Below are 219,220 nucleotides of genomic sequence, written 5' to 3'. Positions count from 1 at the left end.
GATTCCCGGAGGTATACGTCAGCGAAGACCCGCGCCTTAGACCGCTCGGCTACGAACGTTCTTAAAATGGTGGAATGTATTAACAGTAATAAGCCACTAGCTCTTAGTCCAAAGGAGAGTTAATCACAAACATACAAGTGAAGCTAATAAAAGTGTGTTAAAAAGAAAAAATTAAAAGTTACATAACAGAGAACTTGTGACAAATTAACAGGTCGTCTGGAAAGTTTAAAAGTACTTTATCAAAACACTTTTTTTAAGATTTGAAAAATAAAAAAATCTGTTATCGATTTATTTACTTTTTGCAGTTGGAACTTGGTGGTAGCTAAAAATTTTTTATTAACAGATTGCCTGAACAGAAACACCACCAAATTCATCGTAAAAATAAAAAAAAAATCGATTTTTTACTTTCTTCTATATCTAATACATAGAAGAAAGTATTGGATTTTTGCAAATTTCGAATTTTGACTGATTCGAACGTTTTGAGCTGTGCTGAGTCCATTTCGACTATTTTTGGAAAATGTCTGTCTGTCTGTGTGTGTGTGTATCACGTCTGTGTGCGACCAGTTTTTTGTGGCCGCTCTACAGCAAAAAACTACCGCATGAAATTGAACGAAATTTTGGTACACATATGTGCCCCTTATGTGAACTTGTGCCCATTGGTTTTTAGCGCGAATTCCTCCAAGGGGGGTGGAGCAATGGGACGTTTTTTGAGTTACGCGTGCTTGCTATTCCTCAGGAAGTAACAGGCGGAATCAAACAAAATTTGGTCCACATGTTGCCCCTAACAGGAGCAGGTGCTGATTCAATTTTGGTGTCAATAGCTCAAACGGGGGGTTGAGTTATAGAACGTTTTTTGTCGTCATTTGTGACCGCTGTATCTCAAGAAATAACGAACGGAATCAAACAAAAATTTTTTGACAAGTAGCCCTTAGTGGGTATAAGAGCTGATTTTATTTTGGTGTCAACAGCTAAAAAGGGGGGTTAGCGCAATCGCCCATTCTTTTTTTCCATTGTGAGTGCCCTATCTCAAGAAGTAATGCTACGTTCTGGTTGAAATTTGGAATATATGTGAATCCATACGTAAACAGGCTTTGGTTCAATTTTGACGCCAATCGCTCTAAGAAGTGTTGATTTTTTTTTTTTGAATAAAAATAGCTTTATTAATGCAACAATAAGAAAGATAAAATCGTAATAGATTGTCTTCTGCGTATTTCTCGTGATTTTAATTGTATGGAAATGATCGGAAATATTATCTCAATGATTTAAAATTTTTAACTGTTGCCATCTTATGTTTGTTAATAAATAAAATATTTGTAATTGATTCAAGTAAGGCTTTTAAAGTAACTTTCAATTTTCGCTCTTTGCTTTGTTTTTACAATAATTCAGACATTGGGATGGTCGTCAAGTTTTTGCATGTGTAATTTTGTTTTTGTTAGGAATATTGCTTCCTCGTCAAGCATGGGGAGGGATCAGAAAAAGGAAAAATATAGAAGAAAGTTTCGTGATGCCACAACATGCTAGTTTTTTCTGTAGTTAGGACTTGATTGTAGTTAGTAACATTTTATTAACAGACACTCAGAAATCGTCTGAACAGAATCACCCCAGAATTCATCGTTCAAAAAAAAAAAAAAAAAAAAACAATGTACACCAACTTTTAATGCTCGCATATATTACCCATTTGCATTTTTTTGATCAAACTAATCATTCCGTTTCAGCTTATCTTTCTATGGAGCATGTCACTCGGCGAGGAGATACCCTTCAGCGTAGTTTTCACCGCAACAGAACAATCTCCGCAACGAAACGGTATATACGGGGTATTGGTTTCAAGGAAAACTGACTAAATCTAATAATGGCTGAAAATTTTCTGACAAATAATATTAATGACAAAGAAAATTAATGCGTATATATATTCTATTGCGGTCAGGTAAACGGTAGTATTTGACTTAAAACCGACCTTTCACGAAATTATTTGCGCATGTTAGTATTGGCAATTTCTTTTAAAGATTTAAAGGGAAGAAAGTGCTGTTCGTTGAAAAGGGAGACCGTTGATGGAATAACGTACATTTTACAAATCGCTTGAGCAAAAAAAAAAATGGGCTTTTTTTTTTTCAGCGGAAACCAAAGGAGCAAGCTTGTACAGTAAAGCTAACGTACAATAGATAACAATAATGAAAAAAAAAAAAAAAAAAGAAATAATTGCAGTTCTTTACCAACCCACGGAACCCCAGAAGCGAGCACGACTTCTTAATCGGAAAAAAAGAAACGTTCGCTGGCTAAATTTCTCTCAAACAGTTGGATTAAAATGATTTCCCACTAAAATTGTCTTAATCAATTTTTATTTTATAACGAACTTTTCAAGAATTTTTTCTTTTCTCAGGCAATTCAAGATTTTTTCAAATAATCAAGATAACTGATTGGTATCACTTTGCCGGAACCTTTTATACCTTTTGTGACTGGCAGATAGCAAGCCACATGAACCGTTGTCATGAAAAATTCTTCTCAAAAATCACGTCTCTCAAAAGAAAAGGAAATAATTTTATCTAATGTTTATCGTATGTGCAAAGCGTTTTTTTTCCCCTCTGGAGAGGATACTTTTGTATGTTTTATTTTATAACTGTATATTTTTGGCATATTATTGAACTTTCAATGCATAGACATGGTAGTATAAATGATTATTAGGGTGGGTCATCGTCTTATGGTGAAAAAAAAAGGTACTGATTTTTATCGGGCACAACATGAAAAATGTGCCAAATGATGCTCTAAGGTTAATTATAATTAAAAAAAAAATCAGATTGGGATATCATTTTCTGGATATGATGACACCGCCGGATTGAATTGGAAAAGCAGCTATTTATACAAATACAAATGTGACGACCAGCAACAGAAACTGAGCCCAGCTAGGCTGGTCCTAGTCAGTTTATTAGCCCCCGATGAAGATCAATGGCCCTCTTAAAGCTATCCAGCCTCTTGCTCATTACTGCCTCTTCCGGTAAGCTGTTCCAAGTTCCTACAACCCTACTAAAGTACTAGTAGTTTCTCCTTATTTTCATGTTAGCCTGCGATTTGAATAGCTTAAAACAATGACCTCTCGTCCTGCTTTCGGTGCAAAAATTTAATCCATTAACATCAATTCATTTTAATAAATTTAAACAACTGAACCATGTCCCCTCTGTCTGATCCTCCTTTGCTCCAGGCTACACATATTAAACCTATTTAATCTGGTATCATAATCTAAATCTGAAAGTCTCTTTACTAGTCTAGTATCCTTCTTTGAACCCTTTCCAATACACAAATATCTTTCCTCATATAAAGCGACCAAAACTGCACAGCATACTCCAAATAGGGTCTTACTAAACTCCTATATAAAGGTAGAAGAACCTGCTTAGATTTGTGTAAAATAGATCTATTGATAAACCCAAGCATTCTGTTGGTTTTGTTACTTGTAATGCTGCACTGTTGACTAAACTTGAAGTCCTGATTTATTAAGATACCCAGGTCAATAACATTTTCTGCTTGACTAATGATTGAGCCCTATAAACGAAGCAGCTATTTATACAATACAAATGTGACGACCAGCAACAGGCCCTGAGCCCAGCTAGGCTGGTCCTAGTCAGTTTATTAGCCCCCGATAAGATCAATGGCCCTCTTAAAGCTATCCAGCCTCTTGCTCATTACTGCCTCTTCCGGTAAGCTGTTCCAAGTGCCCACGACCCTACTAAAGTAGTAGTTTTTCATTTATTTCCAGGTTAGCCTGACACTTGAATAATTTAAAACAATGATCCCTTATTCTGCTTTCCGTGCAAAAATTTAACTCATTAACGTCTTTCATTTTGATAACTGGGTCATCCCATGTCAAGTGATCCAAAATTTGGGAAATTTTTTCCCTCACCCTATTGTATTTCTTTGAAATTTGGCTCATCGGTTGTACCCTTTGAGGTAATCAAAAGTCCAAATTTTTAGATTTTTATCTCTGTTATTTTTTTATTTATGACACTTTGATTTTTCGAAAAAACCCTCTTTTTTCATGGATGCTTGAACATAAAATGCACGATAACTCAGCACCAAATATAGATAGAAAGATTTGGTAAAAAGCCTTTTAAAGTACATTAGTTGCTGTTTAATAGGATATGCAACATGACTATTTTCAAAAAAAGTTTTAATTTTTAAAAAATAAAATTTAATTTTTAAATTTAAATTTCTCAGAAAAGGTATAATGAATTTTTTTTTTAAATTCTCAAAAATTTGTGTGTATTTTATCTTTATTTGTGCAAATTTTCAAGTTGGGATCTCAATGGGATCATATTTTTATGAATTTTTAAATAAAATTTGACTTATGAAATAATGACATTTTTCAGATTATAACTAGTTAAATATGGGGTTATCTTACTGGGGATGGTCTAGTAAGTAATAATTGATCATAACTATGCTTGAAATGAGCTGACATGAATTTGTAGATTAGTACCCCCCCCCCCTCCGCCACACAATCACTTTTTGCCTTTTTTTTTTTCAAAACTTTTCATAATGTAAAAAATAAATAAATAAATAAATAACCAAAATAAATAGTAAACTTATTAAAAATTGGTAAATGTTCTTCTTTAAAATAATAAAAGGCCCCCTCGCCCCCGACCACCACTTTTATTATTTTTTTTCAAAACTATTTTCAAAATGTAAAAAATAAATAAATGAATAAAATAAAACAAAATGAATAGAAAACATAATAAAAGCTAGTAAATGTTCTTTAAAGCAAGACGAAGTACATTACCCCCCCCCTCATCCACACATACGATTAACACTATCTATACAAGTATCACGCCTCACCTGATTTTTTTTTTTTTCAGACCAAGTGTTTTTTTCTTTCAATCCGAACTTCACAAAGTGTACTTGATTAATTCACTATCTGATAAGGAAAGTTATGATTCATTTCATCCCTTACCCCTGCACCAACTTTCAATATTGGAGGGAGGAAAGAAATAGTTTGCCACAAGATCATAGCAAAATAGGAGTGTTCCCCCGTGTTGTTTCATTCTTTTGACACTAAAACTAAAAATAAATCTAAGTATCAGAGCATATGTCTGAGTAAATGTCCTTTCTACAACATTTGGAGTGCAGCTGTTTTTTTCTTTTCTTTAATGCTAGCTTTCTTTTAATTTCAGTCATAAAAGGGAGCAATGCAGCGAGATCTATTTATACATAAATTAAAAGCAGTTATAGGTCAAACAAATTTTGCTAGTTTGAGCATAACCTTCCATGTTGTTAAGTTTCATTCCAGATTGCCTCCACCACCCCCCTACCGTGCCAGTTTCCGAAAGAAAAAAAGCTGTAAATGAGGGTTCTATTTGTCTGTTAAAGTTTTTATGACTTTTAGTTTTTATGACCCCCCCCCCCCATCTATAAGCTTTAGTCACTACTGATGTTTAGCAGCGTGCGTCCCAATTTATTATGGTTATAACTCTTACGTGCCAGCTTCTTTTTTTTTTTAATACTGTTTTGAAAAAAAAAATATAAAAAGTGGTTGCGTGGCGGGGGGGGGGGGGGGGGTACTAATCCACAAATTCATGTCAGCTCATTTCAAGCATAGTCATGATCAATTACTACTTACTAGACCATCCCCAGTAAGAGAACCCCATATTTAACTAGTTAGAACCTGAAAAATGTCATTATTTCATATGTCAAATTTTATTTAAAAATTCATAAAAACATGATCCCATTGAGATCCCAACTTGAAAATTTGCACAAATAAAGATAAAATACACACAAATTTTTGAGAATTTAAAAAAAAAAAATTCATTATACCTTTTCTGAGAAATTTAAATTTAAAATTTAAATTTCATTTTTTAAAAATTAAAATTTTTTTGAAATTAGTCATGTAGCATATCCTATTAAACAGCAACTAATGTACTTTAAAAGGCTTTTTACCAAATCTTTCTATCTATATTTGGTGCTGGGTTATCGTCCATTTTATGTTCAAGCATCCATGAAAAAAAGAGGGTTTTTCGAAAAATCAAAGTGTCATAAATAAAAAAATAATAGAGATAAAAATCTAAAAATTTGGAATTTTGATTACCACAAAGGGTACAACCGATGAGCCAAATTTCAAAGAAATACAAAAGGGTGAGGGAAAAAACTTTGGATCACTTGATATGGAATAACCCAACTTTAAATAACTGAATCACGTCCCCTCTAACTCTCCTTTGTTCTAAGCTATACATATTAAGTCTTAAAAGTCTGGTATCATAATTTAAATCTGAAAGTCACCTTACTAGTCTAGCAGCCCTTTTTTGAGATCTAATAGAAAAATATATTTTTGGAGATGTAAGAATCAAAACTGAAAACAGCATACTCCGAATAAATTTTTATTGTATAATTGAAAAATAAGTTTACAAACGTATATAAGTAATTGGAGTCGTAAAAGTCTCAAATACACTATGTGACCAAAAGTATTGGGACACTTTCAAAAATTCACATTTTTCTCGAGAAATAAAGGACCAATTGCTCTGTGAATTTTTTTGCATAAAAAGTATACAGTAGACCCTCATTTTACACGGTTTAAGATTTGACCCCTTTTTTTTTGAGCAATCACGACTGCTTATTGCTTTCATTTGAGTGTTTTTGGCGTGCTATCATTTTTCCCACCGGCGCGGCGTCACCCTCTGCCAGCACCACCCGTCGCGTCGGCCGGCCTCACAATGCTGCTCCTCCAGCGAAAACAGTCTCCAGGTTGCGTCCATATCCTACACACACACACGCATACACACACACACGCCTACACACACATATCCCTACACACAAACACATACACACACGCATGCAGACACCTACACATACACACAACTGCCCACACATTCATGCTTACACACACACATACCCCACCCCCACGCACACAAACACTCATACACACAACTACCCACACACTCATGACTGCACACAGACACAAACACACATGCCTACACACATACACATACCCCCCCCCCCACACACACACATACAAACACACACTCGTGATTGCGAAAAACATAATTTGAATTCAAGATGACAAAAATCAAATTTCTTTTTCTTTTTTTTATTATTATTTTACGCGGATGAGTTCGGTTTTACACGGATGCGGCAATACAAACAAATAAAATTTTCTCCTCCTTCAAAATCCAAACTCCTAAAGGTTGCAGATTACGCGTAATCAACTGCATTTTGGCGTGCTAATAATCGAGCTTAGGCCACTGGAGACATTTTATGCGATTGGTTCCAGAGTTTTTTCCAGAAGTAAAGTTGTTAAACTCTCACAGTTCAAGGAAGAAGAGCTTTTAAAATTGACAAAGGATAAAAAAAACCAACGCGGATACCGACGTCGATGAAGCACAACCAAAAACGTTCACATTGAAAAATTTCAACCATTCCTAGACAATAGAAATGATCTTTCTGATTTGTTAGTGAAGGAAGATTCTGTCATGGAAATGACGCAAGTGATCATGGATGCGTTAATGCTCTGAAAAGAACTACAGAGAAAAATTCTTAATGACTGCCAAAAGACAAGCTCCTTTTTATAAACAGAATACGAAGTTAACTTATGTTTTCTTTGTGCCTATGTTGTGCATAGAAATCGATATCAGTACACATTAAAACTTATTATACAATTAGTCATCACTAAATGAAGTATTTTTTTATATCTACGAAACCTAACCATTATTTTAACACTAATAGTCTCAGTTTAAGCAGTTTTGAAATATGCGGCATTTCCGTAGAAAGTAACCCCCGCGTAAAACGAAGGTCTACTATGTACTCTAGCTGTTATTTTCTGATAACAATTAAGTCTGCTATTCATTTAGGGGACCAGCAACAAATTGACGAAACAAAAAAAAAGTTTTCGATAATTTTTTTATTATAAACTAGTCGCCTGCGGCGACCAGCTGGTTCGCCTTTTTACGCCATTCGCCTTTTATGCAAGCAGCCACCTACGGCGGCTGTTTGGCTAACTTTACCTTTTTACTTAGCATTTGCCGCCTTCGGCGGCTGTTTTAATAAATTTGGCAGCAGTATTAATCAATCCATCTCTATCTTTTTTTGTGCCATTCACATTTTTATGCCAAGAATGCCGCCTTCGGCGGCTATCTACCTTTACGATCTACCACTATTTATTTTAACCTCCCCGCCCATTTCATAATAAAAACAAAGATCATTCAAAAAACCACTTTTTTTTTTTTAAATTTAAGTTGAGCAAAAAAAAGTTATCTCCAAAATTCCCCGTAGTGTGCAAAAAGTAGCGTTTGACAAAGAAAAGAAAATCTCGCTGTTTTTATTGAATTAAATGCGCACAACTATGAAATATTTCGTTTTATAGATACAGCAAAACGTCCAACTTGGAGGTGGGGGGGGGGGATGGAAAAAGAAATAAATGCAAGCCCTAAATAAAAACAAAAGGAAAGAAAAAAAGCAAGCGCTGCCGGAAAAACACGTGGTCATCACGTCATAAAATGTAGAAGCTATATAGTAAAAAAAAAAAGATTACCATTGTTTGCGATTAAGATTCCGTCGTAAATATCGAATCGAAATCCAAGTAGTGACGTCAGAGGCATAAAGGAATGAAGAACCTTTTTTCGACCGATGCGTGGAAAGACATGTGTTCAGCTTAAAAAAATTGTAAAAAAAAAAAAAAAAACTATTGCTTATTCTTAAGAACTTTTTTCTTCTGAAGAGGGCGAAATGCTTTTACTATAACCAACTTTAATTTTAGAAATGAGGCTTTGATACTTCTCGCAGGATGATATTAGAAAAAAAAAATAAAACCCCGGAAAAAACTGCAAATTAAAGGTTTTTTCGAAAATTCGTAAAAAATACAAAAATTGCTCTGTCTTCAAACTTTTTTCATTCATCACATTTAAAATTAAACTTCCTACACTACAGTACAAAATATATTTGTGTGGTGTGATTGGTTCGGGGTCTGTGAGGTAAAAAGTACTAAAAAGTGCAAAAAAACACATAAATTATTAAATAACTTTTTTCCTAATTAAAATATCAAAAATCGAAGCCCGAGGTGCACATCTTCGGCAAAAACAGCACCTGTATACCAAATTTCATTTTTCTAGGCCTTGCCGTTTTCCCGGGAAGCGCGCCACACACACACACACACACAAACATCTTATTTTATTATATGTATAGATAGCTGGGAATTAGCTATAAATTTCAGAAATAAGTTAAAAATCTTTCAAAAACTTATTTTTATATTTTCGTGAAAGTATCCCTTATACCCACGGAAAAGTAAGCATTTCTATCAAAAATGCATTTTTTTTTTTTTTGAAGGTTTTCGGCTTATATCCCGCAGAGTTTTTCGTCAAGCGAACTAGATCTAGAAATCCGTACAAATGTGAATTTTTGAAAGTGTCCCAATACTTTTGGTCATATAGTGTATCTCTATATATTAAAAAAAAGTAACGTCAAAGAAATTGAACGGAAATCTGTGGCGGACCTGCGTCCAGGAGACCCCAAAACACTTACAGCTTTGAAATTTGGTGCAAAATTACTTCGAGAGTCAAGTGTTTGCACTTTTTTTTTTTTTTTTTTAAAATTTCGAATTAGTTTTTTTATAATTAACTAGCTGCGTAGCCCGGCTTTGCACGGTTTACCTGGCAAGGTGCAAAACTGCTGTTTTGTAACGCACAGGAGCCCTTAGCACCTATAGCTCTGCAAGTTAGTACAAGCTAGTTTAAAATCCGTGAAGGGGCTGCTTATTGTTCCAAACGAACTCATAACGCGTGTTTAATCTGATTTTTTCTAGTTGAAGATTTAAACCTTTGCAAATTAAATAAGATTGCGAAGGTAGGTGGTTGGTGAGCAGGGGGTGGAGACCCTTAGTTTATTACAAAACTTATACAATTAATGATATTTACATTTATGAAAATAATCTTTAAGGGAGTCTGTACCTTGTATACGCATATCGTGTTAAATTGCTAAACTTTGTATAACCTTTTCTAAAAAGGTTTTAAACTAGAACTTTTGGTGCTTTCACAAGATATCGAAAAGTCTACGGAAATGAAGTTTTAAGGCAATTCTGTTTACTTCGTAATTTATTATATTTTAGCCAATAGTCAATTTTTAAATGAAATTTAAAAAAAAAAGATCGTTTTTGACCATAAAACCGGCTGTTTAGGAAGAAGTGTGAGTCCTAAAGCAAAAGTTTCATTTCAGCATAATTATGAACGTATGTCGGTAAAAATTTCAAAGTAATATGTGAAGTAGGTTTCACTAGAAAAAAAGAGCATGAGTTCTGCAAGTTGACGTTTCAAGAGAATCGCGTTTGAAAGTAAAATTGTTCGTACATTTTAATACATTCCTGCCCCATTAATATTTAAATCGAGTTACTTTTAAGTCACATAGAAACATGAATTTGGTCAGGCGGTCGGGCGATCGCCCGAAGGGCCGGTGGGTTGCGGGGCCGGTTGCGATTTGTGATTAAACTAATTTTTTTTTTACTCGCAACACTCTCTTAACAAATACAAGTTTGAAGGACCGTCAAATTCGGTGAAGCCTGTGCGAGGCCTATACTTAATACAGGCTTGGAAAGCAATCAGGCTCTGGATGTAGGTTTAATATCAGAAGGGAACCCACGAGGTTTTTTTTAGTGTAATCAGGGCCGCCGACAGCCTACGTGAGAGCCTGCTGTCTGTTGGTTTTCCGGCCCTTTATCCCCATTAAAACTTAGAAGGCTTATACAACTGCGATTCTGATGCAGGCCCCTAGTTTTCGACTAGGTTGACATGGCCTCTCGTCGGCCCTGAGTGTACTTCAGGGCCGTCTTCAAAGGTCTACGCCCCGCCCTTTTTCAGAACTCCACTCCAAATATATTTCAGTGATGTACAAGAAAAGAAGGAATTCACACTATTAAAAAATTTAAATAGTAATTATAAATGAACAAATTGAATAAAAGTGACAAAAAGTATTTATTCTGCAAAATTTTAAACTATAATGTAATATTAAAATAGAATCGTCCACAATTCTGTATTATTAAGATTATCTAATTGAAGGTCACCGAATGTACGTTTCAAACTTTTTCAACGAAAAAAATGTTAGTATATTAGTGTAAACTAAGTGGCAAGTTTCAGTTTAAGGGGGAAAAAAATAAAAGGAGTAGATAAATAAAATTGGTAGCTTCATAGAGGCCACCGACAGATTTATATTTTTAATTGCTTACCTAAAATATCATCACGAAATTCACAGCTAAATGGGAAAAAAGCACAGGAGCCACCGAAATATGTTTTGAATAGAAAAAAAAACCAAACATTAAAAATACAGTGGGAGAATTTTAAAATATTGAAATGAATATACGCATCAGTAAGTGTTTAAATGTGGAAAAAACATCTTAATCGGGAGATTCAAGATTTATAATATTTAGGATAAAAAAAAAGTGGAAAAAGATCTAAGGTATCACTGCAAAGTATGTCACATCAATCCAAAATGTTAAAAGTTCTTTTTATTGGGGCTGCAGGCGGCTTTGTATTCCAAATAGATTAAAATACTAGGCTGTACAAACCAGAGATGTGGAGTCGAAGTTGGACTTATTTTGGGGTAAAGGAGTCGGAGTATGAGTCATTGGAAAAAATGGCGACTGCAAAAAAATTTTTTTTCTCTAATTTTCACTGACTGTTCATATTTTTTTTTTCAATGACTACAATTGGTTCAATTAATGAATAAAGACCTATTAATAAGATAATAACTGCCATTTGGCAACTAACTGGCTTCTTTATTTACCGGACTTACACTTTCTGTAATAGCTACCTAAACCGACCCGCTAGTTTGCTTGTTTTTATAATTTTCTTTAACTACTAAAAGCAACTTAAAGTAAGAAAAACAACGTTAAAAAAAGCACAAATTTGCCAATTACAGCAGACACGTGTTTCGGCGTTACAGGGAACGCATTTTTCAATGCAAAAAGTAATGAGCTTATGGATGAAAAGACATCCGGTCTTTTCATCCGTAAGCTCATTACTTTTTGTTCCAAAACCCCACAATTGCAACCTACAATTGCATATTTAAGACTTCAATTTCGAAAAACACCCAGGAGAGCATACCCCCATAACCCATAGAAACGCCCCCATCCCGTCATTAAAGATCGTTTAAACTTTCGTCAACGGGCATTACTTCTAAACAATTTCTGGGGGAGATCCATTTAAACTCCTCTGCTCATAACACCAATTTGAGATCATCTACAACTGCGTTTCTGAAATTTCAGGTCAAAAAATTGTCAGGCCTCCAAACCTCTCCTCTCATGAACATAACCAAAGATAGTAACTGGCTTTTAAAAAACTACAATTTCGACAAATTTCCGGGAAGAGACTTTCTAAGGTAAACTCCACCATTCAATTTCGAGATCCTGTAAGAATTCAATTTCGAAACATTTTCGGAGGAGGGCCTCCAAATCTCGTTGGCCCCAACACCACAAAAGATTGCTTGAAACTGCGTTTTTAGACTACAATTTCGAAAATTTTCCAATTTAGGTATCCGACCCCCTCCCCCAATCATAATTGAAGGTAATCTGCACATGTGTTTAAGTTTCAGCTTCAAAAAATTACCGGGTGAGGTCCCTCGAAGTTCTCCCTCCTCCCCTTTACACTACCAAGATTGTCTGAAACGGCGTTATACAACTTCGAAAAATTTCTGGGGGCGAAAGTCCCCGAACTCCCTACGTCTGAGATAATATTACACTCACGATTAGATTCAAATTGCTAGCACTTCAATCTTGTAATGACACCATCCTAAAAATCAGAAGCTGAAATCTTTCTCACTCTCCTTCTCTGTTAAAATGCATTAAAAATTGAGGGACTATCAAAATCATAGACTCTCCAAGTTTTTGACCTTGCGACGGTCCTGCGTTCGTTTTACTGCCCTTTTATTCTTCCATTTTTAAACACCCTTAAAGTTGCAATATTGTGTACATTGGAGGGGAGGGGGGATTTACCACCGAGCTAAGGCCCGGTTTTGTGTAATCAACCGGGCAGTTTTAACGATGCAGTCCGGCCCTGCTTGAAAGCTCTTGATTTGAATACTTGAAATAGATAAAAACAGATTCAAAAAAAGAAAAAAAAAGGGGGGGTACCAACTCTCTTGAGTCTTCAACGAGGAATTCATGCCACAGCTGAAATCGCTATAAATCGAACAAGGGGGCTCCTTTTTTTTTTTTTTTTTTTTTTTTTTTACAATTGTGCAGACTGTTCCTGAAAATGTCTTGGGTCCCTTTGAGTTTTCTCTTTAATATGTAGAGACAAATGTCTAAATAGCAAATCTATATGCAGCATTGATGTTTATACACTACGATGATAGAAAAACAAACTACTACAAGGATCCCCATGAAAAAAAAAAAAAAAAAAAAAGAAGAAGAAGACGTACGTACAAAATAAAAGAAGTGCCATCCATCAATACACCAATTTGCAGAAAGCGCTTTCTGCTTCCACACTGCAGCAGTGGCGTAGCGAGGGGGCTCGGGGTTGGTGGTAAATCCCTCCCTCACAAGCGTTGGTTTCTACAGAAATACAAATTTTAATACAGAAGTTTATGCATATGAAAAGACAGTTTCCATCAAAAAAAAAAAAAAAACCCCCTTCGAAAGGTGTTTTTAATGAAAAAATCCGATCAGAAGGCATTTTTGTATTACCCCCCCCCCCAGTATGTATTTTTAACAAAAAAAAAAAAAAAACCGCTCTGCAGAAGGTATTTCTGATTAAAAAATAAAATAAAATAAAAATTAAAAAACCAGAAGGTATTCCTGGCTGCGCCAGTGCACTGCAGACACTGGATCGATTCTTGGGTTGGGCATGACCGACTTCCTTCGGTGGGCCGATAAAATGAGCACCAAGCATATAATTTAGAGTGTATGGCAGTAGGACAAGTGCATTTTTTACTCTTTTCATTCAGAGTAAAATCCCATTGTAAAATGATTTCCTGGATTAAGTTTTCATCCATATCTTTGTAACAAAACTTTATGCAGTTTTTGAACTTTTTCCTACAATTTATGGTTCTCTAAGAATTTTATATCTATGACTAATTAGAAATCAGAAATAGTATTTGCTCCACTTTTGAATCAATCTTCCATTTGCAGGTCCTGATTTCTACAATTTGGCCTCCTTAATCCTGTCATAAACGAGCTGATGTGTGCATCACATGACTTCCTTTTACTCCAATTGAATGTCATTTTCTCATTATTGGCAGTTTTAATGTGATTCAATTGTTTACTCTCTAAATATCACCAACAGTGGCTAAATTGAAACCAGATTAAAAAAAAAAAAAGTCTCAAAATTTGGCGCCAAGTTGGCGACAAAACTTGGCGACCAAAAGACTGGCGATATATTGCCAAGTGTCCGCCAAATTATAACACCACTTAAGTTTACGTCGAAATTAAAAATGATTTCCCCCCCAAAAGGGGCAAAAGACCCCCTTTGGAGCATACGAATGCAACCAAAAAAGGTGCACAACTAGACACCACTAGGAGTCTACGTACCAAATTTCTACTTTCTAGGACATTCTGTTCTTGAGTTATGCGACATACATACACACATACATACCTACATACAGACGTCACGAGAAAACTAGTTGTAATTAACTCGGGGGTCGTCAAAATGGATATTTTGGGTGTCTGTACATTCCTAGGCACATATCCATGTGTGGTCGGGTTGAAAAAAAACTCAACATTCATTTGGGGGTGAGCAAAATGGAAATTAAGGCCGATTTTTTGGTGAAAATTTTTTCGTGAATACAATACATACTTTTTTGTAAAAGGAAGTAAAAAGAGTTTCTTTGCTTCGTCTGTTTACTATTCTATAATTTAGTGTGAATTTTTTTCAATACATATCTGCTCATTTCATTTTGCTGAAGGTCAACATTTTTCTTTTTACTTACCTTAACACTTGTCATACTCTAAGTATTTCACTTCTGTATATTTCAGTAAATGCATTTGTGCATTTTACATCATTTCATTAAACTTTTCACAAAATACTAAGAAATAAATCCAGCCCACTCCCAAAATGGTGGAGCATATTAGTGCAAAACCAAAAATTTATGAATGCCAGACAAGATTTTTCATAAAATATGTTCAAAAAGGTGCTTAATCTCAAAAGGGACCAAGCTTGAAAGTTCCTCATGCACTTGGTTTCAATACAATGTAACCCATTTTTACTATAATGCGTGAAAATATACTTACTTTATTGTCATAGGCGGATTTAGGACTGAGTTCCTGGGGGGGGGGGCAGGATTTTTTTTTTTAGCAAAATTTTTATTGCCCCCCCACTCTCATGTTTTTGTCTGTTTCCTGTGATGCATAAGTCCATGCTTTACTTTTTTGTGTGTCATTTTTATTAATGTGTGTTTTCATGCTGTCTTTTTTGAATTGACCTAAAGAGAGGGAGCTGGTATCAAGAGAGTGACGCAGGGCTCCAATTTTAGGGGGCCAGGGGTTTCTCCCCCGGAGGAAATTTTTTTAAATGGATTCTGCATTTTGAAGCCTTATAAAGGTTAAGTGTATAGACATAGAAATTGATAACCAGATTATACAGTTTTGTTCAAATTTTGTGAGAAACAGCCATTTTAAGTTTGAAAGAAAAAATAAACTATAGATTTCTCATTACAGCAACTTTTTTTTAATTATAAGTAGTGCAGAAAACGAAAAGGAATAGAGGTAGTGTATATTTTTTTTCCTGGCTAAACAGATTAACAATATGTAGTAGAAGTAATTGGAGCCCACTTTGCTTAGGATTTTCAAAGACTTATCTAATTATTTTCAAGTACTCGAGAATAAATAAAATTATTTAACGCACTTCTTTTGTACTTTCCAGTCTCTGATATTTTAATACTTGAGTGTAAAGTTTTACAGTCCTGTTCTAACTTTGTGAGAAATAGCTATTTTAAATTTAAAAGAAAAAAAAATTATAGATTTCTCATTACAACAACTTCTATTCAGTTTCAAGTGGGACAGAAAACAAAGAGGAATAGAAGTAGAGTGTAATTTTATTTTTGGGCTAAACAGATTGACAATATGCAGAAGTAAGATAAAAGCAAGCAACACCAAAAGAATTTCCAAAATTTTGCATTTGGGATTGAATAAATAGCAAGATATGAAACATGTGTCACAAAAATTTATTTCAAATAATATGTTACAAACGTGAGAACCATGATTTTTACATTTTTGATACAGGATGTGGCAAGGAACTGAATTTGACATATTTTGCCATTCCTCCCCCTCTACCATTTGTTCGAAATTTTAAAATTTAAGGTTTGTAGTCACACTTTTCCAAATATTCAAGGTTTTCAAGCACCTAAAAATGAAATTAGTTTTTTCAAGCAATTTCCATTTTTTAAGGAACGAATCATGATTTTTTTTTTTTTTTGGCGAGTTAGGGACCCACTTCAAAGCAGGGGCCCTAAGCGATAGCTTGTTTATCTCATAGACAAATTCGACCCTGTTTGTAATTCACTCTTACCTTATAAATTTTTGCTTGATTTTTAGTAATTTTTACGAAAATTCGTCGGTTTTTACGGTTAAAGGAATTTTACGATTTTACCAATCTTTGTTAGGTTTTTATAGACTTTTATAAAATTTCAGTAAATTTTCCCAAAACTTTTGATGACTCAATTATTTAGATTTCAATAATGACATGGACTGACTCACTTAGACTTAGATGATTATGACTTACCTTACTTTTAAACAGTATTTATAAAGTATAAGTAAAATTGTACTCTCCCTCTAAGTAAAAAGATTCATTTAATCAGCATACTCAGATAACTGAAATTTATTCAGTTTGTGGTAGTATTTATTTTCTCTCTCTCTCTTAAAAAGAGAGACAGAGAAGGAAAAAAACTATGTTTTTTGTTTTTTAGAATTTCTCAAAAGGCCAATTAATCTACTAAGAACATAAATATTATGCATAAATATACTTGAAATGTAGACACAAATCATAACGAGTAGATCGTTCTGTTAGCGCTAATGGGGGGGGGGAGTTTTCCCCCCTTTGCTTTAGGTTCTAATTTGTTAAAATAATCGTCAATTATTATAAGTGTTGCAGCTTAATATATAGCTCATTTAGCCTATATTTTCATTCATATACTTGCCCAAAAGGTTTTTCAGTTCAAAATAGTGGATTTTGACACATTTTCAACATCCCAGTGACAGCTGTACTATTTTTATTTAATGTTCGTTCCCCCCCCCTTTTCTTTTTTCTCATCAGAAAAGGACATTTGCTTTTCTCTTCATTTTCATTGAACTATTCAAAAAAGAAAAAGCAATGATTTTTTTGTTTTAAGATTTTGGAAGATGTGTTGTTACTATATAAAGTCCTCCCAAAACTGGGGGGCATTGCCCCTATGCCCCCCTCTAAATCCACCCATGCCCTTCTAAATTATTCAAAAAAGAAAAAATAATAATATATTTTTTTAATATTTGGAAGATGTGTTGTTACTACATAAAGTCCTCCCAAAACTGGGGGGGCAATGGCCCCTCTGCCCCCCCCCGTAAATCCGCCTATGTTTATTGTCGAAATTGAGCTCTGTCTATTTGTACAACAATTGTTCTTTTTGGTGGCGGGAATTCTTTCAAGTTCCAGAATGAAAAATGAAAACTAAACACTGGCATCACTGAGAATGTTCGAAGCTTATCAAAACTTGAGCGATATACACTACAATACAACCTCATTTATCCAGACTAATTGGAACCAAAGCCAATCCGTGTAAATGAAAATCCGCATAATACGTGTAATGAGCAAAACACATTCTTAAATAAGAAATTACTAATTGGAGTGAGGTTTTAAGCAGGGTTCCTCAGTGTTAGGGCCTGTTTTGTTCATTGTTTTTATGAACGATATCCACAAAAATATTTCTGGGAACATGAATTGTTTTGCTGACGATGTCAAAGTTATGGGGATTGTAGAAAATGAAGAACAAGCAAAATAGCTGCAAGAGGATCTAGATCATATTACGGAGTGGGCTGATAAATGGGGTATGGCTGTTAATGTTGGGAAATGTCAAGTGCTACATTTAGGGCATGGAAATAAGTGTACAAGTTATTATTTGCAAGGTTCAGTCATTAGTCAGGCAGACAAAGTTACTGATCTGGGGGTCTTAATAAGTCAGGATTTAAAGTTTAGCCAACAGTGCAGCATTGCTAGCAACAAAGCCAATAAGATGCTTGGGTTTATCAATAGATCTATTTCAAGCAAATCCAAAGAAGTTCTTCTGCCCTTATATAGAAGTTTGGTAAGACCTCATTTGGAGTATGCTGTTCAGTTTTGGTCTCCTTATCTTAAGAAAGACATTAAAGTACTGGAAAGGGTTCAAAGGCGGGCTACAAGGCTAATAAATGGACTTTCCCACTTAGATTATGATTCCAGGCTTAGAAGGCTAAAAATGTACAGTCTTGAGCAAAGAAGAGACCGAGGGGACATGATTCAGCTGTTTAAATTTATTAAAACGAAAGATGTCACGGGGCTAAAGTTTAGCACTGAAAACAGGACAAGGGGTCATTGTTTTAAGCTATTTAAATCTCAGGCTAACATGGATATTAGGAAAAATTATTATTTTAGCAGGGTAGTGGAACCTTGGAACAGCTTACCGGAAGAGGTGGTAATGAGCAAAGGAGTAGACAGTTTTAAGAGGGCCATTGATCTTCACTGGGGATTGTAAATTGACTAGGACCAGTCTAGCTGGGCCCAGAGCCTGTTGCTGGTTGTCACTTTTGTATTTGTATTTGTAAAACTTATCTTTTATTATAGCAAAAAAAAACAATGCTTTGTAACAAAAATACACAGTACCGTTTCTCGCAAATATTTTATCATGTATAGTTCAGCTGCAGTGGTGCCGGACTGACGCCATATTGTTTGTTAGATGACTATAATTTATTTCATGACCTATGCAAATGCAGGAGTTGTAAATTTAATCAAAATAAAGAGCGAGTACATAGCATATTTATAGTTCTTGTCATCATAACTTAGAATTAGTATTTAAGTGAATATTATTTTTTGTTTAAACTCTAGAAGTTTTATGCAGATAAACGGGGGGGGGGCATATAAACGAAGTTCTACTGTATATGAAAAAATGATCATGAAAAAGTGAGTGCTTTTACAGTTGAACTTGCTTAAAACGAGCCCTGATTTAACGAAAACCCAGATTTAGCGATAAAGTCAGAAAGATATGGTTGGTAGTATGTTAAATCTATGGGAGTATAACTCCCTTTTAACGAAAGAAACCCCGCTTAAAGCAAGCAATATTTTTGAGATTCATAAAATTTTTATTGCCTTCCAGATGAGCAAGTACCTTGGAAAAATTCTTTCAATATTCTGAAGTCAACCAAAAGTTAGTGATGAGTCGCAAATTTAGATTACAAGTGATGACAGCCCCCCCCCCTTTTTTTAAATTTGGGGAAAGAGATGGTTTTGAAAATTATATATTTGATGAAACTAATGTTATTACTTCCGAGGATATTGAAGCTTAAATTCAAGCTAATCTAGCTGCAAAAAAAAAAAAAAAAAAAAATGAAAAGCGACAATGATGACAAATATGATGAATTGAAACTTAAAAACCCTCATCCCATTCACTGACTTTTGATGCTCTGAAGAACTTCAAACATTTTTCGAGGTCAGGGGTGGCTATGATGCTATGAGCAAATCAAACTCGATGCTAATCAAACACTATGAGCAAATGGTTATGACCCTCCAAATCAATAACAGAGGAAAGACACAGTAAAACAGTTAAACCAATTTCTTTAGTACTGAATAGAAATCTTTACTATTAATAAAGCTCAAAGTCTCTCTGTCTGGATGTCTGTAGGATGTTTGTGACGGGCATAGCGCCTAGGCCGTTTGGCCGATTTTCAGGAAATTTGGCACAAAGTTAGTTTGTAGCATAGGGGCGTGCACCTCGAAGCGATTTTTCGAAAATTTGATGTGGTTCATTTTCTATTCCAATTTTAAGAACATTCTACCGAGCAAATTATCACAGCGTGGAAGAGTAAATTACGAAATTATCATAACGTGGAATGGGAGAGTGAATGAACATAGCCAATTGGCGAAAAATTCGTCATCCATTATTTGTAAATATAAAGGCGAAACGAATGACCTTTTAATTTTCAACTACGGGCAAAGCCGTGCGGGTACCACTAGTATGAAATAAAACAAAGCAAATATGTATGAATTCTTATGATTTTTCACGAACGCGTTTTTTATGAGCATTCTGTTATAATGAGCAAATATTGCGTTCCCTTTAAGCTCGTTATAAGCGAGTACGACTGTACTGACAACAATAGGAAAGTTCGGTAAATTACCTCCCTTAAGCAACGGGTGAGGCATAGCTACATGGAATATACTGAAAGCCCGGTTATGACATCAAGACTGCAGTTTCATACTTGAGGGGGATGAAAATGAACTTACTGCTTATTACTTAAGCCTTTACCTTCTACTTACGAGTTGAACCACCCCCCATCGCTCGCGGACTCTCGATGGTGTGCTAAATTAATCCAAATCCGGACAGCAGAATGTCAAAAACTAGACTACCAAAAATGTATAATTATTTAAAACGTCTTAAATAATAATTGCTTGCTACGCTATTGTCAGGGGTGCCCACCAAGAAGGGGTCATTGTGCAGGCTGCGCCATTGAAATTTTTAGGGGGTTATTTCAAGGGGTATTTTTCTCCTTTTTTTTGGGGGGGGGAGAGTCTTTGCTATAGCAAGTTTCCCATAGTGCCTCTGTAGCAAGGGCGGATACAAGGGAGGGGCGATGTAGGCAATCGCCCCCTCCTTGAGCCAAGATGCAAGAACACTCTCCGCCAATATATTTTTGATACTGAAGTTCTAAAACCTTATTTTCAAACTATCTTAAATGATATTCGATGGGGCTCAGGGGCAGTCCCCTGTAAAGTTTTCAAACTAAAGTTAAAAATAAAACAATTACAGGACATCTTTGATGACGTTAAGGTAAGGAATGGGGTTCAGTACACTCCTCTAGATTTTTTTAGAAATGGAAATCCCCCCCCCAAAAAAAAAAATTAAATAAATAAATAAGTAAAATAAAAAACCTAATTTGTGCCGATCTTCCATGATGTTAGGGGGTGGGGGGGTTGGGACTTTATAAAAGTATCTGAAATCAATCGCCCCCTCCTTGAATATTTTCTGGATCCGCCCTTGCCCTGTAGGTGAAATATGACTCCCCGGGGAGGCACACATTTTGGGAGATATTGCCTGCCGAGTCAATAGATCAATTTTAAATCAATTTAATATTTGACAATATTAGTTGGATACAAAGGTCTAACTTCAAAATCCGGACCCAGCCTGTTCAGACGACAACTTGACCTCGTGTCCTAGCTGTACCAAATCGGGACCTTCTATCCATGGAACTTATGTACGCCGGACCATATATCCCTTCGGACATATGTGGATAATTATTGTAATATCATTCAACCTCATGAGTACCACACAAGAAAACAGAAACGAATAATTATTTTAAAATGTAAAACTTACTTCAGAAAGGTTCCTTTTCTGTGAAATATATATTTATATTATTTAAATTTTTTCTTTGTTTAATGGTGCAGCTGGCAACGATATTTGAGCTAAACTGCCCAATAGTTACAAATCATATTCAGTTCTTCGATTACAAAGATACAGAGCAGGCTTTCAGATATCACTTTATTTGTTGAAATCTTTCTGCTCGAACGTCTGGTTAATTTGTCGGGGAACACAATTAACTCAAAGAGAAAATATCATTTTATGGAAGGGATGGCGGTGACAGTGGCAGATGTTTCGTTTTCTTTTTTTACTACTGGTACAACATAGAAATACAACCTTTCCAAATCAATGTTTCCCTCCCCTTGTTTAATCATCAGTACCCAAAGATCCTGATCAGTAAATGAAACAATTGACAAGAAGAGAGCAGCTTGGACAATAGGGCTGTAAAGCACATGGCCTAGGGTCTAGAATCAGGCGAAGGATTCTGATGGGAATCAGACCCCACCTATTCGGTCTCTCTTTGCAACTAGACACATGACCATCTGACGTTGGTGACAACAATTACGGTACAATAAGACTAGGAGAACAAAAAGACCAACAACGTTCACATACTTTTCAGATTTCCAAAAGCTACAAAAAAGGAATTATGTTTGCAAAATACTTTTGTACAAGTTTCTCCCTAATGAGAAATGTGTTTTAGAGATTCAAACCAAAATGCCATCTCTAAAACTTGCCACCTGAGACAGGGGTCTGGTTTATCTGCCACTAGAGTCGCCCCTAATTATAACAATGTATGAGTTTTAACTTTATGTTGTTAATTTTCTATTAAGAAACAAAGTATTGAAACGAGGCGAAAGAGAGGAAAAGGTTAGAAAGTATAAAGGCACAATCAAAGTCAAAATAAAACAGGTTTGTAAATTTTTTATTCAAAATTTCATGAAATTACATTTTTAGTATAAAATTGAAAATTTGGGCTTATAAAGATTGAAGATTATTAATGAAATCAAGTATGTTAGCATATTCAACAATATTAAATTGGACTGAAAATCAATAGCATAAAAATCCTACGCCAAACACAAGGAAAACCTCTGCAATCATGAAGAGGAAAATTAGAAAAAGTTAAAACATGAATTAAATTAAACTAAAAAATTAACTGCTACCAATTTACTCAACTATAAAAAAATGACACTAGTATAAAATAGTAATAAAATAGCAAACACGCATTTTGGGCTTGAATTTCAAAACAAAATATGACTTAACAAAAAGAATTATGGATTAAAAACATCTGACACAAACTTAAATAGAAACTAAGTAAAAATAAGGAAACTGTTTTTCAGCAATTGGCAAATACTTGAATGCAATTAATCAATAGTCTGTACATAATTCTAAGTTTAAAAGAAAAAAGAAATTTAACGATACGATCATCATTCCTCTTTTTAATCAATTGCAAACTGTGTGATTTACAAATGAAGTATTTTTAACTGCCTTTGAGCAACTCGTCATATTTTCAGAATTAGTTTTTCTTTCCAGTTCAAATCTTGGCTTGTGCAGAATTTTTTTGTTTTGTATCAGAAATGATGCAAACACCATGTCAATACAGTTAGAATTTTCTCCTGGGGGGAGAGCAGATTGATACTGGGGAGGGGGATTAAAATCAAAATCCCACCTTTGTCTACAAAACCGCACCTTTCGAAGTGACTGTTTCCAGAAGGAGACAATCAGTTCGGAAAACATTTTAAATTTAATCTATCTATCTCTTGAATTTCAGAGGAAATACATGACAGCTTAAGAATTTCATGCATTAAAATGCCATAAATTTAGCAGTTAACAACAATTTTTTCAATAAATAAACAAACGCACATACATACTGACATCACAGCAAAACTTATAAAAATTCATTCAAGAGAGATTAAAAGTAAAATTTAGGTCAAAATTTGAACCAGAATGTTTTTGTAAATACAATCCTTCCTTTACTCCATACAAGGAAGTGGGAAAAAAAAAATCATTTTTTTTCTTTTTGATTTTGCTTCTCACATTCAATAAATATAGGTATATGTAAGTAAAGCAAGTGAATACACAAAATCTGAGGTCTAGTTACCCATGTATTTCCATACAATCAGCCTGAAAGCAGTGGTGGAAAAAACGAATGTCAAATAATGATGCACACAGAACACCTGACGACACGATTGCGACGAGCAGGATCCCATACGACCGGAGAAGTCGGATCTCTGGTGGAAGCGGATTCCGATAAGGTGTCTTCATCCGGAATTTCGGGATCGATTGAAATTTCCTAAAGAAAGAAAGAAATAAAAATGTAAGAAACTTCAATTATTGTTATTATTATTAGTTGCATATTAATCACATATCTTTCAAAAATATTATTATTATTAAATATTGTCAAAAATTATTACAATGAAACCCAGAGCCGGATTTGGAAGTGTCAATGAAGGAGTGGGGCAACGAAGGAGTGGAAGTCTCCAATCAGGGTTCGAAAAGATCATATTTTCGAAAATATCCGATACTTTGATATATATCCGAATATTTTGATATATATGTATATATCCGATATTTTCGACCCGTGAAAGTTAGGATGTTTTGTAAAAATTTTATTGCAGGAGCCCCTTTGTTGTGAAGGGCCTGGGGCAGTAGCCCTGCCTGCCCTCCCCTAAATCTAGCCCTGATGAAACCACTATCTTTATCAGTATAATTGTTTCAAATGAAATCAATGGATCAAGCCCTAATAAATATCCATTTTTTTTATGTTTAAAAGATCTTAGATTTATTACTTCATGGTACAGTAAACTCCTGATTGTCCGCGGAATAAGAAAGCACAGTTACCGCACATACGCAAAAACTGCAGATAATCCGACTAATATGTTAAAAACAATACTACTGTATACAATAGCTAAAAATATGAATAACACTTACACATACATTTAAATTATAGTTAAAAACATTGCTACATTTTATCTACTAACATTAAATGTAAAAAATGCACACATATAAAAGCAAATGATAACACAACCATAAGTTTAAGAAAACATTTAATGACCATTAAATAAATTTTTAAAACAAATGTGAAAAGACCTGCAGATAATAATCTGGAGTTAACTGTGTATGACAGAGGTCGGGAACCTGCTGCCTCCTTGAGCAATTTTTTATATATCCTTATGATAAGTTAGCTCCTGTATTCATTCTTATTTGACTCACTAGAATGTATTAGGCTCGGCAGAACATTTCTCGGACCTGATAAAAATGTTGAATGCTAAAAGCAGTGAATGGATCCATATATTCATCTACCCATTGGAATGTGGATGAAAAACTATTATATAAAAAAAATACATAAGAGTTTCGGATTTATTAACACAAGAATATACCAAAAGATTCTCAGACTTTGACGTACATACTCCTGCAATGAAACTGCTACAGTGAAACCTGTGTAAGTTGACCACTCGCGGTGCAGTACTTTGGCGGTCAACTTAGACAGGTGGTCAACTTATAAAGGTCGGTAATGTTTTTTTTTGTCATTTCTTGCACCATGTATTAATTTTTTTGAGGAATTCACCCTTACTCTTTCTGTTCAACTCCACTTTCATTGTTTAACATTATTGAAAGTGAAACAATAATTAAAAATACTATTCAAATACTTTTGTTATTTTCCCCTTGTTTTTAACTATATTAGATACTGTAGTTTTAGAAATTCCATATATGCCAGGTAATTTTCTCTGGATTTCTCCATTTTCAATTGCTTTTAATGTTTCATACTTTTTATTAATCTCAAGTTAAACTAACTTTCTTTTTGAAGCTTTTTTATGTAAAACTCAAAAAGCTATCCCAAATAGAACAACAAATGAAAAACAAGTTTGGAGAATAAAGAGCAGCTTAAGCTTTATGCTGCTGTTTAGTTAGTAAAATGCTAGTTTGTCATCAAAGCATTAAAAAACATTCTTTGAAAGCTATAAAAAAAAATATTATTATTATTATTATTTTGTAAATAAATAAATAATAAAATAAAATAATATGCTGAAGAAAGTTTAAAAAAATAAACCAAGTGATCAACTTACAAAGGGTTTTTTACAATACTCCAGACCAAATTTGGCGTACATTAGTGGTCAAGATAGAGAGGTGGTCAAGTTACAGAAGTTTTCCTTCATCATATGAGATAGGGCTAGTTCCGTTCCCGACAAAAGCGGTCAACATAGACAGGAGGTCAACTTATAAGGGTGGTCAACTTTACAGGTTTTACTGTATTTGCACCACATTTAGTAGATATATCCAAGACTCCCCTATGGATCTAAATAAATGGAGTTACTTGAATAAAGGGAAGATACCATTCTCAAATCCCTTTCTGTTACACAAAACAATTTAAGCTTGAAACAAAAGAAAATACCCCACTAAATTTTTCTTTGGATCTATAAATGCTTTTATGTGTGTATTATTGATAAATGGCAGATTTTCTCAATTTTAAAGTTTCTTAACAAATTTCTTTATTATATATAACCAGAAATAGTTTTAAAAAATATTCAAAAATATTTCTACTTCATTATTTTTATTTGAAGTGGCATTTAGCAACGTAGTTGTTTAGTAATGAAGTGTAAAAATTTACTGAAAATTGCTATTATAACAAGCTATTACTACCTTTGTATAAATATACAGTCGACGCTCATTGTAACGACTGCACATTATAAAGACCGTCCCATTATAACGACCAGTGGTACAAGTCCCAACTTTGTTCCTATAAACTGTATGTCAATTTGCTTTCGTTATAACGACCATTCTGTATCGTCTAATCCAATACAGCGACCGAATCAGCGGATGTTATTTCTTGTGTTCTTTCCAATAAAACAAATTTGTAGCTTAAAATGACCTTGATTATTGTTTACGGACATCTGCCTGAAGTTTTCAATGTCAAATCCAACTTTGAGAGGGGGGGGGGATTACCATTCACCACAGCAAGCACAGAAAAAATAATGGGAGGAAAAATCGAGAAATTTCCAGATTCCTAAGAAAAGGGAGTTGACAGATGTATTGGTAGTTTGGTGTTTGAATCTAGTGGTTTTAAAGATTTGATGTTCTCGAGGGACTTTTAAATGTTTCTTTGGAAAGCAAGAGAAACACAATTTATCACCTATATCTGAAACATAAAATAATGTTTTGCAAAAATTACGTCTGCTAAAAAGGCAGACGTCTGTTTCTGGTTTTATCTTCAGAAATTGTTGTGGTAGTAATAGTAGTAGCAGATTTGAAAGTGTGTAAAACTTTCCTCCCTATATTTTCTACTTTAAAACTTGTTTAATATTCTGTCATAATATTTTGCACACTACTTTTCTAAAAATTCCTATGATAAAAAAAAAGGGCATTTACTTGGGCATGCATGATGACGGTGTACATTTTAAAAATTTATACCTCTTATAACGACCACTCGTTATAAAGACCTTTTTCTCTGGGATGGAGATGGTCGTTATAATGAGCGTCGACTGTAATAATGAGTTTATTGCAATTTATTATGTTAAATAACAAATAAATGTCTTAAAAATCTCTTTTTTATTACTTATGCGTAATTCAAAATAAATGATAAAACAATCCAAAAACAATACATACGACGTTTGTCCGGAAAATACGTATAAATAAGTCGTGGTGACGTATCACTGCGTCTTGGAGTCACTGCTAGGTGGCGCTGCCGCTGTAGCCAATCCCCTCATTGCTCAGTTTGAGTCAGAGCGCTCTGCGTGTAAGTAGGGCCATTTCACCCTCACGAGCGGGACAAAAATACGCTTAAATTTCATTAACATTTCGTCATATCTCTGAATATTTAAATGAAACAGGGGCAAGCAATTTTTCTAATCTTTACATTGGATACAAAGATACTCCTGACACAGTTCTATTTTTATTAAACAACTAGCTGTACCCGACGCGCGTTGCTACGCCAACAAAAAAATACATCATTATACTGATTTTCATGACAATCGGTTGAACGGGGCAGACGTTGCTACTCTGCAGTGCCACTGGTGGCGAGTGGCTTCAATGAGCATATTATGCACCTTCTCCGTGGAAAAATACACATATATATATAGCAATTTTCATAATAATCGGTCCAGGTATCAAGTGAAGCCGTGACTATACTCAAATTTTGTACTCACGCAGTTTGCAAGATCAATCAATCGCTAAAAATATCAAATAGAAAAAGTTTTAAATCCCCCCGTGGCATGAAAAGACATAAAACAATAAAGAAAGAATTTATTTGTTCAAACTCAAGAAAAATGGCAACAGCTAACTTCTTATCAATGAGATCTTTCAAGCGAATTAATTTCGGCAGCCGATAATTTTATTCGTATTTATCCAATGGATTGTGACTTAAATTGGAATAAAAAAGGAACTATCGATCAGATTTTTTTTCGAACTGGTCTGAACATTCCCAGTACCAAAAATAACAAACGGTGAAAGTTTCAACCAAATCTGCCGGGTAGTTTTTGAGTTCATGGATGACATACAGACAAACATTCATTTTTATATATATAGATTTTGTTGTTTAAAATAAAATTTATTTTCATGCCTCACGTGCGGGACATCCAAAGTCAACCTCTGGTAACTTGCTTATGAATTAGCTAATATTTTTGCTCTATTAATACAGCAATAACGAAACAAATTGTAGATTTTGAAAGCTATGGTTCCAACGTAAAGGAAACATGTCTTGTTAGTTTAGATGTAATTATTCAAACCATTGAAAAAAATACATATATGCCCATTCCATTGAAAATGATCATTTTGTTCCGCACGTGACGGTTCCTATATTTCATAAAAAAGCAACAATTTTTGAAGAAAGTTTTTGCTTAAGAAGTCACAAATGGCTTTGTGATTTCTTAAGCAACAAAATTTTGTTCATCATCCTTTTAAATTATTATTTTATTATTATTTTATTATTACTAAATATATGAAACGTCACGTGTGGGACAAAATTACCATTTTCCGTGGAATGGCCCAGTAAGAGGTGCAGCTGCTTGTTGAAAGTTACCCTTTTTCACCTGCCGTCGGTATGGAGCTCCCTCTCATTGAGGAAAAGTGCACATTTCTTGCGAAACTAGTCAAGAATGGCCATGAGGTTTTTGAGTGTTTGAAACAAAAGTTTATGGAGACAATTCTTTGAAGGAACCAACCGTGAACAAGTGGTTAAAAAGATTCGGGGAAGGCCGAGAAGACGTGAAAGGAGACCCTCGTCCAGGACGCTCTTCAACATCGAGTTCTGATGAAAATGTTTAACGAATTCGGGCTTGAGTTTTTAAAGACCGTAGATTGACAGTCAGAATGATAGCTGACGAGCTGTCAATCCCCAAAACAATTCTTCACGAAATTCTGACACAAAAACTTGAAATGAAGAGCCCGCTCACACATCACTCGTTATGCGTGAGTTTTTGACCCGAAGCTCAATCACCGTGACAGACCACCCACCTTATTCACCCAATTTAACCCCTTGTGACTTCTTGTTCCTGAAAGGCAAAATGGTGCTTCGATAGGGGCACTTGGGAGATGTGGAAGCCATCAAGGCAGAAACAACACGGCAACTGAACAGCATCGCAACTGAAGACTTTCAGAACTGTTATCAACTGTGGAAACGGCGTTGGCAGAAGTGCATCTTGTCGCAGGTAGAGTACTTTGAAGGAAACCATATTGCAGTACCTGAATAAATGCAAAATAATGTTATTATTCAAATTTTATACGCATTTTCTGGACAAACCTCGTAAGTTGGATCCTTTATTACTGCCTCATTTTAATGAAGTCTCCAAAGATAAAAATGTTCCACATATCTGGTTTAAACATTTAAAAAAATAAGTGTACATATTCCAAACTGCATTGAATTATTTATTTATTATTATTATTTTCTTTTTTTTTTTTTCAAAAATTTGCAACTAGCATAAAAGTTAAGAAACACATTCACATAAAACTAAGACGCAGAAAGCGTAACCTCTTTAGAAATTCCCTACCCTATTATCAACGTTATTGGACAGATTATTAAAAATTAAGAAACACATTCACACAAAACTAAGACGCAGAAAGCGTAACCTCTTTAGAAATTCCCTACCCTATTATCAACGTTATTGGACAGATTATTAAAAATTAAGAAACACATTCACACAAAACTAAGACGCAGAAAGCGTAACCTCTTTAGAAATTCCCTACCCTATTATCAACGTTATTGGACAGATTATTAAAAATTAAGAAACACATTCACACAAAACTAAGACGCAGAAAGCGTAACCTCTTTAGAAATTCCCTACCCTATTATCAACGTCATTGGACAGATCCGCTTCTTCCTGGGCTTGGGCATCGGGTGCTGTGGGTGGGGGAATGAGCCTCTCACTGGAGATGGACGTCAGCTGGGGGGAAAAGGAAGGAGATATGAAATGTGACAATCTTTCCACGATGCTGCGAAACCTGCTTTCCCAGTCGGCTTGCCTTCCGCTTCCTCCGTGGCCTCCAATGCCTGGAAACAGAAAAGACATTTTCAATTTTTGAGGATAACTTTTAGCTTATTTTCAGAAAAAGCTATGTCTATAAAAGACGGCTGTAGGTTTGTGCTTGTTTGTTTCTTATACAAATCCACAGCTTATGTCGGATCTTTGCCAAATTTTGCACAGAAATCATTTGATGCTGGGGAATTCACTCGCATCGGGGATTTACTCCAGGAAATCCGTCAAACGGAATGTTTACATCTCATGATAACAATGACTGATCTGAAAATATCTAAAGAGGTCTCATTTAGAGTCATCAAATTGCTCTTTACTACAGGTTGATAGATCCTATTTCTCTTTCTTTTAGCTTGACTGTTGAACAGGCTTCCCTTGACACAACTTTTCTTTTCAAGGTACACCATGCAACAGCGGGCAACGCTACTATTTACGTCTAAACAGGTCAACTGAATAATTCAAACTGTCAGGAGTCAGGTTGTCATTTATTTTCAATCAGTTTTGGGGTTATCCACAAATGATGTCACGCTCCAAGGGGCACATTCATAAAATTGTGAATTCGAGACAAGGGAGCAACAGTTGGTGAGTTTGACGACCGAGATCAAATTTGTCAATTCTTCTAGCTATTCAGAGATACAATGCATTTTTCAAATTTCTAACACTACTAATATTTAAGTAATTTTTGTTTCTGAAGCAATAATTCACAAAAATATTTGGTTGAGATACTATTATACCTGGAGTAGTGCAGTCAGCACAAATGATTTGTAAGAAAAACAAACATTGAAAAAAAATTGCAAACTACAATATAACTTCCGTTTAACAAATTTCCTCAATTTAATGATAACTTTTTCCAGTCCCTTGGCAATCTTTAAACCGGGGTTAAACTGTATATTGAACTCACAATTTTTAAGGCCACAAGGAACCTGTTTTTAAGTGACAAAAAGTTTTTGAACTTCCGAACACCAGCAGTGGCCACTGACACTCTGTGGTTGTATTTCCTAGTAGCCCCAAAACATTTGTGCACAATACAGTCGATTCTTTCAAATCCATCAATCTGAAATCCTCAATTGGTCAAAATTCTTTAAAAATGTTAGCTGTAAACAATGAAATTTAAAGTTAAACGCTAAAGTCAGGGTTCATACTCTATTTGGATGAAAAATTTCCATGACTTTTTCAAGACTTTTCCATGACTTCAATGAAAATTTTTATGACCTAGTTACACGAAGAGAATAGCATTATTTAATCTCAAACTTGGTAATATTTCTAAATGAGCATTAGCAAAACGTCTATATGAATGCCACAACCTCACTAAAGCACTTACTCGTTGTGGAATTAGTGCACACTTAAAAAACTAAACTATTCTTATTTGTCTTTATCATATAAATTTAAGTAAAGTAAAAATGCAGTGAAGCAAATATGATGACGCTTAAATGTCTGATTTTTTTAAAAAAAACAGGCAGAATGATATTTGATGGGACAAAGGTTGAATGAGTCATCACTAAGTTTCAATAAATTTGCTTCAAAAGTTACCTTTTAGTGTCAACAGTGCCTTTAATCATCCACATAACTTGACAGTATTTTGGTTCTTTGAAGTAAGCCACATAGTTTAGTTCTTTATGTTTCCAAACCAGATCTTTTTTGAAAAAACCATTCAGTAATGAATCAATCTTCTGATTCAAAAGTATATTTGTTTTATTTACAAATTTGCATATTTTCAAATGCATATAAATTAATAGGTACAGAAATTGCAGAACACGTTTAATTCCCGACATTGAACGTAGCAGTGGGTCGCATGGATTAGTTTTGCGTGCCCTATGTTGAGCACTAGTTTTAGAGCATTAGAATCCTTTTTTTTCTGTATTCTGCCGCCTGACTTAAGATCTTTATTTTCTAAAACATTCAGCAAATTAAGATAAACTGAAAAATTTAATAACAAAGTTCTTCCAATCATGGAATCGAACTCGCATGCAACTGAATTGCTTTTTTTGAGTGGGCATGGCAAAACTAAGAACGTGAAATTTTTCGACTACAGAATATGAAACATAAGAAGTGTGGAAATAAACAGACAATTCAAAATAAGTGATGTCCAGGCAGTAAAAACACATCGCAAAAAATGGCTGCGACAGAAGTGGATGCAATGAGATTTCAAAATTCAGATTTGATTTTTGGATCGTTCAATTTTCCACTTTTAATAGCTTTTATGGGCTATACTGTTAAATCACTCAAGATTTCTAATGCTTCTTTAGTTACTGTTCCTTTCTCTTTGTCCAGGACATTTTCCATGACTTGAAATAAATTTCCATGACTTTCGATGAAAATTTCAATTTTCCATGACTTTTCCAGGTCTGAAATTCTGTTATTTTTTTTCCATGACTTTCCAGGATTTCCATGACCCGTACGAACCCTATAAAGTCGGAACTTAAATAAGCATGGTAAAATGTTAAATGATAAAAAACAAAACCATTCTTATTTTAGTCATTTTTAAGGATAAATTTGTATGAATAAAATTAGGATTAAAATACACCACAATTATTTTGTGCTATGCTTAGCTGTAACCATATGACAGGTATTGTTATGCTTATTTTGGGGTAAAGCTTCGAGTAATCCATTATTGTAATAACTCATTTCACCATACTGACTTTGTCTGATAGTAGTTATTTTACTTAGGACAATGACACTTAAAAAAGAAAAACATGAATAATTAGCAGAAAACGAAAAGCACACAATTTTATTTGAGGCATGTATTAAAATTTACAGAAAAATCTTGCTACTTAAGAAAACACTATGAGGGTTTCTCTTTCTCTTTCTAAGTAATGCTTCCTTTGCAAATAATGATGATAACTTTGCATTGTCACACTACTCAATGTGTGACCAAATCAGGGACATGCAATTCGTAAATCTGTAAATTGTTCGGTCCCACATCATGTGGATTTGAGAAGAGTGGACTGAACTTTGCAACTTTGCCGTTCAACAATGTTTTCCTCGAAAACTGTTTCCAAACAAAATGTGCACTCACCACAAAGGTCAATGTAGACTAGCGAGCTGAGTATGAGGGCGAGGGCTCCAGGGGGAGGCCAGGGGGTGGGCTCCAACATCACAGGCACAATTGGTTTGCGGAGGATGTCCGCTAAGCTCATTTCCCTGGTGCACAGGGGAGAAAGCACATAACGGGGAGTTAGGAAACACAACACCACCTGAAAAGGGGAAAAACATGTTCATACAGGTTATTGGTCAGTTGCAAAAACTCTTAGTTTCATTTCATTTTATTGAGAGAAAAGCAGATTGTATGCTCCCTCTGAAGCATCTGTCAATTAGCTCAACTTTTAAGAACACCAATATACAGGTTTAAGAGAATTAAATGTTTCATACAGTTTTAATTTTATTATTCTTTTTCAGGAAAAAGCTGCTCTAAAAGAATATCAGTTTTCATCATTGGCTTACTACTAAAGAACTGTTTCTTGTTTAATTTATTGCTGGTTGTTCAAATGGTTTAGAATATCTTTATAGGATACATAATGATGCACCAATATTTTCAAACTAAAAGTTTAAAGAACATAAAAAGCAATTTTATTTATTCTTTTGTAATGGAAGTTAATATCTGAAATGAAAGAATTTTCTCAGGATTAAAATAACCTATGCTTGAATGAAATTATGAATTGCTTGAGTTATTGTTCCAAGTTGTTCATATGTTATTGTTTGCCATTGAAAATAAAAATAAACAAAAAATTTGCTTGAATGTGGAAAAATTGTTACAGTAAAACCTGTAAAGTTGACCATCTCTGTAAGTTGACCACCTGTCTAAGTTGACCGCTTTTGTCAGGAACGGAATTAGTCCTATCTTATATAATGAAGGAAAACCTCTGTAACTTGACCACCTCTCTAACTTGACCACCTGTCTATCTTGACCACTAATATACACCTCTTTGGTTTGGAGTATTGTAAAAAACCCTTTGTAAGTTGACCACTTGGCAAAAGCATTAGATTGTACTAAAAGCTCCTTCAGTCATGCCTCAAATAAGTAACCAGGCATTTTAGAAAAACCTATAAATATTTGTTTCCATCGAAAAACATTGGGCTCATGTTAAGTCCCAGAAAAAGTGCCAAAATTCAATAAGGAGGTATTTTGTTGAAAAGTAGATTACCATGGTTAAAAATGTACAAGAAAAAAAAAACAAATGAAGAATTTGAGTCACTTTTGACTTGTTATGAATCTTTAGGAATTGTTAGTATCAAGTAAGTAGTTTTTCATAAGCAATGAGGCTTTTTTTTTTTTTGATCGATTCACAGAAATTTTAAATTTGTATGATACTTTACGCAACATTCTGGTAAATAATCTCTAAAAATATTTAAGCAACATTTTTTCTTATTGTTTTAAAGTAATGTTAAACAATGACAGTGAGTTTAAAGTATTCCAATTAGTTAAAAAATGAATGCATAGGACAAGAAACAACAAAAAATAAAAAAAAAAGAAGTTTTCATAACTACCCTCCATAAGTTGACCACCTGTCTAAGTTGACCACCAAAGTACTGCACAGCAAGTGGTCAACTTACACAGGTTTCACTGTACATTATTTCACAGCAATTCTGATATTGAACAACAATCTTCAAATACCTGGAATTGGTTTTCCATATCAAAAAGTAAGTTACTTTTTACAAGCATATAACTAGAAGGTTTTTTTGTTAAAATCCTTCCCTTAAATCCCTAAAACTTTAAGTACAAATAAAAATTCAGCAGTCATTAGATCATATGATAATTAAAACGCATAAAACCAAATTTGTGCGTGGGTTGAAAACAATGCTTCAATTTCCCAGTATTGTAGTTTGGAGCTTTATTTGGCGGAAGTTACAATTCCTCATTACATTCCGCCAGTTTTTAGAGACAGAGCACATTTTCAATTTGATTTACAGTGCTTCTGACAGGGTTGTCCTATTTTGTCCACCCCGGAAAAAACTGTCCCAAACAAAATGTCATTTTTGCTCATCTTGTCCATTTTTCTGTTAACTGAAAGTTTTTAGCTAAAATTTTGAAGTTTGAAAATAATAAATAATTATCTAGATTCTTCCTATTCAAGTAATATATTGATGTCAAAACAGCATACATAAATATGTATATAAACAATTAATTGTAAAATATTTTAAAGTGAAAATGAAAAAAAGTGAGATAAGTTGAAGTTTATGTTAGTGTGTATATGAATCAAATGAGCAGTAAAAAGTTATAATGCATGTAATAGCATTTATAAAAACAAACACATCAGCTGTAAATTTTAAGATGTTTATCTGTGATATGGAGGTTTATTGCTCATAATAAATGCATTTATAAAATTAAAAAGTAGAAATAAAATGTTTTCAAAGGTTGGAGTCTCAAAACATTAAAAATCATAAAAAAAAAAAAAAATAAATAAAATAAAATAACTACTTGATATTAATAGAAATGTTGACATGAAGTGAAATTGTTCTTGTTATACAACAGGCTCAAACACACGAAATGGTAAACACAGCTGGCTGTCCCTATTCAATTTATTAGTGCCCAATGAAGATTAATGGTCCTTTTAAAGCTATTTACCCCCTTGATCATTATAACCTCTTCTGGTACACTGTTCTAAGTACCCACAACCCTACAAAAGTAGTAATTTGTACGACATTAACCTATCCATAAAAACATGCAGAGTACATAAATATTTTGCTATGGGGTGACATCAATAAAAACTCGAAAAATTTTACAGTAAAATGTTTGTAATCTTTAAATCTTCGTTTTGTATGTATGTCTCCAAGGATTTCATTTGACTTTTCCATTGAGTTTAGTTTCTACTATTATAATTTATAATAGTGTATTCACGCCCAATAGCTTATTCACATAGTTAAATTTTGTTACTTTTTAGTAAATTTAGATCTAAAACTAGTTGAACCAATATGTAACTAAATATTTTTTGGGTGTATTGAATTCTAAAATTAACAATCATTCTATTTTAATTAAATGTTTAATTCATAATAGGTAATGTATTAGAATTATATACTAATTTTATTACACCCTAACAATAAATTTCTGTATAGATAATCAGTTGATTTTTCATTTCGTCCATTTCTTTCCATTTTGTCCATTTTGCCCAATTTCTTCCGGCGTCCCAGACTTTTTACAAAAAAGTGGACAAAATAGCAACCCTGGCTTCTGACCTATGAAACTAGAATTTAGAATATTTTATTGCCTGAAACTTAGTTCATGATTTGTTATTATTATTTCATAAAGCATTCTTTAAACACCTAAAATGTTTCGTTAGTTTTGGCCAACTGCAATCGTTACATAGAACAAAATGCTAAACCACTGTTGATGATCTTTAATGATTTAAATTTTGTAACTTTCATTGCATGAGTATGACTTCTCTATTCATTTCCGATTGTTTATTGATTAAGATAAACTAACTTGTGAATCGTTAGACCTCCTCATTGCCAGATATCCCACCATTGGGTCTAATAAGCCTGTCCTAGTGCTCAACAGTTTAGGGATTCTCCAAATTATAGACTAAGCAGAAAATTATAAAAAAATTAAGTTTTCATTTTTTTTATTACGTTAAAAACCAAGAGAAATATACTAGATACAAGCAATATGATCTTAAATATCAAAACAGCTATTTGCTGTAATCTCATATTTCAATTCAGTCAATAGACAATTACAGAAAAAAAGGTGTCAAGGTGCAACTCAACAGCACTTTCTTCAATCATACTATGCATTGAATCTGTACAGATGTGCCTGGCAATACTGTCCTAAAATTTGTACATAGGGCTTTGGTTCCTAGCAGTGCACTTTAGAATCTTCTATCTGACTTGCAATGCAGATCACTAAGCGGACATAAGTCTATTGCCGAAAAGTATAACTATCCAAATCAGAGAAGAAAAAAAATTTGTGCCCCATAAGTCAACACAAAAGGTGGGGGCCGGATTACCTTTGCTTTATTGATTCCTTCATAGATCTTCCCATACAAGGCATCCCCTCCCATTATGTGTCCCACGTCCATCCAGCAAGGATATCCGGCAAGCTCCAGGCGCCTCCTCAAGTCCAACACAGCAAGTTGGGATTCCCACTGATAACTTATGAACACTGGCGGAGAGGGCAGTTCTGGACCTGTAACAGTTTTTTTTTTCCACACATCATACAGTTTAGAAATTACAACGACACTCCTAATAAAATCAATCAAAAATAAAAGATGAACAGAAAACTCTAACCAAAATTCTGCATGACTTCATTGATTCTTTGACCAATTTTCCATTTTTTTTGAAAGTAAACGATTTTCCATGCTGGTTTACAAAATACTTTACTCCTCACCACGAAAAGTTGAGCTTTTGCTCTGCCCTGTTTCAGAACTGTCCGTTTTCATGAAGGGCCGATACGGAGAGAAAAGTTGAAACGGCATTTGCAGGTGCGTCATTGGTTCTATAGATTGAATACGTCACCTTGGAATTTAAGAAAATAGTCAAAGAGGTAAAACATTTGAATTTTGTGCAGTCAAGGCAGTTGTCTCATTGGACAGGTCACATCCTACGTTAGTGGTTGGGTCTTGGTTTTACTTCTTTCAGCAGACATTAGTCAGAAAAAACAACGCCCCCGATAATTTATTTCAATTGAAAATTGGCTCGAGTAAGGTTGCAATAAAGAATGCAAGGTTTGTCATTTTTACTCTTTTGCCAACTCAACAAAGTTATTGCCGCAACTTAAATCTCTGAGGTCTAAATAATCACATAAAATATATTAGAAATGAATTTTTTTCATATCGCCAAAATGTTGCTAAACCCAAAAATATGGCATGTCTCCTTTCTTCCTTGGCTACCTATTTTAAGGAATGGACCCCTTTTCTCAAATGATTGACAAGGGTCATTTGTTCGCAGTTGGACTATAATTGAAACGCGTAAATGAGTTTTACTAGCTTTTGTTTTTCTAGCAATAATCTTTAGGAATAATGAATTACGTGAAAACGCCTTCATCTTTTAACATACACACCTAGTTCTTTCAAAATCCAATCAGCGACATCTCTTCTATTCATTTGCTCCAGGCATGTGACCAGCAGGTCAATACAATATCTTGTTCTTCCGTTGCTGTTAATCCAGCTGTTCAGCAGAGTGACAGAAGGCACATTTTCATCTTCCATTCGTCGAATTTCTCTTTCGGAGTAACCTGGAGGGAAAACAGCACATTTTGTTTAGTAATGAATTATAGACAGAAAAATTAACTTTTCTGTGATAAAACTGTTTTGTTATTTTTAACTATTTGAAAATTTTCTAGGATCGTACACAAAACGTTGTTCACTCTTTTAATCACGGTAAAAAGAAAACGGAATCAGGATTTACATCTGAAAGATTCCAAGATTATGATGAAAGAATAAGAAAATGTTCTTACATCATAAGTTTTGCCATGAGAGATTTAAATTCAAAAATGAAGCAGAAAATATAATTCCATTAATACAAGATGCAACATGAGATGAAACAACATAAGGCAGAAAATTGAAAATGTATGCTTTGCAGTAACAAGGGAGCCTTTCAGTGCAGAGCAATAAAACACTTATTTTTTATTATTTATCACATAATATTTGAATGCATTTCCCCTTCAAAATGAAATATTGGTCGAGTTTGAGAAAGATGTTGATGTAAAATATGAAAGTATAAAATTTAAGAACACGACGATTTTTTCAAGCAGAATCTGCAAGATTCTGTGGAAAATATGCTTTGAGGCAGAACAAATCCAAAACTAATTTGAGTTTTTTACCAATGCCATATGAATACTTTCATTCAAGGAATGACCAAAAGTGTGACGAATTTCACTTGAAATCAAACTTTTAATCGATGCATGACAGTTATAAGTGGAATCTTGCTTGAAGTTGAGTACTAAAAGTACTTGTAGCTAAATAACTTTGGTAGAAACTGAAGGGATCAATGCTATATAATGCACTTAAGTCCCCTTTAAATGTTAGGAGGTGTTCCAAACAGTAGATCTTGAGTCCACGGGTAGTAGTAATGGTCAAGTACCACAGTCAAGTAAAATTTTCTGAAAACAGTAATTTTCGAAAACTATGAGGAAGCTCCCCTCCCCTCAATGTAAAAACTCTTCAAATATGTATACAAAATCATTGCAAAACACCATTACAAATTTAAAAAAAATATTTTTTTAGTTTTAGAGTGTGTTGTCAGCCCAAAGTTTTGGGAAACGGGAACCCAAAATTTTGGGATCAAAATACTCCTGCTTGAGTCCTAAACTGACTTCACTCAGTTCACTGGACTCACTTTGGTGGATGAGTCAGTGGCGTAGCTAGACCTGACTTTCGGGGGGGGGGGGGGGTTACTTCTTTTATATATATATATATATATATATATATATATATATATATAAATAATATATATAATATATATATTATATATATATATATATAAATATAAATATATATATTATATACATATATATATAAATATAAATATATATATTATATATATAAATAATATATATATATATATATATATATATATATATATATATATATATATATATATATATATATATATATATATATATATATATATATAAATAATATATATAATATATATATATATATATATATATATATATATATATATATATATATATATATATAATATATTATATAATCGCTTGGAATTTTTTCCTTTTCTTTTTTTTTTACTTTCTCTTCTCTCTTCTTTTTCTCTTTTTTTTTTTTGAGACTAACGTTTCGGGGGGGGGGGTTTGTCCCCCAAACCCCCCCCCTTAGCTACGCCCCTGGGATGAGTCAAGGCCTCCGTTTACTGTGTAGCAAAAATGTTAATCTCTATTGATTCTTAAGGTGAACATTCACCAAACAAGATCTCTCTTATAGACTTTCTGAACAAACAGAGATCACCTTTTTTTGGTTACACAGTGAACTAAGGCGCTAATTCAGTGGAGTGAATTGGATTGAGTGAAGCAAAATGAGGGCCTCTTGTTTGAGAAAGGATACTACAGCTTCACCCACATCATGTTTAAGCAATTTTTTTCATATTCTACACTTCTGATGAATTGAGCCACCTGTTTAGTCTCAAAATTTGACGCTAAAGGAACCATACATTTTTTTTTCTCGTTTCATCTGAAGACTCACAATTATAGAAAAATTTCAATCATAGATAATAAAACTTCAAATGCATTTGCACTTTTTTTCAACCTCATTTTTCGGTTTTATTATTTATTTATTTTGAACTGATATGTAGTATGCATTCATAGTACTGTAAAGTAATCCATCTCATTCATTTACCCCTAAGAAAGCATGATAATATTTTTTTTTTTTTTTTTTGCTTTTTTGCAATTTACTATTTGTATCATTTTATTAGAGTTTCAATAAAAAAAGAGGCAACAATATACACGATTAATGTTTCACTTTTACATTAACTTAGTAGGTCAACTAGTGGAGTACATTATTCATATAAAGACATTCAGACATAAATAAATTTTGGGGGTTATGTAGATTGTCAAGAGTGAAAATCATTACAATATTAAGTAACACAGTTATAAGGTCTGTTACTAAAAGAAGAAGAACAATTTGACAAAAACCAGACCTAATCTTTTTGCTAACGCAATCCAATCTTGTCCTGTGCTGACAGATGTAAGCATATTTCCTACGTGCTTCAACCAGGAAGGCTCTTCTCTCGAAATGTCATGTTCAGTCCAGAAGAAATTTCCCATCAACGAGGTGGAGATGTATTCCATAGACAGTCTCATGCTTTCTGAATACTGTGGAGACTCTACAAACGAATTAAGTTTCATGCAATAGATGTAAATATATGAGAACAAATATGATTCATTATAAGAAAGTACTTTTTACGTAATTAATGCTCAAGCTGTGCATCTTGCTGAGGGACTAGTTGTCTTCTCAGACTCTAAATCAGCACTAGAGGCCATCCAAAATGGAGAGACAAACATCACCTCCACCCAGGGGTGCCCATCCCCCCCCCCCCAAGCCCAATGGCGCAAATTACCCCCCAAAATTTTTCTCTCGAATCGGGTTAAACATAGCAGTTCTTAGAGTGTTGAATTTCCAGTCAAAATCTGGAGGGGGAGGGGGGGTCGCGCTAACAAATACCATTTGAACTGAAATATTGTTGGATTGTTGACCCGCCTCCCCTTCCCAAAATTTACAGCGTGGACCTTGAGTAAACAAGTTTTGGATTCATTGCACATTCATAGCATTGTTTAATGTACTTTTACTCAAATTAAAAGTTATTGCATATACAGAAAAACCGATTCTTAATTATTGTTGCAATTAAAACCCACAGCAGTACATAATAATATAATGCTTTTGAATAGTAGAAAAAAAGCATAAATAACTAATTATTGCTTACCTGCTACTGAGGAATTGAAGAATTTTTGAACAAAATCTGTTTTTACAGACCTATAGTCACATTCAAATACCTAGAAAAAAAGCATACCACTTCTATAGTAAAACAACTCAAATGATCTGCAGTCAAAATTTTGCCTAACAAAATACACCTTATCTAACATCATCCCATCAAATTATATATTATTTGAACTTATTTTATTCTTTAATTTTTTTCCAGATTTCTCATTTTGAATAGTCTTAAACAATGTGAGAAAAGGAAAAGTTTTTAAAAAGTAATATTTCAATCAGTATTAATAATCTTACTTCTCTCAAAAACAAGGCATTCCCTTAGTAATTCATAAATGAAAACATTTACTTGAGAATATTAGTTTTAATACATACAAAAGAATTTGTGAGAACTTGGGAAGTACATATTCATTTGAAAGCTATAAATGTTCTGAGAGAAGGGCCCTTTGTTAAAACTGCATTTCAAATGTGAGCTATTAGTATTGATTTATATGAGCAAGAACAATAAAATAAATAACGAAAGGGGAGCTTGTCCGTTTTGCTTTAATCAAGTGTAGAATTGTTTTGACTGAAGATTTCAAAAGAAACTTCAGTTGATTAGCTTTCTCTTCAAAGTACAGTAAATGCCCTCCTAACGGACACCCCTCTTATGCAGACAATTTTTAATTCCCTGATTCCAAGAAAAATAACATTACTAAAATCCTGTCATGCGGACACCCCCTATTGCAGACAAAAGTTTTGTCCCGTTAGTGTCCGCATTCGAGGGTTTTACTGTATATCCCTAGCTACCAGGGCCGATCCTAGGGTGTCGGCCGCCCGTGTGCAAAGACCTACTGTGCCGCCCTTCAAGAGTAATTTCCATATTTTGACTAATCTTTGACGCCCATATAAATATTTCTTCAAATTTCAAAATCAAGTTCTAATTAAAAAAAAAAAAAGAAAAATAAATAAAAAAAAACAGAAGGTTGAACTTATAAAAATGAAGAAAAATTTTCTAGTAAGAAACTTTTTAGGTACAATTTATATCTTTGAAGAAAATAACAGATGCCAAAATTTACTAGTCGTAAAAACGCATTTTATAGTCTTTCTTCGGTGACATCAGTGAAAGGATGGAGGAGGGAGATCAGGGGAGGGGGGATTGCTCCCAGAAAATTATTGAAATTGGCGTATGAAAAATAGTTTTAGTAATCTTTGGTTGTATTTGGTTGCAAGGAGAAAAGAGTCGGGTATATTCAAGGTGCATGGAGAAATTTTCGAAATTGACGTTAAATATCGCTATTTTAGGAACTTTTTCGAGACTTCAGGGGAAAAGTAATGTTGGAGTTCTCTCCTAAAATTGTTTCAAAATTGAAATCAATTCGAAGCTATTTTTTGTGACCGTAACTTAGGAAAAATCGCCGCTCTTCCTGAAAATTTTCCGAAACTGAAGCTTTAAATAAGCAGTTTTGGGTTATCTTTGTTGATGTTGCTAGAGGGAGGGAGATTCAATCATCTCCCATTGAAAGTTTTCGAAATTGAAGTTTAAAACGCAAATTTAGGCTATCTTTGGTGACGGTAAGGGATCTGGCGGCTTTTTTCTGGTAATTTCTTGGCACTATTGTTTCAAAAACCCATTTCTGGCTATATTTGAAAACAATAGGGAAAACGTGAAAAAATTCCGAACCGAAATATTTTTCGGAACTAAAATCCATTTTAGGCTACTTTTGGGAAGGAAGGGCTTTGGGGCTCCCGAGCGGATATTTCTAAAAGCGCAATTTTATGCTATCTTTGGTGACGTTTACAAAACTGGGAAGCTTCGGCGGATCTTTCGGATATTTTTCGATATTAATATCTAAAAAACACAACTATAGACTTTTGTCCACCTCACTTCGATGATAGATGGGTATATGCCCTAGTGCCGTAAAAAGTTACATAAGCCAGGCCTCTTCTAGAGTTTTTTAGGAATTGATTTTCCAAAATCGTATTTTAGGCATTGTTTGATTACGATTGGACAAAGAGCGGGCAGGGGTTCAGTGTATCCTCACGAACTGTTTTTTGAAACCGAAGTCAATTTCAAACTGAGGGGGTGGGATTAGGGGCCTCTCTAAAGACGCTAATTGAGACTATCTTTAATAGTAATGTTTGGGAATGGATTTCGGGGCCCTCCATCACAAAAATTTCGAAAAAGAAATAGGAAAAATGTCATTAAGCAATTTTTTGATGACATTAAGAAGGGCTGTCCTCTTAAAACACATTTTGGATTTTAAAGCCAGATTTTCAGGCTATGTTTGATCAAGTTAAGTTGGAAGGGGTGAATCAGAGATTTAATTGGGTCCTTAAGATCGGTGGTTCAATCAGCAAAATTTTCCGAAATTAAAGTCCTAAAAACGCCATTTTAAGTCTTCTTTAGTCTCGTCAAGAAGGTCATGGCATTCTTTTGGATCTTCGTTTTGAAGCCACGTTTAAATTTACTACCCGGGGCAAGAGCCCTGATCTGAAACCGGGCAGTTCATGAGTGATTTTAATTCGAAAAAAATGCTGTAAAGGGGAAAAAATACAAAATTTTAGTTCATTCATATATATTTGACTCTCAGGGGAATCGCAATTTTCCAGTCTCTCCACGCAGCCGCGATTGTTGAAAACAGAATTTGCTGTTTGAAATGCTTGTGATCAGTATAGCTTTTTTTAAATATAATGTATAAAATATGTCTTCATTGTTTAGGTCTATAAAAGCTTGGAGGGTAAACATTAGTGGCCCTGAGTGCTCCTTTTAGAAGGCACCCTTTCATGCTTCAGGAGGGGGCATTTCCCTCATCTCCCCTCCCCTGTATCCATGACTGATTACCGATTCTGTCATAAATTTTGCAACCAAATGAAGCAAGTGTGTAAAGAGTAGATATTTATGGACAATGAACCAGCACAATGTTCCCTAACAATCTATTTTTCTTAAACTATGCTATGCTGTTGGGAAATCGGCACTTACTTTGATAATTGAACATTTAAAATTTAGCACATTTATTTGACTTATTATAAGTTATCTTTTGAGAAATTCTTGAGGAATTTTGCTTGATTAAAATAACTTTTTGATGCGGCCTGCGGCCGCCCCTTGCTTTGGCCGCCCTTGTGCGGTGCACACTCTGCACACCTGCTAGGATCGGCCCTGCTAGCTACTAAATTATTTTAAGACTTAAAGTACGACAAATGACACCTAATTGACTGATGTGAGAAACTCAAAAGTGCACAATTTCCAAGCACTACTACAGAACAGTTTAAGTTTGAAAAAAATCCTTTCTACATTTTGTTGTTATAAAATTTACTATTTATCAATGGCTTTTACATCAAATAGAAATCAATAATGTATTGATATTGATTAAACAATTTCTACAAAAAAAAAAAGAAAAAGAAAGAAAGAAAAAGAAAAAAAAATCATTTATAAATGTAAAAAAGTTTATGGTTGCAATTTGAAAAAAATATATATACACAGATCTATTTTGATAAATCAGTGCTGGATTAAGAATTCATTTCAATAAATCTAATATATTTAAATTCTATGAAGGTTCTTGAAAAAGATTTTTTTCTTTTTCATAATTGTAGAAAGTTCAGGTTATGATACAGTACGCTTGGTTTGTATCTCTAATAAAGTCATCTTCTGAAATTGAAGTACAGGGTGTGGCAGGTATATGAGAACAAATTGATGTCTATAGAAAACAGGGAACAAATTGAGGTAAAAGAGCATTTATTACAAATTAAAAGTTTTGTTCAGGTGATCAGATTAATCAAGGATGACATCATTCAAAGAACCTACCATCAGCGGCTATGACAACTTCTATACGCTGTCCAAACCGACTGCAGGCATTAATGAGACAAGTCTTCGGAATTTTTGTCATTATTCCCAAATAACAGCTCTGAGAGCTGCAAAAGTGTTGTGAGAACGACTATTGGAGTCCCTCTCAACCACGCCCCACAAATTGTAGTCGATTGGAATGAGATGTGGGGAGCTGGAGGGTCAAATGATAGACCTGGGAAATTTGTGGACATTTTTGCATAATCAATCTTGAGTTGTTCTGGAGGTATGGAATTGTGCCATCTTGTTGAAAAATATATGGTCTCCCACGTGCAACAGTAGTGATCCAGGGCATGACAGCTCTGTCTAATACCTCTGTGTTAGCAACTGCATCAGCTCTGGCATCTTGACAAAAAAAAAAAAAAAAGAGGAGGCATCACATGTCTTTCACCACACCAAGAAGCATCCCTGATGCTGGAAATTAGGTATGCATAACCACTGGTACCTCATCAAGGCTTTTACACAGCCAATGACTTTTGCAGTTCACCTTTTGGTCCTGAACAAAGTTCTCATCCAAGAAAAACCAGAGCAGTCTTGGCTCCTCGGGATGTTTGAGATTGTTCCGAAGGCTCTTGGCTCTAGTCAAGCGGTTAACCTTGGTCCTGAGGACATGATTTGTCCTCTCCGCATCACGTATGATTGGAAACGGAGGTCCTCATGAACCACACGTCGGATAGTAGCCTCATCAACCTGCTGCTCATTAGCCAGTGCCCTCATTGATTTCCAAGGGTCCTCATCGATAGCATCTTGGACCGGCTGAAGAATTCTGGTGTCCTGACACTGTCAGAACTAGGGTTTCCAATCCCGAAATCCCGACTCCTGAATCACACGGGATCCTGCATAATATTTAGCGGGATAATTCTCGCAGGATTGAGAGCCAAATCCTGCAGTTTTTTTTTATGCGAGCGTTTTCTAACCTTCGCCGCTCAGAAAACTGTTGTTTTCACTAGCATCAACTGAAGTTTGAATTACCTTCTTCGTATATCTGCAAGAAGGGCAAGAAAAACTCTGTCTCATGTGATGAACTATGGTTTTACCATTTAAAAACACATAAAAAAAGAGTATATTTTTCTAAGAATGAATTGGTCTTCTCATTCGAGGCTTCAGTTTTCATACGTTCAGCAATCGACAAAATGTGTATGATTTAGAAACATTTTTGAAAACCATCACTAAAACTTAAAATCCAGAATTATGCTTTAGAAAAAAAAAAGTGTACTGATTGCAAGCAAAAGCCACTGGGGTAGCCTGAATGCAATGTTGGAGCATTTCTGTAAGCTTAAGGAATGCACTCAAAACTTTTAACTTACAGAAAATGCACAATATTTTTCTCCAAAGAAGACAGCAATGAAAAACCAGACATTATTTATATATTCGGCACGACTCTGAAAGATGCGACTAAAACTTGAATGAAACACAGGATGATTCGCATGACAGTGCATTCATCCTGTGTTTCATTTAAGCTGCTCACATTTTGGAATGTCTCTTTTAAGTGCGAGGTAAAATTAGCAAAGTTATCCAAAAACTTTTACTGAGACTTCGATTTGATGAAACCATGCAGCGCTCACCTCTTGCTGTAATGAATCAAATGAACTGATTGATAAAATGATCAACGTTAATGAAGCAACAACCGGCTCAATGTGAGTTAAATTGGATACAGCAAAATATATATCCAATAGAAATCGTTTTTGTCCGAAGTTTACAGTTCTTGAGCAAAAACCAAGCATAAGAAAAGAAAAATCTATTGCAGAAGGTGATGAAGTTAATGCAAATCTTTTGCTTAATGTCCACAGTTATTTAATCTCAGTAAAACCACCTGCACTGGACCCACAGCACATGTTTTCAACAAGAGCATTACTTTTTGAGCAAAAATCCTTTCTCATCCCATACGAGTGATGCTTTGTTAAGTCATGTTGGACTTTTTTAGGGCACTTTTGAGTACCAAATGATAAGTGCTGATTGAGATCTGATTTTGTTGCGCTCTGCAATTGGTGTACAGAATTCGAGAAAACTACTAATTCAAGAAACAAAAGCAGTCCTTCCTAAAAAGAACACCTTTTTCTGTTTGACATTAAAATTAATTTTTTAGAAGAATAAAGTCAATCCCGTGGAATCCTGGGATCTCGCGGGATTGATTCCTTACAATCCTGAAATTCCGCGGGACTGAATTCGGTTCGAGATTGGAAACCCTAGTTAGAACATAAACAATGTCGTTTCCTTTGCGAAACTGTTACCACATCCCCCTTTGCAGCTAACAATTTTCTACGAACTTCGTAAACAAATGATCGGGCGACATTCACGAACTCAGCAATTTCTGAATTGGTCTGCCCTGAAGCCGAGGAGACAATAAAGACAAAGGAGCATGCCTCTTCATTTCCGGAGTAAGAATAGGGTCTGCCATGTCTATCTGCAACGAAAAAAATCTATGTTTTTGTAAAACACAGAAAAATGTGGCTCCTATAATGTGTACAGTAGAAGACCGTTATAAAGCCGACCTATATAACGCAATTCTCTATAAACCGCACTACTTTTCAGAAGTAAACAATAGGTTTTGAAGTTAAAAAACTTCCTCTGTTTTGCCTTGAAAACGTAAAAATTGTTAGGCAAATTAAATTGTAAAACAGTTTTTCATCTTTCCATCTTAATTCAAGGTTTTAAAATGAAAATTAGTGCTCACAGTAAAAAGAAAATATCAGATGTCTCTTGAAAATGCAGCTGTTATGCAAACCATGAAACTAGCAGAAGTGCAGGATAATTCACTTTCTTATGATTGTGAAACATATTTACTTGTGAATGACAAATTGCAGACTTGCCAACCTAGACAAATGAAAAATCCTGCAATTTGCATGATAAAGCCTGCAATTTTATTTATCAACGTACCGACATATCAAAATCGCAATAATATCTTACTTTCAGAACAGAAAAGTTTTAATCATAATATGCTAAGATTAAAATGATGGCATTGTGTTATAAACGAATTTTTTTACACAGAAAATATGGATTTTATACACAGAAATAAAACAATTTGAAGTTTAATTATTCTTTTATTAATAGAACTAGTAATTAACTGTTGAGGTATAATAGCAAAATGAATACTATTAATCTAAAGCATTTCTAAACAATTAATAAGCATATACTTGTCAAGATATTACATTTGATAAGAAAATTTTGCTTTAAAAAAAATATTTTATGATTTTAAAGAATTAAAAGTGCAAGATTTTGCCTTTTTTAAAAATAAATCATCAAACTTTTTTTCGAAGCAAGGAGCTTTCATTTTGGACTTGACTGTCAGCAAGCTTTCTAAATTTTCATTTGATAACTGAGAACGAAACTGAGTGTGGGTTTTGGTTACCATGCTAAAAATTCTCTCGCATTCTGCATTACTGTGTGGTAAAGTAAGCAGAGAGAGCATAAATTTACATAGCAGATCATATTTTTTTTCAGTATAATTACTCAGTTTCGCCCACTTCACATCCATTCTTTTTTCAGTTACAATATCCTCAGGCAAAGCTTCTACTTGGAGAGAGCAAAACTGAACTTGCAGTTCATCTAGTAATGCATCAGAACTTTGATATTTTAGAAGCTTTGTCAACACTGGAAATTTTTGGCAGAAGAACTGTACACTAGAAAATGAAGATGTCTCTAACTTATTCAAGTTCAATACTTGAGCATTAATTAATACTTCATCATTAAATGGGAACTTACAATACATATAATCACAGACAGTAGTGAAATAAATCCTAACTGACTTAAAAAACTCTTTTTTTTTACTTGGTTTTAAGGATTCCACCACTTTTGAACATGTTTGTCCAATCACAAGATCTGAATCTAACCTCTGATTTTCCACACTATGATATTTTACATCTAACAATGAAGTACTGGTTTTAATTGCTGAAGGAACAATAAATCTGGATAAAACATTCCTAAAAGTTGTAATTAAAATTTCATGAAGAATATGTATTTGTGGAGATCCTGACTGCAACTTGACATTGGGTTCTTCAAAAAGTGGTATAGTATGAGTTAAAAATAAGCAATAGGCTTTACTTAAATCAGGAGTTAGAAACATAAAGATTCTTTCTTCTCTCGAAAGAATATTTTTGGACAGTTTATGATCACCAACATCAGGATCTAATTTCTGTCTTTTAACAGCGCTAGATTGAAAATTAGCTCTAGATGATGTTGACTCTACTACTTGCATGTTAAAACGGCTGCTTGTTTCAGAGGCCTTTACTTTTGGAATTTTGTAATCTTTTAAAGTATTATTTGAATTAGGCTTGCTTTTCAGTTCTTCTTTGAAAAAAGATACCAACGGATCCCACTGCTCCAACAGGCGTTTTAGAGAACGCCCTAATGAAAGCCATCTAGTTGATACATGTTTTATTATTTTTCTTGTCTCTGTATCATGCAATGCCTGAAATTGCTTTAATTTTTGTTTTCTTTTGGAACTTTTATCTAAATAGTAATATATGTCAATAACATATTCCTCGACATTTACAGGGAGCATAGCTGCACCTTTTTCAGCTGCGAGATTTAAAAGATGGCAAGGGCAGCCAATAACACATAAATTGGAAATGCTTTTACTCATAATGCCAGCAGCACCAATTTTTTTTCCTATCATCACAGGGGCATTATCAGCCCCGAAAGCTAGGCAATTGTCCAGATCAATTTGGTTTTCATTCAATGCGCTTAATAAAAGATGAGATATGTTTACCCCAGTTCCATCTGATTCTAAAACAGGTGAACACAGCAAAGAAGACTCAATTTGCAATGAAGATTCATTATAATATGTGACACAAATTGGATATAATTTACAATCAGTTTTGTTACTACCATCAGTAGCAATTGAAAAAGGACTTTTCTTCAGTATTTCCACAATACTTTCTTTTTCAAACTTTGCCATCTCTTTAATGACTGCAGTAGTTTTGGTCCTTGCGCACCCATATTTTTTTGCGATATCGCTATCGGGGAACATCTTTCGGAACAACGCTCCAACGTGATCACTAGCATGAATTGCGACATTATGCTCCACAATAAACGTAGTAAAAAGAGCTTCCGCACGGATAACATTCAAGTCTTGATTAGACTTAAGGGCATCAAGTTTTTTATTATTTTTTAAGCTAGCCGAGTTCCGTGTATGTTTCTCTGTGCTTATATGTTTTTCTATGTCAGCTTTACCTCGATGCAAAATGGAGAAGTCACAGGCACAGGTGGAGCAAAACGCAAAGTGTTCGCCTTTTCTTGACGATTTGATTGACGGAAATTGTTCAGTGTAGCTTTTGCTGAATGCCGTCCGATATTTTTTTGACATCGTTTCGCACTTTACAATTTATATTACTCAACACGCAACACAACATACATGTACATTTACAATTTACATTACACAATTCGCACTCGCACCGGCCGACACAAACAACAAACAAGTTCTGACCACGTGAGCTAGCAGGAAAACCGTCAAAGTTAAAGTTATTTTAGTTCACCTGTTTCTTCCAATGAGACACGCTACGTGATCAACGACGTACTCCGTAGAAACAAGCGAGTCCCATGTCGTAGCCTACGAAAATTCTGTCCGTTAACCTCTGTGCTGCATTGCATTTTCGTAGGCTACACCTGCGTTTCGGCAGTTTGGCAAAACGCCAAAAAACTGTTTGAGAGCTTTGCGGGCGGTTTTTTTTTTCTCTTTTCAATCAAAATGAATATTTTTTTGAAGAAATGTATTAATTTTTGGTGCTGTTAAGTTTTTGAACAAAAGTCCGGAGATATCAGCGCTAAATCCGGATGTGTCGAAAATAACGTAAAGTACGGAGACTCAGGCCTAAATCCGGAGGGTTGGCAAGTCTGAAATTGTAATATTGGTGCTTTAATACTCATTGCAGATAAAACTCATTCTGAAGTGCTAATATATATATATATTCTGAATATTAGTTTCAAAATTTGTGAAATGATCTATATAATGCAAAAACCTGTATAATGCAAAAGCTCTGGTCCCAAGGTGTGCGTTATAACGATCTTCTACTGTATTCTCAAATAGCTGCCGCACCCTGTATATACAGAACCAGATCACCTTTCAAAACTAAATTTGTGAACCATGAATGATGCAATTTTCGACAGGAATGTTTAAGATTTTTAATTGATGGTTTTTTGTATGACATCTTACTGAATTTGAACCAAAAGAACTTAACCCACTTTCTTAGTTAAACATTCATTTAGTGGCAAGAGATGGATGCACTGAAGATCTCCACACTTGGGTATTTCATGGAGCTTGCAAACTTTTTCACATGGGCAGAGGACATTAATGGAGTAAGATATCCTCTTGAACCAGACATCCCGCAAATGTTCCGTTTCTCGTTCCAGGAGATGCCTCACCTGAAACAATGACATTGGATTGAATCTAAAACTGGATAAGAGATTCCGAATAGGTTCTCATACAACTCAAGAAAGGGATGCAAACCTTTAAGCAGACATGAGGAGCAGGATAGCACATTTTTATTCCCTCGGCATCTTCAAAGTACTTATTTTGGACAACGACAACCTTCACGGGGAAAAGAATATTAAGAGAAAATCAAATGATATTAATTTAAAACAAAACATTGAAATTCATCATTTTTTACATTTCTTTGCATTTATTCATCAAAACAGATTTCAATTTAATACAGTAAACTCCAAATTATCCGCAGAATAGAGTGGCACAATAATCATGGATAAATAAATTCTGTGGTTAATCTGCAAAATAAGTTTAAAAAATTTTATTCAAGAGCATGCAAAAGCTTTAAAAAAGCCATATAATGTTTGGATAAATTTGAACTATCGTTAAAAGCGATATCAGTGAATGTAAAAAGCTAAAAAAGGATCGCTCATTATTGCAACATATGCAAATTGTGCAAAAAGATAAACAGACACAGATCAAGATATGTTACACCAAAAACGTACAGGGGAGAGGAATGTTTCTGAACATGATTGGTCAGGTCACTGGTTTATGCACTTAAATAGTGCGAATCCAAAGCAGTAAGTAGCATAGATCTAAATATCAGTTCCAACTAATAGTGCAGATCTAAAAATCAGTATGTAGTCTTAAAATAAGTTTTGCACTTGTTAAGCTAAAATGAGTGTATTAATCTACATCCAATTCATCACTGCCAATTTTTGAATCTTTTTTTTTTTTTTTGAAATTGCAAAAGAGCACAAATAATTCACATAATCGAGAGTTTACACATAATCACGAATAATCGAGAGTTTACTGTACAGTGTACAGGTTTACTTTTTCATGTCAAGTTTTGCATACACAGATTTAGAAGGAACCATGGTATCAAGATCTGTCATACTAATTTCAAATTGTATTCTTTCCTTTTATCTTTCTCTTCATAGAAATTATTGCAAACATACATTGCATTAAAATAAAGTTTATCTTAAAAAAGAAATAAGTCAATTCCAAAATAAATACTAACAACTTGAAGTAGGAATCACAAAAGGAAATTTTAACATGAAAATAAATTGAGGTGATTGGAACTAGCTGATATTGGTTGAAAATCAGAATAACAATATAAGTAGCTACTGCAAAAAAGCAGAGGCTGCTTTGCAATACAGTAGAAGACCGTTATAATGCACACCTTGGGACCAGAGCTTTTGCGTTATACAGGTTTTTGTGTTATACAGATCATTTCACAAATTTTGAAACTAATATTCAGAATATATATATATTAGCACTTCAGAATGTGTTTTATCTGCAATGAGTATTAAAGCACGAATATTACAATTTGTCATTCACAAGTAAATATGTTTCACAATCATAAGAAAGTGAATTATCCTGCACTTCTGCTAGCTTCATGGTTTGCATAACAGCTGCATTTTCAAGAACCATCTGGTATTTTTTTTTACTGTGAGCACTAATTTTCATTTTAAAACTTTGAATTAAGATGGAAAGATGAAAAACTGTTTTAAAATTTAATTTGACTAACAATTTTTACGTTTTCAAGACAAAACAGAGGAAGTTTTTTAACTTCAAAACCTATTGTTTACTTCTGAAAAGTAGTGCGGTTTATAGAGAATTGCATTATATAGGTCGGCGTTATAACGGTCTTCTACTGTAATTAGAAGTATAGTCTACTGCAATTAATAATTACTGGAATAAAACTTTACAACATAATCAGTCTGTCATTGATTTACGTTTAAGTGCGACATCTATGACAATTCATACGTATATCATCCACACAAAAACAGAGATTTAATGCTCTAAACATTAAACTGCTTTCAAGTGAAATTTTTGAAAACTTCGAACAGCTGAAATGTAAGCCATGCCATACCAATTGTAGTGTAATTTGAATATGTGTGTAAAAATAAGACAAATAAAAATAAGGTACTAAACAGCACGAAATATTATACATTTAACAATGTATCACTTACTACATTAAGTGTACACTGTACACACAAGTTTCATATTGCTCTGGGGTAGGAAGTAGTCGATTTTATAAAAAACATTGAATATTCGGTTCAAAGTATTGAGCATTGAAGCATGCAATCTTGTCCTCTACTCACCTCATTATAATAATGGAGATCCAGTGATAGAAGCTCTTTGTTATGAAGGATAAACGATAAATGTTTGTCATCCTAATTAAAAATAACTGCCCTCTACAGGGGCCGTTCTACGAAAACAAAAAGGAATAGTAATCTGATAACTACACAACGCTTTTCTCACAATTTATGTAGGATCAAATTCCCTCGCTTTTGAACATTAAAATGTTTGGTTGAAGCCATTTCATATTGGAAGGCAAAAGTTTGCCATATCATTATTTATTTCGATTATTTTTGTTGCATTACACTAGATGTTGGCATAGTTTGCAATTTTTGTGAACTAATTTACAAATTCACCTAAACATTTCATGAACAATAAAGGTCATTGAATGCAAAAACACCTGTCAGCCAAAATTCAACTTTGAACTCAGACACGGAATTATTTTTTATTGCAATGATTTAGTTTACTGAGCAGTACAGGGGTGAGTTAAAATTTACAGCACTTGAACAATGTTAAGTAACATGTCATAAAGTGTCCTTTCAGTAAAAAAGAAAAGGAAGTACAAAAGTATTGTTAAAGGTAGACAAATTTGAAACATGCATTTTTTAACCAATATTTGCATAAAATAAAAGTGTTAAAAACATAACTTTGGGATATTCAGTAAATTACCGCCCATTAGCCAGGGCTAAAGCACAAAGTTTGTTACATAGTTTGTTGTTTGAAATGCTTGCGTGAGAATCTAATCAGTATAGCTTTTTTTTTTAAATAAATAAAATATGTCTTCAATCATGAAATACACCGCCAGCTCAGTCATTTCCAGCCGAGGACTGCAGTTTCGTGCTTATTAGCACTCATCAGCCCGGCATAGGAAAGTGACTGAGCTGGAGATGGAAAACCTCTTAAGGAAGCCAAGAGTGCGAAACAAACTGGTAGCTAATACAGGATTAGCAGACCAGACGAGTGACCGAAGCAATGGTTCGGTTCAACTCAAAGATTGAACGGCGGTGTATTCCATGTATTTCTGCTTTAGTCCTGGCTAATGGCGGTAATTTACTGAATATACCATGCCTTGCCTTCAATCTTCGAGTTGAACCGAACCATTGCTTCGGTCACTCGTCTGGTCAGTGCTAATTCTGTATTAGCTACCAGTTTGTTTCGCACTCTTGGCTTCCTTAAGAGGTTTTCCATCTCCAGCTCAGTCACTTTCCTATGCTGGGCTGATAAGTGCAAATCAGCACGAAACTGCAGTCCTCGGCTGGAAATGACTGAGCTGGCGGTGTATTCCATGTATAAATTTGGGAGTTTGCCATTAAAAAAAAATATTATATTTTTAAAAAGTTTCATTTAGTTGTATGTAAAACATAAACATTCTTTCAAAAAAGCAATTGAGACACTTGCAAAAATGAGGTATAACCTGGATACGATGGTAACAGATTTTCCTCAGCTTCATGAAGTGATTGTAATCCACGGGTATTTCATCCGCACCACAGTTTTGGTTCAGATTTCTTTTCCAGTTGTGTTGCTTGGACCAACGGGATAATCGGACAGTTAATTTTGTGAAAAAGCCAACTGAAAGAAGATTTTTGTTATTTCCAGATTCCTTTTACATACATTTCAAAATTCACATTTTCATTTCAAAAACTTTTTCAATAGAACCCCAATTCTCTCTATTGGAATTTCACGGGTAAGTGACTGACATTTTAAAAGCAAAATATCATGTATTTTGTAATCTTTAACGGAAAATATAAAAATACCATTATTATTATAATCTAATAATAATGGTACAAAAGACTGTTTCTTTTGGATTATTGTATTTTTTAAGCTGAACTAAGTGATATACTGGAAGCCAGGTTTTACATTTTCTGTTGGTCCAGTGATAAAAAATGTTAAAAGCGGGAGAACATAAAACTGGGGTTGTGTTAAAAACCTAAGCATATTGTTTCAAAATCAACTGTTGTTCTATGAAGTAATGGAGAAAATGTGTAATCTTTACGAGGGAGGACCCAAAAATAACTGGATTTTTGTTCTAAAATATTTATATATACAGGGGTAGAAGTGATCGACTTGTCACATATAGGACATTTTCCACAAAAAATATAGGACAAATATAGGACACATTATATGAATAGTTTCGCTATGAAAAAAGAAATAATACATACATATTATTTATTTATTCTTATCAATGATTTTGTTTTAAAAAAAAACCTTCAAACAAAATTATAACTTACACCTGAAATGACTTTCCTGTAGTTGAAAGAATAATTTTTGAAAAAAGTGTACTTTGTCGACAAAAAAAAAAAAAAAAGAGAAATTTATTGATAATTAACACAGCAACTCACAATTTTTGCAGGGATAGAAGTGTCACAAACATAGCTTATACAAATAAATAAAAACCGTCTTTGCGTTGAGAACTAACAGGAAATAACCAATGCTTTGTAGCACAAACATACAGATATTTTGTTCTATAAAATTCCACAAAAAGAAAAGATTGCAAAAAGACTATTATAACATTCCGATCAGAAAATGCACTGAACACAAAAATATACCCGTGAAAACAAAAACCAAAAAAAACCACGAAAACAAAACCAAAAAAACCACGCTGGAAAACAAAACAAACTGCTGTTGCCAAACACAAAATTCTAAAACCAACTTCAGAATTCGTTCTCGAAACTCCACCCACTACAGTGATGTCATATTGCTGTGGCCAATGAGAGAAGATGCCTGTTGCAGGATTTAGTGAGTTGTGTTTTTTAATTTGAAATTCGTTTGCACACGTACTTTCGACGAAAAATTCGAAGTCGGATAGTTTGTTTACTGTTGTTTTAAAGAAATAAATTGGATAAAAAACAGGAATATAGGAAATATAGGACATTTTCCAAAAATATAGGAAATATAGGACGATTTTCATATATTTTTTGAAAATATAGGAAATATAGGATATATAGGACCACTTCGACCCCTGTATATAGTTTATTCACAAAATTTCTTTCGTCTCCTTCAAAGTGTTCACCCTTAGATGCAATACACTTGTTAATTCTTTTTTCCACTGTTACAAGCTACCCTGGAGTCTTTAACTTTCACCCTGCTCAGTGCTTGTTGCGAAGCAGTTTTTACAACCTCTACATCATCAAAACGCTTCACTTTCAGAATTTTTTTTTCATCCACGGGATCAGAAAAAGATCACAGGGGGCTAGGTCTGGCGAATACGGGGGTCCAGGAACAACTAGCCACCCCTGAGAGGCCAAGTAGCGGTTAATGGTGAAGGCTGTTTGTACGGAAGCGTTATCATGGTGAAGGAACCATTCTTCCAATCGCCCGTGCGAGCTCCAACTCACTCGTTTCTTCTTAAATTTTGTCAATCGTAAAACGACTCTCTTTGATTTTTTGGTGGATTTTTTCAACGTTTTCATCATTTCGAGACATTGAAGGACACTCAGAGCGAACATGATCTTCAACATTCACGCTACCACGTTTAAAGAGCCCAAACAACTCAAAAACTTGTGTACAGCTCATACAGTGGCATAGCCATGGGGGGGGGATAAGGGGGTTAGAACCCCCCCCCCCCATGAGCCAAAAAATAATTTTTCAGTCGAACCTGTTTTTATTTCTCTTTCTTTTTTTTTTAAATTCAATTCTCCCCTTGAGGTGAGCAGTAGCTGCAGATCTAACTTGGCCAGCATTATAGGATTTCCATTTTTTCATCATTTAAAAGAATGTAACTCCTTCCACGCTTGGAATCATAACATTAAGAAAAAAAGAGCAACTAAAGAATAGCACCGCATCAAACCAGGAAACAGAGCCAATAGGCTTGCTCCACATGTCAAATCTGTGAATTCCACCCTCCCACCTCACTGTCCGAGTCTCTGCACTCTGCTTTTCTTCCGAGAAAAAGTGTGCGAGGTGTGAACGACTGTCCTTTGCAACCTATTCCTGGAACGCATTTCTCCTTTCTTCCACTGCCCCCTCAGACTTGAGGACAATACTACTGTTTCGGAGCTTTTTTTTTTGTTGTTGTTTGCTTTCTGAATGAATGTATCACTCCGCGCAGCGCCGTTTGTTTCGACTGCAGAACTTGAGCACTTGACAACCCTAGTTCTATCCATTAGTGTAGCAAGACTGTAATTAGAGTTGTTTCTCTTTCGTAATAAATATAGTAATGAGCAGTAAAAAAAGACAAAAAACCTTTTCGTCATTATTTGCAACCCCTCCCCAGGAACGCAATGGAAGGAGCACTGAAAAAGACAAGAAATCATCCGTGAAAAAATCACTTCTTATCCGGAGAATGACATTGGTTCTTTCTTATGACGGCAGTATTGATAAAGGTGTTTTCAAAGAAGAAAATTCATTTATATAAGTGTCCTTTGTTTATATATATATAATATACATATGTGTGTAAACTCGAGGGCATAGCTTTACTTTAAACTTCAGGAAAAATTAAACCCTCCCCCCCCCCCCCCAAGGATTTTTTCTCGCTACGCCACTGGGCTCATATCATCGTTCTTGAAAGCGAGTTGAAGCATTTGGAAAGCTATTCTGTTGCCGACTTTTCAAGCAGGAAGCAAAATTACAAGCTTACAGTTTGTTCTTTTAAATCTGCCATAATGAGTTTGCAGGCGGAAAGCAACAACACCTGAGAAAACCAACACTACGATCAGACATTATCAACTAAACTGACGCCACTTGCACAGCTGATTTGTGAAGGTCTCTACTTGAGCCATCTAGCTACAGAACACTCTACTACATATAGGATTGGCATCACACCATTAGTCCAGTTTCTTTTGGGTCCCCAATCGTATTTGTTTTAGGATACAATTTCGTATATCACGATCTGTTCTATCAATTTAAAATAATATGTTTATAAAACTAGTACAAAAGTATATAAAAGCACAATTGAACAACAAACCTGGTAGCAAGTTTGAAAAATCCAAAACCAAGATTAAGTTCTCATTGGTAGGTTCTTCACATATGAAATCACTTGACTCATTTAGCCAGGGAACTGCATATTTTCTTGTGAGTGAAGCCTGATTATCTGTCTAAAGAAAGTATGACAGCCAAAGTCACTTTCGAAACAAAGTGATCATTGAAGATAAACATACAATACATTAATAAAAGAATTTGCAAATCAACTGCAATGTATCTTTTCTGAATCTTTTATGAGGCGCAAAAAACACAAAGAAAGCTAAATATTGAGCAGCAGGGACTGAAAGCATTTAACAACATTAAATAAAGAATTCTTTTTACTAATAATTAAGAAAACAAAATATTAAAATGCAAAGTTATGAAGCACGAAATTGCAAAACATGTTCCAAACATACCCATTTTATCTGGCTGCATGAAATAATTTTATAAAAGTAAAACTTTATAAGCTTTAGAAAAGAGCAAATAAAAAAATATGCATATATTTATGTCTCACAGCCTGCAATTTTATGCACTGAGAAGGGTTCCCTTTAACCCTGAAACAAGTGTATGAATTTGTTAGCAATTGTTGTAATGTGTTTTACCAATTTTGTACATGATAATGTAGTTCTTTGACCACTAATTTACACACTAAGGTAAATGTTTACTGCTCAGCAACAAATTTTAATAAACCACGCAAAGGTGAACGTTTACTGCTTAATAAAGGAGACGCTCAAACAAATGCAATAAAATCTTAATTATTAGACATCATGTGCAGGTACATCTTGTTCAACTAAAAGCAATTCTAGGCTATGTTTTTAACAAAATACAGTTTTATTTGCAAAACAAAGATTAAAACATTTTTGAAATACAAAATTCTTATGAAGCAAAAATACTTATTTAAGGATAAGTTTATTATTTTTCGTTATTCATTCAGTTTTACACACAGAGTGGTCTGAAAGTGGATGCACCCCATTGTATTTTCAACATTTTGTCAGTCATGGTTGAAAGTTTGCAGATCATAGTTACCTTGAAGTCTTTAAGAGTCCTAAATATTGGTAGAAGACAGTGGCGCAGTGAGGGGTGATTTTAGGGGTAAAAACACTTCCCTGAGGCCTTGGTTTTAAAATTATTGGTAATCCTAATACAGTATTATATACACACGTAAGGACTGTTTCTAGCACAAAACCCCTTCCAAAAGGTAACTCTGGCTTTGCTAGTGGTAAAACACCATCCATATCGTAACACAGGTGCAATCTGAGCCATGGTCTCGCTGACGGTTTGCTGAGTTTCACGGATTTGGAGAGTTTTTTTTTTTGCAAAACATCTACGAGAACATGGTGCAGAATTCACCTCGGTTATAAAATGGACGGCGTTCTTACGATGTTTAAGACTCTTAAGACTTCAAGGTAAATGTGTATAACAAACATTCAGCAATAGCTGACAAAACGTTAAAAATAAAAGGGGGTGTGTCCACTTTTGGACCATTCTCTAGTTGACATCTAAACAAAAGCATCAATACCTGGTCTGTTACAACTTCACAGAGCACATCAGTACTGTCCAAAATATGAAGTAAAATGGCTGTGTGATGCAATGCATTAGGCCACAATGCTTCAAAATGTTTCCAAGAGAACACATCGTCATTTTCTTCATTTTCAACGCATTTATTTTTCTGAAAAAACATAAGATTATTCTTTAGGAAAGATGTCAAACAAAAATTAGACAAATGGCAAAAAAGTTAAGAGAATAATGCTGCACTATTGATGCGTTGAATGTTTTTATATTTAATATCTTGGTTGAAATAAAAAACCACAAATATTTTTAATTAATGATAAAACTTGACATGATTCTTCCCATAGCTACATTACTACATGAAGCTCTTTTAAATGGTTTAGAAATCAGAAGTAAAATGTGTTCTTATTTGTTGCCTGATGAAAATTAAACAGATACAAGCCATTTTTAAGGATGGAAATTCAAAACTGAACCAGTTATGGGTTTAAAAGTAGTTTCAATAAATTAAGAAAAGACACTTTTAAATGATCAAATTTAACATCTTGGTTGAATAGCAAAGCCCCAAAAATTGTACTTAATGGCATTCTTACTATTTTTAAAGACAACACATGGAAACTAGTATGTTGTGGCCAGCACGAAACTTTCTTCTATATTTTTCTTTCTGATCCCTCCCCATGCTTGATGAGAAAGCAATATTCCCAATAAAAACAAAATTACAGATGCAAAAACTATTGCAAAAGCAAAGCAAAGAGTGAAAATTGAAAGTTATTTTAAAAGCCTTGCTTGAATTAATTACAAATATTTTATTTGTTAACAAACATAAGATGGCAACAGTTAAAAATTTTAAATCATTGAGATAATATTTCCGACCATTTCCATACAATTAAAATCACGAGAAATACGCAGACGACAATCTATTACGATTTATCTTTCTTATTGTTGCATTAATTAAGCTATTTTTATTCGCAAAAAAAAAAAATCAACACCTCTTGGAGCGATTGGCGTCAAAATTGAACCAAAGCCTCTTTACATATGGATTCACATATATTCCAAATTTCAACCAGAACGTAGCATTACTTCTTGAGATAGGGCACTCACAATGGAAAAAAAGAACGGGCGATTGCGCTTCCCCCTTTTTAGCTGTTGACACCAAAATAAAATCAGCTCTTATACCCACTGAGGGCTACTTGCCGATAAATTTTTCTTTCATTCCGTTCATTATTTCTTGAGATACAGCAGTCACAATTGACGACAAAAAACGTTCTATAGCTCAACCCCCATTTGAGTTATTGACACCAAAATTGAATCAGCACCTGTTCCTGTTAATGGCAACATATGGACCAAATTTTGTTTGATTCCGCCAGTTACTTCCTGATGAATAGCAAGCTCGCGTAACTCAAAAAACATCCCATTGCTCCACCCCCCTAGCAGGAATTCGCGCCAAAAACCAATAGGCACAAGTTCACATAGGGGCACATACGTGTACCAAATTTTGTTCAATTTCATGTGGTAGTTTTTGCTGTAGAGCGGCCACAAAAAACTGGTCACACACAGACGTGACACACACACATACATACACACACACATACATACACACACACATACATACACACACACATACATACACACACACATACACACACACAGACAGACAGACATTTTCCAAAAATAGTCGGAATGGACTCGGCACACCTCAAAACGAATCCGTCAAAATTCGAAATTCGAAAATTTGCACAAATCCAATACTTTCTTCTATATATTAGATATAGAAGAAAGTAAAAAGCATACAAACTGTACTTTTCAGAAGCTAATGTGTCACAAAAGGTTGATGATAATTACGCTGCATCAAAACAACAATTTATTTTAAAAGATATTCAGCATTTGTTGTTTTGTATAAATTATTAAGTACATTAAATTTTATTTTCTCAACTATTAATGCAATCTAAAATATTGAACCAAATTCGCAGATCAGCCTTGTATAGCCCGGGGCGGATATAGAAACAGTTCTTGGAGAGGGGCTAGTTTTGGGGGGGCACCAATAAAGTAGAGGCCCTAAGCAAAAGCTTTATAGGCCCTAAGCGTAACTTACTTCAAAATACCTTAGCTTTGCCATCCATCAATTATAGGTAAATCTGGCAATGTATATCATGACACTGGTATATATCCGGAAGTCTTGTTAGGTACATTGTAAAAACATTATTTATGATTCTTACAACATATCAAAAAAATCATATACATACAAGCAACATTTACAGAAAAAATAATAAAACAAAATTTTACCTTCAAAATTTGTAGAGTTTCAGAGCACATTATTTGGTATATGTAATTGATAAGCCATTGAGGTTTCAAAATAACAATGCCACAGTTTTCTTCGTTGTTTATTTGCAATCTGTCGCACCCCAAAAACCATATTTTACCTTGATGATGAAAAAAGTGGATCATAGAAAAGAATTCCTCATCAGATTCAATGTTTTCTAACCTAGCTACTTCAGCTAGCTATAATAAAATAAAAACTTCACAAGAATGAAAGATTCAGGTTAAACAAACAAAATCTGCAAATTACTAATTACATATTCTATACAGTGAAACCTGTCTATAAACCTTTCTACAACGATATTTTCCTAGGTCCCAGCAAAATGTCAGCATAAATAATCAAGCTGTCTATAATGATAACCTGTCAATAACAATATTTTTTTAGGTCCCAACAGTATCGTTGTAGACAGGTTTTACTGTATTACCGAATATTAAAGCTGGAGAGAACCCTGTGGGATGGAACGTCTGCATTTATAAGTCAAAATAAAATGGAAAATTATTTCTAGCTAGAGAATCAAATGTAGCATCAAAAATTAAAAGTTGTTACATCTACTAGACAGGCTAGACATATTTTTTTTTTTACATTTTATTTCGGCACATAATGAAACTCTCTCATTCTGCCCAGTTCTGTCCTGCTGATATTAACATAACAGAAATCTTACAAAATGGAACAATGTTTTAGCAGTATTTTAATTATAAGGCATGATGAAGAAGAAATAAAATATGCTTTATATATTACATAGCAGCATTTCATTTTATATTTTAAACATTTCAACATATAATAAAAAAAATAAGGAATCTACAATTATTTTACATGCAAATGAGAGCTCATGTCAGGATTTTTAGAAACATAAAAAAAATTCTTTCCTGCAATTAAAAATTTTTTTTTTCTAGTTACAGTAAAGGAATAATAAAGAAAGGAACCCTACCTTATTAATATTAGCAAAATAAACTTCTCTCTCAATAAGTCTATCCACCGCTTGACTAAACAACATCCATTTTAAAGGAATTTCTGCACCCACATGTGGCAACTGAAGGGCAAACTCTTGAATCTTCTTCCTGAGTTCCATAAGCATGCTGTCTACGGCAACGGTTTCGGGAGTGCCGACATAAAAGAAGGTAGAGTGAACCAAATGATAATACACTTTGTCTTGGATACTTTCCTTGATCTTGTTAAATTGATGCTCAACCTTCACAAAAGAAAAAAAAAATGATATGAAAGAAAGCACATCAACAAGACATGACATCATGAAACTGACATGCTTGCTTGCAACTATATGCGACTGCAAGCTTACTTGACAACGGAGAAATAAGCCGAGATCAGGCGAAGGAAATACAGTGAAACCTCCCTTAACGGACACTCCCGAATAACGGACACCTCTAATTAATGGACATTTTTGCAAGTCCCAGTCCCTCAATATAGGCCATTCCATGTAATTCACTCTGAATAACGGACAGTTATTTCGCAAAAAATTTCCCTTGCGATCCTAGCACTTCCGGTTTTTTTTCTTTTCACAGAACATCTTAGTAACTGCTTGCCTAAAAAGCTTTTCATCCTCCACAACTGATATTCAACCCCCCCCCTCCCCCGTCATTTCCTTATCACTGTTTCTTGGAATTAAAAGGGTGGTAATGGTCAGAGGCAGCGATTGGGGCTTCAAAGTTGGGGGCAGAAAAAAAAAAGAACTAAAAGACACGGTACTTTTTGCGGGCAGCAAAAAATGAAAAAGAAAAAAAAAGTCATAATTTTGTTATGGCAAGTTTTGAGAGTATTAAAGCAGATAAGTGAAAAGTGATGTCAGTCTAACAATTAACGTACATTTTTCTTAAGATTTTAATGAATTTTGTACACAATAACTATTCAAAAGTTAAGATTAAAAAAAAAGGAAACTGGGCGTTTTTTCTAACTGGGGCTCTCGGGAGATGCAATTGAGCACACCGGCACCGGTAGTAGTCGGCTTTATGGCACCGTGGTTTCGTTGGGTTGTTTAATTTTTAGACATGAAAAAGATTTGTCCATATTCAAGGTCATATTGCCAATTGTCAATCATGCAATAGTAATACTCGAGATAAAATAAATAAATTAACCATAAAAAGTGTGTGTGGTGGGGGGTTGTTCCGCCGAATCGCCGCCGTTGGTAATGGGATATTCATACCCCGAGATGAATTGAGAGGCAAGCGAACTTGCTTTTCATGCAGCAATTGTAGCTTTGCAGTTGCAAACTTTCCTAAAGGCGTGTTGATTTCGTTGATTTTTTTTTTTGTGTGTGACAATATTATTTGAGTTTTAAAACGGCAACTAAAAGAAAGAGACTGACATTGAATGAAAAAATTAAAGTAATAAGTGTGTGCTGTCAGTATACCTTTATTAAGAAAAAACAGATTAATTACACTTGATGTAAAATGTAGTAAACTTTTCGCAATTATTTTGTTTGTGTTCTACAAAGGGAACAACAGTCCATTTTGAAAAAGGTAAATTAAGTAGTTCCTCCTAATAGCGGACACCTCCCAATAACGGACAAAACTTCTGGTCCCTTGACTGTCCGCTATTCGGAGGTTTCACTGTAGTTCCTAGCGCGTTGTTCGATATTCGGGTGAAATTGCTCTTCATTTTAGAAATCGGATTAGTTAGTTAAACCCACACATATGTAACCTTTTTTTTTTGTCATAATTTCTGTCAATCATTAAATATGTTCAATTTTACCAACAAATCAGCGTGGAACATTACACCCATTTGAATCAAATGCGCCAGCCAATAGCAACTCATAGACAGGTGGGGATCTACTTTTATTTGCAAAGCAGGTAGGGTAGGTAGATAGTAAGTGTGATGTTTTATCTTTAAACTTAGTTTTTCTTCCACGCCTCGTGACATCACTGTCAACTTAAGTTGCAAGCAGTGGCGGTGATTCAAGGGGGGCAACCCCCCCCCACTTTTAGGTTTATTTATTTATTTATTTTTTCCCAATTTAGGAACAAAAATTAGAAATTCTAAAAAAAGCAGAAATGTCAAAATTTTCAGAACATAATTACTTGTTTTACTTTGAATATATTGTAACGGATCTGGTGCGGCTTCCAACTTTCTTGAAAGGACGACACAGTTCTTGATTAAAAACACAAGAAATTTATTTACACAATGTACAGGGAAGATCGTCAACAACTGCTAAATTAATCATCAGCAATTAAGCAAATATCACACAACACCGTAAACTCAACGGTTACACACGCATTTACTTCCAAATACGAAAACAACACAGCGAAATGCCTCGCAATAAACAGAGCTAATACACTCTCAGTACAAATTCTCAAGCGAAACTAAACTTTTTATCATGCGTAATGGCTTTTTATAACATCGAAAAGTTTTCTCTCAACTATTCCAGAAAATGCTACACCGTTCTACACTTTCTTATTTCATTCACAAATTTTATCAATGAAAAAAAAAAAAGAATAGGGGGATCGTATACTTCAGCCGAATGTATAGGGGCTGTATATTCATTACGGGAAACTATTTACAGGTTACGTTACTACAATAATTACTATTTACAGAATTTGTAACAATATGTTGACAAAACATTATTCAGCACAAGCAGTATAACTTTTAGTTTATGTATGTATTCATCGTTTAAATATTAGTAAATCAATGGTTTTACTCAAAAACAAGCCATACTTGTTCAATGAAATTATGACCAAGTGTTTGGGACATCTCAAAAAATTTTGGGGTAAATAATGTAAGTCTGGAAAGTTATTGTGTACAAATTTCATCAAAATCTTAATAAACACATGAGTTAAGTTACTAGATTTACATCAATTACCACTCATATGCTCTCAAAACCAGCCCTAGCAAAATTTTGTACTTTTCTCTCTGTCTCTCTCTTTTTTCATTCTTTTGCTGCCGCTAAAAATCCTATAACTTTTAGTTGTCGATTTTTTAATTTTAATTTTTTTCAAATTTTTTTGATTTATTTTTCTTTTTGCCCTCCCCCCTCCTCCCCCACTTTTCAGTCCCAATCGCCGCCTCTGGTTACAAGCAAGTACTATAGTGATGCAACATTGATGACAGAACAACAATGTTCAACATTAAAACAAAGATAGTATTGATATCGATACATTGGGTCCAAAACATTGATGATATGTAATATCAAACTTTTTATACAAATGGCATTTTTGTGAACTCTTTCAGATGAATTTGCAGGAGAAGTGATTTCACAGCCTATATTTATTAGTTTATAGCTAAGGTTTTTGAGCAATCTAACCAGTTAATAACAATGGAAATATAAGTGAATCATTAAAATATTATCTTATTTTCAACTCAACTAATATAAAAAAATAATTCATGCAAAAATGAGCTATTCAAAGATTGATGTGAGCTGCTTGGAGAAATAATATTTCTCAAATTAGATAATTTGAAAAATAGAAGAAAAGAGGAATCATAAAAAAAAAAATTCTCGTACGGAAGTTGGGGCAAACCTAATTTGTCAGCATTGTGAAGGCTAAATAGATCCTAATCACAGTATTACAACGCACCAGGTTGCATTTGCCGTGCCTCCAGATAATTTGATTTATGTGTAGGGAAACCTTTAGTCACACTAAACATTTAGCGCACTTTTGGTTCAATTACAAAACATCAACATTGAAAAATCAGAGCGCAAAACATTGATAGAAAAAACATGGATGGTAAAAACATAAGATGCTTTGAAAATAACGACATCAATGTTGCATCCCTACTTGCAACAAATGCAATGTAGCAAGGCTGAGGATTTGATAAATTCTTAGATGATTAAAAAAAAAAAAAAAAAAAAAAAAACTTCTTTTAGTGCTCACAAAAAAGAAATGTAACTAAAATGAAATGCATTTTGCCTCATACTTCAGGTTCAGTGTGAAGTGTTTACTAACAAAAATATACATTACATTACATACATTATGAAAACTTTTAAATATTTTCCAAACATTCCAAAGCAAAATTAAGGAATGAATCAAACATTCATTTTAATAATCATTTCTTATTATTATTAGGACGCAGCAGGACCACATAGGCACAGTTGCTAACAAAACATTCACCAGTGACACAAACTTGATACAGGTAGGCAACAAATTTGTTGCCTAGTTACAGGGTTCACACTTATGGATTATCAAAACACTCATTCAAATAGCTTTCATTCAATGCCTGACAAAGTTTCAAAATAACATGTCAGATATCTTCTTAAAAATGATAAATAAAAAGTTCACTTACCAAGCTATCAAAAGTAGTTGAATCTTCTTGCACACCAACAATCAATACAGGTGGGAACAATGTGCAAATGATGTCATTTATTACATTTTCTTCGGCTTGGTTTTTGGTTTCATTTTTAGGGTGAGCAACAGAAACATATATCATTTCCAACCATGTATGAAGAAGAGACAAATATGACAGCTTGCTTTGTCCAGGAAACTCAAGCTAGAAATAATATCCTTTATTATTATTATTATTATTATTATTGTTATTATTATTTTTTGCAAAGAACAAATTTATTTCTAAAACATTTAAAACAGCACTTATATTCTTTTGAAAAACAGTATTTCAGAAAATATAACAGATCCAAGGGCAAAGAAATTTTATTGCATTTTAAATTAAGCATAATATATAACACATTATGAGGTATATGACACGATGAACCTGTGCTGTCAAAAAACTTGCTAAGGAAAGGAATTACACCATTAAAATTTGTTGATGGTATTAGCAACTGATTAACATAAGTATGAATAAGCAGTATAAAATCACTGTGAAAGCACATGCAGCTACTGCAACATTTAGAGATGGGTCTAAAAGTGTCCCACCATTGGAAAGGTAGGACATTTTTAATCCCCCCCCCCCATGCACCAAAGAGTTAAAAGAATTCATACACGTTTTGTTAAAATTATAGATTAGGAATTCTGAATAGTAGCCACTTTCTACTAGAGTTAAAAGACACGGTAGCCACTTTTGACTTTTGGTAGTCATTTTTAAAAATATATATATTCAGCGCAAAAAAAAAAGGGCTGGGGAGTTTGCTCCGATTTACGTTGCCAAGGTGGAGTTGAAACAATATGCTGAATGTCTCAGAATTGGAAGTGTGTTGTTGTAGCACTATGTATGATATGATTTTAACGAATAAAGACACAGATGATCACCACCTTTGCCGACTAAGACTTATTTTTGGCAGCCATCTTAAAGAAACTGGTTGCTCATTGGCGATTGTTAATCTAGAGCTTTACTTTTTGTCTTTTAAATGTTACACTAATATTGTTGATAACAGACAACTATAAGATATAAAGCATATTACCTCGAAGTCTTCAGAGTTTTCAATTGGAGCATCTAAATCTTGGGACAGGTCAAAAACAAAAAGGTAGATAGTTTGAGGTGACAGGAACAACTGAATATAAAAATATAAAGAAAATTTTTATTTTATTAAATATACCTTTAAAATAGTAAATTTGGATACAACATGCTCAGGAGAAAAAGTTTCAAATACTAAATGGTTAAGCGAACGAATAAACAAACTTCTCATTAAAGTGCAATAAATTTCATGACCAATTAAGTAAATTGAACTACAAGTCTGAAATCTGCAAAAATTTACTCAAAACAAATGTTAATTTTGAAATGAATCAATAGCTTGTTCTGTCAAGGATTTGGCAGTATAGATCCTCATTACAAAATAGTAATAAAAAAAAAAAAGTTTGTACTTAATGTACCCATAAAAAGCTTTTGCTTTCCTCTTACAGTAAAACAGTTGATTATAAAAATCAGTTGACATTTAATGATATAGTGATTCTCAACAAAATATTATTTAATTTTATAAATTTCTTACCTTTAACATAAAACAAATACTACTTAAAACAAATAATTTTCCCCCTCAAACGAACAAAATCTGCTTGCTTTCTACAGTTGCTGTCAAATTTTTTTTCCAAGCTTTTTTTTTTTATTTTGAATTAGAACAAAAGAAATAGTATTTGCTACTATTGCAAGGATTCTTTGTCATCTAATGAGTTGAGAAACTGCCAGCGTGTGTACGGCAAAACATTTCAATCTACTGGTCAGATTGGCAATGAGTGCACTAAACTGGCTAAAATTCAGCCTCTCAAAATGAGTGAAGCTTGTGATTTCAATTAATTTTGTTGACAGCAACTGAAGAAAGCAAGCAAATTATGTAAAAAAAAAAAAGCAAAACATTTTTGACACATATATACACAGTGACACTGCTTCTACGCATCCAAATATAAGCAGTAATCTAGCAAATGTGGCACTTATCTTTTATTCCGTACTGTCGAATGAGCGACTTTGTGCTAGCATGGGGTGACATTGGGCCACATCATATGTGACAATATCAATACAAAGAGATTAAATTAAGTTACACAAAAAATAAAGCATAGCTCAGCACATTTAAACCCTCCATCGGTTATAAAAATAACATCCAACCTCTTATAATTATTTAGCACTAAGTTACTGCCCATAAGCCAGGGCTACGGCAGAAATACATGCAATATACTAGACAGCCCGGTTATCACATCCAGAGACTGCAGTCACAATCTATGCAGCACAACTTCAAGCCTGCTGTCATAAAGTTACCTCATTTGACGGCATTTGTCAAATTTTAGCAGGAAATCAAGTTAAGGTCATTTGACAACACTGAAAATATTCATAAGCTTTTATTCAATGCAAAAATTTTGCATGAAAAAATATTTTTATCTTTTAAGCTCTGTGCTAAACATCTTTTACTGAACTAGGAGAGTTTCAAAATTTTCATGATTTTTGGGCTATAAGAAGTTGCGTCCATCATAGGATGCAGAACACTATTAGGCCATTCGATGTGACAGAAGGGGACATTTAGGATAGTTTTGTAAGTACGAGGGGGGACTCAAAAGAAACCGGACTAATGGTGCGATGCCAATCCTAGATGTAGTAGAGTGTTCTCCAGCTAGATGGCTCAAGTAGAGACCTTCACAAACCAACTGTGCAAGTGGCGTCAGTTTAGTTGATAACGTCTGATCGTAGTGTTGGTTTTCTCGGGTGTTGTTGCTTTCCGCCTGCGAACTCATTATGGCAGATTTAAAAGAACAAACTGTAAGCTTGAAATTTTGCTTCGTGCTTGAAAAGTCGGCAGCGGAATAGCTTACCAAATGCTTCAACAAGCTTTCAAGAATGATGCTATGAGCCGTACACAAGTTTTCGAGTGGTTTGGGCGCTTCAAATGTTGTAGCATGAATGTTGAAGATCATGCTCGTTCCGAGGGCCTTTCAACGTCTTGAAATGATGAAAGCCTTGAAAATATCCGCCAGCAAATCAACGAAAATCGTCGTTTTACGATTGACTAATCTTTAGAAGAAACAAGAGTGAGTTGGAGCTCGCACAGGCGATCGGAAGAATGGTTCCTTCACCATGATAACGCTTCTGTACACACAGCCTTCACTATTAACCTCTTATTGGCCTTTGAGGGGTGGCCAGTCATTCCTCGACCCCCATATTTGCCAGACCTAGCCCCTTGTGATCATTTTCTGTTCCCGAGGATGAAAAAAATTCTGAAAGAAGCGTTTTGATGATGTAGAGGCTGTAAAAACCGCTTTGCAACGGGCACTGAACATGGTCAAAGCTAAAGAGTTGCAGACGAGCTTCTAACAGTGGAAAAAAAAAATATAACAAGTGTATTGCATATAAAGGTGATCACTTTGAAGGAGACAAAAGAAATTTTGTGAATAAATTAATATATAAATATTTTAGAACAAAAATCCGGTTATTTTTGGGTCCCCCCCCTCGTATATTTTGCTTTATAAATATAAATAAAACAAGTTTGAAATTTTATTTTTGATTGCAACAGTAAAGATTTGTCAAAAGAATCAGGTAGAACATTAAAAGTTATGTGACCCATTCCCACAGGCATGTTATTACATGTCATTGGATTATTTTCTTCAAACTGACTAACTTTTGATTTTCTACATAATTCTTATCACAAAACTTTGCTGTTACTATCAAAAATGAAATTTCTGGCTTGTATTATTTATATATTATTTATATTTATGAAACAAAATATACTGGCAAAACTACTCCAAATGTCCCATTCTGTCACATATAATGGCTCTATTATTATTTAAAAATAATTTTATTTCTTAAATAATAAAAGTAATTAATAAAAATTAATTAAATAAAACAAATATTAAATATTAGTAAACTTTCTGAAAGCATTTAATTCCAGAAACGAATTAATACAAATCGTACAACATATTCAACTGCAATTGCTTCCTGTGATTAGAGCGAAGTATAGAAAAAGCACATCAATGACACACATAACTAATTTACATATACAGCTAATGAAATGCTTACCTGATGTAACATTAAATATTTTGAATGGCCACTATAATTCCAGATACTAAAAGTGATGGGCGCACCTTCAACATCATGCTTCTCATTTTCCTTTTTCTCCCAAAACGATTTATTTTCAGATTCCTTCAGCATGGATTCCACTAAATCAACAACTCGTTTAGGCAGATCACTAAGCATTTCTCCATTTGAAGAAAGAAAATTGACACTATCTTTGGAAATCTAAAAATAATAAAATTACAGTTTGACAACTAAATAAACACGTTCTTGTAGCCAAATGAACTAAAAAGTAAAAAATAATCTTTGAATGTAAAAGTATGTTCAGCAGTGAGAGGATGTCTCACAGCCTTTTTTTTTCTTCTTAATTAGCGAAAAGTAATTGGAACACCATAACTTCTCATTGAGCAATTAACTTCAATGTAAAAAAAAGTCATGGCAAGGTTGCCATTTCATTTTTGCACAGATCCTGCATCATTGCAAAACTCTAATGTCTAGGTTAGCAATGAGAAATTTATGATGCCTGATATCAAGCCAGCCCCCCCCCCCCCCATGTTTTTTTTACATTAAAATTATTTCAGTATCAATGTGCAGTCAGGGTTGCCACTCAATTTTGGTAAAAATATTCCTCTATGAAATTTTACCTCTATGAAAATAAAACATTAAAAATAAGCAAATACTGATGTTTGAAAAAGAACATTAATATCTTGATAATTTCACCACAGGGAATAAAATCGAAACAAAAAATAAATAAATAAATAAGGGGAAATAAATAAGAATTCATAATAACTGAAATAATAGCATGGTGATTGAATACATTTAACTTTTTATGCAAGTTAATAAAAAAAAAAGGCTTTTCTTAACCATTCATTATTTGGATCTAAAAATGTAAAAGTTAAGCAGAAGAATGAATATTGAGGACCAATTTCATACACTTTGAATTAAATTAAATTATCATGAAACTCAAGATACATGTTAAATAAAACAATAAAAAGATTGATTTGTGATCAACATTTTAATATTCACAAAAAACTATTTATTTTACTTTATTTTTGAACTTCATTAATATTATCATTACTATTTATTTATTTATTTATTTGGTAGTTTACATATTTGGGCATTGATTTTTGCAACTTCAATTCATATATATATATATATTAGGGTGCATCATTTGCCCAACTAGTCTAAAATTGTTTTGTCCCTAATTTAAAAATGTTCTCGTACCACTAGATAGTATTAATGTGAATTTTTATGAAAATCAAAATTGATTTAGGTATCCCACCTCAAGCAAGAAGTTTCTTTTTTAAGGTAAATGAACAATTATAACATCAAAAGTGACTCAAAGTGTAATAATGGGAAATCATTTTTAAATTACTTAATTTATATTGTACTTGTGTTAACTTCTCAACTGTTACCATTTTTTCAGTAACTTTCTATAACATCTTTTGTAACTGTAAGTTTAGGTTCACTATTTGTTTTTAACTTTCTACCATTTTCTTCCATCATACAACTGCTAATGCTAGTTCATTACGTTTTCTTCTTGTTATTCTATGCATATGTGTTGTAAACCACTTAAATAAGTTGATCTATTCTGTTTTAGTTCATAAGATCCATGAATTTTTGAAAGTAACATATTTTGAAATCTTTCAATAAACATGAGTAAATCAGCTGTTGTTGAATCAGTGACATTTTCTCCCCAAACAAAGCTTTGTTCATCTGTACAAAAGTTAAAAGTCAAAACCAGACAATCTTCAATGGTATTTGGACTTGGAACAACTAAAGAGGACTCGGAATTTAGGGCTCACGTAGCTTGCAAGTGCTTCGCTGCTTGATGTATCTGAGAAAGGTGCCGATCAGAATCTTACCAAATGGGAGTCTTCAAAACTTGTCTTGTCAAAAATATCTGATTTCTATGCAAAAGCAAACATTCCAATGACTACTAAACGTAAGTCCTGTGAGAAAATACTAAAACTTCATGAAAACAACACAAAATTAAAAGCAATTCCTCTTCAAGGAAGAAATACAGCAAATTCTATTAATAAAGTAAAGAAAATGGAAGAAGAATTAGCTAAAACATTTTCATTATGGCCTAAAAATGTAGAATACCTTATAAAAAATCCAGAAGATTTAACTTTTCTTCAATCTATGAAAAGGGATCATCTAACAACCTTTGGCTCACTCGATAAAATATTACAGCAAAACCTTAAGTGTCAGGAAATGCGTGAAATATCAAAAGCAGCATTTTGTGAAAAAATAGCCAAGGAAACAAGGAACTTCAATACAAGTTTTAATTCAGCTATTATTGATGAAATTGAAAGAGATGAAAATAGTGATACAAGTGATGAGACAGATTTATAATGCTCATAATACCAGAAATCATCATTGTACAACACGAACTGGTTCATATGCTTTTATTCCGCATGATACTATAAAACGACCTGATGTTGTATCATTAGCAACACGTTTAAAAATGACACTAGCACAGCAAGCTTCATACACTAAAGTTTTAATAGCAGAAGCTGATGGTGATTCATCCAAAATTTCAGCATCATATGCAACAACAGATAGAGCAAGACGATCAAGTGTCAGAGACATTGCCAAAGCTTGTAAGGAGCAATGGAATGGTTTTGATTTTGCAACTTTGCACTGGGATTCTTAACTCTTACCAACTTTAACAAATCAAAATATTGCAGAAGAAAGGCTTGCAGTTATAGTGGGTAATTCATATGAAGTTAATCTTCTTGGTGTACCAGTATATCCAATAGGAACAGACAAAAAAAAAACGGAGTTTTCATAGCTAAGTTAACAACTAATTTGCTAAATTCATGGAACTGTTCTGACTCAATAGTTAATATGTCGTTTGTCACAACTGCTTCTAATACAGGACATATAATTGCAGCATGTATAGCTATTCAACAGCGTTTGGGTAAAGCTCTCCTGTGGTCAGCTAGCCGTCACCACATTGGAGAAATTATATTGTCACATGTGTTTGACGATTTAAAAATTGAAGCATCGAAGTCACCAGACATATTTGTTTAAAAGATTTCGCAAACATTATACATTACTGCAGTTTGTGGAAGAGAGTGACGCTGCTATACCTATAAATTTATCCAAATTTGATGACAGTTCATTCAGTGAGTCCGCAAGAATTGACGAGTGCAAAAACAATGTTATCAAATTAGCTAAATCAAATGTTGTGTTTTGCAGAGGTGACTACTTAGAATTTGTTCAACTTTGTTTTTTATTCTCAGTAAACGATCCAAATGAGATAACTGCAGCAGACTTTAAATGTCCAGCAGCTTTATATAACGCAGATGGCAAAATTAATTTATTCAATCAAAATTTGCTTATTTCAACACCAAATCCAAGAACTACCAACTGGAACAATAGCTACGCATCAACAAGTTTTAAAATTTAGAAATTTTGTTAATTTTGTCACTTTGGTATATAGTTCATGGTGGATGATGTGCACTTCTGTCTTCGATGCACCGTGGAATGACTCGCAATTCTTTCATTTACTTATAAAATATAGTATTATTAATTCAGAAATTTCTGAAAGTGCAATTAATGCTTTTAAAAATCACCTTTAGTATCTGACAGAAGAAATTGTACCTCTAGCACTATGGAATGATAAAGTGCCTGAAGCAGACCGACGTCCTCTTGCTGAAAGTATATTAGCCATTAGATCAGCTAATCTTTCTAATACAAAACACAGATTTGGTATGGGATTTGGAAAACCAGTTTCCAACAGAAATTCATTTTTCACCAACACTGTCTGATTTTGTTGGCATTGATTCCTGGTTTTTATTTTTAATTTTGAAGTTAGATTCAGAATTCAATGTAATATTATGAAATATACAATAAATTGGCTTCAATAAATCAAATAATATTTATCAACAATTAAATAAATGCAAAAAATTGCTTAATGTGTTATTTTTCTGAGTTTTCATAACTTTCAATTGTCAGGTGGCACACATAGATATTGTTCAAAGTGGGAAAAATTTCACACAAATTATTAATTTTGTATGTAGAACAAAAGTAGCTTAGGGACAAAGCATTTGTAAACGAAAAAAAAATTGATGGGGCGAATGATGCACCCTAATATATATATATATATATATATATATATATATATATATATATATATATATATATATATTCCCTGCATATTCCAGATTTTGGAGCAAAATTTTAAAATTCCCTGGATTCCCCCCCCCCTTTTTTTGTTGATTTTTAAACTCCCTGTGTTTTTCCTGTTTCTTCAGGATTCCCTGTGGCGTGGCAACCCTGACAGTTCAACATAAAAATATTGTAAAGTAGGACATATTGACAAATAAAATTTAATGAATATCTGCAGAAACTCAAGCTATATGATGAAGTTTAATGCTCATACCCACCTCTTCTTTGGCAACTTTAGAAGATCCTCCTTTGGCGATGCTTGACTGCAACCTAAATGCACTTTTAGAACCCTTTTTCTGATCTTCTTTAGTTTTTTTCTTTTGCAGTATCATTTCTTTAACAACATTACAGGCAATGGCTTTAAAGAACTCATCATCCGCAGAAATCACAACTAAAATATTGACAAAATAGGTAAAATTAGCAAAATCCATAAGCTTTAAAAAAGGCATCTTCATGCAGATTAATTTATATGAAAGCAAAAATTAAAACTTGACTTGGACTAAAATCTTGGACAAAATTCAAAATTTTTCCTCAAACAACGCTTGAAAATCTTAACATATTCCCATTCTGATTCAATTCGTTTAACAAAACAAAAAAGAAATAAATACCGACATAGTCTGACAAAATTTTTCATTAACTGCCAGTTAACTAAAGAATTTAATTAAGTGCAACTTGGTGAGAAATGCAGAAAGCACCAAATTCTGGATTTGTTAGATTTTAGCAAAATTGATTGCTTGGAAAAGAATTCATCAAAAAACTGCACACGAAATACTGCTACAAGGAAATTAAATAGGAAACTTTTAATGATATTAATTCAGATTAAATGCAACATTTAACACAAAATATGACTTGGGACAACTAATTCATTTCAAAACTCAAGATTATAAAAATAAAACCTTTTCATACACAAAACTAAGAATTGGACACATCATACGTTCATTATATTTTACTTTTCTTTTTTCAAAAACAGTTTATTTTATCTAAAATGCGGCAAAATGTTAAAGAAAAATATCACTGTATGCGGGGCGCTAACCCATTGCATCTGCTTCATCAGCAATTTTTAAACTTCTTTTCTCATAAGCCCCGCAGCACTTGCGCTCGAAAATATAGTAATCCTTTTTCGTAAGTCCATCAGTACTTTAGCATTTACTTCCTCAAATGCTAAAATGACATTCTAATGCTGTCTGGTAGATAAAGACTACATTTTCCTAACAAGTTTTAAAGAGCAATAACAAGAGTACAAGAAAACTTTACATTTTCTCTTAAAAGTACAGACGTGTAAAAAAAAAACATTTTGATCTTCACCATTTCCAACTTCAAAAATTAAAAAAAATTTTAATCTATACCTTTCATGCAAAAAATAAAGTACATTTTAATCAAAATAAAACAACATTTTTGTGAAAAGTTATACCCTTGAAGAATTGCATAAATTTTGAGAATGAAAAGCAGTATAAAAAGAAGAATGATGAATGCAATACAATATGAACAAACATTTAAAAATCCTAAGGCTTCTTTCACGTGATGCAATTTAGTTGAATTAACTTTGGAACAGACAGTTATCAGGATGTGTAACCAGATAGAAAATCGAATCACTTGGCACCTTTCACGGAACAGTCAACTCATCAGGCCCACCGAGCACATGTGTCGTGATCTTTCTCATTCTGATGAGTTGAATCAACTCTTTAGTTGATTCAACTTATCAGGACATTGCCAAGGATTCACTCTACCCAGGAGTGAATTTGTTGAGTCAACTCGGTTCAGTTTCAACAGTATTGTGGAGCAGCTGCTAGGATTAATTCGGCTTATTTGAAGAAAAGGGATTCAACGAAGTTGCCTCTTACGAACACCAGGACCCGATTTAGAAATTTTGTGACTGTAAGCACAACATACCTGTGGGTTCCCCTTGACTTGCTTAACCAAAGAAGGTGCTCAATCGCACATCGTTTTGTCATTGCAGAGGTTCCCATCCCACAAGAAATATGGGGTACCTTTTGCACCTTTTTTTTTTTTAATTTTTAGGTTGACCCCATTGACATTTGCGTGGCTATAGGCTGCAGTAAACCGAGGGTGTAAATGTATATGCATACATTGATAATGTCACTGTAATGTATTTGTAATTTAAAACTTACATAAATAAACAATTATAAAAAATTCAAACGTCTTGAAATATTTTAAATCAACAGAAACAAATTAAATGCCTTATTTAATCCATTCCATGACTAGCCCGAAAACCCTTAACGCGCATGCCGCAGATAACGAACGGAGTTGCTTTTTGCTACGTTGTAATAGCACTTTTCTCCCCATTTTGCTATCGGGATTTTAATGTTGTTTTTGCTATTCAGTTTGCATTCGAAAATCGCTTCGCTTTATTAGTTTTAAGGCACTGAATCAAATAGCGCAATAAAATACAAGGTTGCTAATATGTGCTGAAATATTCATACATTTACACAGTACATAACAGGAAAATAAGAAACTATAGAGGATAGGACGAAAAGCAATTATTTTCATAACACTAATTATTTTATTGATTTATTTTCCTTTTTGCTTTTACCTTAGTATATCATTTTTTTTACTATTAAATGTAAGATGATCTATCTTTCAAAAGGCCTCAACAAAACATTCTTTAAACAATTGACTGATCGATCCAACCTGTGAGCAATGGAATTGAATGGACAAAAATGCTTTAACTGTGGGAATGATTTTCTAAGAGGATAAAAAGTATTCTTCGGTGCCTTTTGATATATTGTGACACTTCAAAACGACCAATAAACACAGAGACATCCCTTTGCTGGTCGGTTCTTTTATCGTAACGCCGATGACTTTTAAATCCCTTCTGAGTGCCCAGATATCAGTTGCTCAAGCGTGGGAAGTATTTTAAAGATAAATGATTACAAAAGATCAAAATTTGCGGCTAATCCCCTATTTCCCTAAAGGATACTTTAGTACATGTAACTAAAAGCCCCCAGCTGAGAGAGTAATAACTAGACCGACTGGGATGTCTATATTCCCTAAGGAGCTCTTCGCAAACATCCGAGCAAGTTAGTTTCATTCAAAGAATGCTCAGAAGGTTTTAGTGTTTTGTGGTCAACCCTTCCACATTATTTTCTTACAACAAAATAGTTTAGATCAGAAAGGAATTTTAAAGCAAGCTTTTATGCTTATATGACGGAACATGTCTTCAGAAGAAAAGAAAAAAGAAATCTTGCTTGAAATCGAGTCGGATTTTTTAAATCTTTTTTTTAAACATACTTTGATAAATTTTAGTTAGTTTCATAGGATTATTTACTAATTATGGCAATTTGATTATTGAAATGAAAACAAATATTTAATTTCTATTTTTAAAATCTCATAAAAGAAGGCGCAATTAAAATATTGGAATTATTTTAAGACAATAAATAAAATCTGAAAAAGAACGGGAGAAAAGGAATGTTTCGTTTCGTATGAGTAAAACGTACAACAAAAGAACTCAAGATATTATCATTTCATTTGTACTGCCGTATCTATTTTATGTTTTGTATGGTCAACTTTTAGGTATAGTCAATGCGGTCGTCATAATTATTGTTTGTGAAATTAAAAATACTGAAAACCGCATCACTAAAAATCCATCAAAGGGTGCGGCTAATATAAAAAGTTATAATTTACGTTTGAAAATATCATGATCTAAAAATAAATAAATAATAAACAATAATAATAGTATACAAATAAATAAAAAGCGTAGTAAACACATTATAATTTAAAAAAAAACATACTCGAACAAAATTAAGATATGTAAAATAATTTTTAAAAAATATTGTGTGAAATAAATAATAAAATTTGAGGATTATGAACAATTTAGTGACGGATGCTTGCATAAGAAGGTGGATTTTTGATAACAAGAAAAAAATATTTCTGTTTATTTGCTTTATTCAGGCATAGAAATATTGATAAATGTGTAAGGAAATATTTTCACAATTGTTCATCAGGAGTTCAAATGCCAGAATGCTAAGAAACAAAACTTCCACGAAAAGATAAAAAAATATAATGCCTGATTATTTGAAGCATTATACGTGTCTCATCCAAGAGTACTTGAAAGGTTAATATCTTAGTAAAATAAAATAAATTACAACAAGTTTCGTGAACACATAAGTTACATCCCTTTTGTCTAAGGAAAAGAGCTTGATTACCGCTCCCCTAAAAGCACCAGAACCCAACAGAGAAGCGCAATAACAGGGTTCTGCTCCTGGAAGGATCGCCGACACATATTCGGCCGAGGCAAAAACTGCTAAAAATGCCGTGACGACACAGGTTCGTCGAAGGCAGTTAGGAACCATTTTCTTGCGACGAGCCTGAATCGGCCGGGGCAAGGAATGGGTTAAGCAGTAATAATGAGCTCCCTACTAACATGGAGTGACATCTGAGTGTCCTCATCCTACGCTAGATGTCACTCCAGATAGTTTTCTCACACCATGGGAGAGAGTTTTCCACTGGCCCCAAAGCCCGTGCTTCTTGGGCTGATACTTAAATCAGGCCCTGATGAACACTAGAGACGTACCGAGTACTCGGTAACTACTCGGTACTCGGCCTACTCGGCCAATTTGCCGAGTACTCGGTACTCGGCCAAATTCTGATCAGATACTTGGCCAATACCGAGTAGTTGCAAAAAATTGAATATTGTCCAAGACAGATACTAAAATTTATAAAAAAGAGCAAGCATTATATTCTGCAATCATTTACAATTAAAATTTATAAGTCAAATTTAAATTTTGAGAATAATGAAGTTTGTAATGCTTCAATGGAATAAATCTTTCTTTTAATGTCCCCAAAGTTTATTAAACTTATTTATTAAAAATTATGCAAAAAAAGTTAAGCATAGGTAAGGTCCTGCACATTTGTTTTATCTGCTTTTAAAAATTAGTTATGTTTGGCGGACTAGAACTATAATTGATTGGTATACAGTGAAACCCCTCCTAACGGACACCCCTCTTATGCGGACAATTTTTAATTCCCCAGTTCCAATGCAAATAACATTGTTAAACCCCTGTCCTGCGGACAACTCTCTATTGCAGAAAAAAAATTTGTCCTGTTAGTGTCTGCATTAGAGGGATTTTACTGTAATTTGTTTTAATTCCAACTTGATTAATCATACCTTTTATTTATTTATTTTTAATTTAAAAAATAATTTTTTTGTAAAATTTTTGACACAAACAAAATTGTATATATATAATGCGTAATTAAATTTCAGCAGGAATTTAGTTTTAAAAACTATTATATGGACAAGGAGGTCTATACTACTATTCCAATAAGTTCAAAATTCATCACATGTGTGTCGGTGGTTCTTCTTAAAACATAATTGGTACTTGGAACTCGGCCGAGTAGTGAAAGGCCGAGTACTCGGTAACTCGGTACTCGGCCAAAGTGCTACTCGGTACGTCTCTAATGAACACAATAAAAAACGTCAGTCAAATAGTTGACAAGCAGCTTTTTTTTTTAAATTGATTCCACCTAACTATCTAGTGTGTAGGAGAGGCTTCATTCTTTTAGTTTAAAAACTAAACTCACCCATGGGTGGATCATCCTTCTTTTCCTCCTTCTCAGAGTCATCCACATTTTGCTCCTCCGAATTGTTATTCATTTCATCACCACATGAATTCTTCAATCGTACCAGGGTCCACGCTTCTCCGGAGGAGCTGTCCTCGGTGGTTTGACACATGCACGTTGTATCAATGCCATCGCATTCTGCATCTAAATCATCACTGAAAGAGTGAGCAATTCATTAAAACTAAATTCATAAAACTAAAAAAGTAACAACAAAATTATACAAATACAAATACAAAACAACGACCAGCAACAGGCTCTGGGCCCAGCTAGACTGGTCCTAGTCAATTTACAATCCCCAGTGAAGATCAATGGCCCTCTTAAAACTATCTACTACTCCCTTGCTCATTACCACCTCTTCTGGTAAACTGTTCCAAGGTTCCACTACCCTGCTAAAATAATAATTTTTCCTAATATCCATGTTAGCCTGAGATTTAAATAGCTTAAAACAATGACCCCTTTTCCTGTTTTCAGTGCTAAACTTCAGCCCCGTAACATCTTTCGTTTTAATAAATTTAAACAGCAGAATCATGTCCCCTCGGTTTCTTCTTTGCTCAAGACTGTACATTTTTAACCTTCTAAGCCTGGAATCATAGTCTAAGTGAGAAAGTCCATTTATTATCCTTGTAGCCCGCCTTTGAACCCTTTCCAATATGTTAATGTCTTTCTTAAGATAAGGAGACCAAAACTGAACAGCATACTCCAAATGAGGTCTTACAAAACTTCTATATAAGGGCAGAAGAACTTCTTTAGATTTGTTTGAAATAGATCTATTGATAAACCCAAGCATCTTATTGGCCTTGTTACTAGCAATGCTGCACTGTTGGCTAAACTTTAAATCCTGACTTATTAAGACCCCCAGATCAGTAACTTTGTCTGCCTGACTAATGACTGAACCTTGCAAATAATAACTTGTACACTTATTTCCATGCAAAATTGATAATTTTTGAAGGAGTTCAGTTGAAAGTTAAATTTCAAAGGAAAAATTTGTATGCAAATATGAATTTAAAAAAAAATTGCATAAAAATATAGGTTAGTACTTATTATCTATCTAGGGGAAAACATTAAAGTACAAGAATGATTTACAAAATGTATCAATTTATGAAAGGATTTTTTTTTTTATTTGATGCTTAGAGTTAAAAACACACAAACACATTTTGACAACAACTTATTTTTTCAGATGAGGATAGATGATGATAAATTTCATAATACATTAGCAAAATCTTTTGATAAATTCTGTTTTGAACTTCTTTATATTGTAATCTATTAGCTTCTTAATATTGGCCATGCAATATTTTACAGTAAACTTTTATCATATATGTCTAAAAATAACTTCTACTTGGAATACTTTTTAAGAAATCTAAAAAAAAAAACCTTTTCTATTTCCTACACTAATGCCTATCTATTGCAGTCATATTCCTGGTGTTAAAACAGTAGCGTAACTTCAAATTTTGGGCCTGCCTGCGAAATCTGAGTTTGGGCTCCCAACACAAAATTGTATTAATGTATATTTGTAGTACAATTTTTCGATTTTGTCGACCCCACAAATTTTTTTTTCAAACACACACACACACACACACAAAATACATAGAGAAAAGGGGGGGGGGGGGTGAGCTTTTAGTTAAGAAAGGGATCATAAGCTACAGAAATAAGGAGAATTTGTCACAATGAGAAAAAGAATTAGCAATAGGAATTTAATTGTAAAGATAATATTTGTGCAAAAATAGGGGTTCAGGGTGAGTTTCTAAAATTCTTCTGAAATTCTAGTTTGAAAACTGACTTTGAGGCTATAGTTGAAAGAAAAAAATGTTCAATTTGTCCCAAATTTTTCGGAATTGAAATTTTAAAAACATGATTGCAAGGCATCTTTTGTAAGGTAAGGGGTCAGTGACTCTCTTCCACAAATGTTTTGTCATTGGAAGTTCGAAAAACACACTTTTAGAAGACCTTCGATGATGTTAAAACAACAGAGTTCAGTTTCGGGGGTTATCCTAGGGAATTTTTTGAAATTGAACATCTAAAAATGCAATAGGCCACCTTTGATGACGTTAGGTGAAAGGATCAGGTTCAGAACTCTCCACCGGAGATTTCCGAATTTCCAAAACAGTGATTTTAAACGTTCGTCAGTGATGTTAGAAGGATGGAAGGTTTGAGGGCCTTAACCGTAAATTTTTCAAAAGTTTTTACACACGTGATTGTGAGTCTCCTTTCGGAGAAGGAGCCAGGGACTCTTCGGAAAATCTCTCGATACTAAAGTTTCAAAAACGTAATTTTAGACAATCTCGTTACGTTAATAAAAAAGAGGGGGGGGGCGGATTGGGGGCTCTCCCCTGGAAATTTTTTTAAATGGAACTCTTAGAAACGCAATTGTATGCCCCCTTTGATGATGCTACAAAATGAGGGATTGACTTAGGGACTATGCCCCAGAATTTTCGAAATTGAAATTCCAAAATCACATTTTAAGGCGAATTTAGGTGATATTAAGAAGAAGGCAAGTTTTGGGGATCTTCTTTGTAAGTTTTTCAAAATTGAATTTCCTTTTTGGCACTTCGATTTTGAAAAATTAAGGTGCAAAAGTTTCAAACCTCTCATCCCTTTCCCTAACTTCACCAAAAGTGGACCACAAATGCATTTTTAGGATGTTATGTAAGCGGAAGCTGTTCAAAGATGAGACTTCCAGAAAAAAAAAATCATATTGAAGTTCCCAAAATGCAATTTTAGATAATCTTAGATAATTTTAAAAGAAACGAGGGTTTGGAGGAGAAGGGATGGGGTTCCCGGCTTTTTTTCAAAATCAAAGTTTTAATATCACAAATTTAAGAAAAGATGAGGTTTGGAACTTTTTGCCGAGGAATTTTTCCAAATTGAAGTTTCAAAAAAGCAATTTTAAGCGATTTTTGGGCATATTAGGGAGAAGAAGGTTTTTTCAAACTACCTCCCAGAATGTTTCCGAAATTGAGGTTTAAAAACACAATAGGCTGTCTTTGGTGAAGTAATAGGAAATTATTTAGTTTTAGAGCCCTTTCTTTCGCACCTTCTTGGCAAGTCCCTATCTTTTATTTATTTTGAAAAAAAAAATGTAAGAAAACTTAAAAAATAGCTATTGCCTCTCAAAAAATGTTTAAAGTATGTATTGTATTTCTTTTCTTTGAATTGGGAGGTCTGGAGTTGGGGTCTATTCCCCCCCCCCCCCCATGTTAGGGCCTGTTTACTGAATAGGCCATGACCTAGAGATCCTGCTATTTGGGGGACCCCAAATGGCAAAAACTGTTTTAGCAAATGGCAAAAATTGTAATTTTTGGTTATAAGAGGGCCCCAAAAAAAGTGTTTGGCCTACGCCTCTGAAATCTTAACCACGGGACCTAGGCCAATAGGTTCTGTGAGCATTAAATAAATTTTAGCATTATGGAAAAATTTAATAAAATTGAATGAAAACAAAGCTGAAAAAAATTTCGGGGTCCTTCCGATCCCCCCCCCCCTCCTTTCTCCCCAATACAGATCCTACCCAAAAACTTCTCTTGGCTGTCTTTTTCCATGCTCCGGTAAGAGATCGGGTCTTTTTCCTTCTATTCCTTTTCTTTCAGGAATTTTTCCTTCTTTCCGTGGCAGGTGGCCTAGGGAGGGCAATATATACCTTTTGCACCGAGCCAAGGTTTGATTTTTGGGTAGGAAAGTTGGGCCATAGGCCCCCTTCTCTCTACTCAGGATCTGATTACTGAATAGGTCAACTAGGTCTCAACCTAGAACCCCTGCTATTTGGCGGTCCCAAATGGCTAAAACTGTTTTAGAAAATAGCAAAAATTGTAATGTTTGACTACATGAGGGCCCCAAAAAAGTGCTTGGCCTAGGGCCTCCGATTACTTAATCGAGGGCCCTAGGCCGAGGGCCCTCGATTACTTAATCGAGGGCCCTAGGTCAATAGGCTCTGGAGGATCCCAGAACCAATATATTAGCTTTTAAAACTAAATTTGCTTTACAGAGAAATTTAATCAAATTGAATGAAAATAAAGTTCAAAAATTTTTGGCCCCCTACCTACTTTGCTCCCCCCCCCCCCCATCATTGCAGGGTCTTGCGGTATGTAGTTACGCCACTGTGTTAAAAGGACTTTTTGCAAGTAACTGAAGCTAGTTTTGAACTTACCAAGTCTTCACCAAAAGCTTCTTCAAGAGAGTCTTTTTGCCATCTGGGGGTCCAATCAAAGCGATACGAGTATGGTAATATGAAGTACTGCCACTGCTTAAAGCACTTTGATATGCCTGGACAGCTTCTGGTCCTCGAGCCACTACTTCTGAAGGAGCACTGCCAGCTAAAGCAAAAATTTAAAAATGAAACATAAGAAACTATAGATCAAAAGTATGCTTTCAACTAAAAAAAGAACAATTATTTGTGTCATCATTGTATAAAACAATTAGATCTATATATTATACCTAAACAGTGTGCTTCAAAATAAATAAAACACAAGTGTACAGATGGAATTTGCAGAATTGTGTTTTATTATTTTGGAGAATACAAACAAGGCTTCCCCACAAGACCTTAGTTGCATTTATTTTAAGCAAGACAACAAATAATACCAAATTAAAATTTTATCAAAGCATATTTAATGTTTTTGATCAACTTGCTGAGATAAAAAGTTATAAAAAACCGACTCTGTAAACTGTCAGCACAAAACCTATTTTTTATTCTTTGACTGAAAATAATTTTTTCTGAAAAAATTACCAATCCTGTGTTCTAGAGCTTAAAATCACGACCGATTGTCAGTTTTCACGATTTTTGATGATAGTATTGACATGAGCATAGCATATCATAACATTATTTTCGAAAAAATCATCCATGACCAGACCGAATTCGGTCGTGGTCAAAATTCACGACCTTCCTGGTATATGGGTACCCTGACTCAACTATCATAGTCACAATTTTTTATATTGCAATGATGCCATGAAGCTCGAAAAATTTGTGCTTTGAAACGTTATTTCTCGAACAATCATGAATTCTAGGTTGAATAAGAAATATTTCTGATTAAAACAATATGATCCTGGTTTATTTTAGAATCAGTGTAAGAAGAGGTGGGGCACGTTGGTCCGCTTATTTACATATCATTTTTTATCTCGTCAAAAAATTTAATGATCAGTTCGATTTTCTACAATAAGTTTCGCTAAACACTTCTCAACACCACAGATTTTTTTTGGAAGTGTTGAATTGATAAAAAATTTTTTAATTAATTTTTTAATGGAACCTCGTAAAGTGGACCAATGGGTGGGGCACGTTGGACCGCATAACTCAAACAACATTTGCTATCATTTTAGTGATAAATACTATTAAACTTTGTAACTATCTTATTCTCTGTTGTGTGTAGGGTGGAAAACATTAAGTTTAAATTCAATATAACATATTAAATTGATTTTTTGATAAATCATCCTTATTTAAAAACAGCAATAAGCATTCACCATTAGTACACAATTATTTTTAAAAAATCAAAAGAAAAATCATAGAATATTGTTATAATTATTGAGATTTAAGAGGAATAAAAAGTTTTTAAATTATGTGGGGTAGGTTGGTCCGGTTCAACGTGCCCCACAAAGAGTGGACCAACCTACTCCACCTTCTTGGTCTGAAAAAGTGATGTCATAATTTTTTTCTTTTTGACAGAAAACGAAAAAAATTGCCAATTATATTGAACTAAAGAAACTTACTTTAAGAAAGGAGTTCAATTCCCCCCCCCCTCCTGCAATCTTGATGAAAACCATTAAAAAAAAAATAAAGTTACAGTTTCCTGAAAATTACTCAGAACTACTGAAGAACTGAAGTAACACTTTCTGGAATAAAAATTGTTCAATATAACTGTACTATTTGATTTCATCATAGGATTTGTAGGACCATAGGTGCTATTTGTTGGTCATAAAATAAAAAATATTAATAGTATTAAAATAATCGAGACCGGTCCAACATGCCCCGCGGTCCAGAGTACCCCACCTCCCCCTTCAAGCTACAAGTTTACTTAAATGATTAAAATATCTTTTAATTTCAAAAACAAAGTTCAACTAAAACAAAAATAATTTAATACCTGGATAAAAAATCAGTGTTACTTACAATTTGAAACAAACTTCACAGAAACAGTTATTCCGTATAAATCTACTAGCACCCATAGCTGTTCTTTTATTGGAAGCCCCACTAAAATGGCTCCTTTATGTTCACTATTTACAAAGAAGTGGAACTGGCCTTTGGAGTTGACATAAAACGTTAACCTGAAACATATTTAGCACATTAGTCTGATTCTGACAGCATAAAAAACAGGTATGAGAGTCTGAAAACTCCAATTTTTCAAAAGCAATAGGAAATAGTACAGAATTACTTTTTTTATGCACCATAGTCCTGGCTTTGGAGCAGTAACTAACTTACTGCTAAATATATCATAAGTTAGATTGATATTTAATATCATTTTCTTCAAAATCTTTTAGTGTGGTACTCAAAAACTTGAAAGGATTACTTAAACCTAAACCATTCCATCTCTTTAGATCTTCTAAGCACTTTTTTAACTCCCTGATTTTAAACTTCATTGCACATGTCAAAGTACTAATCATATTGGTATATTTGCTCCAACTATAAGCCAAGTCTTCACTAGAGAGTAAAACTTTGATTTGCTGATAGCACAGAAAAGAATTTTCAGATAGACAACCTCTTGGGCAATCTAACCATAAATTTATAAAAGCATCAATTAATCTATCACTGCATAGATCCGGAGAAAATGTCAACAAACCAAAAAACACATCTAACGTTATTAAAATGAGCAACTTTTTAAAAGACACTAAAATATTATTGTGCTTCACCAAACAACTAGCAATAGAAAACATTGGAAATATTTCTTCAGGCAAAGAGTTAATCGATTTCGAATGTATATTTACGGCCAACCTCCTGAAAAAATTAATTATCTTGCTTACACTAAAATTTATTGCTCCAACATTTTCTACAATCTTCACAAATGGTTTCGAACTTGAATTGAGATCACACTTGATGTCATCTGTGCTTAAATTTTTATCACACCAATCTACAATTTCATTAGATATCAATTGCAATGATAATTTTGAGCATGCTTCTAAAAGTCCATCGCCTGAGCATTTTGTGTCTTCTGCTAATAAAAGTGACATAAGAATTTTTATTTTTGCATAGCACGCATTAGAAATAAAGTCACAAGACTTCAAGGTTATTAATAATTGACTGTAAACTGTAATAAATTCTGTACTTAGTTGAATTTGATCAAATAGATTGGTTTCGGCAACTTTTACAACTTCTTGTCTACATTTGCTAATATTTTCTGTATATTTAAGTTTCATATTTTTTAATTCTGTGTTTATTTTTCTTATCACTTCAGATGCCATGCATTTGGAAATTAACTTGATTGTTTTCACAACTTTCCGCACAGATGACGCTGGTAAAGTTGAAAATGCCTCCACCAACTTGCTTTCCATTTCTTGTGTGTCAATTAAGGAATATTAAGATTTAGTTATCGTTATAGGAGTAAATTTTCTAACTTTTTGATCTTCGCTTTTATCTCATGAACAAAATTCCTATTCCTATGAAGTATTTCTTTCTTTCTTTCACACACACAGATTGAGGTTTGATGAAGTATGATCTTATGAACAAAATTATATAAACAACTTTGAACTAGCGCGACATTTAAAAGTCGGTACGGTCGCGGACACCACAATCGCAGCCGAAACGCAACTACTGTGCTGTGTGTATGTTCGTTTAGAGCAACCGGTTAAAAGTCGGGTAATTTTGTGCAGGTAGGGACTCTAGATAAGACTAGAATGCAGTGATGAAACGAAATGACTTGAAAAGAAATGTCTTTTGATTCCGGAATGCCTTTCCGATACCTTTCACAAAAAATCGCTTGTTCTCTAACCAAAGCACAACTCATTTAAAATTTTGCATTGCTTTTCATTCTTGTACTAAGCATTCTCCCTCTCCTCCCCTCTTTTCATCCATCACTCACGCAATCGTTTTTCACGGCATTTTCTTTTATAAAAGACGAAGACTAAAATAATTCTTATAGAACTCAAATACTCAGGTTTTAACTTCTATGACCGCCTGCCTGCCACAAAGCATGTTCTATGAACCTAATCTTTGCTGCGGACCTACTGCAACTGAAGTAGTTACATGTATATCATCTTGAGTTATTGAATCTAAACCATTGTCATTCGTTATCAACTGTGACCACAGGTGGTGTCAACTACCCAGGGGTGCATATATGGAATCCGTACTCGCTAGACCCCATGCTGCGAGCAAGTGGGAGGAGTTAACATTTTCGCGCGCTCTCACGTCAACGTTTTCCCGCGTCAAACCGCGAAGTACCTACGCTGCAGGGGCGGCATTTCAACATTTCATTTGGGGGGTCGAGTTTTTTAAACATGAATTTTCTCAATATGGAATAAAATACCAGTACATTTTTTAAAGTAAGGTCATTAAAGAAATTCAAATTATAATTTCCACGCTTTTAATTTATTTTATAGCAAACTGTAACGGAAAAGATCTTGATACTGCCGTTTCTAAAGTAAATTTTTAATGTTCGATTTTTGGAATCCAGAAAAAAAAAGGAAATCTTGGTACTATATTCCGTCAATGTCCAGTGGCATGCTCTTGGCAGTATAGCTGAAGATGAAAGTCTTGCTTGTCCCATCATGCACCAAAAAAAAAAAAAAAAAAAAAAAAATCTCTAACCTTCTGAGACACGAAAATGATCTTTCACAGTTAGCTGAGTTGATTGGAATTGGTGAAAAATAATTGAAGCTACAAAGTTATGTTAGAAAATGCATCTTTAAAAATTTTCTCATAAAAAAAACCACGCAAGTTTAAAATTTGTGCTCTAGTCTTCATTTTTCATCATTGAAGTACACTGGCTCTTCACAAAACAATTCTTTTTGCTTCGTTCAACAACTTTTACATGTAACTGAAATGTTTTATTTATCTTGTTCAATAACCTGCACATATAATATTGAACTTAGATTTATCACTAAATCTTGTGTTAATTTCATTAGAAACTGAATGAATCTATTATTTGATACAAAATATTGAGCCAAACATAGGACTTTGCATCATCATGTGAATTTTTGTCACTTTTTAAAATATTTTTTTTAATGGGTCTAATAATTCTAAATTAACAAGAAACTCTTAATAGGAGCTCAATCAAGAGTTCTAGCTTTAACTTTTGAATACCATTTTGTACCTCTCAGTTAAAGAAATACAAAAGTAAACCCAACAAAAGTACTTGTTGATGCACGAATTTTTTTCAAAAATAGCGTGTCTTTTGTAAGAAGTTTCCATGAAAGTATACAATGTATTGAATTGCTCAAATATGCCTCTTAACAGAAGGAATCAATGTTCACTCACTAACTGAACGTACATTTTAAATATAATCGCAACAATGAACTCAAAATACCAAGGAACTTCTCGTAAAAATCGGGCCGTTACACCTGTGCACTGCCCTTTCACATTAGAAGCAGAAACATCATCTTAACTCTGAACTTAAAAGTATGAGGCATTTAACACATATGAGGAAATTTCTTCTTCAGTTGAAACAAACTTATTTTCCATCTGTTTTTTATTCTGGAAGTTCTGAAAATGATTCATGAATTTCTAAGTTATTACCCTAAATAGCGAAAAACAGTTGCTCGTGTCTGGACGCGAAATTTTATATCGGAGGCTGATTTTAGTCTAGCATGAAAGTAGCACCATCTGATTGGTCTTCGCAGACACGTGACGCATCTGATGGTTGCTTTCGATAGAAATGCATTTCGCATTCCTGTTTTGGCAGTTGGAAAAGAAAACAATTTTAGTGAATTCTTCGTTTAAAACTCAAAATTTAGCCGCCGTACTAACACTCTGATTTATCGAATGCGTTGGATTTTAAGGTGTAAAATTTCATGTCTGAAACACTCTTAAATGCAATTTTTGTATGTCATAATCAAACAATCGTTTTTGCAAAAAAAGTAACTTATTTTCTTGACATTATGTTAAGTCCTGCTTTTCTTTCATCTTGTAATTATTTTTTTTTGATTTAATTTAAAAATACTGAATCGTTTTCCACCAATGGATTTCACAAATGTTTAAGTCTTGCCCTGGTTATTAAAATTCATTAAGAAATAACCATTTGACACAATAATGTAAGTTTGTTATTGTTATGTATCTTTGTTTTAGAAGTTTTTTTTTTTAGACTACTTGCATCAGTAAAGTTCACTGTGTGCCCTCTTGGTTGCTCGGAGAGAATATCAAAGTGGTACTCCAATTTGCGCCGAGGTTGGACAGGTTTTTTAACAGATACCATAGATAATAATTTTAAAAAGATAATAATTTTAAAACTTATTTATTGATATAAATGCAACTTTTCTTATATTAACATTAAAAATTGTTCAAAGCGAAGACAAGAGACACTCATTTATTTATGAAACAGCCTGCAATATAAGCTAAAGAAAGTAAGTAATATACTTTGATTTAATTTAAAATTTATTTTGTGCCCATAAAACTGTAAAAACAATTATATATTATGCTATTTACACTGTCAGGGTTCGTACTCAATTTCAGAAATAAAATGAAGGTGTTTTGAAGGAAATGAGATTTTGAAGGAGTACTAATGGGAGTCATTAAATGATGTCGCCCTTTTTTTTATTTAACCCCCTTCCTGTTTATCTCAAAATGTCACACTTCATGTAACTCCTCCTCTTGCCACATGTCATATTTTTTATAAACATATTGTTACAATAACTGTGTGATGTCACTTTTTGTCACCCTCTCTCTTCCCCTTGTCACAATTTCATGAACCTGTCTCTCCCTCAAGGCATGGCATCACTAGTGGATGACCATTTTTACAATATCATAAGTGCAACCTACAAAACAACTGTTTTTTAACATAATTACTTACTATAGTATATCTACTTATGTATTTTTGAATATTTAAAAAAATTATTAGACAAAATGACTTGCTGTTGAGAGTGTGGTGGAGGGAAAAGCAATAACAATAAAACTTGAAAAAACAGCCAAGCACCATTTAAGCATGTTTTACTTCATTTATATCTTAGTCATCTAATAATGTTTTCACCTTCAACTTTTACGACTTCTATGCTCAATTTGTAAATCACACCCTTATGAAAAAATTAAATATATGAAATAACTACATCAAAATCATCTTCGTGATAAAGTTGTTGACCGAAATATTTTAAGTTACTGCCATAGAGGAAGATTACATAGTGTTGAAATAAAAAAGAAGCAGGGTTGGGTTCTAGACAGTTTAAAACTGGTTTAGGACAGGACAGGTGGTTTTTACCGTCCAAAACTGTCTAAAAGTGTCCGAAGCTGTATTAAACTGTCCAAAACTATGCTAAAACTAAAGGGGTGTAATCTAATCAATTTGTATTTACTGCAATATTCGTAATGCATAAATAAAGATATTAATGTAAGGTTTAATTAATGAGTTTTTAATATAGTTTTCACTTAATTCTTTTTTAAAAAAAATATTTTAGTTATAATGTTGCCAATAACTATTACACAAAAACTTCCTTATGTAACAGTTGGTAGAGTTATGAAAGGAAATTCACAACACTACCAAGACAACTAATTTCAGTTCCGTTTGTAACTCAAAGGAATGTTATTAAATGTGCAATATTTAGGTGCAAAAAAAAAAGCTTAATTTTTTAAATGGTTTTTGCAAATAAGTTTCACATGATGTTTTAACAAAAATTATTTTTTAAATCATAGATTAAAGGAACAAGAAACTCAAAAATTTGGTTTATGAAGAAAAAAAAAACTCTTGCATACAAATTGAAATTTTTAATGCAGCATTTAATTCCTATGTAACTCAGCTGCATAAATTAATTACATATATGTTCATACTTGAATGTTCACGCTGATTAAATAAATAGTCAAAAAAATTTTTTTATTTTTTTTGACTTTTTTTTTTTTGTTTGATATTTTCTCACAATCTCTCTGTCATTTCAAGAATTCAACTTTTGTGCAACTAGATTAAAATCAGCTGCGTAAATAAGCTGATTGTTCTCATTGAATAAATGTTCAATATGAAACATTACTTTGATACATTTTATTCTGTTTTTGATGTTTTCTCAAAGAATACAATTTTTCTAAAAATATAGTTTTGGACAGGACGGTAAAAACCAGGGTTTTACCGTCCCTGGTAAAAACCAGGGTTTTTACCGGGTTTTTACCATAGTGTCCAAAACTTGCCAACCCTGAAAAGAAGGCGTTAAAACCAAAATGAAGGAGTTTGAAAGGCCCTTCAAAAAAATTTCCTAAATGAAGGAATTTTGAAGGAGTATACAAACCCTGACTGTTCAAAACATTTTAAAAGAATTATGAGTTTTCTCCTATGATGTAAATGACTAACCTTCTTAAACACTTGCCTGGGGTGTAAAATAAACTGTTTACTTAAATAATAAATAGTCACTGATTATAGGATACATGTTTCACAGTGTCTTTCGATTATGTACTCATTAATTTTGATTTAAAATTTTATTTCCTGTATCCAGTTCTTATGGACAAAACTGATTTTATCCAAGCCGGTTTTAACCACGGTTAAAACCACCACTGGCCGAAACTCTTACAACTCTGGTCACAGTACACATAGCGGCGTGTATCCTACGCTTCAATTCTTCGACATCAGTAACTGGTGTGGCGAAGACTCTGCTTGATATAGCCCTGTGAGCTGCTATGTGTACTGGGATAGAAAAAATGTTAGAAAACACGCCAGTCCTTGGTGGGAACTAGAGTACACCGCTTACAGATTCTTCGAGCTCTAAGGGGCACAGGTTGGAATTCCTTGATGCAAGAGGTCTTTTAAAAAAACTTTTCTAATTAATGTGTATAACATTACCTAAAATACATAATTATGTTGAACAGATTTATGTTTTTTTATAACAAGCGCAAGACTTTCTGTTCACTCTGTCAGGGCCGGATTTGGAAGTGTGGAGGCCCCGGGGCAACGAAGGAGTGGAGGCCCCTAATCAGGGTTTGAAAAAATCATCATATTTTCGAAAATAACCGATACTTTGATATATATCCGAATATTTTGATATATATGTATACATCCGATATTTTCGACCCGTGAAAGTTAGGATATTTTGTAAAATTGTATTGTGGGGGCCCCTTTGTTGTGGAGGCCCCGGGGCAGTTGCCCCGCCTGCCGTCCTCTAAATCCGGCCCTGCACTCTGTATATCATTAAAAAATGTAAAATCTAATGCAAAGTAACCAGCAAAGATTTAGAGAAAAATTACATTATTAAATTTGAAAAATAGCTTTTTACAATGTAAGTTTGCTAAATATCTTTTTCTCTTCTTTATTATTTTTATTTTTAAATCAATACAAACTTTCCTATTAGGTTCTTATTATATAAGGCAGAATAACCAAACTTTTCTAAGTGAATGGAGAAAAAGTCCAAGTGGTTTGTTGTCTCTATTAACTTACAGTAGAACTGTGATTTTATATTTTCTGTTGGACTAACGATAAACAGCATACTAAGCAGGAAAACCTGAAATTGTGGGAGAGGTTGAAAATCTAAGCATATTGTTTAAAAATTGACACTTATTCAATGAATTTGTGTAAAATGTAATCTTTATCTGTTCTTTGTTTTTGGATATTCATTTAAGGCACGTTTATGTTAACGATTTTTGCTAATTTTCTTCTTGATTCGTATTTGCAGAAAAACTGTTTTTGTGTTTTGAATCACTTGATCAATTGTGGGGACAGCTGCCATTATTTCTTCTTAGTCTTCATAATTTCATCACAATCATCGGAAGGGGGTATTAAATCTGATATGGAAAGTAGAGCCGAATTTAGCTCCATGCAGCCCCTAGGTATATTTGTATTCCGCCTCCCCATTCTCTTAAAAAATGAAGAAGTAAAATTTCCTTGGCTCTTAAAACGCAACTAAAGCTTCTAAAATTATGCTCCCAAGATTATGAAGAAAAGATGGTGTGTTATATTTTGTTTTGTACATTTTTTATGATGCTCTCAGGCTCAACCCTTATATTAAATAGGTTATTAAATGATTCACATAAGTCGAATTTTTATAATATACAGTAAAACCCCTCTAATGCGAACATTAAAGGGACCATTTTTTTTGTCCATAATAGAGAGGGTGTCCGCAGAACGGGGTTAATAAGGTTATTTGCCTTGGAATCTGGGAATTAAAAATTGTCCGAATAAGAGGAGTGTCCGTTAGGAGGGGTTTTACTGTAGTTAAAATGTGTGTATTTATTTACGATTCCAATTGGTAGATTATGATTATTATTTTTTAATAGTTCTACAGCTTTTATTCATCAAGTCTTAAAGGTTTTCTCATAATGACAAAACAGATAAATTATTGTTAAATGATGTAAACTTGAGTTAGATCCATAAAAGAAAATGTGATATAAAATGGAGAAATTAACTGTAACAGAGTTTTATTTTGAATGTTAAGCACGGTTCACTTAGCATATTTCTTTACTTTCAGAATAAATTAACTAACTTCTTACAGTTTCATTATTTGTCATCTTTTGCTCAAAAATACATTTTGGTATAAAAGATAACATTCCGAATTGATTCTCTCTTACTCTCTTCTAATATTTTTACTGTTATTTTGATCAAAATCATGTAAAAAAGTGAAATTCATAAGTAGTTTTAATTTTGATTACTTATAAAATTGTCTATGAAGGAAGATGGCAATTTCTGGACCAGGTATTGACCAAAATTAAATGTTATAACAAACTAAATATCGTCATTAAATTGATCAATACCAATTTTTAGACTTGGTATTGTTTAAAATAGTACTAATTTAGTTTGTTTCTAAAATAAATGTTTTTAAAATGCAGTAAATTTTGAAAAAACCACTGTACCGACATAGTGGCTTTTTACGAGTGTGCCCACCCGAACAAACCCAGGTGAGCTTTTTTGGGCTGGGTCTGCTTTGGCGAACCGTCTAAAATACATAATCCAAAACTCCTTTTTCGTTTGAATTTTCATGAACAAGCAGTTGAAGAAATAGGAAACATCGCATAATTATGCTCACGTTGTTACTGTCTGAAACTAATAAGTTAGCCTAAATTATTGTCTGTAATATATAAATAATGCACACAAGTAAATAATATGCAAATGTGTTGATCTTATTTTTTATGTAGGATAACATGAAATAGTCAATCACATGGAAAACTTCTTAAAAATCATAAGAGATACATTGCACAAACACTTCATTTATCTGAAGGTGTAAAATAAGGTACGGTTGAATCTTGATATCTCGAAAGTAGAATTTCCCCTGCCTTTTGCATAAAATTCTCAAGCTTTTTCCATATTTATCTCGAAATTTATTTTTCGGAACCCCTGCTATGTCGAAATTTTTGCCACAGAAGCAAGGTTTAATTGGTGCTTTTCCATTGGAAAATTTTATAGCAGAACTAGTTATGGAGACATCTGCATGTAGCCCTTCATCCTTTTTTCCTCGAAAGTATGAGAATAGGGAAGCTTTGGGGGTATGAAGGGGATGCTGACGTCCTTTGTCTGTTTTATCTAAAGGTTAGATTCTTTCTCTTTTCTTCTGGTTTGGAACACATGATCACTTTGAGAACTAGGGTGAAGTTATTGTAGTTAACCAGTTTTCAGCGAAAACGGGTTATTCTTCATTTTGATTTTTAACTCCTGCGAAATGGCTGGTGAAAAGTGTGTGTTATCAATTGAGGATAAAATTAAAATGTTGATGTTTATGGCTGAAAACATGCTGATGAAGAAAAATGTAATTGCTGTTAATTTTAAAATCCCTACCAGTACACTTTCAACAATAATAAAAACTGTCAAGCTATCGAGAAAAAACTATGATCAAGGAAATTGTAAAAAAATGAAAATTCGAAAATCTGCTTATCCTGAAGTAGAGGAATGTGTGCATTTAAAACTTGGTAAATTGCTAAAAGGACTTATTAGTTTTATCGTTTCTGCAGTGACATTTCTATACATGTCATTGTGAGAGTTACAATGCTTTTTTTTTCTTCTTATTTATCTTCTTTTTCTTATTTTTTACTTTTTTTTTCAAAACCTTAATAACGCGAAACCTCTATGTCTTGATTTTTTTTCCTTCCTGAGAGATTCCAGATATCAAGGTTGTACTGTATAGCAATCTGTAGCACTTCTTATGCTTAAGCATATATAGGCATGCCGTAATAGCATGTCTGCCCAAACACGTGGAAAAAAATTCTTATTCATGCATTATCATCATTTGTTTGCAGTGGTAAAGATTGTTTTTGAATAGCATGTTTAGATGCAACACGACAAAAATTTTTCCTTTTCAGATATGTAATGAGAGGGATTGCTATTTAAAGAACAGTAAAATTTTACAACCACCATTAGATATAATGAAAAGATAACTTCTCTTTCTTTTTTTCGGTTGAATTTTTAAAATTTCGGTATTTTGTAATCGGCAGAGCTTGCTGCCTTTTTAACTCTTGCGCCACTGTGCTCTGCACGACTTTGCACATATTCTCGCCACAGAGCAACAGTAAGATATCTTAGTGTTATTTCTGGAATTGGATATTTTACTGCTGTTCTCTGAGGCAACGATATGGATGGCGTGGCCCTGAACTTAACCCTAGAAATCTTCAATTTTTTTCAAAATCAGTTCTGATTTTATCCCAAGGGTTTCTTTCACTTCACCATTTTTTTTCTATTCATGTTCTCTCTCCCTTTACACAGTCTAAAAATTCATATTTTTAGTCTGTAGATACTTTTAAGAGGACTCATCAGACAGAAAATTTCTAGCTTTCGGAAGAGAGAGAGAGAAAGCTGTAGCGTTTTCCTTCCCCTCTACGTGGAGCGGCTGACAGGTTTTGGGGGACGTCTTCCCCTCTATGCTGTCACCGCTCAAAATTTATTGGCAGGGGAAGAAGGTCCGTGTATAGTATTGGATGACCACATACAATTTTTGCGTTGACTCTTTTAGCGCATTTTAGTTTCGACCGAAATCTTCTACACAATCGGTGTTTTGTGCCTAAATTTCCTTTCCTTATGCACTGAAACTCGAAATTTTGTTAATTTTATATTCGTTATTTGTTTTCTAAATTTGATTTATTAAAATGCTTCCACATGCTACTTTTTATGCACAAGAAGGATATGCAGTAGGATCATTAACATTTCGTTTTCCTTCGAAACGCAGCATTATCAATCTGCAAATCAAAAGCATTTGCAGGATTGATAAAACAAATTATGGATCACGTTGCAATTCGAATTTGGCGCTCTTGTTCATCAAATATTACCGCATCATTACCGCCAGCACCAGGCAAATGGGCGCGAAATTCCTGCAGTCTGGCTGAACTCACCAAAATGAAACAATTATTCAAAATTTGAGGAATGTGCCAAAACAAGGCCCCCACCCCCCTCCCAATTTTAAAGAAACGACTTAGACTTGAAATGATATTTTCGAATAAAAGCAAAACTGTTACTTTTGAAAACAGTTATATTCCAGTACTAGCTCTTACCCGCGGCTTCGCTCACATTGATGTAGTTTTTTTCAATTGATTTAAGTTAATGGTCATTACAGGCAGAGGTCAAATAGTTACCAAAAAATTGTTTGTCTCTAGTTTCGTCGACATTTCAAATTGTCTGTCCCCTTAAATGTATCAAAAGGTATGATTAAAACTGAAAATTAGGGGGAAGGGGAGTAAATGAAATGTCGGCAAAACTGAGAAGACACCCAAAAATCACAAAAAACAAATCACGAAAACGTTCAGGAGTTGCAAAGAAGTCATGGGTAATTCCCAAAACAAAACCTATTCGAGTGAGGTCAACTATTCTTAAATAAAGTGAAACAGTTCCCTTATAATCCCGATCTCCATCAAATGCATAATATCCAGCGCTACACCGGCAATCTAAATTATTGTATAATGTATAACTTCTTACCGTAGAAATCGTCCCAAAATGGGATCAACAATGATGCTACCCGAAATGTTTCCAATAAACAGTAAAAATTTGGCAATTGTATGAAATTGTGTGCAAGACAAAGTAATGGAAGTTTTTGCGCTGTTTATGAATTTGCGAATTAGTTGGCGAATTATTTTACGTGTTAACAAATTTAAAGAAACATTAAAGAAATGGCGATATTCGGTTACATGGTGAAAACCGAGAAACACAGTACTACGTAGTCTTTAGCTTCAAAAACAGCGACAGTTGAAAAAAATGCCAAATGCCTTAGCTATTGAAATGATTCCACAAAAAAAGTTTGGCTAGATTCCAGCTGATCGATTAAATATACCCAGTCAATACAAATAAATAAAAAAAAAACCATTAATTGCCTCAAAGTTGCATTAAAATGGGAAAAAAAATCAGCCAAATCCATGTATTATTTGCCAATCTTGTGCAAAAATCTTACTTCAAGATTTGACTTGAGAAAAGCCTTGAACAGTCACGAAAAGCAAAGATAGTCAACAATACAATAGTCGCTATCGACAGGGAGTTGAGATGATACACTAAATATTGTATTGAGTTAAGGAAAGCCTTCGAACATGGAACTAAAAAGCTCATAACTCGTTTTTTATTCTACTTAGAAATTTCGAAAAGGTGCCATCTTCAGCAGAAAAATCAGAGCTTTCGATGCACATATAATGTTAATATGTGCAAGTATTTTTTCATCCCCATATTAGAGAATTTATACTAAAATTGTGTTTTATTGCCTCCCAAAGGGGGTTTTGCCCCCCATAATGGGACGAAAACTATCCTATGTGTTATTCTGATGCATAAGCTATATTATTGTGAAGTTTCATCAAAATCCATTTAGTAGTTTTTGCGTGAAAGAGTAACCAACATCCTTACAGACAAACTTTCGCATATATAATAGTAGTAAGATTATTTTAATCTTTTGCAATCTATATTCTGTAGCATTTGATCTATTTCAGCCTCTGCTTCACATTTTAAAAGTCGATTATGAAAATTACGTTTAAGAACTTCAATGGCCGCTGGGACACCATCGTTAACTTTCTAACCAGAAGTCAGTAAATTTAATAATCAATTAAATTTATCCTAATTTAATTAAACACACTGGTATGATAAATTATAAATTCATTTGTAGAAACGTGAATCGAAATAAAAGTAACGGAAAAAGAATGATTATGAAAATTTTTCCCGCATTAATTTCCATATTTGTCAAGCTGTATGGGAATGACAGAATCCTTACCCCCCCCCCCCCCACACGCCACTTATCGAATTATCAGGGAACGTATTTTTCAGACTTGAAACATACTGTTTTAATTCATAGGGTAAATTTTAGAATTAGTAAAGCGTTCGAAAAGAAAATCAAATTTGTTTCTGAAGTTTTTTAATCAAAGATTGCAATCTTGAATCATTACTTACCTTTTTTTTTTTTCAATGTCCTTTTTTTCTCTTTTCGAATTTGTGCGTAGTCGTTGATTTATGTATGTTTTTAAAAGCAAGAGTTTTGAATAAATTTCAGGTTTTCTTTTCAGATTTTTTGTTTACGCTAAATGTTTCACGAAAAGAATACTAATGAATCGAAACAGTGTAAAAGTTATACCATAAGAACAGTGGCACCCAACCTGCGGCTCGAGGGACACGTACCAGGCCCGTGTCCAGGATCTCATAAAGGGAGGGGTTTTGGGTTCAATGTTTAATAATTCCTATCTGCATTGTCAGGAAAACACAACAAATACCTATAACTCATTGTCAAGTGTGTCAAATATTTCATTTCTGTTAAATGGTCACATTTATGGGCCTAGTGGGGAGGAGGGGGGGGGGGGGCTAATACGAAAAATTCAATTATTGCATTTTATATGCAGTAGAACCTTGTTTATCCGGATCTCTGGTTTATTCAAATCAAATTTGTCAAGTTAAACAAAAACATATTTACTTTAACAATTATTTTAAACTATGATTGCAAGAACGAAACTACATATAAATACGTCAAATATTCCGGTTTTGTCTCGATTAAATGTAGAACTCTTGCATACAACATACAATAAAGTATAGTACTCATTTAACAAACAATATGGCGTACTTGAAGCGTCAGTCCGAAGCCACCGCAGCTGAACCATGAATGATGAAGTATTTGTGAGAAATGTTACAATAAAGGTTTTTGGTAGAAAACATTGTTTTTTTTTTTTTTGCTGTAGTAAAAGATAAGTCTGCTTATTTGAGAATGTTTTTTGCTTATTACTCGAACTATGCAGATTTTCGTTTATTCGGATTGCTTTTGGGCCCAGTTAGTCTGGATAAACGAGGCTGTACTGTACATGTAAGGACAGTTATGAAACCCACCTTCCAGAAGGCAAATTCTGGCTGTGCTAGTAATTTCAGTATTTATTCATTTTATTTCTTGTTTAGATTCAAACTTTATTATCTGTTTACTGCGCGGTACATTGCAACAAGTACTATAAACAAATTCACAATTTCTTTTGTAACATACTATGCATTCAGGATTTATATTCTAAGACAAGCAGACTAAATAAGAAAGGGTTCATTGCATATGCAAATTACATTACCAAAACGAGATTACAATGCATCTTCATAGCGGCAAAATTCATCTCTTTTTGTGAAACGATCAAGTCATCATAACCTTCTTATGAAAAGCAGTATTAAACACAGTGAATGCTTTGTTTGACAGCCCATTTAACGGTTCCTCCACCAGATTTTCAAAATATGATTTAAAAAATGCTGTACACAAAATTTAACATTAAAGTTAGTTTTAAGCCAACTGTGCACTTTTCTTCACTTGGGTTTTTTATTATTTTTTCCCCAATGGGAGGGGTTTAACCCCTAAAACCCTCCCCTTGGACACGGCTCTGACACGTACGATCTGTGAAGTTGATACGTGTGGCCCGTGGTCTTCTTTAAACTCAACAAATCGAAAAGCACGTTTAATGAGAACGTCAAAAATTGAGCTAAATATTCAGAATTGGTTTCTGATAAACTGATGCAATTAAAAAAAAGATGCATCAAGTAATGATTACATCAATCATTGGTTTTTAATTTTCATTCCTTTTTTCTCGTTTTCACATGTAATTAAAAAAAATGTTGAACATTTTCAAATTTTAGTTATTTTCTGAACCGCTAGAATCATTTTAATGTGAGGTGTGGTCTCAAGTAGAAAAATGTTTGGCACCACTGCCATTAGAGATCAAAAAATCATCAAAAATATTTTTTATTTCAGTATGAAGTATGAGTTTAATAACTTTATTTCTGGAAACACTTCTGAAAACAATTGCAAAAAAATGTCCCCTGTGGCCCAAGCTCGCTTATTATAACTCCAGTTTATTACGTTTTATCTGAAGTTTGGATTTTTAAAGATTGGAAAGTTTTGTGTATTTGCATGAAATGAAATTACATACCTTTCCTAGCATCCGTTTTATTTCTACCTACATTCGTAGCATAAGATGGGAAAACGCAGAACTTCGAGGCTGTTAAGAAACCTCTCTCTAAATGTTAAAATTATGTGCTCAAACTTCACAATCATTATTTTTTACATAGGTGAAACCAAATGGGAGAGTAAAACCAATAAAATAAAAAATAATAAAAAGGCTTATTTTGGACCACTCTAATTTACCATGCTGTTTCGTATAAGCTGAAAAAGATGCCATCATAAACAGGGGCGGATACAGAAAAATCTTTTGGAGGAGACCCGAAAATTGAATCCCCTCCCCCCGCCTTTTCGATGTTTAACAACAGAGTTTTGATGACTTTATTTTTAATGGTTTTGCGGTCAATGAATCTACTTCTAAATATAGGAATATTATGCACTAATATATTTTGAATGTGGACGGAAAACATCTTCAACATTTCAAGCCAATTAAATACTAAACCCAATTTAATATCACCGAGATGCTATACAATGAGCGGTTTTAATTAGGAACATTGAGGGAAATGTTATTAAATAAACCCATCTCTCATTTGAGTTTTATAAATTAATTTATATTTTAACTACAAAATATTATTTTAGTAAGAAAATCATAACTTCATAAAACATAAGTTTTATTGAAGAATTCAGAAACTATTTCTGTGTGAATTTCAAAGCAGTTACTGATTGTTTTTAAAGTCATGACACAGTTGAGATAACATATTGTATTCTACATGCCGTTTCCATTAATAATCATGATTTTTCCAAGAAACTACCATCATGTGATTTCTATCATTTTGCATTTTTTATGAGCTGAAAATGAAATCTATTATTTGGCAAATAACTGCCTGGATCAAAATGACTTTTTTAGGCGAAACTGCACATTTTTTTTTTAATGTTAATTATTGATTCCATAAAAGAAGAATTAGTAGATGAATGGTGATAAACATTCCCTAGAATTCGAAACCAGTGAGTTAAATGTATTCTGCCACTCTGGACCTCTGACTCTAGTATTACTTCTTTAGCAAACAAGAATGCTTTTATTCGAAATATGCTGTGTGTGTTTTGTGCCAATAACCTATATAAAAAATGCAAAAAAGAATTCAATTAAAAATTAATAAAATAGTTAAATTAATTCATCCCTTTGGGGGGGGGGGCACCCCTAAAATCCGCTACTGATCATAAACTTATGATTTGCTTTCTGACCCGCCATAACTCTTCTAGGTAAGCATATACATATGTATTTTTTTTAATGTTAATTACTAATTCAATGAAAAAAGAAGTAATAGACAAATCGCGATAATATATAACCCTTGGGTTTAAAACCATTGAGTTACATATCTTTTTTCTTACTATCCTTAAATTCCAATAATACTCGAAAAGCAAACAAAAGTGATAAGGGTAAGTTCAAATTTTCTTCTAGGTATATTCAAATATTCTTTCCTTTTTATATAATGTAATAATTTAAAAAAATATATAGTTACATTGTGACAAAATTAATCAAAAATTATTTAATGGGTGAGTTCAATTAATTTTATCCCTTCGAGAGAAGCACGTAAATTCTCAATCTCCTCCCCCCCCCCGAAGATTTGCAACTGCATTTAAATCGTGATGTAAATACTTTTAAAGCTTAAATTTTGTGTTTATATACATAATTTTACAAAAAAAACCCCGCAATTATTTATTAAAAAATAAGCAAAATCAAATTTATGTAAGAGCGTCATTTTTGCCAGGATCCAGGGCTTTACTCTTTAGGACAGTCGATCTGTGGAGAAGCAGGTGGAGAAGAAACACGCCCACAAGTGGGGTGCTGACCGTTTCCCCGAAAAGGCCATAAATCACTTGCGTAGAGGCGAATCTCGTACCTTCGTAAAGGGGGATGGAAATTTTTAGTTTGTGAATTGGAATAGGCTCACCATTTATTTGATTACTGTTGTTCTATTAAAGCTATCGAAAATATTTTAACATCTTTAGAAAGCTGAGATTATACGCTATGCTTCTATTTTTTTAAAAATCCGAATACTCCTCCTGGTTCGTCAAAAATTCACCTTTTCTCAAAGTTCAACTTCAAGTTTGTATAAAAAAATTTTGAATTATTTTAATGAAAAACCGCAAAAATAGAAGCACTCTATAGTCGTCACAGATTAAGTCAAAAAAAGAAAAGTTTGAAAAGCTCAATTTCCCGATGAGCTATCGCAAGAATGAGAAGACATTCTGCCCCGTAGGTTAACATAGGGATTCGAAAACCGGAAATCTGTCTGATGCGGCCTCTTAAGTTAGTCACTTAAAAAAAAAAAAAGCAACCATTTTATACAGAACTTTTTCCTATATATAGTTATAATAGGGGCATTATTTGTACAAATTGAAAAAAGGAAACTTTAAATCATGTTCATTTAAATCCTAAAATCCATAAGGATATTTATGAAAAAAACCATCAAATGAAAAGTTGAAGTTTAATTTTTTTTCTCTTTACTATAAATTTAATTAAAAATGATAGGGATGTTGCTGAGTGTTTTTATCGCAACGTTTTACTTCATTTCAAAAAATTAAAGCAACTAAAGCTCGGGGACCAGATAATATTTGTGCAAAAATTGTAGCTGAATGTGCAGAGGAATTAGTGGATGTTATTATAAATATTTTCAGTGATTCATATAACTCAGGGACAGTGCCAGAGGACTGGAAAATGGCAAACATTGTACCGCTCTTCCAAAAAGTCTAATCATGTGTGATAAATTTGTTACACTTCTATGGCAAAGGTTACCATGACTTGAGATAACAAGATGTGTGTAGATGTTGTTTACATTGATTTTCAAAAAGCTTTCGATAAGGTACTGCATGTTGCCCTACTTAGCAAATTAGCTAATATAGCAATAGGACAGAAATTTTAGTTTAACTTTTCATTGTTTTTTTTGTCACAGTATCTGTGTGTGCACATGTTTTTGCTTGTTTTCTAATAACGTTTATATATGATCTTTTTTTTAAGTAAATGCACATTTTTTCCATACAACCAATAATTATATTTTCCTTTTTCCTTATGTTACAGAATCATGCCTTAACAAAACGAACAATTACTATCCATGATTTGAAGCAGTTGCTGAAAAGAAAGAATTACTGTTTCTCCTGCAACTGCATGTATTAATATTGAATGGTTATTAAACAGAGAGACTTGGTGTGTTTTATTCCATCAATTCCTCTGTTCTAACTTTTCGGTGCAGTTAATACTTTGTTGTTTGCGGAGATGTATTCTGACGGAAGATAGCTGTGTCCATCTGAAAACAATTTTCTTACTTTACAAATTTTGACCAAGGATTCGGAATATTTGGAGACAGTGTGGTAAAATTGCAAATATTTTACCTCCTTTTTTAAATGATGCCTCATTAGATTCAGGTATGTATGCATGCATATTTTATTTCATTTTTATTACAATTTTTCATCATTTGGTAAAATTTGAACTTTCTTTCAGTAAATTGAGAATTTTTACCCTTTAAAAAATTTTGTTTCAAGACCACACTGATTAGTTCCATTTTTCTGTTCAATGTTTTCAACCTTCCCTTACAACCCAGATCAAGTAGATAAACAAGATTAGTTTCCCAATGTGTGGTCCTTAGAACTCTGGGGGTTGGCAAGGAGCCGTGATGCTATCCTGCTAAAACATAAAAAGTGATTGAAATTGAAGGAAGAATAACAATATTTTTATTCAAAACAAGAGTACATTCATAGGAATAATAAAGTTCTTGTTTACATACATACTTGCAGGGTGCCCCCCCCCCCCCAGATTTTAACATATATTTCTCGTCCTAAAATATTTTGTATGGTATATTATTAGCTTTATAATGATATAAAAAACGTGTTACATTCTCTTATATTTTAAAAGTCAATGTAGGAAATAGAGATAAGTAAACACACTACACATTTACTAATAGTGTGTGCATGATGAAATTACATATAATGTAACAAACATTTTCATTCTTAATTGAGCTTCGAATAGACTTTTTACTTTCATAGCTGAAAATAACACAGTTAAGTAATTAAAACTAGACAAGAGTTCTAAACAATATACAGAACAACTATTAAATAAATTTAAAGTAAAAAAAGGCAAAAAGATATCAGAAAAAAGAAACCCATCAATCATTTTTTTTTTGCTAGGGAGAGGGAGTTGAAATTTATTGATAGTTGGAGTTAAGACATCTGGACACATTAAACCACTCAATGTTCCTTGCAAGACAATTACTCCATCTCTGAACCTCATGGTTCAAAAGTATTGGTAATATTTTTGAAAATAATGTATAGTTTGGTATAGATCCGGCATTTTGTTATACATCTGATATTTTCAATCAGCACAAGCTAACATCTTTAAATAGCATACCTGCCAACTTCGGAGGAAAAAATCCGGAAGATTTTTTAATATTTTTATCCACAAGATTTTAACACAAAATAAAATCAAACAGAACACCTACCCTCTTTACATTTAACAATATGATATTAGTTAGGAATTTTATATCTATTGAACTTACTTTCGTTTAGTAACTATTACTTGTATTGCTTTCTTTAAAAGTTTGGAAATAACATTTACTCGTACTCATCTTAAAAAAAGAACAAAGCAAAAACAGCTTGAACTGAGAGAACGAGAAGATAATCGGCTCCAAAATTGTGCCCCTAGTTGCCCGCCGCGATGCTTGCTTCGATTGGATTCCGATGAAGTCATGCGCTGTATCACTCAGTGACGTCATAATCTTCCCTCATGTCTTCTCGTGCAATTCTCCTACTGCAACCTTTCTTGGCTACTTGGCCTAAAACGCGGTGCCGCGTTCCACAAAAGTATCGTTAGCGCCAAAATTGGTGAAATACAATTTTTTTCTACAAAACGTGAAAATACGGAAGATTTTGCTCATAACCGGAAAAACAGAAAAGGACATGAAAATCCGTAAAACTTCCGGGAAATGCGGACGGGTTGGCAGGTATGAAATTGTAAATATCAGTGGCGTACATAGCACTCCGCGACGAGGGGCGCACAATTGAGAAAAAAAGCACCAAGATGATGATTTTATATGAGTGAATTTTATAATCATTTCTGAAATGTGATGATCAATGTTATAAAATAAAATATAGCACAACTTAATAGTGATATTGGCTATTACATTGTATGTGCACAATCACATTCACATGTTCTGTAAAACTGATTATATATGAGGCAGTGAGAAGCAAAGGGATGTAAGTGGACATTTTCAAGTTTTGAATAAAACGCGTTTAAAGATAACATCCAAGTTGAGAAGTGCTTTGCCATGAAAAGAGCCAAAGGCTGAACTGGATCAAGTAACCTAATTGTTTTACTGGTACTGCTATCTACTGAATACTTAATACACAACTCCAATAAACTAGGGGGGGCTTCATCCACTGTCTAATTAATTGTTGATGCAAAAAGTAAAACAAACATATGCCGTAAAGTATAAATTGCTTTTAAGCTAAGCAAAGGACAATAAATTTTGTTTGTTTTCAACTTGCTTATTTGCCAGAACAAAACATACTGTCTAAAATTTTGCAACCCATAAATTATTAAGACACCCAGACAAGCATTTGCTTCCCTCAAGTCTGAAGTGAAGCACTTTTCACCCATCATGCCTTGATGGGTTATTTGCTAGTGATGACAATATGCAAATGAAATAAAACAAAAAAAGGTTATTTTAAGGACAAAAATAAACTGCAATTAAAATTTTCAAAGATATTCCACCACAAATTAATTTAAACATTCTTAATCTTCTTCTTTTTATTATTATTTCTTGAGGTATATGCTTCACTCTACCAAAGTGGCTTCACCTCTATTACTCCAAAATCTGTCCCGTTTCCACTAGAAACACAAAAGGAAGGACAGGGCTCAGCAAATAAACAAGACGACAAACACTAATAACATAAGGCCGAAAGCCGAGGACGAAGAAACAAACAAAAATAAAACCCAACCCCAACCAGGGGAAAGCCAAAAGCAGAAGAATAACAAAAGGAAATGAAATTGAAAATGAAATTAAGAGTTATCCTTAAGCAGGACCATGAGAAAGGACATCAAACGTTGCAAAACCTGAGCAGCCGAGAAAACAAGAGAAAAGGACAAGAGGACACAGCCCATGTAGGCTCGGATACTGTCTCTCTCCTTATTAAAAACTTATTGCAGACAAGGATAGCATGATCCAGTGTCAGGAACTTTGCAAGTTGAACACAGAGGGGAGTTACTACGTTTTATACGGTGAAGGTTGAACTGCATGAGTGGAGTACAAGTCCGTTCTGTTGATAGCAGGACATCTTTATATCTATTTTTTGTCAAATTTTTTTTTTTTGCTGTTACTAGGACCGTTTATGTGGCTGTACCCAAAAGAGTATTTAAAGCAGTTCCAGGAGACTGTAGCTTTATCTCTGTACTTTTGTTTCAGATTTTGGATAATATCCTCGGAAGCGATCTAATGAAGTATCATATTTTCCCTGTATCCCATACTGGCCAAACTGTTTGCAGTTTCATTGACTTTGATACCCACGTGAGCAGGGATTCACGCAAATTCGAATACATGACCTTTAGAAGTGTGTTTTGCAATATTTTGAGTAATCATCGTAATGATTTGGGGGATTTATTGTTAGCTCCTTTGAGTGCAGTGATGACCGACAAACTATCGGAAAAGAAAACCATGTTTGATCCCGTGTTCCCGAATCGACTAATGGTGAGCCCTTCGGCAGAGAAGTTGGAGTTCATATTTGATATTTTTCCATTTATATTTTCGTTTGATCTCGAATTGTGGATACATATTGCTGTAGAATACTGAGTTTTGGAAGCATCGTTTGCAATAATATGACAGTCTTCCCAGTGGGTAGCACTGTAGTCATCGAAAGCTTTGCTAATTAGTTGCCTTTGAATATCATCTTTTTGGAAGGGAAGAGACTTGAGGGAAATTTTAGTCCTGTTTGGATTAATTATTGAGGGTACTCATAGAGGGATGCATTGGCTGGTGTAAGTTGTTAGGTCAGTCAATAAATTCTTGTTCCGGATGCCTAATGGAGTTTTTTCTAAGATGTCGGGGATTTTTTCTATCTCATAAGAGAGAAGTATTTTCCTGATAGGCGAAAACTTGCTCAAGGCGACTTGTCTGATAAAAAAGATCTCAGCATTAAGATCATGTGCTAGGTTGCTGGAAGCTTCTTTTGCTTCTCTGAGCAAGATAGGGATGGAGTGAAATTTGGAAGACCAGTAGCCATAGGCGGATTTACGGGGGTGCGCCGCACCCCCAAAATTTTTGGTTGAGCTTTGAAAAAAATTAGTTTAGTATATTTTACTCAGAAACGCAGTTGGGGGAAAAAAATTCATAGCTGCTACACTAGTAAATTTACTTGAATCCAGTGTATCACCAAACGTCGTTAGTGCAAGAAAAACATAACTGTGCTCATATTAAGAATGCTGAGTAGATGTTTTTAAAAAAATACTCTTTATTATTGAAGATAAGAAAAGATCTCATTTTGGGAAAATGCAGTTATTTTACGAAAAAAAAGAATGTTGAGAAAAAATCTTAATTTCTTTCAAAAAGAAATATTGACATTTCAATTTTTGGACAGCTTCAGATAATCGGCGACGAATTGTGTGCCTCCTCCCTCCTCCTCGCACAAGCCTTTTCCTTTCATATCTCCCTCCTCCCTTTTTTTTTTTCATTTTTTCTATTTTGTTTTCATTTTTTCTATTAGCCCTCAAAATTTTTCTTCTCCAAAGCCCTTTCTCCAGCCGAAGTTATTACAGAGTACCTCAAATTTCGTTTCTTGGGCTTCACTTTCGCAAAATTTATAAGGAAGATCTTCTAACCACCTAAATACATCAAAAATCGTTTAAAATTGTGTTTTTGGAGCTTCAGTTTTGAAAAACTGCAGTTTCCCTAACATTGCCAAATATGGTCTTACACTCATGTGTTAGACTCTAATTTTGGAAAATATTCGAACAAGGGCCTCCGACCCCCTTTCTCTAATATCATCAAGAGTGTTAATATTTTGGTTTTGAAAACTACTGTTTCGAGATATTTAATTGGGAGAATCTTTTTTTTTTTTTTTTTTAATACCATGGAGTATTGCAGAAGAACTTCTTTTTTAGGACTTCAATTTCGAAAATTTTCCAGGGGAGAGCTCCAGAACACCTCAACCGGTAACAGCATCAAAAAATGTCCTCCGTAGTGTTTTTAGAACTTCAATTATGAAAAGTCAAAGAGGTAGCGTGGGGGAGGGGAGGGGATACATATTTCTATCTGCTTTTCAAAAAATAGATTAGAGACAGTCTATGAGTCTCACTCCTAACCGAAACTATAAATATGGATTATAATCACATTTATAAGACTAAAATTTCTAAAAATAGACTTCGAGCCACACGTACCTTTCTTGCCCCTAAAATATCGCCAATAACTGTAAAATAGCGTTTTCAAAACTACTATTTCAAAATTTTTTCTGGGGCGTGAATCCCATTCCAAACCAGTACCTGGATTCACCCATTGCTTCTAATATCAACTTTCGTTTAAGACTTTTTCTGCAGTTTGAAATGTTAAGAATTGCCCATCCTCTAATCTTACTAAATATGGTTTACATCACGTTTTTTAGACTTAACCCTTCAAGCGGCCGTGACGTAAAATTCCTTCACCCAGCAATGTATCGAAGAGCGGCCGTGTCGAAAAATTTCGCCATGAATATTCTTCCATAGAATTTTACGCCGCAGCCGTTCTCGAAGCAGAATATTCAAGGCCAAATTTTTCGACACGGCCGCTCTTCAATACATCGCTGGGTGAAGGAATTTTATGTCACGGCCGCTTGAAGGGTTAAAAGTGTGTTCCGCCCTAAAATTATTTTCTGATTTCGCCACTGCCTTGTTATTCCGGGAATACCCCTCCCCAGATCCCTGTTATTTTTGCACCCGAAATATTTCGGCCTAAATCCGCATATGCCAGTAGCTACTGGTAGAGCAGCATGGTACATTGTTTTAATTTTTTTTCTTATTTGATTGGGCAGTAGATGAGTAGATATGACTACCGAAATTAATCTTACTCTCAGAGTTCAATGTCGAAAAATTTCCAGGGGACAATTAATAATCTCCCTGCTGTCTGAAAGCATCGAAGATTGTTTGAGATTGCTTTTATGGAGCTTAAATTTTGAAAAATGGCCGAAGCCCCAACGTTACCAAATACAGTCCACAGTCATGGTTTTAAGACTTCAATTTCGAAAAAATTTCGGGTTCGACTGCTCCCGTACTAAATCTAAAAATGAAAAAACTACAATTTCAAAAAATTTAATGTGGAGAGCGTTTCAATTTATCACGGAATGTCTCTTTAAACTTCCTTTTTTTTGACTTTAATTTCAAAATAATTTTGGGGGAGAGCTCGAGAACCGCACTTCGCATAACATCATGGAAGTTAGTCTGAAACTGCATTTTTAGAACTTCAATTTCGAAAAATTGGGCAGAGAGAGGAGGGATTTTACTCTATTTTTTAGAAAATCAATTGGAGACAACTTCAAAAAGTCCCACTCCTGTCATTACACTAATGTCGACAAATATAGCTTATAATGGTGTTTTTAAGATTTAAATTTCTAACAATTTCCGCAGAAGGCTCCCCGAAATTTTCTCCCCGCAGCATCAACAGAGACCGCCTGAAACTTCATTCTTAGTCCAAAATAATTCCAAGGGAGAACCCCCGCCCCCCTCCTCACTCCCTCATTAGAAACGAGAATTTTTTAAGAGTGCCAACCTAAAACAAATTTTTGGTTGCGCCACTGGGTGACAGTATGCAGTTCTTGACCCACCTTGAAAAAAATGAGAAGATCAGGGCAATGTTGCTAAACCCCCACTTTCCAAGAAAAGAAAATGAAATTACAAAAAAAAAAAGTGGGATGAGGGGGGGGGGGAGTAAACTTGGTTGTATGGGCTAGCTCCAAAATAAAAACGTATGTAGGCCACTGCAATATTTCTTTTTCATTGCATGAAAAAATCCTGTAGCAATGCCTTTTTTCATAGATGTACAGTACATATGCGAGAATAACCGTTAAAATTTGGAGTTCCAATCTATAGATTTCTCCTTATAAAAATGGCCCTTAGCATTTCTGGTTACATGGCAAATAGCTCATTCTAAGCTTAACTTTTTAACTTGGCATCGTTACATTTTTTGGTTAATTTTTAGTGGAACAAAATATACTCACAATGAGCTGCTTATTAAGTTTTGGAAAACAAGATTATATTTTTAATCTTAATACAGTCAAAACTTGTTTATTCAAACACTCTGAAAACGAATTCTTTCTTTGACCAATTACATTCTCCATTCCCATTTTAAGGTTTGTTGTTAATTTTTTGTTGGATAAGATGAACTGTGGTTAAGACTAATTGATTTTAAAAGTCTTAAATCTAAATGGTAGGTGAAAATTTCACTTTTTATTGACCGGTACATTGAGCAGCAAATAAATTTTAAATCATGGTAACCTTATACCAAAAAACCAAAATGGTACTATTAGTACTTATTTCAGAAATGGACTTTCCAGAAATGGGATTAGTAAAGGGAAAGGGAAAAAAAATCAGCATTTTTATATAAAGGTTGATTTCCTGCAAACATATAAATCAATAAATAAACAACCCATATGTACATTAATGTTGCTATGCTTCAACTCCACAGTGTATCATGATTTTTCACTATGGTGAATTAATTAAAAGTACACACCTACAATATGCAATCGTTACTAAGTAGAGATGAACACTGGCAGTGAGAACGAAAAACCAAAGCAATAGTTCAATGTCAAGATTGAACGAGGTAAAAGATACAAAATGTTTGTAAACAATAAAAGAGCAAAAGAACGAACGTATACAGGATCATTCTAATATACAAGAAATCAAAATACGGGAAAAAATAACGCTATATCTTCAATTTAGAAATAATTAATGCAGTTTAAATAAGCAAATTCTGTGCAACAAACATAAAATATGTAAAAGAATACCAGTAAAAGCCATTTAGCAAAGTAATGATTCATAGCAGTAGCAGACATTCCTACTTTTTGGTTAAAAACAGGGTTAATTTAGTAAGTAATATTTTTTAAAAAATGATTGGATTGAAATTGAAATAACAGTAATAAATACAAACAAAACTGTGAGCTGCAAAAGAACGTGCGAAAGTCACATTAAAATCTAAAAGAATCAAGATCAGCCGATCAGCAGTAAGCGTTGTCTTTTGTTTATATTATTTGTAATCTCCATTGAAAGTTTCTTAGGGAAAGCAAATCATTAATGGCTCACGTGCTTGCGAGCACCAATCAGATTGCGCTGTCGTCGTTTAAATGAATATGGCGCAACCTGATTAGTTCTTCCTGTCACGTGACGTATTGATGATTTGCTCTCGTTAGCTCTCTGTTTTAAATAACGGTTAAAATGATCATTACAAAGGATTTGTGCATTTAAATTTGTTTTACAAATTGTAGTGTTTAAAATGTCTTTCGTACGAACTCACGGCTCAACACTGATTGATCAAATGCTCTGGATTTAAAGGTAAATTATCTGAGATTAGGCATATTTACTGGCTGTTTTTGAATGTTATGTGATTAATGCCCGAAGTCTCGACAGATACTTCACATACAGGACCTTTCCATTAGGGATATATATATATATATATATGAAATAGAAATTTTATCAAAACTGTGAAATTGAAAATGCTGAAGTTCTTTGTCTTCTTTGTTTTTGAACGAAAGTATATCATATCTGTGATTGTTGATACGAATATTTAGAGAATTCCTAGTTTGTCCAATATAACATAGATTTCAGGAAAGACATTTAATAAGATAAACAAAATGATGTTGCTTTCAAAAGTTACCCTCAAAATGAACACTAGCTTCAGTGTCAGCCAAAGATCAAATTTTACAACGATTATTTGTACATAAGCCCATAATAAAGAAAGAAGGTGCGGTAAGACAATTTATAGCAACAAGACAAGTACATCGTGGAATGGACGAAACCCGAAAATTAAAAGAACAGCATAGAAACAAAGCAAACACGTAGTATGCAAATTAGATTATTTCACTCTTATTATATATATATATATCAGGCTTGGAGTAATCGCCGATTACGTAATCGTAATCTGTCGATGGGATACTCCCGTAATCGAAATCATAATCAGGATTTTCATGCCTAATTGTAATCTAAGTAAAATAACCCATAATTTCCCCTTGTAATCGTGTAATCTTGACTTTCTAAAAGTGAAAAAAATTAAGCCGCCCTTTTACTAATGTATCGAAAGATAAAATAGTTCAATATGAACATAGAAAACAACTTCTTTCTTCAAACAACTATTCAGTGCTCGTTTCCACTCGTCCCTGTTTGCAAACGAGAGTCATAAATCGAGCCCTATCTTAAGTGTTTAGTACAATTAGTACCCTGTGGGTGTCTTTGACAGGAACGGAGGAACGTTTCAAGGCTTCTTGGAAATGTCTTCTCAAATCCTTACAATTGGTTATTCATCAGTTTCCCATTCATCTGTCGATGTTAGGCAATCAAGCGAAGTACATTGCCTCCTCAAAATCATATTTAGCAGAAAAAGTACAATGATATCAAAAGTACAACTAAGTTTCGCGCTACAAAAACTTTCGGTTCTTTTAATACTTTCATGAGAAAGTAGTGAATGACTGAAAAAAGATTTTGTCAAAAGAAAACTGAATTCGCATTTGTGTTTCAGTGATTCTTTAAACACTCTTACCGTAACACGGCATGCTCCGAATATTCGATTGGCACTTAGTGTACAAACATTGCAATTACATTGTTTGAAATCCATTACAAAAAAAAAAAAAAAATTGCGACCCCTGGAAGTTCACTGCAACAAGATTTAACTATATATTTTTTAAATAACTAAGAAAACATTTTGTATTCAATGTTTATTATAAATGTTGTTTTATTTTGTACAGCTTCCCAAAGGACGAAACCCGCAAAAATTTATGGGTGAAAGCAGTTTGTCGTGAAAACTGGAAGCCTTCAGAATTCAGCAAACTGTGCTCAAAGCATTTTCCCGAAGATATGATTGATCGAACTTCTCTTTCGTGTGTGAGGTTACGAGAAAATGCTGTGCCATCGATCTTTGCTTTTCCATCTCATCTTCAAAAGGTATTAAAATTTTGTTGTGTGAAATGCAGGATTCGTACACGTCCTTATTTGTACCTAACAAGTCCTTGTTTTAATGCACCATTACAAGAAAGTCCTTATTTTTATGCTCTTATTATTTAAAAAAAATCAAACTTGTTTTTCTAATAGAATTGCCGCAAAAGCCATCACACTATTGAGGAGCAAGCTGTGGTACTTAATTTTGAAACCAGAAAATGAAGGAAATGAAGACACTTGAAACTTAAAACAAATTTAACCTAAGACATTTGTCTCTTGGCTCTACATTTGTCACAAAATATTGACAAATGTAGAGCTGCACCGAATCTTGAATATTCAGTTAAAACTTTCCTGTTCATTCTTGAAAAATTTCAATAATATTCTGAACTCAACTGAAATTTCACGATGAGTCATAAATCTTGAAAACCAGTGATGGCAGCCCTATTTTTAATTTCTGATTTATAGAAGTAATTGAAAAGTATATATTTGTTGGCGCCAATGTATCACTTCTAACTAGAGATGTACCAAGTACATGGTAACTACGATGTACTCTGCCAAATTTTGATCAGGTACTGAGCCAATGTCGAGTAGTTGTAAAAAATTGAATATGCAGATTTTGCAATTAATAAAAAAGTGCAAGCATAGAATATACTGCAATCATTTACAATTCAAATTTAAATTTTGAGAACGATGAAGTTTATTATGCTTCAATGGAGTAAATCTTATATTTTAATGCCCCAGAGTTGACAAAACTTATTTGTTATTAAAAATGGGGCAAAAAGGGTATGTACAGAAAATATGAAATTTTTATATTATTAAATGGATTTTTGCCACTAACAAAATTATTTTTCAGAAGCATAAAAATACCTATTCTTAAAATCTAAAACAACGCTAAAAGCACAAATGTATAGGAACCCTGCAGACACGTGTTTTGGCATTACAAGGAATACTTTTTTCAATGCACAAAATGTGAGCTTATGGATTTAAAGACATCCGACAAAAGTCAGGTTTTTCTACTTTCATTAGCTCATTTTATGCACTAAAAAAGGTGTTTCTTGTAATATAGAAACACCTGTCTGCAGTGCTCCTGCACATTTGTGCTTTTGACATTGTTTCATTTGCTTTTAAAAATTATTTACGTTTGGTGGACTAAAAGTATAGATTGATATAATTTGTTTTAATTCTTTTGATTAATCCTACCTTTTATGTATTTGTTTATTTTTAATTAAAAAAATAACTTATTTGTAGGATTAATGACACAAATAAAATATTTTAAACAATGCATAATTAAATTTCAGTTTTAATTTTGATTTAAAAACTTGGACATGAAGGTCTATACTACTGTTCCAATGAGTTCAAAATTTGTCACGTGTGTCGGTGGTTCTTCTTAAAACATAATTGGAACTCGGTACACTCCGCCGAGTAGTGAAAGGCCGAGTACTCGGTACTTGGTCAAAGTGCTCCTCGGTACGTCTCTATTTCCAAATGATACCAGGGGTCTGTCCAGGATTTTTCACAGGGTCCGTTTTTTGTGAAAAATCGAATAATTTTGTGAAAAATGAATTAATTTTGTGAAAAATCAAATAATTTCGTGAAAAATCAAATAATTTCGCAAAAAAAAAATTTTTTTTTTGTTAAAACAAAATTTTAGAATTTAGAGATGGCACAAACTGCATCAATTAAACTTAAAGTTGAGTGTTTTACTCTTCTATGTCGAAAAAAATCATTCTGGAGTGTTTATCTGATATTTGCCGGGGGGGGGGGGGGGGGCATCGCTCTCTCAAGTATCAATATTTATCTACCATTCTACATTATGTTAAATTATACTAGAAATATTTCTGTACAGTATTTAAAATAACTAACAAAAAACTAAATAAAATAAAATAAAATTCAGAATAGGGTTCAGTATTTAACTTTTTGACCCAAGACCAGTGGCGCCGACTCCATGGGGCCTGAGGGGGCCCGAGCCCCCTCAAAAATATTTTTGAGGGGGCAGAGCCCCCCCAATAAATCAAGAAAATTATTAGTCATTTTATGCATTCTAAACTCATAAATTTATCTTTTATTTTCCTTGTTTGAACATAGTTTACCTTGTAAAATACATTCAGTAATGAGTTAAAACAAATAATTATTATGGTAGTAAGCAGGTTAACTGAAAACGAGTGGTGTGAATAATGATGGTGTTACGATGTAATGATGGTTCTGCAAGCACACTAAGAATTTGTCCCAGTGCGCTAACTTACGGGTCAAGTCTGTTGCTAGTGGGCAGCGCTGCGGCGCGCTCATCTATGCTGATCTGGAAAAAATATATGAGACTTTGATTTTGTATATTAAATAGGAGGCGTGATAGTTTTGAATGCTTTTGGGAATTGTGTTTAAAAGGAAAACCTTCACAAAATGATGATCCTTTCGCTCCTTCGGAATCGACGTATACCAAAGAAGTATGAAAAGTAACAAAGCCAGCTCACTGCACACTTTCAAAATCCCGAAGTACTACAAGGCAATACATTGAGGTTTGTGAAATGTTGTCTGAAATGTACAATCTTGCATTATTGGGCGGTTGACATCAACTGGACTCACATAGGTCATTGCAGTTGAACAAGAGTGCTTGCTTTTATTAAACAAAAGTGAAACAAATTTTGAAAAATCAAATGAGTTTTTCAAAAATGACCTAGACATTGAGAAACTGCGTTTACACTTGAATATGTCAGCCCATACCATTTATGAAAAAACAACTGGTCTTAAAAAACATGCGTTAATTAACTTACCTTTTTACAAAAATACTGTGCGTGTTTGTATTTATTGTTTCCTTTTTCAAAGCCAAAATATATATGTCAGGCTTGTCGAATTTTCGGGGTTCTAATGTTGATTAAATGACTTTAAAATGCTTTTAAAAAAACTTTGAAGCTCACTATATTTGATCTCAAATTTAGAAAATTTCCCGAGGCAAGACCCCCTCCCCCCCGCCCTTCACAATATTTTTTTTTTTTTTTTTTTTAAGTCGACATCTCTAGGAGTACCCTTCCATGCAAGTCAAGGGCCCTACCTTTTTCAATGCCTCGCTACGGCACTGCACGGCTCCCCGTAGAAAAGAACAAAAAACTGTCTCTTTCTAAGACAAGTGACATGATCTAGTTGAACTAGAAAATTTGTATACCATTTTTTAGATTGTTTTACGGTAAAAACCCCATGTCACATTTGTCTGTTTAAATTAAACACCAGAAAATATGTAAATTGGCATTTTCAAGGTACAAAAATCTGACCTTTATTTGGGGGGGGGGGAACCTCCGTGGGATTGCATAACCACCTAAACCCCCAGTGATGTCTAGCCCCCTCAATAATTTTTGCAAGTCGGCGCCTCTGCCCAAGACACTCTTAAAAAACACAGAATTTCGTTTAAAACTTATAAATTTCGTGATTTTAACAAAAATAAAAAGATATTTTAATTGTTTACCTCTTAACAAAGCATAATAAACATTAAAAATGCGAAAAATCGGATTCCCATAGTGGATGCAAAGAGATCGCAATTCTCAAAGTGAAGGCATCAAAAGTATAAAAACGGCTTGTAAAAGAAATATTTTTGATAAAATTATTTTAAAATTGCATTTTAGGTTCCTATGATAAACATTTCATTAATATCTGTGGACACAGTTGACGCAAAAAAAAAAAAAAAAAAAATCTATTCAGCATTTTAATTTTTGACTCATAACAGAAAATGGAATTTTGCTTTAAAAACTTGAAATGAGAGTTCCAACAGAAATAAAGAGACTTTTCATTTATTTGCATCCTAATAAAGCGAAGTTAGCTTGAAAAAACAACAAAATATGATTCTCATATCGGATATTAAAAGATTGCATTTTTCAAAATGTAGACATCTAAAGAAAAAAAAAACGGTAATTAAAAGAGTTTATTTAAAGTTAATCATCCTTATTAGCATCGAAAAATCAAAACCCATATAATTTTCTCCCAAAATAACAATTAAACATCGCACTGCACCGCAAATATTGACAAGCTGGTAAAATGATAAGAATATTTTCTAATCAAGTCATTATAAAGGTTCAATGCCAGACACTAAGTGGTGATAATTTTGAAGTTGGTAACCCTATCTGAAGAGATCATATTTTTTCCCCACCCTTACTATCTATCCCTTTGCAGTTCTAAGTTCATTTCGCAGACATATATTATTATTGTTTATTAAATCATGAGCGGGGAGAAAAGTGCTTACCAATGCCTTTTCAGAAAAGTTTACAACACCACCGCTGCTATTTAGCTGTGATAAAACAAACAACCATTATATTTATTTGGCAGTAGCAATTACTTATCACTTGCAGGAGCATAGCATCGCAAAAGTGCCGATTTCTTTTTTTTTTTTCAAAATTAGCCGATTTAGTATAAGCTGATCCCTCTAATTTGACTTCAAAAAAGGCTCCAAAAATTATCGGTTTATACACAGAAATATGGTTTATACACAGAAATATGCATTATTTTGCTTTTGCTCTTTCAATAAACAATTTGTGAAAGATCCGATCTTGTTTATCAGAATTTTGTGAAGGGTCCGTTTTGTTTGATCGACATTTTGTGAAAGGTCCGTTTTGTTTGATCGGAATTTTGTGAAAGGTCCGTTTTGGTTGATCGGATTTTTTGTGAAGGGTCTGTTAACGAACCCAAATATCCTCTGGCCAGACCCCTGGATACTGTTGGCATTTTTCAAGACCCTGGATTTTGATTTAAGGAATTGTGTACGAATCCTGGAATTGTTATTTTATTAACCTAGTTTTAGTTGTTTGTCAGTTACGGAGCTATCATTATGGGTGCACATTATATAATCAGAACATTTTGTAAGATTGAAATTTCCAATGTTCATGTTTCAGTATAGGTGAGGAACATTTTATATTTTACCAATGGTACGTGCATCGCGTTGCCTGTAGTAGAAAATTAAAAGTTCATTTTGTTAGCCTGTATATTTAGAAATAATGATAGTAAATTTCTCGCCAATTTGCTTGCCCATGTTACGGTTTCACGTTATGATAATTTGGTAATTTACTCGTCCCTGATATGATAATTTGCTCGTTAATATGTTCTTAAAATTGGAACAGAACAAAATCGAATTTAAAAAAAAAATCGCTTTGTGGTGCACACCCCCTTGCTACAAACTAATTTTTTGTCAAATTTTATGAAAATCAGCCGAACGGTCTAGGTGCTATGCACGTCACAGAGATCCGGACATTCAGATATCCAGATAGAGGAACTTTCAGCTTTATTATTAGTAGGTAAAGAATAGTTGGATGTAGTCTTTCCTCCAGATAGAAAAAGATGCAGGGTGCTTAATTAGATCTTTAATTAGATTTGAAAATCTCACATTTACTTACACACTCTTTCATGCACATTTGTGGAAACAGCATCTGTGGAGTAATTATATGAAAAATTATTATATGAAAAGTTTTGTTTAAATTTAAATTTTGTATTTCATCATTTCTGTGAGTTATTGGGTTAATTACTTGATATAATTTATTTTACACTGAAATCAAATTGATTGGGATTTTGAGCACATACAATCCCTACCCTGCGACAAAGGTGTCCTGTTTGATGCTTGCTTAATTGAGAAGCCAATTTTTCATGAAAAATGACACCAGTATGTAGAATATTCCATTATCTGGGAACGTGATGTCTAAAACAATGTGTGATAAATATCTTTAACCTAAATGGTTTGAAGCTAGCTCGGAGGAGCTTTAATGTTATTTTTCTCAAATAAATTATTTTCCTTTTTATATTTTTAGGTGACAAAAACTCGGAAGCCACCGATGCAAAGGGCCTTTGCTCCTCCCAACTCTGAGGCTGAAGTACAGTCAGCTACTCCTGAATTAGGGGTAGCCAACAGTTCTGAGGCCTACTACTGAATTAGAGTTAACCTTCAGTTCATCACAATCCCCTACCAAAGCAACATACAAGCGTAAAGTAGTGGAACTTAGTGAAATTATTGGAAAAAAAAGATAAAAAGCTTCAAGTTTTGCAATAAAAAGTCTGTCGCTTTGAGAAAAAAATAGATAGTTTGTCAGAGTTGCTTGCTGATCTTAAAGAGAGAAAGTTTTTAGATCATGATGCTTTCGACATATAGTCAACAGTTTCTGCTATTAATAAAGAATTTATAAACCGCCAGCTGTCGACTGTAACCGAATGTCCTTTGCCTCAAAAGTACTCAGAGAAATTGAGATCATTCGCATTGACCCTAAGCTTTTACTCACCAAGGGCATACGAGTATGTGCGCTCTACATTTGGATTAGCTCTTCAACAGCAGAAAACTTTAAGTCGCTGGTACCAACACATCGACGCTGCAGCAGGTTTCACAAAAGAAGCAATTGATGCTTTATCATTGAAGATTATAAATTCGCCTAATCCCTTGGTTTTTTCTCTAATAATGGATGAAATGTCTATCCGCCAGCAAGCAGAATTTGATGGTAAACAAGTTCATGGCCTAATAAACTTAGGATTTGATGATAATGCTGATGATGGTCTGCCACTGGCTAAGGAAGCATTCGTTTTGCTCTTGGTATGCGTCAATAGTCATTTTAAGTTACCAATTGATTATTTTTTGACAGACGGATTGAGCTCCACCCAAAAACACATGCTCGTTAAACACTGCTTATCTCTTTTGCATGAAAATAGTCAATGTAGCGTCATTAACTTTTGATGGCCTCTCAACTAATTTCTCAATGGCAAAGCAACTGGGATGCAATTTTGATGATGTCAATTCATTGAAAACTTGTTTCCCTCATCCTAGTGACTCAGATAAACAAATAGCAGTTTTCCCAGATCAACCACATATGTTGAAGCTTGTGAGAAACACATTTGGGGAGAAAAAGAGTCTTCTCTACAGAGATTATTGACTGGAAATATGTGGAGGCACTCAACGATTTACAGGAAATTGAAGATCTCCACTTAGGAAATAAGTTGAGAGGAGGGCATATAGACTTTTCGAAACAGAAAATGAAAGTGAAGTTGGCGGCGCAGCTGTTTACTTCAAGCGTAGCTGATTCCATTGACTTTTGTAACAAGAAACTTAAATTACAAGATTTTCAGGAGAGTGAAGCTACAACTGAATTTTTAAGAATAATTAATACTCTCTTTGACATTTTGAATCCTAGGTCAATACATCAGCAAGGCTATAAGAAGGCTGTTTCCAAAGAAAATTTAAATGAATACTTAAACTTCATGCAAAAAGCAAAATCATACATTCTTTCCCTGAAAGAAAGCCGTGCTGGTATCCCAATTTTGGAATCCAGAAGGAAAACTGGTTTCCTTGGTTTTCTAATATGTATTAACAGTTTTGAAGCTATTGTCAGAACATGGATTTCTACCGAGTGCCCCAGTCTCTCGTACATTCCTATGTATAAGTTGAGTCAAGATCATGTGGAGCTGCTGTTTTCTGCTGTTAGGTTCCAGGGAGGCAGCAATGACAATCCGACTGCACGTCAGTTTCGTTCTGCCTACTGGAAGTTACTTGTGAACACAGAAATAAAGTGTTCTGCAAATATTTCCGGGAACTGTGTTCCGCTTACAGACATAAAAATTTTAGCTGTGTCCAGTTTCAAGAAAGTGATTAACATTACTACCCCACAAACATCAATGGTGGAAGTTGATGAATCAGTTGATGAGCCAGATCTTCCATGTGTGTATTTAACAAAATACACCAATGATGTAATTCATTACATTGCTGGTTTTGTTGCAAAAAAATTAAGCAGCTCATTGAAATGCTCAGTATGCATAACTGCACTGTTTGCTAATGTCATTCCAAAATCGATATCACTAAACTCATATAAATCTAAGGGGAAGCTTATCTATCCATCGAATGATGTTTTCAGTATTTGCAAAGAGTGTGAGATTGTGTTTCGTCAGCACATTGTGCAAAATAAATTGAAAAGTCCAAAATTAATTATAATTCAAAAAGCACCTGAAGTTTTCAGAAGAATTCAATCCCGCCAATATTTTTCAGCTCTAAACCAACATCAGTTTGACACTCAGCCAATGGAGAACTATCTTATTCATCATATTTAAATATTTTAAAGTCTGCATATCTCATTACTGTAAAAATCTCACATTCAAAAAGCAATCTATTCCTCAGTTTTATAAACATATTATAAATTTTTAAGGTCATTAATATTTTTTTTAAATTAAATAAAATTCAAAATAAACAATAAAATCAATCAGTTTAAAATTAGTTTTATAATGTGCTGATGAAATGCAATCTGACATTCTGCACAAATATTAAATCTTTTGGAAGTATAAAAAAATAAATAAATAATGGTTATTAGAGATGCACCAAATACCGTATTTTACAGATTTGTTTAAGATAAGAAATATGTGGTTAAAAATTTTCAACTAATATTTGAATTTCATACTAATTTAAAATGGGAAATGCTTGTCTAATTTAGGATGCTTTTATGCATTTTCATTTACATCTTTAAATTATCCATATTAAATTTATATTATTTTAACTCTTTAAGACCGGGAAGGGGGGAATTTTTTACTACAGTTAAGTCCTGACTTTTTCGACCAAGCTATTTTGGCAATGGAATCGTCCACTCTGAGACCCCCATTGGCAGCATCTTGGTTCTTGTGTGCACTAATTGCAGGAGGCGTGGTAAGCTGTCACCTTAATCGCTGTCTCACTTCAGGCGAGCGGCCTTTTTCGCTATTTCCCTTGTCTAGTGTTTATCGCGTATCTTTCTTGTTGGTTCAGCTGTCTGCAATCTATAGACACATGGCATGTTTTAAAATTATGAATAAAACATCTGAACCAGAAAAAAAATATTCAAAAATCAAAAGCAATGAAGAATTTCAAAAGGAAAAAAAAAAGAACAAGTTGCGTAAAAAGTTAGAACGAATATCAAAGTTTCTTCATTTCCCCTTCCTCCCGAAAAGCGGGCATCTTCACAAGTTATTAGCTATCAATCCTTGTAGTTGTATTGCCATTGGGAATTGTACATCACTGTCACTTGTTCCATCAGTTGAAAATACTTCGGTCGGAAGAAAGGATCTTTGAGGTGGTCTCACAGCGTGACCTTCCATCAGTACCTGCCCATATTGCTAATTAGTTCGTTTTTTTGTTTTAGATATCATATTCAGCCAACAGCGCAAAATGCCTAAGCTTTAGTTTTTGGAAACATTTCCCCCCGATTTCGATTAAAAAAAGTTTGAGCATAGCCAATAACTTTTATTCTACTGCAGAATAAATAAATTACAAAACATATGGTTATTTTTAATAGGTGTTTTCCTTTTTTATAAAGTTATTGAAAAAGGCTACAATAAAATTATATAACATTCTTTTTTTAGATTTTTAAGAGACATATTTAAGAATTACAGAAAATCAGAAAATATATCTCTGTACATGTGTTTAAATCTACCTATGTCTGAATATATCTATCTATCTATATCTCTATATTTTTCTAATTTCTTTAAGAAAAGGTAAACATTGCCAACGTCATAGCTCAACTTATTACAACCCCACTATACATAGCACAACACACAACTTTTTTTTTAGTTAAACCTCATCTTTAACTGAACTCTTCCTGAAATTTTCATTGTTAGAGATTTGTAACGATTGTCGCGAGACAGACAAACACAGAACTTCTTATTTCATTATTTTAATGTATATAAAGATAGATATGTATGCATAAAAATATTGCTTTGAGCGTGAGTGACCTGTTGTTCAGAAGAAAATTTTGTGCTTGCATTTTTAGAAGTGCAAATTTTTAATGTATAACTTTAATCAGAATTTTGAGCTCGAAAGGAAAAGTAATCCTTCGCTACATTAAATATTTTATAAGATGATAACACAATTCTTTTTTTCTCCCATTCTGGGAGAATAGTTGCCAAGGCATTTTCTTTAGTCACCACAGCGACCTGAAATTTGGAGTTGGTCGGACCATGCTTAAATAATATACATATTATGTGTGCCTATATGTAGTTATTATCTCTTGATGTAATTATGACCTCTTATCTCATTTTTTGTTGCGCTACTGTTTGAGTAACAGTTGTGTGTGGGGAGTGGGGGAGGGAAGGCAGTTTATTTTCAAGCACCCATTCAAGCTCTTAACAGATCTGTTTAGACGCCTTTTTAGTTTGATTTGCTAAGCGTTGCTTTTGAGATTCTAAAACTGGAAAGAAATAAGATTTGAGGCTGAAAATAAAAATAATGAAAAAAAAGTTAACAGATGGCAAAATTTTACAAATAGTAGTTGCATACACGTGTTTCGAAGTTCCTTGTAACCCCGAAGCATGTATATGCAATTATTTGTAAATTGTGTGCTTTATCAACATAGTTTTGTATTATTTTTACCAATAATAATAATTCGTACATAAATTTATAAAACCCAAAATACCATTTGTTTCTAAAAACTGGTATAAAATGGTGAGAATTAAAAGTGGAGGAAAATAAAATGCAATTGTACAGCGAATTCGTCTTTTCTCATTTTTTGAGGATACCATGTGACCACAAGTCATTAGCAGCTCTCCATTCATGCAATCGTCACTGCCACTTGCTAAATGACTACCGGCAAGAAGAAAGGAACTTCCTTGGGGTGGTCTCCCAGTAGGTGTCCCTTTCTGCCCACTACCCCCGTGTTCGTTTAAGTGAGCCGTATTCGGGCGGTCTCGGATCTAAGCTACAAAGCCGTTTTTGGGCGGACTCGGTCTTGAGGAGTTCAAGCAGGGTTTGTGATTTTTTTTAAAATTATTTTGAAATTTTTTTATTTAAATCATTTTTTAATTTATGTTCAAAAATTTGCAGATATTACTTACTTTACATCTATAAACATAGTATATTTTGTACAATAGATGAATCCACTCAGCTTACTTTTAAAATTAAGATAAGTTCAGTAAATTTTTAAGATTTATAAATGCTTGAATAAGATATGATTTTTTTTTTTTTAATGCTTTGCTTAAAGATAAAGTTGCCATCATTGTGTAACCAAACCAAAAATTCAGTTTGTCTGCCAATATGCATTATACTGAATACCAACCAAATATTCTGTGCATCTCTGATAATAATAAAGAAAGAATCTATCATCAAAATTCAAAGAACTGGATCGATAGGATTTTAAGTTGTTTTTAATTTCATGCAATTTAACATTTGTTTGCGTGGAATTCCCTTTAAAAAAAATTCTATAGATTGTTATTTTTTTAAATTCCTATTCTAGTAATTTTATCAAAATTAGTTTTTTCATTCATGTTAATTCCTTTAATTATCTGTTTTGAATTCAAGCTGCTATTTTTCAGTGTGGTGTATTCTAATTTTGTAATCTGGAAATGGGCTTCAAAGTTTCATTTTTTTAAAGAGTTTTTTTTTTTTTTTTTTTAAATCCTTATTCTGGCAATTTTATCAAAATTGGTTTTTTATTTATTTTGTTCCTTTATTTATCGTTGTTGAATTCCAGCTGCTATTTTTCATTGTGCTGCATTCTAATTTTATAATATGGACATGGCTGCAAAGTTTCAATAATTTTGTAATCTTATGTATGAGAAAATCATAGTTTTATTAATAAAATTATGTTAAAATCAGTTGATCATTTATTTGTCTCTCTTTATTTTAGTGAAGTTTTAAAACTTCAAAATGAAAACCTTAAAACGAAACCATATTATTACTTATAGCTGAAATTTGGAATTTTAGGTCAGGGTACTTCGTAAGAAAAATTTTTTTATTCAAATATACATTGAAAATTTTCAAAAATATTATGTTTTTTTTTTCTTTCTGCAGATGAAGATACTATAATATCAAAGTAGGCTTGCATATGAAATCTTTAAAAAAAAATTTTCTTAAAACTTTCTTCTTGGTAACTTTTATGTTTCTAAAAAATTGACTTGTTTTAGGGCCTAGTTTCATAATTTCTTTTAAAATGTACCTGATATTCAATTTAATTCAGGAGGTTTAAAAAAGTTTTCTAGTAAGTTACCTATTACCTTTGATTTTACATCTAACAAAATGTCTTTTAAAGACTTTCACTGGTAATTTTGTATTACACTAACAGAACTGTTAATGTGTTAGGATATACTCCTATACCTTTAAACAAAAGCATTTCTGTTAATTCTTTGGAAATTTAAAGCTTAAAATATAAGTGTGTTGGGCATTATCTTTTAATTTCCTAGGTAGGCTATAAATACTTAATCAATTAAAGTGAGAAAAGTAAAACGCGCGAAATTTTCCGCCCGCATGATGACAGAGTTTTTCTCTCCTCTCTCACCAACCAATGTGGCCACCTCTGTCATACAGTTACTTCAAACGCGACAATGGGAGTAGATGCGGTATGTTCCCTCCTGTATTCCTACTTCCATGGAGTGACACAGTTTTGGTTTATTGACAACATACATTTCAAGTTCGTGTACTCGGTCAGACGAGACCCGTTTATGATCTCACATCCAATATGACAAATAGCACAATAAAGGGACATAGTGTAGGACAGAATAAACAGCACAGAAAAGGAAGTTACAACCAGGGCAATGGGCGGGAATCGAACCCACCACCTCGGGATTACAACAATGACACGCCAACCAACTGCGCTACCGAGGCCCTCAAGAGAACTATTTCGAGACAATTATCAAGGAAGTTGTCAAACATCAATTGCTCAGTAGTTTGAAATTTTAAATTAACTTGTGTGTAATAAGTTGGGAGATGCTGAATGAAAATTGTACACTTTATAACTGGATATTTTTGCACAGTTGCTTATTAGGGGATTGAGATAAAGTAAGTGCAGTTTTTTAAATAATTTTTTCACACCCCCATTTTATGAATAACCACGATTTAACACATAAAAAATTTGGTCCCAATGAATTCGTTAAATTGGAGTTCAATTGTAGTAAATGCATCTTCAAATCACTTTTTTTTTCTTTTGTCATTATACAAGGTTGAGTCAAAAGTTTTTTTTTGTATTTTCACATACGAAAGAAATGTTAAAATTTATTGAGTACTTAATTCATAACAGACAATGCATTTAAATAAAATCATTACATGCAGTAAACTATACCACACACATCAAATTTTTTATAGGATTCATGGCTACCAACTACAATCTTAAAGCATTACCACATCAAGAATATAAAAATGCTTTTTTTTTCCACTAATTTTGCCAAGTACAAACAACCACCATTTAGTCGAAACTTAAATGCAATTGCAGCAGATTAAAACAATTTCCAACAAAAATCAAGTTTTGGAGTGCACTTTGCTTCACCAGTTGCACCTTTTTCAGCACTACGCATCATAGAAATTCTAAAAAAGTTTTTTTTCAGCCACCCTAATGTATGTTCATAACATTTTTTCATTAAAAGATTTATGATTTTGAAAAAAATTGCAATTCAAGTAATAATGTGGCAAAATAAAAAGCGCTGCTTTTGCATTGATTTCATAAACCATGTTTGGTAACTCAATAGAAAAACAAAAATTTTACACGAACATAACAGAAATCAAATGTCTGCACAATAAATTTTAACAAGTGCTTTTGCCAGCTAAACTACAATAGAGGACAAAATTGCCTAAAAATGGAAAATTTGGATATACTGCCTTTTTCCCTCCCACAGAACATTTTATGATTCTAAAGGCGAGAGCAGTGATTAATAAAAGCTAATCCATAGAAATAAATCTAAACTTGCATACATTATCCACGTACTAATCTGCACATGACACTAACATTTCATGATTCTTAAGGCGAGAACAGTGATAAGTAAAAACTAATCCTCAGTAAAAAATCTAAACTTGCATAAATTATTCACGTCACTAATCTGCACATGACACTTGCCCCATTCGATAGTCATTCTTGTGTTGATTAAAAAAAAAATTAAGTTTTCTGAACGTTCCGTTCATAGTCGCTGCGGAAAGTTGCTTAGGGAGAGCAAACCATCAGATGCGTCATGTGTCTGCGAAGACCAATCAGATGGCGCTACTTTCATGCTAGACTAAAATCAGCCTCCGATATAAAATTTCGCTGTCTGGACAGGTCTCGAATTTCATCAACTTTTACTAAAGATCGTCTGCAGATTTTTTTTTTTTTTTTTTTTAATTATTGCATATGATCACTGATTCGCGCGTTATGTGAATTGAATTTCCCGATTTCTTAATATTTTGCGCAAAATATTTGGGGGTGCAACCGCCCCCTCTTGCTCCCCCTATTTGTCGCCCCTGCTACGCTGTCATTCTCCTGATCTGCCTGTGTTTACTTGCGTTTTCTCTTGGTTATATAATTTTATTTTCTTATATTTTTGAAAAGCATGTCTGGTAATTTACCTACGGGATATAGGGTCTGGTGGGGGAAAGTGGTCAATGGGGTAAAGTGGTCATAATTCAAATAAATGCCTATAGCTTCGAAATTAATGTTCGAATGAATGTGAAAATTTTATTTTAGGGTAGTGCATTTAGAAACTACATTTTGAATACAGAATTTTATAACTGGCAAAATTTTATATAGATAAGAAGCAAGAATCATAAGAAACATATGGAATCAAACTCAAGGCTGATGCGCTTCATGCACATAAAACCAGAAACTGATGGATGCAAAACAGGTCACAAATTTATTACACAAAGACAATTTTACACAGTATTTTAGGTTTTGAGAAAGTTTTCAAGTTATTGATGAAATTTGCGGCCGGCAGCTATAATACATGCATCGCAATCACTCTGTTGCAATTAGAAATGAAGGCTACTGGCCTGTTCAGCTATATTTTATGTCAGTGGAAAAAGAAATGAATGATTGTTTACTAAAATATTTTCATTGTTAATTTTGAGTAAAATTTGGGGAGGTTTGGATACTATACAGTTGAATCCGCTTATAACGAGGGTGATGGGACCTTGATATTTGCTTGTTATACCCAGGTGCTTGTAAAAACTCCAGTTAGTGTAAAAAATCAAAAATATCCATTCATACATGCTATTGTTTTCTGTACAGTACCAAACAAGTTTGTGAATTTTCTTCGAACTGCCTTATTGTCTCTTATGTTATTGTTTTCAACGCATACTCATGACCCAAAAAACAGTCATTTGCACCTCTGGTTTTGAAAAAAGCTTTTCTGCACATCAAAAGTCATGGAGCATGTTATTGCGGGGTTGTTCTGCTTCATATTTTTCACATTTGTCAGTTTCTTTACTTTTTCATCTGCACTTAGCTTGAATTATAGCCACTGAGTGATAAAATTGACGTTAACAAATACTTTATAATTTTCAAATGCTTCTTTACACCACCAAGTTAAAAAAGGGGGGGGGGGAGCCTCTCTGAGTTTGACTCATCTCATCAGTCATCACTAACTTACGACTGACTTCAGAATTTTTCCAAAAAAGAATAAATTGAGCTGAAAGTCAATAGCAATTTTAGGTGCTAATATGCTATTCTAGCAATGCAATATTTTTGCAAATTTCTCTTTATTAATTTGTATTTGTAGGTTTAAATTTACAAGAATCGAAGCTGTTCATTGGAAAATATTTTTCATTGAATTTTACCTTGAAAGAATTATAAACTGCTTTGCTGCACTGCTTTAAGAATGTGGGTGGCTATGTGTAAATTTGATAGTCTTCCCTTGTAGCAACTAAATGATTTTAAAGGGAAGTTTGTTCCTGTCACTTTGACTTTTTCGGGGGGAAGGGAGAGGGGCAATGGGTGTGTACTCAATGCAAATTTAATCGGAAAGCATAAAAAAAAAACACTCCCATAGCAAAAACGTTACTTTCTCAAAGTGGGGAGCACTTACCCCCCCCCCCCCCCATCTTTCACTAAAATTTTTGACAGAATTTTTTTTTATACTAAGTATGAAAAGAGATGTTGACTTTGTTGAAAATAACTACATAATACCATTAATAATTTCCATTAACTACCAATTTTATTTTCACCCCCCCCCAACATTATGATATACCGCAAAATACGAAATACCATATTCATTTGTAGCAGTAGACAGTTCATCTTTTCTTTTGCATTTTGTCTTTAAATAAACGGAAAAGTAATTTAAGTAACAATTAAATTATTCCGATTTTAGTTGTGTTTCATAGATGGCGCCACTAGTTTTTCAATAAAAAAAATAGAAGTAAATGACCAATTAATAAAAGGATTTTAGAATAAAAACTGAAATCCATTTGAATGTTCACTTTGCCAAACTATTAAAATAGTGATGAAAAGTAAAATTATTTCTGCTAAAGAAATGCTGCTTATCATATGGCAGAGTTATGCGCGAAATGAGACCGACCGAATGGTAGCAAAGCTGCATTCTTAGCTCCGCCTACTCGTTCGCAGCGGGGGGTCTAGCGAGTACGAATTCCATATATGCGTCATGGGGTTCCATTCAAGCTTTATGAGGTGTCTTATTCCTGGTTGATTTGGTGCTTTTTATTGACACCCAAGCAGTTTCAGAATTTTTTCGTACCCAAAACCGTAAGTTCGTTTATAGAGGAGTAAGGGTACAATCTTCAGCATGACCCAAAAATGGTAGTCTGTATCCGCTCCCTGGAACCACCTTCATTTAAGATTAAGGTGGTAAAGAGATTCATTTTAGCTTTTTTTAAACCAACATAATTTGGAGTGGCCCTACAGGAGAGATCCAGGGTTCTGCCTACCACAGAAGTTACACACCGGTTGGGGTGGTACCTGAATACTAATACCGCTAAGCTTTTTAGATCTGGGCACGGAGTCAATAAGGCCTGATCCAGCTTACACAGGGTCTCAGAGGTATTTACTTGCAATTGGAACTTGTAAACTTCATGACTACATCAGATTTAACGTGCACCAGTCTCCACTAGCATCACAGAGAGTTTTACCGACCGGTACCGAATACGCGAACCTTCAGCCACGATCGAGCTCAGCGTATGACTGATTGGGCTACTGCTACCTCGTGTAGTTGAGATTGCTTCTGAAATTATATTTCTATTCTATTCTAGAGACACAACTGATTTCAACTGTATTTATGTCGAGGACTGCATACTAAGTGCCTTGCCTCCATTATTTTATATACCGATAGATGGCAGCACCATCACCGGATCGAACAGTTAATGAGAATTTAGAACTAGTCCAAGAGCTAATAGCTACCTGGTGCTGGCACCCCCAGAGGTATCGTTTCACTTGGAGGACATTGAGACCACGAGCATATTTAACGTCGCCCAGTCCCCTTTAATGACGACGGTGGGTCTTCGACCAGCGAGGATCGAACCCGAGTCCCTCCGGCCCCGAGTCCAATGCCTTACCGATCAGGCTACCACGGCCCCCTGAAATTATATGTTTAAGTTTCTGATACTAATCTGGATGGATTTCTTACCTGTTTCCATTAGCAGCCCAAGCTTCGGGCAGTGGTCTCGCCCAGAAACCGGTTCGAGAGGTCAAATCGGGGCAGGCATAACGGGGCAGTTTTCGATGAGCAAAGTAGGTGCTCGGATCTTGGGTCGTGACCCCGATCCGGAGCGCCCCGGTCCATTCCTCGTGGGCTCCCAGCAGCAGCGAGAGGCGGGCGTTGGGGCTGAGGGGCTTGTGACTGAAGGCGATTCCGTCGCAGAAGGAACGGATCCGCTGCGCCCTGCGCCCCCCTTCGTCCACACTCACGTTGGAGCCGTGGATGCAGTGGAATTTCATCGCTAGAGAACTGCATGACTTCTATGCCACTCGTCCACCAATGCTGTAAGGAAAGCGAGGATTAGTTAATTGATAAGAATTCGAAATAATATAAACAAACATGAGGATGCACTTCCCAACATTCGATTCTACCTGCGCCCATGAAAACAAATCCTAGTTTTACAGTATAAATATTTCAGGGTTCTTACTCAATTTCAGAAACAGAATGAAGGAGTTTTAAAGAAGTACAATGAGATTTTGAAGGAGTATTGAGTTTTGAAGGAAGGCTGTCATTAAATGATGTCGTACTTTTTTTTTTCAACATATTTGACCCTCTTCCGCCTCTGTTACAAAGTGTTACACTTCATTTAACTCATCCTCTTGTCACACGTTTTTTTTTTTATAAACTCATTGTTACAATAACTGTGTGATGTCACTTTTTCTCACTCTCTCTTCCCTGTCACAATTTCATAAACCTGTCTCCCCCTGAGGCATAACATGACTTGTGAATGAACCTTTTTATAACATCGTAACTGCTATTTACTAAACAATTGTTTTTTTTTTTTAACACAATCACTTAATATAGCACATGTACTTATGTATTTTTAAATCTTTAAATAATAATTAGACAACCTGATTTCTGCTGCTGAGAGTGGTGGAGGGAAAAACAATAATCATTACACTTGAAAAAATAGCAAAAAACCATTTAAGCATGTTTTACTTCACACGAAAGATATAAATATATGAAATTACTACATTAAAATCGCCCTTGTGACGAAGTTAAGTTGTCGATTGAAGAATTTTAAGCTACTGTCAGAGAGGAACATTATGTAGTCTTGAACTAAAAGGGAGGAGTTTTGAAGGAGTTAAAACGAAAATGAAGGAGTTTGAAGGGCCCTTCAAAAAAGTTTCCTAAATGAAGGAGTATTGGGGGAGTTTTTAAGGAGAGTACGAACCCTGTATTTCTTTCGCCAATTGGCAATCAAACGATTTGTATGAATTTGTCGTTTTCACTTTGTAAGTACTTTCTATCACCATTTCAACATCAAACATTTTACATCTATATCTGCTAAAAATCCCGTGATCTTCCGACCAGATGATTGACAACACAGACGACCGTTTGAATGAGAATTAATTTTCCAGGAGAAAACCTCGATTAGCGAGTATTGGAAACGAAATGAATTAACCAATGTTGATTTTCCAACACCCAAACAAACTATCGCTGAGTCCGATATTGGAAACAGCACAGGCATACAGAATTACTTTTCACAACATCGTAACTAGGGTAACGCCTTCACAACAAGTCAAAAAAATTTCTGAACAATAATGCCCCAGGAGAATGATTTGCAAACAAAGATGGAAACAGACGCGCACGTAAAGGGCGAGATTTAATGTTAAGAAAATGAGGCTAATTGTAAGGGGAAGGATGAAGGGGGAAAAAATCTGATGTGTGCACCGCATGACTTCCTTGAATGTGCCTATTAAATAATCGATGCATTAAATAAGTCAAACGAATGGGCGCGTGTACTTATGTATGGACGTTAGAAGTAACACTTCTGAAATGCATATTTTCTAAACTCTCTTCCACACCTACATAAAAAAAAGGTTTAAAAGAGAATGACAATTTCAAATTTAATGAAATTTGATGTTTTTACTGGTGTTCGAGGTTTTTATTATTGAAACAGCAAAGAGTAAATGGAACAGGAAAAAAGAACAAGAGTAGAATGTAACAGTGCCTTAGAATGAGTAGACAAACGTGTACATACACTCCCAGTTTACTGCCAACCAATGCAGAAAAAACTGTTTTACAGATATTCATGTTACATGTATCGACAATTTTGACTTTGGTTCTACGGACATATAGCTTAAAGATCGCCGAACTGAAACCGGATACTGCATCTCATTTTGTCACCAAATTCTCCCCAACTTGGGGATATATTGTTAAGTTGATGACAAAAACTTAGCAACTTTGCTCTAAATTAGCACGGCTACGTACTACGTACGTACATAAATGGCAAGAAAACTACTCAACATTCATTCAGAGGATTGTAAATTTGAAATTTAAGCCGAAATTTAAGGGGAAATTTTTTCCTGATTGCAATCCTTCCTGTATTTTATTAAAGAAACTAGAAACGTATTTAGGTTCTGAGTGTTGCAGTAGTGGTTTGTGGAAGCACTATATACCAATAACAATAACAGCACCAACAATAATAACAATATTATTATCATTATAATTGTTATTATCTACATTTATTTTGCATTTTGTCCCCCCCCCTCCCTCCCCCGAGAATGAAGCCTCTTTACGATATTGAATCATATCTTCTGCGGAAAAGCGATGACATTTCTAGCCAATCAACCAAGAACGATATACGCACCTTCCTTTCTATAATGGTGGATAAATTTAGGCTTCTTGCAGCACGACATTCTTTCTAACCCTAACACCCAAATTCTGTTACAATAATATTCTTTAATGTCATAATGAAGCCAAAACTCCCGAAAAAATACTGGGCTGATGAACTAACAGAAATTATACTTTTCAGTAAGCCACTTTATGAAATTCTTTGGTAATTTATTTCAGCAGTTACCGTTGAGTCGATCATATTTGAGTGGAAAACCATGTTAAAAAACCAGAAGAGAAACTGAAAAATGGTATCAGTCAGCAGTGCTACAAGTAGATTTTCACGAAACGAAAATTATTTAGAAAGACATTTGATCTAGTTAACATCAAAAAACCAAACGGGATCAGGTCAGGCTTATGACAGATAAAATTTACGATCTATTCTCGAAATATAGTGACCCACTGTCACTAAAGATGTCAGAACCAAGGTCTGTGTGACGACATTCGAAACATAAAACGTGTGCCACTTTTTATAGCTTGAATACTTCTGCATGTCTTTTTTTTCAGCTGAATAGAATATATATATATATATATATATATATATATATATATATATATATATATATATATATATATATATATATATATATATATATATATATATATATATATATATATATATATATATATATATATATATATATATATATATATATATATATATATATATATATATAAGCAGTGCTCTACATTTAACCACAAAACAAAATATAAAGTATTTTCAAACAAAGAAAATCTAACGATAAGTGACTGATTGGGAAACATATTGAAATTTCGATCTAAGAGTGAAAATAGCAAATAATGTTGATGAAAATATTTGTTAAAAATGATAAAAAAGTAACTTGACCTTTTAAGGACTTCTTTATATATTAAAAAAAGTAACGTCAAAGAAATAGTGAAATGATATCTGTGGCTTGCCCGTTTGTATGAGATCCATAGCACCTACAGCCTTGAAAGTCTGTAAAAAATTACTTCGAACCCTGAGAGTTTGCGGTTTTCACCTAGGAGACTTATTATTTTTTTAAATTCCGAATTAAATTTTTTAAACCAATTTTTTAAGCTAAAATTATACATAAATGACCTATTAAAGAGATGGAAGATTTCCCACACCTTTAAACATTCTATGTCATTCGAGAGCTTTTTTTCTGAATTAGCTAATAACGTGCTACAATTTCCTCAGTTAATTAAAACAGCAGGTACAGAGGTTTCTAATTTAGTGACACGGGGGAGGTGTACTCTTCGAAGCTTTTTTTTTTTTTTCATTTTTTCTAGAAACATAATTTTGTTAAGTGCGATTTCATCAAGTTTTTTTTTTTTCGGTTCAGAGCAGGATTTTCATATTGTTCTAATCATATTGAGAATTTTGCTTAGATTATATTTTATACGAGAGAAATCGGGTTTTTCATTTTGTTCTAATCGTAACACGCATATAAATCTGTTTCTTTCTAACAGACAATTCAAATCTTCGCGAACTTAATACGATTGCGAAGGCATCTTCGGGGGTTGGCGCGCATCAGCAAGCAGGGTGCAGCTGTGTAAAATAAAATTGCAAACTTTGTAAATACTCTGTTTATGCGATTAAAAATTTTAAAACGGATTTATTAGCAATTGAGACTTTCGTCAAGAGCGTTGGGAAATACAGTGGGAAGTTCTTTCTGAAACAGGAAGATACGAAGAAACCAACTCCTCCATTCATAAATTCAGAGCAATAATCAAATTTGTATTTTTAGTAAAATAAGTAAATTAAATTAAATAAATATAAATAAATAAGTACAATGTGCACAAAAATAAATAGAGCAATAGACGAGCTTATTTTTATGAAGATAGAAGTTTCAAACCAAACGTGCTTATTTCTGGAAGTATTTTCAATTTTCTGTTAGCGAAAGCACTTTTTATTCATATTCATTGACCACGACACCATGATGACCATTTAAATTGGGTTGAAGCGTGCTGATAACATCTGTTATCGACTCTTCTCTGCAGCTTTTTCTTTTGAAAGAGCATTAACCCTTTTCGGTGACAGACATGAGAATATAGGACACGTTTCATGTGGGTAAATACTTAAAACAATTATGTTAAATTAAAGGTGACCGACTGTATTGAAAATATCGGTTTTTAACCCCAAGTTTGTTTGTTCTTTTAAATATTCGTCTCCAATAGTTTGAACTTATCTCTTTCCAAAACTACTGTCCCCTTTTGATTAGTTTTGTTTAATTATCAAGTAATAGTTTCTTTCTATACGTTATAAACTATAAAGTACAAAAATAAATTAGTAGGTTGCAATACATGAAATTTCGTTACAACAATATTTAAAAAAATCATCCGAAAACCCCCTTCTTTATAGATCTTGCTTTTATTCGTTCGTTTATTCAATATTTATGAAGTTCATGCTTTTTCGCAAACGAATATGCACCAATCATTTATTTATTTTAGTATGTAAACAAGAAATTTTTATTGCACTAAGAGGGGAAATAACCTGAGTGGTATCCGAACCCACAACGCGAATCTCACACAGTAGCGTAACTACGGGGTCTGGCACCCCTGGCGAACTTAAGAAATTGCGCCCCCCCCCCCCCCAGGGTCTCCTCGATGGGAAATCACCGAAGGTCACCGTGACCTTAAAAATTTTTTTTAGGGGGGGGAGGGGGACATGAACTAATTGATTCGACAAATTGGGAGACAGTATTGCAATTCATTTTCTTTTTTTTCGAATAGTTTTCAATAATACCCAATGTTCCTTCGCAGTAGATAAAATGTATATGTATATGTGTGCATGCTCGAATTTTATCATTCGGTAAAATTGGGATTTCATTCGGCGAATTGAGAATTTTCCCCTTTCCAAAAATTTTAGTTCTCCCCCCACCATTTCACATAAATTCAATAAAACCAATAGTATTTGCAGTTCTTTAATAAATATAAAAAATGTTCGTTTTTGAACTAAATGAGAATAAACATTTTTCAGTTCCGTTTATAGTAATGTATTTTTTTTTTTTTTTCAAAACAGCTTTAACTTTTATTAAAACTTGTTTTAATTCAGTAGGAGAACGTATAACATAAACGTAATTAACACATTTACTAAAAAGAAAGAAAGAAAAATTATTTTTTTTTTCAAACAAAAATCAAAGCATTTAAAAAATTCTATTATAATTAGGAAAGCAAAGCAAATACAAAAAGCATTGCTAATCTGAAAATTGACTTAAAAACAATTTGACCATTTACATACAAGCAAAATAAAAGCATTACATATTCGCTAATTAAGGTCTCCCAATATTTTGTTCAAATAAGGCTTTTTATGTTCAGATTATTTATTATAATGAGGGTAAATACTTAGCCTAAGAAAAACTATACACTTCAAGCTATAACACGACAAAATGTCGCCCCCTTCCCGGGGGAAAAAAATGAAATTATCCGGCGCAGATTGCTCTCCACTACCGCTCCCTGGTATACAAATTATGTGCTTTTAAAACAAATTGTGTGCTTAGCTAAAAACTTAAGTTAACTCAATAAATCGGAATTCACGCCACGGGTAAAATCCCCCCTCCCTTTTTTTGAGAATAAGGGTTCCCCCCCCCCCTCTAGCTCTTTTCCTTGCGAATTTTCTCTTTCTTTTTCTTTTTTATTTATAAAAGCATTTTTCTACTTATATGATCAATTTTTTTTAAATAAAAATAAATTTAAAAAACCCAATTTTTTTTTATCATTCGGAACTCCGCTGCCTGGCTGCTGTACCCCTGGCAAGAGCCACTCCTGCCAACCACTTGGTACGCTACTGGGTATAGGGTGGGGCGTGCTGCCCAGGGAAGTCTTATAAATTTTTCCTTCTTCTGTCTGTTATTTTTGAGAGAAAAAAAATCTTATTTTGTGTCCAAAAGAAAAGTTTTTGTATAAGATTATATCAGTGTTAAAAAACCAATGCCTTATACATTAACTGCAGGTTTTTTCACCTTTAAAATATATATTTTATCCCCTTTAGCTCTTTTTCTTCCAATTTTTTAAAAAATTTTAAGTATCTTTCAAATTCTATGATCCAAAAAAAAAAAAAAAAAAAATAATAATAATAATAATCTTTTTATAAAAAAAAGTTTTTTTAAACAGTTGAAATGCCGTACATTGAACATATATAGAAGCGTCTATTTTCAAAACATTTTTTTTACTGCGTAAATCTTACACTACCAAACTTTCACCCACGACAATTTTCTATAGTAATTAATATTTCATACTTCTTATGGTATTTTTGGGTTCTTAGGCATTCTTTTCCTTTTTCGACAATAAAGCTCGAAGTTTATTGTAGTCTATGTAGTGTGGAAATTATAGCAACAAAAAACACCGTGATCTCACTCTGCATTTTTGACTCAACACAAGAGAAGAGCGATATAGCTTTCATCGGACTCATATGGTAAAGAAACTAAACATCAAAATTTTTTAGACGCTCGTATATACTTCATGCAATGTTTTCATCAAGTTTAATCAATCTTCCCAATCAAAAGCTTCTGAGAAAACGAACGCTTTCAAATTCTTTCATCTGAAGGCATTGTACTCATTAGTCGAGCTTTTTCAGCATGGCTTCAAAGCTATCATTGTCAAAGGAAGCACTAAAACCGGCACTTTGCAATAACAGACTAAATTATTTAAATGTAAAATATGTCAGGAAGTATGCCAACATTTTCATGCTAAGAGTATCGAATGTGCAAGAGATAAATGAATAAAAAAGGAGCAAACTTTGCTTGATACCGCTTGAACATGAAACTTCATCAGAAACAGGCACATTAAAACTCCGCCATTACAATATTCTTTTCGCGAATCCATTAAAAACCTCTCGCGAACCCCCAGGGTTTCGCGAACCACCGGTTGGGAACCGCTAGCGTAGAGGGAAGGCACTGGCGACTGGCATCGCATGCCTTTGATCCTATGTTCTGAGCTCTATGGGCAAGTGGCTAGTCAGTTTCGAGGTGCAGAGAATCGTTCAGCACCCATGTCACGTGTCTATGTAGCATCTGAAAGATCCCTAAAATACCTTTTGCCTTTGGCACTCTTGTGTAAATTAAATTCCTACAAGAATTTCGCATCGTGAGGGTCTAGGTGCCCTTCATCTGGTGGGAAACTAGGCGTGTAAATTAGTTACGCCCTTGACATCCGCGCCTTATGGGTGGCACATGGAAGACCGGATATCATATCGGGGAATCGCACTAGTTCTACAAAAGGCTATGGCCTGTAAGGCAGCCATATTGGAAAGAAGAAAAAAGTATTTTTCCTCCCATTTCTCGTCTACTTTCGCTCTTATAAGCTGGTTTTCAATAACATGTCTTCGTTCACACGTGCAGTAGAGAAATGTCAAATACTTTTCATAACCAACGGTTTTTTACTGCGTATTAGGGCATGGAAAAAGTGTGTGTGGGGGAGGGGTTGAGAGGTGTTCTTAGTAGAAATGAACATAAATCTCCTTAGAAGTGTACTTAATCATCTCGCAAATTGAATATTTGCGCGTTCAAAGTAAAATAAGAGATAACAACGTCATATAGCACAAATTGCAGATTACTGCAAAAAATTACAGCAATAATCTGCAATTTGTTATTTCTTATTTTAAATCATATTGTTTTTCAATTTTAATAAATTTGCTTCCTAGTTCCTGCTGGGGGATCACGTGTTCATTATGGATTCTAGATGCAAAACTTAAGGGTTTTTAAGCACTCTAAAGGTCGAATATTATGAAATTTAAGGGTTGAAAAAGTCATCTTTGAATACATCAGAAACTGATTGCACTATAAATTATGACGTTCCTTTCGTTTGTTCTAACAAAATGTTTAATAATGCACGAACAATCCGTGATGGATCCGTGGAACAATGAGTGGTGATTATCTGAATCTGTTGGGAATGGTCTTGGTTTGAGTGAGCAAAGTTAGACAACTTTTAAAGGATGCCCCGACTGAAACGGCTGAAATACACTAAAAAGATCAGTAACGTTCCTGGAAAAAAATGGGTAACTATTTTGGCAAATATCTTCCAGTAAAATATCTAATGAAAAACAAACTAGTTTCTGCTAACGAACATACCTTTCAATGTATTACACACTTCATACAACATATGTGTGAGCACTGAGCATTTGCGTGTACTCATTTAAATGCATATTCATATTCAAATAAAATATAACTCAAATGGACAGATTTAATGTGCTTCCTCATTTTTCTTAAAAAGAGTTTTCAATTTTAAAACTTTGCAATAGAAACAGCGCCTTGTCCTGACATACAAAATGCAATTATTCGAACAGAATTTTAATGAAATAAAAAACTGAAGACCTTTTCTTTTTTTTTCAAAATTAAAATTGGTTTAGAAGGTCTTCTAAATCCTAATTTGGCAGAAAGAATTGTCCCATGACTGTCCCTGCCGGCGAAAGAGGAGTAATTAATCACATTAAAAGTGGATTTTTTTTTATTTTTTTTTTTGCTCTCATAAAACTCAAATTGAGATGGCACCTCTTGCCTCCACTTACCGGCCGTTATCTCTCGCATCAGCATCCTTCGCTCTTTCTTGGCGCCAACTTCACACAACTCTTTCGTCTCTTCCCATTCTGCAGAAACACCTCCTCGCAATTTTCGTTTTTCTCCGTGGCGAAGCGTGCGTTCTTTGTTACTTTTCAAAACACAATATAACGTTCAACTTTTAGCCTAAAAAGCGCGTGGCTGTTCCCATGGCGACGCCTGACGCCTTGTTGTCAAACACGTGCCCCGCCGATCAATCTGCGGCCCCTCGTTGCTATGCGGGGGAAGGTTACTGCTAAAGACCACTCTTGAAGCAGAGCCGATTTTGTCGACATTTTGGTTTTGAAAAAAGCCACTTCAAAAATCAAACTCAAGAGCCGATTTTGTCGACATTTTGGTTTTGAAAAAAAACCACTTCAAAAATCAAACTCAAGAAATCCCTACTTATACTTAAAAAAACCGTCTTTACACTCAAACTCAAGAAATCCCTACTAAAACTTAAAAAATCTCTTTTACACTCAAGCTCAAGAAATCCCTACTTATACTCAAAGATAGCTTGAGACACTAGTTTGCACATAGTCATTTAGGGTAAACTTTGAACCATGTGAGTTTATTTTGTGTCATTTCCTTTAGTCTCTGGTGGCTTTATCGGGAAGGCGTCGGACTGGTAGCGGTAGGGTCCTGGGTTCGATGCCCTTTGTATTCTTTAATGGTGACTGGGGCACGTTAAATATGTAGTAACCACAAAGCATTCCAGGTGAGTCAATACCTCTGAGGGTGCAGGACCAAGGATTGCTTTGCTTCTGTTCTGGGTCAGGAAACAGAGTTGTCTTCAGGATCCCATCCAACCAGTTAAACCACAAACAGTGGTAGGTACGGGGACTATGGAGTGGGATATGATATGCCTATTCCTTTTTTAGTCAGGGCAATGTGGGGTAAAGCCATATTTTCTGTTAAAATGCGTCCAAAACGGTTTTCTCTTTAAAGGAATTTCTGATCGGTTTGTTTCAACAACAAAAAACTGTAACAACAGATTCCCAAGTGGGCTACTTTAAACAAGACGGGATTCAAAGCGCTTTGGGAGCCAAAATGTCGGACGGATCGACCTTCCTTCTGTGAGGGGCTCTGGGTTACTCGGAAATGGGATTGGGTCCGGCCTTCGTACGTCGAGGGAAAAGTCATTATTAATAGCATTCATTTCCCGAGTGGTTCAATGTTCGCCTTCGGAGTTTAGCAACCAGAAGAACACGTCAAAAGAATAGAAAAGAGATTCTAATGATCTGAAAAATAAGGAGTTGAGTTTTCCAGCCGATCTTCATTCACGTTTTTGCGGTTACGGGCTGTCCACAGATGGTGTCATTCTTTTAGTTGGAAAGCGAGGCAGGGGGGGGGGGGGATTGTGACTGCTTGTGACAAGGGGGAGGGGAGTGAGAAGTAAAAAGTGTGACATAACGCTTTTTTTTGGGGGGGGGGGGAATACTAGGGTGGTTCAAAAAACTTTTTTTCAGCTGGAGTCCAGAGCACCCCCTGTTTTTTTTTTAAAGATTTACTAATAGTACTATTATGCTGTACAAGTTTTAGCTTCTTACTCAACTTTTAAGAGGGTGCTAATTGACCCCTTAATTTAACATCAGCCGTAGCATAGAAAATGTCACACATTTAGAAACATTTAATTTCCCCAGCTGTTTTTTTTTTTTGTAAATAATTATTTAATTGTAATGTGCTATATGCATATTACTCGAGTATCAACTCATAGTAAAGGTTTCAAAAATACCGTGTGAAAATCATGCAGTTAAAAAGATGGAAAAATACCATGGCTCAGAGTTCATAAACCTGTGTTTATTATGACCGAAACCGACACTTCAACTAAAAACGAACACCAACTAAAGGTAATTAGCAGTAAGCTACCGCCCCTAAGCCAGGGCTAAGGCAGAACTGCTTGTACACAGCCCGGTTATCACATTCTGAGACTGTATGCTATAGCCGGGTTGTCTGGTATTTTGATTGCAACTAAAGATAAGTTCAAGAGAAAATGAGCGCATTCCAACACAGAAATTTGAATATTTATGCGCAAATTGCGGAATACAAATGTTCTACATTCAGCATGAGTTTAATGCAGACATTCAGGAACTAAATATAGATTTTTGTGATAAGTTTTGTCATCGAATAAGAAGTTGCTGTTCTGCATGTAGTACACAAGCAAGCGGACCAGTGTTAAACATTTTCAAGAAGTTCTTTCAGAACTTAACGAGCCTACTTTCCCGTATCAATTTTCTAACAGTAGTCTACCCCTCTCTTAATTACCGCTGGTTTCAAACTAAATCAAATACTACACTTCTTTTTACTACTACCGTTGAAATAATTTGTAAGAAAAAAATGGTTTAAGTACAAATAATACAATTAAAGTAATATATTAACTGTAGTAAAAGCTCATTCAGATTATTGGGTATTATTTTTCAGTAGTTTGAACAAATTATTTTGAACTGGAACATAGTAAGTTGGAGAACTTCTTTCTTTATTTTTGGGAGGAGAAAAAAATTGCAGAAATAAATTACACAAATTGCAACAGTAAAAACAAATGTTCCTCCTAAATAAAATTTCCAATTTGAATAAATATTTAAAAAATCAAATAAACTAAGAACAATGTCGAAACAATATTTTATAGATTATACTAACTTTTATCAGATAACATGCAAAAACCCAACACTTTAAGATGTATTGAGATCAAAATCATTAGACAATGTTTACTTACATTGATCATACATTTTCTATACGATGATGACAAATGTAATAAGTTGATGGACAACAAAATTGCCAGTCCTTAAAAATAAAATGATTTACAAGGAGCCAATATATTTCTATGCGTACAACTTGGTCTTTGGGGGACCGGGCCCGTCCCTATGCCGGTCCCAAGCCCGGGTAAATGGGGAGGGTTTTACGATGGTGTAGCATCCACGTATGTAAAACGACCACTCTTTACTTGCGTTTGAGCAGATTTGTATCTGCCCAATGGCTATCGAGTGGAACAGTGAGTAGGCAATGGGCACCACCGGAGTCAGGTCCGTACCTGGGTCCACGGTGTCTAGAGTCGTAAGTGGTTTAGTTCTCGTTCCCTTACGGGTAAGGGGGCCCCGGCCGAAAGGTCCGTTCTCTGGAAGCCCTAGATGGCATAGCAGAGCGGGGTTCCCTGTTTCGTACCCCTTAGTGTTCTCGTGGAGCCCGTATGGTTTATCACAGATCTGTGAATGAGAGTTGGTTGAAAATGTCAACGAACTTCACTGTAAATTGAGCTTTTGTACAGAGACACCCTCGTGGCCGTGAAGCGTACCAGAAGAATCTCAAAGAGCAGTGCAACAAATATAAGAAATATAACATTTCTAAGCAACTAATTGTTGAACCATTAAGAATATTTAAAATTTCATAGTATTTTAACTTAAATAAATATGGCTTATAAAAATTATTTTCGTAAAAGCCTTTCAGTTACTCATTTAATTTATATTAGATCTCGCATGTCTTTACAGATTACATCCATAAGAGTAGATCGTTTTGCATTTCAAATGGGATTCCTTCGAACCCTGAAACTTATGTTTTCAATTGTTTGAAAATTTGTACGCTTCTAACACTGTTGTTTGTTGGTTTCATTCGGTTTAATGGCGCAAGAGCCTTTATAGGTTATAGTGGTACCCACACGGCTTTTGCCCGTAATAGAAAAATTAAAAGGTCTTTTGGTTCGCCTGTATATTTACAAATAATGTATGGTGAATTTTTCTCGCCATTTGACTTGTACCCATGTTACAGTTCCACGTTATGATAATTTCGTATCTCGCCAATTAGCTTGTGCCCATGTTACGGTTCCACGTTATGATAATTTCGCAATTTACTCATCCATCTTATGTTAATTTTGTTCTTAAAATTAGAATAGAAAAAGAACCACATCGAATTTTCGAAAAATAGCTTCGAGGTGCACACCCCCATGCTACAAACTAACTTTGTGCCAAATTTCATGAAAATCGGCCAAACGGTCTAGGCGCTATGCGCGTCACAGAGATCCAGACATCCTACAGACATCCTCCGGACATCTAGACAGAGAGACTTTCAGCTTTATTATTAGTAAAGAAGATACTGCGCCAATCTGTCGTTTGTATTTAAACATTTGAGCAAATGGCACTTATTCATTTCATACGTTACATTTATTTTAATTTTTATTTATTTACTAGGAAATCTCCCGTCAAGGTATGACGGGTGAAAATTGCTTCTACATTTGAACGAAACCATTGCCTGTTTGATGATATTTTGATACTTGAAATTGTAACCCTGAATCCAGTGGATGAACCCTAAACTCCAGTAGATGGCTTTCATTGTTGACCACTTTTTCGTTTCTTCATTCTCCCTAAATTAGTCTTACCAGTAAAACCTTAAATTAGTCTCACCAGTTACCGGATCCAGTTCAAACTTGTCAAAGTGAAGCATTTTCCTCCATTGCAAACATTGTCAAAAAATATTATCAAATTGTAAGCAACTTACTGAATTTTTGGTGCGTTTTTCGATCAGTAAATTGGCTATTATATTTATGAGGAGTTTTATGAATTGTGTGCTATTGCAAAGAAACTTTTATAGTAAGTTCCCTCTGAAATGTAAAATTGCGATGAAAGAAATAAAGAGAAAATAATACAACAATCTTGTTACAAAGATGAACAATTTCTTTACTAAATAAAATGCATCTTCAGCAAGCTTTAAATTTCGCAATATATCAACACAGTGAATGTTAAATAAGAAACAACAACGTCAAACAGCACAAATTGCAAATTACTGCTGATACGAGTTTCGGCGTGATAAGGAAAGCCTTTTTCAATGCAAAAGAAATGAGCATATATTGGAAAAGACATTCGAAAAAGGTTTGTCGTTAAAGCCTAACAATAACTGAATGGATTGATGAAACAAGCAGCGATAAAATGAAAAATTTAAAAAAAAAACCGACTGAGTCGCAACTGTAGAATCAAGAGGGAAAATTGAAAATCCTTTTAAAAGCCTTATATTATTGAAAATCAATGTCATTTTATTTGCTATTAAATAGAAACTGGCAACAGATAAAAATTTTAAATCATTGCTTTTAGTTTCTTAGTCGGCCAACAATGAATTCGGTTATAAATCGCGTGAATATAAGCTTAACAAATATTAAAATTTGCTTTAAAAAAACTTTATAATTTGAATTCTATGAAATATGGACGTTCTACACACATTCTATCAGACGCGGAAAAAAATTCTCTTAATTTTGGTATTAAATTTTAAAATTTTCAACCATGTTTTCACTGCAAAAATCGCGAAAAACCTTTTAAAGGTTCTTAATTAATATCTGCGTTAATTAAAGTCATGCAAAGATGCAACCTAACTATGAACACTCTCGATCAGCTCTTCTTTCGGATAATTTTTTTTTCAAAATCGGTTCGTCCGTTTAGGCGCTAGAGTGCCACAGACACGTCAAACTTATAACCCCCTTCCTTTGTGGTCGGGGGTTAAAAAGGAGGTAGCTTAAAATTTCAATTTTCAGAAGATTCCCATTACATCTTAAAACACCAAAGCACATTCCAATTTTTTTAATTTTATGACTTTTCATGTGTAATAATATTGAGAAGCGTACAAGGGGAGTTATTAAAATACAAAAAAGTAGAAAGTGGGTTGATATTTTAAGCTCTAATGCAGACCTTTTGAAAACATTGGAACTGGAGCTATCCCTCCTTTTTACAGCAAGCCTTTCAATTCTTTCCGTTACTAAAAACACAAATTTGTTCTTTGGCCTGAAAGTAAAACGCGGAACAAAAAAAAAAAAAAAAAAAAATCCTCACGAAACATATTTTATTCCTTTTTTGTTCCGAAAGAAAACTTTTGTCTAAAATAAGAATGATTCAAAAAGAAACAGCAAAAAACGGTCATAAAACCATAGCTGTCGGTATAAACATTGCTGCAAATGAGGCATACAGAGTTTCCATGGCAAATATTGTTTTCCGTTGCCACATTAACAGTTAAAAACAAGGGATGGGATTTTTTCCCTCCTTTTAACTGAGGCCCAGTGTCGTGAAAGGAGCACCATTTACAAAACAGCAGATTTAGCTCAAGTAGGCAAACACTTTGGAACATTTTAACTCTATTGCGTTTTTTCGTTCTGAAGATGGAATGTTATTTTCAGTAATGAAATGAAAAGATGTTTAACAGAGAAAGTAATAATATATCAAACATACGAAAGTTTTTGATCATTAGAGTGCTTTCGTATTCGGCTGCTTTGAAGGTATAACTCTTTTTCTGAAGAAGTTAAGGAATTTTGCACTTTTTACTATTAAGGAGAAAAGAAAAGCTTTTCATATTTTTATGAATACTATACGATTGTACAGAAAACTGCACAGAAAATATAAAAGTAAGACGACAGTGTGTGACGGGTATCTTACTAGAGTCCAACCTCGAATATCCGAAGTCAATGGTGACTGGTGCACCAAAAATGTGGAGGTTCACAGGAGGCGAATGGGGGGGGGGGGGGGGTAAGTGGATGGTGCCCCTACAGCAAACCTTTTCTTATGAATTCAAAGCTTTACGTAATTATTGATCAAACGACCTCTAAAAATTAGGGCCGTGATCTCAAAAATCGGAATGGATGACTGCAGGAAACTATTTTTCCAATTTAAAGCTCTATTTTACTATTTATGAAATAATAACTTCAAAAAAAAAAAAAAAAAATATATAAAAACCAAAGTGATTGAGTCAGTTCTTTATTCTTTAAACACGTGAATCAATCAATTTTATCATTTTTTGATCGATTGTTAATTTTTAACTCAGAAAAGTGGAGGGGCGAAGTTCATTTACTTTAAAAGTGAAGGGGCAGTTGGCTCCCTTGCCCCCCCCCCCTTATTTTTCAACACAGCAAAAAACAATGCTTTGTAACAAAATTACAAAGCATGGTTCTCGCTAACACTTTATCATATGAGGCAGTGAGTAGCAAAGGGAGGATGTAAGTGGACATTTTCAAGTTTTGAGTAAAACGCGTTTAAAGATAACATCCTAGGTAGGCATTCATTGAAATTGTTTTCTAAATCATGCTATACAGCAGCAAACTACCAGGGCTACTAGTACCATATCTTGCCCCAAGACAGAGGAGGGGTTCACCTACCATGTGTACTGGTTGTCTCCAAATTTTTAATTTTGCCACTTGCATCCCTTTGCTTCTCACTGCCTCATATATAGTCCAGCTGTAGTGGTGTCGGACTGACGCTTGAAGTACGCCGCATTGTTTGTTAAATTAGAACTATACTTTATTGTACTGCATGCAGGAGTTGTAGGTTTAATCAAAACAAAATCCGAATCTTTGATGCATTTAGATTCCCGTTCTTGCAATCATAATTTAAAATTATTATTTAAGTAAATATAATCTTTTATAACTCTACAGATTATATCCGGATAAATTGTAGATACAGATAAATGGGAGCCGGATAAACGAGGTTCTACTACTACTTTTTTTTCCTTTCCAAAAAGGAGTACTAAAGCGAAAAAATCAGTATGTAACAGTATTTGACAAACATACTAGTATTTGACAAACGTACCAACAATTGAAGCGAATGGCTGCAAATTATGTGTATCTCAATAAAAAAAATATTTAGGAAAATTTAAAAAAATTTCCCGACGAGCATTTATCATTGGATGCGTAAAATTCCGTACTGCAATACGATATGAGTAATCATAACTTTTCCTGTTTTGTTTAAACTATTTGGGGACCATTTTAATACTCTCTGACTATCCCAGGTTGCTGGCTTATCTAAGTATTGCAATATCTATGGAAAAAAAACACCTTTGCGAAAAAAAAAAAAAAAAGATGCGCCTACTTTTGCAGCTGCACTTGATAGACGCATAAATATTTGCCAGACGTAAAGAGATCAGCATTCAAATAAACTAGGAAGTTATTCCAAGAACAAAAAATAAAAAAGGATTTCAAGCATAAGTTAAACTTCCATTTGTTGCTTTTAGTTTTTTTTCAGTGAGTCACTGCAATAAAGCATGAGTGTAATACAATAAATAGATATAATACTACATTAAACCGAAAGTGAGATTATAAATAAACTTATCTGAGTGTTGGAGCATTTATCGTTTAAACACCTTACATGGAGTTCCTCATTCATAAAAAAAAAAAAAAAAAAGGTTACTAACTCGAACACAAACACGAAGTTTATCTGAGCCCAAACAATCTGCTGTGTCACGTGTTCTGATAAAAATGTCACGTGCTATTAATGGCTGGTCAAACAAAACCGGGCCGCGTGGCAAACGCATCATAAATTCTAACCACACAATACAGTAGAGGGTTCGGTACATTATTGAGTTTTTCTTTCATGCATGTTTTTTTTTTCTTGCTTGCAACTGGCATGCGAAGACGGATTAATTGAGAGGAAAATTAAATAGAAGGGTCGTTTTTATGGGTACTAACACAAACTGTATCACGGTGCGGCCCTGGCCTTATCACAAGCAGCTTAAAAACAGACCACTGTCATTTGCAAGTTGCTTCAATAAATAAAGTTCGTCCAATAGGGAACTGTGCTTGAAAAACGAAATGTCTGCCTTTGAGCTTGTGCAATAAATGATAATATGAAAGTTATTTAGCCCTAGCCAATATTTGCAAAAATGTGGTACAAATATGCAAGAGTTATAACTTACAAAGAACAAGGAGCCCAGTTTCTAAAAAATCATTTTCTGAAAAGTATTAATAATTTAACGAGTTACGCAATTCGCCTATTCTATAATAACACACATGATTTAGGAATCTACATTTTATCCAAATATGCTAGACAAGTGCAAGATTATCACAAAAAGTTAATTCTTACTTACAATACTCTACCTTGTTTATCTGGACTAACTATCCGGATAAGGATCCAGATAAATGATGCTTTGTAAAAAAAATTACTTAAGACTGTTACTCGCAAACATTTTGACACTTATATAGTTCAGCTGCAGTGTTGTCGGACAATCATTCAAAATACGCCAAGGTTTTTGTTAGATGACTACAATTTAGTGCACGACCTAGTTCTACATTTCATCAAAAGAAATAGCAAATATGTCGTGCATGTATAGTTCCGTTCTTGGTATCGTAAATAAGAATCATTATTTACTAGTGGTGCTCGCACGGCTTTGCCCGTAGTAGAAAAATTAAAAGGTCTTTTGGTTCGCCTGTATATTTACAAATAATGTATGGTGAATTTTCTCGCCAATTGGCTTGTACCCGTGTTACAGTTCCACGTTATGATAGTTTCGTAATTTACTCGTTCATCTTATGATAGTTTTGTTCTTAAAATTGGAATAGAAAAAGAACCGCATCGAATTTTTGAAAAATCGCTTCAAGGTGCACACCCCCATGCTACAAACTAACTTTGTGCCAAATTTCATTAAAATCGGCCGAACGGTCTAGGCGCTATGCGCGTCACAGAGATCCAGACATCCTCCTGACATCCACACAGAGAGACTTCCAGCTTTATTATTAGTAAAGATAAAGAAAAGGACTAGAAAATCGCCCGTCAAGGTATGACGGGTAAACATTTGTTTCTACTTTTGAACGAAGCCATTGCCTGCTTGGTGATATTTAGATAGTTGAAATTTTGAACCCTCACTGCAGTGGATGAACCCTAAACTCCAGTAGACAGCGTTCATTGTTAATCGATTTTCTCTTTCTTTATTCCCCTGAAAGGACACAGTCTCACCAGTAAAACAGTCAAGTGACCGGATCGAGTTCAGCCTTGTCACAACAAAGCCTTTCCCTGCATGTTAAGCATTAACAAAACATATTATCAAATGATCATACCGAGGCGCGAGTTTCATTGTTGGAACTCGCGGGTTACTCGATCATCGACTATTATTTATAGGAGGGTATAGTTTTTTTAACCCTACAAACTTGATTCGGATCAACGAGGGCCAGACAAACGAGACACTATTGTATTTTTAAAACTTATATCTTTCAAAGCACTGTACTGTCCAACCACGAATTGCATGGAATTTTCAAATGTCCAGATAAGACGAATCTATGTGAACAAGGGGGAAAAGTAAAAATTTGATGTGCGTTTTCCGCTTATTTAAATGAGACTCAGCTTTTGAAAAAGCTGACATCGGTGAAAAATAATAGATTCGTCCATTTCCGGATGTAAAACGGATTGTGGTTTTGTTTCCATACAATCCGTGGTCAGACGTTTGGAAGTTTGTCTTTCCATACAATCCGTGGTCAGACAGTAAGTATTAACAGAATAATAAAGCTTTTGCCTTATGTTTGAGTCTCTTAAAGAGTCGATCATTTTAGACAATGAGAGACTGGCAGACTGTCACAATTTCAGAGTAATTATCTTTACCACAATCTCCCTTTGCTAGAGGAGAGAAATCTTAGAAAGAGCAATGACAAAGCACTGAATCAATATAATTTCTTAATCGAAAAATAACACGAAACCGTCCATAAGGGAAAGATAAACGTTTCCCGAAATGGCTCCCATTCGAAATATTGCCTCGGAAGACGCGTCTTCGGAATCCGTCGCAGTTAATAATTAGTAAATGCTATCGAATCCAACGTTACGGTTAGAGCGGTGAAATTTGCACATTCCATGGACGTCGTGTTTCATGTCGAAAGCCCTCCTCGTCAGCCAAATTCGGTCGAAAGTTTTATTGTATCCCCCACAAAGTAATGCGCGCTCAATTCCGTCCTTCTCTTAAAGTACCCACTGTTAACGTACTACTTCGCAAACACTCGCCGAAGCAAGTATCGGATAAATTATGTTGCAGCTTCCTCCACTTAATATGCAACTCCTCGATGCGAGAATTTTTTCCGGCAGCCGATTTATCGCCCGATAATCGCCGCTTTAACATTGTCCGCGCACTTTTAATGGCAACAGGGAGGCATGCGCGCATCGGTGTGCGCATAACTACGACATTCCTGCGCCCGATGGCTGAGTTACGCAGAGACATTTGGGGAGTTTGATGAGTCAAATTAATTGTAACATTCGTCACTTTAAGGAGGTCACACTGCACAACAGACAATGTTTATATACATGAACTCCAAACTGGACAATTAGTTTCCGCGGTTAGACCCACCCCCACTTTCTGTCTGCGCATGCGCATCGGCGATTGTGTGATGACTTTATCGATTCTTAATCTTTTTTACAAAGTGAATAAACTTAATTCTTGGGAAAGTAAGAGTTGATAGAATTCACTCCTTTTTTCCCTGGATTCAAAATTTCATTGAAAAAGTAGAATCTGGAGCCGTTTAAAATGAAGTCATGACGTTACGCCTCTCCATAGTAAATGTTTTTGAATGCGCACAGCATCACAAACATGATTTTGCGCGCCAGCGGGCAGTGATGTTCCCACAAATTTTTCTGAGGGTATACTCTTAGGAATCTATTAAACACACTATGTGTATGCGATCATATTCATAGTATATTCAGTAAATTACCGTTCATTAGCCAGGGCTAAAGCCGCGGCTAATGTTTGGAACCGAACCATTGCTTCGGTCACTCGTCTGGTCTGTGCTAATTATATTAGCTTCCAGTTTGTTTGGCACTCTTGGCTTCCTTAAGAGGTTTTCCATCTCTAGCTCATTCACTTTCCTATGCCGTGCTGAGTGCTAATAAGCACGAAACTGCAGTCCTCGGCTGGAAATGACTGAGCTCTATATATATATATATATATATATATATATATATATTAATTTGTATTGAATTTAGCGTTGATTAGCCATAGAAAAGAGGATAAAAAAATTTTTTTGGAACTTCCCACTGCAACCAAAATTAAAGTTCACAACTAGACTCCATTAAAGCCTGTATACAAAATTTTATCTTCTGCGGTCAGCTTTTACGGTTTTTGAGTAATGTGAAAAACAGATATCACCAGAAAATTGGTCGAAATAAGATGACGGATTGCCAAAATGAATATTTTGGTTGCCTGTAATACGTACATATGTGTACGTACATGCACACATATGTACGTACGCGCCTGTGTACGTACATATGTGTGCAGGGATGTGCCCTCCCCCTCCCTCCAAAGAAATAGGTCAACATTCGTTCAAATCAGAACCTGATAACGAAAGGGGCATGCCGGGCACAGGCCCCTCCTCTTAGGTTTCAGGGGGACACAAAATCCCCTTAATTTACTATGCTAATTAAAAATAAATAATGAGTTCACTCAGAACCTAGAGTACAATGATATCATTAATAGTTTTGCAAACGCCAAGACAAGGAAAAGATCTCTTATTTGTTGACAAAAATTCCCCTTAAATATTTGATCTCTTTGCAAATCCCAAAACCCTCCGTATTTACTGTTAAAAGTTATAACACAGATAATTTTGATACTTACGGTTTACTGCAAAGTTTAACCACATCTTATATAATTATCGTATACTATATTTCTTCTACTTTTTAAATGTATATAAGTTATTGTGATATGAGGTACCACCGAATTTAGCATGGTTGTGTTAATACGCAAGTATTAGAATATTTTATGGCTTCACTGTTGTTGTTGTGTGTCAGCTAGGCTGGTAATTTGAGGTGCGCTGCTTCACTTTTCCAACTGTACCGTGATTTGGTGTGAAGTCCGACTTCTACAGTACACACATGCCATAAGGACCCGTTAATAGGGTAGGCAACCATGCACAGCACAACAACACATTCTCACAAAGAAAGGACAAGGGCAGGAGAGAGAAAGTACGTCCATGCCCGAGCCGGGATTCGAACCCGGACCTTCTTGCCACAGTCAGACTTCTCTGGCCACTAGACCAGGCAGGCGGCTATGGCTTCATTATCTTTACTAATAATAAAGCTGAAAGTCTCTCTGTCCGGAGGATGTCTGGATATCGGGACCTCTGTGACGCGCATCGCGCCTAGACCGTTAGGCCGATTGTCATGAAATTTGACACAAAGTTAGTTTGTAGCATGGGGGTGTGCATCCTTTTTCGAAAATTCGATGTGGCTCTTTTTCTATTCCAATTTTAAGAACAAAACTATCATAAGATGGACGAGTAAATTACGAAATTATCATAACGTGGAACCGTAACGTGGGTACAAGCCAGCTGGCGAGATACGAAATTATCATAACGTGGAACCGTAACATGGGTACAAGCCAATTGGCGAGAAAATTCACCATACATTATTCGTAAATATATATTTGTAAATATACAGGAATTTTTCTTTTACGGGCAAAGCCGTGCGGGTACCACTAGTATAGAATAAGTGGGAAGGGAGGGGGAACAAAATGAATTTCATGCCCAGTGTCTTCAAAAATCTTAGTCGGGCCTTAGGGGGAGGGGGGGGGGGTGCCCTGAAATAGAAATGTGCTCCATGTCAAATATCAGAATGATCGGGCTCTGGTTCAGATAGGATCAAAAGAAAAATTAGGCTGACATTTGAGTGAAAAAAAAAAATCATGATTACAGTGTTTCCTTAACTTTGCATAAGGTCAAGGTCAAGTAAGAATGAATAGTGCGAATTTTCTGGCCCTCATTTAGACAAGACATGACACCACCCGCCCTGCTTGCTAAGTATACAACTCAATAAGAAAAATACATAAATACCTTGCTCACTACAGAACTTCATGATAACTTCGTAGTCACAGTATTTCTTGACTCGCTCTATACAGATATAATTATCTTTGTTTTTTTTTTTTTTAACTACAGCAAACTCGTTATTTTACATAGATCAATAGACACTTTAAAAGTTCCTGAAAAACACGTACAGCTTTTTTTTTTTTTTTAAATCAAGCACCCCGCAAAAAATATACACATTTGAAACTCTGTCACAGTTTGAATGACATTTATGTAGCAATAGACCTAAAGCAAATAAAGCAGAATCATAAATGTTTTCTTAGGCTTTCGTGACTATCAATATTTTATGACACGATTATGCGAACACGCGAATCTTCGGTCAGATAACCAAAGGGAAATAATCCATTCCTCATGTACAATAACTTCTTAACGATTATCTTCGATTTCTGATAAACGTACATGAATCGTAAGAAGTTGAAGCTCTTTATCAACTAGTTCATTTCAGATTAAGCACGTGAGTTTGTTTTACGTATTCGTAAATATGAATAAAAGATTTATAGTTGTTTATGGTGTTACAGTACCTAAAAAATGATGAAACGATCACAATATTTTTTTATTGCTTGTTTCAAAACAAAAAACTATTCAGAACACAGGGGAAAAGTTTCAATGCTTTAGTTCAAATATTTAAAAAGTTATGAGTGGTTTTAGGCCATGCTCCCTATGTGTTCTTATGCAAAAGAAAAACTTCAAATTGCTTTTTCTCGATGATGGTTTTTTTTGTGTTTTCATGTCATCAGAATCCCTAAGGATTTTTTTCTATTAAAGCAGGGGTAATTGTGAGTTCATCAAAAAATACCTGAAAATTTCAAAGCGAGAACGGGAGAGGGGTAATCTTTGGCCCCTATTACTTAAGTGCACCTTTGCCATAGTTTCTGAGTCAAAATATTGCGTTCACATTTAATTAAATTTTTAATAAATTACAAAGTCACTTTTGAGCTGGTGTTATACAAATTATCTTGACATTTGTCCACCTTAAGGGATAGTTGTCCATCTTAAGGCTCTTGCAGGTATATTTGATGAGTATTATATAATTTAAAATAAATTGCGGAGGTAGGGAGATAAAAGCATAACGAAAAAAGAGCATAATTCCGGTATTTTCACACATGAAAATACCGGAAATACGTCCGAAAATACCGGAAATTCGGTAAAATACCTTACCACAATCACCCCTGATTAAAGATACAACTTTAAAGTAATACTTTTTGCAATTAGGATAACATATTTGACAAAACTGTGCTTTGGATAAACATTTTATAAATTACTCTAATGTTTAGAGCATGTTAAACCTTTAAAAACCAAATTTAAAAAAAAAAAAAACTTTGATTTTTTTACATAATTAATCACAGAAAATTTTCGAATGAACTCATAAGCAAATGAATGCACAGATTTTTAGAGACGATTATAGTGATCGTTTTGCAAGAATCGTTTTTTAAATTAGTGCAAAAATAAAAAAGTCTTAGGGATTTTAAGAAGTTGAAATTTTGCTCAGTTTTTTAAATTTTCAAAAAAAGTAGGAAATATTTTTAAATTTTGAAAATAAACTATTGATTACGAAATAAGTATGCATGTTATGGTTTCAAAGAAATATAAAATTTATATAAATTAAAAGAAATTGCTTGAAAGGTACTGTGACCCCTTATCAGACCCATCATTTGGTGGATCAGGAGCAGAAGAGGGAATCCGTTCCTGGCTTTCAAAAATATACATAGGGGAGAGTACATGAAATACACCGCCAGCTCAGTCAATTCCAGCCGAGGACTGCAGTTTCGTGCTTATTAGCACTCATCAGCCCGGCATAGGACTAACTGAGCTGGAGGTGGAAAACCTGCCTTGCCTGCAATATTCGAGTTGAACCGAACCATTGTTTCGGTCCAGGGTTGCCAGATTTTTGAAACAGAAAAATTCTACACCTTCTCTGAAAATATACTACAAAATACTACATTTGCCGCCATCTACATTACATTTTATAAAACTACAATATCACCAAATACATATATGTATATGAATCTTAACACTAATAGATAGATATATTTTTTTGCATCAATTTTCCTGTTCCACTTCATTTTTACCTGTTTTACCGCTTTTTTTTCTTCAAATTGGCAACGTTTCTTCTTTGTTTTTAAAAATTTGAACTTTGTAATTTGTTTTGTCTCTCTTGTTTTTTCGAAATAAAAAAAAAATCACATATAAACCATTTTTTAGCGAAATACTACAAAAAATACTACGCCCCTAATTTGGGGCGAAAAAATACTACCGTAGTATCAAAAATATTACGTCTGGCAACCCTGTTTCGGTCACTCGTCTGATCTGTGCTAATTCTATATTAGCTACCAGTTTGTTTGGCACTCTTGGCTTCCTTAAGAGGTTTTCCACCTCCAGCTCAGTTAGTCCTACGCCGGGCTGATGAGTGCTAATAAGCACGAAACTGCAGTCCTCGGCTGGAAATGACTGAGCTGGCGGTGTATTTCATGTATTTCTGCCTAAGGCCTGGCTATTGGGCGGTAACTTACTGCATATAGGGGAGAGTGTTGTACCTTGGGACGCTGCTAATTTCTAAGAATTTATTTTTAGCAGTCATGTTTCTGTAATCAACAATAGTAAAGTTCACCACTAAGTGGTGCCATAGTAAAGATCAGCATCAAATGAGTAAAATTGACGATTTTGTGAGAGAAAGAAAATTTTATGACTCAAAAAAGTAAATATTTTCTTCATTTTTATTTCATTTTCTGCCTTTGTATTTGTGAATTTAATCAGCTGAATTTTATTTTGTTATAAAAGAGAAGTACTTTAAATAATTTGCTTATAAGAAAATAATAATAGTGCATTTAGATTCACTATTATTTTGGTTTTTCTGAAATCATGTGGTGATTGTATCTTGGGACATCCAAACTTTTTGTACCTTAGGACACGTTCCAAGGTACAAGATATGCATGGTTCTTAGTAATTAAGATATGTTTAGGAACATGGACCAATGTTCTAATCTGATGTAGTCTTTTAAAGACATTTGCTATTAGATAATAATACGTTATTCATTATTCATGATTTAATTCATTACCATAAAAAAAGTATTTTTTGAGCAATTACGATTGCTTATTGTTCTCACTTGACTGTTTTTGGCGTGTTATGATTTTATTTCCCCCCCCCCCCCTACCTCCCTCTGCAGCACCACCGTCGACCGGCCTCACGATGCTGCTCCTCTAGCGAAAACCTTCTCCAGATTGCGTCCATATCCTACACGCATACATACACACCTACATGCCTACACACACACGCACTCACACACACATACACACACACACATACACAAATATACACACACTCATGCCTGCACACAGACACAAACACACGCCTACACACACACATATCAACAGTTGACACTAACAAGACACAAGCTATTATACAGCTTGAGGATTTTGTATTTTCCAGGGAGGAGGTTTTATTTCATTTGAAAAAGATTAAAGCAACTAAAGCTCCGGGACCAGATAATATTTATCCAAAAATTTTAGTTGAATGTGCAGAGGAATTAGTGGATGTTATTTTGAATATTTTCAATGCTTCTTATAACTCGGGGACGGTGCCAGAGGACTGGAAGCTGGCTAACATAACGCCACTCTTCAAGAAGGGGTCTAAAGGTATTGCTGGGAATTATAGACCTGTAAGTTTGACTTCGGTGATTTGTAAGATTTTCGAAACTTTGATCAAAATTAAGATCATGATGTTCTTAGAGACTAATAGTCTGTTGACTAGTTTGCAGTATGGTTTCAGGAAAGGTAAATCCTGTACTACTAATTTATTGCATTTCTACGACAAGGTTACCTCAGCTTTAGATAACAAAAAATGTGTGGATGTTGTTTATATTGATTTTCAAAAAGCTTTTGACAAGGTACCGCATGTTGCTCTTCTCAGCAAGTTAGCTGACATTGGAATAGGAGGAAAAACTTTACTTTGGGTTAGAAATTGGCTTACTGGTAGGAAGCAAAGAGTAGTTGTGAGAGGAAATCATTCTAATTGGAGTGATGTTTTAAGTGGGGTTCCTCAGGGATCAGTTTTAGGGCCTCTTTTGTTTATTATATTTATGAATGACATCAATGATAATATTTCTGGATGCATGAATTGTTTTGCTGACGATGTAAAAGTTATGGGGATTGTCGAAAATGAAGAACAAGTAAAACAGCTGCAAGAGGATTTAGATCATATTACTAAGTGGGCAGATAAATGGGGTATGGCAGTTAATGTAGGGAAATGTCAAGTGCTACACTTAGGTCATGGAAATAAGCGTATGAGATATCGTTTACAGGGTTCAGTCATAAATCAGGCAGAAAATGTTATGGATCTGGGTGTCTTTATAAATCAGGACTTCAAGTTTAGTCAACAGTGCAGTATTGCTAGTAACAAAGCCAACAAAATGCTTGGGTTCATCAATAGATCTATTTCAAACAAATCTAAGAAAGTTCTTCTGCCTTTATATAGGAGTTTAGTAAGACCTCATTTGGAGTATGCTGTTCAGTTTTGGTCGCCTTATCTGAAGAAAGATATTTTTGTATTGGAAAGGGTTCAAAGAAGGGTAACTAAATTAGTAAGGGGACTCTCAGATTTAGATTATGATACCAGACTTAATAGGCTTAACATGTATAGCCTGGAGCAAAGGAGAGTCAGAGGGGACATGATTCAGTTATTTAAATTTATCAAAATGAAAGATGTAAATGGATTAAATTTTTGCGGGGAAAGCAGGACAAGGGGTCATTGTTTTAAGCTATTTAAATCTCAGGCTAACTTGGAAATCAGGAAAAACTACTACTTTAGCAGGGTCGTGGGCACTTGGAATAGCTTACCGGAAGAGGTGGTAATGAGCAAGGGAGTGGATAGCTTTAAGAGGGCCATTGATCTTCATTGGGGACTAATTAATTGACTAGGACCAGCCTAGCTGGGCCCAGTGCCTGTTGCTGGTCGTCACATTTGTATTTGTATTGTATTTGTATATACACACTCACACACCCACGCCTGCACACAGACACAAACACACGCATACATACACACACTCACATACCCAAACACACACATACCCACATGCCTGCACACACACCTACATACACACCTACATACACACATATCCACACACACACACACACACACACACACATGCCTGCACAGTGCACACACGCAAAAAAACACGTGATTGCGAAAAACATAATTTGAATTCAAGATGTCAAAATTCAAATTATTATTTATTTATTTATTTATTTATTTATTACTTCCTTTTACAAAAAAGGAAGTATTGTATTCGCGAAAAAATTTTCACTCAAAAATCGCCCTTAATTTCCATTTTGCTCACCCCCAAATGAATGTTGAGTTTTTTTTTTCGATTCGACCACATGCGGAAAAGTGCCTAAGAATGTATAGACACGCGAAATATCCATTTTGACCATCACCGAGGTAATTACAACGACTTTTCTCGTGACGTCTGTATGTATGTGCGTATGTGTGTATGTGCGTATGTGCGTATGTGCGTATGTATCTCGCATAACTCAAAAATGGTATGTCCTAGAAAGTTGAAATTTGGTACATAGACTCGTAGTGGGGTCTAGTTGTGCACCTCCCCTTTTGGTTGCTTCTTCGGATGTTCCTAAGGGGGTCTTTTGCACCTTTTTGGGGGGAAATCATTGTTAATATCAATGCAAACTTAAGTGGTGTTATAATTTGGTAAACACTTGGTGACGTATCGCCAAGCTTTTGGTCGCCAAGTTTTTTCGCCAACTTGGCGACGATTTTTTTTTTTTTTGTGCTTCTTATAAATTAATTGTTCTCCTGCCAAATATACCTAGCCATTCCTGATTTGTTATTTTATAAGAATGAGATTAAAAAAACATATATTCAGCTCAGTGGTGACTCTTTTTTACTTCCTTTTACAAAAAAGGAAGTATTGTATTCGCGAAAAAATGTTCACTCAAAAATCGGCCTTAATTTCCATTTTGCTCACCCCCAAATGAATGCTGAGTTTTTTTTTTCGACCCGACCACACGTACATATGTACCTAAGAACGTATAGACGCTCGAAATATCCATTTTGAAGTTTCCCGAGTTAATTACAACGAGTTTTCTCGTGACGTCTGTATGTACGTATGTGCGTATGTATGTCGCATAACTCAAGAACGTAATGTCCTAGAAAGTTGAAATTTGGTACGTAGACTCCTAGTGAGGTTTAGTTGTGCACCTCCTTTTTTGGTTGCATTCGGGTGTTTCTAACGGGGACTTTTGCCCCTTTTTGGGGGGAATTCATTGTTAATTTCGATGCAAACTCAAGTGGTGTTACAATTTGGCGGACACTTGGCGATATATCGCCAGTCTTTTGGTAGCCGTTTTGTTGCCAAATTTTTTCGCCAACTTGGCGACAAATTTGGCTATTTTTTTTAAAATCTGGTTTTAATGTAGCCATTGTTGGTGATATTTAGAGAGTTAGAGAGAGAATCACATTAAAATTGCAATAATAGAGAAATAACATTAAATTGGTGTAAAAGGAAGTCATGTGATGCACACATCAGCTCGTTTTTTTGTTTGTTTTCTGGTGAAAAATTGGTTTAAGTATATGGCTGTTTCCTGAATCATGAAGACTTCCCATAGTACAACAGCATGTGTCCCAAGGTAAAATAGGATGTTTTACCCTGGGATAGCTTGGAACTCTTGCTTTAAATGGCTAGCGACATTTTATTTTCAAACTGTCTGAATTTACAAAATATATTGCGGAGAAGTATGTTGGGGTATTTTAATGCGACTTTTAGATTTTAAATTTGATTCAAAGAATTGACGTTAAAAACTAAAATATAAAAAGTGTCCCAAGGTACAACACTCTCCCCTATATATATGCACTTTTTACTTGCGGTAAGGAAAGTCGATTGGGGTAATCAGAAATAAAATTTCAATGTTTTATCTCTAGATCCTTACTTTCATTTGGATAAGTTAAGAGGCAAAGTTTTGTGCATTGCATCCAAGGCCTCCGAGAATAAATGAGTGTGAAAATTTTCCCTTAACGACTATTTGTTAGCGAGGGAAATCCCATTCCCCAAATTGAAAAGTTTACAAGAAACGTTGCCCCCCCCCCCCCTTGAACTTGATGTTTTCAAATAACCGTGATACACACAATCAGAAAGAAGTTCTACTGCAGCTTGAAGTTCAGCGAAACTCTATGTGCGGCTCTTAGGTCGCATGTGATCCGCTAAGTCCTATGTTCTTAAATCATTTATCTCTACATAGTGAAGTGTCTGTTTCAATGCGCAAAACTCGAGATCTACCAGGTCAATTTCGCTCTCACAGTATCTTTTTTTTTTTTTTTAGCATCGAAAGGGTTTGCAGACCAGTTCGAAAAAAAAAATAGGATGCGTAGTTCTTCTTTTATTAGTATAAAACTAGCCTGCGTGCCCGGCGTTGCACGGGCTACTTAAAAAATGAAAGAGATGTCCAATTGATGTTTTTGTATTACTCTGACATCAGTTTCTAAAGCGCTAAGAAGTAAATAAATACGCGTAATGCAAGGTTTGTAAAACACCAGTAGAGCATATTTTTGTCAAAATTCTCTTTAACGTTAATCATAGTTATCAATGATACAAGTTATGAGTATTTTCAATTAGCACAAAAGATGAAAATATATGCATTATTAACTATAATCTCTGGTCACTTTAAACTGAATTAAATCTGATAGACTATATCTGAAATATTTATGTACAATTACGATCATTCTTTTTACATAAAATGACACACACATTTTGATTGATTATCTGAAACTAAAGCACCAAGACTAAATAAATACCAATAAGCATTAATTAAATACCAAGTCATCAGATTCCAAGATAGCTTTAGTTAAAATCCTTAAAAACAATTTTTTTGTTCAACTCTGTTTCACTTAAAGAAATCCAAACAATCTTCATTTAACATGTTCTTTTAACGATACAAACTGTATTTCGAAAATAGAAACAGGAAAGAAAAAGAAAGTTATTGCAATTCGAAAACTCACCCATGTAACGGGAAAAAGTTCAACAAAATAAACATAATTAGTCGCACATCCTAAATGTATCAAAATATGAGGCCGGTGAATGATAAACTTACACTACAATCAATAAACATAGCTAAAGAAACAACTTTTATATGAGGAAAAGAGTTAAGAACGTTGAATGTAAAAAATAAAAAAAAGGACAGACGATAAAATAAAGGCTATATCCGAATAGAGCAACCAATTTTAAACTAATTTGAAATGAAATTCTGGATGGAAACGTTGTTTTAAGATTTGGACAGCAGCCAAAAAAATCTCTTTTAAAACAATTATTAGAATTTTATTTGCTCATACGCAAAATGGCAACAGGAAAGAAATAAAAATTCCTGAATAACGTTATGTTAATTAACGTTTTAATTAATATCTCCGCTAATTAAAGTCGTACAATTACGAGATTGGTTCTATTGTTTTCTTTGGAAAATTTCGAATTGATCGGTATCTCGTTCGACTCTCGATTCGCAGCGGTTCTCGAGAAGATCGATCTTCAGACAGACAGACAGACAGACGGACGCGAACAGATTTTAATATTATAGTGGATGAAGTCTCCAAAAAGCATCTGTTTGTTTAAACGCGTAAAACTCGAGAACTACCAGACCGATTTCGCTGAAATTTTCACAGTATTTTTTTTTTTTTTTTTTTTTTTAAGCACCAGAAAGGTTTGCAAACCAATTCGAAAAAGTTCAATAAGTAGTTCTTTTTTTATTCCAATTTAGGCCTAATTTTCACATAAATTCCGAAATGGGGGCGGGGGTGAAAAATTACTTGCACCTATATTAATATTAGAAATTGTTGGAAGGGTAGAATTTTCCACGTTTCACGCAATGTTTCAATGCTCTAACTTAATTACTTCGGGAGTTATTTGCGTTTTTAGCTCGAATGTTTTGAGGCTTAGCTGAAATTTAGGCACTACTTTTTTCAATAAATATATTAATAAAAAGTGAAGGAATTGTTCCACTGTTTTCTTTTTGACACCATTGGAAAAAGCGACAGTTTACTCTAGAACTGTCTCGACTTATGATCGAAAAACTAAACTTCTGACTCCTAAAAAGTTACAAGCCTATTTTAAATCAAGTTCGAAAAATCTCATCTCCATTCAGGTATTACCATATTATTTTCGCGTTTCCACGGTTACGCTTTTTCATCCATTGTTTCTTTCTATCTTTCACTTTTAAATTTCCTAAACTTATTTTATTTTGTGTTTCCATGGTTACCCTTTTTAAATTCATCTTTCTCCTTTTAATTTCTTGAGAGCATTTTAATGTCTGTCGTCATTGTTTAGAACGGAATTTTGCATGATTTTGTTTCTTTTCTTTTCTTTTATTCTAGCCTGATTGTTGAATATACGTCACTTGGCAATTTTATTCTCAAGGTAGACCGGGCAAAGCCGGGCAACGCAGCTAGTAAAGAAAAATCCTCATATAAGAAATAGCTGACGATTGAGTAAAGAACTCTGATATGGCCACGGTTGATTTTACCACGGTTTGAAAAAAATTTCATTGAGTCGGCTCTGTCAATAATTCTAAGAAAAGAAAAATCACTTAAGAAGCGATATTAATCTGGGAAGAAAATTAATATATTCGAGATAGGGAGGTTCGAGATAGACAGGTTCAATGTGATCAGTCACATACAACTTTTGAACAGCAATTTAATTTGAGTAAGATGTGTTAGCTTTGCACAGATTCAACAACATCATTTCCCTGAAGAAAGCATGTGTTGGCGCTCAGAAAACGATTGCATTAAGCAGAAGGTTTTCCTTTTATTCTAAATCCAAAATGGTGTGTTTACGAATGAATAAAAAACACATCTGGACTCACGAAAACGACAAGCCTTCATCCATTTCATCCCTTAAATTCGCAAATTCCATCCTTCTAATCTCAGATCTGGCAAATAACCACAGCAAACAATCAGTCGTAGAGGAATTGGCGCAAATCTCCTCGCCATTCGGAATCATCATCTCTTCAAAGTGAAGTGAAGAGGGAAAACATTCCCCCTTACGGTTGTTCCAAGAACTTTTAACCCACGCAGCTTAGAGAAAACTCGCGCGGAAAATCCCCGCAACAAATGGATGCCCCATCCGTCCAATTCCAGGTAATTGTAATTTATGTGCGCGTTTTATAAGCGATTACGCTGTAACGAGGCTTCTGAGGAGTAATGGTTACATATCACGGACGTGTGGAGATTTCGAGGAGATTCTCTTGATCTTCGAGAGCGCAAATGAAGGCACGTCACGTTTGGGGCTTTTAAAAAAGGATCGTCTGCAAAAAGCGATCTAACGCAAACGAAGAGAACCGATCATATCCGACAAGCTCCGAAACGATTCTTTGTCGGCAAATAAGGAGGAGGAGAATTATGGAGGGAGTGTGATATGCTATAAAAGTGAGTATGCCTTGAAATGACTGCGCTTCTGTTCGTGCGATGTGAGTAACACAACACACCAAAAGTTCCACAATCCGAGTTTGAATTATCTGTGGAGTTTTAAAAGTCACATGATTATCGTGTTTTTTATGGATTTTTCGTACATACCAAAACGAGCTGATGTGTGCATCACATGACTTCCTTTTACTCCAATTTAATGTCATTTTCTCATTATTGGCAATTTTAATGTGATTCAATAGTTTACTCTCTAAATATCACCAACACTGGCCAAATTAAAACCAGATTAAAAAAAAAATCGTTAAATTTGTCGCCAAGGTGGCGATAAAACTTGGCGACCAAAAGACTGGCGATATATCGCCAAGTGTCCGCCAAACTGTAACACCACTTGAGTTTACATCGAAATTAACAATGATTCCCCCCAAAACAGAGGCAAAAGACCCCTTTAGAAATACTCGAATGCAACCAAAAGGGGAGGTGAAAAACTAGACCCCACTAGGAGTCTACGTAGCAAATTTCAACTTTCTAGGACTTACCGTTCTTGAAATATGCGACATACATACGCATATCCGCACATACACACATACGCACATACAGACGTCACGAGAAAACTCGTTGTAATTAACTCGGGGATCGTCAAAATGGATATTTTGGGTGTCTGTACGTTCCTAGGCATATATCCAAGGGGGGGGGGGGAGGTTGAAAAATAAACTTAACATTCATTCGGAGGTGAGCAAAATGGAAATTAAGGTCGATTTTTGAGTGAAATTTTTTTCGCGAATGCAATACTTCCTTTTTTGTAAAAGGAAGTAAAAACAATGCCAATCAATAAAAATTTGAATTTGTTTTGGGTACATTTAAGTTTTCGCAATCAAACATTACAGCTAGAATATTGATTTTAAATTTTTTGAAATCCTCATATAAATAATAGCCGATGATCGAGTAACCCGCGTGTTTCAAAAATGAAACTCGCGCCACGGCATGATAATTTGATAATACGTTTTGGTAATGTTTAACATGCAGGAAAAGGCTGTACTGTTACAAGGGTGAACTGGATCCGGTAACTTAACTTACTGTTTTACTGGTGAGACGGTGTCATTTCATGAGAATGAAGAAACGAAAACTAGTATGTTGTGGCCATCACGAAACTTTCTTCTATATTTTTCTTTTTTTTTCTGATCCCTCCCCATGCTTGACGAGGAAGCAATATTCCCAACAAAAACGAAATGACACATGCAAAAACTTGACGACCATCCCAATGTCTGAATTATTGCAAAAGCAAAGCAAAGAGCGAAAATTAAAAGTTATTTTAAAAGCCTTGCTTGAATTAATTACAAATATTTTATTTGTTAACAAATATAAGATGGCAACAGTTAAAAATTTTAAATCATTGAGATAATATTTCCGATCATTTCCATACAATTAAAATCACGAGAAATACGCAGACGACAATCTATTACGATTTATCTTTCTTATTGTTGCATTAATAAAACTATTTTTATTCGCAAAAAAATAATGATAAAAATAAATCAGCACCTCTTGGCGCGATTGGCGCCAAAGTTGAACCAAAGCCTGTTTACATATGGATTCACATATATTCCAAATTTCAACCAGAACGTAGCATTACTTCTTGAGATAGGGCACTCACAATGGAAAAAAAGAACGGGCGATTGCGCTACCCCCTTTTTAGCTGTTGACACCAAAATAAAATCAGCTCTTATACCCACTAAGGGGTACTTGCCGATAAATTTTTCTTTCATTCCGTTCATTATTTCTTGAGATACAGCAGGCACAATTGACGACGAAAAACGTTCTATAGCTCAACCCCCGTTTGAGTTATTGACACCAAAATTGAATCAGCACCTGTTCTTGTTAATGGCAACATATGGACCAAATTTTGTTTGATTCCGCCACTTACTTCCTGAGGAATAGCAATCACGCGTAACTCAAAAAACGTCCCATTGCTCCACCCCCCTTGGAGGAATTCGCGCCAAAAACCAATGGGCACAAGTTTACATAGGGGCACATATGTGTACCAAGTTTCGTTCGATTTCATGCGGTAGTTTTTGCTGTAGCGCGGCCACAAAAAACTGGTCACACACAGACGTGACACACATACATACACACACACACACACACACATACACACACACACACACAGACAGACAGACATTTTCCAAAAATAGTCGAAATGGACTCAGCACACCTCAAAACGTTCGAATCCGTCAAAATTCGAAATTCGAAAATTTGCACGAATCCAATACTTTCTTTTATGTATTGGATATAGAAGAAAGTAAAAATGGTTAGCATTGAATGCTATCTATTGGAGTTTAGGGTTAATCCACTGGAGTTAGGGTTACAATTTCAACTATGAAAATATCACCAAACAGGCAATGGCTTCGTACAAATGTAGAAGCAATTTTCACCCGTCATACCTTGACGAGCGATTTTCTAGTCTTTTAAGGGGTCAGAGCACCTTTCAAGCAATTTCTTTTAATTTATATAAATTTTATGTTTCTTTGAAACCATAACATGCATACTTATTTCGTAATCAATAATTTATTTTCAAAATTTAAAAATATTGTCTACTTTTTTTGAAAATTCAAAAAATTGAGGAAAATTTCAACTTTTTAAAATCCCTAAGGCTTTTTTTTTATTTTTGCACTAATTTAAAAAACGTAATCATCTCTGAAAATCTGTGCATTCATTTGCTTATGAGTTCATTCGAAAATTTTCTGTGATTAATTATGTAAAAAATCAAAGTTTTTTTTTAAAAAAATTTGGTTTTTAAAGGTTTAACATGCTCTAAACATTAGAGTAATTTATAAAATGTTTATCCAATGCACAGTTTTGTCAAATATGTTATCCCAATTGCAAAAAGTATTACTTTAAAGCTGTATCGTTAATAGAAAAAAAATCCTTAGGGATTCTAAATGACATGAAAACACAAAAAAACCATCATCGAGAAAAAGCAATTTGAAGTTTTTCTTTTGCATAAGAACACATAGGGAGCATGGCCTAAAACCACTCATAACTTTTTAAATATTTGAACTAAAGCATTGAAACTTTTCCCCTGTGTTCAGAATAGTGTTTTGTTTTGAAATAAGCAATAATTTTTTTTTTTGATCGTTTCATCATTGTTGAGGTACTGTAACCCCTTAAGAATAGGGAAAAAACGAAAAAGAAGAAATAATAAAAATTGATAAGATATAAATGCAGGGCAGGAGTAAAATATTTGGGTGCTCGAGGCAAAACACTTTTTCTGGTCCCTCTGCAATCAAAACTTATTTAAACACAAAAACTCAGGGAAAATCAGCATTGACAATTTCAAGGGTGCAGTGGTGGTCAACTGCTTGCTCAAAATGCTTGTCGGGGCGCAGAGCAACCGACACCTTAAATAAGCAGAAGATCATTGGAAGCAAACAAAGGAGGAAAACTTTATCTTCTTTCTTTTTCTTAAATAACTAGAAAATCGTAAAAAAATCGTGGTGAAATTGTTTCTGCACTTGAACGAAGGAATTGCCTGTTTGGTAGTTGAAATTTTAACCCTGACTCCGGTGGATTAACCCAAAACTCCAGTAGATAGCGTTCATTGTTGACCAATTTTTCGTTTCTCCATTCTCCTAAAAATTACAGTCTTACCAGCAAAACAGTGAAGTGACCGGAACCAGTTCAGTTTCGTCAAAAGCATTTCCCTTCATGTCAAACATTACCAAAAAATATTATCAAATTATCATGCTGTGGAGCGAGCTTCACTATTGATGACATAGGAGCGTTACTCGATCAGTGAATTCGCTATTATATATATAAATGAGGATATTATCCCAAAAATCGGGGCCCCCATAAACAACGTCCTATTTGGCCGCCTTGTGTGCGTAAAACCGGACTTCGCTGCTCCTCAAACGTCGAATATTGTGAATGCCCAACGCAACACATGCACAACTATACCGTAGACTAAATTTGTTCTTTCGATGACCCACTGCATTATCTAAAAAAGGCATTCATATTTACATTGGTTTAGTTCTTATGATGTTTCGTAATTTTTCATTTGAATGCCCCTTATGGCCATGAAATTTACACAAGAGATCTTGCCTTTAACTTATGTGTGTTCTATTTCATGAATGGAAAATGCATTCTCTTTGAAAAAAAAAACAGAGATGGTTAATCACATAATTTGCTGCCTTGTTCATCTCAGAAATATGATTCAGATAATTTTTTTTTAATTACCGATTGCAGAACTGCTGTATCTTCTTAAAATTTTAAAAGCAATGCTATATATTACTGTGAAAGATCAAAATCTGGTGAATGTCAACATTCAACGGTGAATGATACTTATGTTTTGATGGAGCATGAGCTAAGGCAATTCAGTTCAATGGAATCGAAGCAAAAACGCGAGGAAATCAATCTCTCACTAGGTATTGAGGTTTATTCTATTAAAAACATTTCGGTGGCCTATGTATTTTCCTCCACGCAGCTGTGATTTTCGTAATGTTATTTTTACTGAAGAAATTTGACTTTTTTTTAATTAAAAAATGTTGACATTCACCGGTGATTGTCAATATTTACACAGTAAAGATAACGGCGAAAGATCGAAAATTCCCGGTAAATAAAAACATTTCCTTCCCATTAACATACATATATAACGTGTTTTTAAGGACAACATAGTCGAATGCGAAATGTATTTCTTTTAATCATTTGGTTTAGGCAGGGCCGGATCAAGGGTTTCGGTGCACATAGGCATTAGAAGTGTTGGGGGCCCCCGCCTACATGTATTTTATACATAATCTCATATATTATTTCTCTAGCCTGTATTTCTGTTACCACGCAAAATCTTCCACTTCCTTCATCAAATTTCATAATTTACCCCTCATTTTAAAGCTCTTAGTTTTAGGTTCTGACTACAATTTTAAATATTACCAATAATGTTAAAAAACAATTAATACGGTGACTAAAATGTGTTTATGTTTACTTTTCATTTTAGAGGTAGAAAAAAAAAAGATTTATAAATCATTACTCACTAAAATATTGCTGAATCATTTATAACATTATTATTATTTGGAGCGGATTTAAGGGGGGGGGACAGTTTCCCTCCCGAAGATATGAAAATAACTGTAGCATTAACTAGATTTTAAAATACTTCTTCAGAACATAAGAGAAAACGAAAAACACACATAAAACATATATTTTAATAAAATTCCTTTGATTTAGTTATGAGAGCAGTATTGCAGTCAGAGGTCAGTGCAAAAAAATAAATAAACTCACAGATATCGAATTCAAAGGTACAAAATGTCACGATTCCTTCATCAATACTTCTAAGATAGAAAAAAAAAAGATTTTTCATTTTAATACTCTCTTGTTTTAATCATTAAAACAATCTTTCGTTATGTAGTTTATCGTTCGCAAACATTTAATGATCTGGATGCCGTCGGGCCAAAATGACGGATCTACTCATTTTTTGGCCCAACTTTTCTAACGTAAATATTTTTTTTCATGTTCAATTTTAAATCCCTCTTGGGATCCTAATATCAAATATCCCATTTGAGATATGGTAAATATGCCCCTGTTAGCCCTTTAGCAGCTAAAATAAAAGGCCATGGTCTCTATAACCTTTGAAAAATGAATAACAAAACCTTTTGGTAGGGACCCCATAGTTGTCGTGTGTGCCCCGGATTCCACATGTCTAAAAAAGTTCCTGTTCGACAGGAATAAAAGATGAGAAAAAAAGAAGGGAGCCCCCCATTTTTTTCCTTTTTCTTTCTTTCTTTCTTTTTTTTTTTTGTAGAAAAAAGAACTTTTTTCTTACATATTTTCAATTTTACGATTTTTTTGGGGCCCTTCAGAACCTCGGGGCCCCTAGGCAACTGCCTACTTTGCCTATTTAGTAATCCGGCTCTGGGTTTAGGTAAATTAGGTTTTTGTTTAATTTCCGATGTTATATTTATTACGGTTCATTGTAACTGAACAAAGGAACTTCGAATAATCTGGCACCGAAATCATTACTAACAATTCTTTCACTGCTTGATGAACTTTCAAGCAGCGTTAATGTTTTTCGAATGCAATACACCGGTATTGAAATTCGAAGTTCAAACTTTGCTCCAGTGTAAAAATTCAATCGATCATTGCAAATCGAGCTAAAAATGTTCGTGGCATTCAAAGAGGAAAAAAATGCAAATTTTACGTTGTACAATGCAAGCATTTTACTATTCAACGAAGCGCTGTGGTTACGCTTACTGGTGATACTGTCTTTCGAGCTTTGGCTAAGTTTCATGTAACACACTGAATGTGATGAAAAATGCAACAGTATATCGAAGATTATCAGGATATGGTGATGGTGAGAAGATTTTTGAAAATACGGTTTTAGAGCGGAAAGGAATTGAGATGAATAAGGATTTGTGAGTCATTTCATCATGCTCAACACAATTCCTGTCGAGTTCCGTCCAGTCTTTATTACGCTCAGTTTACATGGCGTCATCAACTACAATTGCAAAACAATGAACAAAAGAAATCCCCTGGTGTATTTGCTTTATTTTCTCGATTTCTACATGGCTCTAGCTCTTGCAGCTCTTTTACCCGCTTCATTTTTTCTTGTCGAATATTTCGATATCATGGCTCTAGTTTCGAGTTTTTCTTTCCTGGTGTCATTGCCACCCCTGCGCATTACGATGTGTCTACGAATCCGCGAACTGCAGAAATTAGTGAGGAACATCTCCAAGTTGAATCAGTTTGTTTCTGCATCGGAGAAACGGAAGCTCAAAAGGAAGATACTAATCACTGCTGTTGCGATGAATATAACCACAATGCTCGCAACCATTTTCAATACATATGAAAAATTTAATGGAGTTGAAAGCTTGGTTCCAATCCTCTTATACTCTCATATTTTTTATAATACGCAAGAAGTCTTTACCATGTTTTTCTGCTGCGTTTGCCTCGCATTCAAACTCGCTTTGAAAAACTATGCCTGCAAGATTCGTAATCATATCACAAAAGGTACCCGAAATCTCAGCGATGATGCTTTATTGCTTCTTCATAATAAAATCACAAACGCATTTTTTACTGTAAAAAATGAATTGCAAAAGCTCTTATGTTTAGTTCTAGCCTCCAGTTTATTGGATGCTTTTTTCAATGCGTATACTATGGTATATGACTTGGGAAGATTCACCATCAAAGAAAAGATTTTCGCCCCAGCATCTTTTTTTAGGTTACTAATAATACAATATGCGATTTCTTCACTGACCGATGCAGCTGAAGAAGTGGAAAGCGCCGTCCACTCTTTGCCAATTGGCCAGAACAGTTCTGTCAAAGTGTTACGTTTGTGTCAAAAGGTAAATAATCGGCCAATCGAATTCCATGTTTTGGGGACCATACCCCTGACGAGGTCTTTATTTTGGGCTTGCTTTGGTGTTCTATTTTCGTACGGTGTAACGATCGCCACTTTTTATGAAAAATCTTGCTTATCCACATACGAAGATAATTTTCGAAATCTCACTGAAAAGAAAGTATTTCATGCTATTTTTGATAATATTTTACCGCAAATTTTTCCCTACTTAAACAGGGAAGAACAAGCATTATTCGCTGACTGAATCTGAGTTCATAATGATATAAACTAAAAGTTAAGTAAGAAGTAACAAGGGCGCCCATATAGGGGGGCAAGGGGGGCTCGAGCCCCCCCCTTAGAAATTAGAAATTCCTTGCTTTTAGTACTTTTTTTCTTTGTAAAAAGTTTCTTCTCCAGCCAGTAATGAATAAGTTATTAAAAATGGCAAATTTTAATAGACTAATCTGTTCTGAAATCTGCTTCCATGGGGAAAATATCCTACTAAACCATGGTTAAAATATCTGAGCCCCCCCCCTTACAATTTTGCATATGGGCGCCCATGAGAAGCACGTGTAACCAAGTGGAAACGTGCAAGCGTAGTAAAACGAAATAGAACGTTTCAAACACAGGTGGTCCATAAAAGAACTACGGAGTTGCAAAAAATCATTTCTAGTTGACGATATGAATAAGGTCAGTTCAATTAATAATGGAGAAATCTGTAGCTCATCAAATTGTACGCACACAAATTCCGGTAATTTTTTTCCCCCAAACTACGTAGCATTACGAAGCTATAAGCATACCAAAAGCGTAACTAAAAAGCCTTTATTGTAGACTAGTGGTACCCTCACGGCATTGCCTGTAGTAGAAAATTAAAAAGTTATTTGGTTCGCCTGTATATTTACAAATAATGGATGATAAATTTCTCGCCAATTTGCTATGTTCATTTGCTCGCCCATGTTACGGTTTCACGGTCTGATAACTTGGTAATTTACTCGTCCATCTTATGATAATGTTGCTCGGTAAAATGTTCTTAAAATTGGAATAGAAAAAGAACAAAATCGAATTTTCGAAAAATCGCTTAGAGGTGCGCACCCCCATGCTACAAACTAATTTTGTGCCAAATTTCATGAAACTCGGCCGAACGATCTAGGCGCTATGCGCGTCACAGAGATCCTGACAGAGATGGATCCAGACATCCAGACAGAGAGAGATCCAGGCGTCCAGACAGAGAGATTTTCAGCTTTATTATTAGTAAAGATTTATAATGCTCCCACTCTTAAATCATGCCGTGAGCTTTTGTGTTTTCTTTTTACTTCCTTTTACAAAAAAGGAAGTACATAATAAATTGTTTCACTCAAAAATCGGCCTTAATTTCCATTTTGCTCACCCCCGAATGAATGTTGAGTTTTTTTTTCAACCCGACCACACATGGATATATGCCTAGGAACGTACAGACCCCCAAAATATCCATTTTGACGATTCCCGAGTTAACTACAACGAGTTTTCTCGTGACGTCTGTATGTACGTATGTATGTATGTGCGTATGTCGCATAACTCAAGAACGGTATGTCCTAGAAAGTTGAAATTTGGTAACGTAGAATCCTAGTGGGGTCTAGTTGTGCATCTCCCCTTTTGGTTGCATTCGGGTGTTTCTAGAGGGGTCTTTTGCCCCTTTTTGGGGGAGGGGTATAATCATTCTTAATTTCGATGTAAAATTAAGTGGTGTTATAATTTAGCGGACACTTGGCGATAAATTTGACGATTTTTTTTTTAAAAATCTGTTTCACTTTGGCCGCTGTTGGTGATATTTAGAGAGTAAACTATTGAATCACATCAAAATTGCCAGTAATGGGGAAATGACAAGTAAATGCCAGTAATGGAACGTACAGACCCCCAAAATATCCATTTTGACGATTCCCGAGTTAACTACAACGAGTTTTCTCGTGACGTCTGTATGTAGGTATGTATGTGCGTATGTGTGTATGTACGTCGCATAACTCAAGAACGAAATGTCCTAGAAAGTTGACATTTGGTACTTAGACTCCTACTGGGGTCTAGTTGTGCACCTTCCCTTTTGTTTGCATTCGGGTGTTCCTAAAGGGGTCTTTTGCCCCTTTTTGGGGGAAAATCATTGTCAATTTCGATGTAAACACAAGTGGTGTTATATTTTGGCGGACACTTGGCGATATATCGCCAGTCCTTTGGTCGCCAATTTTTGTCGCCAACCTGGCGACAAATTTGGCGATATTTTTTTCAAAATCTGGTTTCAATTTGACCACTGTTGGTGATATTTAGAGACTAAACTATTGAAGCACATTAAAACTGCCAATAATGAGAAAATGACATTAAATTGGAGTAAAAGGAAGTAATGTGATGCACACATCAGCTCGTTTTCTATAAGGTTCTACATAATTTAATTGAGTGCTCTGATATCGTTAATTCGATACAACTTGCTGTCCCAAGTAGGACTCTTAGGAGTCGTTCTTCTCTTAAAATTTTTTTTACCAGACGGAACTATGTTGATAATTTTGTGTCTTTTTAAATCTTACAAACGTTTTAACATTCATTGTGGTGGTTTAGATATGTTTAACTTGTCATTTTACAATTTCAAGTCTTTGTGTTTTAATATTTGAAATGTATAGTTTGTTTTAATTGCTGTTTTAATATTATTGCTGCCACTGTAACTGGATTCTTTCGGTAGTTTGCAATACTTTTAATAAATACTTATCAATGTCTTACTTTAATCTTGTATTCGTTTTTTTAAGGAGCTTTTGCGAGATCTTTCAACAACTCATCTTCAAATAATATGGATTGACATACCATATTTCGCCTCCGCGACATCTTGCCTCGGACTGTCAATACGAATGGGGCGAGGGATCGAAAAAAACGAATTTTCGAATCTTAATTTGGAATACCCACCAAAAGCTGTGCATATGTAAGTACAATACACATGTAAAATATTATGAAGTTTGAATAACTCCTTGAGGGTCCTACCAAGGCTTGAATTTCTCCAAAAATAGGAAAAAAAAATCAATTTTCCAAAAGTTTCATGAAAATAATAAGGTTCAAAATTGTTGTTCTAATACCGTTAAAATGTTTCCTTTTAACACTCTTTCCATGTATCTTCAAGATTATTTACATTCTTTGCAGTATTAAGTTCACACATAAGTTAGTAAAATTTTGTGAAATGAACAAAAACTCTTTTTTCAAGCTTTTTTGCACATTGCAATGTCTTTTCTTTTAAAGTCCAGCGGTTTTTTTTTTTTTGCAATGACTGTGCAGAATGCAGTTTTAAATAGAAATGAAATTATACTTTATTACGTTAACAGCCCAGCACCTACGACAGGGAGCGTAATTGCTTCAAACTGGGTCAGTGGTAAATTGTCGTACCTGTCTAGCAGTTTACCTATTGGTCCTGAAAAGTCACATGGACCAGCAGTTTTACCACCAAGTAATGCGAACAGGTGACGCAAAGGCTGCTTGCATGCAGTTCGCAGATTAACCATGGGACAGGATATCCAATTTTATTCTCTATGGCCGTAATTGCACCATTCTTTTTTTCTGGTATTCGTGGTCGTGCCATCACAGACAAAAGCTAAAAGTTCCTTAAGGCTTAAACAAATTTTCAGTGCAAAAATCACATTGATGTAGCGACATGTTTTCCTGTTCCAGAAGTAGGCGTCACATGACCCAAATAAAAAGAATTGGGTTTCTAAACCATGAATTCCTTGCTTATGGTTCTTCTGTGGTATCTGTGTCCAACCATTTCTTTTGTCATAGTTTTGTCTTTTCGGCTATCGAAAAATGTACTTCTTTCTTTTCAAACCCTTTCACTTCCAGTTTGCAGGTTTTGAAGAGAAGCACGAACTTTGTCTGTGACTCGTGTGACACGTCTGTCGCTGCCTTCGAACTTGATTCCTATCAACGACTTTAGAGCAAGAATTGTTTGACACAGCACCAAAATCCTGTAATGTTGCTGAAGCAATTGCTGCAGCACATCGCACATCTGTCAAAAATGCCATACGGGTCACACACTCTTGATAGAGTTGGCAGAGAAACCCTCATTTGTTCCACTTTTGAAGTGACATCAACATCAAAAGATATTGGTGACTCTGTTGGCGGCAGTATAGCCGTTGCAAATTTTTCTTCTTCTGGAATTGAAACAAAACGTTGCTGTTCCTCATCAGTGTTATTACAGCATCTCGTTACCTAAGTGAAAATCTGAAAAAAATTATTGATCCTGTCATTCAACGAAATGCCTATTTTTGCACTCGGAAAATATTCTCTTAACAATGATCACTGATGAACGAAGGCACGTCAGAGAACTCGCTTTGTGAAGAATTTTGTAGGCCAGACAAGTGGCTTCTGTTCATAAAGAAATAAGAGCATTATATAATCCAAATATTAACTTTAATGTATCAGACCACTCTGATGTTATCAACCGGTAAGAATGTGCAATAACTGCCACCCTTCTCCTTTTTTAGCTGGCATATATAATGAAAGTCTTCATAAATAGATTGAAAACACCAATGCCAATTTTGAGTTCGTTTAATTCCCCTGTCACACTCAGGTGGTGGAACGCTGTGTTAATATGGTGACAGAAGCTTCTTTGTTTGTGATTAGTCAATCGACGAGAGATGGCTTCACACAAGCAAAAATCAAATCTCGAAGTATCATGTCATCGTTTGAATCAGAAAAAGATTTCAAAGAGGTATCATGGATGAATGTGATGAACTGACTATTTTCTGTGACTTTAACTAATGCTTTTCAAGTCCCTCATTTTATGAAATATTGATGATGCTTATATGTCAGAGCGACTGTGTGTGAGTAAATATACATTTTTTATAACCAATTCACTTATCTATGTTTTTTTTTAGTTAATACAACTAAATCATGTTGATAGTTTGCTTCTAATGTAAAAGGAACGATACATTTATACTTAATACATGTGGCTCGGCTGATGGAAAAGGTAGAATGGAACTCGAAATGCAGCCACCTCTTTTTAGTGGGTGCTGGGATGTTAATGTAATAAAGTTTAAATTCACTTTCGTTTAAAACTGCATTCTGTACAGGCGTTGCAAAAAAGAAAACTGGACTTTAATAGAAAAAATACTGCAATGTGCAAAAAAGCTTAAAAAAAGTCAGTTTTTGGTTAATTTCGCGGAACTTTACGGCTTATGTGCGAACTTAATGCTGCAAAGACTGTAAATAATTATGACGATACATGAAAAGCGTGTTCAAAGGAAGCATTTTAACCATAGTAGAACAAAAATTTTAAACACTATTATTTTCATAAAAAATTTGGAAAATTGATCTTTTTTTATATTTTTGGAGAAATTCAAGCCTCGGTAGGACCCTTAAAGAGTTGTTCAAACTTGATAATATTTTACATGTGGGTTGTACTTACACATGCACAGCTTTTGGCAGGTATTCCAAATTAAAATTCAAAATTTCGTTTTTTTCGATCCACCCTAGTGCTTAACAATGAACAATAAATATCGGGAAAGCCGAGTTGACAGTTGATGAACTCGCCTCTTATTTAGAAAGGGGGACGCTGTGGTAGGGATTTAAAAGGGATTTTTCTTCGGGCTGATCTGAGATCGCACCATTGGGGGTAGGGAGCTCTTCCCCTAACCAAGAATAGCAAAACAGAAAATTTGTCTACCCCCGTTGAAACTGAAATCTGCGTGGATGATTTTGGTAACCTTTGGCGAGAATTTCTTGACCGAATGGCTTGGGCAGAGAAAAAAGATTGCGAATTAATTCCGCAAAAATTTATTATATTTTATTAATTTTACTATTTTGAAATATAAATAAATATTTTTTATAATTTTATTTAAAAACTTCGTATAAATTTAAATGTTTAAGCGAGACGAGTGGACTGTATTATACGTTTTTGTTATTTTTTCCGCTTCCAAGGATAAAAGTCATAAATTTAAAATTAAATTGATGTTCTACACTTATATTTTTGAGTTCCAGAAAACACAATTAGCGATCTTAGCGATCAATACAATTGCAAATAAAACTAAAAAATAAATGAAGATGCTTCAACAAGCATGCATAATCAGTTTGGAATAGGTAAATTTAACAAATGTTCGTTTTAATAATTTCATGGTATTAGAAGATAAAAGAATATACGTGTCAAGAGTATTATTTATAGCTATTGCATACGAAAGTTTCTAAAACAGAAAGAGAGTCTTTTTCTATAAACGTACATCGCTGAAGATAAAAGTAGAAATATTTAAATTGTAATTTACTTTACAGTGACTACAATAACTGTGACTCATCATTCTCTTACAAATTATTAAAAACTAAACTTAAGATACCAATTATGTACATATAGTAAGCAAAATCTAGTAACAATAATTACAACAAACGACAATGTAAAAGGGGGGAAAAGGTGGTCATATTTGGATTCAGGGGGTCAATTTGCATAAGAATAAGTAAGAATTATATCAGAAGCATTTTGAAGGGTTTTTTCTTTTTCTTTCTTTCTTTTTTTTCTTTTTTTGCCGTACGGTGTTATAAAGGCACATTTTAAAACTTTTAGTTCATATTCGCAAGCATATTTTACTATTTTTTAGTGCATAAAATCCAGATTTTAACAATCACAATTTCATTTCCATCCTGTTATTTTTCTCTTTTTTCCCGTTATTTTATGACTTACTTAGGTCGCCGTTGTTGATCCAAATTCAAGAGTTTCATAAAAATAAAAGGAAAAGAAGGTGCTATTTTTAAAACCGTTTAGTTCAAGTTAGCGAAACATTTCGTACCAACAATTCGATATCATCTTCAATATTACCATTTTAGAGTCCTCTTCCTTTTTTTATAAATGCATGAAATAGGCATATTCAAAAATGTATAAGCCATTGCCCAATCTATAATTAATACTTTTACACATTTAAAACTTTTACAGAAAACAAAATAATCAGAGTTCTTTTTTTGAAGTCAAAAACCTGTTTCTGACATGACATGTCAAAAACCTAGTCGAAAACTTTCCAACCCTATCGTAAACTGTCGAATACTGACATTATTGACAAATACAGTGATTATTGATAATATTTATAAATACATAAAGTTTCCTGCTCAATGCCATAAGGTATAATGCTGAAAAGTTGTTTAACTATAATTTACACATCAAATCAATTATATTAACTAAAAATTAAATTAATAAGCTTTATAAAAATTAATTTATCAATTTTCCTTCATAATAACTTGTTATGCTATAAAAAGCTGCGAGTGTTAAAACCAGTTGTAAAAGTAGTTCTGTTTTAATTTTTAATAGTTGTTAATATCAAAAACAATTAGTTACAAGTAATTTTATCAACCTAAAACTCCATCTGCGCCAGGATTTATGTCTTTTTTCTTTTGAGTAGAAGTAAAATTAAGATGATCAGCACTCAATGCTTAATTATAAATTGTCTAAATATTCAACATGTTGTAAGCAATTTTTTGGTAGTGGGCGCCAGGTAATTTTAGCCCAGGCGCTGTTCTGTCTTTAGGACGGGCCAGCTGGTAGAAACAGAAAGATTTTAAGCTCAAATTAGACAAAAAAAAAAAAAAAAAAGAAGAAAAATAAGAACCCAATATGCTTTTTAACCCTGATATTGATATTTGTAGTGTATTTTTAGGAGGTTGCAGCGCCCTGTCCCTTTTGAGTGAACATTATGCGCCTTCCTTATCCCTTTGAAGTTTTTTCAAAACAAAATCACAAAAGCAATTTTTTTCCTTTGCGCGCGAGAGAGAGAGAGCTCAGGCAGGAAACGAAAACTGAAACGAAACTCCCTACCTTCCCTGTCCGCAAGAATTTAATTTGAATAAATTTTAATTTCCTCAGTTTTTTTTTTAATTTTTTTGAATTAACCGTAAAAAAACTTTTTATTATTTGAAATTTAATTACATGTATAAAATGCTTGGGTTTAATGGCATATGCAGTACAGAAATGTAAAAAACGCCTTTATGTTACAAAATTTATATTTAAAGTGCTTTTATATCTGGAAGTACCCCCCCCCCCCCACTCCCCTTTGATCTGAGGGAAACACTATATTTGGAAATATATTTGGCTATTTATGTAATACTAGGGATCTACCTGCGACCTCTAAAAATTCAAAGGTCAGAAAAGGAACCTATACTTTCACATTTTCAGTTGTTAAGAGATTGATTTTATCTTCTAAAATGTCATTCAAAAATATTTTTAAGACTCGTGAAAGACTGCTTCTTTTGTAGATGTCTAGGTGGCCTTATCAGTAATACCCAGGGGGATTCAATAGTAGTATTTAGAGATTAAGCTGGAATGCTTCTAGAATTGTCAAGAGAGGTGCAAATTCCTGAAGCTATTTGTAAAAACATTTCCAGGAAGCAACGTGTAGTTTTAAAGCACAATGCTTTCTTCGACTCTAAAGATCTTTTAAAGAATATATGTACAACAATTGGGGAATTAGATGCACCACCTGGTTCACACACAATTGTTTCTTGTTCTTTAGGGTTAGAACTTTTTTTTTTTTTTTTTGCTTTTTTCAAAATTGAGACGACATTCAATAATGTGCATGTATTGCTCCGTAATGAACTCAAAACAAATTCTACTAACGTTTCATTTCTTTTCGCCAACAAAACTCATACTGATAAAGCTACAGTAATGTCAACCCCTACGAAATTGAGATCATTCTACATTCGAGGGGGGTGGGGAGGGGGAAATCTCATGCTTGGAAAAACTACTTTTCTCTTTTGCCAACCCTTTTTAGGGCTGTTTTGGTGCGTAGGGGAAAAAGAGCCGGGTAAGGAAAAATTTAGGGGAAAATATCCCACAACAGTCCCTAGTTGACCCCCTGTGGGTTTGATTGACACCCAACCCAACCCATGGGGAGATACCCACTCATCAAATTCGGAGGCCAGTTTTCGCGGAGGCGAAATGTCTGAGACACCGGATTGACCATGGAAGGCCATGCTCCTTTGAAGGCCAACTATAAAAAAAGTCGTAGTTATTGTCATATAATGACAAATTCCTTCCACTCACACTTAACTCCATCAAACTCAAGGACACAGAAGCGGCGGCGAATCGCTCGCGTCACTATTTTGTTAGAGCGGGCCCTCGCTTCGTTGACTTCGGTCGTAGACATCAGAATTGTTATTCGCAGGCAACGCCAAAAGTTATTTTTTATGTTAATAACCAATTATTATCTCATTTTTACTTCCTTTTACAAAAAAAAAAAGAGGAATTGTAATCGCAAAAACATTTTCACTCAAAAATCGACCTTAATTTCCATTTTGCTCACTCCCGAATGAATGTTGAGTTTTTTTTTTCGATTCGACCACACGTGAATTAGTGCCTAAGAACGTATAAACACGCGAAATATCCATTTTGACTATTCCTGAGTTAATTACAACGAGTTTTCTCGTGACGTCTGTATGTGCGGATGTATGTCGCATAACTCAAGAACGGTATGTCCTGGAAAGTTGAAATTTGGTACGTAGACTCCTAGTTGGATCTAGTTCTGCACCTCCCCTTTTGGTTGCGTTCGGGTGTTTCTTAAGGGATCTTTTGCCCCTTTTTGGGTGGAAATCATTGTTAGTTTCGATATAAACTCAAGTGGTGTTATAATTTATCGGCACTTGGCGATATATCGCCGGTCTTTTGATCGCCAAGTTTTGTCGCCAACTTGGTGACAAATTTGGCGATTATATATATATATATATATATATTTAAAATCTGGTTTCCATTTAGCCATTGTTGGTGATATTTAGAGAGTAAACTACTGAATCACATTAACATTGCCAATAATGAGAAAATGACATTAAATTGGAGTAAAAGGAAGTCATGTGATGCACACATCAGCTCCTTTTTAACTCAAAATTGTCGTACAAGGATTTGCTATCGTATCAAAGAAAAATATATAAGAATTTTGTTTCGATTTTAGTATAATTCTATATTGGTAGTGTTCCTATGAAAGCCGGTGGTTCCTTGTAAGGCCAATCAAAAATATGACGGTTGGCCTTGCTAGGGTACATGTGCCTTACTAGGAACATTATTTATAAAATCATGGAAATATGAACACTTAATTTTTAGTTATAAATACGTACCGGGGAAGTTGAAAAAGTGTTTTATGGTTACATTATTATTAATGATAATGGTTATTCAATTTTTTAACTCAGACTGAATAGATATTTCTTTTAAATTATTTTATTACAGATATATCTTTAAATTTCTTTTATGGAAAGGTTATTTCAGTAAACATGGTTATAAGAATAAGTAGTATAGATTATTAAATTTTATACGTATAATTTCAGATTTCACGAATGTCAGGATCAAAACCTAGAAAAAGAGGAAGAACACGGGATGAAGATAGTTCAAGATGCGCCATGGAACAGTACAAAATAATCATCTTTGGCCTTCTTAGGAACATTTTGGCCTTTCAAAGAACGGACCCATAAAAAGGCCATTATGAGTTTTTTTTTTTTTCAAATTAATTTCGTTCTAAAACGTAATGGCAATTTATTTGTTACTAGCAAAAATACCCGGCGTTGCCTGGGTCAGTAATAATTATTAGAAAAAATTGTTACTTGCTTTTGTTTTCTGCTTTAAGTGAAAGAATTTAAAACACATCTTTTTGACGTGATTAAAAATCGAGTTTCTTCCTTACCCATAAAACTAAAATAGCAATAAGTATAAAGAACAAAGGAGTATTGATTTAGAAACGAAAGCACTATATTTAAGCATATACAAATTTAAAAAATATGAAATTAATCTTCTCATGTTTAAAAAGATTAATCTGTTGATACTTTTTTTTAACATGGAGTCTAAAACCTTCTCTGTATGGCTAATGAAGTACGAAGTGATTAAAAAAAAGTAGCTTCGCTCGTAATCCCCTTATACTTGCTTTAATTATTTCGGGAAATTTCAATCATTGTGGCTCTTGGTGTGATTTTACCGAATTTGCGAAAGTCGTTTCGGGGTACCTTCGATGATGCTCCCCCATTCTTTCCTTACTTTGTAAAACTATATGATATTAATTTTCGTTACAGAGATATCGTCGCCAGATACTGAGATATTTTTGGTCACCATAAAATGGCGCTAAACAGTTTCATCCGAAATGTTACCAAAATGAGTAATAAAATTTGGTGATTGTTTGAAATTGTGCAAAAAGGAAAATTAATGGAAGTTTTTGTGCTGTTTATTGATTTGCCTAATTTAGTTGCTGGATTATTTAACACAGTAAAAAAAGTAAATTCTTTGATTGGCGATATTTTGTTTACATGGTGAAAGCTGAGAAACATTATGACGTAGTCTTCGGCTTCAAAAACAGCAACGTTGAAAAAATTGCCAAATGCATCAGCTACGGAAATCTTTCTGCAAAAATTTTGGCGATCTGCTGGTTGTTTGGATAATGAGTAAGTGTTCAATCAGCATAAATAATAATAAAAACCATTAATTACATTAAAGTTCCGTTTAAATGGAAAATCATCAGCCAAATCATGTATTATTTCCCAATTTTGTGCAAAAATCTTACTTCAAGATTTGACTTGAGAAAAGCCTTGAACAATCACGCAAAAGCAAAGAAAGTCAACAATACAACAATTGCCGCTATCGACAGGGAGTTGAGATGATACACTAAATACTGTATTGAGTTGAGGAAAGCCTTCGAACATGGATCTAAAAAGCTCATAACTCGTTTTTTATTCTACTTAGAAATTTCGAACAGGTGCCATCTTCAGCAGAAAAATCAGAGCTTTCGATGGACATATAATGTAAATATGTGCAAGTATTTTTTCATCCCAATATTAGAGAATTTATACAAAAATTGTGTTTTATTGCCCCCCTAAGGGGCTTTTGCCCCCCATAACGGGACGAAAACTACCCTATGTGTTATTCTGATGCATAAGCTATATTATTGTAAAGTTTCATCAAAATCCGTTCAGTAGTTTTTGCGTGAAAGAGTAACAAACATCCATACATCCATACATCCATGCATCCATACATCCATACAGACAAACTTTCGCATATATAATATTAGTAAGATGGATATAACAGTCATTACTGTATTTTTGAAATAATTTCCACTAATATATTCTTAGTTTTACGATGGTGTTCAAGAAATATACGTTGAGTTTTTTAAAGAAGATTATAATATGTTAAGCATTTAATACTTCGTCTAAAAGTGCTTAGTAATTTTTAAAAAAATCTGTTATTTTATTCTTTTTAGTGCAAATGTATTACAGATGAAGAATAGTTACAGTCACGAAACTTCACCTCATTTTTTCATATAAATGCTCCATACTAAAAGAAACTATATGCGAGTCTAAAACTTTAAGCAATTGCACTAAAGTAATCCTTGCATGTACAATGCTAATGTAATCCAATGACAATGAATAAATGCCATGCTTGCTCCAGAGAAGCTTTGATTCAGAATTTCCATTATGATTACCATAAATATTACTGTTATAAAGCAAAGAATTTTCGTAACAATGGGTTTAATATTTAAACATTTAATGGGGAAATTACATGAAGTTTACTGTTTTCCATCCTAACTAAAATAATAATTTTGATTTAGAGTTTTAATTTTTTTTTTCGGCGTTAAGTTGTACCCTAAGATTAAACAAAGCATTTAGTGAAATCCCGAAGTCTCTAAGTAGTCTAGATTCTGAGATATAAGCAAAAGCAGGCCTCAGATTTTTCCGTGACAATCAAGCCAAGTATAAAAGTGATTAAATAACAGATTTAAAAAAAGAAATACTGAGCACTTTTCATAATGCACTCAAAAGGACAAAATAACTTTTCTGGGTCAGAAAGGACAATTTAAGAATTCGTGTAGTTTTCGAAAAGTCCAAGAAAGTGACACCACAAACGAAGAAAAGTGCGGCTCAAGTCATGAAGAGAATTTCTTATCATTATCTAGCTTTCAATCATAACTTTGAGTGTTGAAACATGTATTTTTTTTTCTTATAGGGAAAGTTTGGTTTGAAATGACTTGAGCCGCACTTTTTCTTCGTTTGTGGTGTCACTTTCTTGGACTTTTCGAAAACTACACGAATTCTTAAATTCTCCTTTCTGACCCAGAAAAGTTATTTTGTCCTTTTGAGTGCGTTATGAAAAGTGCTTAGTATTTTTTTTTTTTTAATTCTGTTATTTTATTCTTTTTAGTGTAAATGTATTTCAGAAATAGAATTATTTTACCATCACGAAACTTCACCTTATTTTTCCATATAAATACTTGGTACTAAAAGGCAAAAAAACCTATATACGTATCTAAAACTTTAAGCAGTTGGCACTAAAATTTAATCCTTGTTCCTGTCTAGGATTTATGCTTGCTCATTTCATGCTTGCTTCAGAGAAGCCTTGATTCAAAATTTTCATTATGTTGCTTTTCACATCATTGTTGCAAGGCAACAAAATTTGTAACAATGGGTTTTATATTTACACATTTAATGGGGAAATTACATGAAATTTGCTATTTTCCATCCTAACCGAAATAATAATTTTAGCTTTTCAACGCTAAGTTGTACCTTAAGATTGAGCAATTCATTTAGGGAAATCCCGAAGTCTCTAAGTAGTCTAGTTGCAGAGATATAAGCAAAACCAGGCCTCAGATTTCTCCGTGACAATCAGGTCAAGTATAATAAAAGTGCTTAAAAAGCGTCAAATTCCAACTATTTACATGTGTTTCTAGGGAATCAAAACCACGTTTCTTCATTTTTTCTCAAAAACTCATTTTTATGGATTCTGCCGTTCCTACCCACATCAGTATTAGATTAAAAACCGAACTGAATCAAACAAAACAAACAAACAAACAACAAAAAAAAAAAACATGACAACAAATTAAAAATAGGAAATGTGCTAAAAATCATTACAAAATCGAATCATTGAAAATTAGCCATTAAAACCCGAATACAAGGGTTGAAAAAGGTTATGTCAGGAGTGGGGTTCGAACCCACGCTCTCTTTCGAGAACCAGAGCTTAAATCTGGCGCCTTAGACCGCTCGGCCATCCTGACGACAGGAGAAGGGCGAAAAAGACTCAACTGTTGCAGAGAAGCCAAAACTAGCGGCATTGAAGATACGTAGTTTATGATGCAATTCAATCAACTTCACCTCCCTTGTTTTAGCTGAGTTGCTGAATGCTACATTTCTTTTCTGTTTCAAAAAGTCTTTTGTTGGCGCTTTTTCTCTCGTCTTGTACGTCGAAAGCAACTTTTCTATTTTTATAAACAAATAAATATTTGAGAAACTTTCAAATAAAATGAAAAAGGATAAATGAATTGAATTAAAAAAATCATAACTTTGTGAAAATATTGAGACACGAAGTGATAGTGCAAATGATGTAAAAACTTCCAACAAAGTAGTAACAATATATTTTGTTTCATTCATTTGTTACTTTTTCTTTCGATAATTTCATTAAAATTCATTAAACACAAAATAATATTTTTTTCCCCTGAACTGGCCTCAAAAAATACTTAGTCAGTAAAAGAGTGTGCGGAAAGTGGTATGTGTAAGTCAAAACCTTTCGCCTCTTTTCTAACGAATCACAGGAATCATATTAAAATATAAAGTTGTTCCCATTGCCTTCAATTTAAAGATATATATTTATTGTATTAATTACTAAAGTTACATTTTTTGAGTAATTATAGTAAGGAAAAGTATTGGTTATTGGTCATTCGCCTGAAAACGCAACTTTTGAACGCAAATATTTTTCAATTTCGAAACCTTTTGTTTTCTTTATTTTTTTAAATTCTTACATGAAAGTGTTACCTACTAGAAGTAACCATAAACAATGGCCCAGCTAAGCTCCAATTATTTTACTCATAAATTAAAAAAATGCCTTGTTCACTGGAACAAAAAAAAACTTTGATATTAAATTAGCCTTGAGTTTTAAACATTAAAAGTAGTAATTTTGTTGATTGTGCAAACAATGAGCTATTTTAATGATTAGTGCGAATCTAATATTAAGCTCTCTTAATTGAAGCACGGCTTAATTAGTAGTTATCCTTTTAGTTCAAATGTGTGTTAAAAATAGTATTTAGTAAGTTTGAGAATAAACTGGCAATTTATAATTTTGGTAGAATGCCCGAGATTCAAGCTCGCGGAGGTGAGAAATCAGAAGAACCATACTAAGTTTTTAAAGAAAAACCTATCCTCTTGTTTTTCGAAAAAAATCTCACAACTTCTTAATGTCTGAAACTTAAACAAGGGGGCTCCCTTGTATCATGGAAAATAAAATTTGATGTCATAACTGCCACGTGTTTATTAGGAATAGCATTTTGTGTTTAGGTAACGGAGGTGAGGATTTATTGTGTGATATAACTCCTTATCATACTAAAACGAACTAAAACACAATATTAAAAAATTAACTATACTTAAACAATTAGTATTTGAGACACTTGTGAAAGGATTAATAAATAAATAATTATATAATTTTAATTAAACAAGTTATTAAGAAACATAAACAGTCACACAATGTGTCTGTCATGCCACGGAGGTAAAAATTCACATGTTGTGAACCAAAAATATACTAAAATAAAAAATGATTATTAAAAAATTGTTGGCAGGTTTAGATGGATATATTTTTGATGAAACTAAAAAGCATTGTTAAATGAATTGTTCCTTAAATGTTTTACTGTAAAAGGCGTGTGACAGAAAAATTACAGTTTTTGAAGAATGACCCTTATTGAAGTTCTTGAAAAAAAATTCCGGTCTGCGTTGAATCGAATAAATTAATTAATATTGCAATTATCATAATCAATATTTAGGTCATCATAATAAATCCATGTCGAAACTTAACCATCTCAAATTTTCATGACACTTCCAGAAATCTTTCTCATTGACATCTTAAATTTAGATTTTTTTTTTCTTTAATTCTATCATTCACAGTTGATGAGCAATTAGTTTTTGAAATTTTTTTAAAATCTATTTTTTGACTGCTTTAAAATTCTTTACCTCAAGTTCTATGGGAGCTACATAATTTTATAACAGCTCATTTCAAAGAGAAGTACATGTACTTTAATTTGATATATAACTCTTTTCCAGAAAAAAGAAGTTCTCACGAAAGTTTTTGGCAATTGCTTCGTTCAAATGGAGAAGCAATTTTCACCTGTCATACCTTGACGGGCCATTTTCTAGTTAAAATATACTATTTTTTTGCTGTATACTGTTACAAAATCTGTAAATAGTAATTAATTTTGTGATTAATTTGTTGTAGTCTGACTGAATTTGGCGTTTATTCCATTATTTTTCATCTAAAATTATCTTAGTAATGTAACCTGTAAATAGTTTCTTGTTATGAACCCCCTTACATTCGAATGAAGTATATGGTCCCTCCATTTCTGAATGATAAGATTTGTGAATGAGTAAAAAGAAAATGAAAGGAAACTTCGGGAATCACCTGGAATAATTCAGAGCTCTCTTTCGAGGTTTATTAATAGCCATGCCGAGTGTTCAAAGTCAGACTGGTTTGAGCCGTGGACTGGAAAGTGTGTATTTGCCTTTGCGCTGTGTTTTTACGTATTTCGATGTAAATACGTGTGTGACCGTTGACTTTACGGTGTTAATTGATATTTGCCTAATTGCTATGGTTAATTTAGCAGTTACTAACGATATTTCTTGTCCATAGTTGCAAATAAATCTCCTGTGTTTTCTCAATAACTGTGTCGTCATTTAAAGAATGTCTAAAGTTGCAACTGAACTCCTAACAATACTATATTTCAATCACATGTATCCTGAAAACGGGTAACTTGCAAAATTACTAGACCGATCATCGGATCCAGCGCCCTCGTTACACATAAGAACCATATTTCAACCCCCCCCCCCCCTCTCGGATACAAGTCCGTACCGTTCCCTCGTAGGTACATTCTGTATAATCAACAATGAATAACAGATCTTCTGAAAACGATTGCACAGCACCAGACCAGTCAATCACATGATAAATATACCATTGAGTTGTTTGTTTTACTTAATCGCTGAAAGATAATACGAAAAGGAAAACAAAAATCGAGCGAATAAGACCGGAAGAGAAAGTGTGATCCTAAGTAGACATTTGTATGTCGTTAAGGTTCAACCAAAAAGTCCTAGAAGACAATTCAGCAACAATCCTAGCATCAATTCCATCACTTACCAGGATCCCTCGGAACACTAATAGTCGGCCGCCAGCTTTGGCGATGATTCGATGATTTGGCTTTCAAAGGAGCAACCAGAAGTTTTCTCTTGAGATTACGGAGGTTCATTCACAGACAACTCCTTAGCAGTTCACGCTCGATAGTACGAACAGCTTATCCAGGGTCCCCCCCCCCCTTTAGAGCAAGGGCGCAGCACTCTAAATATCGCGAAGCAAGTAGAGCCCCCCCCCCCCCTCCCCTTCCAATTTTCAATAGCGCTGTCTGCGTCATGACCCATTCTAGGCGGACATCCCTAGCTTACCAGTCCCTAAGTGTCTTTTATAGAAACAATGCTATTTGATGTCAAGACACTCGTCGTGGTCCCAAGTAGGCAGTAAAATCGAGCTTCAATGTGTATATTAGTGAACGAAACTTAGGATAATTCTACCCGCTTTTAAAACAAAGATTTTTTTCAGTTCCAACAAAGTGATATTTACGATTCGCTTGTATTTGATACGGTTCGGCATATTGAATATTATTTTTTAATTTAAATTTTGAACTACCATTCATATATTTTTAATACCTTTTATTGAACTTCTTCTTTCGTTGGTGACCAGGACAAGCTTTTTGCCGAAAAAAAAAAGAGTATCGGGATTTATAAAGTTTATTTTGTTAAATAAAGTTAGCAAATTAACTTCAAGGCTGAACGTAAACAAACAGATTTGAGTATTTTGAACGTTAGAAACTTTTCATCAAACAATGCATTCCTCCAAAAAAAATCAATAAATGTGCGGAAAAATAAAAGAAAATATTGCATCGCTAAATCACACGAATTTGAGAAATGCAGGCACGAGTTTCAGGGTTACAGGGTACGCCTTTTTCAATGTAACAGAGATGAGCTTATGGATGAAAATATAAGCGTTTTTGAAAGCTTTCTTCGCCATTTTGTATCTGTTTTTCCAAAGGTTCATATGAAAAGATAACTACAGCAAAACAAAAGGCACTTAAGCAGGAGAATAAACGAACGAAAAAAAAAAAAACTCGCAGCAAATCATCTATGAATTCCAAAGTCAAGGCACCTTTTTCGGTTTATGAATGATCGATTTCATTCTTCCACTCCAAAGTGTCCAGGGATTCACTGTAAAACAATCTCCCTCTTGCTGATAGATAAACTTCACAACAATCTCCGACATCCGAAAACACCAAAGGACAGAGAAATCGAAGTTGACCCTAGACTTGGTAGAACCCTGGAGTACGAGTAGCTCTTTAAAGAGAGAGCGACTTAGTCTAGCGGTAGGTCAATTGTAATAGAGCAATCCTGATTGCCAGCAAATCCAACTCTCCATCAAATGCGGTTGAAAACATGTCAGCTGGACTTCTGAATGAAAAAAAAGGGAGGGGGAGGAGAGAGAGCGAGAAAACATCCCGCAACGGGGGAACAATCAGAAAAAATGATCTCGTAAGTCGTAAGGTATAACTCTCAGGGTCTTCGAATTGGTGTTGGTGACCTTGGATTCGTAAAAAGTTCCTAATGAACTCAAAGCAAAAGAAAGAAGGTAAAATCAAGGCTCCAGTTCACAGAACAAATCCAAGTCCCTCCTCCTTTTTAGGACAGAAGACATCCTGAGAAAGAAGGTCTTTCTGGATTTTAAGGTTCCTGTAGATGTAACAAAATCCAAGAGTTCGATTATTTTCTCCCACAAAATCTTTGTTGGATAATTGGTTTGATTGATCGAAAACCCAAATACAAATAGTACATAAAATCTATTGGAGCAGCTCTGCAAGTGAAAATGAAGAGTTTGAAAGATCAATTCCCGGAGACTAATGTTAAGTTCAGAACTTGCTACAAAGGGCTCACAGCAAGATTACAATTAGTTCACGTGTTCTAATTACATTACAAACTTAAGGAGGTCCGGGACACAAAAATCGTCAATTTTTTTTTTTAATGATTAAAAAAATTTCTTTTTTTTTTCTGCTTAAAATACCGCTTGAATCATGTTTTTATCGTAATTAGAAGGAAAGATATAACTATTTTTGTTGCTTGCATTTAATAATTGTTATTCTTAACTTTAAAACTTTAAACGCGTTTTTCTCCATGATGAAAAATTTCCCCGATTCTTTGCATTTAAACTCTTATACTGCCGTGCTAAGCACAGATGTGGTATCTGCCCATTTTATCAAAATTGAGTTATTGTCACCAGGTGGTCGTTAGTAATTTAATCTACCTAAATGTCAAGTTTTTTGGTGATTTGTGAACGCGAAATATTAAAAAAGCTTTAAGAAAAAAGTCGTAACTGCACAGTTGGCGTAGTTTTCTAAGGCAATTTGAACGTAAGTGACAAATGCTAAGCCTTTAAAGTGGTATCTGCGCAGTTACCACTTTTTTCCTTAGTATTTTTTGCAGATACGACTTTTATACCTTAGTAAAGCAGCATATTTAATAATGTAGCAGTTTATTGTAACACAGAATATTAAAATTGGTTTACCGTTGAATAGTCGATACAGGTTGATAATAAAAACTAATACAACTTTGCATAATTGTTTAAGTTAATATTCAGCTTTTTCTATTTAAACGTTTATTTGAAATGCAAATTCTAAAAATAAAATGCATGTAAAATATTCATATCTTACTCTTTTATGCAAAAGAAAAAAACGCATTTCATTCTACGGCCAGTAATATTTTTATTTAAGTATCGTCTGCTGCCAAAATTATCTTCATGCTCGGTAAAAATGATCTCTAGAAAATAAAACACTATAAGAAACACATTCTTTGAATATAAAAAACAAAAAATTGTTATGGATTACGGTTTTAACTGTCTAGAGTTTTGAAAATGGTATCTTTCAGAAGGTAGATTCTGTTAGATTTGTATTAACAAAATAAAGTGAAACAGGTAAGTCCAAAGAAAGCAGATGTTTTCAGTATTATTTTATGATAAATTGAGCACGTTTTACTAAGCTATTTTTTGTCGTATCTGTGCAGATACCCCTAAAAATGCCTAGTAATTGTCACTTAAGGTGAAAATAGCTTAGTATATGAAAAGGTTTTGAAAAGAAAATGTGTCGTAACTACATTTATTAATTTTAATTTAAGGTTTTTACAAAAATACTCTCTTACGGTTTTTAGATAAGTTATTTACGAAACAACTACTGCAAGTTGAGCATTTAATTAAGTCATAAATCAAAGAAACGAGTTGTAAAACTTTAATCATCAATTTCTCATTTTGAACTCTGATGCAGATACCACATCTGTGCTTAGCACGGCAGTATAAGTCCCCGTACTGATTAAGATAAAATAATGAAATTTGGAGCATATCTTTTTCAAACAGTTTACTTGAATTTTTATTCGGCAATTTAGAAAAAAATGTTTACTTCAAAAGATGTGATTTTTTGAAAAAAAAAAAAAGTATCTTAGAATGTTTCAAAATTTTCATTCAAATATTTTTTATTGAATTATTCTTTTTTAAATTGCCGAATTAAAAATTAAAGCTTAGATATTTGTGTTAAGATTCCTGAAAAAAATTTCGAAATTGACCAAGAGTATTTTGAGTTTTAGCAATTTAAAGTGACCCCATTAAAAAAAATTAAACTAAATAAAAGTTTTTAAAAAATATTTATGCTATGATTTTATTTATTTAATAGATGGTGAATTAGAGTAAGAATTTCAAAGCTCTAAACTGTTTAATAAATTTTTTCTCAAAATGTGCCCCGGACCCCCTAAAAGAAACTTGATCAGGAGTAGTTTTCCACGACTTCTAACAAGGTATACAATACAAAACGGTATGGAAATGCATTCGTGTAGCAAAGTGCCATTTTATGAAATTTTATGACTCCTACATTTCAATTTAGAGCAAAGCGTTTTTGAAATTTTTCAGAACTTTTAGAGTCTCCCCCCCCCCCAACCCTTCAACCTAGTTCTTCAACATGAAATTTGCGAAGATCCGATGGAAAATCGATTTTACAAGGAACAAACGCAGACACGTTTGCCGTCTTTTATTACATTTGTGTCAAACTAATCATACTCCTGGCCGGCTTGGCGACCGGACGGATGGCAGCCAAATGCTGGCAACCCTCCCTGATCCCGAAGGATGCATGAAGAGCGCATTACAAGCCGGGGAAAAGTGTCGGCTGCACATGATAAATAGCAGCTGGGCCGCGCGAATTCAAAACCGTTCAAGGCAAATTGCTCTCGCTCACCCCAACGATACTCTAAAAGGAATATTTTCCCTCTTTGCCTTCCAAATCGCATTTAACGCACCCTACACCCCCACGCACACTTAAATCGAGAGGAGGGGGAAGGCGAAAAAATATATATCTCCAAGTTGCCCCCTTTTTTTTATTTGTCTACGAGCTGGATTTCTTTTTGCCGCTGTATTTTAACGCTTTTGTTTTTTTCATCGAGGGGGGGGGGTGCTTTATAGGCGGATGAAGATTTGCTTTTATTCTTGCATGTGTCTATCATGTGTGCGGGAAAGGGGGGTAAGGAAAAACGTAAAAAGTGTGACGTTTTCAATCGACCATTGCAGCCATTTAATGTCATTGTTCATTCATTTACGAGGAATTTTGTTTATTTTCCCCTTCGGAGTGGTTGCATTCATTCATAAATTTATTCATCTGAATCCGACTAGAAATATGAGCATTGCAGCGACTAATATTTTATTTGGGTTTAGGTAAAGGAGGGATTACAAATGCATAAATAGCGTGAAATATGCTTGAAAATCTGCATTAATTAAATTATTGTTTCAGCTCGTCAGTAATTAAAAAATGTTGCAAAAGGAAAAAAAAAGAATTTATTGCATCGAAATATTTTTGTTTTTTAACTTTCTGTCTGTTCATATAAAATTCACGAAAGTTTCAATTCACGAAATCACAGATATCTTCATTTTTGCGAAAATAATTGCTTTTACAGTATTGAAACAATAATCTCTTTGAAATCTAAAATGTTCATCATTCTCGGGACATTCTCGGTAGCCAGAAGAAATAAAACAGTTACTAAATTGGCGGTTATCGCTAATTCATGTACTTTTCTTTTTAAGTCAAGGTTTATCCTATATAAGTATTGGCGAAATATGAAAATTACGATGGCAAACAAACTAATGGCACCAAACAGGTGTATGACGTCAAAATGATATGCCTGAGGTCAACCATATTTTTATAAGTCTTATTTATCATTGCTTCCGCTGATGTCTTGTAAAAACATGATCTGTAAAATTCGCGCCAGTCAAATTCATTCGAACCTTGATTCTATTTTTTTTTTTTTAGTTTATTTAAAAGTAGTTTCCAGAAATCGCTACAAACTACCATTTTTTCGTATCGAACTACTCACTACACTACTGTTTTTGAAAAGTAGTGCGCTACACCACAAACTTCTAAAAAATGTAGCTGCTACAGCGGCGTTGCTACTTGTAGCGCGCTACTTCCAACCACTGATTTCAGTGCAAGTTTTATTATAAAACACATTGTTATTATTTTGTGTGCTGAAAGTTTCAAAACTAATTCTCAATTGGTTTATTTTGAAAAAACTACGTCATCTTAAATATTTTACTTTGCCCCACATTTCCCTACTCGTATTTTTTAAGCTTTGCATCTTATATTTATGCATTTTACTATAATCTAGAGTCGGTTCCTCTTGCAGACTATTTTGGGGGTTTTTAATCTGCTTCGCACACTGCTCAAAGAAATTATACTCTCGGGACCCCGCGATTTGTACGTGGATGACGTAGATTTAAAATCCTATTCCACTCTTTCATACTTTAAATGTCAGTATTACATTCTCTAAAGTATTTACAATTGCAGATCGTTCATTTTACAAACCACATTACTCCTAAGTTCATAAAGAAAGGGTTTCGCCGAAAGTGTGTAGTTGGTTGTTCAAAAATATGGACAAAAATCATAATGTAGTTCGAATCTGGTGTGAAGAATTTGAAGTAAAACTTCTCCTTAACATTAGTTATACAATTTTTAATACTGAGCGTGATTTGAATTAACTCAGTACATATATTTTATCTTGATTTTATATACATAAAAAATTACGCATATTTCTAATCGACTTCATTACGAAAATTTGAGCAATAGTAGGACTTTGATGTGGCCTACGATTGCGTTGGCGGCGGTGAAAGTCACAGTGGGTTTTTGATCTGCGGATCTTTTATATGTTAATCCAGTACTATCTATTAGTGGTGTGACAGCGATGTCAATGTCTTCGAAACATCAATATTTTTGTTGTAACATCGATGCTTTTACTAACATATCGATGTTTGAGGGTCGATATTTTTTTTCAAACACCGATGTTTAATGTGCGATGTTTTTTCGATGTCGATGTTTAATTGTCGACCGTTCTCTCAATGAGTCATTTATTTAAGGAAACTTAATTTTACTTTAAATATGTACTTCGTATGCGTTTTAAGTACTTATAAATATTTATAATCCTTGAATATACCTTGAGTTTTTCATGTAATTTGTAATTGTAACAATTAAATAGTTCAAGAAAAATATCTGAAGTTGGCACCGCATAACTTTCTTATACACTAATTAACTTATGTAAAAACCTATGCTAATAATCTAAAGAGAGAGAACAGATTAAGCATGTTTGTTTCTGTGGAGATGGTAATCTACCGAAAATTGCTTGTTATTCCTCCGTTTAAAACGCAATAAGTAATCAATAAAGAACGTTTTTTTTTATGCCACATATATATTTGAATATAAATCTCTGGCACCCCATCCGGTGATCCGGTACGTATTTCTTTCTCTTTTCATCAGTGTGACGCCTTCTTGCAAAAAGATTTCCGATCCCTACCACATTCCAGTCGGGGAAGCTGCCCCATAGGTATTGTTTTCACCGCAAGAACACTATCCCTGCAACAAAACGATATTTACAGAGTACTGGTATCCAGGGAAACTATTCAAACGCTCGATTCAAGAATAGCTCATTTTTCAGTTATTAGTTGTCAATAAGTTTTGGGACAGCACAATTTCAGATTTAATGTATGACAAAATAAATTTTGTTTTCTCACTTTATTCCCTTGCAAAATCGAATTGTATGCGATCACAAATTGTTCTATTATGATGAGTTAGCTTCGATGTTTTTATTTTCAATTATGAGAAAAGTAAATACATTCTTGTGCTTTCTGGTAGTTTAATTCAGTATTTGTTATTAATAATTTATTTTATTTACTAATGTAAAATAATTATTCAATAAGTTATCTTTTACTGTTTTTTGTTCCCAACAATCGAAAAAACCAAAAGAGTACGGTTGGCGGCGTATTCGAGTATGATATCAGCAGGGATGCTCAACTGGGTGGGGGTCATGGCACAGACAGACTGCGTCATTGAATTTTTTGAGAGGTATTTTTCACTTTTGTTAAGCGGGGGAGGGAGGGGTGCTCTTGCTTTTGGAGGTCTTCGTGATATTTAGGGGGGTGCGTCCTTTCTCTTAGAGGGGGCACCTCTGAAATCAGAATGGTGGACCTTAGATCCTAGACACCCCCCATCCCTTCTTTGAAAAAGATGGGAGATTTTCAACTACATTTAAAATCTGATTTTTTTTTTTAAAGGTTGTCATTCGAGTTCCGATAAAAGTTGGAAGCCGCAAACAAATTCCATTGTAGGGGAGACCGGGGCAAGACGACTATGTTAACAATTTTTGTTGTTTATTAATTTATTTTTAAGGATAGTAAAATTAATTTCACATGAGCTGTTAGAGTAAACCCTTGTGGTATTAAATATATTACCATTGAATTTTTCAAGTAAAAATAACGAAGGATATTTTTAATTTTTCATGTCCTCAACAAATCGTCATCTTGCCCCAGTACTGGGGCAAGATGACTTTGACCTTGGGGCAAGATGACAATGTTGAAAAAGGTTGAACGCATTTTATGTTTTGAATATGCTACATAGTTTTAAAAATGATAACTGTGTTTTTACATATTACAAAGTATCAAATTAAGCGTAATCCATTGGAGCGTAATCTTGAAGTGTTAAGTTGTGCAGCGAACAATAGACACAAATAAAAATGCCATTTTCATAACTGAATTATGCCTCATGCCACCACTCTTGACTTTTACAGCACTGGGTCTGTTCTTCTGTATGAGGGTCACAATATTTCTCTTTACAAGCAGGGCATCTTATAACACCATTTTTTGAAGTTGATGCAACTGAATTGCTTGGCATGAATTGAATAGACTTGAACCTAAAGGAACTTAGCTTGAGTTTTTCTTACTCCCTTTTTAGCTTCACGAGCTTATTTTCCCTGTTTTTTTAAACAATCCTTTTTGTCCTTCCGCTTTGCTCCTTCTTCTGATATTTCGTTGATGGGTGTGCTTGTAAGAATGTTTGAGCTCAGTTTTCTGCTTTTTTTCCCCTCAAATTCTGTTGCTTTAGGCAATGCATTGAAATCAGAAACACTAACAGACTTCTTTGGTGCATCGGAATCAGCATATGCCGTAACTTCTGCTTCGTCTGGAGGGTTTTTTGTTTTGGTTTTCCACTCCCAAGGTTTAAGGATTAGCACTATTATTCTCAGTTTAATCGCCTACAACATCATAGTCCGCTAAAAACAAGAGAATTATGAGTCTTGATTCCTCATTCTTTAAACCCTTTATCGGCATTTCCAACTGCAGCTGGTTTGAAGTAAGTGGTGCTCAAAAGCCCACCAATATTTTTGTCTGTGATAGTTTGTCCTGGATGAATGACCATAAAGTTGTCACATGCTTGACAATAGTAGGTTTTCAATGGGCAGAAAAATGACGCATCAGGAGTTAGAAACGATGCGATGTGTGGGGGTGGCAACCCAACCGCATGATAATGTTTTTTTCACTGTAATATAAGATAGTCTGCAAAGTTATGCGAGATTTATGATTATCAATAATCAACAGAGCAGGAGATTCTTTGCTTGGTTTAATTTAGTCAACTAGTCATTTCTCAACTAGTTTATAAATAGCCTCTGGTCACCGATTTTCGAACGACACCTCCCTTGATTCAATGCGTCCTTTAACCTCAGATGAGATAGAAGCGCAAGATCGCGTGAACAAACACACAGGCAAATAAGCGTTTACAGGATTTAATAAAATGGACAACATAGTTAGTTCAATTAATTCTGAAACACGGGGCAAGATGACGACCTCGTCATCTTGCCCCGCGTTTCGGCCCGTCATATTATGCGATTTCAGCGTCTCTATACTATTGCTGAACGAACAGCAGATAGGAGAGCCAGTAATGTGCAGTAGATGCTGTTAACTGGGGGGAAACGGAAAAAATAAGGCATTCTTCATCTTGCCCGGCTCGTCATTTTGCCCCGGTCGCCCCTACGCAGAAAAATTTACTTTTTTCGGTAATACTACCTTAAATATGCGAGTAAGTTTTCACTACCAAAATAGCAAATGATGCAAATTTTTCCAGTTTTTAGTTAATATGATTAAACTCCAACAAAGATGTGTCCTACCTAAGAGCACTCGCGATCAAGTCGCTTCTCGGGGAAAAAAAATCAAAATCAGGTCATCCATTTACGAACTACGTCGCCACAGACAGACATACAGATACACATAAGCGTCAAACTTATGACACTCTATCTTTTCGCGTCGGAATTTGAAAATGAGTTGAGTTAAAAATTGTTCTATGCTAAATAAAAGTCAGGGCCGTTCGAAGAGCTGACGGCGCCCGGGGCAAAAGATTCCTGGCTCCCCCCACCCCCTAGACACACAGAAAAATCAAGTTAGTTATAACATCAGTGCATCGTACGCATGAACGCGTACCTGCATTTTCTACATATTAATGAATGGAACAATCAGAGGGCTACGCATGGTACATATTAAAATGAGCAATAAATGTTTCTAATATTTATAAAATATTAATACCCCAAAAACTTTTCGAAAAATAGAAATGCTAAAGTTACAAATATTTATCTAGTAAAATGCTATCCCACAACAGTGGCGCAGTGAGGGGAGATGAAAACACCCCCCGGAGTAATTGGTTTTAACATAAATGCAAATTCTAATACAGTAGTTTATACATATGAAAGGATTAATGGGATCAAAAAAAAAAAAAAAACCTCCAGAAGGTATTTTTGATTTTTCAAAAAGCCTCCAGAAGGTATTTTTATCAAAAAAAAAACCTTTACAGGGTATTTTTGATCAAAAAACTGTCTTCACAAGGTATTTCCGGCTGCGCTAGTGTCCCACAAGATAAAAAACAAACAATTAAATTAAAACTTAATTAGTTACTCTTATTGATCAAACTAAGAACACGAATAAATAATTTGCTGATAATAAATAGAAAATGCATTTATCGAAGTAAATTACATCAAAATTAAATTTTGATCTGAACTCATCCAAAGATTCTTTCCGGTAATTTTTTGGCTTTGCATGTACCAACTCAATACCAGCTTTCATATATGTTATAAACAAAGATGTCATTCTTTTGATCAAATATTTAAGTTTAAGGGGGAAATCCCCATTTACTCAAAAACACCAAAAATCGCTCAGAATTGCGTTTTCAGATCTTTGATTTCGAAAAATTGCAGGCCATAATATTACAAAACACGGCCTTACAATTGTATTTTAAGACTTGAGGGTAAGACAGTGGCGTTGCGAAGGAGAGGAGGAGGGGGAGATTTGGAGTTAAAACACCCCCAGAGCCATTGGTTTTAACGTAAATGCTAATTCTAATACAGTAGTTTGCATATGAAAGGGCTGTTTTGATCAAAAAAGCCCCTTCAGAAGGCATTTTTGATCAAAAAATCCTCTTCAGAAAGTATTTTTCATCCAAAACTCCCTCCAGAAGGTATTTTTGATTGAAAAAAAACCCTCCAGGAGGTATTTCTGGCTGCGCCAATGGGGTAAGAAAATATTTGGGCAAGAGTCCCCATACTACTCTTACCTTTCTTCAATATTTCAAACAATGGGTTTTTTAAACGACACTTTCGAAAAATATAAGGGGAATAGCCCCTATTATAAAACAATGTTTAAGTTTTTTGGACCGCAATTTTGAAAATTTTTCTAGAAAAACGCTCTAGATCCTCCTTTCCAGAAAATCTTCAAAGTTTGTCCCAAGTTGTGTTTTTGAAACTTCAAGTTCGAAAACTTGCAGGAATTGCTTTCAATCTATTTTTAAAGAGAATCGATCGCGACCAGCGGCCTATAATCGAGTTTTTAAGGCTTCAAATTGCGTTTTTAAATTTAAAATTTCAAAATTTTGACCCCCTCCTTTCTATCAAATCAAATATCTTTTTTCGTGTGTGTGTGTGTGTGTGTGTGTAATTTCAACGTGCGCCTTTTTTTCTTAAACTTTTTTCTGATTACATCACTGCACGCAGGAGCAGAATTCAAAGAAATTTGGTGAGAACTATACAAAGAAGTGCTTTTTGTTTGATTTTAAGGAGTTATATTCTCAGAAATTGTATCTGATTCAATGATACAAAGGAAACGAATGTTTTGGAGACTGAGAGAAAGGAATATTTTCGTGCCATATTAAAAAATAGAGAATCATTGCAATGATTTTCTATTTTGTGTGTCTATGACTAAGCATCTATGATACACGAAATAAGGGGCGCCTTGTGGTGCCCCCTAGTTTCATGGCGTCCAGGGAGATTGCCCCGCTCGCCCCCCCCCCCCCTTCGGACGGCCCTGATAAAAGGATTCGTCTGCTCCCCCTCTCCTTCAGTTTTAATAAAATTATGTACTTAGAGAATTATAGACATTATTACACTTAAGAGATAGTTGGAGCAAAAGCAACACAAGTCTTTTTGGAAAGTAATCCGTCAGCTGGCAAGGTTTTTCTTCTTATTTCTTTCTTTTTTTTTCCTTTTTGTTATTTGATGAAATAATGCCTATTACTTAAATAAATTGAAATTTTCATCATTGCTTTTGCTCTTGTACATAGTAATTTACTTGAATTTAATGTTTAATTTTTACCAAATTCTTTCCAAAATTTTGAAAGCAAATCATTTCTTCTCGTTACGAAAACAGAAATTCAACCTCCTCTTCCCCAGTATTTGAAGTTTGAAATTTATAGCAGCAAAAAAAAAATAAAATAAATAAATAAATAAATAAATACAAAATGTTTTACACTCCCCCCTCTCAGGAGCCCATTTATCACTTTACATAATTTGCAATTTTCATTTTAACTTGTGCTGCCATCTATGAATCGGTACATTCCACATAACTAAATAAAAAAATTAAATATCAAATATTTAAATTCCTCAAAACATTTTTTTGGTGTGTGGGGGGGGGGGGGGGGCTGAATTTGCGTGCTTGTATCGTGTAAATTGAACTCAAAAAATCAATGAAGAATATTTCAATTTAATGAAACATACAATAGCTCGAAATGTGCGCTAAAGTTTCAGTGATATTTTATTTTTATTTTTTTAAATAACATTTTGCACTAGTCTTGTTGCTAGACTTTTTCAGGACTCAACTTTGAGTATAATCAGCATTAATTAGCACATACAACAAACTTTTTAATAATAGTTCGTATGCTAGCTTTTAAAGGTAAGTTTGCTTGTAGGCAGAGATTAGTCATACTTGGAATATTAATATAAAGTTGCGATATATCGATTTTTGGATAATTTTTCAAATCCAATTCTATTAAAATATTCTAGGTTTCTTCAGCGTCAATTTACAAATAAATGAATAACCTATGGGTACTAGGTAATTCTTTTTTGCTCTTCTGACAATTCTTTTGAACTTGGCCAAACTGCATAATATTATGAAAAGAACTACTGCAAGTATTAAAATTAATTTTCGTTGTTGATATTAATTATTGTTAGAAAGTTAAATAAAAAGGTACGTTTAGGCGGATGGAAATATTTTAGACGCATCAAAAACACATAGAGTTAATCGTACATTTATTTTTAGAATATTCATGAAATTAATATTTGGAGAAAAAATTTAAAGTTGTAATAATTATAATTTTTTCATTACTTTTAATCGGGCATTCTCACGCTTTGTTTTCTTTCCTTCTTTGTTTTTCAATTTGTTTTTCAAATATTTCATTCCAGCACAAAATTAGCACAATTTTATTTTAGTCTGCGAGTTCAGAAATAAATGTATTTTCATCATTATCAATTTTAAGGACGAAGGGAGGGTCGTGTCGATATTTTAATTATCGTAAAATGATAATATTAATTCACTCCCACCCCACCTGATGCGTTAAAATGTTTTAACTATTGAAAAAGACGAACTTGTATTTTTAATTTGTTGTACCGTTAGATATTCACTCATTTATTCGATCATTTAAATCATTTACTGCTTTGTTACAAAAAAAAAAAAAAAAAAGTTTTATCAATGTAATTAAAGTACGCGAAAAAAGGTATTCCTGTCATAGCGTTTCACGACAAAAGCCTCTGAAAACTATCAGCAAAATAAGGACAACCGTCCCAAGGAATCAATTTCAGATGATAATGATAGCTAACACTACAACGGTTCATGAAAATTCAATTCACAGTAAGAACACCTTCATTATAATAAGGACAACAATTTCTAAAAATCCTCTATAGAATAAGGATAACACTACTCAAAAATCCTCGTTATAATGATGACTATACAGTCGCTCAAAATCCCCACTAATGTTTTTTTTCTTCTTCTTCTTCTAAAGGGCTGCGTTAGAGACTCCATTAATGTAAACACAACAATTCTTAAATAGAACAAGAATTCCTGTTCACGAAAAATCATCAATATAATAAGGACATCTCAAAAAATAGATTTATCCCAAATAAAGAGAATAGTTCTAAATTGAATGTTTAAAAAAAAGTTTAGTGTTTTTAAATTGGCAATAACCTAAAAAAGCGCTTTTAAAAACATTAGGAACACATGGTACTTCCTTTAGCGTTACTTTAATGAGTAGCTATACCTGAGTTATGTTGAGACAGTTGGAGCTTTTTACAATCCTTAGCATTTCACGAATCAGAGGTTAAAAAAAAAAAAAAAAAAAAAACCCGCAATTTTTTTTTTATATAAAGATTATTGGATATTGAAAAACGACATTTTATCTGTACTGCATTCAAAAACATTGCTCGAAAAAAAAAACCCATGAGCTATAAAAATAACAATCGTAATAATAATACAATAAAGAAATAAATCAATACCTTCGCGCTCAAATATAGTAAAAATATAAACAACAACGTTTAAAAAGCAGTTTTTAACAAACACTTCAGTGGAAAAAAAACAGCGTTTTCTTTTTGCAAATACTTGAAGGAAGTTGCTGTTGCCAATTCCGCAAAGAAAAAACTTTTAAAATCTTTTTTTTTTTAAATTTAAATAAAGAAAATACAGTTATTCATTCTCTAGTCGATCTACCCTACATCTTTAAAGTAATTAATAAAATAATTCTAGATGAAATTAGAGGTAAGTACAACCATAAACACATTAATTTTAAATATTGCCTGATCCTCTAACGACTTTCTTGTTCGAACTCGGAAATAAAAAATCACCAATTCCTACTCCATCTCTATTATCAAGCGGTGACTGGCAGACGATTTCCTCTCACACCGTAACAAAATTAAAGTGGAACAATGCACTTCAAACGGCGCGATTTCACCCTGATTAAATTACTCACTTTAAAAAAAAAATGCAATTCGTTCTCTCTTCCACAGCAAAAAGACCACAAGCCACCTCTTAGGCAAAAAGGGTTTTCAACCAATGCGTACAAGAAAAGAATATATTTTCAGATCCCTTCTGCGAGATACATAAAAAGGAGGCGAAAATAAAAACATTAAAAAAAAAGCGACACTCTGGAAAAATCAGTCAGTCAGTTGATCGGTTTAACTGTTTCACAGTCAGTCAAAAGTGACATTTTACTGATGAAGTCGTCTTCCTTTCCCTGCAAATGGAATGACCTCTCTCTGTTCTCCCTCCCCCCCCCCCTTCTTTCCTTGAGTCCACCCCTTACACATATTAAAAGCAAAAGACGGGAGGGTGAAGCTCGTCGAAACTCAAGTCAACACGTCGGCCATTTTTATGGAAGAAGTAAAATTTTGTTCAAGTTCGATGCTTCGCAGGGATTGGATAATTTCATTCAGAACTGCTATCAGTTGAAACTCTGGTTGGTTGTTCTTTACTAATAATAAAGTTGAATGTCTGGATCTCTGTCCGGATGTCTGTGATGCACATAGCGCCTAGATCGCTCTGCCGATTTTCATGAAATTTGGAGCAAAATTGGTTTGTATCGGACGTGCAACTCGAAGCGAAATTCGATTTTGTTCTTTTTCTACTCCAATTTTAAGAACATTTTACCGAGCAAATTATCACAACGTGGACGAGCAAACTACCGAAACGTGGAACATGGACGAGCAAATGGACTTAGCAAATTGGCGAGAAATTCATCATCCTTTATTTGAAAATATACAGGCTAACCAAATGACCTTTTAATTTTCTACTACGGGCAAAGCCGTGCGGGTACCGCTGGTTGTTCATAAAGTGGGAAACCGCGTCAAATTAAAAATAAAATGCTGTCGATGGTATTATTTATGTGATGCTTAAAATTATTATTAGATTTTCGGCAATTTCGCTGGTTTTCAGAACTATTTGTAACTTAAAGAAAGCGGTACGTGGAAAGGTGATAGTAACTGCTCTGTGGCATGGAAGTGCTCTGTGTCCCTGCTTTTTACTTCCTTTTACAAAAAAGGAAGTAATGTATTCGCGAAAAAATTTTCACTCAAAAATCGGTCTTAATTTCCATTTTGCTCACCTCCGAATGAATGTTGAGTTTTTTTTCGACCCGACCACACGTGGATATATGCCTAGGCACGAACAGACATCCGAAATATCCATTTTGACGATCCCCGAGTTAATCACAACGAGTTTTCTCGTGATGTCTGTATGTAATGTGCGTATGTGCGTATGTATGTCGCATAACTCAAGTACGGAATGTCCTAGAAAGTTGAAATTTAGTACGTAGACTTCTAGTGGGGTCTAGTTGTGCACCCCCCTTTTTGGTAGCATTCGGATGCTCCAAATGGGGTCTTTTGCCCCTTTTTGGGGGAAAATCATTGTTAATTTCGATGTAAACTCAAGTGGTGCTATAATTTGGCGGACACTTGGCGGCCAGTCTTTTGGTCGCCAAGTTTCGTGGCCAACTTGGCGACAAATTTTGCCTTTTTTAAATTTTTATTTAATTTTTTTTTTTATCTGGTTTCAGTTCGGCCACTGATGGTGATATTTAGAGAGTAAACTATTGAATCACGTTAAAACTGCCAATAATAAGAAAATGAAATTAAATTGGAGTAAAAGGATGTCATGTGATGCACACATCAGCTCGTTTCCTTTACCTACAGCATACATCCTATTTTTCTTTCCCAGACGCTCTTTTTCTTTCTTTCTTTTTGGTCCCTGTAATCTGAAGCACTTACATTCTTCGGTTGTTAAGAAGCTAAATTCTTTGTAAGGTTAGTTAATTGAAATTCTTGCTTTTACAGCAGATTTTATAATTACACATTCAACAAAGAAGAGCAGCCTGAGCTTTACGAAAAAGGGATGACCATTTTCTATCAATTTCAGCTTACTTTTGCTTGTACGTTCGTGGAAAGCAAAAAATATAACAAAAAAAAAATGATGAAGTGGATAATAATAATAATAATAATAATAACAACAATAAAAATAATAATGAATAAATCAATCCTTTGAATTATGATGTGCTAAGAAGAAACACAAAACCAAGCAAAAAAAAAGAACATCGATTCCATGTAAATCGATCTAAAAAAATGCAGTTTAATAACAATTATGATAAAATTTTTGTCACAGGAGATCAGAGTTCACCCTTTGATTGCCCAAGAATGTGGGGAGAAACTAATAAAGAATGCTTAACTAACTTTAAAAAATACAATAATAATAGTACTTGTATAGCAGAATAATGAGAAGGAGAAAAAAAAACTTCCCAAAAAGCAACTTTGTTCCCAGCGTTATCCTCATAAGCTCACGCTCTCTCTATCTCTACTAATAATAAAGCTGAAAGTCTCTCTGGATTTCTGTAACACGCATAGCGCCTATACCGTTCGACCGATTTTCATGAAATTTGGCACAGAGCTTGTAGCATGGGGGCATGCACCTCGAAGCGATTTTTCGAAAATTCGATTTTTTTCTTTTTCTATTCCAATTTTAAGAGCATTTTACCGAGCAAATTATCACAATGTGGAACATAGGCGAGATATTCATCATCCATTATTCGTAAATATACAGGCGAACCAAATGACCTTTTAATTTCCAACTACGGGCAAAGCCGTGCGGGTGCCGCTAGTAAGAAATAAAATGTAAATGATTTTCAAGAAAATGCTCCAGTTTGGGTTCGAAAATGGCGACGGCGAGCCGACCAGTATTGAGAGCACGGTGAAGTGTCTCTGAAAGGGAGGGTTGTATCGAAATGTGGGGTGCCCTAGCTGAAGGATTGAACCGAAGTTATTTCAATTTGACTGAAATTTCTTCAACTCGAGTGAAAAAATAAAGATAAAAAAATTCTTCGCGGGGAGGAATCTGTTACCCTAAACGGCGCGAGACGAACTTGTCTGCTCTTGTTACATTTCCTTTTAGTTTTTATTCGAACTCTGCTCCGTTTCATCGAGATTATTGGATTGGTGAAACACTTATTTACCAGCGATTTACTTAAGTATTAGAAAGTTCCGCATTTCCCCACCTTCACTTATATGTTAGTGTTCTCTTCTTTTTACATTAAAGCCAGTGGCACAGCGAAAGGGGGTTTTGGGGGGTGACCCCCCACCCCCCACTACCGAGGCATTGGTTTTAACATAAATGAAAATTTAATACAGTAGTTTATGCCTATGAAAGGACTGTTTTGATTTTAAAAACAAAACCTTCAGGAGGGTTTTTTTTTCATCAAATAATCCCTTTCAGAAGGTATTTTTGATCAAAAAAAAAAAAACTTCCACAAAGTATTTTTGATTAAAAAAAAAAAAAAAAACTTGTACAAAGTATTTTTGATTAAAAAAAAAAACCCTCCTGAAGGTATTTCTGGCTGTGCTAGTGGCTAAAGTTGTTTCAAAAATCAAATTCTGAGCTGCCACTAGTTAAATGACATTACGCAAGCTTCCGATTGGTTGTCAGTCTTTTTGATTAATACAATCAAAAAGTTTTAAAAGATTTCCAATAAAAAAAATATAATGAAATAAAAATGATTTAAACTGAAGTCGTTCGATAAATCACACTGCTTTTCATATACAGTCGAACCTGGATCGGTCGTTTTTCACGGGGTAGTTCACTTCGAGCAATGCATACGGAAAAACAATATAAATGCGAGCAAGCATAACCATAATCACCAGAAAAAAAAATTAATTCTTTATTATAAAGCAGAGAATTTCAGAACGAAGAACACATATTATCTTCAAAAGAATTGCGAAATATAAAAGAAAGCTGAACAAATTCACTTTATTTTCGTGAAATGTTAGAAATTCGCATTGTAACCCCCCCCCCCCCATTTTTTTTTTCCTAAAATACCAGACAGAAAATTTTCAGCATTTACGACGTTTTTTTTTTCTTATTTCTTTCTTTTTTTTTTTTTTTTTTTTTGTCCTCTTCTGTTCTTTATAACTCATGAGGAAAAAAGTTTTTTAGTATTTAAGTGCTTCAGCAAGTGTTGCACAAGTTTATTTATTGACGATTCTGCATCAATCTTTTATTTTACGCGGCAATATTAGGAGGGTCCCCCCCCCATAACCGGCAAAATATTTGAACTATAGGTACGAGAATGAGATAGGACCATTCCACCGTCACGTGTGGGACAAAAATACCCTTAAATTTCATTAACCTTTCGTCATGTCTCTTAATATTTTAATGAAACAGGGGTATGCATTTTTTTTTAACTTTACGTTTGATACAAGATACTCTTGACCCAATTATATTTTTATTAAACAATTTTGTTACTTAAAATAAAATTTATTTACATGCGTCACGTGCGGGTCATCCAAAGTCGACCTCTGGTAACTTGCATATGAATAAGCTCATATTTTTGCTCTATTAATACAACAATGACGAAACAAATTGTAGATTTTGAAAGCTATGATTCCAACGTAAAAAAAATATATCTCATTAGTTTAGAAATAATAGTTTAAACCATTGAAAAAAAAAGGTATATGCCCATTCCACTGAAGTCATTTTGTCCCGCACCTGACGGTTCTTATATTTCATAAAAAAGAAATAATTTTCGAAGAAAGTTTTTGCTTAAGAAGACACACATGCGTTTGTGATTTCATAAGCAACAAAATTTTGTTCATCATTCTTTTAAATTATTATTTTTTATGAAATATATGAAGCGTCACGTGCGGGAAAAAATTACCGTTTTCCGTGGAATGCCCCGCAGGTTCAAAAACGATCTTAGCAGGTAAAATTAACATTATGTTCATTTAGATAGCTCAAACATAGATTTGATCAAAATTAATGAAGCATTTTACTTTTGTGTAAAATGTTTGCCAGTTAGAAATAATTCAACCGTGGTTCCCCTAGCAAGGTTCATGGCTCCAATAATTTAATATTTTTTTTCCAATGACCCATAGATTTATTCTGTAGCTTCAAAGGTTTCTCGTTGACTATAACTGCGCTAGCCTCTTATTTTTGATGCCTTGTTAAAACAGGTGTGCGATTGCAACTACAGCGCCTATTGAGGCTCCAGGAGAAGACGAATAATACGGAGGGGAAGATCATGGAGCTCATGACCCCACCCCCCTTCCCCAAAGCATTGGCAATATTATTCATCTACATTGTATTTATGAGTAAAATGTAAAAAGTGTAAACGATTGCAATAATCTTTTCAATTAATTAATTATTTTTAGGAGTAAATATTTGAAATGGTACTTCTTCTCATTGCTTATGCATATAATTAGCTACTTTTATGGCATACCAGGCGCCTTATTCCTGTCTGATTTGGGGTTTTTATTGAAACACAAACAGCTTCAGAAAATTTTCGCCTTTGGCTCCAGTTGCATCTCTACAGCACTTTTTTCGGTTGCACTATACAATGTGATGCACAGAAGTAGATCTGATCTAAATTTCTTAATAGGATCATGAGAACAAAGAAAACATCCAGTAGAGGATGGAGGCAAATAATGTTCATTATGAATGTAACAAATAGAAGGACAGGGGAAAAGCGAGCTGCTTTGATCCCGGACAGTGAGTGATTCCTACTCAAAACTGTATGAGTTCAGCTGCAGGATCAACACGTTGTAAGTCAGAAATATACCTAACGACGAAAGTATAAGTTGCTTCGTGAATCGATACATTCCCCAAGCGCTGAAAATTATTTCGTTCTTCGATTTGATGAACTTCTCCAACAAATCTCCGTAGTTCTTTGTGTCGCTGGAGAGGTGCAGATGAAAAATGAGCACTTTGGTTCTCTGTCTCAGTTTGATGTCTTCCTGGTGAACTCTAGCCGCGGAATAAGTGAGAGCGACGAAAGACAACATATGCAGCGAACCGGTTATCACGTGATCGATGTCGGCAACGACGTCATTCTCACTGTAGGCAAACAATTTCGAGAAAACGCCAAATAGCACGACAAAGTGTGATGAATTCAAGAACAAGGCAGTCAAAGACAGGGCCGATTCAGTCAACGAAGCCAACTGGTGGATGGTGTCGTAGTCCCTCATGAACTGCACCAGGTTGGGGATACTTTTCGCGAAGTTGAGGTGTTTCGTGAATCGGTTGGAGCATTCGGACAGCACCTGGCTCATGAGAAAGCATCGCGACACGTAAAAGAGGGTTAAAAGATAACTCAATACCAAAGTCACGAAGGTCGTTGAGAATATAAACAACGAAACGGCAATGCCCTTCAGTTTCGTATTTAAAGAGTTACCGGGAAAGAAATAAACTTCATTGAACCACTTCTGAGTGACGGAGTCATAGCTGATGAAAATGAAAAACAGAAATAGCATGATTGCAAAATAAGACGCCATGATCACGACCATGAAGACGTTGATAATCGCACGATGTTTATTCGTTATCTTCGAATAACGCACATCGAGTGTTTTTCTGTGCTTCAGAAGTCTCTTTAGAGTAGAGCTTTTGAAGAAGAGCGCGTACCAAACGGACAGAATGCTGAGATAGAATGATATGCTAGATATGTAGAGTTTTTGACAAGCATAGTCTCCGCATGTTCTCAAGTGAATGACGTACTGCATCGTGCCGTGTACTGTCCGCAAGTGAATCCAAAAAATAGATACGATGAACTGGAACAGTTCTGTGAACGAGTCAGATCTAATATTTCGCGTTCCTGGAACACCAACTAGGCTTAGAGTACGCAGAAGGAAATCGTCTTTCTGCAGTTTCTTTAAGACCTTTGACACATTCGACCTCACTTTGAAGTTGAATCCAAAGTGGGTTTTTATTTTCCTCATGCTACCCATTTCAAGTTATCAGATACTTTCAACAACTCTTCATGTACCCAAATGAATTTGTTCGCCACTTCAAATATGTACTAACAATTGTTTCCTGAATCTTTAGCATACAAAACGAGGTCATGTTGCTGCCAGATTATTGGTAAATAGCAAAATTAATTACAAGGATTTAGAAAGCGGCATTGGATTCTCAGTGCAGATTTACCTCTGATTGAACATTTTATTTCGTAGACTTTCAAGTTCCATCAAGAAGCAAATGGTTCTGGTTAAGTAGCAAGTATTCTAAGTTGAGGATCCTGCAGTTTGCTCAGTTCGGTCTGTGCACAAAGGGTTTGACTTCATTGACAAGTATTTTTCATAGCTAGACAAATGCAAGATAAGAGTCATCCAATTTACTCAGTTCGGCTTAGTACGAAAAGGGTTTGGGTTAAATTAAAATAATGTTTTGAAGTTGGACGAACATAATATGAGGATCTTCCATCTTACTCAGTGATATCAGTACATAAAGGGCTTGGGTTATGTAACAAATAACAAATATTTTTTAAAGTTAGACTAATGTAAAATTTAAGTTTTCCACTTTACTCAGTCTTATCAGTACACAAGGATTTGGGCTAGGTAACAACTATTTTTAGTTAGGTGAAAGTAAGATAAAAGTCTTCCTATCAGTACTCAGTCCTATCACTACGGTAAAGGTTCGGGTTAGTTAACAAGTTTTTTTTTTTTTTTTCTTGAGTTAGACGACGATGTCTATTCATATTTTTAGGCAAATTGTCAGCATAAATTGTTTGCGTTTATTCGTTGTTAAGGATTAGTGTCGAGCTTATTCATTTTTTTTAATATCAGTCACTTTTTTTTAAATTCGCGCCTGTATTCACAATGAATCTTCAATTTAACGAGGATTAAGATAAGTTTATTAAGGACTATCTTTATAGCTCAATCATAAGAGCAACATTTCTTTTTCTATACTTTAGGGACTTTGAAGTACTTTACTTGAATGCTTCAGACAACTGGAACATTTTGTTCAGCAATCTAAATGAAAAAAAAATTATGTTAACTATAGTTACTTTGACCGTCTTCGGGAAATTGCTACACTCGTGTTACCACTTATAGAACTGAAATGCACCCAGAGGATAATTTGATGTACATGACAGTTTCTTTTTTTCAACCTGAGATGATAATAACCTAGACAGAGATGTAGTTATGTTTTCTTTAACTAAAATTTACACAATAAACTATTAGATTGACTAGAACACTGACACACCCATCATTAAATCGTTCTCATTATTTCTCAAGTCAGGATTGTAACATTTCACACAAAGTTCAAAATGACAGTCAAATCCATCAAAAACTAAGTTTTACAAATTAAAAGCGAAAATTAATTCACTTTCTTTACAGTTCTTACTAATTCGGCAATAGTCTATTTAGACAGTTCCCATTTTCCACCATCTTGATTATTCGCATCACTGTAATCAAATGTAACAATCCGTCTTTGGAAACGAAACTTGAATTATTATTTCTAAAAAAGAGAGTGCAGTATGTTATCGCCACAAACTGAATTCTCTAAATTATCTGTCACGTCAATCACCCAATGCAAGTTTCGTATTTATTTATTTCGTCAATTATTAAAAAAGAGATTTCAATCTCATTTCTTTCTACTAAAATCATCCATCATTGTTTGCCATCACTTAATAACCTTGATAACATTCCACACGTTAAAAAATAAATCGATTTTGGAACACATATATTAAATATTTAGCAGTAAGCTACATTAAATATTTATAAATGTTCATGATTTTTTATCATGGTTTTTTTTTAAATCTATGAATTAAATTTAGTCAACTATTTTACTGCTTCGCATTTTGCCTTTTTAAGTTGTTATTCATTTTTTACTTCCTTTTACAAAAAAGGAAGTATATTGTATTCGCAAAAACATTTTCACTCAAAAATCGGCCGTAATTTCCATTTTTCTCACCCCCGAATGAATGTTGAGTTTTTTTTTTTTTTTTCGACCCGATCACGCGTGAATATATGCCTGGGAACGTACAGACACCCGAAATATCCATTTTGACGACCCCCGAGTTAATTACAACGAATTTTCTCGTGACGTCCGTATGTACGTATGTATGTGCGTATGTGTGTATGTATCTCGCATAACTGAAAAACAATATGTCCTAAGAAAGTTGAAATTTGGTACGTAGACTCCGAGTGGGGTCTAGTTGTGCACCTTCCATTTTTGGTTGCATTCGGAAGTTCCTAAGGGGGGGGGGGGGTCTTTAGCCTCTTTTTGGGGGGAAATCATTGTTAATTTCGATGTAAGCTCAAGTTGTGCTATAATTTGTCGGACACTTGGCGATATATCGCCAGTCTTTTAGTCGCCAAGCTTTGTCGCCAACTTGGCGACAAATTTGACGATTTTTTTTCTTTTTTTTTTTTTTTTAATTTGGTTTCACTATGTCCACTGTTGGTCAAATTTAGAGAGTAAACAATTGAATCACATTAAAATTGCCAATAATGGGGAAATGACATTAAATTGGAGTAAAAGGAAGTCATGTGATGCACACATCAGCTCGTTTTCTTCACATTTGTGAAAAATTTTTGTATAAATCTACTTTTTTCAAAAAAGGGGAAAAAAGTCTTTGTTGTTTTAAAAATTGCAGTGATCAAGTAGATGTAGCAAAATTATCTACTTCCATCTGCTCAAAATCGACAACCCTTATTAGTGTTTTTTGTAGCAACATAATGTGCATGGGTTTTATTTATTTATTTATTTAATTTTTTCAAAGGATTAAAATAAATATATTAAACTAGTGGAAAATTTTGAACATAAAACAGCTTAAACTCATCTTTTCTGTGTCATAAAAATCAACTTTTTCCGTACTTAAAAATCAGTTAAAATTCCAATTATGTTGATGCTCAACTTAATTGCTATTTTCGCACATGCCACTTGTACGCTCTTTCGAAACAAAAGTTTAGAGGTCGTTAGGATTGTCTATTGTTTCCCATATTTATCGTTGCTTACAGTTATGTATTCTCAGCACAAAAGTATTGTTTTATTTTTTTCGGTTGTCTATTCTGTATCTCAGAGCCAGACTAACGTAAGTCACATAATCGCTACTTTACAGGAGAGAGGGAAAACGTATGTCTGGAGCATGCAAAGTAAAGGACCCGCACACTTTTAAATAAATTCAAAGGATTTTTTTTTTTAGAATATTTCCACATGGTTCAATGCAGAATATAATTCCGTATAATATGCACAAATGAACAGAAAATAGCAATTTTTGGACTTATGTTGGTCTGGCTTTGAAGTACAGTATTGTTCACTGATGAACCCATGACGGATTCAGAAGTAACTTCTGCCTGGGGCACTATTCGCAACAAAGCTCTCATTACACTGTTAAAAATTCAGGAAGATTTTCTGGTAATTGTTACTGTAAAATTGCATCGCCGACGCATCGCTGATTTTTACGGTAATTTATACCGGAGAAATAAGCGATCCCAGCGCCAACTGGTTGCTGTGGCCTACCGAGGAAACCGTAAAATTTTACAGTAACATTTGATTTTTACGGTAATAGTTACTGGCAACATGGATGCCAGTAACAATTACCGTAAATTTTCCGTAAAATTTTTAACAGTGTAGAAGATTTTGATTTTGGAATTTTTTGAAACCAACTGATCTGCTTTGACGAATAAAAAGAAAAGTGCACTAATTCATTTAGAACTAAGTCGCACGATATTTTTAGAAACTTTTTAAGCCAATTAAACACTGAATACTAAACCGCATATAAATTTCATCAACTGCCTTAATCAATGACCAGTAATGAATTGAAACAGTGTTATGATACTCATTAGCACGACTGCTAATTTAGTTAAGTGGACCTATAGACATGGGTTTTGTATAGATTAGACTGCAGATTGTAAAGTCATTACAAAAAAGCATTGCATGTAAGTTTTATTGAAATATTCAGAAAATATTTCTTTGCGAACTTTAAAGCAAGTGCTTATGTATCATGTTTATGAAGCCATGATGCAGCTGAGATGCTATATGCCATGTAGATATTTAATGTTATGGTTTTGCTAAGAAAGTGTCATTGGGTTTCTTAACTTTTCCATTTCTTTTCAACTGAAAAAGAGTCCGGCAATTTCTCAATATGTTTACTTGATTGAAATAACGATTCTACACATGCCAGGAGCGGATTTACAGTCTATTCAAGGGAGTGACGGTGGAAAACCGTAAAAGCCATAATCCTCCCTCGAAACCGTCATGTAGGGGGGGGGGGCAGGGAATCAAGTGTCCCCCTTTATTCTGTATTTCAAATACTAATCGCTCCCTTGAAGTGTTAAATCTCCATTTTGGGGGTGCTCACCCTCAGGACTGGAAACCACTGTTCTAAGTCGTAGCAAAATGTATTATCATACCAGTATAGTTGTAGTCCATGGAAGAAAAAGGTTGGAAAACACATATAGAAATATAAAAATTATTAAAGTTCAAAAAAGGGGGGAAGGGAGAGCTTAGGTTCAAATGAAAAAATGGGTAACGCTGTCCATCCTCGACTACACTAACAGTCTAAACTTAATTTAAAGCAAATTTGTGGAATGTACTTGATTGAAATTAGTAGCGATAGCCAGTAATTCCTTCAATTCTATATTATTGGTTTTAGAAAGTGACGGTTATAAAGGGGGTGGTCTCCCCCACCGCCCCCCTAGTAAATCCGCCACTGGCACATGCACAAACATGTTCTTGGGCAATTCTCGAAAAAATGTCCCGTGCGTAACATTACGTTTTTTATTTCATTCAAGTAATTATTAATTTAATATGGGATTAACTATTATGCTCTGGTAGTATATCAAAGCATGTACATATTATTCCCCAACAGCATTATTTTTTGAAGGCTTTGGTTAGCTGGGAAAAATTGAAAACATAGCGTTACGCACGGGACATTTTTTCGAGAACCGCCCTTTTCTTATAATTGCTGTTTCTTTTAAAGAATCACGAATGAATGAATTGCGATATAGTACAAACCCTTCAATCCGAAACGAGTGACTTAGTGAGAAAAATGTATCCTTACACATGCGCTTCCGATTCCAATATTTCTTTTATGACAAACTAGTGGTACCCGCACGACTTTGCCCGTAGTAAAAAAATTAAAAGGTCATTCATTTGGTTCGCCTGTGTATTTACAAATAATGGACGATGAATTTCTCGCCAATTTGCTATGTTAATTTGCTCGCCCATGGTCGCATATGGTAGTTTGCTCGTCCACGGTCCACGTTATGATAATTCGCAACTCCAGAGATCGAATACGCTACCTCGCGGTGATTAACAGTACTAGCGAAGAAGATAAAACATTTCGTTCCACGTATTTTTTTTTTTTTTTTTTTTTTGAGGTAAATTACAGGCTTCTGACAGTTTGCGGAGTGATTTTATTTCAGATGAATTGAAAAGAAAGTTCTCTGCAAACACGATCAAAAATTACTGTCATTCACTAAGCTTCAAAGCAAATTATAAGCTTCGGCATTTGTCTGTTTTACCTTTTTCTGCTGCCATTAGAACAAAAGGGGACTCTGCAGCCATTGCCAACAGTAGATGCAGAGTCCTCTTTTGTTCATAGGTATTGCAAATTTGTTCGTCCACGTTGTGATAATTAGTTCGTCCATGTTATGACAATTTGCTTGGTAAAACGTTCTAGAAATTGGAATAGAAGAACAAAATTGAATTTTCGTAAAATCGCTTCGAGGTGCTCATTCCTATGCTATGAACTAATTCTGTGCCAAATTTCATGAAAATCGGAATAAGGGTCTGGGCGCTATGCGCGTAACAGACATCCAGAAACACAGACTTATAGCTTTATTATTAGTAAAGATAATGCTCCATAGTTCAGTGGCTGTGCTAGTCGGTCAAGGGAGGGCTTCTATTCAAATATACCTTATGGTTTTTTGAGCAATCACGAATTGCTTATTATCCTCACTTGACCGAAGTTGATGTTGTTCTGATTTTTCAGATTGCAATGACGACGAAAATAAGCTAACTCGTTGTTTTAATATGTATTAAGGAAATAAAATCTTCGTTGCCATGGTTACAAATCGTTTGCATTCATTCAAGGCTTAACTGAAGTAGATTTTACTTTTGAAATAGGGGGAGGGGTGTAAAATTATGTTTTTTTTTTCAGGAAAAATATCAACATAAAAGCAAAACTTCATCAAAATGCAAAATTTTCAGATTTCTAATTCCGATCACTTAAGATTGAACAGAAATAAAAGTACACGTTGTAATTAATCTTTGTGATAACTGTACTGGTGGGTATAGCCCACGTGAAACCTTTATTTTAATTATCGCATCCTAATTAATGACCATTTCTTATTTTTATGGATGTCACTCGTATTACAAAACCTAGAAAATCGTCACTCATAACATAACGAGTGAAAATTCCTTGGCCATTGCCACTCTATTTGTAAGAACAGGGGCGTAGCCATGGGGGGGGGATAGCGGGTCAGAAGCCCCCCCCCCCCATGAGCCCCGAAAAATCATTTTTCAGTCGAATCTGAAGGGTTCTGTGTATGAGCTAAAAGATTTTTATTTAATATAATAGCTTTTATGACGGTAAAAAGCTTCCTGTTTTGCGCAACATATATATATATATATATATATATATATATATATATATATATATATATATATATATATATATATATATATATATATATATATATATATATATATATATATATATATATATATATATATATATATATATATATATATATATATATATATGTGTGTGTGTGTGTGTGTGTGTGTGTGTGTATAAACTTGAGGGAATGGCTTTACTTTAAACTTCAGAAAAAATTAATCCCCTCCCCCCAAGGATTTTTTCTCTCTACGCCACTGTAAAGGAACATGTAACTCAACGAGTAGGATCTTACTGCATCTCGTCACTAGCACAGCCAAAAATACCTTCTGGAGAGTTTTTTTTAACGAAAAATACCTTCCGGAGGGGGTTTTTTTAAATGAAAAAATACCTTCAGGAGGGGTTTTGTGATGAAAAATACCTTATGGAGAGGGGTTTTTTTTTTAATCAAAAATATCTTCTGAAGGGGATTTTTTGATCAAAAGACCTTTTGAAGGGGTTTTTTTTCGATAAAACAACCCTTTCATATG

At 34.2% G+C, this 219,220-nt stretch overlaps 1 protein-coding gene and 1 non-coding gene across 2 annotated transcripts; both read right to left on the bottom strand.

The window, feature by feature from the left end:
- Positions 1 to 23,611: 23,611 nt before the first annotated feature.
- LOC129232152 (uncharacterized) lies at positions 23,612 to 142,445 on the bottom strand. Its single transcript, XM_054866393.1, has 23 exons — positions 142,348 to 142,445; positions 133,173 to 133,526; positions 87,507 to 87,661; positions 85,560 to 85,725; positions 81,383 to 81,576; positions 76,063 to 76,235; positions 71,672 to 71,890; positions 68,640 to 68,729; positions 67,571 to 67,768; positions 63,273 to 63,533; positions 62,311 to 62,526; positions 60,041 to 60,190; positions 58,526 to 58,655; positions 55,037 to 55,191; positions 51,565 to 51,645; positions 51,300 to 51,479; positions 41,296 to 41,361; positions 40,509 to 40,692; positions 37,915 to 38,088; positions 36,863 to 37,041; positions 32,941 to 33,118; positions 29,736 to 29,941; positions 23,612 to 23,752 (listed from the first exon to the last, which is right to left on the bottom strand). The coding sequence occupies exons 2-23, from the start codon at positions 133,481 to 133,483 to the stop codon at positions 23,612 to 23,614; spliced, it is 3,807 nt and encodes a 1,268-aa protein (XP_054722368.1). The 5' UTR covers positions 133,484 to 133,526; positions 142,348 to 142,445.
- A 45,120-nt stretch (positions 142,446 to 187,565) lies between these two features.
- Trnal-uaa (transfer RNA leucine (anticodon UAA)) lies at positions 187,566 to 187,649 on the bottom strand. Its single transcript has one exon. It is a non-coding gene; the product is annotated as a tRNA-Leu (tRNA).
- Positions 187,650 to 219,220: the final 31,571 nt, after the last annotated feature.

Source organism: Uloborus diversus, unplaced genomic scaffold (genome assembly GCF_026930045.1).
Source record: "Uloborus diversus isolate 005 unplaced genomic scaffold, Udiv.v.3.1 scaffold_11, whole genome shotgun sequence".
Lineage (NCBI taxonomy): Eukaryota > Metazoa > Arthropoda > Arachnida > Araneae > Uloboridae > Uloborus > Uloborus diversus.
This window is presented reverse-complemented; position numbering and strand designations above follow the sequence as displayed.

What these genes read in the sequence shown, in the direction of transcription:
- LOC129232152 (XM_054866393.1), bottom strand. Translation starts at nt 133,483, where the DNA reads ATGAAATTCCACTGCATCCACGGCTCCAACGTGAGTGTGGACGAAGGG. An exon ending in GAAGGATGATCCACCCATGG is followed by an intron (nt 76,236 to 81,382) that starts GTGAGTTTAGTT and finishes TCAATATTTTAG; the next exon opens with TTGTGATTTCTGCGGATGAT. An exon ending in AATATTTAATGTTACATCAG is followed by an intron (nt 68,730 to 71,671) that starts GTAAGCATTTCA and finishes TTTTATATTCAG; the next exon opens with TTGTTCCTGTCACCTCAAAC.